Genomic DNA, 282500 nt, shown 5'->3' with positions numbered 1-282500 from the left:
CACTGCACCCAAGGACTCCTCACCCTACAATAGTACCTGACTTTACTAATGTCCTTGTAGCTGAATGAGCACAAATCTCCACAAACACACTCCAAAATCGAGAGGAAAATCTTGTGGAGGTTATTATAACAGCAAATGGGGTCTAAATCTAGAATGGAATGTTCAAAAATAACATGAATCTTATGCTCAGGTGTCCAGAAACTGTTGTCCTTTCAGTGTATTTGTTTCTGAGACTTTTATGTTTTTCAGGACAAGAATAAGTTGATGGATGCACTGAAACATGCGTCTAACATGCTGGGCGAGCTCAGGACCTCCATGCTGTCTCCTAAAAGCTACTATGAACTCTGTATGTGATTTTTAGTGTTTAGTTTTAGTTTTTAGTGAATTTTACGTTATTTAACATGTAATATTCATCACTGATATTTCTCTTTGTGTTATGTGTTTTGCATGACTGTGTGTGATATAGATATGGCCATATCAGATGAACTACACTACCTGGAGGTTTACCTGACTGACGAGTTTGCTAAAGGCCGTAAGGTGGCCGACCTGTATGAACTTGTACAGTATGCCGGGAACATCATCCCCAGACTGTGAGTGACACACTTTCTGTCTTCACCTTTGTTACACACCCTTATGCTTAGTGACAAAAGTGACCCGTTTAGTTCATTTCTTTTGTATGTATAAGGCTACTAGGGTGTTGTTACGGGTGTTCTAATAATCTAGACCAAAATATCACTGGCTTTATAGAAACATAGTGTGTGAAATTACTTATCCTATTGTTTAAAAAAAAGTCATTGTTATGATGCATTAACTCATTGTTGCAATATAACATTGCATTATTATTTTAATAATATAAGAATTGACTTTGGAATAGGGTCTTCTGTGAAAGTCTTTTTATTTGGCATTAATCTTTATTATCTTTTTAAAATCATCTTGCGACTATGACTGTTTATTTTGTTGCATTAAAAATTGACACACTGGTTAAAATTAATATTTTTTAATATTACTATTAATATTTTAATAGTTTCTAATACTCTAGTCAACACGGGCATGGGCAAGTATGGATGCTTTATGTAATTGTATGTTTATTATTAGTGAAACCAAACTATTTTTGTAAATGTTTTAAAGTAATTATGGTCCATTTAATTCTGTAAATCATCAGGACACCAAACAGAACCTTTGCCATGTTTTCACATGGACAGTTGTAATTGCCGGACGTGTTCTTCATGGCGATGTTTGGTGCTTGATTTGAGACTTTGTGCATCAGTGAAACACATGTTTAGTGATTTTAAATTATTTTCGGTAAAGTGTATATTTTTTATACATTTTTTTTATATTTGAGTTCCCTGGTGGTCTAGTGGTTAGCATGCGGAGCTCTCACCACCGTGGCCCAAGTTCGATTCCCGGTCAGGGAACCAACCCAGCCATTAGGGTTGCACAAGCCAGTGCACTTTTAGTGCCGGTCCCAAGCCCGGATAAATTGGGAGGGTTGCATTAGGAAGGACATCCAGCGTAAAACGTGACAAATCAAACATGTGGATCATGAATACGGGTTATCCATTGCGGCGCGACCCCTAATGGGAGAAGCCGAAAGAAAGTAGTAAAGAAAGGAGGTTGTGAATAAATGTGTGTTGCATTGAAGGTTTTAATGACATCTTTTATAATTAAATGCCGTTAATAAAGGATTATATTATTATAATTATTTATTTAATTGATTTTGACAGCCCTAAAAAAATAAATATATATATATATATATATATATATATATATATATATATATATATATATATATATATATATATATATATATATATATATATACATACAGTACAGACCAAAAGTTTGGACACACCTTCTCATTCAAAGAGTTTTCTTTATTTTCATGACTATGAAAATTGTAGATTTACACTGAAGGCATCAAAACTATGAATTAACACATGTGGAATTATATACAATACAAAAAAGTGTGAAACAACTGAAAAATGTCATATTGTAGGTTCTTCAAAGTAACCACCTTTTGCTTTGATTACTGCTTTGCACACTCTTGGCATTCTCTTGATGAGCTTCAAGAGGTAGTCACCTGAAATGGTCTTCCAACAGTCTTGAAGGAGTTCCCCGAGAGATGCTTGGCACTTGTTGGCCCTTTTGCCTTCACTCTGCGGTCCAGCTCACCCCTAAACCATCTCGATTGGGTTCAGGTCCTGTGACTGTGGAGGCCAGGTCATCTGGCGCAGCACCCCATCACTCTCCTTCTTGGTCAAATAGCCCTTGATGCCTTCAGTGTGACTCTACAATTTTCATAGTCATATAGTCATGAAAATAAAGAAAACTCTTTGAATGAGAAGGTGTGTCTAAACCTTTGGTCTGTACTGTATATATGTATATATATATATATATATATATATATATATATATATATATATATATATATATATATATATATGTATATATATATATATATATATATAGTTCTGTGGGCGCAAATACCTTGTTGATGCCAGAGGTCAGAGGAGAATGGCCAGACTGGTTCGAGCTGATAGAAAGGCAACAGTAACTCAAATAACCACTCGTTACAACCGAGGTATGCAGAAGAGCATCTCTGAACGCACAACACATCGAACCTTGAGGCAGATGGGCTACAGCAGCAGAAGAACACACCGGATGCCACTCCTGACAGCTAAGAACAGGAAACTGAGGCTACACTTTGCACAGGCTCACCAAAATTGGACAATAGAAGATTGGAAAAACGTTGCCTGGTCTGATGAGTCTCGATTTCTGCTGCGACATTCGGATGGCAGGGTCAGAATTTGGCATCAACAACATGAAAGCATGGATCCATCCTGCCTTGTATCAACGGTTCAGGCCATGTCATAAAGCACAAATCATCTCAGACTGGTTTCTTGAACATGACAATGAGTTCACTGTACTCAAATGGCCTCCACAGTCACCAGATCTCAATCCAATAGAGTTCCTTTGGGATGTGGTGGAACGGGAGATTCGCATCATGGATGTGCAGCCGACAAATCTGCAGCAACTGCGTGATGCTATCATGTCAATATGGACCAAAATCTCTAAAGAATGTTTCCAGTACCTTGTTGAATCTATGCCACGAAGGATTAAGGCAGTTCTGAAGGCGAAGGGCGGTCCAACCTGGTGTACCTAATAAAGTGTCCGTGTGTGTGTGTGTGTGTGTGTGTGTATATGTATGTATATGTATATATGTGTGTATATATATATATATATATATATATATATATATATATATATATATATATATATATATATATATATATATATATATATATACACACAATTGGTCGATTTTTTTTTTTTATTATTATTATTTTTTTTTTGCTTTGTTATGCGAGCAAAAAATTGAGGTGCGAGCTCGAGACGCCGCTGCTAGATGGCAAAGCGACGCCAGAAAGCGGAGATTGTGACGAAAATTAAGATAACCAAAGAAGAAAAAGTAAAAAATAAAAGTTTGGGGATACGTAGTGTACAGTAGTGATAGTAAAAAACGAGTTTTCCCTCCGCCTCCGCTTATCGCTTTTACCTGACTCTAAAATATATGTATATGTGTGTGTTTTATTACATTTTACATTACAGTAATCCTGCCGCTGTACTCCGGTTCGAATCTCGCGACCCTGGTTTATGACTTGCATTTGCCGCATAACTAACTAGTTTGGCTGATTTTTCCCGGTCTCTTGTGGATAGACTAAATAACTTGTAGGGAATTGTTTTCATGGAGTTTTACATTGAAACAATGAAATTTCTTAATAAAAATATAATTATTAATTTACAAAAAGGAGTCAAATGTTACTACAGTACTGTATACATATAGCATTTTTGGGATTGCCGTACGTTTATCGCATTTTTTTTATTCGGGGGATTACTGGATAACATTATGAGTGGTGAAGTAATAACACTGATTATCTCTTTATCATGGTGCATGTTAGTTGGTGGTATATATCAAGTAGCATGTGAAAATGTCCTCAAAGTTGATGTGTTAGAAGCAGGAAAAATGGGCAAGCGCAAGGATTTTAACGAGTTTGACAAAAGCCAAATTGTGATGTCTAGACGACTGGGTCAGAGCATCTTCAAAACTGCAGCCCTTGTAGGGTGTTTTTGGTCTGCAGTGGTCAGTATCTATCAAAAGTTGTCCAAGGAAGGAACAGTGGTGAACCGGCGACAGGTTTATGCGCAGCCAAGGCTCATTGATGCACTTGGGGAGCGAAGGCTGGCGCGTGTGTTTCAATTCAACAAACGAGCTCCTGTAGCTCAAACTGCTGAAGAAGTTATGCTGTAATGCTCGATGGGTCAGAAAATATTTTCTAAAATGTCTTAGACTTGCAATTCCCAAACCGAGGTTCACAATTTTCATTTGGAGGCATTTGATATATTATACATTTGGTCTTTGCTATTGTTTTATTTTTAATTTTACAGATTAATATTCAGAAAAGCGCTCTGAGTGCTGCTGTTTTATAATGTCACAATTAAAACCAGCCACATTGTGATGGAAAATAACGAAGCCTGGTGTTGCAGGAAATTCATTTTGTGGCATTTCATTTGTTCAAAAGTATTTTTCATATTGTTATAAACAAAATAAGAGTGAGAGTCGGAATAGCTTGTCAGAGAATCGACGGCATAGCCTGGTCTCCAGCCGATCACACCCGTCTGCATAATCGTGGCAAAAAAGTGAATGCTGCATATCGATTCTCCTCTCTGCTTCAGTTCCATCCACAGGAATTGAGGCATCTGCGATCACTTTCTGAAGAAAAGATTAGTGTTTTAATAATACAAATCACACTGTAAGGCGGTTGAATTCTTGATATTGATTAGAATTAGGTTAGAGTGTGCTAAGTGATTTTGTCTACATCAAGAGGTCAAGAGGCTTTTTACTGTCATTTCTACTATACACAGTGGTACACAGTAAAAGCGAGACAACGTTCCTCCAGAACCCTGGTGCTACACTAAACAATAACATAAAGCTACAACACAAGCTACATAAAGTGCATCAAGTGCAACCTGGTGCAAACAGTGCAGACAGACAACACAAGACAAGACACAAAACCAAGATAGCGCCGACCAGTAAACCTACTGTAAACTTGGTTATACAGTACTGTGAACTGTAAAAACTACACCCGGGAGTGACTATAAGAACACAATGTAGTGCAAAAATACAGCAGCAGTCAAGATGTGCAGAAGACAGCATGTAAACAGTGTGGTATAATATAACAAAGTCGAAGGTACAAAAGACGGCATGTAAACAGTAATACAGTGGAAGGTGCAGTTAAACAGTGTAGTACAGCCAATAATAAATAGATGATGGTGGAATAGATTGAGATGAGTGAGGTGGTGTAAGGTGGTGTTTATTAAAGGAGTCTTCATTGTCACGGTCATTTTAATTTTTATTTCTCCGAAGCTTTACAAAATGTGTTTGTTTTATTTACTTATTAAAAAAAACAAAATAGTCTGTAGAGGGACCAGATGTATACAGCTGTCCAATCTTCAGTGATAATTCATTATTATTTTTTTTATCCTTGACTGAAAAGAAGTGGAGAGATGGTGATGCAATGAAGCACATAGCCGTGTGTATTTTCCACTCTTCTGATTTCTACATTGGGAACATATGCTCAGACAGATGTTGAGACAGATCACTAGAATTAATGGGTTGTTTTTAAATCGAGACGTAAAAGAGCACATTGAGGATGGCTCGTTAAAAACTCGTCACGTCTCCGTGCCCTTAAAGTCCGACTGTCATTACAGGTTTAATATAAATATCTCATTTGTTTACTTTGGGTATCAGTAGATGTTTTGTTTGCTTGTCCACCTGCATGGGTGCCGTTTAATCCCATATTAATGTCCGCTCTGTCACATCTCTTCTCTGCTTTCTCTTTCGCAGGTACTTGCTGATAACAGTGGGAGTGGTATACGTGCGCTCGTTCCCTCAGTCACGCAAGGACATTTTGAAGGACCTGGTGGAGATGTGTCGTGGTGTTCAGCATCCTCTGAGAGGTCTGTTCCTGAGGAACTACCTGCTCCAGTGCACACGCAATATCCTACCTGATGACGGAGAACAGGCTGAGTAAGAGCCAAAACTCTTTCCCTCTGTTTACACACGGTTAAACCCGCTGCCTTCTCAGATCAGCCTGACTGATATAGAGAGGTTCTTCATACTCAGTAAATCTACTGGCTTTAGGAGTGTGACATTTACTTCTGGACCTTATTTTTGCTCACAAGATAATCTAGGTTTGGTTATACTTGACCTTTGCTTGTTTGAGTCTCTGTAACATAAAACATAAAACTTTCTCAATGAGGAAAAATAGCTCAACCTTTTTTCCTTTAACAAAAATGTGAATGGGGGACAAAAAGGTTGTTTTGAGGTAGCACTATGTATATAAAAAAATTTATACATTTTAATAGCTAAAACTTTATACGTTTATACATCATATTAATCATAATCATATTTGAAGCAATAATGATTCCTTTAGTGTTTAATAAAATTAAATGTTAGGAAAAATGTGAAAATATGAAATAAAAAATTAATAGTTGAAACCAAAAGAATGAATAAAAAAATATATTAAAAAGGATTTTAGTAAAATTCTAAACGAAATATGTAACTTGTTTGTGTAATTGTACACAGTACTTTTAAATTCTGTGTCTGTTTGGCGAGAAGGTGTGAATTTTACCAGCAGTAACTTTGGAATGGTCGTTTCATCATGGCAACCGGCAACATTTTCTTATTACAGCGTGACCTGTTGTTGTTGTTTTTTCCTTTATGTATAAATGTTTTACATTTTTGTTTAAAACTGTAAATAAATATCTCGGTGTTCTACATCTCGATGTATTTTTATTGCAGGGAAGAGATGACCGGCGACATCAATGACTCCATCGATTTTGTCCTGCTGAACTTTGCTGAGATGAATAAGCTGTGGGTGAGAATGCAGCACCAGGGCCACAGTCGCGACCGCGAGAAGCGGGAGAAGGAGAGGCAGGAGTTGCGCATCCTCGTCGGCACCAACCTCGTCCGACTCAGCCAGCTCGAGGGCGTCAACGTAGACAAATACAAACAGGTATCCACCAATCTCTTGTTTTCTTCATGTGTATTGGGTTAAAAATGTCTGAAACACTGCCAAAAATGTATTCTGTTAGGAATAGGCATCCTTTTGCTGAATCAAACAGCTGATGAATCCAAACTAATAATTCGATTCCACTGTGTCCTGAGCGTGATCTTTCTAACCGTCCATGTCATTTTATTTTATAAAGCTGAACCAGATATTTAGATGTATAATCATTAACAACTAGATTTGGTGAAAGTTTTTGCCCTCCCAAAACTCGCTGTGCAGTTTATACAGTATTATCTATTCTTTATATGATTATCTAGAGTGTTTAGCTAATGAATGTATTTAAAAAATTATGTTTGACACACTGAGACATGTGATATTCAGTGGAATCTTGACACTCGCAACCTCGATAGTTTGAGACTTTTCATTTGGAACCAGACTAAGTGTAACTCGCGAAAAAGCTGATGGTTCGCGAGAAGCCGCTAGTGGCTCGAAAGTTCGGAGTAAAATTTCCAAACAGAGTTTGTACTAATAAATTACATAATGTTTAAAACTATTTTATATTGTATTAATTTAAATTAGTAAATAAAACATTTATGACAAGTAATTCACAATTTTTGTTGAGTTTACAGATTAGATTAGATTTCCAGATTAGATTGGCATGGCAGCACATAGAGGCTGAAATCTGATTGGACAAAAAAAAGTCTAACACACGTCCTGGAAGCAGTGCAGCCAAAAGAAATGCTACGAAATGAAGAGAACAAACTGTTGGGAATAAATTGATACAATTTCATGGAACAAATATAAGAATTCAGGTTGTAAATGTAGGTCAGTGCTTCTAATAGTGTTTAGGCCAACAGAGAAGGCTTTGCTGGCCCTGACCGCCCCCCACTGATAGAACGTAACCCCCGCAAGTATCGAGGTTGCACTGTAATTCTAATAAGTACTGTTCGTATGCTACCTACACAGTATGTCAGGATAAAGCAGTTGTCAGATGCTCTATCAGAGCTGATGTATTTGATTGGATCAGGAAACACAGCCTGGGGTCCTGAATTGTCCCTGTTAATAAGCAGAAGAGAGATTCTGTGAGTTAATGACTCCTTTCATCGATCACCAGCTGTCAGCCGGGACACTATGTCCTTGACTGCTTGTTTTGTGAGACGTTGTGTGTTAGGATGCATTCATTACTGATGATGAGTCTAAAATAGAATACACAAAGATTAGTGCAAAAAAAAGCAACATGTTGCTTGACTTGTATGTTTAAAAAAAAAAGTCATTAAATGACAAAAAGGCTAAACAAAAACTCTGTCAATGAATATCCAGGTTAGAATGGTTAGATAGTTTTTCCTGACCATAATTTGCATACGGAAATGTGATTGGCTTTTGTGTTTTATGACACAATAACACATCTATAGGTAGCGGAAGAGTCAATATATTATTATATAATATTTTTTGTAAAACATTAAAAGTGTTCTGGATGTAATAGCCTGAATTGGTGTTTTCATAGTGGTGTTAATTCTCAGTTTTTAAGCATAATGTTGTATTTATACTTTAAATTACCAGTTTAAAAAACCTGAATTTATCATGACTGTCTTTCTTAAAATCGCCTGTAGCAGACTCACAAATTAAACACGATACATTTATTTTTCTTCAATCTGCATTAAAAAAAAAACATAAATGCGTTTGCATTTCAGTTACATAAATCAGTATTTAAATGCATTTATGAAATTGCAGAGGGATTTCTATAGCATTTGCACTAAGGCCATGAAATATATTTTGTTTTCTTTGCGATCGCTCATACTCTAAATAACCATCACGTCTTGGGCAAATATTATGGTTCCTAAAAATGTGATTATGTTGCACAACTGTATAAAAGTAAATTTATGAGCCATGGTCTTGTGATCCAATAGAAGCAATTGGGCAGGATTGTGGGTGGTGATGAATAATTTTTTTGCTGTTTTTATGGTGCACATGTAGAGGGGGGAAAATACCCCTCTTATCCACCAACAAGAAAAAATTGGAAAAGAAAAACATCTTAAAAGATCTCTTTTCACACACTGCCATGATGACTGGTGTCTTAAATGTTGTCAATGCGGCGTAAATAAACATCAAAATTCTTTATTATTAACAGTTAATCTTCTTTCCACACGAGCGTCCTCGGGAATTTTATCCTTTGTAAATGTTGGAATAGTGAAAATGCTTTCGCCATCCTTATTTTGTCATTTCAAAATAAATTGGGCAATAAACCCGATTGTGGCATTGACTGAAATCCTATGTGTTCTCCTCAGGTTGTTCTGTCAGGAGTCCTGGAGCAGGTGGTGAACTGCAGAGATTCTCTGGCCCAGGAGTACCTCATGGAGTGCATTATACAGGTAGAGAACATTAGCAAACAAAGCCACACATTTCAGCCGCCTTATTTCACAGCAACGTCTCATTTTCTCGCCACCTCGAGCTGTCTAATTGCTTCAGGCGCTCGGCCGCACTCGAGCCTCATGCCGGGCTTTTTCCAATTCAGACATGCAGGCATGCCAAGAGCTTTTGTGTTTTAAGTGGTTAAAGAAACAAGTAAGAGGTGTATGTGTGCTTATGCAAAACGACTGCTTTTTCACTTTCTCCTCAGGTCTTCCCAGACGAGTTCCACCTCCAGACCCTGAACCCGTTTCTAAGAGCATGTGCTGAACTCCACCAACATGTCAATGTCAAGAACATCATCATAGCGCTTATTGACAGGTCTCTCTCTCTCTCTCTCTCTCTCTCTCTCTCTCTCTCTCTCTCTCTCTCTTTCTCTCTGTCTGTTTGTTTTTTTTCCTCACACTTTCTTACACACACACACACACACACACACACACACACACACACACACACACACACACACACACAGAGGTGTGTGTTTTTTTTGTTTTGTTTTTTCTTTTTCATTATTATTTTTTTACCAATTCCTACACGTCATTATTGTGTTGTTTACCTTCTAACCTCTCTGTAGGTTGGCTCTGTTTGCTCACAGAGAAGATGGACCTGGAATCCCTGCTGAAATCAAACTCTTTGATATTTTCTCACAGCAAGTGGCCACAGTCATCCAGGTACATCTCATCACTGCCTGGAAGGGACTGAAAATATCAAAATAAAAGCTTTTGACAAATCAATTCAGGGATCCTATGAATAATTTTGGCCCACTCATCTCAGGGCTTTTGGTATATTCACAGATATTTTATGATCCTGCAGAAGCATATTAATTAGATTGAGCCCTGGACTTCCACTTGGTCATTAATAGACCTACATTTTAGTCGTCTCTAAATATTTGACCCATTTTAAACTGCTGTGTAGATGGCCTCACACTGGTCTCAAGAATTTTCTGCTATAAAGTGCTCATTGTTGTCTCATTGATTACCAAATCCATTGGGTGTCAGACAAGCCATCACCTCTCCACCACCATGCTTTACATTTTGTATTCAGTTATTGCCTTTAACAAATCTTTTTTTTTTTCTTTCTAATTCTGCTGTCATGAACATTAACATTTAATGTGGTTACAGAGATCTGTATTTTACATAATGCAGCACTGAATTTGCTGAATTTGCTAGAAGCTTACTTATGTAGTCTTGAAGGCCTTGATAAACTACACCTCTTTCTGACTGTTATTAGATGGCTTTACAACACTTCCCAGATTCTCTGTGATCATGAGTGATGTATATTCACTTGGCATGAAGTAGACATACATCCGAGTGCTCTCAAATGTGCCATAGGTTCTGGTTTTATAACAGTTTTGATTAGTTAATCTTGAGTATTTCATCATTAATTTATGGCTGCTAATTGCTGTCTTAATAGCGGTACAAATCATTAATGCTTTTTCCTTTTTGTTGCAAGATTGTACTCATATTTTAAGTTTTAAACCCCTTTGTGTACATGGGTTTTTTACTGAAATTTCAACTGTTTCGGTTTATACAAATTACAGTCTTAACAAATGGTAAATTTTTTTTTTTTTATGTATGTTAACTTCCTGTTTTAGTCTCGGCAGGACATGCCATCGGAGGACGTTGTGTCTCTGCAGGTGTCCCTCATTAACCTGGCTATGAAGTGCTACCCTGAACGCGTTGACTACGTTGACAAAGTTCTTGAGAGCACCGTGGAAATTTTCAACAAGCTCAACCTGGAACAGTGAGTAACAACAGACTCAACAATTTCAGACAGAACCAAAGCCTAGAAAAGGAGAAGATCTTTTACTTTGCCAGTTAATCAATTGCCTTCGATTTGTTTCACACTTAGCTTTAAAAACAGGAGGCCCATGCAAGGTCTGGCATTTTTAAAAAGTATTGAGGTTTTTTTTTTAAGTTTTTTTTAGTGGAATGTTTTCCAAATAACAATTTGAGGTGTTTAAAAGCTTAGTCTGTTTGCCTCAGCACTTAATGGTGTTGCAGCTTGACATTTTCATATTATGATACCCTTTCTTCTGAAATGTAATGGTGTTGGAAACTTTTATTTCTGGGAAAAATGTCTAAAAATTCAAGAGAAATTATAAATGTCTGAGTTTTGGGACACCTGACTTTTCTAGCCATAACTGGTTCTAACTGACTGAAAATTGGTTTTAATTGTTCAAATTAACTTTATATTTTCTAACGCTTGTTAAATCGTACCTAAACCATCGAACATTTCACTATAATGAACTCAAAGCAACAGTGTCTCAATGTGAGATTATACAAAGGGGGCGGGACCTTCAGGCAGTGTCTTCAACACAGTCATATGAAAATCATGCTGGCTTTGTTGATTGGTACACTTTTTGTGCATGTCTGATATCACTGATTGAGTGATATCTCGCTGTAGTGTATGCTGGTGTTTAAATGTAGGAAATTCATAAAGGCTGACAGATCTAGTGAAATAATTTAGTGTAAAGGTAATTGGGAAAGTATTGCATTTTTAAAATAAAAAATTAAAGAGAGACTTCATTGTAATTGTAGAGGACATTTTTTGCCACCCAGCTGGTGGGTTTTTAAAGAAAAACCTCTTCATTTTGCTCTCCTTCAATTATAGTCATAGAGGTTCACTCCCCACACGTTCGCCACTGGGCTTAAGGTCACCTCAGATTTCTAAAAGCCTTTTTTTGTTTTTATTTTTTCTATAGAAGACACAGATTATGAAATGCCACACGCTGTAGAAAATACAGCAGCATGTTCTCTTTTCATGCAGTCATTGTTAACACTTTGCAGTGGAGAAAATAGTGGTGGCAAAGAGTCGTGTAAGAAAACTGCAAAATGATTTTCACTTTGACGGGTTTTTATTTTTGTTAAAAAAAAAAAAAGAAAATGTTCAGACAAACATTTTGAATGGTACAGTTACAGAAGAGTTATTTTGGTGCTAGGGCTATAGCTGCCAATTTAGCACTGTGCAATCTGCACATATAGTAATAGTTATGCACACTCATGTATATAGGGGTGTGGCTTGAAGGTCAAAAACCTACGTCACAATAATATCTAGTTCTAGGATCTAAAATAGCTGGCGTTTTTTTTTTTTTTTCTTTTCCAATTTCCTAACAGATTCCTTTTAGTACATTTTATATTTAGAAGCTAAATAACAAGGTCAGGAACGTATTTTTAATTTCTTTTTGTATTTTATGTTAATCGTTTTCCTGCAGCATTGCGACGAGCAGCGCCGTCTCGAAGGAGCTCACCAGACTGCTGAAGATTCCCGTGGACACCTACAACAACATCCTGACGGTCCTGCAGCTCAAACACTTCCCGCCACTCTTTGAGTACTTTGATTACGAGTCCCGCAAGAGCATGAGCTGCTACGTGCTTAGCAACACGCTGGACTACAACACCACTATCCTGGCCCAGGAGCAGGTACAGAGGCGGGATTTGAATTTTTTTTTCCTTAGTTCTAATTTTTATATACAACATTTTTCATAGAGGTATAATTATTGGATGCTTCAAGTGGATCAGATGCAGCAGGGTTGAGAATGTAAAGATGGAGACGAGCTTCAAATGTGTATCCGATAGCTGTGCTGTGATCAGGAGCTGGCTCTAATAAAGGCTGGAGGATGAAAAACAAGGGACAATTGATGAGCATTAATGTGCTTGCTCACCTAGATAATTGAAGGAACTGAAAAGCCAATTAACCTTCTTTGACGGGGTTGTAAGTCTGCAAATATACTCATTCAGCTTTATCCAGAAAACATGGCATTTCTGCAGCATTACAGATGTCATTTGGTTCCAGTTAGCAGCTCGATATAAAATCCTGCAACCAAAACACAAATCGTTTTCTTGCCGTTTCGCTCTGATGCTCAAGTGGTCCTCTGAAAATGTGTTCCAATCATTTTAACAGCATGTATGAGTGATCAATAGAATAAGACCGTATTTGAATTCCCATTGGATGATGATGGTGTTTTATCATAAATATAAAACAGCCAATGTTGTCTCTTTCTTAGGCCAGCTAATACATTTTAATTTGAAAAATGCATATTTCTCTCTCCATCCACACATTTGATTTTCCCACACTTTGAACTTGATTTAGAGGAAGTTTTGTAGCTTGCTGCATTAACATCGGATAACATAATTAGCCTCTTCAGTGCATGTGTGTACCTGTGTGGGTGGCTGGGTGTGGGATAGTGTGTGATATAATAATTGCTTGTGGAAGATCTTGATGTAAAGTCTTAAGTTTTTCATAAAGCAGTTTAGCATTAGCTTATGTGTAATCTTGTGAACATACGGTATTTGTGGTCATTGTGCCCTTTTAAACGCCACCATGTTCATTCAGGTTTCTGTGCGTGGCAGAGTTTAAGCACAGTGCCAGTTATAAAAGCTGGTCAGATAGAGAAAATGTCAATAAGTGCTGGGATGTGACATGATTGCTTTCTCTCTCTCCCCTCTCTTCCCTCACTCTCTCACTCTCTCTGTTTCTCCCCAGAGTGTCCTTTACGGACACAGACATATTGATTTCAATCCCTTTCTTAAATGAGGGGCTCGCTGTGCTGTGAAGGGGTTTTTTTGTTTTTATTTTTGTTTTTTGGGGTTTTTTGTTTTTTGATTTTCTCCTCTTCTTCCCCCCAAACATGCAATGACTCACTCGGTTATTGGAGTGGCAGTGGGTGGGGGAGAAGCTGCTCAAAGTTGTTTTCTCAAGATGCAGTGGCTCTATATATTGAAAATGCTGTATCTGAGTTAGTAGATGTGGTTACAAGAAAGAAAACAGGGACATCTTTTTAACAGAGCATGTAATGATGTCTCTTTTTTTCCTTATGATTTCTGTTTGTCAGAGGAGTTTCACCAGAGCTGTGATATGCACTCACTCCCTAAAACCACATTATACGTTTATTAGGATGCAATAAGCACTAGACTATGTCTGTCTCTTTCTCTATCTGTTTCTGTGTATTGTGGATTTTTAGCCTGTCTCTATCTGTCTGCATTTGCATCTGTTCAGCGTTGTCTCTAGCTGTCATTCTCTTTCTTCTATCATGTCTGAGTCTTCAAGCTGTCTTTCTATGTTTCTGCCTGTCTGTCTTTGTTTCACAAACTGTCTGTCTGCCCTGTTTTTTTGTCCCTGAATATTGGCCTTTTATTATAAGTTTCTGTTCGTCTGTGTGTGTGAGTCAATCACTGTACATCTGTATGTCTCTGTCTATCTGTCTGTCTCTTGTTATCTACTTGTCTGCCTCATTGTGTCTTTCAGTTTAGATTTTTGATCCGTTTTTACTTTGTAAAAATCTGTCTGTTTGTAATTTTGCTATATGTCTGTTTCTCTTTGTCTGCCTGTGACTGTCTTTGTTTAGTAATGTATATATTTTGCAGCATTTATTTTGTACATTTTTTTTTTTTTTTTTTTATTTATTTTTATATAAGATTGCGCTTTCTTTCCCTCTTTTTATGCTCTGCCTTTATTGCTGAATATGTGTGTTTCTATGCAGGTGGATGCGATCCTGAATCTGGTGTCAACACTGATCCAGGATCAGCCAGATCAGCCTGCAGAGGATCCTGACCCAGAGGACTTTGCAGAGGAGCAGAGTTTAGTGGGCCGCTTTATCCACCTGCTGCATTCCGACGATCCGGATCAACAGTACCTGGTGTGTAGTTCTTTCTCTGTATTTACAAACCACTACAGTACCTGGTGTGTAGTACCGTCACTGTGCTCATAAACCACTACAGTACCTGGTGTGTAGTTTTTCACTGTATTTACAAACCACTACAGTACCTGGTGTGTAGTTCTTTCACTGTATTTACAAACCACTACAGTACCTGGTGTGTAGTACCGTCACTGTGCTCATAAACCACTACAGTACCTGGTGTGTAGTACCGTCACTGTGCTCATAAACCACTACAGTACCTGGTGTGTAGTTCTTTCACTGTATTTACAAACCACTACAGTACCTGGTGTGTAGTACCGTCACTGTGCTCATAAACCACTACAGTACCTGGTGTGTAGTTCTTTCACTGTATTTACAAACCACTACAGTACCTGGTGTGTAGTTCTTTCTCTGTATTTACAAACCACTACAGTACCTGGTGTGTAGTTCTTTCTCTGTATTTACAAACCACTACAGTACCTGGTGTGTAGTTCTTTCTCTGTATTTACAAACCACTACAGTACCTGGTGTGTAGTTCTTTCTGTATTTACAAACCACTACAGTACCTGGTGTGTAGTTCTTTCACTGTATTTACAAACCACTACAGTACCTGGTGTGTAGTTCTTTCACTGTATTTACAAACCACTACAGTACCTGGTGTGTAGTTCTTTCTCTGTGCTCATAAACCACTACAGTACCTGGTGTGTAGTTCTTTCACTGCATTTACAAACCACTACAGTACCTGGTGTGTAGTTCTTTCACTGTATTTACAAACCACTACAGTACCTGGTGTGTAGTTCTTTCTCTGTGCTCATAAACCACTACAGTACCTGGTGTGTAGTTCTTTCTCTGTATTTACAAACCACTACAGTACCTGGTGTGTAGTACCATCACTGTGCTCATAAACCACTACAGTACCTGGTGTGTAGTACTAACAGTTTATATTGCAGGTTGTCTGTGACATTGTTTAAAATATCATTAAAGTTAGTGATTGTAAGGCAGCAGGTTAATTATTGCACCTGTTAATTAGCAATAAGTATTTATTTAAAGAGGATTAATGACCTGAACTTGATTATTGATTGGATGCTGTTACTTTGTTATGCAATTATACAAAAAGTAATTTTTTTAATTAGTCTTTCTCTCTCTCTACTCTTTCTTTTCTCATCCTCTCTTGCACGCTTTCTCTTTTTTAATAAAATGGCTTCAGAACACATCAGGTACATCATTTTAACAGAACGCTCCAAATTGTCCTAATGAGACTCTAATGAATATGGCATCTGTTGAACCTACAGAAGACGTCTCACTGTTACGGCGCTATGAATTATTCAAACACGCCCCGCAGTTTTTCATTCTATTTTGTACCTCCTACAGATTTTAAACACAGCCAGGAAGCACTTCGGAGCCGGGGGTAATCAGAGGATCCGCTACACGCTGCCCCCGCTGGTGTTCGCTGCCTATCAGCTGGCCTTCCTCTACAAAGACAATGCCTCCTCAGTACGTCTCCACACATGTGCCCCACACATATGCATGCTCTCAGACACATACAAACCCAGACACACTCTTGGAAGGAAGAAAGTATGAAGTGATGGAAGGAAGGGGCCCTCTTGCATTCTATAATCTGTATCTGGATTTGTTCTTTGTCCTCTTTCCTTCCTTCTTTCCCTCCCTCCCTCCTTGCTCCCTCTTTCATGCTGTCTAAATTAAGAAAGAAATGGTATAATGGTGGATGTTTATAAAGTATGAAAGACCAACAAAAATTGCATTGTCATGTCATAGGGCTGGGCGATATGGCCAAAAAAAAAAATCCCTGATTTTTTCACAAAAAATCCGATTTGCGAATCGATTTTTTCCCCCTCTGCTTAAAATCAATCTGCATATGACAAAAATTTTTTCAAAAAAAGTTTTAACTTTATTAAATAAAGTTTATTTACCCTTCTGGGATTATAACCCACTTTGGGTTAAAGTGCAATCAGAAACAACAAGCCAAAAATACAAGATGGCGGCCCTGCCTTTGTAAATTGTGAAAATAGAATGTAACATAACATAAAATGAGCAAACCTACAAAGAAAAATGTTTTATGAGTGTTTAAATGTGGAACATGATTGAAAATGCACCTGAGGTTTTGAGTGATTTTGCCTTTACTTTTCTTAAAATCTCCACAGTAAAATGACTGTTTGAATATGGTGATTTAAATGATCTGATTTTCTGTTTCTTAATGAAAACGCCGTTCTGAAGCGTCTTTACATGCATTTTGGTCGCTTCCACCACCCGTACCGTAAGTGTACGATTGGACGTTCAACACTAAACAAAGTGCGGCTGCTTAACCGTGTATTTTCAAGATGCGGCTGCTTAACTTTTCTTGGGAACGAGTTCTTCTCTGCTCGCTGCCATGTTGTTTGTGTATCTCTATGGCAAACGGGCGGGGGGCGGGGCTGAGTTCGTTCGAAACTATGGGAGCCTAGAGGGGAGCGTCGGCGGACATTAAAGAGAAAACCGATTTTTATTAAAACAGATCGATGTAAACTACACATTCGAGTTAATCGATAAAATCGATTTATCGCCCAGCCCTATCATGTCATGAAGGTTGACCATGATCACTGGCCATAATGGGCAAAAATGTATACAGTGGTAAGAGAATAGACACTAGGATGAAGTTTACAGTGTGATTTTTAAGATTTCTTCAACAGAAACAAACAGTATTTAGGAAAATTTGCTCTGATAAATACAGATTACTGAAATATTTAATTGAGAGACTCAAAAGATTTTGAATATTTTAGATGAATCCGTATCTCCTGTTTAAAGTCATGGGCAGTTTGGCTGAAGTGTAAAGAAGGGATTAAAACAAGAGCAAAATCGTTGTTGTTGATTCGTATGGAGTTAAAATGACAGAGGAGCAAATAACAGAGCTGTGAATGTGTGCTCTTGGATTTTCGTTCCTCTTGCCTCAGGCGTTTGCTTTGGTGACCGCAGGTATAGTTGCCGACTGACTGACAATGAGCGAGAGGTTAGGCTCGAAAATGCTTCCAGAAAATCCACCTTTATCTTAAAGATTTTTGCCTTTAGTCTTTACCTGTCTTCTTATTTGTATTCATAAGTAAACCATCTGGATTTATTTATTTTTTTCAATCATTGTGTCATTTATTTCCCTCTCACTCTCTGTAGCTCAGTCACACAACGCATCAGTTTTCCGAATCAGACTTCTTGTCTCTTCTTGTCTTTTCATCTGCAGGATGATAAGTGGGAGAAGAAGTGCCAGAAGATCTTCTCTTTCGCCCATCAGACCATCAGCGCCCTGATAAAGGCTGAGCTGGCCGAGCTGCCACTGCGTCTGTTCCTGCAGGGGGCGCTCGCCGCAGGAGAGATTGGCTTTGAGAATCACGAGACCGTTGCCTACGAGTTCATGTCACAGGTAGAGGAGTAGCGTGAAGCGTGACTTGGGGTTTTAACAAAGAATTGATGCAACAGCAACCCTCGGTGAGACACTTGGGGACAGGAGGAGGTAAAAAGTGGACATAAGTATTCTGTCCTCGCTCACTAGCACGCGGGGGGAAAGGTTCTTCAGAAAAAGTGTTAATAATGAATCAGTGTATTTCTGCATCTACCTGTTTCAGACACAGATAGATCCATTTATTAATCACAGGGTTTGTTTTTCTGTTTTGCTTTCTCTACGTCCCCCTGTTTCTTATTTTGGATCATGCTTTACATTTTACTTATTCATTTTTTTGCACTGTCATTGCCTCTGACTCACTCTCTCTATTCATTTGCATCTCTCTCTCTCTCTCTCTCTCTCTCTCTCTATCTATCTATCTATCTATCTATCTATCTCTGGCTCAGGCGTTCTCTCTTTATGAGGATGAAATCAGTGACTCTAAGGCCCAGCTTGCAGCCATCACACTGATCATTGGCACGTTTGAGCGCATGCGCTGTTTCAGTGAGGAGAACCACGAGCCTCTGAGAACTCAGTGCGCTCTCGCAGCCTCCAAACTGCTAAAGAAACCTGACCAGTGCCGCGCCGTCAGCATCTGCGCTCACCTCTTCTGGTCTGGACGCAACACCGACAAGAATGGAGATGAGGTGGGTGGGCCTGTAGGTGTGTGTGTGTGTGTGTGTGTGTGTGTGTGTGTGTGTAGGTGGGCATGTGGGAAGGCCATCGCAGTTTGTTTATACCACATGTAACTGCAGAATTCTACAGGTAAAGAAATTCCCATTCCCAATACACCATACCCCTAGAGAGAGAGGAGTGGCACTTTTGTGTTGTTTTACTCCTTTTCATGCCGTTCTCAGTTACAGATTCTAACTGCTTTTTCCTTTATTAAGAAAAAAAAAAGAGGTCGGGTATTGATCAGTTGGTTGTTGTTAAAGGTTGCGAGACTGCAATGTATTACACCCGTGGAGAGACAACCAGTAATATCACATCAGATTTATTTCTATTGCAGTGTCCTCACAAGTGACACAACTTTCTGTATGTCGGTTAGTTTGTCTGTAAAAAAAAAAAAAAAAAAACCCATCTATTTGTCAGACTTTTATAATTTCTGTCTGTCTGCCTCTGTTTGTTTTTCTGTTTGTCAGGTTCTTTTTCTGCCTGTCAATCTATCTGCCTGTCTGTTCTGTCAGACTTTATCTGATTCTCCGTCTAATTTTCTTTGTGTATTAGTCAATTTGTAAAGCTGTCTGTCTGCTTGTTTGGTGTCAGTTTATCGGTCTCTCTACCCAGCTTGTTGTTGTTGCTGTTATTTAAATATGAATAGAGGTTTTTTTTTTCTATTTTTATACTTCAATTTAGCGTTCAGAGTGCTGCAGCAGGAATCCATTGGGGGCCAAATAACTATATCAATACCGAGATAAATGATCTAATATGCATTTCTTAGAATAGCCTTGTTATTTATACTTTTATACTTCACTGCTTTTAGTTAGCCGTATCTGTTTTTCAGCAGAAGATGAGGCAGGAATCCTGAGTAAAATAGAAATGTTAATAAATAAATAAATAATTGGAGTTAATTTAAGTGTGGAGATGAAGAGTGGACTGTTGTAGTGTGAGAGACAGTGAATCTGATCAGCAGAGCTTCCTGTTCTTAATGACTGCAGGAATGGAGTGGATTCTGCCCTGAGGACAGGTTCTGAGAAGAAAATATCCCACGTGTTGAAATTAGGCTCTAAAAATGGCAGACAGACAGTGAGTGATTGCAGCCCTGTCTCTGCCTCAGTGTAAGATTAATGCATGTAGTGCAGGCAAGATAAATCATTTGTTATAAAATATTAAAAATTGTAGAAAAAGAGTCTTTCTTGTGTTTTGGTTGCATCTAGACAGTAAAAACAAAGCAGTTTCTTAAGGTTGGAGGTGAGAAAAATGATTGTTGTTCACTATAGCATTTAAAAGAGAGTTTTTGTTTTTTTTATTCTTTGCAGTGATTGGCCAAAATTCTTATAAAGTAAAGATAAGACACATGTGACCATGGCAACCACACAATCTCTCTACCCATTCTCTTGCCGGCGTTCTTTATAGGTGTCTGTGCAAATGTTTATATAAAACAAATAGTAGTGTGGTTTTTTATATTATGTTTATGCTGTTATCCGAAAATAATCATGCTGAAGATTTTTCAATGACTGCAATAAATGCTTCATTTCGTCCTCTTCAGCAGTTGGTTAGATGTTTATTAAAGAATTACACATCTGATCAGTTTGTTACATTAAAACGAGTTTGTTCCTGTTATTACATTCTTGCAGCTATAATTTCCTCGTCACCTCACCGCCGACACTTAAGATTCCTTCTATAAATGTCTGCATAAAACATCACCATATAAATGATTCCGCACATTATTTTATTATTGTTAGTGGAGCATCCGCCATACAAGTCCCTGTGAATGAGCTGTTGCTATGGAAACCATAAAGTTTCAGAAGTCTCTTAATATAAACCTGTGCTATTGTCAGAGAGGCTGTTATAGAAAATTTAACACCACTTTCTAACCAATCAGGGTCCTGTAGCACCGCGGTGTTTATCACTGTTGCACTGAGAAAGCATTTGCGGAGGCAGAGCCACGAGAGGACTATGCCGATTGATTGATTTTGTTGAAAGATTTTGTTTAAAATGTTTTTATTCAGTCATTTATTTTAAGTTCTTATAAAAATCCAGGAAGTGCATGGTTAGTGTGTGTAGTGTACGATTTGAGATGCGGTATACCGAAAGCAGAAATCAAATCTTTAGTGTAAAACTCAGGAAAAAATTTATTTCAAACATCTTCAGGATTGGAAAAACAAATAAATAAATATAAAAATACTCATGCACTCTGGAGGTTCCTTCATTAGGGTCTCATACTCAGCACTAAAGTTCTTGTTACATGTTTCCCCTGTGGTGCTGATGAAATTAGAGCGTAATTAGGAATTAATTTATTTATGTAAAGGTGTAAATGGAGAAAAACACGCTCTTAGGTGACACTAATTAAACCTGAAATCCTGAAAGTCAAGAGTTTCACGGAAAATGTGTGTTTATAAACTGATGTGAGGAGGAGTATGATGATGATTATAACTATGAGGTAGTAAAGAGATTATTTTAGGAAGTTCCTGGAGTTTCAAAGGAATGGCCACCTATTGTTGTCTAATTTTAATTTTATTGTTGTCTAATTTAAATTTTATTGTTGTCTAATTTTGGTTGTGTTTTTTGTGGGGGTTTTTCTATTCGCGCACATTGTGATTGTTTTACTCTGTCATATGTTGAGACAAAATTGTGTTTTACAAGGAAATGTATTCAAATCAGAATGGCAGCGCTGTGATCCAGTGAGCTTCTAAAGCAGGTACAGCATATTTACTTGGAGATTAGTATCAGGAATGTCATGGCTTTCTATCTCTAAAAATCCACATGGTTTGAGGTGATTCAGTTGAGCTTGGCCGTCTGTAAATATAGACCACATTTAAACAATGCTTCTCAGGGAACTAGTACAGGAACATCTTAGACATGTTATGGTCATGTGATCGACTAAAGCTCAATCAGGGCATACTAAAATGAGGCGTATGCAGTAGCTCAAGCATGAGATATATAGTGTTTTGAACAAGCGAAGCTCCAGAAGACATGCCCATGTGTGTGACATTTATTCAATGGTGACTTATCCTGCACTGAACAATCATAATGGATTGATATTATACAGTGTATGTCATGTACAATTTCCAAAGCTAGCAGTATCTGTTCACTGATCTCGCATAGAGCCGAATACGGACAGACTACACAAGCTGGCATAACACAGGAGCTCAAGTTGTGAGCGAGGATTTGAAATTAACGTCGGATCACACACACATCATAGAATTCTTTCAAAAGAATCATTCAAGCCAATTGCAGATTTGTCATACCTAATTTGCATCAAGCTGAGAAAATCTCAATTTAAATGTCACCTTTTACTGAAGTCGCAGTTCCCGTGCCGTGAGCGCGCACAGAAAATAAATGACAGGTTGACACTTTTTTGTTCTAATTCTTTTCGTGGCATTTCTTTGTACATGATGTTCTTTGCTAAGCGATATGACCCAAAGTTTCTGCCGTTTCACAACGACCTAGTTAATGTGCAGAATTTCAGAGGAAACATGGTGTTTGGTAACTGTTATAAAGCAAACAAAGGTCTTCTGTGTCGTCTCGCCGAACCACACAGCATGATGATTCTGTATCGAAGCTGTCGTTGCCCTTAGCGACGTATTTAGGGAGCTTGGAGACAGCATCCAGCTCAAAGCATCTCTTTCATGCAGGGTCTTTGTAAAGCATCGATTCATGTTTTCTCAACTGAATGATGTCTTTAAACAAACAAACATTGTTTCAATGCTGACCGTTCATGTGTGTTTTGTGTGACAGATCCGTGATGGGAAGCGTGTGATGGAATGCTTGAAGAAGGCTTTGAAGATCGCCAATCAGTGTATGGACCCGTCTCTGCAAGTGCAACTCTTCATCGAGATCCTCAACCGCTATGTGTGCTTCTACGAGCGGGAGAACGATGCGGTACGCTCGACCTTTCTGCTTTCAATTCTTCGATTTAAATTATGTCCTACATCTTTATTCTTCCCTACTCTATATTTTATTCCATTCTTAAAGGGGAACAATCTGATAAATCATGTTTGGTAGCTCTTTCCCGGTCAGCTTATGTCTGCAATCTTGAACTTTCAGTTAAATTCAAATTGGTCTTTTTAGCTCCATTAACAATTAACATTGTCACAAAGCAGCTTTACAGAGAAAACAGAAATACTCCTACAGAAACTTTCACAGGACATTTAATTATCATGTGCAGAATCTGAAAAGAAGTAACAAGATCATTTTTCTGTCGCCTTTTGCTGCGTTTGTTTGTCTGGCAAAATGGTATTTTACACTGCAGGAGCAAAGTTTTATTTTTATCACAATTTCAAATCTGTAATATTTCTTATTCTTTAGTGTTTTCTGTTTCTGCATAGTTTTGCACAGTGCTGCAAATATAAACCTTACTGACTTACACTTACTGCCCTTTAACTTCTGTCATTTTGCCCTTTTTTCACTTGAAAAAATAATACTCTTGCCAGCAGAGTGAATTTTTAGTGTGTGTGTGTGTGTGTGTGTGTGCGCAAAGAGAAACAAACATATTGAACCAGCATGCTGTGCATGTTTTACATTCAGAGGTTATTCATTCATTTGTTTATCTATCAGGGAGGAAAAAAAAACTCTCTCTCACACTCTCACACGCACTCACACTCGCACTCACACACACATTCTTCTTTCAATAAGATCAATAGAACTTGGGTCTGAAATCTCGAAGACCAGAAATGCATTTAGATGAAAGGCGCGCGCGTGTGTGTGTGTGGGTTACCACATGCACATCTCAGCAGGTAAACATAGAACATAATGCCTTCGACCTCAGTATTTTTAGCTCATTGTTGCTCATGATGTATTTAGTCCTTTAGCTTTGTAACATTTAATATTGATTAATGGAAAACCTGGACAATGTTTCTGGACAAAACATAAATTTGTTAGCGATTTCAGAGGAAGAGGGCAATAAAATACTACTTGTGTGCTACTCACTGAACCTAGTTAACTATACTAAATGTGGTGGCTAATATAAGACATATAATGTGTAAGAATATCTTGTTTAAACAGAAAGCTATTTTATAATGCCTGGTAAGGACCAGAAAATTGTGCAGGAAATGTGTTTTTTTTTTTTTTTTTCTTCTTTTCCCACTGGTTTAAGTACATATACACCTGAACTGTAGAATTTGGCCAGGTGTTTATCAGTTTTCTATAGCAGTAGCTCTGAGCTCTGTTTAAAAACTGCATAAATTCAAACATACAAAAATCTGTTAGCAGGTACTTAGCGCCCCCTATGAGTAATGCATCATTCCTAGCTGAATGTTTACAGAACTGTTATATCTCCATGAGAATCTGCAGGGGAAAAAAATAAATACATTTGTATAATTTAAACAATATACCAAATAACATGAATCCAGATATGATTATGCATATGCAGGTGGTATCTTAGAGGTTAAGGAATTGGACTTTGTAATCGAATGTCGAGTTCAAATCACAGCCTCACCAAGCTTTCCGCTCCTGGGCCCCGTGATCTGCTCAGCTGTACAGTTTTGTGAATGAAAATGTAAGTCGCTCTGGGCAGGGGCATCTCCCAAAAGTTATGTAATGTAAACGTTCAGTAGATACTTCATTAATGCACTCATCTCATCACAAGCACACCAGTGTTCACAGAGGTGGCCTTTACTTTTTAGACAGCAACACACGCTGCCCCCGGTGTACATCAGCCTCACCGGCTGTCCATCACACGTTACCGATTGGAAGAGAGAAATACTTCCTGTCCTATCTTGTCCTAAATCGAGCACTCCAGGTGCACCCAGCTGCAGCCCACTTTTCATTACTCCCTCATCTCAGCAGCCTCTCAGGTGCAGAAGCAGACCTCTCTCCTGCCGTAATTTAACAGGAGCCCACAGCATACACATACGTGTCTACCATGCTTTCATCTTGTTGCTTTTTTGGTCACTGGGATTTCTGAGGCATGAACTAGATTAAGCCTTTTTTTAAGCATTTTCTAGTCTCTCCTGTGTAAAGAATATAAAAGCAGAGGGATGCTTCGTCTTTTTCTTGTTCTCCTCTACCACTTCCATTCTCTCAGGCTGGATTCGTGTTCAGCATATTAACAACTCTTTCTGTGTATCCTACTCCGTCACGCTTTTGTTTCTGCACACTTATTGGCCAGATGGTTTGGATTAACTCCGAGTGAAAAGTCACACATTGAGGGAATTGTAGTGGTATAAGAGCAATAAAACACAATGGGATCTGCTGTTATTGCAAGATAATCAACTTTTCTAGTAACGCTGCTGTGTAACTCTGTCTATTTGCGGGAGCAGGATTACATAATATATGGATTATTAGTCAGCTGCATTCCTGATTTCTGTGTGTGTGTGCGCACATCCTCCACAGGTGACTGTTCAGGTCCTGAATCAGCTCATCCAGAAGATCCGCGAGGACCTGCCTAACCTGGAGGCGAGCGAGGAGACGGAACAGATCAACAAACATTTCCACAACACACTGGAGCACCTGCGCCTGCAAAGGGAGTCGCCAGAGTCAGAGGGCCCCGCCTATGAGGGGCTGGTGCTGTAGAGGCCACGCCTCCTTTACTTAACACACATACCTACATTTGTCTGTGTACACACCCCTATAGACACACAGAGAGAGATTTTGTGTGTTTTCACACTTGAGCTTCTGCTCCAGTTAATAGAAAAACCAACCCAGCCCGCCATCTTTCCATTTTTTTCTTTCTCCTTTTGTTCTTAATGTTTTGTTTTCTTTCTATAAGTAAAATAAGTCTAACATTTCTTTGCTTTCTCCTTTTTTTCTGTTTTCATCCTTTTTCCTCTTTCTGTCTTTTTGTAATACCGTTCTAGTATTTTTTCACTCTTTATTGTTGCTATTTCTCGGTTAGCCCGAAGTTGATGTGTGGCTCTGTGTGGAGGTTCATTATGATGTGCCGCGTATCCTTACGCTTAAAACGAATCTGTGCTGCCGTTTGTTCTCCATTTTTCCTGCCATCAATTTGTGTGTCCTTTTCATTGTTTGCCTTTTTCGACCTCCCTGCTATTCCAGGCTGTTTATTTCTGTGGCGGTGTTGTAAGTGTATGCTGGAGTGAAATGTGAAAAGATAAAATGGTGTGTGTTTGTCACATGCTGGTGCGTTGGCTTTCCTACAGAGTGGACGCAGATGTGAATGTCTCTACCAATTTCCTCAGCCTCCAGCTCTGTGTATCCTGTTCCCTTATATTTTTTTTAAACTCATGATTTCCCTCTGTTTTCTTGGTGTATAATGTGTCTATAATCAAACTGTAAATCAGCTAAAAACAGAATATCATTGATTTCATGACATTTGCTCAAATAAACAAAATATTAACCCTGTGAAACTTTGATTTATTTATCAGGAAAAAAAAAACAATAATGTAGAAAACTATTTTCGCAGTTAAACCGAAGAAGGCAAAGTGGGTGGAGTTTCAAGACAATGACCAGGAACAAGCACAGGAAGAGCGGAAAGAGTCGTGACAGGTTTAAAAGTTAAATAAGATTGAAATTTTACGAAAGGAGTTTCTAGTATCAGTGGTTGTATTCAATCAGTCAGGGTTAAAGGCTCTATCTTCAGGACAGAACAACTGTAACAGTAATTCTCATTAAATGTAAATATAATTGGATAAAAATGTATGATGAGTAAATTTTAATAGTTATTCTCTGACTGGAGGTGTAAAACACTCAAATTTAGGCTTCAGATCTGTTTCATCACACTACCTCGCTGTTGATTCACTTTCTTTTGATCAGCCAGGATTTTCCTTAGAGATATTTTCTTTTCAGTCCTACTCTATATGCTGCTGTTCTCTTTAAATATCACCTTGGTTAACATTTAGACCTTTGCTTAATTACACTTGTGTTTTGGGGGGGGAGCTCACTATAGATCTGTGTGTGTGTGTGTGTGTGTGTGTGTGTGTGAAAGGTTAATGAGGTTGTATCTGTGTGTTACTGGCTCTGTGGGAGAGACTGCGTTTTAACACTAAAAGGCCAGACAGTTCCTAATGAACACACCATCATTCTTTTTGCTTAATTTTTATGTCTAAATTCTTTTCTGGAGGTTAATTTTTTTCGAAAACTAGCACAATATACTGAAGCTGAGCGGAGTATTATTACTTTGAAGGAAAATGATAATACATTATAAGGACAAAAGTATGACTTTTCCAGCCAGATTTTCTTGCACAAACTGTTACCAAAATAAATTGGAGGCACGCAATTGTGAAGGATGTTCTATGAAGTAGAAAAAAATTTTCCCTTTACTTGAACTATGAGACATAAACCTGTTGCAGCATGACAATGCCGATATACAAAACCAACTCTATGACAATATGGTTTACATGAGTTGCCTGCTATAGAGCTCTGATTAAGCCCTGTTGCACGCCGACTTGCCCAGGTCTTCTCACCTGACTTTTACGAACACCGTTGTAGCTAAATGAGCACTAATCTCCACAAACACTCTCCAAAATCTAGTGGAAGTCTTTCCAAAATAGCGCATGTTAATCTCTTTGTCAGTTTGTAAGTTTGTTAATAAAGTATCCATCCATCCATCTATCCATCTAAACATACAGCCATTAATGCCTAAATAACTGGCAACAAAAGTGACCTTAAGTAAAAGTCCTGTCCAAAGTGTCAATATTTAGTGTGGGCACCATCATATCTAGCAGTAAAATTAAACCTCCTGGGCATGGAACTCACCAGACCTGCACAGGTTGTTGCTGGGATCCTCTTCCACTCCTCCATAATGATATCACTGAGCTGCTCTGTTATTCACATGGCACTTCTCCATCTTTCACTTGAGAATGTCCCACAGGTGCTCAATAGGGTACATGTCTGGAGTGATATTTGGCCCCTCCATCACCTTCAGCTTCAGCAAGGCAGTTGTCATCTTGTCATCTTGTGTGTTTGTGGTTGTTATGTTGTAAAAAACTGCCGTTCAGCCCAGTTTCTGAATGTCACAGTACATGTTGGAACCCCTGTTTCCCTCACTGCACTGCAGCTCCCCTGTACCATCAGCACTCATGCAGCCCCAGACCATGACACGCAGGCAAACAGACTTGTTGCAGTGTGCAGCGTATTGTCTGAGCATTGACGAGCGGACCTGTCGCTTCTGCAACCTCTAAAGCAAACACTCATCCGCCTGTTTTTTGAAGCAGCTTCTGCACCTGATGCACAGCACAAGGACTCAATTCTTTTAATCAACCCCATACGAAGCCTGTACCGAGTGGAACCCGTCTTGGAAAACATCTGTATGACCCTGTACCCCTGCTGTAACCCACTTTCAGGGTGTTACTGATCTTCTGAATAGCCTAGGCCATCTTTGTGGAAAGCGACAATTCTAATTCTTAAGGGGCCATGTTGAACATCCAGTAGTCAGTATGAGAGAATTGTACTGCACTGGATTTTAACTGCTTTTATACAAAATACACATTTGTATAGTCCTGTCAAGCAGACAAAAAACATGTGGCTTTGTGTGGTTAAATTACTCTATCAGTGTAAACAATATATTATTGTTTCTATAGTAGTTTTAATACACTATCTGACACCACTATAGTAGCAGCTAATTCACGGGAAGACTCTTCACATAAATGGATTCAGTTTGTTATGCAGATGTTGACATGGGGGAGTCTTCAGTGTCAATTTAGAGATAAAGCTTTTGTCTTCTTTCAGCTTCTCCCATTAGGGGTCGCCACAGCTGATCATCCGTCTCCATACCCCTCTGTCCTCTACATCTGCCTCTTTCAACCCAACCACCTGCATGTCATCCTTAGCATTCTTCTACTGATATACCCCATGTCCCTTCTCTGCACATGTTCAAACCATCTTGATCTTGCCTCCCTCACCTTGTCTCCAAAACAACCTACATGTGCTGTCCCACTAATAAACTAATTTCTAATCCTGTCCATCTTCGTTACTCCCAACGAAAACCTCAACATCTTCAGCTCTGCTACCTCCAGCTCCACCTCCTGTCTTTTACTCAGTGCCACTGTCTCTAAACCATACAAAATCGCAGGTCTCACCACAGTCCTATAAACTTTCCCTTTCACTCTTGCAGATACTCTTCTATCACAAATCACTCCTGCTATCACTCTTCTCCACCCACTCCACCCTGCCTGCACTCTTTTCCTCACTTCTATAACACACTTTGCACTGTTGACCCCAGGTACCTGAACTCCTCCACCTTCTTCACCTCTTCTCCCTGCAACCACACCACTCCACTGCCCTCCCTCTCATTCACACACATGTACTCTTTCTCCTACAGACTTTCATTTCCCTTCTCTCCAGCGTGTACGTCCTCCTCTCCAGGCTCTTCTCAACTTGCTACCTACTCTCACCACAAATCACAATATCATCCGCAAACATCATAGTCCATAGAGACTCCTGTCTGACCTCGTCCGTCAACCTGTCCATCACTGGTGCAAACAGGAGAGGGCTCAGAGCCGATCCTTGATGCAGTCCAGCCTCCACCTTGAACCATTCAGAGATAAAGCTCTAATTTAACTTTTTTTTATTGACCTCTTCAGGCTTTTACCCCGGTCTTTAGTGTTTTATTACAGTAGCTGTAATGAAAGTGATAGCAGGACCCAACTGGTCTCATTGGCATTCGACAACATAACATGCACTAATTAGCAAATATGATCTCACTCATTTAAGTTAATGAGTACAACATACTGACAAACTGTAAAGTATAAAATCTGTCCTGAAAATCACAATATTTAGTTACATCTTTTCCCCTAACTTTTACAAAGTGCTGACACTTCATATCAACACTTCTGCACAGTTGTAAACCAATTCTGTAAGTTGTAATCTGTTTATGCAGAGCATCTGCTATATAAGTGCCTGAATTAGCTGGTATTGTGACACAATAATATTAGTACAAGCGCATTATTATCCTGTGATTTGCAGCTTGTGTTCCACAATGAGGAAACCAAAACTCTTCCCTGAATTCCTGACAGCATGTTTCACTTTCCATGAATCTACCACTTGGCCTTCATAAGGATGATGCGTGCAGTGTTCTATAGATCAGCCAACCAAGTGACCTTGACAGGTGCGAGTCATGCTGTTCTCCGAGCACACGATGTGGCTGTCGGTTGCCATGGAAACTACCAGACTTTTCAAAGCGGAGAAACCCGACAACAAAATGGCCGCTGTTTTGCTAAGTAGATTTTTTTCTTTTAAATGAGTAAATCATGATTTTATAGCTGGCTGAACCCAGAGAGCAAAAATAATCATGAGAATAATCTCGCGCCGAGGCGCATCGGTACTAATACGCAATTCAACAACAGAATAATAAGCTGATAAAAAAGACCACACAATCCTTTTAAGAACGTAAACCAATTTTTCTGTCATAAGCATCACTGAGCCAATAACTAGCTAGTGAAAAAAATCAGAATGGAACATGTTGCACCTTTTCTTTTTTTTTCTCTTTTTAAAAATAGAAATAATAGAGGCCTTAGAGACTGAAATGTCAATCATACAATACTGCAATTTTTCTCTCTCCCTCCTTTTTTTTCCCCTCCAGAGCCTTATTTTCTCAAAAAGCCCTTCATTTTCTGGACATGACCTTTTGTCCACTCATGAGCAAAGCACTTGATGATTTAATTAAATTCTGCCACATCAGCAAGCAAAACTGATCATCCGATTGAGCTCAACAGTTTTGATTGCCATATGGAAAAAAAATTCCAAACCTAATATGAAAAAAGAGGATACATGCTGTAAATTATTTTTGATTATTCTATTTTTTCATGCACCACCCACAATTTGACTGCAGTCTAAACAAAAATCTGAGACTGGAGAAAGTTACACTTGTGGATGTTGAAGATCATGGATAAAGACTTTTAAGAGACCAGTACGGATGAACCTTGAACAGTCTGGTCAAAAACCATGAGTCTAGATTTTTTAAAGTCATTTATCCATTAATTTCCCAAATAACATCTTTGTGTAGCAGTTTGAAATCATTTTACCCTGTACACACTCTGATTAAAACATAATCCCAAAGATTTACAAAATACTCCATGCAGTTTTATTACAATTCACTGTTTAATCAGTCAGTGGAGAGAAATACATTTCCGTTCATTTTAATTTGACAGGTCGTGTGAAAAAATTGCATTTCTTTAAAGACAAAATAAACATGACATTTTGTTTGGTTCCACAAATGTTCTTCTTTATCACAGGTAACATGATAAAATGGTTAGATTCTTAAGATGATTATAATAATAGGATATTAATTATGGGGGGTCCTAAACAATATACAAATATTTATACATGTAATACACTCATGAGATACCCATGAACATCATGAGAATCATTTTCTCAAGAAGAAACATGCACTTTACTGCAACTTTAGGTTATGGCTTCAGTAATATTTTCTTTTTGGTGGGCTTTTTCTATTTTACTCCCTAATCTGAACTGTAGAATTTGTTAATGCTCCCCTCTGAGTGTGTTAGACTGTCTGGTGACTGTGCACAAGATGTGTGTTACGTTGTTATGTTATGTGATGCTCTAGTTGCTCCATAATCTCCATTTGTAATGTTGCATCAATTACTGGCTCCCGATGCCTATAGTACTGCTTAAATTGAAACCACGTTGAGGCTTTTCATGCTCACCCAAAAACTTTAAAAAACAACATGAAAGATACACAAGACTGGGTTTACAGTACTTCAATCAGTACTACAGTTTCTTTTTTTAATACACTAATCCAATACTGATAGAGATTACTTAAACACCCTGACACGAACATCATCAGCACAAATGAACACCTCAAAGATCTCAGTCCTGCATGTGTTAGTATTTTTGGTCCATGTACTGTGGCTGGATCTTTATTTTACTCGGACACAACAGTTTACTGAAAGCCCTCCTAAAGCTGGTGTGGCAGAGCGGATAAAGCACAGGATTGATGGAGGAATTAATCCACAGAAGCCAAAAGGAGATCTCGTACAGGTAGTGCTGAACACACTGGCCGTGACAGGCAGCACGGATGATCATCAGGAGTGTGTACGGAGCCCAGCAAAGGCCAAACACACACACAATCACAGCCAGTGATTTGGCCACCTTTTTGTCCCTGGAGAGGCGAAATCGGCTAGCGAGACTTGAGGAAATGTCAGCTCGGCTTCTGTGCGACAGGCATGCATTTTCAGCACAATTAAATCCCGTCTCGTTCACCACATCTCCAACCTGAAGAGGTGGAAGATCTGGAATTGCACTCATTCTCCTCTTTGTTGTCCGTCCGGTATTTTCAGAATCAGTTCCTGACACTGTAGCGTTGGACAACCGACAACACCGTGACCTAGAGTTTGAGTTTTCAACAACACTGCTCTCTTCAGCTGGCCTCACAAAAAATACACGCTGAACGTCGGCAGTGCAGAACGGCTTGGCTTCTCTGGTTCTCCCGTTCCTGAGGTGCACGCAGGTGGAACGCTCTTCTCTGAGCACACAGCGGTTCCGGATATTAATGTAGATGCTGAGGTTAAAATAGGTTACACTTATAAAAGGTGTGAAGAATTCAACAGTGGAGGCGGTCATCAGGAAGTACCAATTGAAGTAGAACTCTGCGTAGCATTCACCGTGAGGAACCACACTCTTCCCAGCAATGTGCTCCCAGCTGATGATTGCTGGTCCATAAAGGAGAAAAGCAGCCAACCAGACGCACAACATCTTCAGCACGGCCTCACGGGTCACACCCTTCTGGCAGCGGTAGCTCACCTAAAACAGAAAACTCATCTTGTTAATCCATTACCACCATGCAGCCTTCCATTCTTTATAGACAAAACCTTAATGGCTCCCCCTGGTGGAACCCTCCAGGTAGAACCCTTAACCATCCCAAACATATTTTAAGAATGCAGAATTGTTGCTCCAAAAATGTCAAATTAAATCGTGATTCAAAAATAAGCCCATAGAAGAACCTTTAAAATAAATCCTATAGCTATGGTTCTCAGTGTGGTGTCTAAGAACCATTGGGGTTTCTGAGACACCACATTTTCCGATATGCAATTTTATTAAATTATGATAGATGTTTAATCCTATATCTGGATGGATGTAAAGAATAAAAGATTTAAAATCTTGATTAAATTAGAATGAGAATGATTGTCTGGCAGTTTTTTCATTTTTCTAATTTCAAGCATCAAAACCACTTTGCAGCTTTTCATCTAGTAGCAGGAAAGAAAGCAACTTACAGCTCTGGTGACAGAGAGGAACCTGTCGAAGCTGATAAGCACAATGTTGAAGACTGATGCTGTACACAGCATGTAGTCCACCACTAACCACAGCTTACACAGACCTCTGCCCAGCCTCCACTCCCCTGTCAGAACGTAGGGAATATACACCGGGATACAGAACCCACCTACAGATACAGGTACAGAGGGAAACATGCAGATTATCATTTTTGGAACTGACAGATTTTTATAAAGTCTTTCCTTTTGATTTTTCTTTTCATTATACTTTTTTATCTTTCTAAACGAAAAACCCCTGATAAAGTTATATAATAAACTTTTGAGTGGTTCAACAATACCAAAATCATAATCTGTGCTAGTTTCAGATGCATGTACAACATGACAACAGACTATTCATTTTTTTTTTTTTTTTAAAGATTGCAAGTAGAACCTCTTCTGAGATGTAAAAAAAAAAAATCAAAAGAAAAAAAAATCTGTCTTTTTAGGTTAAATCTTTAAAATAGATAATTTCTTTACTAAAATCTGGCAAAAGAAATGTATGTCCTGTTATGTCATCGTAAATACATACAATTTAAATATATAGCATTGCGTTTATTAATCAACAAATCAGTTTATCTGATTGTTTTTTTTTCATTTAGTATATGCAAGAATAATTTAATGATTAAAGTAACTTTAACAGACATGAAATGTTCATGCACAGTGCATTTTCTGATCTTTTCTATTATTCTGCCCGTTTTAAACAATGACGTTGCTGTTTTGGTCTCCCACGTGCAATTTTGACGCATGAAGTACAGCACGTCTCTAAAACTCTAAAATCACGTTCAAATCCAAGCATGAATCCAGCACACAGGTGTTTATTATTATTTTTTTCTCCAGAACGTGCGATACAGTATCCAGTCACTCACCGACCAGAAAGTCCGCAATGGCCAGATTGAGGAAGAAAAAGTTGCCTTGTGTGCGCAAACTTTTCTCCACCACGAACGCCAGGATGACGAGCGCGTTCCCGAGCACGGTAGCGAACACTAGGAGCGTCATGAGCGCGGTGACGAGCACCGCGGAGCTCTGCGAGAACTGGCCGTAGGACTGCGCGCGCCTTCTGTGCTCCAGCGCGTCCACGGTACCGTTGACTCTGTCGGGCGCGGACCAGTTGGAAAGCAGCAGCGCGAGCGGCGCGTCCGCGGAAGGTTTCCACGCGGAGGACACGGGCGTCGGGAGCCCGAAACTGTGACCCACGGCGAACAGTGAGGACTGCATGCTGCTGAGGCAGAGTCAGAGGTAGGAGGTAGAGGCATGGGCAACGTGCCGGACACGCGCGTGCGGTGTGCGCCGGGGTTCACTGCGTAACTGAAGTGGAGACGCAGCGCGCGCTGATTTATACCGGGCACTTAGAGAGACGCTCATTGGTTGCACCACATTCAACTCAGGGATGGGCTCAGGGACATTAACCCTTACTGTAGTGACGGAGAAGACATGATCTTTGTTTTTCAAATTCCATGCATAAACAGCTTTCCGGTATCAACTCAACAAACAGCATTTTTGTTTGTTCTGATTCCCCAAAATATATTTTTTTAACACAAAATACAGAAATATTCATGAAACTTATTCAGATTGCAATAGATAACCTGAACAAGTTATTACCTGACCTATTCTACACACCCTGGTACCCCCTGGTTAAATGTGTGTATCTACAATTTTATCAAGAGTTTGAAGACAAATAGTATCACAATCACAATTTCTAAATACATTTTTGCATCCCTGTTTTTAATCATGAGCTCCGGTTAATGTATGGAGTTTGCATTAACATAGCTCAGAGCATCATACCACCACTGACTTGCCTTCTTCACAAAGTGTATCCTGGTGTCATACCCCCACCTTCTATTTTTAAATGGTCCATTGTATTCAATTTCAGCAGTAGACAGGGATCAACATTGGCAATCTCCAGTTATGTGTACTGAAACTTATTAGATCAGATTCAACTTTATTGTCAATGTGCACGGTACATGTGCATGTACTATCAGAGCCAGGCTTTACTTTTCCAGCAATGTGTGCTTCAGGAGCTCTTTTATGAGACTTAGCTAGATGAACTAGCCTTCACTCCCTCTATGCATCAGTGAGCCTTAGGAGCCGTTGACCCTGCCACCAGGTTGTCCTTCATTGGATTACTTTTAGTACGTATTAACCACCGTATTTTGGTGACACCTAACAAGACCTGTCATGTGTGTAAAACATATTTTTCAAATTTAACATCAGAGTTTTGTATAGATCAGAGCTGTACATGTAGCTCATGGTGATCACGGAATGATCAGAAACTGTGTGATTAATATGAAAATGCTGAACAGCAATGTTTAAGCTTTGATGTGGCAGGCAATATTTGTACCTTAAGTTTTCAGATGTACAAATGGTATGCATGGTGATTTTACCTAAATGTTTGCACATGTAGACTACTTGATCTATAACACAGTGTGTGATCACAGTGTGTGTTCTCTATGTCAGAATATGTTAATGCATAGACCTGTAATTACATACACCCATTTTCTAATTACATCATTGATCAGCCTGAACTGAAAATCAGCTCATGTTGAAAATGTGCTCCAAAATCAACTTGAATTAGCAATGATTGATTACGTCTATTAGCTTGTTTTGGTTAAATATGTGTGAAAACATATTATAACCAATGGCAAATAATATTTATTCTGATTTGGACACACTTTTAATTAGTGAGTGAAGATAATTGATGGTTTATTGTGCAGCCAATAGTGACATACTGTTTAGTTGCTGAGATGTTTTATTTATTTATTTATTATTATTTTATACTTCCTGTTAGACGTGTTGTTGCATGTGTTTGTGCAGTTGCTCCGCTTGTGACAGTTAATAACATTTCTGGTCTCCTGCATACAAATGCCTTCATGCATTTCATTCAAATTAGAGATTCATCACAATTCAACAACAGTAGCGACTTATGATAGTCACACATTGCAAATTTCATATTGTGGGTAAAAATCAAAAATTATTTGCTGAGACTGTTTGAAAATTAATTTGACATCACAAAAATGAAGTGCATAAAATTGGCATTATGAAAGGACAAGCTAGTCACAAGAAATATTCAAGAAATATGTACCAGTACCAGTTCAGTTCTTCACTGAATAGGTCAAAGTGTGAACTGAAACAATGAAGTTTTATGTAAATGCCTTTCAGCATTAATTCACAATCAGAGGTGTTTCAGCAAGCAATTGAACAAATCTTCACAGGGTTCTCATGTGCCATAATTATTGATGATATAAATGCTGGTAGGAAGGGAGAGAATCACGAAAGGTCAAACTGAAACTGAACCCCCACACAAATGCAAATTCAGGTTTAAAGAAATCAGTTATGTGGGTCATCTGTTCATGAAACATAAACTAAAACCTGATCCTTTTTCCTGGCAGTAGTCTTCACCTCTTAAATTCTTATCCACATGTATGGGAAAAGCAGTCGTAGTAGGGATGGACAATCGACCTTGTTACTATTGTGAGTAAAAACTGCTCCCACACTTTTACAACTAAAGCTGCAGAAATTCAAACTGACACTCACCTAAAAGAGAAAAGCAGTTCTGTCGGACACACTCTCACATGCTCCATGGAAAATAATAACACTTCACTTAGGAGGATGAATCTGAAGTGTTGACAGTCTGGCTGATCTCTCCCAACCTTTAACAAGAGCTCAGAGACATCATGCCAAAAAAAACCCCAGCGCTCTGCAAAATCATTCAATCTGTGAAGCATGAATGGCCAAAGAGAATAAAAATGGACACTTGGAAGATGAAGCCACTAAATGTAGAGCATGTGATGTTGCCGTTAACAAGATATTTAAAACAATGTGAAATCTTGAGGCATATCCAATGCCTTGAATCCTCATCAACAGAAGGAGCCACAGAGTTCACCTCCATGACATCCAACTGCCATGGGCTGTAGAACACATCTTGAACATCTTAAGACCAAAATCAAAGACAAGCTAAAAGAATCAAATCATGCTTTCCTGTACACAAGTCTCAAGTGGTCCAGCTGCAAACATCAAAAGGCTTTGACGAGATTGGAGTAATAAAGAACTACTTGTCAACCCCATTGTGGAGTCTGAAGGTAAAGTGTACAGGTGGAATCATCAACATTCTGTCTTGAAGAAGGATTTCCTGAAACACATAAAAGACAAACTGAATGTGAGAATATACATTCAGATCCCAGAATAGATTCAAGCAATGACACTGACTAACAGTGCAGTGCATGTTGAACACATCATAACTGATCATAACAACCATTCAAAAGCCACTAGATATTTTGAAATTCCAAACCCAATCCTAAGAATGATGTTTAAGTACACTGAACAATCATAACATTAGGTGTGTGTGTGTGTGTGTGTGTGTGTGTGTGTGTGTGTTAGTAACCTAGCAGTTATTAAAAATCTTTGGTCTCCTATATACAAATGCCTCCATGCAAATTAATCTAGTATTGATCTAGTATTTTATAAGATCACTAATTCTGTTTAAAATTTTACTATATGTTTTGGAATGATGACTATGCAAAAAAAAAAACGAAGACTGTTTAAAAAGTATTTGCTAGTCATGTATCTAGCCCAATGAAAATTATACACATTGCGATATACAGTGGTGTGAATTCTTATTTTGTTTGTCACACTTCAATGTTTCAGATCATCAAACTAATTTAAATATTAGTAAAAGAGAACACAGGTGAACACAACATGCAGTTTTTAAATGAAGGTTTTTATTATTGAGGGAAAACTAAATCCAAAACTACATGGCCCTGTGTGAAAAAGTGTTTGCCCCCTAAACCTAATAACTGTTTGGGCCACCCTTAGCAACAACAACTGCAATCAAGCGTTTGCGATAACTTGCAATGAGTCTGTTACAGCACTGTGGAGGAATTATGTTCCACTTATTTATGCAGAATTGTTGTAAATCAGGGTTCACGAGCATTTACCGCCTTTTTAAGGTCATGCTGCAGCATCTCAATAGGATTCAGGTCAAAACTTTGACTAGGCCACTCCAAAGTCTTCATTTAGTTTTTGTTTGTGGACTTTCTGGTGTGTTTTGGATCATTGTCCTGCTGCATAACCCAAGTTTGCTTCAGCTTGAGGTCACAAACAGATTCTCCTTCAGGACTTTTTGGTAAACAGCAGAACTCATGTTTCCATTTATCACAGCAAGTCTTCCAGGTCCCAAAGCAGCAAAACAGCCCCAGACCATCACACTACCACCTCCATACTTTACTGTTGGTATGATGTTCTTTTTCTGAGATGCGGTGTGACTTTTACACTTTTTTTTTTCCCAAAAAATTTTTTTTTTCGTAAAAGTCTTGGGGATCATCAATATGTTTTCTGGCAAAACTGCAGCAGCAGTTTTCATCTTGGAACTCTGCCATGCAGACCATTTTTGCCCAGTCTCTTCCTTATGGTGGAGTCATGAACACTGACTTTAACCGAGGCAAGTGACCTCTTGGAGGAGTCATCACTGTGCTCTTGAAGTAATTTTGGTCAGCTGGCCACTCCTGGGAAGGTTCTCCATTGTTCCATGTTTTAGTCATTTTTGAGTAATGGTCCCCAAGCTTTAGAAATGGCTTTATAACCTTTTTCAACCTGATAGATCTCAATTTCTTTCTTTCTCGTTTCTGAATTTCTTTGGATCTCGGCATGATCTCTAGCTTTCGAGGAAATTTAGGTCTACTTCACTTTGTCAAGAAGGTCCTAATTAAGAGATTTCTTGATTGTGAACAAGTGTGGAAGTAATCAGGCCTGGTTGTGGCTAGAGAAATTTAAATCAGGTGTGATAAACCACAGTTTTAACAAACTTTTTATTTCCCTCAATAAAAAAACCTTCATTTAAAAACTGCATGTTGTTTTCACTTGTGTTATCTTTTAATAATATTTAAATTAGTTTGATGATCTGAAACATTAAAATGTGACAAACATGCAAAATGTTTATTTTTTGCGCACCCATTTTCCTTCCAGTTTTTAATAATAATAGAGTTCAGATATTTGCCTTATTTCAGAAGTGGCTATATTTTGAAAAATATATATAAAATCAAGAACTCTTTGTCTGGTTTTTCTGGAGAGACGTTTTGAAAGCAAGAAAATGAGTCTTTGGCGAGCTCATTCAGTATCAGAGAAGATTTGTATTTGCATCAGTTTGTCTATAACACAATGCAACATGGTGACTAATTTCTAGAACAGTCTCCAAAAATATCTAAAGTAACTGACACTAGATTCATTATGAATTAAATTACAGCCTCACTCTTAAAGGTGACCTTTCGGCCAGTTTATAATTGGACATGTGTGCAGCTTTAATTAATTCTCTATTATGCAAAATATGTCTCTCATTACCACAATGCTAATGGCTGAAGCTGCAGTATTTAATTTTCTATACAATGTTCTATTCGAGATAACCCAGAGCACATGTTCATGCCATGCATCCTCTAGGTTCCATATAGTCCAAGACGAAGCATTCTTTAAGACCAAATGCAAATATGTTCTCTTTTATAGCATGCTGATTTATATTTTCCCTTCAGAGTACCAGCAAACTGACAGATAAGGAGTTTATATTCATTCTTTTATTTTTTTTCAAATCTGAGAATGAAAGCTGGAGAAGGATGAGCGAATCAATTTAAATTGTGTGTGTCACAATTCATAAAGATCATCTCTGGGAAGGATTGTCAGTTCTAATGAGGCGCCTCATGTTAAATGGACAGCTCTGACTGCGGCTCGTCCACTTCACTGCTCCTTGGCAGTGTTCAGACACAAGGCTTGAGTCTGAGTCAAGCTTGTACAACTCAAAGCACACATGCAGATTTAATCCTTTGATCCACAAAATCTGATTTTGGTTCTGTGATGCGTAAATGTGGTTTAGTTGGACAGACTACGTCGTCTTATCCTGGATGTACAGTGGGTACGGAAAGTATTCATACCCCCTTAAATTTCTCTCTTTGTTATATTGCAGCCATTTGCTAAAATAATTTAAGTTCATTTCTTTTCCTTATTAATGTACACATAGCACCCCATATTGACAGAAAAACACAGAATTGTTGACATTTTTGCAGATTTATTAAAAAAGAAAAACTAAAATATCACATGGTCCTAAGTATTCAGACCCTTTGCTGTGACACATATATTTATCCATTTCTTCTTATCATCCTTGAGATGGTTCTACACCTTCATTTGAGTCCAGCTGTGTTTGATTATACTGATTGGACTTGATTAGGAAAGCCACACCTGTCTATATAAGACCTTACAGATCACAATGCATGTGAGAGCAAATGAGAATCATGAGGTCAAAGTAACTGCCTGAGGAGCTCAGACGGAAGCATCTCCTCAGTGCAAGACACATAAAAGCCTGCATGGAGTTTGCTAAAAAACACCTGAAGGACTCCAAGATGGTGAGAAATAAGACTCTCTGTTCTGATGAGACCAAAATAGAACTTTTTGGCTTTAATTCTAAGCGGTATGTGTGGAGAAAACCAGGCACTGCTCATCACAGTCCCAACAGTGAAGCATGGTGGTGGCAGCATCATGCTGTGGGGGTGTTTTTCAGCTGCAGGGACAGGACAACTGGTTGCAATTGAGGGAAAGATGAATGTGGCCAAGTACAGGGTTATCCTGGATGAAAGCCTTCTCCAGAGTGCTTTGGACTTCAGACTGGGCCGAAGGTTTACCTTCCAACAAGACAGTGACCCTAAGCACACAGTTAAATAACGAAGGAATGGCTTCACAACAACTCCGTGTCTGTTCTTGAATGGCCCAGCCAGAGCCCTGACTTAAACCCAAGTGAGCATATCTGGAGAGACCTAAAAATGGCTGTCCACCAACGTTTACCATCCAACCTGACAGAACTGGAGAGGATCTGCAAGGAGGAATGGCAGAGGATCCCCAAATCCAGGTGTGAAAAACTTGTTGCATCTTTCCCACAAAGACTCATGGCTGTATTAGATCAGAAGGGTGCTTCTACTAAATACTGAGTAAAGGGTCTGAATACTTAGGACCATGTGATATTTCAGTTTTTCTTTTTTAATAAATCTGCAACAATGTCAACAATTCTGTGTTTTTCTGTCAATATGGGGTGCTATGTGTACATTAATGAGGAAGAAAAATGAAATGCGTGAAAAATGTAAAGGGGTCTGAATACTTTCCGTACCCACTGTATATAGTGCATTATTTAATTGTCTGTTTTACTTATATTTTGTTAAATTCTGTCTGTACTTCTCCTGCACTGAAAGCTCCTGTTGCCACATCAAAGTCCTTGTGTGTGTACTTGGTAATAAAGCTATTTTGATTCTGATTCTAATTTAAGATTCACAGTAGCTTCATGAGTAGTTTATCACTTTCAAATGGAGAGAATTAGTGGTAAAGAAATGTAGACCCGTGATAAAAAAATCTACATTACATTATGCATTTGATGTCAGTTACAGTGTGAGACAGAAATCAGCTCACTTGTGAGCTGATTCACACGAAGCGGCTTATTTATGAATTTTTCAAGCCAAAAAACTAAACCCTATAACATAAGACCAATGAAAAAAACAATGAAAAACGCACCTCACCTGTGTTCTGATCTGCATGGCATCGGGAGAAAAAATTTTTTTTTTATACGCATGACGATGACAATGACTTTCTTGGTCGGCTACTGTTTAGATACAAGCCGTTGTAACGCGTTTAGTCTGGATCATGGGATAGCTCGCTAACTCCAGTTGCAACAGAAATCATATAAGCACAGACAGGTTTCCAAAACTCGTGCTTTTTTATTATTCTTGGCAACAGCATTACGGGTTAGTCAAAGAAACTTAGAAATAAGCATCAGAAAATAATAAGGACATAATCCTCAGTCTTGCACACATGCAGTAATAGCGGAAAAAGGTGGTGGCAGGCTATTCCCAAAATACCGCTATGCTCCTAAAGGAAGCGCAACATATTTCACCCATTACACCGTGTAACAGACACTGTCTTTCGTTAAAGCCTGTGTAAAGTTCATTAGTTTCAGTGTAGACTGAAGTGGCTTATTTATTTTTAAAATAAAAATCTTTGTCAAATTCAGTAGGTGCGGCTTAAAAATAGGTGCGCTTTATAGTCCTGAAATTACGGTAAATGGAAACTAGGCATGTCAAGAAGTCAAGAAGCATTTTATTTCCAGAAAATTCTGGTTCAGATGTTGTAATTGTTGTGAAAATGTTAATAAATAACAATCTCTGCACATTTCTGTAACATTTTCAGTGTAGGATCCCCAAAATGTAAAGATATTATTGCAAGATAAATATTATTTCAGATGTGTTTATAACACTAAAGAATCATTATTTCTTATATGTTGCAGTCTCATGGCCTTCAGTCAGAACCTGTTAAATAATAATAATCATTATCTGATATTCTCCATTACAAACCATAGTGTACAGTGCCTCCCACCACTGCCAACATGCATATATCATGTCATTTGAGCATTAACTATATACAGTGAGGAAAATAAGTATTTGAACACCCTGCTATTTTGCAAGTTCTCCCACTTAGAAATCATGGAGGGGTCTGACATTGTCATCGTAGGTGCATGTTCACTCTGAGAGACATAATCTAAAAAAAAAAAAATCCAGAAATCACAATATATGATTTTTTAACTATTTATTTGTATGATACAGCTGCAAATAAGTATTTGAACACCTGAGAAAGTCAATGTTAATATTTGGTACAGTAACCTTTGTTTGCAATTACAGAGGTCAAACCTTTCCTGTAGTTTTTTTACCAGGTTTGCACAGACTGCAGGAGGGATTTTGGCCCACTCCTCCACACAGATCTTCTCTAGATCAGTCAGGTTTCTGGCCTGTCGCTGAGAAACACGGAGTTTGAGCTCCCTCCAAAGATTCTCTATTGGGTTTAGGTCTGGAGACTGGCTAGGCCATGCCAGAACCTTGATATGCTTCTTACAGAGCCACTTCTTGGTTATCCTGGTTGTGTGCTTCGGGTCATTGTCATGTTGGAAGACCCACCCTCGACCCATCTTCAATGATCTAACTGAGGGAAGGAGGTTGTTCCCGAAAATCTCGCAATACATGGCCCAGGTCATCCTCTCCTTAATATAGTGCAGTCGCCCTGTCCAATGTGCAGAAAAACACTCCCAAAGCATGATGCTACCACCCCCATGCTTCACAGTAGGGATGGTGTTCTTGGGATGGTACTCATCATTCTTCTTCCTCCAAACACGTTTAGTGGAATTATGACCTAAAAGTTATTTTTTGGTCTCAGCTGACCACATGACTTTGTCCCATGACTCCTCTGGATCATCCAAATGGTCATTGGCAAACTTAAGACGTGCCTGGACATGTGCTGGTTTAAGCAGGGGAACCTTCCGTGCCATGCATGATTTCAAACCATGACGTCTTAGTGTATTACCAACAGTAACCTTGGAAACGGTGGTCCCAGCTCTTTTCAGGTCATTGACCAGCTCCTCCTGTGTAGTTCTGATTTCTCACCTTCCTTAGGATCATTGAGACCCACAAGGTGAGAACTTGCATGGAGCCCCAGTCCGAGGGAGATTGACAGTCATGTTTAGCTTCTTCCATTTTCTAATGATTGCTCCAACAGTGGACCTTTTTTCACCAAGCTGCTTGGCAATTTCCCCGTAGCCCTTTCCAGCCTTGTGGAGGTGTACAATTTTGTCTCTAGTGTCTTTGGACAGCTCTTTGGTCTTGGCCATGTTAGTAGTTGGATTCTTACTGATTGTATGGGGTGGACAGGTGTCTTTATGCAGCTAACGACCTCAAACAGGTGCATCTAATTTAGGATAATAAATGTAGTGGAGGTGGACATTTTAAAGGCAGACTAACACGTCTTTGAGGGTCAGAATTCTAGCTGATAGACAGGTGTTCAAATACTTATTTGCAGCTGTATCATACAAATAAATAGTTTAAAAATCATTTATTGTCATTTCTGGATTTTTTTTTAGATTATGTCTCTCACAGTGGACATGCACCTACGATGACAATTTCAGACCCCTCCATGATTTCTAAGTGGGAGAACTTGCAAAACAACAGGGTGTTCAAATACTGATTTTCCTCACTGTATAACATATATTATTACCTACTGCACCTTCTGTACATTATTTACCCTCACCTCTGTATATATGGACCCCATACCCTTATTTTTCACACTGCTATTTATTTATTGTAAATAGGCCACTTATGCACTTCTGGTTACATGCTTACTGCATTTCATTGACTCTGTTAATGTATCTTGCACAATGACAATAAAAATAAAATCTAATCTAATCTAATCTAATGTCAAGAGAGGAAAAATTAAAGAATAGAGAAGACGAAGAAAACTTAAAGTTTTATTCATGCAGCTAGGATGTGTTGCTGTAAATATTATTTTCAGTATTTTTCCAGCCTTGACAAAGAATTTATTCAAAACCTGGAGGTAGACAAATGACTTTTGTCTCACACTGCATAGAGATACTCTGGGGAAAGATTGTCATTTGAACTGGTGTGAAAAGGACATCTTCTGGGCAGAATTCAGAATTCGGCAGCAGTGAGTGATTTGCATTTGACAGTGGTGTTATTCTCTAGTCTGAATAAAAAATAAAGGCAAATATTTGCCACATACTTTCATTATTATGAACAATATTGTTATAAAAGCATTTAAGAAGACCTTTGTAACTGTGTCCCAGTTACAAATAATTTGAATAAACAGTTGCAAATCATTATTAGGTGTTGAGTCAGTAATGTATCTTTAATAACAACATATGGAACTATATAAAATCCAAACATTATGGTTCTGGTTGTACAGATTTTTCAGGACAGCAGAACTTTACAGTACAGAGATGATGTAATAGTTATGATCGCATCACATTCAGTAGTCTCTCTGTCTTTCTCTCTGTTAGCTAATTTATTTTAAATGTTTATGTTGCTTGCACATCCACTTGCATATCCACTAATAACTACATTAAATGTAGCTGCTGTGCTGTATTGTAAATAGGGAATAAAACATTTTGGGCAATGCTGTTATATAATAATAATTAACAGCCATATCAGAGATACTGTTATCAACCTGACAAGCAGCCTTTTCTATAATAATGCATTCCAAAGTGTTGTATTCATCTAATACAACAATTTGTTAACAATTTAAATTTTTAATAATTAGAGAAAGTCATATTTTTACCCATATGTAGTTACCTTTAATGTTGCAACAGCTATTAATACATTCCCTAATCAGCCAATCTTTCTATTAATAATAATAATAAAAATAATAATAATAATAATAGCAACTGCATCTAGTCTGCTTACTAGAAAAAATAATCAATTTCACATTCCTGAAGACTTTTCCACTGCCTGATTCAATTAATGTTTTTTTAAGGAAAACCTTACCACATTATTGATTTTAAAAATAATAACCTTTAATTATTAGAGTTACATTGTGCCAAGCATCCTCTGTACAAGCTGTTGCTATAGAAATTCTAATTAGATGAGATTAATAAGCTTGTCAATATAAAACTGATTAGCAGCTGCAGGACTTTATAGAGAATTAATCAACACCTTCTGACTAATCACAAAACCAAACTCAACAGCGCTTTGGTGTAAGAATAAATTAAACTTGTACAAATCGCTGTTCATGACATTGAATCACTGGCTTTCAGTTTGTTTTGTTTGGCAAACCACCAACTGATTCATCTTCGATGTTTAGCCAGGATCAGGAACATGTCAGGTGTTTAGAGCATTTTTGTTACTCAAGCCAAAAGTCAGGCAGGAATATGAGCACTCAAGAGCAAACAAGAACCTATATCGAAAAAAAAACAGGTGCTTTTTATTTACACACCTGCCGGATGCTGGTTATAAGCAAATACTGTAATACATTCACTAAATGAAAGGGTTGGTACTGTAATTATAGAGCAGTTTTGTACACACCAAGTAGTGTGTGTAAGTGAGAGTGTGTATGAGTGTATTTGTGTGAGTGTGGGCAATCTGGATTATGTAACATCACAAAAAAATATATAATCGGTGTAGGCCACCTTCAAATGTCCATGATTAATACAGGTTTTAAAAAATCAAATACTGATTTCCTAAATCCTGCATGTATGTTCTGAAAACCCATGAACTACATATTAACTGTGAGAAACTGTTTAACTCTAGATTACCCTATAACATTCCATTGAGCATGTCTAATTAAGTGTTGGTCTATCACAACATTCTTTAAGACAACGAGGAACCTTTAACTAATCAAATAAGACTTTTTTCATCCCTAACAGAGAGAAGCATGTAAACTGGACAGCTTTTTTCTGATTTTTGTCACCCTTAATGAAATGTAGGTGGGAGGTGTTAATAGTAGGGATGAGACCAGGAGATGGTGGGAGTAGAAACTGACACAAAGAAGAAAAACAAAGAGTAAATTCACTTTTACAGCAGATGCCGTTTTTTTTTCCAGAAATGCTCTAAAAGTCTCTATTAATAACATCCTTGCAAAGCCATCTTACAAGCTGATTTGGCCATGCTCTCTGTGTGGGAGGGGCATACTCTCTCTCTCTCTCTCTCTCTCTCTCTCTCTCTCTCTCTCTCTCTCTCTCTTTTTCTTTCAAGTGTGTTACACTGTGCTGTGATGTAATTGGATGGCTGCACATGTCTTATAGTTATCACATGTTAGCCTTCAGCCTCCTCTTGTTGGTAGCTGGGGCTTGTTAGGGGAGATGAGGTTCGTGGTTGAGAATTGGTTTGTGACCAAAATTAGGATATAGAAAAAAAAAAACAATATGAATACAAAAGAAACTAAACAACAAGAATTTTCTATGCCAGTGGGTCAGGGGAATGTTAGTGCAGAAAGAAAACATGTAATACTTGGCGAAGATAATAGGCTTTTAACTATTGATTGAAAGGTTATGAGTTCAAATCCCAGACACACCAAGCTGCCCTGTTCACTCTTCGAGCAAGACACTTCACCTTCATAAGTGTGCAGTTCTTTCCTGTCTCCGTGGCTGCTTTGAATAAAAAGATTGAACATAAATAGAAATGTATTCCACCATTTTATCCAGTTGAGAATATTTTTAATTTAGAGCTTTTATGTAACTTGATATTGAGTCCAGTTGCATCCTGATTGAAGCTGAGGGCAGGGTCTGATTGGTGCCTTCAGTACCTGGAGGTCCACGCTTTGTAATCATGCATGTGGGCTTTCAATCTGATGCACAAAGAAACGAAAGCCAGTAGAAAGAACACAGTGCGATGTTGTGGGAGTGTTTTGTATTCTGGTCCATTTGCAGCAGTCAGACTGTGTCCAGAGTCTAGTCTTGACCTGACAAGGGACTCAATGAGAGCCCGAGTGCTCCCCGACAAATCTGCTTTAATCCTCTTAATGTTGAAAAGAAGAAAACCTGTATGATTAGTCATGCAGCGTACCATCATTAGTCATCAAATACAGAAGCAATTTTATCTGAGGCAAACCATTTAGTCTGACCAAAAATAGATGGACAGCACAGTTCCTGAATATGACTGACTGTATTAACAGTGGATACGAGATTTTTATTCTTTGTACTTCCACAGGGGCCAAATTATAATCAGTCTATAGATAAGCAAATGAAATGTGTGGTACTGTGTACTGAACAAGCACGTCTGCACACATAATAGAAGATAATCACTGCAGTTGGGAGGCCTAAACGAGTTTGTTGGATGAAGGATCATGAATTTAATTGCAGTGCAAATCTCTCCAGTCTTCTAACTAATGAGAATATGTTCACCTGGATCCCTAAAGCAGAAAAGATTTTTTTTAAATTGTATAAATTATATTGAATGTGTAAAATGACATGTAAATGCGTACCAGCAAAGAATAACAGAAGCCCACTTGCTCCTTGGATTCTTTCATACTAATGAATAATCATGTTATCGACATGAAAGCAAGAGTGCTTGAGCGTCAAGGACACTTAATATCGAGGCACATGAAATAGCCGGTGTCCTTGCACAGCTGTGAGATGACATGATAAAGACGTTGTGGGAAGAAAAAGAGAAGGTGTTTAGCGAGATCATGAGAAATAATCAATAATACTATGTGCAAAAAAGAAATTTTGATTTAAAGCTTCATAAAAGAGGATGAATTCTTAAAGATATAAAGATAAAGATATAAACACAACAACCCGTTTATGATTTTTTTTTTAATAAATTAATTCAAGCAGAAATAATTAAGCAGTGCATGATGCATTTCATTTGATTCACTGATTAACATTAATGAAATTCTTTATTAAACAAACAAATAAAAAAGACGATGTGGTTAACCCTGAATATCTTTTATTTTAATGTCTATAATGGTGTCCAGTTTATTTTGTAATGAGCAATTTAATTTAAGCTTCTTATGATAACATTAGGCTGGGTTTTATTTGATTATACAACATTGTATGGTAATATAATAGTGCCCACAGTGCTGTGGTCAGAAATTATATGTTTTGAAATGAGTCAAATACAGCATTAATATACAAACAGAAAAAAAGCAAAGAACTTGACACTAAGGAACCTAGCATGATCTTCACTGTTTGTGTGTGTATATACTGTATATATATATATATATATATATATATATATATATATATATATATATATATATGTATGTAGCCATGTTTTTTATTCTTTCTATTTGTAGCTCGAATAAAGATAAACTCACTTCTCACAAGAATATAGACAATACAGCCCCAACAAAGAGGTTAGCACCAGAACTGGTAAAAATACCACACATATTTTATTATAAGCTCATAATTTGAGCTTCAGGGTGCAGTTTTTCTGTAAGCATGCATGTCATATTCATGGACCAAAATAATTCTTATTTCAAATAACTAAAATCCTTTCCATCAATCAAAGTGTCTAAGATTACAACAATAGTGACCAGAACATCACACACGCTCCTAATCAGGCCTTAGTCACATTGCTGTGTGTGTAAGTATGTTTGATGGCTTGAATGGGCATGGTGAGCTTTGGCCATCTGTATGCGCCTACACACCATGTGCTCCTCACACCAGTAGAAGCAGGTTGGAGGGGGTTGGAGTGAAGGGGAGTGATGTGGTGTGGTGTCTTGGAGGTGGAGGCTGACATTTTGTTTTCACATCCCACAAGCCCAGAACTGCACTCTGTCACTCAGTAAAACACACAAAGCCTCAAACTGGATGACCAAGTTTTCTGAAAACGCATATATTCATGCTGTATCTGCTGGTTTTTATCTGGTCTACAGTATAAGAAAAATAATGTAAAGCAATGGAATATCATCCCCACTGCCTGGGTCCCACTCACTCAGCCATGACCTCATCTCTGAAAATTAGGAACGCAGTAGACCTTCTATGCTGCCTCATGGCTTGAGGATTGGACTCATTGTGAATATTTGGATTAATTTATGAGTGGTTACCATGACAACTCAGCGCAGATGGGCGACAGCCAAAGTGGAAGTGACACCCAAAAAAAACCAAACATAAAATGAATGGAAAAGGGGGGAAAAATTATTAAAAGGGAGAAAAAAAGGTACTTGACAGTTCCTTTGCTGATATTCAGTGTTATAAAGCAGCAAAGCTATGGAGAATATAATGAAAAGAAAAATTACAAAAGAGAAGGAATACTCAGGGAGACAGGGGAGAAAACCAGAGGATCTGTGTACAGATAGAAATACAGCTGGAAAACTGAAAAGACCACCCAAAAGAGAGAGAGAGAGAGAGAGAGAGAGAGAGAGAGAGAGAGTCAAAGAGGCACGTGTTGTATACTCATTTGCATAATTATCATAATATCTACATATTCGTATAGCTCTAAGCCGACAACTATACTGAGTAAAGCCTTTTGTCAGGATGTGGATTTAAAAATAAAATCTTTAACTCTGTATTGCCACCTCCTGGACACAACCATGGCTGAGTGAAAAAGTTATGACACCCTTAGCATACGCACAAAATAATTATAGCTATTAGGGACATCTATTCAGATGTTTCTCCCGCCCAAGTAAAAAAAGTAATTACAATTAAGAAAAAATAATGTTAATAATGCAGCAAAAACTATATGAGACCAGATCGGTGGTTTGCATTGTCCTTTTTGAATACTGTGTTGCTCAAACATTGTATAAGCTAGCAATTATTTTGAAGACCCATGCTCCCATTTATTGTTATTGCTGATTATTGTTTCATGATAATTTGTCAGGGGTTTTTACTTGTTGTTGTTTATAAATGAGCAAGGACATTGTTTCCCAGTTGTGCTTCTTTCTCTGGTACATCAATTATTGATTTGTTAATTTATTTATTTATTCATTTATTCATGTTTAGCTTTTAACTACTGTAACCTGGTCAGAGGTTCTGTGGACTCACAGTATACTATGAACACTGAATGTGGTCATAGCCAAAGACTTTGGACAAAAATAGTATAAAAAGTAAATAATTTTTATGTTCTGGGGTTAGCAGTATACATAGATTAATCCAAAGAAGCTTTTGGCCTTTTTTTTGCATACAGTATATTGGATGTTCGAAATAAGTCACATAATTAAAAAAATACATTAAACTCTTAAACAAGATTAAAAAAACCCATTAGCTCCTCAAGAACTCCTAGTTTTATTTTGTTTTTTAAGATTAAGGTAACAGGATTATGGCAAAAGTTCTGTTTACCTTTTTGTGTTAGGTTACAGGTTTTAATGGCTTAGATTTAGATAATAATTTTTAGATACATTTGTAGATATTTTTCTTTTTCACCCAGAAATCATCGGGGGGTTTGCTATGCATATCAGTCATTTTATTTGATTTCAATTAACGATAAAAATATATACTTTATAAAATGCTTACATAAAAGTAGGTGAAGCCTCCATATATGTCTTACACATTCATATTCAGTGTTTATGTGGAAGATCTGCCTGAAAAGCATTTCACCCCCACAGTGTGCCATAAATCAAAGTGTAATTTCTACATTACTAAAAAAAAAAAAAAACGCTTGTTTTTGTTTTTGAGCCTTCAGATGATGATGTATCGTCTCCTAATCAGCCTCCCTACTGTTAAAAACATCATCATGAAACTTCGCAGCAATTAACTGCTATTTTGCAATGTGAATTAAATGTAAGACTCCTGAGTATTAAAAACCGAAACAGGAAGTTTCCTTAAGTCAGTAAACAACAGGAGTAAATACTTTTATATCTGTGTGATAGAAAAATTAAAAAAATCTTGAATCCACATAGGCACTCTGGGTACTTCACTTGTGTGCACCTCATTATCATTGTTTACACCTTAACAATATGTCTCATTTGGCTGCTTCTGTCGTTGTTTGTAGTGTGTCTCATAACTGGATGCCTTTTTTCCAGTTTCCAGCGTTTCTCTCTTGTGTATCTTTTTATTTGTAGTCAGCTTTATCTGTGTAGCATATAATCAGTTTTTGTTTGTGTTGTTTTTGTCTGGTTGTGCATTAACGTGAGTTATGATTGAGCACTGTGTACATTATAATGCAGATGAGCTTTAAAAGAAATTATAATAGGCATTATTAAGTATCCCAGGAAACTGTGTGTGATAATTGTGTCACACTCTATTTTGCTTAAAACAAAAATAGCACAAATATAATCTAATATATACTGGGTAATAGCTGCCATAATTAGACATTCTGTCTTGTGTTGGACAAAGATAATACATAAAATAATGTGGTTAATGGACTGGAATTAACCCTGTTCATAGATTAGACATTTGGACATAAGTTTAACACATTTAATTTATTTTAAATCTCTTAAAACACACATATAGGTCTATAGGATTGTTGTAAAAGAGTTGGGTGAAAAAGAAAGTGCAACAACTCTTTAAATTCTATGGTTTTACGTATCAGTTTTGGCCATAACACTCACACACATTTTCTTGAAAAGGAAAAAAAAGCCTACACATAGATAACACCCAACTCGTCACATATAGACGTGTTCATCAGTATCTCTTGGCCTCACTTTTTGGTGCGTTGGGTACGCTTTGGCATAATTTTTCAACATGCAGTGTCAGGGTTAGAGTTAGGGTTAGTGAGAACAGTTTAGGGTTAGTTGAGAGTGAGAACCTTTTGCTGAACGTTGTTTCCCAGACGGCACTTTGATATCAGACAGCGAGTGAATTTTAAAATCAAAAATCAGTTAGACAGCTAGATAAATATGACCTCGGGGCAGTCTATTACCTAACACATCAAATTTCACCGCCGCAGGCTCCGGTTTAGACTTCTGTAGAAGACTTTGGGAATCCCTGCACGTACCCAGTTATGAAAAGTTATGCCAAGGGATTCTGACAAATGTGTCTATATGTGACAAGTTGGGAGTGAGAGCGTGTTCAAAAAGCATATCAGCACAAACACCTGATACCAACTGTCACAGTTGTGACAGTGCTGGAAGGGTGTTGATTTGGGCTTGAACTTGGGTAATTACAGTCATTAATTTAACCATGAGCTCCTCTATATTCCAGTAGAGGCCATCTGTCCGAAAACCAAGCCAAAACTGGGTAATGCAATAGGACAATAATCCCAAGCAAACCAGCAAATCTACAACAGAATGGCTAAAAAAAGAAAAGAATCAAGGTGTTGCAGTGGTCCAGGCAATATTTAGACCTCAAATAGAAATGCTGTGGCAGGACCTTAAAGAGAGTTGTACATAAACAAACACCCACAAACCTCAATGGAATAAAGCAGCAGAGTGAGTCAAAATTCCTCTACAATGATGTGGGAGTCTGATAAAGTCATAGAAATAAAAAACTATTACTTCAGGTTATTGCTTATATGCTGTTCTACAAGCTATTGAATCCTAAGGTGTACTTAGTTTTTCCACACTCTCCAATTTAGCTTTATTTTTGTAAAATAAATCATTTTAAATAAGCTGATAATGACCAGATGATTGTTATTATGTCTTGTTAGATAAAACCATAGAATTCAGAAAGGGTGTAGGTCACATACCTTTCAAAAAAGCTATATTATATTCTCAGATGGGAGAAGTGGACAATTTATATTAAAAATTGTGCTTGATTATATTACTTGATTACATGATTTTTGATCAGATGATACATTACTGAGATTTGGAAAATTTTTGAATTCTGAAGCTTAAATCTGTGAAAAAAAGTGGGAAAAAACCTCTATTGCTCCTCCAAGACTAATTATAAAAATATGAATAATATCCCGCAATCTTGTTTGTGCAAAGTTGATATGTTTTAGCTAAGCCCAAAAATCTCGCTAAACTCAAAAATAAAAGGCTGACAGATAAATGATGAAACAGCTTTGCATTTGCTAAATCCTCCAACAATGTAGCATGGCCAAAGAGTGCCAATACTTTTTTTTTAATGAGCAAATTTGTTCGTCTTTAAGATAATTTATTATTTTCTGTTTAATCCCTCAAACCTCACTTAGCTGTATTTTTCTCTAATCAGTCAAAGCTGAATGCAAAGCCATTTGTACTGATATCAATAAGACTGAATTAATTCAGTTTTATTTGTGTATCTAATAGAATGCATTACTTAGAAAAGGATTTGCATTAATAAAATAAAATTCAGTTTTTACCAAAAGATTGGAACATTCGAATGCTGTTTGGGTCTTATTTTTTAAACCAGGAGCAGATTTTAGAGTTTTTTTGTAACCTCCAGGGCATGGTCATGGTGCATGACTCTGTAGTATCCAAGGGCAGGTTCATCACTAAACTCACAAAGAGCCAGATAAGCAGGTGTTCCAGTTAGAAAGTACACTTCATCTTGTATTCTTTTTGCTTTTGGGACTCTCAAAAACAGCTTGGTTTAGTTTAATATGGTGTTCTGAATTCGTTCTGACTCTCAAGGAAGAAATTCCACATCAATGTTAGACATCTCATATAGCAGTAGAGGGAGAAAAGACTCCTAGATGTGACTGTTTAAGCTTTTCTTAAGTCAATAGAAAAATAACATACATTCATGTTTACAGAATGTGTCCACAGTTACAACAGGTACAGTATATAATGCCACATATATTTTAAAGTGAAAATGTCTTGACCATAGTCGAATTGATTGAGAAATATGAGTGTAGTTGTTAGTTTTTTGCTTTTAAATTAAAAAAAAAGTATACTATTGTTAGGTCTCGATTTTCTGACCTCAAATAGTAGCAGCTCTGATGATAGCTGCAAAGCAAATTGCTTCCTTATACTAATGCTATCTTTTCTATAGTAAGAGCTCATTCACAAATACTTTTGTAGTAAATGCTGCTAAAATAAATTTAAATAAAGTTTATAGGGTGAACATTTCTCTAAGAAAAAATGCTTTTTTTGCTTTACATTTACATTTACATTTGTGACATTTATCAGACGCCCTTATCCAGAGCGACGTACAAAAGTGCCTCGAGTCTCTATCATTGAATTAAATCTATACTAGTATGCTAGATTACAAACTTAATATAAATCAGACTATAACTCTTGAATTCTACAAAGCAAACTTGGAAAGTGCTAATTAAGTGTTTCAGGAAGAGGTAGGTCTTTAACCGTCGCTTGAAGATAGTCAGGGACTCTGCTGTACGAACATCTAGGGAAAGTTCATTCCAAAACCTTGGTGCCAAAACAGAGTAGAGCTTTGAAGTATATTTACCTCTCATTCTGAGAGAAGGTGGTACCAGTCGAGCAGTGCTGGAGGATCTCAGACAGCATGGTGCAGTGCGAGATGTGATGAGGTCTCTGAGGTAAGATGGTGCTGTTCCATTTTTGACCTGTAGGCAAGCATCAGTGTTTTGAATCTGATACGTGCAGCTACTGGAAGCCAGTAGCAACAATTAGGAAGGAGTATTCAGTGCCAGTGTTAACATGAAAATTGACACTATTCAGGCATAACATTATGACCACCTGCCTACTATTGAGCTGGTCCCCTTTTGCTGCTAAAACAATCCTGATCCATTGAGCATTAACACCATTAACTTTTTCACCAATTTGAGCTACAGGAGCTCGTCTGTTGGATGGGACCATGCGGTCCAGCCTTCACTCTCCACGTGCATCAACGAACCTTGGCCTCCCATGACCCTGTCGCAGGTTCACCACTGTTCTTTCCTTAGACCACTTTTGATACTATAGATACTGACCATTGCAGACCGGAAACAAACCCACAAGAGCTGCAGTTTTGGAGATGCTCTGACTCAGGTGTCTAGCCATCATAATTTGACCCTTGTAAAAAAAAAAAAAAAAAAAAAAAAGCTAAAATCCTTACACATGCACATTTCTCCTGCTTCTAACACATCGACTTTTAGGACAAAATGTTCACTTGCTGCATAATATATCCCACCCACTAACAGGTGCCAGGATAAAGAGATAGTGTTCTTCACTTCACCAATCATAATGTTATGCCTGGTTGGTGTAATATAAAGTAGTACAGGAACTAACTTGTTTCTTATATTTACTTCAGAATTTAATTCTGTTTGTATTGTTTGTAGAAGGAAGACTTGTGCATGTAATCTCAAATACACTATTATACACATAGTAAAGCACGGTGGTTGGACCATCATGAAATGGGGCTGCGTCTCTTCAAACAGTACTTATGCATTACATTTCATCAAAGTAAACACAAATGGCATGAGGTACCAGGATGTGTTATAATTGAAGTATTAAAAATGGAGAGAAGATAATAATTTTAATAAATAACGATGCCAAACATACAGCCATAATATCTCAAGGCTGGTTTTTAAAGAAAATAAATGTGTGATCAGCAGCCACTCAGTGTGGGTTATCGATGGAAAGTCCATGCTGTTGAGCCCTGGCGCAAGGGCCTTAACCTTCTCTCCTCCGGGGTGCCTCATCACGACTGATCACTAAAACCAAGAATTTCACTGTGCTACAATGTATGGAATTTTTTAAATCTAGCAATTAAAAAATTAAGTGCATTTTGTGACTTTGATTGTTGTGGTTATAAAAGAAATAAAACATTCCAGGATGTGTTGTTATTAGAAAGTAATAAACTTCGGGGTGAAAACTGTTACTCTTCATCACAGCACCTGATTATTTTCCTGTTAACACAATACAGCGTATTTTATTCCTCTTACTCCTTCATTAATAAAATCTAATCCCAGCACTGAATGCACACAGCGGGGTCTGTTTTTAATATACGTATAAGAAGCCGTTATCAGCATTTTCTTGTTAAAAGTTTGCCTTCTTCTTTTCCAACTTCTTTTCCCTATAAACTCTTAACAGGTCTGGTATCCCAGCAGGCACTGGGGCACCGTCTGGCTTGCAGAAGACAGACTGCATGTTTTTCTGTACGGCTCCCGCTGAGCCTTTGGCAGTAGGAAAACATTCCCTCCTAGGTGGGGAAATGTTTCTAGACCTAACTGTGGGATATTTAGAGTACTATTTAACAGTTTTGTTAAAACCAAACCAGTGAAAGTGAGAAATTATGTACCTGGAAGAAGAACACTACTACAAGCATTTCATTTGAATTTACGCTTTTCCTTCCCTGAAACCTCAAAAGAAAAAATAAAGTTATGAGAAATGAGCTGTAGAATATTTAGGATATTTTTGTTTTTGTTAATTAATAAGATCATCACGGATCATCTGTCTCCATACCCCCCTGTCCTCTACATCTGCCTCTTTCAACCCAACTACCTGAATGTCTTTCCTCACCACATTCATAAACCTCATTTTTGGTCTTCCTCATTCCTTCTCCATGGCGACTCCATCCTTAGCATTCTCCTACCGATATACCCCATGTCCCTCCTCTGCACATGCCCAAACCAACTCAATCTCCCTCACCTTGTCTCCAAAACATCCAACATGCGCTGTCCCTCTAATAAACTAATTTCTAGTCCTGTCCATCCTCGTCACTCCCAACAAAAAACCTCAAAATCTTCAGCTCTGCTACCTCCAGCTCCGCCTTCGGTCTTTTGCTCAAAATTTTTCTATGTTGTAAGGTCTCTAAACCATACAACATCGCAGATCTCACCACTATCCTATGAACTCTCCCTTTTAGTCTTTCAGATACCCTTCTATCACAAATTACTCCTGCCGCTCTTCTCCACCCACTCCACTCTTTACTTCTCTAACACACTTTTCATTACTCTGCACTGTTAACCCCAGGTACCTAAACTCCTCCACCTTCACCACCTCTTTTCCCTGCAACCACACCACTCCACTGCCCTCACTCTCATTCACACACATGTACTCTGTCTTACTCCTACTGACTTTCATTCCCCTTTCCTTCACCTGTTCCCTTCTCTCACCACAAATCACAATATAATCTGCATACATCATTGTCCAGGGAAACTTCTGTCTGACCTCGTCCGTCAACCTGTCCATCACCATTTTTAACATGAAATGACTCAAGAGGCGATTCTTGATGCAGTCCAACCTCCACCTTGAACCAGTCCTCATACATGTCCTGCACCACCTTCACATACTTTTTTGACACACCTGACTTCCTCATAAAATACGACAACTCCTCTCTCCACCCTGACGTACGCTTTTTCTAAATCCACATACACACAATGCAACTCCTTCTGTCCTTCTCTATTCTTCTCCATCAACATTCTCAAAGCAAATAATGCGTCTGTGTTGCTTTTCTCTGCATGAAACCATACTTTTGCTCACAGATGGTCACCTCTTCTCTCAGCCTGGCTTCCACTAGTCTTTCCCATAACTTCATGGTGTGACTGATCAACTTTATTCCCCCGTAGTTACTGCAGGTCTGCACATCTCCCTTATTCTTAAGGATCGGTACCAGCACACTCCTTCTCCATTCCTCAGGAATCCTCTCACCTTCCAAAATCTTGTTATGCAATCTTGTTAAATACTCCACTGCCATCTCCCCTAAACATCTCCATGCTTCTACCAGTATCTGGCCTAACCGACTTTCCACTCTTCATCCTCTTAATCGCTGCTCTCACTTCCTTCTTACTAATCCTATCCACTTCCTGCTTCACCATCTCCACACCATCCAACCTTCTCTCTCTCTCTCATTTTCCTCACTCATCAGCTGTTAAAAATACTCCCTTGATCTTTTCAACATACTCTCCTTACTAGTCAACACATTTCCATCTCCATCCTTTATTCTCTTTCTTAGTGTCCAACCTCTCATACAGCTCCTCGTATGCCTTTCCTTGGCTTTCCCACTTCACCTCCTCCTTGTACTCCTGCCTACTTTTCTCATTACTCTGTCGATCCCAATTCTGTTTTGCCAACCTCTTTCTCCTTATGCTCTCCTGCACTTCCTCATTCCACCACCATGTCTCTTTGTCTTTCTTTCTATTTCCAGATGTCACACCAAGTACCTTTCTAGCTGTCTCTCTTAATACTTCTGCAGTAGTTGCCCAATCATCCAGCACCTCTTTCAACACCACTGAGCCCCTGTCTGACCTCTTCCCTGAATGTCACACTACAGTCTTTCTCCTTTAGTTTCCACCATCTTATTCTTCTTTCAGTCCTCACTCTCCTCCTCTTCACCTCCAAAACCATCCTACAGTCCACCATCTGATGCTTTCTAGCTACACTGTCCCCTGCCAACACCTTACAGTCTCCAATCTCCTTCAGGTTGCATCTCCTACATAGAACATAGTCCCCCTGCATGCACCTTTCTCCACTCTTAAAGATCACCCTATGCTCCTCCTTCTTCTAAAATATGTATTTACCATTTCCATCCTTTTAGAAAAATCTACCACCATCTGCCCTTCCACATTCCTCTCTTTAAGGCCATACCTACCCATCAACTTCTCATCACCTCTGTTCCCTTCACCTACATGCCCATTAAAGTCTGCCACAATCACCAATCATTATTCCTAGGTACCTTTTACCACTTCATCTAACTCACTCCAGAATTTGTCCTTCTCCTCCATCTCACAGCCCACTTGTGGAGTATAGGCACTAATGACATTTATCATCCCCCCCTTAAACTTCCAGCTTCATGATCATCACCCTATCAGAAACTCTCTTCACCTCCACTACACTCTTACTGTACTCTTCTTTCAGAATCACCCCTACACCATTTCTCTTTCCATCCAAACCATGAAGGAACAGTTTAAACCCACCTCCAATGTTTCTAGCCTTACTTCCTTTCCATTTGGTCTCCTAAACACACAACATATCTACCTTTCCCCTCTCCATCATATCAGCTACCTCTCTCCCTTTACCAGTCATAGTACCAACATTTAAAGTACCAGCTCAAACCTCCACCCTCCTACATTTGACATTTTCTTGCCGTCTCTGTATATGTCTTCCTCCTCTCCTTCTCCTTCTTTAGCCAACAGTAGCCCAATTTCCACCGGTACCCTGTAGTCTAACAATACCTGTGGCGGTCGTTGATAATGAGGGGGCTCGACCGATCCGGTATGAAATTCTGATTTGTGATCCAGATATTTGATTTGGCACGTTTTACACTGGATGCTCTTCCTAACGCAACCCTCTCAATTTATCTGGGCTCGGGACACTAAGAGTGCACGGCTTGTGCAACCCTAATGAAATTGGGATAAAATTCAGAATTACCTTAACTGCTTCTGTTAGAGCCAATTGCATATTTTGTAGCACATTCCATGGGCTTATAAAGTGATCGAATTAATATTTTGAAATAAAATCAAACTTTGCAGTTATACACAAACACTGTGTACCCCTACACTGCATTTTGTCTTTAAAGCTGGGTTGTGAGTCATACTACTCGTTCATCTCTTACAGCATGAGAATTTTCAGAGATCATTCCCTTCAGCAAGATTTTCACAAGGGTGTGAATGTCTTCTATCTAAATTATTTAAAGAGTGGTGCACAAAATCACTTGCCGAACTGAAATAAAGATGTTTATTTTATTGAAAAGACCTAGAGTATCTGTATCCTACACAGGAAAGATGGTGACTCAATTGCAAGAGTGTTGAAAGGAGAGTGTAGCAGTTTTATATAACCTTTAACAATAAAAATAACACTATTGGTCAAGCCTGTAGCTCTGAAAGCTGCTGTCAGCTTGGAGTGAATCGTGTATCATAGTGAACATTAGGTCAGATTCACTGCAGGATTCATCAGTTTTCTTTCCAAGGCTTCTGCCCAGTTTGATTTGCAGGGAATATTGGCAGAGGCAGTTCACGCCCACTAGCATGAGGCTAAAGCATCCAGCATGCATTTGTAAGACTATAGTAAGAATATACAACAAATTAAAAGCCCAACTTTTGCCCTTTTTCCCTCCTGTAAGATAACTTTTGCATGACTTATATACACTGTTTTCTTTGGCTAAGAGCAATTCTGTAAAATTGTCGAAAGAAAGAAAGAAAGAAAGAAAGAAAGAAAGAAAGAAAGAAAGAAAGAAAGAAAGAAAGAAAGAAAGTCTGTAATCTGTTGTTTATGTGGCAGTGATAAACCTGAAGAGTAAAAGATAACTACCAAAGCAAGGACCCTATGTGTTTTTTTTTTCTTATTAAATTAATATTATCTCTATAAAACAAAAAAAAAAAAAAAAAAAAATATATATATATATATATATATATATATATATATATATATATATATATATATATATATATATATATATATATATATACACTCACAATCAGAAATATTTAACCCCCTCACCTAAATAGACAATACAGTGATGTTGATGAAAGATAATGAAGAAGAAAAAAATTGTGAAATAACAAACAATATTTGATACATATTTGAGTTATTTTGACACCAGAAGTTGACTTAACTTTGAAGTTCAAATGAAAATTGTAAGTCTTGTAACACATGAGCATGTGCAGTATTATTCAACCCCCATCTTCAGTACCTTGTGGAGCACCCTTTAGTTTTTATAACTTCTAACAAGCGTTTTTGATAAGTGCTGACAAGCTTCTTAGACCTCTGGATTGGAATCTTTGCCCATTCTTCACATGCAAAAGCCTCTAACTCAGGGATGTTTGACGGCTTCCATGCTGCAACTGCCTTCTTCAAATCCCACCAAGGTTTAATTTGTCAACAGAAGGCATCACGTTCATCTTCAAAATGACCTGGTATTTCTGGGAAGCCATGATGCCAGGTACACAATCAAGATTGCTTATTGCAAGTGTATATTTTTTTTATTTGGTGAGTATGCTTGAACATAGACATTTGTTAAAAATATCAGATTGGGAGTCTCTAATGATGCCCTCTTTATGATAGTGATGGTATGATAGTACCAGATAGTAGAATGATAGTGATAAAAAAAAATGGGTAACTGACTTGGAAGTGTTTACAAATAAATATAAATAAAACATTTTGTACATAAGCAACAATACTCAAAATTTATTATTCCTAAACATTGCAGTAAATATATAAATATGCACAATACAATATTCTTCTTCCATCGGCTGCTCCCATTAGGAGTCGCCACGGCGGATCATCCGTCTCCACACAATACAATATTATTACTATTATTACTATTATTTTTATTTTTATTATTATTATTATTATTATTATTATTATTATTATTAATAATAATAATAATAATAATAATAGCAATATGATTTCGTATTGTTGTCATTATAATTATTATTATTATTATTTTATTTATCATATCGTTGTTATTATTATTATTATCATTATTATTATTATTATTATTATTATTATTATTATTATTATTATTATTATTATTTTGTTTAAATACAAAGAAATGCAGAACAGTGGCCAGGTCACTACATGTTGCTGGTGGAGCACAACATTTTCTGACATGTGAGAGAGAGGGAACCAGAGGGGACAGTGCAAAGTCTCCAGAGACGCAAACAAATCCACCTGGGCTCTGTAATATCGCTGCCATATCCATACGGACCAACACGTGGCAACTTCTCAGGTCTCTGTGGAAGTGTTACAGTGCCAAGAACACAGCTATCATCTCCAGGCAGTTTATGTGCCATTAAAGATGTGACTTGTCCCACCGACCTTGGGCAGAGCGGCCACTCATGACCACTCCCCACCCCGTGAGGGATGCGTCCATTATTAGCGTTACACAATGGCAAGGAGCTCCCAGGACGGGGCCTTGAGACAGAAAAGTTAGTTCTTTCCATACTTCTAAGGTCCGAAGGGCTCGCCACGTGACCTTGATAGTATGGAACGGATTGCCCTTTTGGGAGAACCCTCTGTCTCTAAACCACCACTGGAGGGGTCTCAAATGGAGGAGGCCAAGTGGGATCACACCAGATGCTGCTGCCATGAGACCAAGCAGCCTCTGGAACTGCTTCACAGTAAGTGACTGGCCTGCTTTTACTCTCTTCAATGCAGTGAGGATGACTTCGATCCGGGAAGGAGACAATTGTGCCCGCAACATGGTCGAGTCCCATAATACGCCCAAGAAAGTGGTTCTCTGTACCAGAGAAAGCACACTCTTCTTTGTGTTTAGTCTTAATAGAAATTTCTTCTTGTGGGCGAGAACAACATCTTGGTGCTGGACCGCCTGGAGTTCTGGTCCAGCTAATACCAACCAATCATCAATATAATTTAGAATGCGGATGCCCTGAAGTCGCAGGGGTCTAAAGCTGCATTCGTGCACTTGGTGAAGGTGCGGTGTGAGAGTGCTAGGCCGAATGGGAGGACCCAACATTGGTAAGCTTCGCCCCCGAAAGCAAACCTCAGGAACCTCCTGTGAGGAGGAAGGGTGGCTATGTGGAAATAGGCATCCCTTAGATCTATCATGACAAACCAGTCCTTGGACTTGATCTGAGACACGATCTCTCTAAGAGTGAATCCTGAACCTGAGCCTCCTGAGGGAGCGGTTCAAGGAGCGCAGATCTGAGATCGGCCGCATTCCGCCATCCTTCTTCGGAACAACGATATACTGGCTGTAGTAGCCTGATTCTCTCAATGGCCCCTTTCTGTAGGAGGGTTCACACTTCCTGTTCCAGTACCAGAGCCTGCTTGTGTCCCACAACTGAGAGGCTGGAGCAATGCCTTGCAGCCGTTTGGGCCTCCTGAGACGCGGCGGGTCTCCTCCATCCGCAGCAGTCTTTCAGGCATAAATGGAGAAAGACACCCACGGGAGTGGGGCTGCACTCTGAGGCACATCTTGTGGAAGAGTTAACAGCATGGCCTCCCCCTCTGCCTAATCGGGGAACCTCCTCGAAGAAGGAAATCAGGAGCTCCGCATCACACGTGCCGGAAGAAGGGACCGCCAAAGCGAGTGCTTTCCCTGGGGAACAGGAGCTCGGCCCAACAGGAAAGGCTGGAGAGGACTCATCCGTCTCCATGCCTTCTGCTAGATCGGCCTGCAAACCCCACGACCTTCGGCGCCGCTTCGCCTCAGCAAAAGCGGGGCCTGAGCCGTGAGGGAGATCACTTTCCTCCAAGAGTGATCTTCAGGAGTGGAGAGTGCGGATAGCCATGCGGCTACAGCACGAACGATCGTCTTTCTCGAGAACCAATTGAGCATGCTCTACTCTCGAGCAAACAACACAAAGCGCATCTGTGTTTTACATTCTGCTCTTACTTATGGAATGTGTAATCAGTGAAAATTGGCTATCAGGCAAATAAAGGAGTGAATCCTCCAATAATATATTGGTGTATAGTATATCATCAATACATATTTTAATACCTGACTTTTCCAGGCATATGTATTTCCTTCTTTAACTGCACAAAGATGAAAGCACACAATTGTATAAGATTCTTTGGATGCTGTAAATAAGATTTTCCCTTCACTTGAACTTGGAGACCTAACCCTGTTCCAGCATGAAAATGCCCCTGTGCACAAAGCCAGCTCCATTAGGAAGCTTAATATTGGAAAATCCTGAGTGGCCTGCTAAAGAACTCTGACTTCAACCCTACCGAACACCTTTGGGATGAACTGTAATGCTGACTGCACCGAGGTCTCTTTACCCTAAATAAGTACCTGACGTTTTGTGGCTAAATTAGCTCAAATCTCTAAAAATACATTCTAAAATCTATTGAGAAGTGTGCAGATTATTATAACAGTAATTGGGGACTAAATGAAATGTATATAATCTTGTTTTTTACTCTATAATACTGTAAGTATGCCACATCTGCACAAGTGTGTCTTCAGCTTTATAACAGTAGATGGCGCCTGGAACGTGCGTGTTAGATTGTGTGTGTGTGTGTGTGTGTGTGTGTGTGTGTGTGTGTGTGTGTGTGTGTGTGTGTCTACTATCTTACAGTAATCTGCCTTATCACCCTATAGTTTGTACTAAATATTAACCTTTTGATTTGTATAGATTTGCACAAAAATCTGAGGGTAAAGTGGAGTAAAATCTATATTATAACACATTGCATAATATACCACATTTGCATGTAATATAGTAGATTGTAAATTCATGATTAATTCATGTTTGAGTAATAGTTTTGTCAAATCTAGTACGGTACATGTAATCTGCCTCTTTATTTTTTCGTTATTTTATTTTCAGGTCTTTACAGTCAATCCACATAAAGTCAACAGTTCTTCAGAATTCAAGTGTAAAATATGTTGAAATGGTTTTTTCACATGTTTTTTCACATATTACTCAAATAATCAAGACTGTTGAGTTCTAAATGAAGGCCCTCTGTGTACTGCCTGAGAGAGACCTTGCTCCTATTCCAAGACTGTGTGTGGGAATAACAGGTACACTTTTTTAAACTAAGTTTTACAAATTATACCTACTGTATAAGACCAAGAACAGAAAAGACTTTACATATAATAGTCAGACAAGCTTGGTGGTCTTACTTTCTTTGAGAAATGTTTAGGTTCCGGGGACATTTTCCCTACAGCCTTTATGCTTATCGTGTATTTTTTTATTTGTTTGTGTGTTTATTTATTTATTTATTTATTTAGTAGGGTCTATTTTCCACAGAGGAGGTCTTTCCCTTTTGACTCCCATGAAAACAGGTTTCCGCTCATTTCTCTTTTTTTACCCGGCCAGGCACAAAGCTGATCAGCAGTCTGAGTTATTTTGCTACTGAATGGACCCTGGGTGAGAAATGGCCTCAGAGGCTGGTCCGTAGTCAGCCCAGCTCATGCCTCGGAAGCTCAGGCAGTGTTCGGTTGCTATGCAGCTTTAGCATTCGTCTCAAGAACTTTAGCTGTTCTCTTAACAAATTATGTTTTGTGCAGGAGCATGGCCCACAATTCAGAGTGTAGAATGGTCCAAAGAAGACTTTTCTAAGAAGCAGTGACTGAGAGTATTTGTGTTTAAATGTGCATGTGTGTTCGTTAACATCGCATTTACATACTCTGTTAAAAATCTTCATTTGGCTTCATGTTCAATGGAATCCGAAGTATATTTCGGTTTATATCAAAGCTTTGTGTGGCCACAAATCAATATATTAAGGCTTGAGTTGTGTGTTGAGTTGTAATTGATGGCCATAAACATTGCAGCTGCTGCAAGACAAAGACCAGGAAACCAGTTAAATTAGTAAATTTGTGGTCACAGAAAGATCATTATGAACTTATAATACACTTCACTTTATGTCACATTCTATGTCTCTGATTGACTTCCTGTTCTAATGCAATTGATCTGTCACTCAGTTGTTTACAGCATTGTTAACGGGTTGTTTTTTTTTTGGCCACAAAACAGATCCCTGAAGACACACAGTATCTTGTATTCTCTCATTTGTGTGGTGGTACTGTATTAAAAATGCCCCACCACACCACCTTAGTACTCAACTATATTTAAAGCTGTGATATTTTAATAAAATTTGTTATATATTTTATCATATATTTATACATTTATTTGCAATCGAAATAAAATGTTTAGGTTTTTGAAAAATATGCATTTTATCTTTTTATTTATTTTATTTCCTATGAATGTATATACTTTGTACTCATTACATAATAATAATACATATTAATTCATTAAACCCATTCAAATCCCTGTTTTTACGCTGTTGCCACAGAAACAACAATATACAAAGCACTTTCATATAATCCTGACTAATCAGAACCTATAATTCTGCAGCACTGTCCATATAAGAACAGGTTCTGATTTACTGGATCATACACTGAATAAAACATTACCAGTAATATGTGTGCCGTCTCCACTCACAGTCCATATGTTTATTTGTTGCTTTAAAAGTTTTATTTTGCTGCTTTTTTCCCTCTCTCACACACAGACTTTCTGTTGTTTTCTTACAGTCCCTCTCACTTTGGGCCAAGGCTGTTATTGTACATCTGGTGACATGTACACAAAGAGAAAAAGATTCTTCAAAAAATTCTGTTAAAATGTATTATTTTATTTAAATTATTTATTTACTTAAATTATTATTATTATTATTACTATTATTAATATCAATATCATTATTATTATTATTATTTATTTTCAATATTATATTTTCCATATAAAAATGCAAAATAAAATGAAATATAAAATATAATTATAAAATATGATTCATAATATATTTGCCTGGCAGTCTGTGATCCCTTCACAGTATGTGTATTTATTTTTGTTTCCACTTATTATTTTATATTTTATTTTTTTGAAAATATTATTTTAACCAAGCAGGCATTTTATGTAAAATTGTTTGAAAAATGTAAACTGTAAGAATGTTGTTGATCACAAATGTTAATAATAATATACTGTGTTAAAAAAAAAAAAAACATTTACATTACATTTCTTACCCCTAACTCTACTGAAATTGACCCAAACCTGTTTTAAAAACCGCAGTACATACAGAAACATATATATATATATATATATATCACATCACATCACATCACATCACATAGTCACAGCAATGAGTCAAAGGCTGAGAATAGAAATGTGACCTGCTGTTATTTCCAGATATTACACACATCAGAGCTGTTACACCTGTTTTTGTTTTACACTGGAACATTATGTCCAACTAACAGTATTAAATAAATGATTGAACTGAACACAAACAGTTATAGTCTGCTGTGTTCAGTTAGCAGAGTAAAATGCACAATGTTTATTACTCACACAAATTATACAGCAGATTATAAAATAGTAACCTGTATTTTTTTTTAATTCACATAATGACAAAAACCTAGTTGTATAACCTCATGCACCTTAAAAAGGAACCTGTCATTTAGACAAGTAAATTTGGAAACATTCAACAACAAATTTTAACAATGTAAAAAATAATCCTATGTACCTTTTTAGTACAAAATAATATTTTTCCAGTTACCCTACCTCAATACATTTACTTTACTACTTTCCAAATGATTCCTAGCAATAATTAACTAAAGATATTTTATTAAATTTTTTCTCTTTTACAAACATCTAATTTAACTTAATTTGATCTAATTGAAACTGTCTTGATATATTTAATTATTAATATACAAATATTATCATCCTCTTAGTCATAATAGCTTTTAAAACTCATCCAGGATGTCAGTGACAGTTGGGCCAAATTTATTACTCTGGACTTTAATATCTACAAATAAAAACTCATAAAAAGAACAGTCCAGGTTTAGGTAATACTTTAAAACTTCAATATGGATCATATCATTAGGAAACCAAATGTCTTACCTAATCTGAAAATGAACATTAGGATCTTCTTCTTCTACTTCTTCTTCTTCTTTCGGCTTCTCGCATTAAGGGGTCACCACACCGTCTCTATACCCCCTCTACATCTGTCTCTTTCAAACCAACTACATCAGGATGTTTAGTGAAAAAGGGCAAATGCACTGATGATTTTGACTGTTTTATATCTAGTGGTCTGAAGGTTTGAATGGTCATTGATGGCATCATTAATTCTGCTTATACCTGGATAATTCAGCTCCCAAACCTACACTGAAATGTTTTGCAATGACCATCTCATCTCCCTGGAATCTATAGGAAAGATGTAGTCTTTATTAAAGACAGCATCATATGTGCAAATACTGTATAAGAATATAAAGAAACATAGTCACTAGATGTGGTGACTTTTTATTGACAATTCTAACAACATTGGTGACATTTTTCATTGTCCTGCATCCCATACAGCTCATATAACAGCTGAAGCTTCTACAAATTATAAGAGCAGGTTCACTTGATTCAACATCAATTTGTAAACCCAATGACTATTCACTACTCAGAATTCTTAAAAAAAAAACAATTGAACCAAAGTTATTTCTCTTAGTCTGTCTTTGTCATGTTATCTTTACAGTAGCACATGTCACGGAACATCTGGAAGCTGAAGCTGGACGCTTTCTATACAATTGGTTTACTCTATTACTTTATTAGACTTAGGTTACGTATTCATGCTCGCATTTCACCATGGCATGTACCCAACAACTCAATTAAAATGAGATTTTTACTGTTACCTTAAAACGATTACAATTCTTTTTTTATTATTATTATTTATTTATTTTTGTTAAACTGGCTCTGTCTAGTTTAGAAAGTTACAAAAATTTAATTACACCTTGAAAAAATATGTAGTAGTAGGAGTAATATAATGATGCTATAATCATCATAATCGTCCTTATCATTAACACAGTCTACATTTTTGTATATGATCAACAAAAGCACTGTGCACAAATAGATCATGGTTGCCATGGTAAAACCAAAGGGTGCAGAATGACATTACCCCTCAGCCCCATCACATCACAGGACCCTCTGATCATTCAATCTTGTGTGTCATTGATCCTTGTTAACACTGTTATTTAGATTCTAGTTTTGAGTGCCTTTTTCTGTCATTTGTTGTCATGTGCACCACATTATCTCTTCTAGTCTGTATATTTATTGCCTCTTAGCATTCTCCATAGTTGATGTTAATGATTCATGTTTTCATTGGGGTTTTTTTTGGCCTTTATCATCTCTAATAATTTACCTGCAATTGCAGCCACTATCCATGAAATTTTGGGTCACTGGTTATTTATTTGGTGAGGCAGATGAGGCAGATTTTTGTATCATTAACCAACAAAGTGTACAGGTTCAGATTAAAACCTTTGCACCAAATAATGAATGACACCAGTTTATCATGTGCTCAGAGTGACTGAAGGTCTATGTGTTGCAGTGTATTATTATGGATAATGCAGGCATTATTTTGGATTTATGTGCTTTATGCTGAGCAGTTGAATACCTTCTTTCCTCAGGTGGTTCAAGTTTTTGTGCACTGTGCAATGTGACCTGTGCACATTCTTAAGGGATTAAATCAACAGCTTGTTTTGACATGCACACTTTAAACCGTTCCCACTGTTCCTTCTACATATAAAACCACAAGGGTTCATAAATTGTGACAGAAAAGATGCAAATATTAATAAAATTATTAAATAAATGAAACACTAAAAAAAGTATTTTCACAGTAATGTCCTGATTTTTCCAGATTCAGATCATCAAGCTAATTTTAATAATACGCAACGATAACCTGATTAAATCCATATTGCAGTTTTCAAATGATTACTCATTTATTAATGGAAAAAAGCTGTCCAAACATGCCTGGCTCTGTTTGAAATAGCAATTGCCCCCCTTGCTAAATCATACTGCAACTGAACTGTGATTAACCAGATCTTTTGGAAAGCTGAGTTAAATTGAGGTCTGATTACTCCCATCCCTGTTGAATCACTTTAATAAAACCTGTGTGACAAAGTGAAGCACAGTAAAAGACCTCAAAAAGCAACACATCATGCCGTAATCTAAAGAAATTTAAAAACAGACAAGAAACAATGTAATTGACAATTATCTTTCTGGAAAAGGGTTACAAAGCCAAGTCTTTGGAACTCCAGTGAACCATGGTGAGAGCCATTATCCACAAATGGAGAAAACTTGGAACAGTGGTGAACCTTCCAAGGAATGGCGGGCCTACAAACATTACTCCAAGATTGCAACGACAACTCATCCAGGAGCTAGTAAAAGAACCTAGAACAACATCTAAAGAACTGCAGGCCTCATTTGCTGCAGATAAGGTCAGTGTTCATGATTAAACTTTATAAAAAGGGGAGAAATAGGGGAGAGTTCCACGTCGAAAGCCACTGCTGACCAAAAAGAACGTTAGTCACATTTGACTAAAAACATGAAAAACATCTTGAATAAGACTTTTGGGCAAATATTCATTGGACTGATTAGACAAAAGCTTAACATTAACACAGCTTAACACAACCTATCATATAAGGATCACCATACCAACAATCAAACCTGGTGGTGGTAGTGTAATGGTCTGGGGCTGCTTGAAGGAGAATGTTAGGCAATCAAGCTCAAGCACACTATGCAGCAGGACAATGACCCGAAACACACCACTCTGAATGGCTCAAAAATAAATACAAATTAAGGAGTGGCCTAGTGAAAGTCTGCATTTAAATCTGATTGACATGCTGTGCCATGAACTTAAACAGGTCATTCATGCTCAAAAATCCTCCGATTTGGCTAAATTCAAACAATTCTGCAAAGTAGAGTGGACCAGAATTCCTCCACAGTGATGTGAAAGGCGATGAGCTAATTATCGAAAATGCTTAATTGCCATTGTTGCTGCCAAAGGGTGGCACGACCGGTTATTAAGTTTAGCGGGGCAGTTACTTTTTCACAAAAGGCCAGGCAGGTTTGGACAGATTTTTTCCCTTAATAAATGAAATCATAATTAAAAAAATCCATTTTGTATTTACTCTATATTTAAAATGTGCTTGAGTAATTAGGTGTAATTAATATGGCAAGAAATAAAAAATCTGATTTTTTCACAGCACTGTCAGTGTAATGAATTAATTATTGTTAATTAAAAAAATATTAATTACTAATGATTTACTAATTTACTAATGAAAGTTAGGAGTATTGTCTCTCAGAACACTTATTTTCGCTACCACCAAGGATAATCTATTAAAATTAATCTATTAAAAGAAAAACTATTTTAAACTATTTGTCCATGTTATAGACATGTTATATCTATAGATTTATCGAAATAATTGGTAAAAAATAACATTAAACATTCAGACTCCAGACTTCCAAAGATTTCAGACATTTATTTACTACTTTTGAGCCACAATATGAATCATACCATTAGAAAAGATTAAATCTAAGATTCTGCCTCATGAACATCAGGATGTGTGGTGAGAAAAAAGCAAATGCACTGAAGATTTACAGCTAGTGGTCTGAAGGTTTGAATGGTTATTAATAGCATTATTATTTCTGCTTCAGGATAATTCAGCTCTAAACCCGGAGGCCTCTGGTAGGAGCTTCAAACTTCATACTGGATTTTTCAACAAGATAATGATCCCAAACCTACACAATAATGTTTTGCACTGACCATCAAATAAAAATAAAAAGACTTTGTGGTTAGTTATGGTGACTTTTTCCCCCTTAATCGACCATTTTAGCCCTTTTTGTGCCAACATTACTGACTGTCCTGTATTACATACAGCTCACACAACAGCTGATGCTTATATGAGTTATAAAAGCAGGTTCACACAATCAAAGTGTAAATCCAATGACCAATCACTGCTCACAATTCTGCTGATCACCACCGCTCCTGACAACAAATCACCATTATTTCACCACATGTGCACTTCATTGTTCTAAACTCTCTTTATGGTCATATTTATAGCAAAAAAAATAGTAATTTAATCCATAACCATATTCTTTAGTGTCTATTTCTCGAATCCTCCTTTCCATTCTTTCAGTTTGTAAACATTTACAAAATGTAAATTTCTATAATTTTTTTATAAACTTATATAAATAATATTTTATGAATCTATTATTTACATTTTAATAAATTATTTTATTTCAATAAAGCTGTGAAGAAAACATCCTGCAGATCAGTGAATATTGTCCATGACGTCATTTGACGACTTGTTGGCATCCAGCTAATCCCCGTAAAGTTGGTTTTGCGTATATTGTAAAAAAAAATAATAATAATAAATGTAATAAACTTTTTTTTTTTTTAACGAACAAATCCGTTCGGTGCGCGTCGTCATTTCCGGTTTCTTTGTGCTCGGAGCAGACAGGTGTTCTCCAGGTGTCAGGTTAACGCGCGCGCGCTCTTCAGGATGAACGACTTGGCGCGCGTTCAAGAGTCGGTCTTTTTTTTCGTTCTTTTGCGCATGCGCCCAGCGCGCCGCACATCCGCCCGCTATATGAGACCGAACTCGGGCATGTTTTAATAAAAAAAAAACACAGTGTTCGGGATGGACGGGACCGAGGCGACCCGGAGGAACTGTACGAGAAGCGACGCGGTCGCGGATCCGGGAGCGGACAAAAAGCGGCTCGAAGGACCGCGTGACACTGAAGAAGGAAATCGGTTTGATGAGCGCGTGCGCTATTATTATAGGTACGTCCTTTCCTCGTGCTCGCTTCGGCGTTTGAGTGCGCGCGCGTTCCCCAAGTGAAGTTTAATTCCCTGTTTTTGTTTGTATGTTTGTTTGTTAGTTACTTTCGATTCACAACGTGTTCAATCTGAGACAGGAAAAAAAGAATCTGTACACTTTTCATGTTCACACTTAAACTGAAAAGGCGTCTTATTCATATGCACATTAAAGCTCGTGCATGCTTTTAGATAGTTACAGTATAATACTTATTATACATATAGAAGCACTATTTTTTGTGAAGGAAAAAAACTTGATTTAAACATAATTAAACATCTCTCTCTCTCTCTCTCTCTCTCTCTTTCTCTCTCTCACTCTCATTCTCTCATCCTTAAGCAGTATTGCATCATTAGGAAGTTGTACTTGAACTAGAGCGCCTACGTGGCTTCAATGCACTTTTGTGCACGCGCCACGTCTCCTCTCAACCCTGGCAGAAAAAGGTTCACTTACACTACCAATGCAGGACAAATCAATTTCTAGTGGCCTTGAGCTTTAACAAAATCCTTCGGTCCAATCACCGAAACTCTATTGTTTGTTATTAGGATTACTATTATATATTTTTACAACTACTGAGGAAGTGAACTCGTAACAGCACGTGCATAGACACGTAGTATGACTACACGTGCTCTCTTCATCTTTTTCTTTGTTATACTGCATGGTGGTTGATACTAATAAGATACACATAAACAGTTTGTTATGCATAAATACACGGTGTTACAACATCATAATAACAAAGTATTAAATTTCCTGCTGTCTTGTGTGGAACTGAGGTGAACACCTTTGTACCAATAGACTCTTCAATGAGTAAATGAAAGACCTGTTAACTAAAAAGGTTACGGTTTAGTAGCATCTTAAAGAGTACATCTCTTGGCACTTGCGTGGAACATTGCAAAATAGGGAACATCATAAAACACATCATAGCGTTCTCTATTTCATCTGTTGCTACTGGCCCCAATTCAACAAACGACAGAGTTCAAGCTTCTGAGCTCTCTCAAATATAAATCACTTCAGGATCCGAAATAAAAGCTGTTTATTTCATCTTGGTAAACATTATAAATCATCAGATTTTTTTATATTATATATCATTAGATCATTTTTTTAAGGCAAGACATTACATGTGAGCTGTCACTTAAATGGATAGAAAAAAGGATTTAAAGGTACTGTAATTTTTTTTGCTGATAAGGCTTCGATAAATAGGTTCGTGAATTTGCATTCTTTATAAAACAAAAAATCTAGTCTTAATCAAAAGTACTATATGAACACAACATGTAATATAAATTGTTAAATTGATATAAAATGTAACAAATCTAATTATATGCATTTAAAAGTGAAATCTGCTGAGGTACTCAAAGGGTTAATGTTACAGGGCGGCGATTGAATGACCTTCATGAAAACGTATCACAGGTGCTGTATCTTGTAACACCTTGTGAAAATGTAGGATGTTTTCATGCTAGTCAAATAAAGTTCTATTTACTTAGCGAGCTTTACCCAGCTAGATATGGCGTTTTGTTTTGTCCAACACCAAACATAGCTTCCTGATTTTATGCTTTGGCTTAATTAGACTGAGAGAAGAAACAGAATTATAGGTACATTTAGTACAGCCTATGCACTGTTAGTAAACAGTATGGTTCCTTATTTAAATTCCCAGGAGGCTTCATGTCAGGGTTTTCCATGCCTGATCTGAATTGCTCCGCATTTGATGGACTATCCACAGGTCTGCAGGTCAACATGCTGAGGTCCATTTAAGTGAAAGAAAGCCTCTGAATTTATGGCTGAGTGCCAGAAATGAGAGACACATTAATTCTATACAAATCTTACATGTTCACTAGAAACCGTCCAAGCAAATGCTTCCTTCCTGTTCTGCGTCTTTATTTTCCAAAGAAAGAACTGTTGGCTGGAAGAAATCAAGGATGAATGAACGTAATGGAGATGTTGAGTTACTACAAATGCTTCTAAATGGTTCGGTATAAATAACCAGGAAAGAGTGAGTCTTAATGTGTCAGAAGGCTGAGAAGTGGAAGGATGTCGTTTGTCAGAGAAGCATCACAAGTTTAGAGCAGGCTAGTCACCTGTACAAGCAAGAAAAGGACAACAGATCAGGCACATGTCTGACCCTGAAATTAACAGGTCATTTAATTAGAGAATAATTAATGGCTCAGAGCTGATGGAAATAAAAAATAATCAGTTACGGCAACCATTATCTGTGTTAAGACTTTCTGATGCATGACTCATGCACATAGTTAAGGGATTTCAAAACATTTCTAACTTCTTTTAACTTTTAAAACTGACCTAATATACAATATCACAAGAATTTTATGTGTATTATGTGTTTTTTGGGTAGGAATGCCATAAGGGAACTTGTATGTAAAATCAATATTTTAATTGCCACTAACACAACCACACACAGAATTGCTTTATGTAGACTAAAAATGTAAAGTTTAAAATAATAAAAAAAACAAAAACAGAAAAAAGATTATAATATAAAAAGAATTTTCAGAAAAAAGCAATATTTGCATACGTTAGACGGGAGACAATCTTCAGTAACTATTGAGTTTATTGGAGCCTGACATATAATATTACACTTTTTTATTATTTTGGATTTTGTGTAGACCATATAAGATACCAGAGACATGTTGCATTGAAAATGACAAATTCTCACGAGAGTAATTACAGTAAATATCTTGAGGGACTTAGAGGCGAATAACAGGTTTTCCTAAAAACAACACTCCCTTAGTGTGAACATTACACATGAAAGGGTTAAAAACAAGACCATGGCATATAAAGATGATATAAACAGTTTAGCTTTTTGTACTTTAGTTCAGTGTTTACATTCTTACTGTTTCCTCCCACACCCAAACATCGATTTCCTCTGAAAAAGGAAAGATACGTGTGACATTTTTTGAGTGCAGGGTATTTCCCTATGCACATTATACACATACACAAATGCACCAATGTCTACACATGTACAGTTGTTTGTGTAACCCCTATCATGTGAAAGGGCATGCTGTCCTACAAACAATCCATTGATAAGATATAGGTTTCACACTAGTCAAAACGGTTGCAAAGCCTTTTCAGCATTTTTTTTTTTTAAATGAGAACCTATAAATGTCAACTTTTTCCCAAAATCAGTTAAAGGGATTTGTTGGAATACCATGAATAAAAAGGATTAATTTATTAGGGATTAATACATGTGTTTTTAAACTTTTTTTGGTTTGTTTTCATATTTTAAATGTCAAAGCTACTTGTAAAAAAAAATCTAAAATCTTGACTACTATCTATTCAGTTCAAATCATTTTTATTTCTTTAGTGCTTTTAACAATGTACATTGTTTCAAAGCAGTTTTACAGAGATAAGGCAGTTATAACATTGTATAAATGTAGTTAATATAAAAGTTTAGTGCCAATAAGTTTGTTTCTTATAATTGAAAGTTCATTTACATTTACGGCATTTGGCAGATGCCCTTATCCAGAGCGACTTACAACTGAGCAGGGAAGGGTTAAGGGCCTTCCTCAAGGGCCCAGCAGTGGCAGCATTTGAATCTGTGACCTTCCGTTCCAAGGTTCAATGCATTAACCACTGAGCCACCACCTCTTAGTTTATCCCTAATGAGTGAGCCAGTGGCAACTGTGGCAAGGAAAAACTCCCTGAGATGGCATAAGGAAGAAACTATGAGGGAAACCCATCTTTATCTGGGTGGCACTGAATGTACATTCATAACAGTTCCATTCTTTTTGAGCAGTCCAGTGAGAGCTTAAAGTGGTGCTGAGCCATTGTAGTAGACTGTTGATATTAATCAAAGGTTTTCAGGAATGAGGAATGTTTGAAGATCTATTCAGAAAACATATGGATGAATAATTTTAAAAGCAAAGGGGCAAAAGATTATAAAAAGGAAGCAGCTCATTGAATAGGATCATAGCCAGCTTTTTGGTGTTTGTTTGTTTACAGACAAAAATTGCTCTTGCCTGGTTTTATTGTGACATGCTGATGTTATCAGCACACAAATTATGCCTTTAACAAAGTTCTGGCACTGAAGTAATTCAATGTTTTATTATTTAATATCAGAGTGTAAGCTCTGCTACTACACCCATGTAAAATCCACCAACAGGAAAATGGCAATGCCATTGAAAAGCTACTAATGTTTTGTACTAATGTACCTGATTTACTATAGCTTAATTAGCTGACTATAATCTTTAATCAAAGATTTTTATTAAGCTCATTATAGATCTGTATTGGTTAGTTGAGCACACATCTATTGCACATCTATTACAGTGTGATAAGTTGTAATCGTAAACAAGTGTAGCACTATAAATTCAACTTTGGTGTAACGGTACACAAAATCGTGCCTCGGTTTTTAAGTCACGCCTCGGTTAATTTTCATTCCGGTTAGGGGGAAGAAATGCAAAACATAAAATTGCTGGTTGTTAATAACGCAGTTTATTATTTTTAACATTTGTGATCATTTGACAATTTTTAAATAATTTGAAATAAAATGCATGCTTGGTTAAATTATATAAAATAATATTTATCTAATATTTAATACAAATAAAATAGTATAAATCTAATCAATGCAATACACTATTGTTTTATATTAAATAGAGTAAATAATTCAGATGTCACAAATTAAACTGATTAAATACAATTAAATTAAATAGTTTACATTGGTTAGACCCCATTTGGGTAATAAAGATGTGTTTGTTAGGTGTATTTGCGTGGGGGTGTTTTACATTTAACATAAAATTTTCTAAACATATGATCTACGGTTCTACTTATTTCAGCAGACTTCAACTTTAATGTCTCTTGAACTTTAAATTCTTGAAGCTGGACATAAAATGCTAAAGAATCCACAGCGTTAGCGTTAGCTGCTAGCTTGTTTTCAAGTTGAATAATAATAATAATAAAAAATGCACTGAAAGTGCAATGCGGAGACTAAACAAACTAAAGTTCTGCCATTAATACGTTTCGGAGGGAACTCAGAGGTTCTGCACATACTGCCACTGTTACACCCATATGAATTACCCATCTGACTGCTCTGCCTCTAAAACCTTTCACAAATTTTATCTGAGGTCAAAGGATTACAAAGATTCACTTTTTCATAGACTTAACATATAAAAGTTATTTTATTAATTGACCAGTAAAATACTGAAAAACTTTCTAAAATAAACTGTGCATACCATGGAATGTATATTACTGTACACTATACTAGAATTAAAAAAGATTTGGGTTCGTGGATCTGTCCATCATCCAACCATTCATTCATCAATTATTTATTTTTTCCATCAATTCATGTATCTGTTCAACTGTCTACGTTTGTCTTCATTCATTGTTTCATTTATATGTATCCAGTAATTTGTCAATCCATTCTTAAGCATTTCATCCATTAAAAAGCATCAATCCGTCCATCTATATATTTTCCATTTGATCCTATAATTTATTCCGTCCAGTAATTTGTTTATTCATTTGTTTGTTTTTTTGTCTGTTCATTTGTTCATTCAAGTATCCTTTTATTCACCCACTCACTAATTCTCAGTTAACTTGTTTATCCATCCATCAATCTCTCTATTATCTGCTTATCCTTCTGTCAATCTTTCATCAGTCTGCTAAACCAACCTACCACCAATCCATTCTTCTACCCATCTTTGCATTCATTCAGTCATGCAGCATTACATCTCTTTATTTGTTTGTTCTTATATTTCTTCATTTATTCTATCATCCAACCATCCATCTGTCCATCTTTCCCTCCTTAATAGTTTATCAGCAGCTCCATCTCTGAGCAGTATTGCTGAGATCATCTAATGCAGTATTGAATTTCTCTCTGTGATGTTTACATCCATTCACTCATGCTCAGCTCTTTACCGTGCCCCCCACTGTAGCACAGACAGGATGTGGTAAGTGGTATTTTTCTTTTTTACTGAGTAGCTTCTGAGTTCTGTGTATCAAAGGCCATTGGAAAGATTAATAAAAGTCTGAGATAGAAAAGAGACAAGAAGCACAGCAGGAGGAAGATCCCTGATTTCTTCCTGAAAGAAGCCAGTTGACTCTTTGCAGCATGTGATGTCTGTCAATTTCCATAATATATTTTGCTGCTTGACACCAGGAATCTGCCTCGCCGGTGCCTTGTTGTAAATTTATTATCTTGATAAACAAGGGCTAAAGCTTGCACGTTTTATGCTGACTTGTGCAACTTTTAATGTACTGCTGTCAGCAATTGTTTACTTGTTTTCAGCGTCTCTGAGATTATTATTTTATATAATTTATATACAGACAGAACAAATTAAAAAGGAAAGAAAATACAACTCTGTTATGTCCTGCAATTTATTTTAATTCATTTGAATTTATTTGCGTGCACTGAATCTTAATTCAAAGTGTTTTTGACTAATCACATTTATCCTATTTACTCCCAGTATGCCCTCTTCCACAGCATAAAGGCTGAATGAAATAATGACTATGCCCTTCAGAAACATCACTTGATCACGTGGTCACGTGGAGAAATAATAATAATAAAAGAAAATTAAAAAAACTTTTAAAACTAGCTATTTATATAATGATCTAAACATTCATGAGGAGCGTGACTCCATGTTCTGCTGTGATTTTTATCATTTCTACTCACAGATTTGTTTAACTTGATTTTCAGCTGTATTCTGAAATTTATTGCCTCTGATTCAAACCATAGAGTATATATCAGTTTTCCCTCCTTTGATTCAGGGTCAGTTGAAAAAACGTAAAAAGAATTTCAGTGTATAGGTTTAGAAGAAACTTAAACTACAGTAAAATCATTTAGTACTACTTGTGAAATGTGACTGGTGTAATCCTAGTGTTTTATATTTTGCGTTTATCAGAAAATTCTGTTCAACTCATTACAGATATATAAACCTCCAAGCATATGATGTTATATGAAGTTGAGCCATAAATCATTCTTGGCCAGAGACATTATCAGACAGAAGATCTCACACACTCATTCTCCTTCTAATGGGTTCGATTGGAGTTCAGGGTTTACTTCACAATGGACTTTAATCCTGATTTCAACACATCATTCTGTTGGCTTTGATATTTTTCATGTTTATCTAAAGTTTTTCAAACTTCGAGATGTCTCAAAGACCGGACTGAATAGAAGACTTGACCTGTTTAGTGAATTAATGGTCCTTTAAGTCAGTGATATGTACATTCACAAGGTACTTGCTTCTACAGAATTCCAGATGTTGTTGGAAACATCAAACAAACACACAATGTTATATTTCTGTGTTGTTTTTTTTACACCATTGCTAAAGTTGGATTTTCTTCAATAGAAGTGTCTTTTTCTGCATAAGCATCGACTCCAATCCAACACAGCATTTTTTTGAGTGAATTTATATCTGAATGTACATTTCAGTGTAGACAGTGTTGTTGGATTTAAAATTGCACCTCAGTAGAGTAGAGTCAGTAAAAATGGAGACACACCTCCAATATACTCAAATACCGGCCCTCATCGTAATATCTGTGGTTTTAATATTGATTCTCACACTTCACTCAACTCTGAATACAATGAATGAGTCATGAGATGAGCGTAATGTTGTTTTATTGAATAAAACAACATTACCTCACGGTTGGCGTTGATTAAAAGATCACTTTATCTGTGTAAAGCTGCTTTGAGACAATGTTCATTGTTAAAAGCGCTATACAAATAAAAATGAATTGAATATATCAGATATGCCAAACACAGTTAACAAAAAAATGTAATTCAAAAATCATATACTTTGCCACTACTAATGTTTGTTCTTACTTTTAGTTTATTTAGTAGCATTGTATAAAAAAAGTTTATAAGTGAATAATCCTATTCATTCTATCAGTGACTGAATTTCACATGCATCTGTTCAATTACTGTTACATATGTGTGGAAAACTATCAGATCTCGGTGACAAAATCACTTGGCATGACTATCACTGTCACCAGGTTTCATAGATCACCAGGTGACAAAGAAATCAGCTGCAGCTGTATTTCTCACTTCTTTATACAAATTTATGTTTTTCTTAAAAATTTTATGTCATGTCATCCACCTTTACTATAGCACATACTTTAATAAGACCAAAAGTTAAACCTTTTTAAATGTCAGAGTATAAATATTTATGTTTACTCTCTTGTTTTGTGCAGGTAACATCATTGGCTCAGGTATTTTCATCTCTCCAAAGGGGGTTCTGGAGCATGCCGGCAGTGTGGGCCTCTCACTTATCGTCTGGGTCCTCGGTGGTGGCATTTGCGCTCTGGGGTCATTGTGCTACGCTGAACTGGGTGTCACCATCCCTAAATCTGGGGGAGATTACTCCTACGTGACAGAAATCTTTGGAGGACTGGTGGGGTATGGGGATTTTTCTGTGTTTGTTTTTTGTTTTTGGTGTAGAGACTTTATATACAGTATGAGATGGTGTGTTAGTTTGGGCTTAAATAATTGGGTTATTTTTTGGGCTAAATTATGTTACAGCAGCATTAAGAATAACAAAATAAAAGCAAATTTAACTTCTGCATACAGCTCACTGAATGTTAAATAAAGATGCACAGCATTCAGCAAAGCAATTTTATATATATATATATATACATGTACATATAAAAAGCAGGTGAATAATTTTAATTCATATTTGGTAGAAATTTCACCTAATATTGTCACAATATTTTCGCCAATTTCGTCCACCCTCAGAGATGTACATGACAAAAGCACTTCTAAGTTCGTAGCCATCAGGTGTATGGAGAAATACTTAAAACATTTGCATTAATGAATGTTTCAACTACAACATGTCATGTTCTCTGGATTATTATTCATTCCTCAAGGTTAAAAATTTAACCGTTTCTTTTAGTCTCCTAATTTAATCTTTACTTTTCTGGCAACAATCTTTAGAATCTTGCAGCAATCTGCACATTGCTTTTTCATTAATTATTAGAAAAGCAAGATTTTGGACAACGTGACAATCAAGTCACATGGCTGTTAAGTCAGTGGTGCATGAAGAACTTTTAGTACAAATCACCTGCTTAATTATTACTTCAATAAAAGTAATAACAAAACAAAAATAACAGTTCACCATTTAAATGTCTATTTGAGTAAAAGTACAAAAGTGTGTTATAATGTATTTAAGTATATAATCTTGAAAAGTATATTTCAGTCATGAAGCAATTCAATGTTTCATTCTCTTGCACATCATACCTTTTTTAATGTGGGAGTTTTCTTAGTACTCTGTGGAAACCTTTGTAAAAACTGTGGGGGTTACTGTTGTGGTCTCACGATTCTTTTTAAGGCAGCTTCACTTCAAAGTAGGGAGGAACAGCATGCACATGACATTTATGAGAAATAAAGATATTACAAATTAAAAGGTAATAAAGTAAAAAGTGGCATCTTAGTGGTATCAGCTAAGGTTCCACTTAGTCCTGTGCACATCCATTTGCAGCAGCCACAAAACAGGACAGGAGCAGACTGCAGCAACAGTAAGAACAGCAGTGCTCCCCTGCCCCTTCACACCCGGGACACAGTTTCTTTTAACCCCTCTCTTATGACAGGTGCTATAGAACTTTGCTCACCTAAACTGCCAGGCACAGGAACAGGCAATCACCCTCATCAACAACTGACAACTGACCTTAATTCTATGTTCTGCTTTATATCTATAAGTACTACATTGCAAGAACAGATATCCCCATATGTTACACACACTATTGCTGCTGTATATTGTACAAAAGTCCTAAAGTAACACTTTATCTAATGTGATGCACAATACTGCTATTTTAATACTGCTACGAGTTCACTGATTTGCAGACAATCATCAGGTTTAAATGTCAGTTGAAAGGTATCTTCCTGTTGAAGTTGGTGCTTCTTGCCTATAACTGAAGAAACCAAACCATAATCTATCGTAAAAACCAAGCATCTGACTCACGAGAGTGGACTTCTACACAGACATACTGAAATACCTCATAGTTAGGGTATGTTTTCAGATCTGTCTGGAACTGGAGCATTTTTTCAAAAAGGTCTGGCCAAAAAATGACAAATAAAATGGGACAAGATTTTTTTGTTATCCAATTCATGTTAGTATGGACTAAGCCTGAGAAAATAGGTTTAGAATATGGGACATCAAGACTGTACTATAAATCACTCTATACAGATACAAAACGTGTTTGTATGTGTCTGTGTAATTACCGTATTTTTTGGACTATAAGCCGCTACTTTTTTCCCACGTTTTGAACTCCGCAGCTTAAACAAGAAGCGGCTTATTTATGGATTTTTCCTGGGTTTTTCCCGGTTTTACAAACTTCAAGCCAAAAAACTGAGCGACATAACATTAGACCAACTAAATTTCCGAACGGAAACGAAAAAACGCACCTCACCTGTGTTCTTTAATTCGTTCCGTGGACGAGCTTGTATCTTAATTTGCTCGCACATTAAATCAGTTTTCCATATTGAAAATACTTAAAATGGCATTAATCCGTTCCAACCCTCAAAATGACACCTTGTTTTTATGTTTCATGTTATTAAATTGGAAAACACATTTCTAAATAACAAATCTTGTATAAAAACATAATAGAAAGAGTATGTAAAGATATAATAAGGTTTTATTCAGTGTATTTTCCTTGGAGATGAAACGACCTGAGCTAACAAAAAAAGGAAGGTGGGGTGTGTGTGTGTGTGGAGGGGGGGTATAGGTGATAAACGGAGGCGGAGGGAAAACTTGTTTTTTACTATCACTCCTGTACACTACATATCCCTAAACTTTAAAATTTTTACTTTTTCTTCTTTGCTTATCTTAATTTTCATCACAATCTTTGCTTTCTGGCTTCGCTTCGCCATCTAGCAGCGGCGTCTCGAGCTCGTACCTCAATTTTTTGCTCGCGTAACAAAGCAAAAAAATTGGCCGAGTGACCGCTCGTACCTCGGAAAACTCGTACATTAATGCACTCGTAGGTCAAGGTACCACTGTAGTTGTGAAAGGAAGGAGGAAGACCGTGAACAATGACTTACTTGGTTGGCTACTGTTTAGATACAAGCCGTTGTAACGCGTTGAGTCTGGGTGAAGGGAGAGCTCGCTAAAGTTCCAGTTGCAACAGAAATCATATAAGCACAGATAGGTTTCCAAAACTCATGCTTTTTTATTTTTCTTGGCAAAAGTGTTATGGGTTAGTCAAAGAAACTTAGAAATGAGCATCAGAAAATAAAAAGGACATAATCCTCAGTCTTGAACACACGCAGTAATTTTGTTAAAGCCTGTGTAAAGTTCATTAGTTTCAGTGTAGACAGGTGCGGCTTATTTATGTTAAAAATAAAAATCTTTGTCAAATTCAGTGGGTGCGGCTTTTTTATTGTCCGGAAATTACGGTAATGATGATTTATATATGTTGTTTTTCTGTTGTTTTATAGGTTCTTGTTGCTTTGGAGTGCAGTATGGATAATGTATCCAACCACACTGGCTGTAATTGCTCTCACTTTCTCAAACTACGTTTTGCAGCCGGCTTTCCCCAACTGCCTTCCTCCCTTTATCGCCACTCGCCTCTTGTCCACTATCTGCATCTGTAAGTTTAACACACACACACACACACACACACACACACACACACACACACACACACACACACACACACATCAGCCTTTGCGCTTGTGTCCTCACAGTTCAAGTCCTTGGACAGCTGAGTAATAAACTTGGCACGGCATACGTTAGGGTCAAAATATTTACAAGACGGCAGGATCAAACCAGTCAAGCAGACACTGCTGAAGGTTTGGTGTGTGCACGTAGCAGTGTTTGTGTGTGTAGGGGGTGGGGGATGGGGGTGGGTGGGGGATAGGGGGCTGTAGTCTTATGACTCAACTGGTTTGGGCCTGCATGATCTGGAGTTGAAGAACACGAGGAGGTATGAAGGGGGCGTGTGTGGCTGTTTTCTTTTTTATTTGTTGTACACAAGCCAGTTTTATGGCCGGCAGCATCCCACTTTATTTTAGGCAGCAGAACTCTATAATAAGCACCATATTGAGAATGATATAACTACAGGATGAGATCAAATAGTCTGAAAAAAAAAGTAAAAAGCAACTTTTAAAGGCTTAGTATAAAAACAGACTTCTTCTTTCTATATGCCATCAACCTGATTTCAGATGAAGGACCAGTTAAATATAATTCCATGAGGGATTACATCAAGACTGTGAAAAAAGCTTCTCTATCAATATAGCTATCTGGTGTAATAAGCTGATTTCAGCTTAATCTAAAAAAATTAATGTAATTACATTACAATAGTGGGTTTGCTACAAAATGTTTACAAACCTAGATTCACTGAAGTGCAGACATTTTTTTTGTTTGTTTATGACTTTTTATTTATTTGATTAAATCGAAATCTGTTTGAACTTGTTTTTATCCATTAGGCCACTATTTTATGATGCCTGCACTAGAATCTTCTTTGCAAATGCAGTTTGATTACATCTACACCAGGGTTGTATTTAAAACTCTAGTGGCATTAGTATACACCAGACATTTTTATAGTTTAATTATCAGTATTGATGATTGGATATGCCGAAAAGGAAACTGTTTGCAGTATATGAAAAAAAAAAATCTTAGAAATAAGTCGATAGAAATGAAACAAAAAAGTGTTAAAATACAATAGTTACACATACACTATTATCCAGTTTGGAGTTTTTTTGTTGATGTGTTTCTTACTTAACGACAGCACACTTTAGTGCTTCTAGCCCCCTATAAATAATGAGCCAGAGGTCAAGTTTAGGGTTTTGTGAATGCGCGTGTACACAAGGTCAGGTTGAGTGTGTCGGTGATGGCTTTTACATGGCTGCAAGTGCATTAGAGCACCTGATTCTCACATGGCAAGTGTCAGCCTCTGTAATGGTACCAGGCTTTGAGCGCCACACTCATTGTACATTGTTTTTTGTCGCGTCAACAGCATCGCAATTGGAGGTTGAGGGACGCACCGCCGTCGGGATCAACCCATCTAAGCAGAGATCTGCTGTCCATGCATAAAATAGAAGAATGAAAAGTGGGCTTTTAAGAAGCACCAAGTCTTAGTTAATATTCACAAACTCTTCCGAGTTTATTTTAAAAAAACAGATGCGGGTTTTCGGAAACTCGCTCAACCTGCTGGTCGAAGCTATTATTTCTGCTTCTGTTTCAGAGCTCCATCTGCTATTCTCTTTGTTTTAAATGTTCTGAATATTTGTGTATATTTGCATAAATGTGTGTGGGAATCAGAGAGATAGAGAGAGTGAGACAGAACGAATGAAAAACAGCAAAGTAATAAGGAGGTGAGAGTAAGATAGACAAAATGAGACAGACAGAAAGAGAGCAAGTGACAGAGAGGCAGACAGACAGAGATAATGAGACAGACAAATAGCGACAGAGAGAAATAGAGAAAGGCGGAAAGAGACTCTTGCCCTCCTCTGTTGAATGTTCTAAGTAAAAGTGTCAAGGTCATGTTTGTGCACTCACATACTCACACACATATACACTCAGTGTCCCACTCCTCTGCAGCTGGATCAAGAAACAACTAGAACACCATCATACAAATAACACTAACACACATCAAAACACAGCGGGCAATCTGATACATAACGCAGCTGCCCAACTTGTTTTCGAACTTCTTACATTTTCCCACACATCCACACCAATTTTTCCACACCAGCCGACTGCCCCACACCACCTCATAGCCCCACACTAACCTATTGCCCCAATATCACCCCATGGCCCAATAATGGATCAGCACCCAGCTACCTCAAAGCGTTTATCACATCACACACTGCACTAGGCTACCTCCAATTATCCAACATTTCTCACCTAACTGGTGGAATACCTGGACTGCAATACCTTTAATTTAGTAAAATGTATATAACATTGCCTATTAAACCTATTTCAAGTATTTCGTGCTCAATTCAATCTTGATATATTGTTCTGTTGCAGATCATTTTGCTTTACGCATGATTTTGGTGCATGTGTGTAAGCGGCGGTACATTGTTAACACACTTTTGATTGTAGGATGAGAGGTTTTAAAACTCAGTGCCTTATTTAGCATAAGTGGCAGTCTGGTAGTAGTACATAATTATTCGATTTGAGACACAATGCAGGGACAGGCAAATATTTTACGCAAAATATTACACAAACTTATGCACTCAGCTGTATCTATTCATCTTTATTCCTTATATAGAAATGTTTGAGACTTTAGGTCTTGCACATAACTTTCAATCAATACCAAAAGTATTGATATAAAGTAGGGCTGATTATTTTGAAAATTGATTAATCGGACGACTATTTTCTTCTTCTTCGATTAAAAAAGAAATGTATTAGATATTTTGCTTATTATAACTATATAAACCCCAATTCAAAGTATTCATGTATAAAAGTGTACTTTAAAAAATGCAAAAGCCACATATTGAGTTGAACTATTTTTAATTTTCACATGATGAGGATTATACAGCTTTTGCTTACCGTGCTGATGTTTCACCATAATCCATGACACCAAAGCTTAGCTTTGCATAACTTGTAGGTTAGTCTACTTTGTTTAGTTTGGTATAAAAGCCTCCTATGCCTTGGGTGACTAAGGACGCACTCTTTATCTTGCCGTCACACTAACCCGTAACTTGCCCAACTAATTGATTACAGCATTCGTTGACACCGAATATATAGTATTCATAATATACAGTACAGAAACAGATCTTATTTTTTGTTTAAAGCAGTTGTTTATAAAAAAATATTATTCTTTTATTGTAACTGCCTTCCTACTTTCTGCAACTGTAGACACAATGTCAGTGTTAAGGCCGGCTGACATAGTTATTGGCATATTTAATCAATTTTTTACACATTATTGAACCATGTAGCTTTTTATACACATACACACTAAGTGTATTTAGAAGTCTGTAAAGCTAGAATATATTCCAAGAAGCTGGAATATAAACTCTGCACACGGTGTTTAACTCTCCACTGTACAAGTTTAACATGACATACCACTTAAAGAATGTTTCTGTAGTCGGCTCTTAACCAAACAGTGGGGTACTGGAATGTGTGCTGTATAGCCTCTTTTTTGACATTCATATGCCACAGAATTGTTCTCTGTAACACATATGTTCTGCAATAAAAAATCAGGCTGTTGATAGAGAATTCAACACACTTTGTAAGTCACTCTAGATAAAGGACCTCTGCCAAACGCCATAAATATAAACGTAAATGTTTTCAGACTGATTTATTCCGGGAGTGCTAACAGTAACAGTTCAAATAGCATATACTTTGCTTCAAGTGAGAACAGCAAATATGGATGATGTAGTCCTTGTTAACATGACATAACACCCCACCTAAACTGTAGCTGCATACCATCAAGTTAGCACAAATATGCTTCTTATGAGTCTTATGATCTAGTCAGTAAACTACACTTGACCAGTTAGTTAGCAAGTGACAGCTAGCACCGGGTAAAGGCGATGTCATGGTAACAGTGTGCACGTGAGCTTTATTGTGTCTGTTATTAATTTTCCGTATCAGCATAAAAGGAATTCTAGGCAGCAAAATACTTTGCCCTATTACACACAGCGCCTGTGGCCACACACAAACGCACACACATACGTGCTCACATCACACACCCACTGAAACCACTTCATTTGGCTGGTGAACAACTCGTTTGGGAGAGATAACAGCTCACAGCAGTCCACTTGGAAGCAAACACACTTGCACGCACACACACACATACACACAGTACAAACAAACAATACAGATGCAGCACACTCTCAATACATGAACATTGAACCACACAATATACAAAACACATATGAACACTAACACACATAGCCACAAAGCACACACGCACTTTACATGTCATACATATACTGTACACACTTCATTCTGTACATACAGCGTACACTAAACAGAGAGCATACAGTCACTAACCATACAGCAGACATGCACATTATACAAAGAGCATCTACATACACACTTTATATACACCATATACATACACACTACACAAAAAGCACACACAGCAACAGAAGGTATTCACACTACACAACACCCACCCATAGCACATTGACACTCTTACACCTACATTAATTCCAATATAAATTTGGTATAATTGGCACAAATTGAGGTGGTATGGTATTTGAAATTAATTTGTAGTTGTTTGTTCGACCCTAGTCTGTCTTCCATATGGCAGGCCGGGACCACCGAGAGTTTCCAGGCCGATCTCATCCATTGCATTTATTGAGCCTTTTGTAGGTTTTATGGGTCAATTAGCCACTTTGGGAAATCCCTCTTCACTTTTGGCCAGAGTGGTGCTCTATCTTGGCAGGAAAAACATTAGAACTGTCGGAGCTTCATTGAAATTCTCCTCTCATTAGCATTGAGTTCATTTCACTTCATTTGGCTGCTGTTGATAAACTTCCGCTTTCGGGATACAGCACACAGAGGGAAATGAAGTGAGATGTGAATGGAGGAAGCAGGACCCAGCCGAAGCACCTGGCGGATCCACGTGCAAGTATGGCATAGGAAATGTTTCTTTTTAGCGACCAGTCTTTTCAGATCTTTACTGCGAGCTTTACGAAATGAGAGCATGCAAAAGAAAATTGACATACAAAAGAGGCAAAATGTTATTCTAGTACAATTGAAGGATGTAGAATTGTTGACCATCAATATCATAATTTCAAGTTTAAAACTTCACAATTGACAGCTGCTTTGTTATTAGCAGAGTATCAATTTCAGGTCTACTACTCATCCCTTTTCATCCTGAGTACAAGGGGGTTGAGATAAAACTTAATTCTTCCCTTTTGTCCTCGGGAGCACTGAAATTGTGTTTTGTCTCAGTGTCCACCGTGTGGTTGTTGTCAGACAGTCTGGTGTTGGTGGTGTCAGACAGCATGTTTCCCAAAATTGTCGATCTACTGTGACTTTCACAGACAACAGGCTCTACACAGATTGATGCAAAAAACATTCAGTAGTTTTAGGTTAGAGGATAATAGGTAGTCTGGTTCAAGCTGACAGAAAAGCTATTGAAATTTAAAAGAATAAGCTTTACATCTGTGATGAAGAGACCACATTGAATCTTGAAGTGGACAGACTACAACACAAGAAAAGCACATCTTGTAATTTAGGTACATCAGAGACTAAATTGAGCACATGCTGTGTCCGCTAACTACATATAAATACACATTTATACATGTAATCTATAGCCAAACATCTATTATATTCCTGTTTCTCTACTGTGTGGTTCTTTTTGTTATTGTCTGTTTTAGTCAGGGTACTGACCTGATTGACATTGCAGTAATTATGCGTACATAGCACTGATCTTTCGGTACTTAGTGGTACACCAGTATCCTTTTATGAACAGGCAGGCATATGAAATTCACATGAGAGGTAACAAATTGAGCAACAACAGCAGCATTAAACTGGAACACCGCTTGCAGTGTGTGTGTGTGTGTGTGTGTGTGTGTGTGTGTGTGTGTGTGTTTGGCTGTCGTTTAAAAGCAGTTTTGTTTTGAAATCCTGACTAATTCCTGGTTTTGGGGTGCATGTTAACCGAATGTGCACACTCTATGTGAGTGTGTGTGTGTGTGTGTGTGTGTGTGTGTGTATATGTTTTTATTTGGCTGTTTAAAAGCAATTTGTTGTGAGATCCTGACTAATTCCTGGTTTGTGTGTGCCTGTTAAGCATCTATGCACTCAGCTCTGTGTGTGTGTATGTGTGTGTGGGCGGGCAGCTCCAGGCAGTGATGGATGAGAAGGGGGAAGCCGTGTCCCCCTTACCCAGTGTCCTTTGCCGCATTGTTGGATTCACTGCACCAGCCGGCCCTGGAGACTCCGGATCTCCACTGGAGCTGTTGTCAAACACGGCAGGATATAAAAACAAAATATAAAAGAGCACACATACACACAAAACATGTCTACACAACAGATTATGCATGTGCATACAAGTTAAACTCTTTTTTTTTGTTACTCAGTTTATCTATTTTTCTTCATATATACAAGCCTTTGCTTTCTTGCATTCCATTCTTTCTTCCTTCTTTCCCTCCTTCCTTCCTTCTTTCTTTTCTACCATTTTTTACTCTTCTCTCTTTTTCCTTCTTGTACACATTTGTTCTTTCTGTCTTCTTTCTTTCTGTTCTTCCTTCCTTCCTGTAATTAACCCTGTAGAATTACCAGGACAGGACATAATGTTTTCTAAAGCATATATAAAAGTGTATCTGTGATTTTTCCCCTGAATATTATGCCCTGAAATTTTAACCATATGGCCATATTTAGCTGTGCTGTTCCCATTACTGCGTCACGCAATGTGATGCATTCCCTCAAAACACGTGATTCCACTCAATTCTACAACCGACAAAGCTTTAAGCTGGCCTACAGTGAAATATGAGACAGAAAGAGAGAGAGGGAGTTGTTCTGAATGCACTGAGAGGCTCTCTGTAATTACAATGGGTTCTTTTGAAAGCAGAATGTGGCTCAAGTTTATTTCTTGTCTTTGTAAAACACAATTTCTTCAGAGCTTTGATAGGATAATCTGAGCCATGTTAGAAATGTGGGATTTTCCAGCATTTGTAATATTTGATGTTTCTTTGTTTACCTTTTGATAATTTGACCCACTGAATCCAATTTTAGAAATGACCCTAAAAGATTGTGTAAATGTTAAGGAGAGCATTACACTGGTCACATTGGTAACATAATGATTAGAATGCTTTTTGAGGAAACAGTGCTGCAGTACTTTATCAGCACTTTTCCTTGATGTAATACTACAGGAAGCAGCACTAATGGCTGGCGGAATGCGAATGCTTTTAAAAAGCTCATCCACCAGCAAATTGTGGGTCACAGCTGAGCTTCTAAAGTCAAGAATTTCCTAAAAGGCAATTTCCAGATGGGAGCAGGCAAAAAAAAAAAAAAAACATAGAAGAGAGAGTGAATGTGAGGTGTTACTAAGCAGGACACTTTTTTTTTAAGAGTAACTGCAATAGTAGATGCACACTACATGATTTTAGCCAGCAGTTCTCTCTGACTGTGAGCACTCATCAAGGTGCCAACATTTTCAAGCATGTTTAATATTCTGGGGAATCAGGGAATCATGAAGTGTCATGAGCTGCTAATGCAAAAATAAAAAACAATCAGAAAGATGCCATGCGCACCAGATTCCTGAATCCAGTTGATTATTCATCTTTTACTATGGAAGTGCGAGGACTTATTATAAGTGTAATATTACAAATGATTTCAATAGAAAATATGTATGTTGTACCCAAATGAACAGGAAAAAAACACATTTTCTGGCAACACACAATCAGTATTTAGATTTCTGACAATCCTCACTGTCTGTCTCTTCACAACCATTCCTTCTACCACAATTTTGCTTATTTCTCATTTTGCTTGATGGGTTGTTTTCATGAGAAATTGGGATTCTGGGATTGGGTACACTTCAGCCCTTCATCTCTCCAGCTAAATAAGAGGTTTTGTATTGCCTTGTATGTCTGTGTCATGAAATTTGTATTTGTTGAAAACATGGGTCAATGCATATCAGACAGTAACACTGCTGTAGAGAGTGGAATTATTAATTATTTGTTTGATTGATTTATTGATTGGATGGTTGGTTGGTTACTTGATGAATTTTGTCATAAATATTAACTGAAAATGTCGTTATGGCTTAGCTGAATAGTATTTGTGTATAGAGAAGGGCAGTTTTTACATGTGTGCGTTTAATGACAATGTGAGTTCGCTAACGTGTGAACCTTTTTTTGGAGTCATTTTTGTTCTTTTCCATCTTAAACCTTGGTGGGGTGTTATTAACTGTGTAATGATATGTGATGTTATGTACAGAACTATGGATCAGCCACTGTTGATCTTATTTGTTTCTTATTTGCTTAATGAATAAAACCTGAATTAAACTGACTTTTGATATCTCTCTCTTTCTCTCTCTCTCTCTCTCTCTCTCTCTCTCTCTCTCTCTCTCTCTCTCTGCTTTAGTGCTGCTGACATGGGTGAACTGCTCAAGTGTTCGCTGGGCTACACGCATCCAAGATTTCTTCACCATTGGGAAACTGCTTGCTCTTGTTTTGATTATTATAGTGGGCATGGTCCAAATTTGCAAAGGTATGTGTGTGTGTGTGTGTGTGTGTGTGTGTGTGTGTGTGTGTGTGCGTGTGTGTGTGTGTGTGTGTGTCAATTGTCACTACAAACAGATATTATAGCTCCATATCACATGGCATGCATTTCTAGCTACAGGTCAGCAGCATTAGAAGGATCACTGAGTTCAAACACGTGATTTCTTTTCTATATATAATCTTTATTAAGGCCACATTGAGTTAATAAGCGGCGTGTCCTGAACTGGAGCAAAGAAACATGTCAGCAAAAAAGAAAAAATGCTGGGTAATCATGCATGTATAGACTAAAATCATAGGCTGTTCCTTGTTTATTTCCAATTAAGCTTTAATAAAATTAGTTTGAATTAATATATTTACAAAATGATCTGCAGTTTTTATGCCACTATTATTTAGAACAATCCGATGTGTAAACTAATCTAATCTAAACTAGTTTTATTGACAATTACACAAGAAATTAACAAATTGTTCAATAGGACATCTGCAAAGGTAAAATGACTGATTATCATGGTAAAATGGTGAACGTAAAATGATTGTCTTTAAAATATTTAGAAATATTTTAAATATACATTTTTACATTATACATTTTTTATTTAAAAAAAAAGAATACGTTTTTATTTGTACTCACATTTTGACTAAACCAAGAATGGCAAACATTAAGCATTAAAAAAAAGGAGAGATCTGTAAGGAACGGGAACTAACTTGTTCCCTAAATCACAGATATTTAGGTGTTTCCTGACATTAAATGTATCTATGAACAGGTTAAAATGTATGATGTGGATTTACTTAATAAATAAAAGACATAATTTGCCAACCTGTTTATAAAAGAAATAAAACCTCCTGGTTTATAATCAACAGGTGTTTCTAAATCGCTGTATTGTCCATGTGTCCATGACCTTGAACAGCCTTGTGAGACACTGAAATAGAGAATGGGAAATATCTCTGAAGGCTCTTTGTCTGTTCAGATGAATGATTCTCTCAGACAGAGGAGGAAACTGAGCACGTCATTACTTGCGTGACTGTGATAATCCAGGCTGACTGTTTGATTATAGTCCAAATTTTTATTATAACATAAGAGGATTAGCAAAGGTGAAGAGCTAAGCTTTTAACTTTAGATGGTTCATTATCAGATTAACCTTCCACCTGCAAAGCTCCATTTTTTCTCTCTTTTTGTCATCTCTATTAAAGTTGCAGATGTCGTAAAAGTGATGGTTACGGCGACAACGTTTTATTAAAATGGTGTTGACTTTCGGATTATGAATAGTCAGAAGGAACAGCAGCTCTCGCAGTAGTGCAGCTGCAAACCACACACTTATGTTAATGTGTTATTGTTTTGATAGTAACAGCTTATTCACAGGGACGTGCACATTATATTCTCAGATAAAACAAAGGTCTAAGATACAGTGATTTTGCTTTTGTGTCTACATTTTAATTTCTAACGTCTTTAAGAGAGATAAAAAGGGATAATTGGTTATAGCTGCTATAACATAAGTGGGAAAAGGAGCTCACTTTTTTAAAACATTCCTTAACATTACATATTAACAAATAATTTTTTTAATGGATTACTATGGTATAAGTGGAATTAAACACTTCATCACCATCACCACTTTGTGATCTATTATATGTAAATGTGATTATATATTTGGTCCGTTGTAATGGAGGTTGCAAAAGACAATAACTTTGACCAACAACATGATAACATAATTAAAAATAAAACTTTTCTTAAAATGATTTAAACATTGCTGTAAATGTTTTAATGTTGTCCTATTTTGTTTCCTAGCTGATATTGTTTGGAAGTAAAAAAAAAAAGTAACCTAACATTGATAAAAATCATCTTCGTCCACAGGGCACTATGACGCTCTGGAGCCTCAAGCAGCATTCGAGTTTATCCGAGATCCTTCAGTAGGGCAGATTGCTCTGGCTTTTCTGCAGGCCTCGTTTGCCTTTAGTGGCTGGAATTTCCTCAATTATGTCACTGAGGAGGTGGTGGAGCCTCGCAAGTAAGTTGAGAAAAAATAATAATATTTTGTGTAGTTTCACACTAATAACTGTATAATTATTGTAATGTATTTTTAATTTTTTTTTACAAAAACTTGTGTAAGTTCAAAGTCTTCTTTGAAGTTACTAACTCTGAGATAATATGGTGGTTGTAAGTGAACTAAACTGGTGTAATATAAATATCATTGCCACTATCTTACATTTTCATGCTACAGTTTAAGAGCAAGCACATCATTTTGCAAAAAAAAATTAAACTCAAACCTAAAAAACATTAAAAACACAAATTTAGTTAATTGTGAATTTGCTTGTGTGTTTGTACAGGAATTTGCCACGTGCTATCTATGTCTCTATTCCTCTGGTCACATTAGTGTACACACTCACCAACATTGCCTACTTCTCCTCCATGACCCCAGAGGAGCTGCTTGCGTCGAATGCTGTCGCCGTGGTAAATGACCCTCAACGCCTTTCCACAATGACCACGGTTGGTCAGGCAAACAAGTTAAACACTTCAACTAAGTGTGCTAATGTGTTTTGCAGACGTTTGGTGAGAAGCTGTTGGGGATGTTCTCCTGGGTCATGCCCATTTCTGTGGCACTGTCCACATTTGGTGGGATTAATGGATACCTGTTCACGTCCTCTAGGTAAACACAGTGCCATGGCTAAAAGCTTGAAGCAGACTGTTTCATCAGATGATGTCATGTGGGATTGCTTAGTGATTATCTGTTCTGTGCAGGTTATGTTTCTCCGGAGCAAGAGAAGGACACCTGCCATACCTGCTGGCTATGATCCATCTAAAGAACTGCACACCCATCCCAGCGCTGCTTGTTTGTGTAAGAGACATGATACACACTCTGTAATCTCAGAACACACACCACGATGTGTCGTCTTAGACCACACTCCTCAGTCTGTAATCTGATCACTCCTCCTAAATTGTCATTTCACCACACACCCCAATCTGTAATCTCACAATATAAACAGCAATCGGGAATTACACAAAACACACCATAATTCATAATCTCGATACAAACACCCAGGGCTGCAAATTTACAGCACATACCACGATCCATAATCTCGCAACACACACTGTGATTCATAATCTAACACACACCGTAATCAGTAAACTCACAACACACACCATAATCCATAATCTTACAAAACACATCACAATTCATAATCTAACATCACACACCACGATCAGTAATCTCACAATCTCAGTCTAAAAAAGATTGAAAGAAAGAAAAGTAAAAAAAGGAAGAAAATTGTTACTACACAACATGTAAAGAATAAAACCTGACTCATTGGTGTGATGAAGCAGTGTCACTGTTCCCATCCAGTTGATTATTTTTCTGAAAAGGTTTATTTCTCTTACATCACAGCATTTTACCATTTATTACAACTTTCCATTTAGTAATTAACAACGCATTTTTGCTTTTTATGTATTTCTTGTTGGTTGCATTTAATGTTCAATACATCGTACATGAAACTAATTAGTTCGGGTTCTTTCTTACAATGTGGCAGCTATTAATAAAAATCCGCAGTTTGTCATGTTACAAAAAAGTGTAAAGTGTAAAATCCATAAGACTCCATGTCCATAAGACTTACTGGCAAACTTTCTTATATAGCAATTTAGTGGAGGGTTACATTACAAGAGAAATAGTAGCTATAAGAAAGTTCAGCAATATGAAGTTTTAGCATCAAGGTGCATTAAATTGATACATATTAAATAAAAGTGTTTTATATTACAAAATTCTCTCTCTTTTAGTGCACTGCAACCATCATCATCCTCTGTATTGGCGAAACCCACAACCTGATCAACTATGTGTCTTTTATAAACTACCTCTCATACGGCGTGACCATTGCCGGCCTGCTCTTCTACCGCTGGAAGAAACCCAATCTCGTCAGACCAATTAAGGTGAGAGGCCTTAAAACACTTGATTTTTCAGCAGTGCTCTCAGCTACACGTGAAACCAATTAAGCAGATTAAATTCTGTGTATAGTTCAGAAATATATTAATCACAGGCTGGAGTTTGTGGTAAAAAGGTAAATGGGCCGATGTGAAAAAAGCCAAAGACCACTAGGTTCTGCTTTGTGTGTGTTCATACAGATATTCACAACTTCTACTTCCTGTACATTCTGGTCATGGTTCTCCTTTTTCTACCTCCACCATTAGAGAGTCAACTTACACATATAAGTTGTTTTTTGATAACGTCATCTTTTAAGTCCAGGGCCAAACAGGAGTAGCGTAATAAATCTAAAATGGTTTCTGAAGGAAAGAGCATTTAAAAGATCCAGTAACAATTTTTTTTTTACTTTCAACACATGTATACTACAATATAGTGTGCATAAAATAATAATAACAATAATACAAGAAAAATTGAACAACCAGCAACTTGGTTAAGCAACTCAACTCAAATTTTGTGTGTTTGTGTGTGTGTGTGTGTGTGTGTGTGTGTGTGTGTGTGTGTGTGTGTGTGTGTGTGTCCATGCAGGTGAATTTGCTGGTTCCCATTAGTTATCTGGTATTTTGGGCCGTGTTGCTGTGCTTCAGTCTGTACTCGGAGCCTGTGGTGTGTGGGATGGGGCTGGTCATCATGCTCACCGGAGTCCCTATTTATTTTATCGGAGTGCAGTGGTCACAAAAGCCACGCTGGATCTACAGTGCAGTGGGTGAGTGATGCAAGAACTGTTAGGATTGCAGTAAGACATGACTGCAGTCAGATGCCATCAACTGAAAAATTTCTTCTCAAAGAAAGTTCTTCAACATCTGTGTAGTATGTAATAATATATGTTAAATAATAGATGTTAACCTGCTGGTTTTTTTTTTGTTAACAGTCAGTGTTAGACACCATTCCTCTACCGTTCAAGTCACACTACAAATTGCCTGCTTAATTATTACTCCAGTAAATTAAGTCATCGATTTACATTTCAGTTAAAGAACAAAAGTACTTGCTTTTGAATTTACTTAAGTTTCAAAAGTAAAAGTACAAATATATGAACACTTTATTTGAGTCACTGATGTTTCGTTTTCCCTCACATCAACGAGTTTTCTATATTTACAGTGCGAGTACCCTTACTTCACACTAACTCAAAATGTTTTTCTCAAATGTGTTGGAGCAAAAAAATATACGATATTACACATTAAAACGTAGTTAAGGAAATAAAAAATTACTTAAGTACAATAACAAAGTAAAAAAAAAAATGTGTGTCCACCACTGGTAAAATCACTTTCTCATAACTGACATAAAACATCATTAAATGCAGTTACTCAGCACATTTTTACCTCTTCTTCTGTAGATTTACACGTGCTGAGTGAGAATAATAAACTATACTTACATACACTTGTCGTAGTGTTTTAGTGTATGGAAACATACCTTATGTTTTTTTATCTTGAAAGTTGCAAATTTTTATCCTGCTTCACTTTCCTGTGTGTGTGTGTGTGTGTGTGTGTGTGTGTGTGTGTGTGTGTGTGTGTGTGTGTGTGTGTGTGTGTTTATTTCCAGAGCGTGTGACGTATATAGGCCAGAAGCTGTGTTACGTCGTGTTCCCCCAGGACGATCCTTCCGAGACAGAGCCTCTCACAGAGAAAACTGAGTCGGAGCTCTGAAGCGTCAAACCTTCCAGGGAAAATTTGTCCCCTGTTATTTTAAATAATATCAAGGGGTCAAAAAGCCCACCCAGAAAAGCAGCAGTTATTAACTCAGAGTTTCTTGTGCAGGTAATGAGACGGATTTCTCTACGGTGCTCTAGGTTCCAATTTCAGTTGTTGTTTTTTTTTTTTAAGTGTAAAGAAAGAGAGGCCTTTTGAGGGCAACGCATATTGTCTTTTTATTATTCCGAGTCTTTTCCGCTGGCTGCGGATGTTGGAATGTGTAAAACGAGCCCTTTTGTCCTCGCAAAAGGAACTGGTTTCCACCAACCTCCTCTCGTTGCTACCTGGAGGCCTGATTTAAAATACTGTGCATGTGTTCTCTTGAGCCATGCAGGATCCTTAGTTTTTTGTTCTTTGTTTATTAACGACTACCGGCCAATAACCTTCAGCTGTGTGTAAGAGATTGTGAGTGTGTGTCTGAACATGTCTGGGTTTTTTTTTTTTTTTTTGATATACAGTCCCTGTAGCCATAAATCCATAAGTTGTACCACAAAAAATATGCATACATTTAATTTTTTTTTTTCTTAAGATCAGCTTTATCAGGTGTCCTTAAAACTGGTGTGTACTTTTTAAGCAAGATGAAACTTTTCATTTTTGATACTTTTGAGCATTTCTGTAGCAGATAAAAGCCTTTCGAAGAAAAATAATATTCAAGTACAACACTTACTTGAAACAATACTCTTATCATCAAAGTTGCTTTTACTGTTTCATAAGAGTAATAAGAGTTAGGAAGAACCATTTTCTTTTTTATATACATTGTGTATTATTTTTATTACCGTTATTTTCATATCAGCATAAGATGGTGATAATGCTGATCATTTTAAAACCATTCGAAAAATGATTAGACAATTTTTTAATGGAAATAATTTATCATTTTACCATATACATTCTCACCTGCACATTCTCTGCTTACTGGCTACTTTGTTATCTTAGCAGTGAATGTTACTGTCAACTAAGAATTAATGTTAGATAATTTATTTAAGTTGTAATCGCTTAAAATATTTAGTATTAGTAAAGTATGTCAATGTATATTATTTACAGAACAGATATTAGCAGCTTTAGTGATAACACTCTCATTTTCTTAAGTTAAGAAGACACAATATTCTGATTTATTTATTTTTCTCATAGTGGTAGGTCATTTTCAACTTCGACATCTTCATGCACAAATATTTATTATATTCAATTTTTATTTCTTAGAACTATTCGTCCCAATCACAGAAATATGCTCTCTACAGCATGCATAATGCACTCCATGACCGACAAACCTTCATTTTGGAAAGAAAAGTTGCAGATAGAAACATCACAGAAGGAATATTAAGGGAATGGAAAGATAAGTAGGGAAAAGAAAGAAGGCAAATATTTAAACAGCTAAAAATAATTATTTTATTTGGCATGAAGCCAAAATATCTCACACTTTGTTTCTTCAGTAAAGTTCATGTATTAGTTTTTAGTGAGCGCTTTATACTTATTAGGGGTGTGGAAAGTCTATGCAAAAAAGTCTGTAAAAAACAAAAGGTGAGGTGCAAAAAAACATCCTGGATCCGGATGCTTGTTCGGAAAATGTATAAATTTTGAAAATGCCATTTTAAAAAACCTACTCAAGTAATGTTACTTTACAGCTCACCTTATTCATACCTAACTAATTATTCCTACAACAAAGTTTGCACATTAATAAGCAATGATTATTTAATAATTGTTTAAATTGTTTTAATTGTTACTTTGTGACCAACGTGAGTTTTAAAGAAAAGATTTGTAACTGTACATGCTGTTGCAGAAATATATAATTCTAAAAAAAAGGCTTTCATTAATAATTTATTAAAACAGTTCATTCAGTCATCATATGCAACATTCAGATATTTTTTTTAAAGACAAGCTCTCTCTGCTGATGTGCATTCATTCCTCACGTTAACGTTAGCATGCAGGATAAAGTTACACTATGTTCAATCTAACAAGAAAAACAAGTCATGTAGTTTGTCACTTGTGGGCGTGGCCTGTCGAGCATTGTTTTGTTATTTCCAATGAGAAATGGTTGAAGCTACACGTCCAAAAGCTAACTTATGAAACACTATTTAAATAAGTCAGTAGTCAGGATGAAATCTAGTTGTTTATGTGATGCGCTTGGCTTTGTACTAGCTTTGTTGGCTAATTAGAAGCTGTACTAGCTACTCACTAGAGACGCTAACGATCTTTGCTATTTGCTTGGCTTTGTGACTTGCACTTAGGTAAAAAAAAAAAATGCTCGCCTGCTAGTTTGTCGTCCGTTTGTGTGAACATTGTGTTGCTCATTCAGTACTACAGACAGATGTGTCCTGAAAAGTTGTCAGGATGTAAATATGTGTTAATGCTACAGCTGCCTCTTAATGAAGATCATGCACTTGTTGTTGTTGTGTGTGTGTGTGTGTGTGTGTGTGTTTACCATATTATTAATATCAATTAATTGATTATTTTGATTAAGATTTGGTTCTAATGCTGCATTCATGACTGAGTGTCAAGTTGGAGGTTTACGACTTCTGATTGTAACATAGTTATCACTCAGAACATCTGAGAAGATTCTGACATTATTCATCATGTATGAAGAATTCTGTGATGTCATTGTTGCACCCATAGTGCTGTATATCTAGAGTTAAATGTTCATATTGTGCTATGTTCCCAGCATTATAGGTTTCAAAGGCTCTATGGTCCCAGAACCATATCCACGTTTCAGAAACCCAATGCATCTTAGTTTCCAGGGACCCTGTATACAGTTTTTTGTTCCCATGACCATTTATATATGTGTTTCTATGTTCCCAGTACCCAATGTACCTTCATGTTTGTTTCAAGGACCCTATGTGCCTATAATCTAATAATGCCAGTATTACATGCTTCCAAAAATCTGTGTATATACAGTTCTATGTTCACAGGGCCTTATCTACTTGTGTCTATGTTTCCAAGAAATACCAAGTATGCTAAGTATCTTTGTGTCTATCTTTCCGGTTCCTGTATCTAGAATGCAATGTCCTGAGAGCCTTAGAGTTCCCTGTTCTCATATTCTCAAGTGCTCCATCTTTAGGGTTCTATGTTACCAGGGCCAGTGCCTCCAAACACTCCATTTCTTTGTTCCCAGGGTTGATGTTCCTAGAAATGTTTGTTCTTAGGGTTCATATGTCTCTTCATTGAAATTTTGTAATTTTATGCTGCATAGGAACATATTTAAATTGTTGTAATTTGGCATATTAACTGTGTAGTTTGTAAGATGTTCTTTTTAACCATATCTATTTTATCATTTAGACACAAAAAAAAAGCCATGAAAGTGGAACAGAGTTTGTATTAAGGACACCTGATGAACCTGAATTTAACTGCAGCACTTACCCATTAAACCATCAGGTTTAAAGTCACTTAAATATAAGATTTATTAACCAAATCCCATTTAATGAGCCATTATAATGTATCTATGCAAACAGAGGTTTAATCACTTTAATGGTTTATTAATGTTTTTTTTTTTAAGTTATATAGAAACTTGCTGCAGTAACCTCACTGCCTGTGCAATCCCAGTAACTTGGCCACGTGGCTTCTCATTACGATTTTAAAGACATAATTCAAAATGTGTGTAGAATACGGATTATTTAATATTTGTTTGCTGTGCCGTATTCGAAGAAATTTAATTAATATTCTTGGGCGTCAAAAGGGACATTCCTCTGAAACATACTTCACATCTTAACATTCACTCTAGTCAGTACTGATACTGCTTTTGAATTGTGCATCATGGAGCCTTTCATTTTGTTCTGTTTATCTTCTAATTTGTGCTTAGTGTCATGTTCAAGATTTTATGGAAGTATCTTGTATACAAGTGTGAAGACAGACAGACATTGAATTGAATGTGGACATTAAAAAAAAGGCCTTGAATTGTATCTTAAGTGAAGCAGAGCATAAACCCTGCCTGGTGAGGAGAAAGGAAGTCAATAGTGTTCAGTGCTCTCTTAAGTGAACTGCTCTCATGCATGCTCATGTCACTCCTTTACACCGGTAAATAACTTTGTATGCAATTCACAGTTCATTTTAAACACTGCTACTGCTCTGTGCACTCAGATTAGTCAGCCTCCTCACTGTCACTATGGAAGTTAATATGGGACAATTTCAGATATTGTTGCCGTTGCATGTTTCTCAACTATGAATAAATCAGCAGGATATCCTTAATGGAGCATCTGTGATCTATTCCCAGAGCCTCCTGTCTCATATCAGCACTTAGACTGAACTTTTTTATGACTGTACACACCAGTTTCATCCTATACCCAACTAAAGCTATTAACCCCCTCTTTTTTTTTTTTTTTTAAGAACAATGATATAATTATTGGCCAGTGTAAAATTTATTTAGTTTTCATTTTCAAAGGGCGAGATGCTTCTGATACCAACTCTTGTTTTCTCTGCCTCAGACACCAAGTGCTTTATTCAGACAAATAGAAACATGTAAATATTATTCCTGAAAGAGAGACAGCATTCCTGTTGCCAGCTGAGTTACACATTGAAAGTGTGTGCTATAAATATGTACTTTTCCACTGTCAAAGATGGGTATGTGTAACAAACATAGCACAATAAATTTAATTCAAAAGTTTAGCTGTTGTTTGGTTATTATTGACTATAGATACACATCAATATACTCAATATATATCTGAGAAGCATGTTGTTATGAATTCAAAGTATTGCTTACAAATAAGATTGGTTCCAATCATTTTTATTAGTTAAAACACTTTATTTGGACCACACTGTGTCAAACAGGATTTCTTTTTTAATGTAAGCACATGATTTAAATTTAATTTAATTTCAATCTATTTACATGGAAATCACTTAAATCAGTATTTGGATCTGAATAAATAAATTATGTGAATCAGTGCTCTTTTCCTAAATAGATTGCAGAGAGCACAGACTTATTGACACACTCCCTCTTTAAAACGTTTACATAGGATCCACAGCCCCTTTTATTTTATTGATCTGTGTGTCTGAGTGACTCATTTATTTAGGGAATGAAAAATCCTGGTAAATTTGTCTGGACATTTCACATTAATTTTTGCTGCCCTCTGCTGGCTTTTTAATTTTGTTGCATGTAGTGACTCAGTGTCTATGTGTGATTTGCGATTTAAATCACTGCTGGATATTAGTTATAATTTAACAGTAGTATATTAGTATAATATAAAATATAATCACATTAAAATATAATACACTTTTCTTTAATGGGAAATATATCTTTCTGTGCTCAAAGGTAATTATTTCATTTCAGTAAAAGCTGCATAGATCAGTATCAGCATTAGCTGATATTGTAACTGTTTTTGAGTGTACATTTAGCAAAAATAGTTTCTTAAAGGTGCTTAGCATAAATGCTAATTCTAACTGAAAAGCTACATCAATAAAGAATACTTTTTAATTAATTTAGATCATTTAAATTTTGAGGCACCTGATAGTGTAGTATAGTGTAGTGTATTGTAGTATATTTTAACAAGCATTCGATTTAACAAGATTTGCCTCTGCTTCAGAACCAGAATTATTTGAAGAAAACTTTCTTAAACCTTTACTTTTTCACTCCTGGGTGAAGGGTGGCAGTGGATACTGGGAACACTGGAGGAAATACATTCTGGATATGACACTGGGCACCGTGCACACACATCCACACCTGGTGTATACACACACACACACACACACACACACACACACACACACACACACGTGGAAGTGGAACTAAAACATTTCACCGACATTTTACTAATATTCAGAATTCAGGGGACAATGTGATTGCTGCATTTCAAGCTCAGGTTTTTTTTTTCTTATACATTTAATTACTACATTTTTCTAGGGGATGAGTTTAAATTACATAAAATGGTATAACAGAGACTTGCTTTTTTTTCTTTTATCTTTAGTTTAGTTTTATTTTGATCAAGCAAAATATAGATTTTAAAAGGAAATGTGATTAAGCATCATTAAGTTTGATCTATCAGAGGTATCATGCTGCATCAAAGAGGTCCAGCAAACGTTATCTATTTAAACATCGAATTAAACTTCCGACTCCTAACAAACTGACAACTGCTTAATTATCTGAACGCTTAATTATGTTTTTCCAACTAAACACTTTGTAGATTGTGTTGTTGATGATGATGGGTTTTTTCTAAACTTGGTGCCAGATGACAGCTTTGTTTTTGGCAATTGTTTCATCAGGACAAAAACAATCAGAAGCCTCTAAGAACACAAAATATTTCCTATTCCTATATATTTTCCTCTCTTGCTTACTGACAGATCTGTCATAAGTATAAAGGTTGATTTTTACTAAATAAGTATCCTTACACAAGAAATAAAAGGATTTTATTATAAACTTGAACAATGTGAAATCTGAATCAGATGCATTTGGAAATGCAAAGGTTTCAGAATGATGAAATCACTACCAGTCCATTATTATTGCCATCTAATTAAAATTTTTGATTATTGACAATTTATATCAGAAGCATAACAAAAACGACTTGACAATTATTTAAAATGGCTAAAATGTTCATCCACTGGAAATACACACACACACACACACACACACACACACACACACACACACAAACACACACACACTTTTCTTGTCTTCATTCTTCTTGTAACTCCAGGATAATTTAACTCAAAGGAAGGTTAGCTCTCATCTCTCATCTTTCCTTGTCTGTTCCTCATGAAATTTTTATGAATTATTGGCACTCAAATAACCTTCCCTCTGTTTTGTGAAATTATAATAATAATAATTATTTTTATTTTTTATTTTTTTTGGGGGGGGTGGGGGGGTTACGAGTTGACCTTCTGAATACTAAGAGCAACGGGGACATTTTTCTAGTTTTCTTTTAATTTTCGAATTATTTTAAAATCGGGTTTCACTTGTAAGAATGGACTTTATAAGTGTTATCATTTTATACAATAGATTTTTGCAATAGGGGAGTAATCTGCATTTATATATCATTGCTGTCATGCATATTATCCAGACACTTGATATGCGTGATGACAGATGAAAATAGGTGAACAACAGAAAAGACAAGAAGTCTTGATGAAAGACAACTTACAAGGACGTTGGTAAAAGGCTTTGAACTCTAGAAGAAATGTTTTAATTACACTTTTGAGTAGAATCTACGTAAAAGAGCCAAGGACAAAAAAAATCCACAAAAGTAGAGGCTTGGTCTTATGTAACTTAGCAGCAGTGGTTTCTCCAGTGGCACATCAATTCCAAAAATCTTTTCATGCTCAAAACATTCAGTATTTGCTCTGATCATTCTGTCTGTATTGGCACTTTATCTCACCATCTTTAAATTAGTAAAGGTATCATTTAACAGACAAAACAATAAAAAGAGATCAGTAATCATTAATGGCTTTCTGGATCTGATAAACAGTTCAGTGTTTTCATTTAGACTAAATAGCCATGAAACTTAAAGATTCCCAGCAGATCCCCAAGATATGGCCACAATAACAAACCCAGATAAAAGAGCAAACAAAAATGAAAAATGTTCCTCTCACAGTTTCAAGTCAGTCCCTTATTGCTCAACCTTTCTCACTTTTTACTTCCAGAAATGTTCCGGGTGGAAGAAAATCAAATCCGAGGTATATTTTTTATAGAGGGGTAACAATAAAAAAAAACAGTATAGAGTCCATCAGAACAGCTGTGATGCTCCTCTGCATCAATTCTTTATCCTGGAAGTGTTGAACAGCATTCTTCCAAAAGATTTTCCGAAGGTGTGTTAATGACGATGATGTTGATGATGATAGTAGAGGTGGTGGAGAGTTCGAACACTAAATCTCAGCATGTTCTACTGGGTTGTAACGCAGTAATTATGAAGACCATAGCATATCATATTCCATCATTTTAATCCTCATAAAGCGAGACTTTAGTGAGCCATCATGCCATGTATTTAGTCATCCAGAAAGGGGCCACATCCATTCGGGGAGAATTGTTTTTCATCAAGCACAAACTTGGTATTGATTTTCAGTGATTTTTAAGTTTATTTTGAGCCAAAATGTGAAAATAATAATAAAATACCCTCCTGAATATACAAAGGCATTTTGGGACACATTTTCTCTCAAGCAGCGTGTGTTGGAATGAATACTTTAATAAATTAAGACAGTGTGCCAAGTTGTGTCCAAGTCTGTATTTTCATTCCTTTTGCAACAGATTCTTTTTTTTTTCCTCTTTGATATATGGAATTTGTACTATTTCTAACTGCTGCTTACAAAAAAAAAAACCTGCATCCTCAAATCATCACATTTTAGCCACAAGCTGATCAGAAACACATATTGATATAAATATAAAGATACATTCTTCCAGAAACCAGCACATACATCCCTGAGATCTCTGCTCCCCTAAAGAGAGTCTTACACACCTCTCTTAGCCATGACTAAGCATTTTTAGAAAGATTCAATCCTGAAACATCACTAATGGCACACGTAGTTAATCCACTTTATACACCTTTTAATAATGTTCTAGATTTCAATCCTAAAACTCAAAGTGTGACCGATATAATGGCTTTTGAAAAGAATGAGCACTGCATTGAATATAATTTTTAAGCTAATGTGCAAATTTGATTAGATTTTACTAATGCTCATGTTCCTCACACGTTCAGGTTCATGTCTGTAAACTGACGCACCTGGAGATAATTTATCTGCATCTTCAAAAACATGGTAAGCACGGCCACCTGAAACAATGATCATGCCCTCGTATGCTTCTGTAGAAACTTTGATCCCACCATCATGCATCTGTAAAATCTATACACACTTTCTCTTAAAGAAACTGTAATCACACACCTCGATATCCCTGCAGAATCAATCACCACACCCACATGCACCTGTAAAAACGACTGCACCCATTTACTTCTACACAAACAACAAACACACTCGTGTCTTGTACAAACTGGGACCACACCTACATGTCCCTGCAACAACAATGACCACACCCAAAAGCCCCTATAGAGACATTGACCATGCCCCCCACACCCCTACAATTCTAACCATGCCCACATGCTCCTTCAGGAACTGTGACCCACCCAGTAGCTTCCATATTTTGTAAACACGCCCCACATGTTCCTGCAGAAACAATTCATACAATCCCACACAATTCTACAGAAATCATGACCACACTCGTACTGTATGTTCCATTTTCCCAGCACACGCCTGCACACACCTTCGACTCATCATGTCTCTACAGTTTTCCGTTTGCAAAATATAGATTCTACATTGTTATGTATCTGATAAAAACAATGCCATGATAGAATTCTCGTTTTTCTGCACAAATTTGTTTAAGCAGGATTCCTGTGAAAGGTGTAAAAGGTTTAAAAGGAGATGAAGACGGCGATTTAATGCATAAACAGAACATTGTCCTCGTCTTCGTCACTGCTAGAGTGTCTGCTTTGTATCTCATTGTGCATTATACTTTTATCTCTAACTGCTGAATGTGTGCAGACAGACTGTGACTGAGTGTTAAAGCAGGGATCGGTGCGTGTCGGTGAAGTTATATCCTCCTCATTCTGGCTGCTGGATGACGTCAGAGACTCAGGCGTGGAGAGAGGAGATATTCCCAGTATGGAGTAGTGGGTAACTGGTGCAGCTCCCAGTTCTGCCACGAGTCCCTGGACGACCCTCCTGGACGTTTGTGATTGAAATGGTAGACGTGAGGGTCGACGTGGAGCTCCACGTGACCTGCGCTCATCTCTGGGTCTAAGATACGATGCTTGGTTACGATCATCATCGTCGTTACCATCATCTTCATCTTCCAGTGTTTCGGAGGTGGAGTGTGGCAGTGCTGGTGATGTGGGCGATGACTCTGGTGACCCGTTTTCGGCTAAACACAAAGCCTCGGTGTGAGCCTGCAGGTCCACCCACTCTCCGCTCTGCCCCTCTACAGCAAACTGGTAGCTATTCCCAGTCCGAGAGCTGACGTTTGTGTGACCAGACATCAGAGGGTGTGTCTGTGAGAGAGTGTGTGCGCGCCCAGGTGGGGTAAGGAGGAGGATATGACCACGCAGCCGACTCCCACGCTGGAACAGACGGCTCCAAAGGCGACCCAGACGACGGCGCGATGCCATCCGGCGGGAAGAATGACGTCTCATCTGTCTCCGCATGGCCGATCGGAGACTGTGAAGAACGGACGCCTGAGACAGAGGGAGAAAAAGTTTACAAACAAATATTTGGAGAGCAAATGATTAATTTCAAGAGCATAATCAAGCAAACTAATACAGATAAACGGAATAAATGTGTGTGCTTATGTTCATAATAATAAGTGTCTTTAATTTAAATTAGTTTTAAAATTTGACAAAATTACAAATTTATCTAAACATGTATCCTCCATCCCACTATATGATTTATAGACTGTGTTTAAAATATATATTTAAGTTTAATTTACATGTTACATGCTCAGTTTGCATGCTAACCATACCAGCAATGCACACTTAAAGACATAGCTGATACATTCATCCAAGCCTTATTTTACTTCGTAATGTCTTTATGCACGTTTAATGAGAAGTCAAATATGACAGGATAAGATGAAACCATGGTGATACACAGCGAATTGGACCTGAAGGCATGCAGTATTGCTCCAATGAATCATCTGAGTCTTCAAACTGCATTGAGCAGTAAGATGGAAGAGTGTAAATCCAACAACATGGCTGGAGGACACTAACAAGCACCAGCTGGAACACATGAGGCCTTGTTAGCACTGTACCATGAAAAAATGAAACAAGTCTGAGGAAGTAAAATCGACTCAGTGAGAACTTGAAGTCCATGTGATGAACTGTAGGGTGCTAATTATGCCAAGAGAGATCTTCTCAGTGCAGAACCGTTGCACGCAAACATGACCGCTACTACTTCCAGCTGAACCTTTTCATAAAATCAGTTAGTATAAAAACTGGTTTTTGAGCGTTGTACTTTCACGATCCAGACATACATGTTTATGTGTCTTGACTTAACACTATGGAAAATCTTTGTGTCCATTAGTCACTCTTCTGTCCACTGAAAGAACCTGTCAATCAACTGGCAATACATCTTCTGTTTCCATAGAGACAGTCTCTGCCTACTCATCGTGAATGCAAATCAGTCAGTAAGGAGATGAATGTTTAATCCTGCAGCATTCAGAGGTGATACAATTTGGCACTATAGAAAGCTCTGATGGCTGTAACTTAATATGACACGATTTTAAGATTACATTATGCCAATTCTTTGACCTTCATCACTCTTTCTCTTTCACAATAGACAGTCGGAGTTGGTGTTTATGTTAGTACAATGGCAGCAAACAATAATTGCTGTTTTTTTTACTTGCCAAAAATATATAATTAGTATGTTGGGCAACTCATTTCATATTTATTGTTTACCTTGATTTAGTTTAGTTAAACTGCTAACTGCTACTATATAACCCTGCATGTTTTGGAGGGTTTTGTTTTTCTAGATGCATATGTGTCTGTGTGTGCATTTTGAACATGTAGATGTGTGTAGCTGGGTATAAATTATTTACCTGAGCAGGATTATAAGCAGGAAAATCCTCTACAGGTGGGATAAGACCCTGTGCAATCAGCTGACCATATGAGGGTGGAGCTTCCCTTTGAACAAATTCCGCCTCCAACTGAGTCATTTGGGTTTCAAAAGCTCTGTGGAGATACACAGACCAATGTTTTATCTAGAAATTAGTTCATGAAATACAACAGCATTTAAAAAAATATTCTATTCCGGTCTCAATCTCCCATTTTCCTTACTGAAACGTATATATTACAGCTTATATTTACAACTCCTATCTAAATTACAGAGCTTGACAGGTTGATGGACGAGGTCAGACAGGAGTCTCCATTGACTATGATGTTTGCAGATGATATTGTAATTTGTAGTGAGAGTAGGGAGCAGGTTGAGAAGAGTCTGGAATGTTGGAGGTACGTGTAAAAGAGTGTCAGGAGTGATTAGTGATAGAAGAGTATCTGCAAGAGTGAAAGGGAAAGTTTATAGGACTGTGGTGAGACCTGCAATGTTGTATGGTTTAGAGACAGTGGCATTGAGTAAAAAACAGGAGGTGGAGCTGGAGGTAGCAGAGCTGAAGATGTTGAGATTTTTGTTGGGAGTGACAACGATGGACAAGATTAGAAATGAGTTTATTAGAGGGACAGCGCATGTAGGACATTTGGAGACAAGGTGAGGGAGGTGCAAGATTGAGATGGTTTGGACATGTGCAGAGGTACATGGGGTATATCAGTAGGAGAATGCTGTGGATGGAGCCACCAGGAAGGAGGAAAAGAGGAAGACCAAGGAGGCAGTTTATGGATGTGGTAAAGGAAGACATGCAGGTAGTTGGTTTGAAAGAGGCACTTTGGCGACCCCTAATGGGAGCAGCCGAAAAAAGACGAAAATCTAAATTACAGAGCCTGCACTGAGTAAAGAAATAAATGCCTCTAATCAGGGCAGTATCTCTTTACTTCTGTTTCTTAGTGTTGCTTCTGACACCACCGATGAGAATATTCTCTTTGATAATATAGAAAATATTGTTGGAGATAAGGGAACAGTCCTGAATCAGGTCTTATATGACTGATCAATCAGTTTGTACATGTAAGTGCTGACTTGTCTACAGTTACTGAGGTAAAGTTTGATGCTCTGTAGGGATCTGTTTTATGCTTCATTCTTTAGTCTATAAATTATTTTATTAGATTCCACTGTTGTGCTGACGATACACAGTTGTATATTTCAGCATAGACAGACGATAGATTTTAGCTTATTAATGTTGAAGAATGTGTAAAGGATATTAGACAGTGGAGGTTTGTTAACTTCCTTTTATTTCATTCTGATACGTTTCCTTTCTGATTAGATAATATCTCTAGATGGTCTTTGTTTCATGCGCAGCAGTAAAAGACCTTGATATGATTATGGACTTCAGTCTCTCCTTCCAAGCACATGTAGATCTATTTTATTAGGATGTCAGAAATGTTGCTAAAAATATGATGTCATTACATGATAAAAAAATAGTTCATGCTCTTGTTAGCTTTAGGTTGGAAATGTAAAAGTAATACCTTTCTGCCTGGATATTCTAGTAAGTGCATAAACAAGCTCCAATTAGTCCCGAAAGCAGCATCAAGATTCTTTACTAAAACCAGAAGATATAACCATTGCCTTGGTGTCTTAACCACTCTACATTGACCCCAATGAAATTACACAAGATATAAAATGCTTCTATATATTTCTAGCATTGAAATCCACAGAATTGTTTATCTCTTATGATCTGCCACACCTACTTTAAGCTGAAGGTGAAGGCAATTTGTTGGTACCTCAAATAGGAGTTTCTAGAATGGATTTAAACTAATGAATATAAATGATTTGCCTCGTTTGTCCACAATTGCCATGAACCATTTTGCATTCAAGTGTCCATCAGGAAACAGTTGATGATGGAACTATAATGAACGGACATTTATTCTCACCCAGATGAGAATGGGTTCACTTTGAATCGGTTCCTCTCAAGGTTTCTTTCTCATATAATCTCACAGAGCTTTTCCTTGCCACTGTTACATCTGGCTTGCTCATTATTGATAAACCTAAAGACTAATTAATGAATTAAAAATGTATATTCGCAATTTATTTATTTATCTAAAGCTGCTTTGGGACAATGTTCATTGTTAAAAGTGCAATACATAAAAAAAAATATTGAATTTATTTATCCCATCATTCAGACCTCCGATTATTCATATAAATATCATTTACTAGTTTATGCTGTGTTCACATTTAGCGGTTGCTTAGCAACGGTGCTCTCAGGACATTAACCATTTGTGTTGTTGCACTGTGAATTAGTCTTTCTGTTTCCATATAAAACCAAAAGACTACATTTTATATCAATGTCCAAATTCGCAGTGAATTCGCTTTGTGTCTCGGCCACATTTTATTTTGTTTGTGTTTTTAGTCACGTTTGACTTCCTTCTCTGTCTCTTTATTTCCATCTCTCATACGTTGTATGTTTCTACATTTTTTTTTATAATTGTCCGTTTCTCACTCTACCTCTCTCTGTTTCTCAGTCTGCCAAGAAATCAATGTGTGCTTCATTGGCATGACAATTTTGTATTGTGATCGGAACATACAACTACAGAGCAACAGAAATAGAACAAAACATAAAATGAAAAAAAGCATATGCTCGATAAATATGTATTAAAACTTTCTTTCAGCTTCTCCTATTAGGGGTCGCCACAGTGGATCCTCCGCTTGTTTGATTTGGCACGTTTTTACGCTGGATGCCCTTCCTAACGCAACCCTCCCCATTTATCCGGGCTTGGGACCGGCACTGAAAATGGCCGGGGTTGGTTCCCTGACCGGGGATCGAACCCGGGCTGCAGCAGTGAGACCTAACCACTAGACCACCAGGGAACATCAATAAATATGTAATAAAAAGAATAAATAAATAAAACATCATATACAATAATGGGAGAACAGGGAATGTCTCTGTTTCTCTCTCTCTCTCTCTCTCTCTCTCTTTTCTCTCTTGACACAAATTGAATCAACAGGAAAAAAGGATGATGAAAGAGGAGAGGTGATGTGAACAGATGGTAAGAAGAGAGAAGAGTGATGTAATGATAGAAAGAGAGCAGGCAGGGAAGAGAGTGGGAGATGAGAGTGAGTGTAAGTGTGAGATAGAGAGAGAGAGAGAGAGAGAGAGAGAGAGAGAGAGAGAGAGACTCTAGACACACTATACAAGTTAAATGTTTGAAATTGCAAATACAGACTATTATATTGAAAAAAGTTATAATTAAATGTCTATTAGTCAAATCTATTTTTAGTTGTGATGAGTTACCTGTCACATGTCACCTGATTTATTTATTTATTCTTTTTTTTTTTTACCCTTTTCTCAATTCTGGTCATAAATCCTCAAATTGTTGCTTTCATAGAGATATAAGAGAAAGGCATTGCTTGTAGATGCTATAACATAAGTGATAACAGGAGCTAACTTGTTTTTCCTATTGTTCCAGAATACTAAACTACCAGAAATAGATAAAAAATAAATAATGTCATTTTTAAAATAATTCTAACATTACAGTTCTAACAGCCATTTTTTTGGTCATGGTCATAGAGAACATCATGGTCTGTTCTCTATATGTGATGCTAATCATCACATTTAAATAACAAAGCAATAGACTGGCTAATATTTATAATAGTTTGATGACATAACAGTCCTCTTGCTGTGGTATATGAAGACGTCAATAGAACACATCAGGATGTGCCGTTATAGGAAAATAATCAGACGAGGTAACAGAAACTTGATTAATCACACTTTGACGACATTAAGTTAATTTATATACAGTATCTAAATAAACATGTTGGTCATGTCACTTTATACATCTTCATAACATTTGTAAATGGAAACCTGACTAAGAGCCTAAGAACTAAGAACTGAACAGATGGTGTCTCACCGATACTCCCTCGTTCTGAGTGAGTAGAGTTTGAAAGCGCAACCGAGGGCGATGACGAGCAGCAAGCCACACGCGAGGCTTCCGATCAACGCTGCCGTGATCACTTTGCGTGGCACTGCAGCCTGGCACTCGTGTTCGTCACTGCCATCAGCGCAGTCCTCCTGGCCATCACAGCGCCACGTCTCCAGGATGCACAGGTTAGTGGCACAGTGGAATGTTCCCGGCTGGCAGGTGAAACAGTTTTTCTCATCCGAGCCATCTGGGCACTGCTTCTGATTGTCGCAGCGCTCGTGAGCCGAGTAACACACACCTCCGGCCCCCTGGCATGGGTACTGACCTGAAGCACACAGAGCACACCCTTCCTCATCTCTGCCACTCGGGCAATGCCAGTAACCATCACAGTGCTGATGCTGAGAGTAACAGCCCTCGTCCGGACCACACGGGAATTCACCGGGGAAGCAGTAACCTTTCACCTGAAGGACAAAGAGTCAAAGTTCAATAACAGGTTATCATGGTCTGGTTTCTATATGTGATGCTAATCATTAAATTTAAATAACAACACAATAACATAGACTGGCTAATATTTAAATTAGTTTGATGAGCTGAAACATTAAAGTGAGACAAACATGCAAAAAAAAAGAAATCAGGAAGGAGCAAACACTTTTTCACACCACTGTATGTGAATCTAACAAAATAAGTGACAACAATCTTGCAGCAAAACAAAACGGAAAGAGCTGCAAATATTTTGGCTTCAGGAAGACACGCTTCTACCTCTGGCTGCTAAATGTGCCAAAAAACCTCTTGTGGTAAAAACACAAATTTATACCACCATCTCAGAAGGTACAACAAATCACAACCTGATAAATTTTTAGCTAATTAGAAATCCAGAGCACATCCTTGAGCCTGTAATCACTCAGGAATAAACGTACATTTAGAGTTTAAAAACTTTTATGTCTATGCAATCTGCCAAGTTAAATGGCTTTCAACTATAGATTTTAATATTACCAACCCCTCCTCCACCACAGTCACAGAAAAACAATACATTCTTTTTAAAATATTTCCCACACACTCATTATTATCATTATCTCCACAGTTAAAGAGGAAGGTGCCCCTGGATCTCACCTGGTATGAGGCGTTGAAGCCATGCCCCTGGCTGTGTGGTTTGGCATGGTACAGGACACTCATCTGCCCCTGCGAGGACTCCAACACAGCTGAACGTTGGTTGTTGTGGTGTGTGAGACTCTGTAGCAGACGCTCGGCTCGTTCCCCGAGACCGTCATACACACGCACAGAGTCTCCTGCTCCCAACTGCAGGTCCAACCGCAGCAGCAGAGGCTTCGGGTCCTGCACACAATGTGTGGACAGTAAATGAATACTAAAAGAGGTGAATGTTAGAACACATGATAAATAATTGTATGAAAAACAACAAAATGTATAGTAAATGTATTTAACTTTAAGTGTATCAACTACAAAATACAGCATCCACACCATGTATCAAAATAAAAAATACTTTTTGTATTTAAAAAATAAGAAAAACTTGTACATAGGAACATGAAATTTCTTGGTAAACCTTTCATCAATTGGACAATTTGCTCTATTTCTTCACCATTACACAGATAGCAACAACTTTTCTTAGGCAGAGTCACGCACATATGCAACCAGTTAACGGATCAGATATTTACATACATTTCCCTGTGTTCTCCCAGATGAAGGTTAGTTTTAATGTAACCAACAGTTTAATAAACAAGTCATTCACAAGAAGGCATCTGATGGCATCTGCATTCATAGCAAATAGTTTCTAACTAATTCATCATTTGATTGTTAATCATAAATATAATAATATATTATGGTGTCATTAATGAAATGGTGTGCAAAATCATGATCATACCAAATTGCTACTTCAATTAGGGTACAATATTCGACAATTAAAAAATGTATTAGTGATTGGACACCTATTTAAAAGCTGGCGGCCTGCACGTTTCTTACCTTCACCAGCTTTTTCCATATGGATCAATTTCCTGTTTTGATCTCAAAAGTCTGAGTATACAGCAATTTACAGTAATTTAAAACAATAAAAATACAAAACACTACAGTATTTTGATACAAAAAGCTATTTTTGTCAACCCTATCAAATACAAATTACAAAATCCTATTTTATATTTAAAATACGTATTTGAAATACATGCATCATAAATACTGCCCATCCCTGGATACGTAGATACATAGGGACGTAGATTTATATATAATTTCTATTTATTTTAGGGTTTAGTCCCCAAATGTCCCTGATTTATATAAAATAAACATAAATGTAAAATATTTGTAACATTCATGTGATTATTTTGTGATGTATAATTAAAATAACCTGTGTGTCCAGGAACCAGGTGCAGTAGAGGTCTGTGCCAGTGCTGCGGTTTGCCCTGAAGAAATCAGGTGAGGCAAACATGCCATAGAAGTTGGCTAGCCGTTTTCCACACACCATGTCAGGACACTGAGCTTCGTCAGAGCCATCAGGGCAGTCATGTACACCGTTACAGCGCAATGCTGAGGGCAGGCAACGGGTCGACTGGGCGAGGCTGCACTCTACCGTACCCAGGGTGCACAGGCTGGTCCGTGCAGGTGTGGGTGGGCCAATGCAGTTTCTCTCATCTGTGTTGTCTCCACATTCGTCCAGACTGTTACAGCGCCAGGAACGTGGCACACATTTCCCATTACCACACAGATACTCATCACTCTCACAGCTGCTCTCTCCCAGACGACCTGCACACACACACACACACACACACACACACACACACACACACACACACACACACACACAGTAAATACACTGCATAATCTGTACGCCATAAAGTCAATTTCAATTCAGCAGTGCTTTATTTGTAAAAAAACAAAAAATAACCTGGTAATTGAACTGTTTCACAAGATCATGGCAAGTTTTACAAGAAGCAAGGTACAGTGTTTCAGCTGAATGTTTGGAGAAACAAACTGTGAAAAGCTGTTATTCGTGCTAAGGGAGGATTTTTCAATGAAAATACTTTATACCACATTTAAATGTGTTTGTGTAAAGTAAATCTTTATACCTTTGAAGGAACATACATGCGTATCTTAAAAATTGTACAGTCTAGATCAGGGGTTACCATGAAACTCTCAGGAAACTGAGGGCTACTTCTTGGGTACCGATTAATGTGAAGGGCTACCAGTTTGATACACACTTCTGAAATAACAAATTTGCTCAATTTACCTATAATTATATGTTATTATTATTAATTAATGATATTCATCATGTGAAGACACTGATCATGTTAATGATTTCTCACAATAATTATCAACAATGATTTAACAAGGTAGGAAACAGATCAATATCAATTTTTAAAACTGTATTTCTATAAATCTCTGCAAGTATTTACATTTTCAAATGATCACTTCTAAAACATTTTCACTAGCCACTTACAATTTTTAACAAATCATGCACTATGTTGCATCATGTTTGTACAAATGATCAATTACGTAACATACAAAAATCAACTTGGAGACCAGCTAGCTCTAATCTAATATGAATTTTTTTTTAAAGTTTTCTTTTTATATATTGTCATTTTCAAATTCACACGAATGCAAGTGTGATTTACAAAAGAATAGCAACAAAAAAAATTAAATGCAGCTCACTGGTAAGTGGCGCTATGGTGAGCTATTTTTAGAAAAGGCCCACGGGCGACTCATGTAGTCTTTGCGGGTGGGCACCATGTTGGTGACCCCTGGTCTAGGCATTTCCAAAACTTTTTCCAGTAGAAGTCATGGCTAAGGCTATGTATAAGGCATGGCTTTATGTACATTCATTGTGAAAAGAAAATAAATCACTTTAATATGTTTGTGTATAAATTAAATTCAATCATTGTGGAAGGAATAGTATGTAGATATAATGTTTTGGACACACGGATTTTTAACACAATACAGATTTCTTTAGCAATTTTTGAATTTTTTTTTTTTATTTTACTTTAAACAATCCTATTGAAGTGTTGGTTATTTATACAAATATAAAAATTTAAACCTTTACATTTTTGGGTCCACTCTGTTGAACCTTTTTAGCTAGTTTCCTCTAACTAGCTTTTCTATAACCTATAACTAGCTAATATGTTTACTTACTGCGTATGTAGGAAAGTCGGAAGCCTTGTGCCTGTCCAGAGCTGTTGGTCTGCGAGTGAAAGTGGAGCCACACTGCACCTCTGGAGGAGATGAACGGAGGGGGCAGGGCCGAGCCACATACACGATACTCCTCTTTCCACGTAGGGCCAAGCAGCAGCCAGTCTCCTCGGCATCCCCCCGACTCCTCCACATCAAAACTGTGGAAGCTGCACCACAGCAGAAAACAGATCTTTTATCCAGTGAAAGAGGGACCTAGCAGTACAAACCTAAATCTGATGAATCTTAAAGACATGAGATGCAATAGCATAGCATAATTTTTGTAAAAATTATTAACAAATACACTTTCCTAAGATGCTATAACGATCCATTTAACACCTTCTATCAAGATCAATGTGTATCTATACATAAAAATATATATATATTGACATGCTGAATGAGCAAAAAGCCACATCTACAGTAAGCAATATATCAGTTGAAACGGAGTATACCCTGTTAACACTGAGCATGGGGCAGGAGAATACACCCTGGTTGGGATGTCATGGAACCACACACCCACACACACACACACACACACACACACACACACACACACACACACACACACATTTACAGTACAGTATATTATATATACAGTACAGACCAAAAGTTTGGACACACCTGCTCATTCAAAGAGTTTTCTTTATTTTCATGACTATGAAAATTGTAGAGTCACACTGAAGGCATCAAAACTATGAATTAACACATGTGGAATTATATACATAACAAAAAAGTGAACTGAAAATATGTCATATTGTAGGTTCTTCAAAGTAGGCGTCAAGAGAATGCCAAGAGTGTGCAAAGCAGTAATCTAAGCAAAAGGTGGCTACTTTGAAGAACCTACAATATGACATATTTTCAGTTGTTTCACACTTTGTATATGTATATAATTCCACATGTGTTAATTCATAGTTTTGATGCCTTCAGTGTGACTCTACAATTTTCATAGTCATGAAAATAAAGAAAACTCTTTGAATGAGAAGGTGTGTCCAAACTTTTGGTCTGTACTGTACACAGTACAGTAATATGGAGTCACTGATCGATCATTTAAAACATGGGAGATAACTGAAAATCTGTCTGTCTGTCTGTCTGTCTGTAAAGATTACAGCTGATTTAATGTTTAAAAAGTTCTATTGTTTTGAATATTCTTATGTATAAAATTGTCAGATATTAAACAGCATTTTCAAACAAAATTAATTGTTTTTCTCTTTGTTAGTGCTAGTTAATTGTTTGTAGCCATTTAGTTTAAAAATCCATCAATAAAAAGATTTCAACTTTTATTTTTCAACAGAACAGTTATTGATTTCAGTCTTTAAATTTTGTCATCAATAAGTACAAAAGAAAACAGTTTTACTGTTAACAATAATAATAATAATTGCACATAAAGCATGAAGTTTAATGTATTAATTGCACTTAAAGTGATTAATTGTACTTACTGTGATTGTGTTTAAGGCTTATATTTACACTTTATTTTGGAAATTGTAATAAATAGAGTTATCACAGCAGATCATATGACATTCAAATTATTATCTGAGTATAATGAAGGAGCTTATTAGAGTTAGTTCTAAAATTGTGACATTGATCTTGACTCCAGGTTATACTGAAAGAGAAAAAGAGGGTGTATGAGCGTGTGTGTGTGTGTGTGTGTGTGAGTGATTGAGAGAGAGAGAGAGAGAGAGAGAGAGAGAGAGAGAGAGAGAGAGAGACTATAAAAATGTGTCTGTAGTGCAGTAAAGACCAGTAATCCTATCAAACAGCTCAGAGAAGTGCTGAGTGCACACACACACACACACACACACACACACACACGCACACACACACACACACAGGAGTTCTGCTCACTCTCCGATAAAATCACTGCTCAGCAGCAGAGCCAGAACCTTTAACAGCCTATAAATCCACACTTATATATCATTTGGAAGGGCTACATCATACACAAAAAAGAAAAAAACGTTCACAAATGTCACAATTGTATAAAAATGATCTGTATTTGTATCCGTTTAATGTTCCAAATATCCATATCTGGATCTAAACACAGGATGACAATGCTGCCTTAATAATTGCAGACTTCTAATTAACACCTCATGCCTAAAGAACATTACAATGTCACATGATGTTTTCCTGGTCTAGGATCCAAGTGTCTCCATCTATGAAATTTCTAATTTGCATATTCGAAGAGATTATGTCAGCTCAAGTCTAGAGATTAAGTCTATTTCATACATACCCTCCAGATATACTCACTTGCTCTGTCCTGTATTTTGCATGTTTGATCAGAAACACTACAGATTGTGTATTCATTAAAGCAAACCAGCAAAAAGATCCAGTACTTCCTACATCCAGTTAGTAAATCAGTTTGAACCGTTTTCCAGTTTTTAAAAAAACATGATTTTGATACATGAGATCATAGTCTTGTGGTAACCTCCAGTAAAGGGGGCATTGGCAAATATTAATGTGTAATTAATATTTTAAATAAATAAATACATTTAAACATTTAAACGATTACCAATTGCTTATGTTATTTATTTGTATTTAATAGTTTTTGCTCATTTATATGAAAAGTGCCAAAGAGTTCCAGAATGCTGGCGTTGGTTATAAAGAATTTTGAATGTGTTACCTTATAGTGATGACCTCGCCACGGTTCCCCTGGATGTTCCAGGAGCAATTGACTCCGGCGGGATAGTTTAGAGGCCAGGATGGACTGTATATCACACCTCTTCTCTCTGTGTGCAGCTCCACCTTTCCACCACAAGCAGCTGATACACACAAGAGCAAATGTTTACATTAAGCAGGCTCTTCTATCCAGCATCATAGTCAAAATAACATACCCAATACACACTGCTGTAAAATGATTAAGTGTTAGATATTATTCTCATGCAGTAGGATAAACAGGTTTATGTTTATTCATGATGTTTCAGTTGTCAAGATATAAATTACAATGCGTTGTTTTTAATGGCTGAAGTGAAGATCTGATGAAGAATGATGAAATTCAATTTCTTCCACAAACATTTGCTACATTTTAGTTTAAGGCTTAAACTGAAACAAGCCCAAAATCCCTGCTGTCCTCCTCTGTGTCCATGCTTGCGTTCTTGCACGCTGACGCACTGGCGGCCGAGCCAAGTCACGCTTTCATCTGCGTCTGTGCATCTTTTCAGACAACATCACACTGGGATACTGGCTTTACCATTCGTTCTTTAATTCACTCTTCAGCTGTAATTAAGTGCACATTCCAGTACAAGTCGAAATTTCACGAGTGATAGAACAGTATGATGCATGCAGGGTAGCTGTATTTTGACAAATTGTGTTGTGTTTTGTGAACAACAGAGTGAAATAAGAAAAAGAGCTGAAATAAGAAACTCAATTTTTTTTGTCAATAAAGCAAAATGTTTGGTTTTTAATTTGTCAAATAATGCAAATACATTATAATTGTTGTTAGATTTTAGTCTACTGGTTATTGTAAGTTTTCATTAGTTCTTTTTATTTAATTTATTCTTTAAAAATCATCTGCAGTGTTTTTCGCATTTCCATTAAGGGCCTTTACTACAAACTTAAATAACCTAGGTCAATTATATTTACATATTCTATTATATATATATATATATATATATATATATATATATATATATATATATATATATATATATATATATATATATATTTCTTTTTTTAAGGTAAGTAGGTTCTAGCACAAGAGATTTGCAGCTATGTAGACTTATGTTTTTCAACCGACATGTCTAGACTAGAAATCCACTTCGTTTTTTTTGTCTGTATGTGTGTGTGTGTGTGTGTGTGTGTGTGTGTGTGTGTGTGAAGGAGGGGGTTGAGTTAGATAAATGGTCTATTGTGTTTAAGACTCTGTGTAGGTCAGTCAGAAGGAACACTGCATCTCAGGTGTGCCACTGACATTTTTAAGGACAGACCTGTAGACACAGTTTGCAATGTTTTTTTCAAAACCTGCCCAATTGACCATGAAAGCTTTAGACAAAGATTTAGGCATCATTAAAGCTACCACATCCTACACTGTTGCCTCCAACAGTCCCTGGTGTATGTTTGTTTGGTTGTCTGACTGACATCAGCATCTCATGTAAGCAATGAACGAACAGCAAAAAATTCGAGGCTCGGTTTCCTCCTTGTCACAACAGATCACAGTCACCAGCCAACAATCTGGTTTGATTTCATTAAAAATTAAATCAGCCAACACCAATGTTGACTATATTCTTATAACAGCATGTCTTAAATAATTTATTTCTCTAATACCACAGCACTTTACATACAATCAATAATTTGTATTTATTACAAAATAACACACTGAACTTTTTTATCACAACAAATACAATATTTTAAACCTATGATTTGCCTTGAAGTAACATCACAAAATCATTCCTCTGCAGCAAACTTAACTATCTTAGCTACTGTAAACCATAAATTCCTAACTTCATATAATGGCAATAATGATGAAGTAACTGCATAACTTTATCAAAACATGCAACATCTTGCATAATTTCCCTAACTAATTTAATTTGCATTACATTTACTAAAAATAATTATATAAATAATTATTATAATTAATTGCAGCATGCACATTTTTTTATCCAAGCATTTCAATTGATCCTAATAAACCAAAATAGGTTAATTATCTCATTAACAGCCTTCACAGCTCCAGGATTCTCGATTCGATCTGTTTGGTGGTTCACATGTTCACTTTGACCAGAGTTACTGAAAGTGGATGAAATGATTAATAACCTTTTGTGAGTTGAAGTGTGTGTTACATCACGAGAGAACAATAATAAAATGTTTACAGAGCACACATTTCTACAGAAACAGGGTTGGAAACATCTGGATGTTTGGATCCGTTTTAAACTCCAGTTCACACTACTATAAACTCACATTCACTTCAGTTTCCTTACCTGTTTGGTCTCTTTCAACTTTTCACTCCTTATCCTTGAGATCACTAGAGCTCTGATGCCAAAGACCCAGACCTGGACCTGGGTGTCTGTAAAATCTGGTTTGATTGTGCCACGGAAAGAATCCGGATCGGATTTAAAGGTACTCACCCAAACAAAGCCATGTCCAGCGCTGGAATAATAACCACTTCATTAAGAACAGCTTCATTCCTTCGACCTTCAGCATCATGTGGGAAGCGCAGGTGATTCCTTGGATTACATTGCAGATGTTTGCTTGCACATCTGGCCGTGTGTTTGTCAACAGATCGGATTAGAAAAGCCAGATGTGTTTATTTGAAATCTCCATTCACGAAAGGACTCAGAGACACATAGTAATAAAAGCTGTGACACCGGGTCCAATTAAAATATCCAATCTTTTGCATAATTATTCCAAGCTTCAATTTACAGGGGAATACATTTTATAATCTTTATATTCTTCTCTCTTTCTTGCTCACCTTCATCCGCGTTTTTATGGCCAGTCAGCTCGCGTTTTAGTGATGCAAGCCATTGCTCCCATTCTGTCTTTATGCAATCAAACTAAAACCAGAGCATTTCATTATTGTCAAATAAAGAATCAAATGCATGAAAGAAAGAAGCTGATAGTCTGCATTAAAGTCATGCAATGATTACTGCAGGAAAGGAAAAGAAAAGAAAATAGCAGACAAAAGCAGCACTAATCAGTCGCAGGCTGAGTGCAGAACACAGCTGAGCTCTGATTTCTCTCTCAACTCGCTCCTCTTTTTCCACTTATGCATTTGAGGGGAAAAAACGTTGAAATGTGTCTCCTGGATGAAACGCTTCATTGTTTCCAGATCCGTTCATGTAGACACGGTCAGGTTGTTTGCACGGGTTTCATTCCGTTTAAAGAAGCCTCTCAGACCGGAGGTCAGTTTATGAGTGAAAGGGCGCCCTCTAAAGGCGGGAGGGGATTTCATACACAACAACACACAGCACATCAATACACAACATAATTATTTACAGCTAGAAAGTGCAAGAGTACCAGCAATGGCATACAATCATTTGTTACCATACCGTTTGTGTGTTGTGATAATACAATAATGAGTTTTGTTCCTTTTATACAATAGCACTACTTTGCTGAATAACGTATTGTACAAATTGTCATTTATTACTGAACAAAACAGAACACATTTTATCTGCTAATAGGTACGTTTAATGTTGTCAAATGTGTACACATGTTGCAGACAAAACCATTAACTTACTACCAGTTACGGCTTTACCTCCGAATGTTATGAAGTGTTACACTGGAGACAGTCTTTATGCAAATATTATATTTATTCTTTCATCCCAGTTTACACAGGATAAAAATAAAAAGAGTGGATAAAAAGTCCTTAGTGACAGAGTGCCAACAAATCCAGACTGATATAAAAATATGGAAAATACAAAAGGTATAAAACAAATTACTAAATAGAATGTAGAATAACATGGTATTTTTGTAATGTGAAAACATACATAATAATCATAAATTGGCATTGAATTTATTTGTTCTTCAAATAAAATCTAATATACAAATTAATGTATTTACCTGTTGCAGTAACTATTAGGAAAATGGAACTGTATGTATTTATCAATTTTTTATATATATGAATCAAAATAAGAGTTGTGATTTATAAAACACATTTCTATTCGTACAACTCGCATAAATGTTGGTTTATTACTTGTAAATTTAATAAACTTCTTTTTTTTAATAAAAAGACAAAAGGCACCGCTGGGATTCGAACCCAGGATCTCCTGTTTACTAGACAGGCGCTTTAACCAACTAAGCCACGGCGCCGCTGAGTGTGAAGCAATATATTACAGCTCAAATATGACTGTTTCCCAAAAGTACAAACTACATACAAGAGTTTGTGTTGTCGGTAAATTTCTCCGATGGCTCAAGAAACACATTTTCTCCGTCTATTGTCTTCATTAGCTACATTAGTATGATCAGCTTTCTCAATGCTAAAGAGGAGGAGGTGATGGTAGAGTTCTGTTAGGAGTCTTCATTCTACAGAACACGCACATGGTGATGTTCTCCAGACGAGATCCTGAAAACGCTTTTCCACATTCCTCACACTAAAAGCAGCACAAACATATACATACATTTAGTTTCATAGAGTTACAAATCTCGTTCAAGGCTTGAACTCACAGGTGAAAACGGGTTTTGTTCAGATGTTCGTTTAATTTGCATATTGTATATTCATGAAATGTGCATTCTGTCGTCTGCCTAATGATAGTGAATGGAATGGAATGGAATATAAATGAATGGAAAATATAACAAATCTTAGAAAACAAGCTACATATAGAAAAGAAAAGGCTTTATTCATAACACCACAAAAACACATTGTTTACATTTTTTTTTACAAACTTACGAGCTGATTTTTAATAGCAGAGCAGTCAGGAAACAGACACAAAGTAAATGGTTATGAATAAATTGTAAATAAAATGTAAATATTGCCCAAAAGAGATCTTAAAGTGAAGAACATATTCAGAAGAGAAAATAAATAAAATGTTCAGAGGTAAAAAAAAAACAATAGTGATCAGTGACTGATTTTCTGGAACAATAGTGATCAGTGATTGTTAAAAAAACAATAGTGATCAGTGATTTATTTTCTGGAACAATGGCAATTAGTAAAAAGTTGTCTGGAATAATGGTAATCAGTAATGGGTTTTGAGGAACAATGGTAATCAGCGATTGCTCACAGAAAAACAACTGTGATCAGTGATTGGTGGTTGGGAACTATGGTGATCAGTGATTGGTGGATGGGAACTATGGTGATCAGTGATTGGTGGTTGGGAACTATGGTGATCAGTGATTGGTGGATGGGAACTATGGTGATCAGTGATTAGTGGTTGGGAACTATGGTGATCAGTGATTAGTGGTTGGGAACTATGGTGATCAGTGATTGGTTTTTCGTAACATTGGCTCAGACAAGTACAATTTCATCCAAAATTACATACTGTTCATAATTTGTTTGTTTTTTATAATGTGAAAGATGACAGCACTGGCAAGACCAGAGCATTTAAGAGGCTTTACCTTAAGTATATGAGTTTCATGTCCATGCGCTCTCCTGCTCTGCCTGACTGCAGGAATGCTTTCATGCTGCTCAATGTTCCACAGACGCACTGTACAATCCTGCAAACACACAACAAACACACCACAATTCAGAAGTAACCAGGTTTTACAGTTCTTCACAAGATCCTGTCTTCCTTAAAACTTCAATACTTCAAGTACATTTACATTTGGATTTATATTTAAGGCATTTGGTAGATCTTCTTATCCAGAGTTGCTACAAAAAAAATGCTTTGACATTTTTATCAGTAAATACATTTTTATTCTGGTTTACACAGACAATACCAGCAATCTAAAAACTTTTGGGAGGCAATATAATTAGAAAAGCAGGGGTTTATTCTGATGAATATCTGAGAAATGCTGTAAAAGTTCAGTCTTTAGATGTTGTTTAAAGACTTCTACTGATTCATTTGTTCAGACATCAGGGGTAAGTATGTCTTCCTTGTAATCTTAGAGATGATGGAACAAGTCTAGCAGTGGTTGAGGATCTGAGGGAGCATGCAACAGTGCATGGTATGATAAGTGCTCTGTGGTAGAGCAGTGCAGGTCTATTTTTGGCTTTGTATACAAGCATCAGTATTTTAAAACTAATGTGGGAAGCTACAGAAATATATGCTGTATATATGCTGAATCGGGTGAATTAGTAGTTTGTTTACTCAATAATAAATCATCATTTAATAAACTTTCTCTCAAGCGATAACTTTACTGTCTCCTAATAATGATCATGAAAGTCTTACCTTGGAGGAAGAAGCCACCCAGTTCTTATCAGCACTAATGTCCACATATGTCACCCAGTCCAGGTGACCCTGAGTTTAAAAAGATAAACTGATATGACTATTTAAACTCATGATTACATAAACTGTTCATGTTATGTCTTTTTCAACGGAGGAAAATGCTTTCTTTCTGTAAGCTTAAATGCAGTTACCTTCAGCACCAGAGTTCTGTACAGTCCCTTCACATCCCACAATGCAACGGTCCTGTCATATGCCCCAGACACTAGAATAGAGGCTGGAGAGCAGATTGTTTTCTACAAGCCAAATCTACCCACAAATTTAACACATATTTCATCCTATAGACTGAGTGTTACAAAAGTGGATAAATAAAGAAAAAAAAATTAAGTTAATGAATGAATAGCAATTAATTGGTATGTTCCATTGTGATCGTATTTAATGCATGAGAAAATAAAATAGTGAGGAGGAACTTTTAATTGCTGTAAGAACATATAGTAATTGATAAAAACTTGATTTGTGGGCATTTCAGAACATAAAAGTCTAACTGCAACTATAATTAAAAAACACAAATCCATAATAAAAACTGATAGAAACTCTAGTTAATATGTTAAAGTGTAATATCGTGTCACATGTGTTCAAAAATGACTTATGGCCATATTTGAACTGAATGTTAGACACCCTTTTCGAGAAAGCTGAGTATTAATACATAGTCTTTTTTTTAAATACCATCATTGGAGAAAACACAGGAGCTGATGCTTCCTTCGTGGCCTTTGCAGAGCTTTTCTCCCCCTCTGTTACGAAACGAACCCGTTTGCACATCCCACAGCTGTAGCGTACGGTCCCATGATGCCGTGCATAAACAATGACCATTTTGTGTAAAACAGCAGCCTGAGATAACGTTTGTGTGAGTACTAGAGGTGTAAAAAAAATATATATAAAGAGAGACAGAGAAATTAACTAAATAAAACAATCTATCTGCAAGCTGCAATTAAAAGGTCCACATACTATGTCCTAGATTGTGTTGACATAGATTTTCTATTTTTCACATTTGTCTCCACAGTGACATCTATGATATGTCTGATGGACAGATTTATTTTGTGATTCAATCATTCACCTTCACCTCTATTACATGGCACTGTTTTCATTCAAATATAGTCCGTGTGCCAACGTCCTCAATAGTACACAAGAAAACTGAAATGTCTCTTTCATTCACAATAACAAAAAGATAAGAATCACAATTTAAAATTTTAGATTCAATTAAATGTTTAAATTAAATTATTCATGCAAAAAAAAAAAAGGTTTGTAGGTTCACCAATTTTCTACACAAAGAATTCAAGTTGACACCCAATATTATTCATGTGGAAGACGGTGGGAAATTTGTGCAGTCCAAATGTAGAATGATGTTAATACCTGTTAATGCTCAGAGTGGTTTTGTGAGAGTAAAGATCCCATAATTTTATGGATCTGTCGGCTGAGACGCTGGCCACGTGCTGATTCTGAGCATCAAACCTACAGCTCATCACAGTGGATGTATGATGACCTGAGAGAAAGTCATTAATATTGACATTCTTTCTCAACTTCCTGAAAGCATAACAGATACAGATTGAATGGAATAAAATGTCTAATGCCTCATTTGACTAAAGTTTGTAACTTGTAATGATTAACTAAAGGAAAACGTCCCCTTAACTCCACTCTGTTTTAGGAGAAAAAATATATATATTTTTTACATTAACATACACATTTTTTTCTTACAGTTCATATTGTATCATTAGAATAGACAAACATGGAGGCAGCCATGTTTTAAATGAAATATCCATACAGTTAAGTGGCAACTTTATTTTCTTAGTGCAAATAGCTTCTCTATGTGCTGTCTATTTTCAATATATTTCATTTATCCTGTCTTATTAAACATGTAAATAGAAATTACAAAGAAACATAAACCTTGAATAAAAGAAAAAAGATATCATTGGTGTCTCTGGTGAGAGTACATAACTAGGACAGTTAGCTAATTTTGTGAGAAGCTAAAGTGAAACGTAACGCATACCAAACAACCCATTTTCACTTTTAAAATACTAAAATGGATTTTAATTCAGGATAAGAGATTAGCAGAAGCTGAGATTTGTCTTAAAGTTGATCTGAGACAGCGTTAGTATGACCTTTAACATCAATAACTTTAAAAAATGCTTCATGACTCTGAACAAGGGTAGCTGTTTTTAGTTCGATCTACCTTTTTACAATAAAATGAAACATCACAATAATTTTAAAGGCAAGTGTTAGCCTTCGCCTCCAATGTTTTTGACTTCAAATTCCAGCACGTCAAATTGTCAGTGCTGGACACTTGAGCGAGGCCCTTAACACTGAACTGCTCTCTTGTATAAATTAGATACTTGTAAGTCACTCTGAATAAGGGCAATTTAAAAATACAATAAATGTACATTTATACTTTATTTCTTGATGATGAATTAAGAGAAATGCCATTTTTCTTCATCACGCTGCATCAAATCACTCACAATGATGACTTTTTATAATTTTAGAGATTTTCAAATCTTCATTAAAAATGAACAAATGAACTCTCTGATTCACAAAAGTATAAGGATCATTCTAAACACTGCATATTTTATCTGACATTGTGAAGATAGTAAGTTCTCTACCTGGAATGTAATGCAGTCTCTGTCCTGTATCTGCACAGTTGATATACAGAGCGTTCTCCATGTCTGAGGCCGATGCCACATACTCTCCGTCCCCTGATACACTGCATGACATCAACAAACCGCCCTGCATTACTGTCCACTGAACACACACACACACACACACACACACACACACACACACACACACGTGCTTCATTAATACAGGTTTTACATTTAAGATGACAAGAAAAGAAATGCAATAAGAAACATAATAATAATTCACCAGAATTTTACCAGTCTCCAGATCCCAGGCATTAATGGTCTTGTCCCAAGAGGATGTTATTACTCTGATGTATGAAAGACACACACATACACATGCACACACACAAAAAGATGGCTCATTGGTTCATTTATTAAATGAATTAAAACTGGGTAAGTGTTGGAAAAGCCACATAGTCCATAACCCTGTGTTCTGTTATGTAGCTTTATGTTGTTTGATGTAGCACCAAGGATCTGGAGGAATGTTGTCTCATTTCACTGTGTACTGCGTCAGCTATATAGGGATAAATTACAATAAAAGCTTTTTGACTTGACTCGATTTGAATTGAAAGTATCTGTGTGCCATAGTAAAACATTAGCTACTCTTACCACGCTGATATAATACTTTTCCTATAACAGCACATCAAATTAAAATCAAGTATCATTTTTATTAGTCACAGACACAGTCATACACAGTATGACGTGGTGAAAAGCTTTTAATGACTGATTGATGACATAAAATGGAATAAAGAATGGAAAGTGTTAACAAGTAGAAAAAAATTTAAAGAATAATTATTTTTAAGTTGATATACAAAAAAATTATAAAAGAAATCAAATAAAATGTGCAATATAATAAAATACAAATGCAACAAAAAGTTATAAATCCAAGTAACCGAACACAAAAAGAGCACTAATGTATGTGATATGCGTTTCTTATAGGACATTTTCTAACATTGTTATAGCTGTTAGGCCACTTTTACACCTGAGAATAAAATGTATAATTTATTGTATCATTTAAAAATGGCTGAATATAATTTTGAGAAAACTCATTATACATCAGAGCCTGTACATTTTTTATAATCTTTTTTTTTATTATTAGGATCTTTATTACTGTTACTTATTATTTGTAAGTGATTATGTAAAAGAGTTGCATTGTTAATTAAAATAGTTTTTACATTTAAATATAAATACATCTAAAAGGTATCAGTTCATGTGTGCTTCTCCATGTCATAATCATTAATAACTGCATCATTTTTTAATTCCCTGACTGATCTTAATTTACAAACTTAAGATCACACATTTACAAAATATGATTTCTGCTTGGTCATGACCTGGATTTCCCTCAGCTGCTGTTTTGCTAATGAGATGAACAAAATATGTCTTTGTAGCATGACTTTAGTGCAAACACAATATGTTCTAAGGGATCTCAGTATAGTCTAGTAGATCAGCTTTATGTATCTATAGCTACACTACATAAATGTCCGTCAGCCTTTAATGCCAATAGAATTAGATGCTGCTGCAAAATAAACCTCATTGACATGGCAAGGCGGCAGGCTGCTTCCACTTAGGTTTCTTGTGTTGCCTAGCAATAGCATCCATTCACAAACAAAGAACGTGCAGTAATAAAAGAAGCGAGAGGCAAAAGTGTAACCAGAGACATCGGTGAGTGAAAGTGTGCGTTGTTTTTTTCTTGACTAGGCATTGAACTTGAGAACTAAATGGGTTTTGTTTAAGAAGGTTGTTTTGAGTTGCAGGTATCCAAATATTCCACTTAGTACAAGGTAGTATTATTTAATTATATGGAATTCTTTTATTATTTGATTATTTATACTCTTTCATTTGCAAAAGATTTTCCTGTGGTTGTAGAGCTTTTTTCTGGATATTTCATTCATTCATTTTTCAGTACTAATTTAGCTTCCTGTCCACATTTAGTTGATTAATTCTCAGTTATTATCTGCAGGTGAAATAAAGATTAGTGCAATAATAATTGAGCAGGTCATTTGTTTTTACTGTTCTTCTGTAGGCAAAGAAGGTTGAGATTTTAAGTTACAAAATGGCATGCCACATCATGTACTAATGAATGACTCAACATGCACACACAAAAACCCACAAACACACACACACACACACACACACACACTTTTCTGTAAATGTGTTTGACAGCTTTGTAAGATTTATTGAGACTCAAAAAAAAGGCAAAGTGGTTTTCCTATTAGACGTTCCTTTTCTATTATATATTGTTTTCCACAATTGTGCCATTAATGCTTTATAAATAATTAAACAATATTTTGTGCTAAATGTTATACAATGTGTATATGAATTAAAATGTTATTATATTCTGTGTCTTTATGTATTCTTTACCTGTTCTTCTCCGGGACCAAACAGCATGCAGTGATGGCTCCTGAGTGTCCTCCTTTGAGCTGCATCAGTTGAGCCCTTGTCTCCACATCCTGCACAGAGGAAACACACAGGAACCAGTGCCAGTGAATGGAAAGGGTCATTTACAATATGATATATTTTAATGTAAAGTGTGGCATGTGTGACTCTTAAAATTATCATACCCAAAATATCACTGTCTTGTCATGGGAGCTGGTGAGAAGTCGAGTGTCATGAAAACAAAAGTGACAGCTGGTGATGGAGTCAGCATGTCCCCTTAACACCTTTACAGGAATCTTCAGGAGACAGCAGCATTGTGCCAATAGACAGAAAAGGATTAACACCGATTATGCATGAAGAATATATGCTGTTTATTCTACTTTCCTTCCTCCCACAGTGGTGTTTACAATTTTTTACCAAGCAACACACAAAACAAAAAATAGTGATGATGCAAACTAGGGCTGTAGGGCTCAAGCCTTTTTGTTGAGATATGTCATGTAGACTTTTAACTGAACTAATCTCACTTTAGGAGGATTGATGATATTAAATATAGTCTTAATCTGAACTGTTATATCTCACATAGTTTAAAATGACATAAAAATGCAGGACAGAGTTGAGCTGCAGAGTCTTTGACATTGACTCACTCAAGATACCTGGCAGTGAAGACTAAGAACAGAACATGAACAGCACAGATTTCAACACTTTTTGTACATCACATACTGATCTGTAACTCCATTAACTCATAGTGATCACATAGGCACTAAAAAAATCCTCTAGCACTAAAAAATCTTGTGGATTAATCAATTAAAAATAAATTATTTAATGAATTGATCATTTAAATTACAATGGCACATTCAATTGCATTATATATATATATATATATATATATATATATATATATATATATATATATATATATATATATATATATTGTGTATTATGCAATTGATTAAAATTACAATAAAATTACAATAAAATTACAATAAAATTACAATTGCATATATATATATATATATATATATATATATATATATATATATATATATATATATATATATATATATATATTTATAAACACTGAACACTTTTGTCACTGGGGAGTTTTTGAGAAACTTTTGAAACTTTCAGAAAAGTCTCTGAAATGAGTCTATGATCTCACACACACACCTGCGCGAGCGCCTCGTGTTCCCACAATGAGCTTCCGCCTGTGTCCTTCTTCTCCTCATGTATCTCCTCATCGAGAAGCAGAGGATCCAGCAGAGCCTGAGACATGCCCCTCAGATCAGAAGTCTTCTAGCAGTTCTTCTAAACTGAAAGAGCAAAGCGACCCTCTCTCACTCCGACATTCCTGCTCTAACGTTACGGTTTGGGGGCGACACCGGCAGTTTCCACGGCAACACAAAGTTCGGATCTTTTCGGCAACTCTCGTGAAAGTTCGCTCCATAGTCGGTTCAACACAGATCTGTTTACTAGACCAATAAAATACACAGGGTTATAAGGAGGTCTAATAAAGTCAATTATTAAGCACATTTTCGCAATTTTTTTTGTGTAGATATGCATCATATATACAGTAGCTCACAAAAGGGAGTACACCCCTCACATTTTAGCAACCATTTTTATATTTTTCAAGCGACAACACTATAGAATTAGATATATTTTAGTCAATGTGCAGCTTGTTTAGCAGTATAGATTTACTGTCCTCTAAAAAGAACTGAACTTGCAGCCATTATTGTTACAGTAAATTTTCAACAAAAGTGAGTACTCCCAAAACTGAACAAGTCAAAACTGTGTCCAAAGTGTCAATATTTTGTGTGAGCACCATTGTTATCTTGCACTGCCTAAATCCTCCTGGACATAAAATTCACCAGAGCTGCACAGGTTGTTGCTGGGATCTTTTTCCACTCCTCCATAATGACATAACAGAGCTGCTGGATGTTAGACACATGACGGTGTGTTTGGGGTTATTATTATGTTGGAAAACTGCCATTCAGCCCAGTTTCTGAAGGGAGGGCTTCACAGTACATGTTGGAATACATGCTTCACTCAATGGACCACTGCTCCCCAGTACCAGTAGCCCTCATGCAGCCCCAGACCATAATGCTACCACCACCATGCTTGACTGTAGGCAAGACACAGCACAAGAACTTCTGTACCTCTGTATGGCCCTGGCCACTGCACATTTTATATATATATATATATTATATATACACAGGAGACTCAATTTATTAGTTTATAGCTTAAATATACAGATTCAATGTTGGAAAACTGCCATGAAACAAGCTACTTCCTGTTTCCACTAAAGCAGCTATACATTCATTTACCTGATTCTATTTCTCTTTTTGGTTGGTCAATGACCTCATTTTAATCTAAAAATGCCACTTGTGAGGTACACCAAAGTAAAATATTGAAATATATGTAATATAAATGTGCAAGATTTAAATAGCAATGTACACAAAATACATTCTTAAAAATGTATTTTATTCTATTTAAGCAAATCCAACTTTTCATTCAAGGATAACATTTTAATACTTTAAGAGTAATTAATGCTGTTAATTTTTACATTATAATTACATTCTATAAGAAATTATTTTTAACTTGCATGATCAAGTAACACTTCACACAGATTCAAAGTAACTTTATTTTAGTCTAGTCTACAAAAACATCATTAATTTTGCAAAACACGGATCCACAAAAACTTCAGCTCCTATATGTGGTAAAGCCGAATCCTCATGGAGGACAGTTCATCCACTTCAACGTCATACATTCACTTCTTCCCTCGAAGGTTTTTCAACCTGAGAGCAGAAAACAAAGTTGGTGTCATTGTCCTAATTCTAAAAGCTGAAAATAATAATTAATACAAATTCCCAAGTCAAGACTCGGGTACAACTGCAGACCTCTGGAGCAGCTCCTTGTTGGACACCAATGCTGGCTTAATGACATCACTATCGTCAGAGTCGTAGTCATCGGAGCTGCTGTCGGTCTCCTCTGCCTTTCTCTTCTTCTTTTTCCCTTTGTGCTTGTGCTTCTTACTCTTCTTCTTATGCTGAGAGAAAAGAAATTTGAGTGAGTCAGAAATGCAACAAGCTGAAATGATCTCAGTTACCACGGAAACCGCACTCTGTTCACCTTCTTCTCTTTATGGTGTTTGTGTTCCTTTTTGGATTTGTGTCTCTCTTTGTTTTGTTTCTTTAGTTTTTCTTCCTGTGGTGGTGATGAGGATGAGGGGAACACTTGCCCTGTTAAAAGAAAAGGTATATAACACCTATTATTATAATACTCTAACCAAAGTCAGAGTGTGTCCAAATACAAGTCACTCGTGTTCATTTTAATGTAAGCGCTACAAATCAATGAATGTTTATTTGAGCACAGCATGCAACCAAAGTCAACATCAGCTAGCTCAAAATGAAAACGAATTAATATGTAAAATATTAAATTGTAGTCGTATCATTTTCACAGATTATCAGAAAAGGATTTTAGAGCTTTAAGTCAAGACTGACTGAGCTACCATTTGCTAAATAGGTGATAATCATTTCACTCAATAAAGTTCTCACCAGCCTCTCTACTTTCTTTCTAATGAAATTGATAAGATAAAAAAATGCTTGTCATGTTACAGTTTTTTTTTTTTTTTTGTGAAGGTGCTGGAAAACACCCAGGTTTATCTCTGACTATTAAAAAAAAAAGCTATGATGGTAGAGTTCTTCCCTGAATGGTAAACTTCACCATATCAACGATTACATCATACTCTGTACATGACCCTGTGACTGCACTGATACTATTAAAATGATAGCGTATTAATATAAACATGTAATTGACATTTACACTGCTATCTGAACTGCTGTTAGAGAACGCAAATCAACACCTTCTAAACAATTATAATTAAGAGTTTAGTAACTAACCAGGTGGTGGTAATCTGGGTCCAAACTCCTCACTGTCAAGATCTGCTGTCTGAACAGAAGAAGCAGCAGAAGCATCTTTTTGCTCTCCTTTATCGCCAATTCGAGATTCTGACTCTGTGTAGTAAATAAATTGTTAAAGAATGATGTTCATCAATAACTTGTGTATAAAATAGATAAGTCTTGTTCTTACCGGTTACATTACTCAAACTCGATGTGGAAGGAGCCTGAGCTACAGCAGGCAGAGGTGCAACAGACATCCCAGGTGTGCTGACAGACGTCTGTGGCTTAGTCTCCTGCTTCTCCTCTTCATCGCTGTCTTCCTCAGATGAAGATGAACTCTTCTCATCAGATGAGCTGGCGAAGATAGCTTTGAACAGATCCATCGGAGGTCTGACCTCTTCCTCCTCTGTCTCCTCCTCTTCCTCATCCTTCTTCGCTTTCTGTTCAGAGTCAGGCTCGGATACTTCAGACTGCAATTTTTCAAATATCATAATTATGTATGATTTTGCATTATATAATAGTTCATAAGCCCAACCAATAAACCTGTCTTTATTTTATAATGGCTGCAGGGAAATAATCAGTTGTTAACATATTAAGTGAGTAACAATGAATTATGAAGAAATTAAAATCAAATATTTTCTGTAAAAAAATTACAGAGCTTATCAAATCAAATAATTGTGTAAGTTTTGCTCATTAAGAACTGCTTATAATTGGTGACGATGCATAAAATAATACTTCATTGCATTACACTGTTATTCACTTGCAAATATATTTACTTTTTTATTTTTTTGTACTTTTCTGCTATTTCTATATAAGCAGGAGAAAACCAAACCTGTGATGTTCCTTAAAAATGTATTAATAAAATACCTCAGCAGTAGGTGCTGCAGATGTCGTAACAGTAGTCTTGAGTTCTTGCTGTTGCTCAGCCTGCTGCTCTTTAACCTTCGACCCGCGATCAGCTACATCCCATCTTGAGCGTTTGCCCAAGACTGCTGTGGAAGAACCGAGAGAGAGAGCAGCAGAACTCCCTGAGCTGGATGAGCTTGTGGCTTGAGAGCTCTGTTTGTCATCCATTACAGACAGAAAGTTAAATATGGAGAACTTGTCACGCTTCACTTTGGGGAGACCCACGATGCTCGAGCTGACAATCAGGAAAAAAAAAAAAGGGGGTTAAAAAAGACTTGGAAAAAAAATATTATTCACTACAGGTTAACTGTCAGATATTCTTGATTATGGGCACATTTAGATAAATAAACTGAAGCCAAGATAGCAATAAAAATGTCAATAGAAGGGTGTAAGTGTGTCTCACCCTGGGTAAGGGTCTGGAACATTAAACCTCTTGCACAGTAGTTTTTCGGGATGCCATTCCATCGTATCTCTAGTGAGTTTACCAAACATCTTCATCTTCACTGCTGCCTGCTTGTCATTCATGTCGCCCTGTCAAATATACACATTCAAATATTTCACAAATTAATATCACAAACATCATTCAGTGTTGTCGAAATGTTACGTGGCACAGCACAGTGTTACTTTAATATCAGCATGGACACTGTAGTGACAATCACACCAGGGCACTTCTGTCAATTCTGTCAATATCTGTCATATACATATCCATCCCTTTTTGTCTAATTTGTTTATGGAGATATATATATTCGGAGATGGTGCTATGACTGTGACAGCCTGATTTATAATTTTCATTTTTCTGTTCTAAACTGACGGCTTTTCTCTCCTTTTTTTTCACCACCAGCAGGAAACATACTTGGGCGCTTGGAAGACACGTTTTTATCACTAAAATTGCTGTTTGAATACACACAGACACTTTACTCCGTTGACCGCTAGTGAGAGTGGGGCATCTCACAGGGTGAGAGATACACTCATCACAGCTGTGCGTCCAACGTATCTCACATCGTACGCTGCTGCCTGTGCATGTTGCGTGAAATTTGTACAATTTTGTCGTATCGCTATCATCAATGTAAGATCGAAAAATTGTACGTCGAACCATCGTAACCTGGGGACCATCCATTATATATATATATATATATATATATATATATATATATATAATTTATTATGGGTGTGACGGAACACATACATTTCGTTTTGGTACCGAATGCAATTCTTTTTATGTGCGGGATGTAGTTGCAAGTTTGTTTAGTCTCCGCCTCGAGTTTTCAGCGCATTTTTAAAATTATTATTAAACTTGAAAACACATACACATATACATTTTATATATACTGTATATTATTATTTTAATATACAGTGGAACCCACTTATCTCGCCCTCGGTTAACTCGACAACCCTATTAAGTCGACGTTTTTAAAGTGGAACCGCCAAATTCTCGCTTTTTCTACTCATTTTTTATCGGTTATGTCGACTTTTTTATGTCGCCGAACCCTAATATCTCGAGCACAAGGGGGGAAAAATTTGCCATTTAACGTCGGATATCTCGATCTGCACTGTGCAGCCGCAGAAGAATTTGCGAAAGTGGCGGAAAAATCAAGCCTTACAGATGCTACAGGTGTTGTATTGTATACTGGTGAATCTCTGCTGTTAGTAAGTGCACATATGCTTTTTGTTTTAAAATGTTATGCGATGAACGGGAGGCGAAAGCCACGCTCGGTAGGAGCGCGGCGCGGAACGTGGGATGAGCAGCAAAAGCATAGAATTAACAACGGCAGGACCGGGGGAAATTTCAAGCATGTTAATATTTTGCCGCCATTTTGATTTTCATTTATCTCGATCATCGGTTATCTCGATGCTTTTTGGCAACCCCCTAGGACATCGACATAACCGGGTTCCACTGTATTTTATATTAATCGCATTAATAACTCGTGATTAATCGCAACTTCACACATTTTTATCTGTTAATATGTATCTTTAATTAGTACTTTTCAAGTTTTTAAAACTCTAATCAACATGGACAAATATGAATGCTTTACGCAAATGTATGTTTATTGTAATTGAAACCAAACTGAACATAGAGCATGAAGACAAAAGATTCTTGTTTTAAATGTATATGAAGTCTGTGTACAAGGAAAATCATTAAAAATATAAGAATCAGATCTACTGACCTCCTGATCTCGTGTAACCTCCACGCTGTCAGTGTCATCCTCAGTTTTGGCGCGTGTGAAGCGGGAGGAGAGCGAGGAGTTACTCGGCTTATAGAGCACAGCAGCGCGCATGAACTCATCTCGCTCTCGGCTTCGCTCCCACTCAGTCATCGTAGGGTCCAGACTTAACTCCAGAGCATCTACATAACACACAAACAAACATGGAGTACAACAGTTCAACAGTCACTTAATAAGAACGACTATAATTATAATAATAATAATAATAATAATATAATTCCAAATAAAAATGTATAAGAATTATTTGGTATCGAGTTCATGTATGGATCATATTCATATGTGGATGCTGTTGGTGTTATATGAGCTTTATGACACTGATATTCAACCAAATTGTGGAATTATAGTAATGGTCATAACCATAAGTGATATAAATACATTTCTTTTTATAACAGGCGAGATATTCAAATATAATACCAGAAACTAATTAAAAAAAAAAGTTTCCTGTGAGTGACTGAGTTTATTATTTAGACCAAAGAAGGTATATAAATTTAAATACATTTGATGAGTGGTCTTCATATAAATAATTTACAAAAGAATCATTGTGAGAAAAAAGTTAAAGTAAAATGCAACTGAATGTGCAGAAAAATAAAGCTCCTCTGGTACTGTACTGATCGTTCCTCACCTTTGTCCCCCTGTTTCAGGTAGCTGATGTAGCGATCATAGCGTGCTTGCTTTGATGAATTTTTTTCAAACGGTTTAAAGGTCTGGCTGGTTTGGGCTGTTGGACTCGACCAGACACTGAGAGCCTGCTGTGCCGTGTCTGAAGCCCGAGGCTGGAGCTGCACATCTGTCTGAGGTTTAGAATCCAGGAGCTGGGTGCGAATACCAGATGGACTGGTGCTGGACTGGAAACGATTCTGTAAAGTTGCTCTTTTCTCTTCTGTAGCTTTACGGATCTCATTTAACCTCTCTCTGCTCTTATTGTCCAGGAGCTCAAACACAGACTGGGGACCTTTACATTAAAACACACAAATTTTTTATATACATGTATATATAGTATACAGATTCTATCTATCTATCTATCTATCTATAATGTTAATGTCCATCAATATCTACAGTATATTACTTTAATGTAAAATTTCTACATGCAAAAAAAAAAAAAATACTTTATTGGTATTCTAACCTAAATTCAACTTCACTTTTGCTTGCAAGTACATATGCTAATATGTGTCCTCCTCAATTACACATTTACACTAAATAATAATATTTTTTTTAAAGGTTATTTGTATTCCTTTATGAAGTAATTAAATTAGTGAGCACATAAACATGCAAGCAATTTAAGTGGAAACATCAGTACCCTGTAAACTGGTCTCTCCCAGCATCTCTCTCCTCTGGGTGGAGTCCAGGGTGTGCCGGCTCTGCTGCGGTGCATTCTGGGATAGCTGTCCACGTGACGCCTGCAGCACCTGGGCTACCAGGGGGCTGACAGACGATGTGTCCACCACCGGGCGGAAATAATGCACTGGCCGATAATTACGTGGCAGAACGGGTGGAGGAAATACCTGGACACCAACATCCCCCAATAATTATATACAGTATATAAGCACACTTTATTGTAGTTTCTCTCATCCTCATTGTCATAAACAGTGTTTGAGGATTTGTGATGGATTCTCACGTACGATTTTTGTTTCTGCAGGTAGTGAACCTAACGTGAAACCTGCCAGGATTTTCCCCACATACTCAGCATCTCTGCTTGAATCTACAAAAAATAATAATAATAATTGGGGAATAAAAAACAAAACAAAACACAAAGTGACACTAAAATAAAAAAATTCTTTGTATTTTTTTTACTACGTACATTAAAGTGTAACATATTTAGTTAATTCTTTTTTTTATTATTATTATAAAATTATTGTTAAAAGCCAATTCCACTCGATCACTCACCTTTCTTCTTTTGTTTGTATTGCTGAGGTGCTGTCCATCCATAAAGTCCATCCCCCGGCTCCTCCCCACCCAGAACATCATCGTAGTTTGACATGGCGTCTTTGTGGTAGATATCGTCATCCTCCTCCTCCATTGCTCCTACACCAAATGCCTGCACATACAAACAAAAGTCAGTAACTACAATCGGATGAGAAATGCTTTTTCATTTAGTCCAAGGGAAGAATCTTTTACAAAACTACACCTACCTGCCCTGAAATCCCACCCTTACGATGTTGCCCTGCCGCCTTCCTGTTACCAAACAGACCTGTCCTATCAGAGTCCAGCGTGAAGAGGTTGATATGTGATGCCCCTGAACCGCCCATCAGGGCCTGCAGGGGGTTGAGGCCTCGATAGCCGAGTCCATGAACGTCGTCTTTGGGGGTGAAATCCACCGGGGTCACGTCTTTAGGGGCAAAAGTGACGTTTTCGGGAGCAAATTCATCATCGTCCTATTTGTTAGAGTAAAGATTTCTTTATGAATACAACACCCATAAAAAAACAAAAACTGTTTCACATGAAGAAAACATCTTGCTAAACATCTGCTAAGAACCAGAAAATGCAATACTTTTTTTTTTACTTTACAATAAAAAAAATTATAATTACCTCTGGTTCCTCGAATCCACTGGGAGGCAAAGGACATCCATAGAGTTTAACATCTGCAATAACCAGACAAACAGAAAGATACAGCTTAAATAAAGTGTGTGTGTGTGTGTGTGTGTGTGTGTGCGTGTGTGTGTGTGTGTGTGTGTGTGTGTGTGTGTGTGTGTGTTTGAGATATAACACTGAACAATATGTAAGATCTAGGTTGATCTTTATTTCAAAGTAAACTTTTGCACTGTAAAATAAATATACCGTGGTCCTGTTTGCGTTGTCTCCTTTTCATTCTGGGTCCGACCCCCTGGCCGTCTTTCCATCCCATCTTCCGAAGCAGCTCCACTCCTATAGATGACCTGCAGCACACACACACAGCAATTATTAGTAATGAATAATAATGCACAGTCCAGCACCCGGTATCCTAATTAGGCTGATACAGCAAAACAATAAAAAGCTTAATCGTCCGAAGAAAAAAAAAACATACCGTATAAAAGATCCTGTGACTAATGACAAAAATATGAATTGGGAAAAAAATTCTTTTTGGAATTAAAACATTTTCCATATAAAGAGACTTTAAGTATTAAGTATTAAAAGATGATGATGATGATGTAAGAACAGCAAGGTTTTTCTCTACAGACTATGAGCTTTGGTGATGAGAGACAGGTTTGGTTTGTCCAAAAAAATCCTTACTGATTAATATAAAATCAAAAGAAGAGAAATACCGTGCAGGTGCGATCAGCTCCTCCAGCAGAGTGTCTCCAGGAATGGGAGCAGTGAGGGAGCTAATGGCTCGGGCTTTGTCCCTGATCTGATCGGACCTTGCGGAGACAAAATCATCGGTGGTGGTGATCTGTTGGGGCGCGATGCCGTGCTCGCCAAAATCCTGCAGAATAAGAAGTGTGTTAATCTATAAAAGGGACTGAAACTAACTGATCTGCCTAAACATAATAACCAGCTGCTTGACACAGCAAGGACCATGGATTTGATTCACTTAACCAGTAAAAATAAAAGAAACAGAATTAAGCACACAAGCAAACACATACTTCCTCATCCATGAAGTCCTCTGGTCTGGCATTGTGCTTCTCTGCCTTCTGATTTCGTGAGGACACAAACACAGACGGCGTCCAACCTACGGAAAGTCAACGACAAAGATGACTGACATCTCATCATTAAAAAGAAATCGTTTACTGCTCTCTGAAGTGCTTCAGTCTGACCTTCTTTGGTGCCGACCGTGTTGAAGTAGCCAGCAGAGAAGCCACCGGTGAAGGCTCCGTGAAACCTTTTGTAGCGTCCTTTCTCATCCTTAACCGTCTGCTCTTGCACAGGAATCGGCTTTCTGATGGGCTCGTCTTCACACAAAGAGACACAAATGATTTGATTATTTACAGAAATAAAGAGAGAGACATTTTAGGGGAACGCATACACAATACATGTGAAGATTTTGGCCTCAATCCGCATGATTTTATGCATCATGCTGCCGCCACATGATTGGCTGCTTAGATAACTGCAGAAATCTGTGGTGTACACATGTTTTTATTGGAGATGACTTTGGGTGTATATCGAGTATAGAATGGTATTAATCAACTACAAAATTAATAAAGTACAGCACGTTGGGTGGAAACACTAAGCAGATACACCAGTGAATACAGGCTGCTCTATAAGTTCACATTTTATATAAAGTGTAGTATAATTTGCTACAAATGTCGTGTAAATAGTAAAAATTATATAGTGCTTAATAGTGAATATTATTGAATATGTTCAATAAGAACAGCACGATGAGGAGTATATTCTGCTCTGATCATACCTACAAATACAAAAAATAAATTATAAATGCGATTTGAATATATGCAGTGATTATAGTGAAATATAAACATGTTAAATATATATATACACACATATACACATACACACACTGCTAATCGTTACATTTCCATGCGTTAATTTTAACCACCCGTATTCTGACAGGCCCAGTGTATTACCCGGATTGGCTAGTAGTTTACATCCACCCTATCAAACAGTCGAACTGCGTTTGAGTAACTCACATTAACCAATCCCTGTGCAGTGGGCGGGGCTTGTACAACTACAGGTAGGAATAAAACACGGCTAAACACTGATATGCGGCTTTTGAATTTTGCACAGGCGCAATATATTTGGCACATGCTGTTATCTGGAAAATATTGAACTAAAATGAGTGAATACCTTCTTCTAGAGGCTCCAGAGGAGTTCCATAAGTGACAAAATCTTCATTACTCTCATCGTCGGACGCCATGTTTATTTGCACGACGGTGGCCGCTGAGAGTCAAACTGTCAGAGACAGAGACAGAGTTACACAAAAAAAAAATCACAAATCTCGATTTATTTTCTTATCCATTAAACCATCCCTTAGACAGACAATTATATATATATATATATATATATATATATATATATATATATATATATATATATATATATATATAGGTTTTAATTGCACTTTTTAATCTGTTTCATATATATGAAGACAGAGTGTTCTTGTTAATGTTTTGAAGTAATTGTTTTAATTACATAAATCATCAGGACACCAAATTGAACTTTTGTGATGTTTTTACACGGATGGTTTTAATTGCTGCACTTTTGGTTCTGGTGATTTTGGTGTTTGATTTGAGACTTGACCCATCAGTAAAACAAATGTATAGAAATTAAAAATTAATTTTCAGTAGAGTTTTTTATTAATTTATATCTGAGTAAAGAAAGGACTTTGTTAAATGTGTTTCATTAAAGGCTTTAATTTCACCTTTTTTAGATTTATTTATTTATATTTTATATTTTTATTAAAAATGGTCAGAAATGCACCCTGCATTAATCACGTGTTAATAAATCGGTGCTGCTAAAATTTTTTTAATTTTATTTTTTAATTTGCGTTAATGCGTTATTAACACGTTAATTTTGACAGCCCCAGTAAATATGTGTAACACAAATAAATATATAAAAGGCTACAGGCAGTAAAACAAATACAAAAGCAGTTGTGCATGTACATTAAGAAAAATAAATAAAGATGTGTTTTTAACAATGTTGTTAGATAAATAAATGTTTATTTTACTGTAAGATCTACAGATGGTATATAGATGATGATCTAGGATATGCTGTGAATTTACAATGATATACAGTTATAATTATACAGATATGATAAAGAAAGCAAAGGTTCGAGCTGAACTACATGGTTCTGGTGTGTATGTCATGGGCATCTCCTTCTCCTTCTGGATGAAGGTTAAAAGGTTTGGGACTGTGATTTGAGGAGTCCATGCTGATGTTTGCTGTTTTCCTGTAATATACTCAGGGCAGTTTATTGGTTACATTTTGTTAATTTTGTTAACCGTCCATAAGAGGGCGCCAAACCAACAGAGCCTGAGAGTGGAAAAAAGTAGAACTTGACAGTTGCGGATATGACGTCACTAGGCGGGAAGTGGTGTTTGTTTACGGAAGAAAAGCACGTTCTTTGCACCAGAGTCACAAGACTGATGACTGCAATAATTAAGGGAAGACTAATTTGAGGACTATTTATTCTTAAAAATTAAAATAAAATGAACCGGAAACGGACAAGAGGAGATTGCATGGCGCCGCCATATTTAAGGTTTATTTCATTCAAACCAATTCGTTGTAAATTAGTATAAAGGCCAATAAGTAGGTCAACAGTGCACCTAGTCAATCTTCATTTTTTGTGTTTTATAAAAAAAAAAAACTATAAATACATATGTATACATTTAAGATGGATGTTTATGTATCACACAGACTAAGTTTTAGTTGTTTATGCAATGCTGCCTTGCGAAAAAGAGATTATTTACAAGCCTTGTGAATTATTTATAACTCTGTTTTGTCTCTTTTTGAACAGCATGATCGGGAGAGAAAAGACCGCTCCTCCTGCTCGATCTCAGTTCCACCTGGACCTCTGGTTCTCTTTCACTGTACAGAACTGGATCCTGGACTTCGGGAGACCGATAGTGATGGTGATTAAGGAAATGGTTATAAAACACTGATACACTCTATTAGTGTTCAGTCATGTTTTAAAATGCTTTAAAGTGTGATCATAAAACTACTTTAGAGGGATAGAAATAAAACTCTGGATCAAAATCAGATCAGAAATCAGTCCAAAGATCCTTGAATTTACAGAGCAACTCAATTCAAGGATGGATTTGAATTGAAATTAATATAAGAAAGTCAACTACAGTGGCTTAAGACTGCAATTTGCATGAACAGTTCTGTATTGAATGTCCCATTACTGAACAGCACACCTCAACAATGATGTAATTACTGGACTTAAGGTACCACCCAGATGAGTATTGGTTCCCTTTCGAAGTTCTACTCAAGGTTTCTTCCTCTTACTACCTCAGTTAGTTTTTTCTTGCCACAGTCATCACTGAATTACTTAGTCACATCTTACAAGGGATCAATTTATATGCAATAAACCTATAAAATCATATTTTATAACCTATTTATCTTAGTAAAGCTGCTTTGGTGCAATGTTCATCGTTAAAAGTGATATACAAATACAATCGAATTGAATGAAGTTGACGTTATTGAAATTGAAGTTATTTCCGATTATATCTATATTTTGATCTACTGGAGTACTTTGTGATATGAGTGTGCCATATTTACTGACATGACACAGGTCTTGCTCTTAAATTCCTTAAAGTACCAAAAGCACCAGAAGCAGATAGAGTCTGTTCTCTGTTACAGTGAACTACATTTGTAGTAAAAGCATATTTGAGTTTATACTGTGAAAGTGGAGACAATCAAAACATTAATGGACACAAAAAGGGAAACTTTTATTCTTAAACAAGCTACACAGTAACATGAAATATGTTAAAATCTTGACAATTTATTAACTGATTCATTTCTTCTTTTTCTTTTGGCTTCTCCCATTAGGGGTCACCACAGCGAATCACCTGCCTTCATACCCCCCTGTCCTCTACATCTGCCTCTTTCAACCCAAACCCCTCACCACATCCATAAACCTCCTCTTTGGTCTTCCTCTTTTCCTCTTTCCTGGTGGCTCCATCCTCAGCATTCTCCTATTGATATACCCCATGTCCCTCCTCTGCACATGTCCAAACCATCTCAATCTCGCCTTCCTCACCTTGTCTCCAAAATGTCCTACATGCGCTGTCCCTCTAATAAACTCATTTCTAAACTTACATAATTGATTAACTTGCACATAAAAAAAAGAAAAGAATAAACCAACCTAATGAGGGCCATTTGGGACATCAGAGTACCAATGATTAGCATTTTTAATCAATAAAATATGAGAAGCAATTCTCTGAAACACCGAGCTCAGTATAAACAAAACACAGAATAATATGTCGTGCAGACATACTATAAATGTCTCTAATTGTCCTCTTCACCACAGATTATCTTACCTCTGGAATGGTTTCCTCTAAACAAACCCAGCGCTGGAGATTACTTTCACATGGCCTACAACGTCATTACACCATTTCTGCTGCTAAAGGTATGAGCTCTGTTTTCTGCATACACCCAAGAATCAATACAATGTTATTTAAAAGAATCCACTAACGACACGATTGTAAAATGAAGTCACGGTGAGCTGTGCTCAGACCCTCAGTGTCTAATATCTAACTAATAAAGATAAATAAATAGAAATCGATTGACTCTTGGCTGGTGTGTGTTGTAGCTGATTGAGAGAAGTTCTACCACGCTGCCACGCACTGCTGTATACCTGAGCATCATCACATTCGTCATGGGTGCCAGCATCCACCTGGTGGGGGATTCCATCAACCACCGCCTGATCCTCAGTGGCTACCAGCTCCATCTGTCTGTCCGGGACAATCCCATCATTAAGGACCTCAACCCTCCATCACTGGTGATATATATGAGAATAATATGAAATTTAAGCCGTGTGTGTGTGTTTGTGCGTGCGTTTGTGTCTATGTTTTTATTTCTTTTTGATATTTTATGTATCTTTATTCATTAAGTATATATACATATATAAATATGCAGGTCCCTAATATATATATATTTTTTCTTATCTTTAGATTGATTCCTTTGAGCTCCTTTATTACTATGATGAGCATTTAGGACATTCCATGTGGTACGTACACAGATCTGTGTGATCTTTCAGAGCCTCTTAAAGGTTTGGAAACAATTAGTCTTTTACCTTTTGTTTTTTTTTAGAGGCACGTGAAAGTTTCTTTTGTTTATATGCAACAAACAAGGTAAAGGGCAAAAACACACATGAATTGGCTGCAAGAAGGTTTTGTGGACAGATGAGTCCAAATATGAAATTTTTTGGTTCTTACAGAAGAACTTATTTAAAATGGAGAGAAGATGTTAGCATGCTGCCTCACACCCACAGTCAAACATGGAGGTGAAATCTTAATGGTTTGGGCTTGTTTTGGAGTTGGGAATGTTGTAGATTTCTTCTGGGTAAAAAGAAAACTGAAACAAACATGGCTACTATTCCATACTTCAATACCATGTCATTCTGTTTGGACTAATTGGAACCGACTTCACCATACAACAAGAAAATGAGCCGAAGCGTATGTCTAAGCCCTGTAAGAGTTATTTAAACAGTGAACAGTCGGCTGGAGTGTTATTTATCATGGAATGGCCTGCCCAGTCAACACACCTAAATCCTATGTCTGGTATGAATGTCAGAAAGAAATCTCAGCTAAATGCTTAGAGAAACGAACTGTCCAGATGTCAAGAGTGTGTAAAACGGAGCATTTTACAATAAAAATAAAGTTTAACATCTGCACAATCACATATTTGTTTGTTTAAAGTAAATCTGCATACATATTAAATGACCTAGTAAACAAAACATTTATTTTAAATTAATTCTTTAACTTTATGAACTTTTGTTTAAAACAATCTAAAAAATACTCTTCTACTTCTGCATCTTAATGTATAATTGATATATTGTTTTTGTTAGAATAATATTAATAATTGTTTTATATTGCTATACTGTTTTGGTTTTATTATAATAATTCATAAAATGACAATTAATATCTTTCTAACACAAGTAAAATACTTGCCATTGTTTTGTCATTTTCTTCGATTTGCTCCAACCTCAGAAAAAGCGAAAAAGCAGCCGCTGTGTTCTGTCTGTAGTTGTCTATTTGAAACAGGTACAGCATTTCTGTAGAAAGCTTTCAGAAAATCATTATTTGTAGGTGTTTGTAAATTAAATGAGTATGATATCAGGTTCTTTAATACATAAAAAATTGTAATTGGTGGAATGAGAAACACATACACATGCTGTACTTTCAGGGAGTTGAACTTAACTACACCTCACCCTGTTATTTTCCTGTAACACTACATTGTTCTACATATTTGGTCACACCTATTGGGATATTAGCTGTTAGTTCTTTATTAAAAAAATAAATAAAACAAAAACAAAAGGAAGGAAGCTGGTTATATTTGATATTTGAACATACAGAATAGTAGGTGATAAAAGTTATAACTGGACCTGCACATCTGTGATTAAAACTGTAGGTATTAATGTTGTTGCAGGTACGTCCCATTCTTCCTCATCCTCTTTCTCTACTTCACCGGCTGCTTCACACAGTCCAAAGAAGAGAAGATGCCGCACTCAGGTTGGCTGCTCCTGGGTCCTAGTGCTCTCTATTACTGGTCAGTACACAGATCACCGCAAATTGAGTCTTGTGAAAAGTGATAAAAGTCTGCAGGTCCAGCTTAATGCCAGTATAAATGCAATTCCCATTAAATAAGATACGGGAAGTTGATGTAGCTCTTAAAATAGAAAATGTATTTTCTATTTCATGTCTAGGTACCTGGTAACCGAAGGGCAGATATTTGTTCTGTACGTCTTCACCTTCTTCGCCATGGCTGCCACAGTCATGCGTCAGAAACGAAAAGGCTATGTGCTGGATAGTAACGGTCGTTTCCTGCTTTACAACTTCATCATCACACTGGTCCTGGTGATCGTTTGGGTCGTCTATCTGTGGAATGACACCATCCTGCGCAAAAAGTACCCCGGTATCATCTACGTCCCAGAACCGTGGTCTTATTACACGTTACATATCAAGGGCAGTTAGTATGAGGTAACAGGAACAAAGTTAAAAGTCGCATTGCTGAAGTGAAAATATAGTTTTGAAGGTCATAGAAGTGGTCAATTAAGAAAAAGTGTTCTCTAATGAAAGACACACCAAACTGAAATACACATTGCAATTTGAACATTTTTGATCATCTACAAAGTTTTGCTCTCTTTCCTCATCAATCTGTTTGAAATCAGCCAATCACATGCTTCTGAGAGATAACGTATATAAAACTGAGCTGTCATAACTTACAGGATTGGCATTATATCAGGAGGAATAAACAAATTTGGGAGAACATATCAGAAAAAAGAGGTGCTCACTGAGGTTGTTATTTTACTTTTTTCTTTTTTTATTACAGTATTCTTTTTTTTTTTTTTACATCAGATACAAGCAGAAGGTTCCTTATTGCTGCTATTGGTCAGTATTATAGCAAGTGATTATTTGTCTTAAAGGAGATCTATGTGTTTCATTTTACTGATATTGATTTTGCTGTTTACAGAACATTTTAAAATGCACTGATGAAAATCTACACAGATGGAAATGTTAATGAAGTGCAAAACTTTGTAAGAGCAAAATAAACAGAGCAAGAGTGTGAATAGAAGTGTAAAATAACGTTTGCAGTGATCCATTCAGTGATATGAAAATCACAGTAATTACAATTTTGTATTTATGAAAGGGCACCATATTTTTTTTTTATTCCTCCTGCACCATGAGTCGAGGAGGATTATGGCAAGAGCCTTATGGTTTACATTCCGTTTCCGTAACGGTTTTGTTACAGGGTCGGGTTGCTAGCCCAATGCCCACCCTCCTCCTTTCACAGCTGAGCCTGGGACCTTCCATAGCAGAGTACTTTATCCCCATTCCCACAACTGAGCACCTAATGGAGGTTAAGGGCCTCGCTTAAGGACCCCCAGAGGGGCAGCCTGGTATAGCCATGACTCGAACCCACAACCCCTGGATCCAAAGTCCAACGCTTTACCCACCATACTCATCTTAAAAAAAGAATAAAAATTTTTTTGTTATATTTAACATTTGGTTTAGATCTTAATTTACAAACACCTTCAAATAATGAATTTAAAGGAAATTGTGAGAGGAATGTAACAGCTGTAGGGATCCAAACGGCGGTTTTGAGAATGCAAAGATGCATTCAGCAGTTAAACAGGTTTGAACATTAGAATATTTGTGTAATACTTATTAAAAGAATACCTGTGAAAATGTCTAGTATAAATTATATTCAATAAATTATAACAAAGGGTGTGCAAACTTCCACAATCCATCAGTGAGGTCTGATTGTTGTGTGTTCTGTGTGTTTGATGACTAATTTAATGTAGTTTACAGATGATCATTTAAAGTTAATTATTCTTATTTTTGTAGAACCTGAATCACTCAACACTCTTTTTTAATTGTAAAAAAAAAAAAAAGATATTTTCCTTTCATTGTGTGTTCAAAGTTGTCTATAATGTATCTGTATTATTGGAACATACAGTCAAAATATAAGTGATTACTTGATAAATTGAATACAGAAATGAATAAATTAAAAATGTAATGTATACATACATACATACATACAAAGTGTTTTTCTTTAGATTACAGGTTATTTTATGGTAATGATTATTATTATTATTATTTTTGCTACTGCTCTGTAGAATATTTATGTACACTCACTGTTCTGTCCTTTTTTGTATATATTTTATTAAGTATACTGTACTGTAATAAACTGTATGATGATTTTATGTTCATGTACAGTGGATATAAAAAACAATCATACACACATTAAAGGGCGCAATGTAAACACATTTTTTTCCTTTTAAAGACACATCAAATCACATCAAAAAGGTTCACATGGTTAAATTGAGGGTATTTATCACAAATACCTGTAATTTTATTTCCTATTGTATTTTTTTTACATTATTTTTTTTTTTCATAAAATTGTTGTTATTGACGTACTGTATGTTTCTCTAAAATGGGCTGTGATTGAAACGTAAATTTTGACAACCATTTTACATTTCCTACAAATGTTCTGTCAAATTAGGCATAGTGTTTCTAATTGTCAAATTATATTTGCGGTAAATAAACAAACAGAATGCACGTTATAACCATTATGACCTTTTTATGTTCAATATATATGCTAGAAAAAAAAAATCACACAAAAAAAGTTTAATGGGAATTATTTCATGCACCGAAAGTATTTATCACCTGTTGTTAAAGCCAACACTGGAGAGCGCACAATATGATAGGTGGTGTCGTATAATGCTGTCTCTATGGCAACAAGGCTATCAATTACGTCATGAGCTTGGTGGACTTTAGATCGTGTTCGCAGGTCTAAGGGAGGGACGTTCCAAGAAGCCACCCGAGTTAGGCAGAGACGGATGATACACAATGGTAAAGATAAAAATCTACATTTCTTATTCTTAACTAGTTGGATCTTGTGTACATACTAACATTAAAGTATTGTGTGTTTATCGCTTCTTTTCTTCATTCAGGCCAAGTTTCTGTCTCAGACTCAGATAAATGGTGAGTCTTATTAATCATTTCATGACTAACAGGCCTGATGTAATTTCTAATGATTGTACTATAATTAAAGCTAACAAGTGTAGTGAACCACAAATCAGACACTTTTCTGAAAGTCACAGTAATAAACCTGAACTAATGTTCTTCATCTTGCAGAATTTAAAGAATGCTTCTCCCTGTATGATAAAAAGCGGAAGGGCAAAATTGAAGCCAAGGACCTGATTACAGTGATGCGTTCTTTAGGCACCAGTCCCACGTTCAACGAGGTGGACAGACACCTTCAGGTCCATAAAATAGGTAAAGATTTTACTGCAGTGTCCATTTATTATGTAGTATACAAAGAAAACTCCATAGATACACTTTAACAAAACTTGTTTACCTGTTTCGCTTTACAAATGATAAGACAACTTTCATCCAATAGAAAAAAAAACAGGAGGATTAGACGTTCAAGGATTATTACATTTCACATTAGGAACACATTAAGTTTTCTTCATTTGATGATCTAAATGTGGGTCAGATATTTTTTTTGAAGCATGGATGTGGAAATGTTGCATTGGTCATAGCAGCATTTTAATTATAATTATTTAATCACCTTAAAGTTTTGTGCATCACTAAAGCTGAATTGGTTTACAGTGCATCCGGAAAGTATTCACAATGCTTCCCTTTTTAAAATTCTATGTTAAAATGTTATGTTACTGCCTTATTCCAAAATGGATTTTTTATATTATGTTCTCCCATAATGAGAACATAAGTTTGTTTAAAACTAAAAAAAATCACGTACATAAATATTCACAGCCTTTGCCATGACACTCAAAATTGAGCTCAGGTGCATCCTGTTTCTACTAATCATCCTTAAGGTGTTTCTACAACTTGATTGGTGTCCACCTGTGGTGAATTCATTTGATTGGACATGATTTGGAAAGGCACACACGTGTCTATAATAGGTCCCATGGTTAACAGTGCATGTCAGAGCACAAACCAAGCCATGAAGTCCAAGTTATAGTCTGGAGACCTCAGAGACATGATTGTATCGAGGCACAGATCTGGGCAGGGTATTTTGCAGAGTTTTGCAGCATTGATGGTCTCAATCTGTAAATCCGTAATGAATCATCTGTAAATAAGAGAAGTTTGGAACCACCAGGAATCTCTCAAGACTGTCCACCTGGCCAAACTGAGCGATCGGGGGAAGGGCCTTAGTCAGGGAGTTGACTAAGAACCTGATGGTCACCCTGAAAGAGCTTCTGCGTTTCTCTGTGGAGAGAGGAAAGCCTTCCAGAAAAACAACCATCTCTGCAACACTTCACCAATCAGGCCTATATGTTAAAGTGGAAAGACAGAAGCCACTCCTCAGAGAAAGGCAAATGACAGCCTGCCTGAGTTTGCCAAAAGGCACCTGAAGGACTCTTAGACAATGAAAAACAAAGATGGAACTCTTTGGCGTGAATGCCAACCTTGAAGTAACCAGGCACCGCTCATTCCTGGCCAATACCTTCCCTACAGTGAAGCATGGTGGTGACAGCATCATGTTGTGGGGATGTTTTTCAACGGCAGTAACTGGGAGACTAGTCCGGATCAAGGGGAAAATTCATGCAGCAATGTACAGAGCAAATTTGCAATGATTTTCATTTAATCCATTTTGGAATAAGTCTGTAACATAACAAAATGTGAAAAAAAGTGAAGAGCTGTGAATACTTTCCAGATGCACTAAAATTCAGTTCTTTAAGAAAAAAAAACATCTGGGTTCTAAGTCTCTACATTAATTTAAATTATATGTATAAATAAAAGAAATGTACAATTTATATGTATGTATTTATCTTTTAGTATCAAACTTATAAAGGATAAGAAAGATCTGTCATTGTCAAAATCTATTGTCATCGTAAACAGTATAAATGATCATAAAGTGGTCTGAAAAGTGTTCAGTAAGATACTCAATATAGGAGGAAATGATATTCAGAGTAGTGTTATCACCTGTAGCTCTGGGAAAGGGCAGTATCTCCTGGTTTGGTTTGTATGGTGGCTGTTTCCTGAGCGACTCTTATCTTAACTGCAGCAAATTGAATGACAATATAAGATATTTACTTAAGTAAGACTTAAACATGTGCTTTAAACCATTAGACACTTCACTAAAGAATATTGAAATAAAATCAGGGCTGCTCAAACTGTTTAGAAACTGTAATTACAAAATATTTCATACTAAATATTTAAAAGCCATTCAGCACAGACCTATTTTACAAACTGTTTTTAAACAATTAGACAGATACAATATAATTTTAGGTGTATTATTTCAAAAAAAAAAAAAAAAGTACGACTGATTTTTATATTTCAGAAAATGATTATATTCCAGTTAACGTTATTTATAGGAGACCTAATTTTAATAATGGTTTGGTGTGTACCATTGCAACAACATTTAGAAAATCACAGACCTCCTGGACCCAGCTCTGAACTAGTGAGTCAATGGGAATTCAAACCTTTAACCTTCATAAAGACTAAGTAGCTGTGATACTTAAACTATGAGTTGTGATGGATTTTAACCAGAAACACCAAGTACTGACCAATTTCTTCAACCACAGACGTTTGACTGGGTGTTGAAACTTTTCCACTTAAATCTGTCTTGTCTACTGTTTACATTATTCTTAAAATATTTACAGCTGTCTTGAATATTAACATGAAACATCCTTAACCTGCGTATTTTGTGGCTCAGATAAAATGGGCGAGCTGGATTTCTCTACCTTCCTGACCATCATGCACAGACAGATGCAGCAGGAAGAACCTAAGTCAGAGATCCTTGAGGCCATGCGCATGACAGACAAACAGAAGAAGGGCTACATCCTGGCATCTGAGCTCCGAGCCAAACTCACAAGCCTGGGAGAGAAGCTCACTGATAAAGAAGGTACAGCAATATCATATTAATGTATTATTACCTTCATTAAAGTATGTTGAGGAACTTCATTCTGCAAGAATTGGAAGGTTAGCAGGTTATGTGCTTTAAAATCATCTTTTCTCTGTCGAAATTCCAGTGGACGAACTGTTTAAGGAGGCCCATGTCGGCCCCGATGGCCTTGTTCACTATGAGGAGTTTACCAGGATGGTCACACTGCCTCCTGCCGACTACTGATGGCCCAAACAAGACGTGCCTGGACTTGTCCGTTAACCAATTTCTGTATGTCAGTTATGTTCAACAGTCATAAAAACATGCTTTCATATTAATTCAGAGTTGTTGTTTTGTTTTGTTTTTCTTCAAAATCATTTCATATGTTTTAAGGTTGTTAACTATAGAAGAAAAGTACCATGATCTAACATTTATAGATGATGGTAAACAAATATTGAGATATTATGTCTATTAGTATTCAATCATGTATTTATAGAAATACTTTAAATGTCTTGATTTCTTGATCTTACTGTGTATCATTTTTATAGTATACAATTATAACAACACTTTCATTTTACCATAAAGACAAAAAAAAGGTCTGGTAAATGATTGTTTTTAGCTACTATAATGAAACAGGAACTTTCAGTAAGGTATGGCACAATTTAAATAAAAAGATGACTGGAAAAAATTCATGTAACAGCAGAACACCAAGTTTAATTCCTTAGATATATACAGATTATAATGCATTTTTTTTTTCTTTTTCTTGTTTAAAATGTATAAAGGCTATACAAATTCCCTGTTTTCCAGACCTGCTCAAGAATCCTGTAACTTGTATAAAAAAAAAAAATAATTCAAGTCAAAGACTTTTAAAACATTCTCAGAGACTTTGACAGAACAGATGAGGAGTTTATCTGAAGTGCATGTACGTGTGTACGCGTTACATTTTGCCCCAGTCGAGAGCCTTCATAAACTCCTCCTCAGTAAAGGACATCATCCTTGCTGCTTCAAAATGTATCTGGAAACATTTTCAACAGAGTTAAAATGAGCTTTGTGCTCATGCTATGATGAGGTAATGAGTTTTATGCAAACTCACCTTTTGCCTTTTTAAAATATCAATGAGCTTGAGCTGCTTTTTAAAGCCTGTGATGAGTTCATCTTTCTGTTTTTCCAGCCTTTTATTCTCTGCCTGTAGAGCTTCGATCCTCTGCTGCTCCTGATTCACGGAGTCCTTTAAAAGAAAATAAACCAGTCAAATAACTAACTTGGGCTGAAAGTGAGGATGGGACATGTGGCGATTTATACCATAGCGCTTTTGAATTTCGAATGGTGATCCCTTACACAGTGCACATTTTAATAGTTTATGATCAGATTTGATCTTGCAGAACTTGAGAAATGATTTAGTTCCTGTTATCACTTAGATTACAGTAACAATAAACAATAATCCATTCACAAGCATCTCATTTTCTCCATCTCTCTGTTTGCTTGTATTGTTTGTTTTTTGTATAATCATTTTACAGAGAAAACTGACCATCCACATTCCAGAATTGAACTGTACTGTAAATGTAGATGGGAGTGTATTATTTAGAATTTTCTTATTGCTCCTGGGTGTTAAAGGGGTTTAAGTTTAATGTTTCATTTAAGTCTATGTTCAATGATTTCTTTAGCATAACTGAACTTCAAGTATAATTATGGAAGAGTTTACCATATTATACTGCTCACACTTTGAACATAAAGTAAAATGTGGTTTCAATGATACAGTTTGTTTATTACAGTAAAAGAAATCTGCCAGGGTTTAAATTAATTGGTACCTTGCTGCTCTGTTTAAGCTTGACAAGTTCAGCTTTGCTCCTCTCTGCCTCCTCCAGAGCTCGGTTAAGTCTCACCTCTGTGGCATTGTGGCTGCTGGAAGCCTGCTTTTGAGCCCTTTTTATTCCCTCCACCTCCTGCATTTTAGACACAGCCACAGATTTGTGGTTAATAACATATCACATATATAATAACAACATTGGTGCTCCCCTGCCCACTCTCCAGGACTTGTACCATACAAGAACCAGAAACCGGCCAGGAAAAATCACTTCTGACCCTTCGCACCCTGGACACAACATCTTTCAGCTCCTCCCTTCTGGCAGACGCTACAGAACTTTGTTCACCAAAACTGCCGGACACAGGAACAGTTTCTTTCCCGAGGCAATCAGCCTCATTAACAACTCACCATAAATGTATTCCCTGCATTCATATTCATACATATTCATATCAGAACTTTCAGTCATCACATCATCCATACATGTTACACACACTATGGCTGCTATATAGTGTACAATATAGTATATACAATATAGTGGACATATAGTGTATGTCTGTACTTTGAGAGTCACTAACAGCTAGAACCAAATTCCTTATGTGTGTGTGTGAACACACTTGGCCAATAAACCTGATTCTGCTAACCAAAGAAAAAACTTGTTTTCTTCTGTAACTTGTGAAAAACCCGACTTGACAACTGCTTTCTCAAAATAACACCTTTTGTATATATTTTCTATTCAGAACCAAAAGTTCAGTTTAAATGTATGTAATTTTATTTATTTATTTATATCGCTATTTAAAAAGATATTAGTGAGGAATTTCCTGGGATTTTGACAATTTGTGATGGATTTGATAACAAATCAAAGAAATAATATACCTTTCATATTTTTGCCAATAAAAGAAATTGTAATTACCTAAGATAAAGTTTTTAAATACCACTATTAAGTGGTAGCTCAGTGGTTTTCAACAAATTCAAATCCCAGGACCACCAAGCTGTCACTGTTGGGCCCCTGAGCATGGCCCTTAAACCTCAATTGTAAGTTACTCTGCATAATATGAGTGTCACCATACTGTAAATAAAATATGCAATATTTCTTATAAAATCACTCAATCAAACCACTGAATTACTGAAACCGATGAATGCTTAAGTGAATTAATTAGGCATCAGCCTCGCCTTCTGTAATGCGGTAACTTGTTGGCGCAGGCTGTCACAGTTCCTGTTAGCGTCTTCAGCCAGTGCTCGGTGCTTCTCTAACTGCGTCTGCTGCAAGCTGCTCATCCTCTGCAGTCTGACTCGATCCTCCTCCACCTCCTTTAGCTTACTGCTCAACACACCATTCTCCTCGTCCTAAATGAGGAGAAAGAAAATTCTAGTCCCTTTTCACACTAGACACACTTTATCACATGTAACTTCCACTGCCTACCTTCTTGTTGCATTCGTGTGAGAGTCTGTTTAACTCTTCCTGCACCACTCGGAGTTTGGCCTTCAAAAAGCGAATCTGAACTTCTGTGAATATTAAAAGCGAGAAACTCGTTGATCTGACGGAAATATATTAGGAAATGGTTCTATGAATTTCAGTAATTAAACATTTTCAATTTAAAAACAATGCAAAAGTTTAATAAATTCCTCAAACAACACTCCAGTTCAGGTTTAGTTTTAATTCCTCTGATCTATTTATAATGACACTGAAACAAGTTCGCTCCTGTTCTTACGCTATGTTATAGAGAAACCACAAAGACTTTGTCTTGAATCTTACTGTCACAAAGCACTGACAATGAAGACTCCATAAAATTTAAATACATTTTTATCACATAAATAATTAAATGCTTAAAAAATATTTTTTTAACAGAAACCTTGATTAGAGTTTCAGGTTTCAGGCACAGTAAAACCAAAGTGTGATTTGCAACTGCACTACTGTCAGAACTACACTGTAGATCAGTGAGTGGTCCCCAACTTTTTTTGCACCACGGACCGGTTTAATGTCGGACAGTATTTTCACGGACCGGCCTTTAAGGTGTGGTGGATAAATACAACCAAATAAAATTATATGACCGCCATAAAAACTGGTATTTTCTAAATATTATAATAGAAGTGAATCCACTGTGTTGTTTTTTTGTTTATTTTGCTCGCTTGGGGTTATTAATTTAGTGGTAATGTATTATGTGTTAGTGGCCGGAGCAGCCCCTTTAAGAAGGTAGTGGATGGAGGTAAGACATGTGACCGAGGAATCATGAATTGCATCAAGAGTGAGTCATAGACAGATGTGGCGGAGAGAATCCGGTAATTTTCCAAAATAGAACATCGTTCAGAATCAGATAATATGAAACGGAAATAATGTAAGTTATGTATTCTTTATGTGCAGCTCGGTACCAATTGACCCACGGCCCGGGGGCTGGGGACCACATAGAGTATGAACCCACACCATCTGACCAATCAGAATCCAAAATTTATCAGCACTGTGGTGTAGATAATGTTGTAGTTCATTATTAAGAACATACCTGCACCCATCTCTACCCCGGTGCTTGGCATAACATCATCCTCCAGCTGCTCGCCCGTGGCATCATCGTTTACTCCATCCTCTATTTTGCTTATCGTCTTGGCCAGCGAGAAATCTGTAAAATCCTCCACCACTGCAACGTCATCCACGACTGTTTGTTTCTTTTTCTGTTATCGAACACGTTCAGCAATTAAGTAAAATGAAGCTTTGGTGAGTTAAATGAGAACTATGTAGAGTCTAGAAAATCATTCTATCTAGAAAGTGTAGAATGTTTTTAACATACTGTGCTGTCTTTCTGGGAGTTGATGGAGGTCTGGTCAGTTTGCCTGCTTTTACATGCATTTTCTCTTTCACTGCCTGTATAATGCATGAGAAATATTAAAGTTATGGCCCTGTTTAACATCTGTCTCTGTCACAGACAGCCACAATTCTGGCAACTTTTGTCTTCTTCTTATTAAATCACAGACGACATGTGCATCATCAAACTGAGGTAATACTTTAACCTTTGCTGTAGATTGTTTCACAGCAGGCATGGGGACATTACTGTTTTATAAAAAAAAAAAGAAAAGAAAAAAACAATATTTAATGAAATCAGTTTAGATGTTTTTAAACTTTATAAAGTGTGTACAATTACTAAAACATGTTTACCTAAATTCCTCAGAGTCGAGGTTCAGATTAGTTGAGATGGGCTTTGACAGCACCTCGTTTTGTTCTCTCTGAAAACACAGGAATAAATATACAGAAAGAAATTCCCCAAATGTTTTAAATGTTTCAAATGTTAAAAAATAATTTTTTCTGCCTGATTAGAACCGTGTGGTGTGGGTGAGTGATATCGATTGACAGCTCTGGACCAATGCTGGTAATGCTTAGGTTTCACTAAAAAGTGGCTGTTTTGTGTATGTGTATGTGTATGTGTATATATATATATATATATTGTTCTTTCATTTAAATCTTAATTTGTAAACTAATAACAGCATCATTTTCTAAAGGAACCTAAAATGCAAAATGCATGCAAGTAAGTTCCTCACCATAACTTCCTCTGCCTGCCTCACCAGCTCGGCTGTTTTAGCCTCCAGTTCTGCATTAAGTCTCCTAAAACCACAGGAGTCATCTCAATTAAGCAAGCTGGGGATATGATTGTGTGTGTGTGTGTGTGTGTGTGTGTGTGTGTGTGTGTGTGTGTGTGTGAAACACAGTAGGTACATGATTGTCATCTGCAGGAAATAAAAATGTTGCTGTTAAAAAAAAATAATAACACATACTTGTATTCCTCTTCTTTCGCTAGCAGGTCCATTTGAGCTGATTTCTTTGTTGGGGCAGAAGCAGGACGATTTGTAGGTCTAGTTGCAGAAGAAGGTCTCTGAGAAGCAGCGCTCTGAGGTTTTTTGGCCTGATGTAAAATTCACAGGGTAATAGCTTATTGTAGGTAGTAACTTTTGCATTTATCGCATTTCTACTTTATTGCTTATAATTTTATAGTTTAAAAGTAACCAGGCTTTATTTGAAGCTAATATTGGAAGAGAATGCTGCTGATCTTTCAAGCAAGTTTGCTGAGAAATGAAATTTCATTAAAATGTGAGGTCATTAAAAAAACAAAAAAAAAACCAGTCCAGTCTCAAGTTTTTGTAAATTACTTTACTTGTCACATTGAACAAAGTGAAATTCATTCTTTCCGTTTCCCAGCAATGTTAGGAAGCTGGGGTCACAGGGTAAGCCGTGATACAGTGTCCCTGAAGCAGAGAGGGTTAAGGACCTTAATCAAGGGCCCAAGAGTGGCAGCTTTTTTGCTCACTGCTTTACTGGGGCTCAAACCCCAGACCTTCCAATCAGAAAACCAGAGCTTACTGACCTAGAACTTTACTTCTTTTTCTTTGTGGTTTGTATAACTGAACTAAATTAAAAATGAAGTTAATCAGGATAGTTGTATAACTATAATTGATAAGCAATGCACTTGATCAAGTTATCAAGTAAGCTTATATGAAATACCTACAGTGCGTGTATAATAAGATGTATATTTCTCTTTTCTGAGACAGGAATTGATGTAGCATGTGAACAGTATTTCTCGGTCTGCGTACTTCCATCTTCGGAACATCAGCCATCTTCATCCGTTCCTCACATCCAATTACACAGCTGTTCTTGTACATGCTCTAGTTGCCTCTTCTACCTCTTCTGTTTGGGTTTCCTCACAAACTCCTTCATAAACTTCAATTGGTCCAGAATTTAGCTGCCTGTATAACTACTAGAACCTCCTCTATCTTTTGAAAGGCGCCTTTAAATATAATGTATTGTTATTATTATTGTTGTTATTATTATTATTATTATTATTATTATTATTATTATTATTATTATTATTATTACTACTACTATAAACTCTAGCACTTTCCAACATGGCGGATGTCCTACACGTCTGTGAATTGTTTTCTTTTACACCACTCATTTTTGTTTTCATAAAACCATCAGTTGCAATGTAAGCTAACAAACATGCAACAATTTTTATAATATTAAAATAAAAATTGTGCCCAATTTATCAATTGTATATAAAGTTTGTTTGTAGCTCACCCCCTGTGACACGGGTCTCGGTCTGTCCGCCATGATGGTTTTCAGAATGCAGAGCCGTTGCTTAGCAACCGCGTTCACTAGTGTTCCTATGTGCATATAACTCTCTGTATAATATAATATAATATAATATATATATATATCATATTATGCTATATCATATTATATTATATAGACACACATTTTATATGAGTAAATATGAGAAAGAGAGAGACATCGTTAGTATATAATATATAAATTGAAGAATTTCCAGTTCAGTGTAGAGAAAGATAATGACGAGTATCACACGTGTGTCTTATGTCTACATTTATTTGTTTATTATTCTCCCCATTCTGATTAAGCCTCGTGTTTTTGTTGGCTCTGTAGTGCGCATGCGTGATCCCTGACACGCTGCAGGACGGTTCGTTTGCTGTAGTTTTGGATTCGACTCTGATTCTGAGTCGAGATTTTGGGAATCAAATAAATCGATTCCAAGAAGTGATTCTAAAGAACATATACTGCATTTTTCATTCAGGAAAAGAAAATTTTAAAACATGTAATGTTTATTATAAATGAATTGCAAAATATATACATCTGATTTACTTTAATGACAAATATCATTTATATTATTTGTTCAAATATATGTTTTTTATAGCTCTGCTTTATATGTAAATTGAAGTGCAGGTAAATTACCCCTACCTGTATCTGAAATATACATTAATACATATTTTAATGATGCAGCAATTAATAAATTCCTGTTTATAATATATAATATAAACTTTATTCTTTCTATTATTATTATTATTTTATTATTTTGTTCAATTTATTTGGTCATAATACACTGACTGTCAACTTCTTCAGATGGATAACTTCAGAGCATATGATGTTTTATCAAAAACTAGATTGTTGTCTCAAATTTTTTATTATGCTTTATTACTTGTTACCGTAAGGGATAAACCTATAGACACTTACATATAAATTCAGCTTTGGTACAATGTCCACTGCTAAAAGAGCTATATAAATAAAACTGAATTGATTTGTGTTAATTTAGTTATAATTACAGAAAAAAATGGGATCTTTCAGAATATTGGAGGTTTAGGCCTTATTTATCTTATTCGCCTTGATAAGAATTGCATAGTGTAATACACAGTCAGCAGCAGTGTTGTGCTAGTTACTAAGAAATAGAAACTAGTTACGGTTACTAGTTACTTCATTCAAAAAGAAACTCAATTACTTTGTTGATTACTTACACCAAAAAGTAATGCGTTACTGTTAAAAGTAACTTTTTAGTTACTTTTTTAAAGAATATTCTTTAATGTTTCCATTAATGCCCTTTTATGCGTTATGGTCTATACAAACACAAAACTGACTTAAACACAAAGTAATTTTTATACACTATTTTCTTTAAGTCAGAGCAGCACAAACTGAATATATCACAAGGATTTCTGAAATAAATAACAAAACAAGCTGAATAATATATTTAGAATTAAAAACTAAAGTGGCTTCTGCATCATTAAAGATGTTGTGTTGAGCTCTTAAAATGTTTCTTTCACAGCTTAAGTATGAAAACTATCAACAATGTACAACATAACACAAAACATTTTGAAATAAATAAATGAAAGCAATCTGAATTATTTAGAATCAATTTGGAGAAACTCAGCACAAAAAAACTGCTGTATTGACAACCATAAATTATATGCATTAAAAAACATAACATAAAAAATATAAAAGCTGTTTAAAAATGAAATCTATGAGCAATTTTCAACCTAACCATAAAATTAAGAGTTGCATGTCACCAACTTATGTTAAGTAAGCTGTGTATTCAAAGTGCAAAATCTGCTGTTGTATATGGCCATAAAAATGAACAAACAAACAAACAAACAAACAAAAAAATGTTCGCACAGACTTGAATAAACGGAAACACTCCCACAGTGCGTCTTCTTCGTGTTTATGGTGGATGGCATCCACCAATCCTACAATGCGTCTCTGCTGTAAACAGGTTAGACTGTAGGCTACACTTCAGCCAAAAAAGTAACTGACAACGCACCATACGGTAACGGAAACGGAGTTACTGTATTTAAAAAGTAACACATTGCAGTATCAGTTACTGTCAAAAGTAACAGTTGAGCAGTGGCGAGCCATGCATTTCACACCTAGGCCGTTATTGGTGTCCAACCCTTAGTCAATCCACCGCTTAATACAGAGCACTACATTAAAAAAGAAAAGTTTTTCTTCTAAGTGTATCTTTGACCAAATCAACTTCTTCTTCTCTGTCAGCCATTGTGGAATAAAAAAACAGCTATTAAATCCACATGGATATATATGAGCTTGTGCAGCTTGCTACAGATGTGGGTTGCTACTGGAGAGAAATGCGGAGTAAATAGAAGGGAAATAATTAAATAAGTATTCATGGACAAAAATATATGTATGTATATACTGTATGTATAAATAATATATAAAATGTAAGTCAGTGATTTGGATAGAGTTTAGGCCAGAAGAGAAGGCCTTGCTGGCCCTGATGGCCTGCCACATTCAGTAATGATTGTGATTGCTCAAGCAGTAAAGGTTCAGCCTGTATAGATTTGATGACCTATGATGCCTATGTAGCTGTTTATTAGTGAATGTATTACTGAATTTCATGTTTTAAAGCGTATCACTTGAATTGTTGGAGTTGGAGAACTTTATGGAGAACCCCTATGCGGAATCGACTCCACTGGAATTAGAATCGATGCTTTAATGGGAATCGACTCGTTCCTGTTCGGAGAAGGTGCGTGACAGTGAAATGAAGCAGGTTGTATTGAGGGCTTCAGTCCGTCCCTCTGATCGTCTGCCTGCCTACTGGGTTTTAAAAAGCCACGCTGGAGGAAAATCCGCGCTGAAGCCATGATTTGGAAGCGCTCGGCGGCGGTCGGGAGCAGGAGTTCGGAGGAGCGACCAGGTTCCCCATCAGGACCGTAATGTAAATACCCAGGACAGTGCTGCTTCACCGTGGGGTTTCTCCGTGGTTCAGGTCGTGGCCTGTTTGTAAGGGATCTTCCCCCCCACACTCTTTTATTCCTCATCTTCATCATCTTCTTCATCCGTCCCGAATCTCATCACTGTGATGGCTGAAGAGCAGCAACAGCAGGGACAGCACCCTCAGCCCGGATCTTCTCTGCTTCCTACAGGACTGCAAGGAACAGAAAGCAGCGCACTCCAGCTGAAAATAAAGAACTCGATCTGGTGAGTGCACCTGCTGAGGTCAGTCGGATTTTAGGGATCTGCCATGTGAACTCACGTGGAGTGTGTTTCTGTTCCTAATGAACTACCCTGCTAACTAACCAGTAACTAATGAACTAACTAACCAGTAACTAACTAACTTACTAACTTCAGATGTTCTCGTTTCAGTTAAACTTTCTTCACGATGATTAGGGACTAATGTTGTTGCATTGCTGTGTTCACAAGTCATGCACGACCTCCTAGGCTTTATTTATGAAAGTGTGTGTGTGTGTGTGTGTGTGTGTGTGTGTGTGTGTGTGTCAAGTCAAGTCAAGTTAATTTCTATAGCGCTTTTCACAACGAATGAACGATGTGTATTTATCCCTGATGTGCAGCCATGGCGACTGTGGCAAGGAAAAACTTAGACAACAAGCTGCATGTTTTGGTCTTGACAGAACTGCTTCGTGCTCATCTCATGTTTGCCAGTGCAGGCTCATTAAGTCTCTAGACACCAGATGACGTCAACTCTTATTTGCTTATGCATTGATTCGTCAGGCTCATTTGCATAGCCAAAGACTTTACTTTAAAAGATAAAGATTTTTTTTTCTTATTTTTTCTTGCATTCCATTAGAATACAGTTATTTTAAAATGTACAGAATGCTCGTTTTTCTGTTTTCCTGTAATTTGATTGAATTGTGTAACACTGTGTTGAAATTGTGCAGTGCCAACTAATATACAGAGATTTTAAAATATACATTTATAACACATTTATAACATGTAAGTGTGCCTTTTTTAGAAATATTCATACATTAAACAAAAAAAAACAATAAAAGAGAGGTCATTGTGAACAGCTGTGATGAGTAATTGTTATTTGGGAACATCGATGAGTGCTCTACATTGGGAACATTGGTGGTGTGTGTTTGGTCACTGGGAACAGTGATGAGTGTTGTACATTGGGAACATTGGTGGTGTGTGTTTGGTCACTGGGAACAGTGATGAGTGTTGTACATTGGGAACATTGGTGGTGTGGTCACTGGGAACAATGATGAGTGTTGTATATTGGGAACATTGGTGGTGTGTGTTTGGTCATTGGGAACATTGGTGAAGTGTGTTTGGTCATTGGGAACATTGGTGATGTGTGTTTGGGCATTGGGAACATTGGTGATGTGTGTTTGGTCATTGGGAACATTGGTGAAGTGTGTTTGGTCATTGGGAACATTGGTGATGTGTGTTTGGTCACTGGGAACATTGATGAGTGTTGTACATTGGGAACATTGGTGATGTGTGTTTGGTCACTGGGAACATTGGTGGTGTGTGTTTGGTCACTGGGAACATTGATGAGTGTTGTACATTGAGAACATTGGTGACGTGTGTTTGGTCATTGTGAACATTGGTGGTGTGTGTTTGGTCACTGGGAACATTGATGAGTGTTGTACATTGGGAACATTGGTGATGTGTGTTTGGTCACTGGGAACATTGGTGATGTGTGTTTGGTCACTGGGAACATTAATGAGTGTTGTACATTGGGAACATTGGTGACGTGTGTTTGGTCACTGGGAACATTGGTGGTGTGTGTTTGGTCACTGGGAACATTGGTGGTGTGTGTTTGGTCACTGGGAACATTGATGAGTGTTGTACATTGGGAACATTGGTGATGTGTGTTTGGTCACTGGGAACATTGGTGGTGTGTGTTTGGTCACTGGGAACAGTGATGAGTGTTGTACATTGGGAACATTGGTGGTGTGTGTTTGGTCACTGGGAACAATGATGAGTGTTGTATATTGGGAACATTGGTGATGTGTGTTTGGTCATTGGGAACATTGGTGAAGTGTGTTTGGTCATTGGGAACATTGGTGATGTGTGTTTGGTCATTGGGAACATTGGTGACGTGTGTTTGTTGATTGGGAACATTGGTGATTTGTGTTTGGTCATTGGGAACATTGGTGATGTGTGTTTCGTCATTGGGAACATTGGTGACGTGTTTGGTCATTGGTACCATTGGTGATGTGTGTTTGGTCATTAGTACCATTGGTGAAGTGTGTTTGGTCATTGGGAACATTGGTGATGTGTGTTTGGTCATTGGGAACATTGGTGACGTGCGTTTGTTGATTGGGAACATTGGTGATGTGTGTTTGGTCATTGGGAACATTGGTGATGTGTGTTTGGTCATTGGGAACATTGGTGACGTGTGTTTGGTCATTGGGAACATTGGTGACGTGTGTTTGGTCATTGGGAACATTGGTGACGTGTGTTTGGTTATTGGGAACATTGGTGACGTGTTTGGTCATTGGTACCATTGGTGATGTGTTTGGTCATTGGGAACATTGGTGATGTGTGTTGGTCATTGGGAACATTGGTAATGTGTGTTTGGTCATTGGGAACATTGGTGACGTGTGTTTGGTCATTGGGAACATTGGTGACGTGTGTTTGGTCATTAGAACATTGGTGACGTGTGTTTGGTCATTGGGAACATTGGTGACGTGTGTTTGGTCATTGGGAACATTGGTGATGTGTGTTTGGTCATTGGGAACATTGGTGATGTGTGTTTGGTCATAGGCAACAATAGTGATGAGTTTTTGGTTGTTGGGAACAATGGTGATGAGTTTTTGGTTGTTGGGAACAATGGTTATGAGTTTTTGGTTGTTGGGAACAATGGTGATGAGTGATTGAACATTAAGATCAATGATGATGAATTGGTGAACTTTTCAGTGGGCCACAACCCAGAAAAAAAATCTGTAATTTATACCTAACAGTATATGTGGACACTGACTTACTGATAATTATGGCAGTTGTTTAAAAAGATCAGCAGTTAGATTTTTTTAATGTGCACTTGAAAACAGGGATCAGTTTTTTTGCAGCCTCCACCCAGTTCCAGCAGCAGCTTTGATTTTACATGTCGAGGCATGTTTCCAGTCTACAGCTGTGTAGTGCTTTTAGGCCAGCACACACTCTCCATCCTTTAACTCTGTTACATCGAGATTATTTATACATCCTATACTATTATTCATATACAACATTCACGGACAGTGTAAAAAGAAATGTTTTTTATAGAAAAGTGAAATTGTGGCTCGGCACATAGAATGAAGTGAATATTTGTACTCCCCTTTACAAGAGGAAAATAGTGAGTGTATTTACTTTAATGTGATTAATGTGGCATTTCCAATAGATATGTTTCCTTTGGACTTCTGTGATTCCGGTCTTAATTTTGCGTTGAGTTTTTGGTATTTATTCCTTATATAAAAGAAATATGACGGCATGTTTTGAAAGACTCAACAGTAGTCAAGTGGAATTATTTACCCTGTGCAGTGGTTGTTAAAGGTCAGCTAAAGCCCCAGTGTTAATTGATAGCCCTGTTCCGCATTTGGCATGCTGGCACGTCTGCCCGGGGTGGCTGGGAATGAGGGGCCATTTAGCACGCTCTAAACAATCCTGAAGAGCTTGCTAGGAAAGATAAGGCAGCATGCCAGGTCATCTTTACACATCTTTATACACATCTGCACGGGTCTGCACACATCTGTACAACTCTACATATCTTTGCACACCCCTACACATCTCTGCAAACCTCTACATATGTCTACACACACCTCTATACTATACACATCTGCACAAGTCACCTCTATACATTCCTCACATCTCTATTCCCCTCTTTACACCTCTTTACAGCTATACACATTACACCTCTACATATAATTGAACTGCTCTCTTTTTTTGCATGTTTCTTCGTATTTTCTTCTCATTCTTTGTAATTTTTTTGCTATTGCATTTTCTAATATTTTAAATGCTTTTAGTTTTTTCTTGCATTTTCTGACTGATTCCTTTAATTGAAAAGTTCATTATTTTTTAATAATTGTATTAAAAACATCTCAAAGTAGTCAGACTGCTGTATTTAGTTTATTATAGTTATTGTAAATTTTTCATGCATTTGGTTTATGTGTGCTGTGTGTGACCATTTATTATCATATAGGGAGAAATTAGGCTGAAATAGAAAATTATTATTATTATTATTATTTTTTTTTTTTTTTTTTTTTTTTATTATTTTTATTATTAGGGGTGTAATGGAACATGTATTTATACCAAAATATTCCGGTACAGGGCTACACACGTGTACTGAACACAAAACATTTTACGTGTGGAACATAGTTAAAATCTAAGTTTCCTAAGGAACATATAAAGTAGCGGACCGCAAGTTTGTTTGTTCTCCGCCTTACACTTTAAGCGCATTTCTTTTTAATTCTTTTGAAACTTAAAAGACATTCCCAACAATGCCTGGGGTATAAAAAAGAAAGTGTGGCCACTCACTTACCGGAAATAGGATTTGTTTTGCACATCAATATTGCTAGCTGCTACCAGGAAGTGGCTAGTTGTTAACACTCAAGATTTTTACAGTTATATGCAGCATACAACTTGCAGTCAAATGAAAAGTTCTGAAATCTATAGCGCTAGCATTAGTCACTAGCCACTTCCTCGTTGGCAAACTAAGACTAGCTCTATTGATTCTTACGTGTTTTATGTCCAAATTTAAGAATTCCTCTTAAGAGGAGAAAATCCTGACAATTCCACATATTGAGGGAGTGAATGAATGAAGAATGGAAGGAATAGTACATTTGTTGAAATATGCTAAAATAAGTAGAACAGTTAAGTAGCTCATATCTTTAGAAAACTAAATATTAAATGTAACACACACACACGCACACACACACACACACACACACACACACATACATATATATATATATATATATATATATATATATATATATATATATATATATACACACACACACACACACACACACACACACACACACACCTGTATTACTCAAATGGGGTCTAACAAATGTAAATTATTACATTTTTTCATTTATATAATTTTATTTAATTTAGTTCAATTTTACTGAATGTAATCAATATAAAACAATATTTAATCTTAAATTTAAACAATCTAAATGTAATCTAATAATATAATATTATATCTAATATAATATCCTAAAAAGGTTTATTGCATTAATTTTGATTTATTAATTTTTTTTATAAAATACAATAAAATATTGTTTAATATATTATTTAAACCGTAAATTTTGTGTACTGTTACACCCTTATATATACAGTGGGGCAAAAAATTGCCACCTATTGTGCAAGTTCTCCCACTTAAAAAGATGAGAGAGGCCTGTAATTTTCATCATAGGTACACTTCAACTATGAGAGACAAAATGAGAAAAAAAATCCAGTACTGTGTTACTGATGGTAGCCTTTGTTACTTTGGTCCCAGCTCTCTGCAGGTCATTCACTAGGTCCCCCGTGTGGTTCTGGGATTTTTGCTTACCATTCTTGTGATCATTTTGAGATCTTGCGTGGAGCCCCAGATTGAGGGAGATTATCAGTTATCAGTATGTCTTCCATTTTCTAATAATTGCTCCCACAGTTGATTTCTTCACACCAAGCTGCTAACCTATTGCAGATTCAGTCTTCCCAGCCTGGTGCAGGTCTACAATTTTGTTTCTGTTGTCCTTTGACAGCTCTTTGGTCTTGGCCATAGTGGAGTTTGGAGTCTGACTGTTTGAGGTTGTGGACAGGTGTCTTTTATACTGATAACGAGTTCAAACAGGTGCCATTAATACAAGTGGAGGACAGAGGAGCCTCTTAAAGAAGAAGTGACACGTCTGTGAGAGCCAGAAATCTTTCTTTTTTGTAGGTGACCAAATACTTTTTTTTCTCATTTTGTCTCTCATAGTTGAAGTGTACCTATGATGAAGATTACAGGCCTCTCTCATCTTTTTAAGTGGGAGAACTTGCACAATTGGTGGCTGACTAAATACTTTTTTGCCCCACTGTATGTAGGTGGAGCCATAAAAACATTTGTTGCTGATGTGCTACCTTCCTCTGTCTCAGAATTTAGGCTCTGCTTCACTGATAGCTCCACTCAAATGGTCATTTTAGCATGTGCATAAAGACTCCTGTAATAGGAGCCACAACATTTGGTTTGAGCGCTTGAGAATAGACCAATAATTAGCAAGCAGTAACCTAGAATCCACTTATCCTGTGTCCCCTTGGCTGTGATTTGTCCACCCCTCAAGGGTGTAGACTATTCTTAGGATTAAACATGACATCACTTATTGTTCAGGAAGAGAGAAATAATTCCATAAGAAAACAAGCCTCCTTGTTAAGAACACACCATGGAGCAGTCATTTATAAAAATATAATCCCTTTACATGCATTAATACAGATGTGTGTATCAGCTCAAAAATCGTTTACCCTCCATTTATTCTAATAAAAAACAACAGTTTGATTACCTGCCTATGATTTACATAACACAAGGCAAACGTTTCTATATATTCTTTATTTCGATAAATTTACAGGGATTTATTTTGATCCGATTTCATAAAGTTTTTGCCAGTAGCAAGTGAGAAAGTGTCTTTTGAAAGGTACTTTTCCTTGTCGCTTACCTGTTCTATTTGATTTGCAAGAAAAAGTACTGTAATTTTATATATATATATATATATATATATATATATATATATATATATATATATATATATATATAAACAACAATTAAATTCTCTTTTAATTCTGATTATATACCTTAGATTAAATATGCACAATAAAAGTTACGCAAGTTGGGTACAGTCATTGATATCACCCCAGCAACATGGAGTGGTAAAGTGTGGTACATTTATTTCCATGCGTTTCACTACATAAATGACCCAGAACAATGGTTTTCAATGACAAGTGATATTTGAAAGCAGATTTTCATAATTCTCTTCAAATAGCATATGATGGTGTGAAGCAACAAATACAAATGATTGGTTTGAATGATTCCTCAGACCAATCCTATGGCATGTTGGTTTTCCATGCACATTTTTACTTCAGATTGGTTTTCATTTTTGTATTCTCAGAAAAATATCCTGTTATGAACAACATTTAAAAAGCAAAATGAAGCTTGAAGGAAAGTAGAAGAGATTATTGGTTCTGTTGGTTTAACGTTTAACTAAACAAAATATGTAATGGGATGAAGTGTAATGGGATGTAATGGAATGCAGTTGATATATTTGATGCCAATTTGTTTACAAACAATATGAATGAGCTTGCATAAAGGTTTTTTTGCTTTTCACACCAGGGCTAGAATTTGTTATTTGCACTTAAACCACATTGCAGGACTAAATAAACTTTATATACACTTTAGACTCCTTAGTCTACACTTGTCTAATGTTACCATAAATCCACATTAAACCATGTGCCATTCCACAGCTGTATATAGATTGTATACAAGTTTATACCGGTTCCAGCCTCATCCTGTATGACTGCTGGGGTCTTGCTGTTTTGCAACTCTTTTTTTGTTTCAGCATGTGTTCCTGTGATTATATATCGGTATGACTCGGCCAGGGCTCGATTGGCAGCTGGGAGCATATTTCACATGCCACCGGTTTATTAATAAATAGGGCTTTAAGTGTTACTTCTGTTACGCTTGTGTCATTACTAATATACTTTTTCTGTCCCTTTTTTTCCCCAGCAAATCTATACAGTCGAAGGTGGACAGCATCTTGGTGAGTTTCCATGAATTTCAGATAATTAAACAGATGATCACGTGGAACAAAAAAAGCAAATTAATAATTATTCAATAAATTGAAACATGGATTTATCATTTTTATTATTTCATTGTAATACATTAAAACTCAAGAATCATCATATAGATATATGGTGTAAGTAAGTGTTAAAAGGTAGTATTTAAAGGTAGAATTAAAGTCTTTTTTGCAAATTGAAATTGTGAAAAAGTGTAAGAACCCAATAATCATTGAGGCATTGTACCACACACATGCATGTAAAATGGACCAAGTCTACAGAAGAAAAAGGGGAGAAATACATTAATAAATGGTCTTCTAGGGCTAAACACATTTGTCTAAAACAAATGTTTAAAATCACAATTTCACAAAATCTATAAAATAAATGAAACAATTGAGTTATGACTGAAAACCAGATGTTAAAAATCACTGCTTTTTTATCATTTTGGAAATACACAGGCTATAGTATGATTCTCCTCAAATCACATAATAAAACTTGAACAAAACCATTCTGTAGGAAAATAAATACAAATCGGAAAAAGACTACTGTGCTTTTATACCCCGAAACATTGTCAGAACGATCCTGTGAATATTGTCAGGATCTGTGCTATTACCAGCTCCATCCACATGATTCTTGGTTGTTTTGGCACCTTGGTAAAAAAGCTGTACCAAATTCAGCATCTGTGATTAGTTAAGATGCATTTGATGTGTAGGATTGGAGATATTTCACTTCACTGTCTGGTAGAGGCACTCTGTATGCAATGGTATGACATAAAGTGAAATGCTTTTTACAACTATCCAACTTGTAAACATAAAAGAAATACAATATAAGATAAAAATAAAAGAGTAAAGTCACGTAAAAATAAATAAAATAAGTATAAAAGAATATTAAAACACACACTCTATCAAAAAGTATACAGATGTATAAACATATATGAATAAAAAGAAGGGATGGATGGACATGTATGACAGAAGTACAGATTAAAGTGAATCAGTGTGATGTCATTGTCATTAAAGTGTATTAAGATGTAAGTTCAAAGTGAAGTGATGCTGTGCTAGTCCAGTTAGAGTTCCACTAGTGCAAGTGTGTGTGTGTGTGTGTGTGTGTGTGTGTGTGTGTGTGTGTTTTCATCACATCTTTGCTTACCATCTACAAAAATAGCAGCATGTTTGGCTCCAAGATGTCTGCATCCAGGGGCCATTTTTATTTATTTTTTTAACCCCCGCTACACCCATATGAGGTCAGCGGTAGATAAATTTAGGCTTTCGGTGTCTATCAGCCCTTTATGTAGAGACAAATAAAAAAACCTGAGATGGAACACCACGCTAATTAAAAAAAGATACATTTGGGGCAGCATGCCTTCTTTCTCACAGGAGAATTACTTGGCTGTGCTGATAGAAGAATCACGAGCCTTTGGATTGTGTGTATAAAATGTGTGAATAAACTGACATGAGACCCATTCAAAGACAAACACTCCAGACCATAATGCAGGTTTAAACACATTTCTTCTTCAATATTATTTTTTCATCATTTGTACAGGCAAGATGTACAAAATAAAAGACATTTGCACACATCATTTAGTTTACACAGTTCTTCCTATTAACTATGCACATGCAAGATGGGTTTATTCCGCATGTGATTGTGTATATTCAATAAAAAGGAACATGAAGCTCTGGTGTGGTGAAACAGCCAGCATAGTGCAATGTATGAGGGTGTGTGCAAACTAGAGCTGCATTATCTAGAGTACTAATATCAAAGGTTTCCCTTATTGCACTTACTGTGTAAAATTCCATGTAGCTCTCCAATGAAGCTCTTCATGTTGCACACCAATAACCTTGATTTTGCAAAATAGCCTATACTTTGTAACGTCACTGGATTGGTTTGATACGTGCAAGCTTTAACGTTTTTTGGTACATAACCAATTTCGTGGGGAAAAAAATCACTGATGTTCTATTAGGGTAGGCGAGATAATGTTGATCTAGCATCACTAGTGACTTTTTTATAGCTTAAGAGGCTGTTCGTCCATGCCATTTAAATACTACCAATTTGTTTTGATGCCATTTGCGTTTAAATTTTTGGCTGGTCCGTTTTAAGGTGTGTCTCTGACACACAACAGATTTTTCTCTCTGATGGAATACTGTATGGGCAGAAAGTGATCATAGTTGATAAGATCGTAACACATTTAGCTATTAATAGCTAAATGGAATTGCATTTGACACAGTAATGTGGCGAGGTGCATGTATTATGATAGGAATAATTTAAATGAGATGAGTAAATGATCTAAAATATCTTCAAGTTTTGGAACTATGATTATATTTCCTATATTTAATCCGAGTGTTACTATTAGATCTAGAGTGTGTCCACCATAACAAGTGAGCCCCAATACATTCTGATCTCTGCTAATCTAGAACAGACACTGTCACTGTTGTCAAAGGGTCTTTAGGATTATTCAAATAAATATAAACATCACAGACATTCAATACTAATCTAAAGAAAGAAAAATATCCTTCCAAATTCACCAAGTAATTTCAGGATTTGAAAAAATATTTTTTAGCAGAATTTAATGGGTAGACTTATTTTCTTTGGCTACATTTATCATGTTAGTGTAAAGATCTTCAAACGTTGAATTTATGTCTAGGTCTTTGTTTGACACTTACATTATCGTTATAAATAACTGCGACACCTCTTCCTCCGCCAGTTGGACAGGGCAGATGCCTGTAACAGCAGACAGGGAAGTGAAAGACAACAAAGATAGCAGAAAATGATTGATGTAGTAGAAAAAATACTCCAAATATATAGCAGTAACACAGGCACGACACTCTGCAAATTATTCTTACCGCATTCACAAAATCTAAATGCCCTTGAATGCTTTTGAAATGAAACGACATGAAATTATTTTCTGTTTATTCATAATGTGTCCAATCCCTGACCCTGAAACACTGTAAAACCCTTTAATATCAGCATCAATGTCTTCTTTTCATGATTAAGTTAATGAATACTGAACGTTTTTCCAAATAGTGAAGACCTGTGTGTTGATGCTGTTTCGTTCTTTAGACGATCAATAACAGCAAGTCTTTATTGTAGTGATTTGTGGAGTGAGAGTGTGTGTCAGGATCTGCATGTGCTGGAGAGAAATGCAATGAGAGAGAGAGAGAGAGAGAGAGAGAGAGAGAGAGTTTGTGTGCATGTGTGCGTGTGTATGCACGCACTACCTTTTACTCACACAGAATTTCAATCAGCTCTGCTGCACCATGCCATCTTTCAAATTCCCTTTGAAGAGGAGTAAAGTCAGGGGAGAGGACGAAGATGTAGAGACGGCTCTTACATTTTTAATGCCATTACAAACCTCTGAGCAGGCGTGTGTGAAAGACAGAGATAAAGAGGGATAATTGTTCATTTCCTTGGGCTGAATGATCTGCCTGTGTATGTGTTTGTGTGTTTTTATTCCCTGTTTTGGTCCTATTCATATAGGAAGCCGGAAAGATTTTTTTTAAGTAGTATGTGCTTTTCGTACAAAACAGTGATTTAAAAATAATTGGCACGTTCAATATAAATATTTGGGGTAGCGTTCCCTCTTCTACCATCAGAGTCTCTTTCTTTAATATCAAACATGATTTCAGAGACCCGTGAATAACCTTTAAAGATCCTTCACCCTGTGTAAGAAAAATGCATATAATGGGATTAACAGATACAAGCATTCATGCATCATCTGCACAGAAAATACAGCAGAAATCTAACTCCATGCCCTCTGGTCATGCCTAGCTATAGACATCTTTCCAAAAACTATATATACACATTTTTGTGTATTTTGTGTATTTTAAATAGTGCTTATTTATACATACAGTATATCTCCACCACTCTGTCTACTTCAGGATTCCTTAAACATTAATCTTCCAAACAGAAATTTGGCATTGTTATATGTTGTGCTGCCTGTTGCCAAGAAGACTATCTGCTAAATTGGAAAACTCACAATACAATGAGCATCAGACTACTGGCTAACATTTTGAAGGATTGATATCCATGTACAATCTTTATCCACTATTTATTTTTATAGTGTTTCACAGTTTCTTCCAGATCCACAGTTTCATCCACAGAGTTTATCCCCCTGTGGATGTATGTTGTGGTCATTATCCGAGGCTACGTATCAACCTCATGGCAGAGGCAACCATGTTTTAGATCATAACATCCTGGTGCTTATTGTGTTTGTTTATTATAAATGATAATGATACTCATATTCTAGTGACAAAACTATATATATATACAGTACAGACCAAAAGTTTGGACACACCTTCTCATTCAAAGAGTTTTCTTTATTTTCATGAAAATTGTAGAGTCACACTGAAGGCATCAAAACTATGAATTAACATGTGGAATTATATACAATACAAAAAAGTGTGAAACAACTGAAAATATGTCATATTGTAGGTTCTTCAAAGTAGCCACCTTTTGCTTAGATTACTGCTTTGCACACTCTTGGCATTCTCTTGATGCCTACTTTGAAGAACCTACAATATGACATATTTTCAGTTCACTTTTTTGTTATGTATATAATTCCATGTGTTAATTCATAGTTTTGATGCCTTCAGTAAAAATTATATTATATCAAATTTCTTAATTTTTTGTTGTCTGGATTTTGTTTCTTATTACTCCAGATTTTCAAAATCAAAGTTTTGGACTTGTGTTATGTTTTTGTTAGATCACATTTGCTATAAATAGATAAATAAAGAGACATATATTAAAATATAGGCATTTTACTGTAGATATTAGATATTGTTATACTGTAAATATTGAATGTGCATATCAAAAAGGGACAAAAATGATCACATTCTCCTTTTCACTCTCTTTTCATTCCATGTCCTTTTGCAGCAAGATGTGGAGAGGTTTACAGACATTGAGAAACTTTACCTCTACCTCAAGCTGCCCTCGGGCCCCAGCAGCAGTGGCAGTGACAAAATGTGAGTGTTTTCACAAAAGTACAGTTACACATTGTGACAATGTTAAATACATTTTACTGTCTGATCATCACTCAGTCAGGTGGTTCTTATATTAATATATTAACATGCAACCCATGATGCAGGTGTGTGCTGAATGACATGATGTCTGTTAGAACCACAACAAAAAAAAATTGTAAAACAGCGATGATGTTGTATCTCCAGCAGTGAACAAAGCTGTGTTTCTTCGAGCCGGATGCAGCAGATGCATGCGTTCAGCTGGATTCGGAATCACCTGGAAGAGCACACAGATACCTCGCTTCCCAAACAGGAAGTCTTCGATGAATACAAGTGAGGAATTATCACAAAACAAATGATTTAAATAAATATAATTAATAAATGAATAACAGGTTATAAGGAGGAGATATTTTAATATATAAAAGATTCCTAACATTTCTCTATATTAATGTTTTTATATACATCATGGTTCTGGAACACCATGAGAGACAATGTTACGTTAATGAATGTAATGGCTCATTCAATTATTCAAGATGTTTTGTTTACCATCAAAAAGTTTGTATAGTCAGGTTTTATTTCTATATATTTTTTCAAACTACGTACATATATTTTTCAGGAGCTATTGTGACAATCTGGGCTATCACGCTCTCAGTGCTGCCGACTTTGGAAAAATCATGAAGAATGTTTTTCCCAACATGAAGGCGCGCCGGCTCGGCATGAGGGGCAAATCCAAATATCCTTCTCTGAAACTGTTTGTTACCATCCTTTTGAACTGTCAGACATCTGTTGTTGTAGTTCATGCACTTCCTAAATATAGATGAGGAAAATTGAATAAAGCGTCAACGTGCTGCTGTCAGACAGAGTGGCAGTAGGAATGTTTCTGACCTTCAGGAAGCGTTCTCTACTGCGGCTCCTCTTTCACATACGACACTCTTGGGCATTTCACAGATTATTTATATATTCTTCCTTAAAAACCCCAAACAGCTTTAGACCCTGAATTATCAATGCGTGTTTTATTAAATCCTTTGAACAATAATGATCAGATATGTGTGCGATAACATCAGGGTTAAAAGTGCATACACAAATAGAGACTATTTATATTTCCTCAGTGGTGCTGTTCCAAAATAATTCTAGTTTGTTGATGACGGTTGCCAGAGAAACGGATATCTAATACATGTAGCAATCTCCCTCAACCCCCTTTACGAAATCAAACCCATCTTCATACCAACACAGAACATTTTGAACTTTTCTTTCTGTAAAGAGCTTACACATTTCCATGTTCATTCTGCGTTTCTATTTCCCAGTACTGCATGGAGCTACTGAGTAATAAAGTTACATATTGCGTAATACAAAAACAGAAGCAAGTGTGACAAGAGTCTCCAGAGAAACTGTGGCGGATTTTCATGATGCTCTGAAATACAGGGCAATTCGTTTTTAAAAAGCAAGTAGTTGTCACACCAAATATTGACTCTGTGTATTACTTTTTACTGTTCTTTATAATGGGCTCTTCTATGGTTCAATTTTTAATTTGTTCATTTTCGAATGTGTCTTTGCTTCACGGTGTTTCTTTACATTTTGTACATTACTACTACCGTATTTTTCGGACTATAAGCCGCTACTTTTTCCCACGTTTTGAACCCCGCGGCTTAAAGAACAAAGTGGCTTATTTATTAATTTTTCCTGGGTTTTTCCCGGTTTCACAAACTTCAAGCCAAAAACCTGAACTCCATAACATTAGACCAATGAAATTTCCAAACGCACGACGATGCCAAAAGATAAACTCTCGAGAGAAATAGTTGTGGAAGGAAGGAGGGAGACAGTGAACAATGACTTACTTGGTAGGCTACTGTTTAGATACTGGGTCATGGGAGAGCTCACTAACTCCAGTTGCAACAGAAATCATATAAGCACAGACAGGTTTCCAAAACTCGTGCTTTTTAATTTTTTTTGGAAACAGCGTTACGTGTTAGTCAAAGAAACTTAGAAATGAGCATCAGAAAATAATGACATGTTCCTCGTCTTGCACACATGCAGTAATAGCAGGAAAATGCGGCAGCAGGCTGTTCCCAAAATACCGCTCTGCTCCTAAAGGAAGCGCAACATATTTTACCCGTTACACCGTGTGTAACGTGTCTTTCGTTAAAGCCTGTGTAAAGTTCATTAGTGTAGACACCTGGGGCTTTTAGACAGGTGCGGCTTATTTATGTTAAAAATAAAATTTTTGTAAAATTCAGTGGGTGCGGCTTATATATGGGTATATATTGTATATGGATTCTTTATAGTCCGGAAATTACGGTATATATGTAAAAATTGGCCTGTAAATTTCCAAGCCTTGATGTTGTCAGCCAGTAAAAGATTTAAAAGCAGGCACACAGGATGGTCTCTTGTGTCTGTATAGATAATCCTAACTGATGTACACATTTAAAAAAAAATAAACACCATCCTGACCAATAAATTCTAGACAATCATGTTAGCAGTTAGGTTTAGCACAGAGGTTTGTCTCGTCTTAATAACAATGAGGTATACAAAGTTTGCATTCAATGAGCACTTCTTTTTTATTTTGGAGCATTCCAATGGTGTGCTTTTTAAAGCTAACTTTATAAAACCTTTTTTTTTTGTCACATGCATATCAAAATGAAAATGTGCAGAAACTGAGAAAACATTTTTGCCTTAACACCTGCTCACATACTGCTATAGTGGCCTGAGGAAGAAGCCATTCATTCACATGCCGTCTCTTCCAAATCTGGATGTACACAAAACAGGAGATGGGGTAAGATTGTTTGTGCATTTATATAAAAAAAAGTATAAAGCCCTTAATTTAATCTTTAAAATTGTATCTTAATTATTTAGCACTGTAATATTAAGAGTTTAGATTAGATTACATTAGCTTGGTAAGTGCCTGAGTACAGGTACTAGTACTAGTAGTTAACTGCAGAGTAAGCAGATAAAGGAATATACACAATGAGATTAAGAGCAAAAATATAAATATGGTAATCAATATTTTCTACATTTTTGATTAATTTCATTCAGTGCATGTCTATGTTCACTTCATTGTATGTCTGTCTCTCTCTTTTTTATGTGGCAGTGTGAGGGGTTTGAACTTACTGGGCAGAACTCCAGCGGGGAGGATGAGGTTCGCTCTGCTGCCTGTGATCTGGTGTGTGAGTGGGCTCAGAAAGTGCTGAGTCGGCAGTTTGTTAGTGTGGAGGACCTGGCACGCTTCCTGCTGAACAGCCACTACATCAGCACCAAGTCTGTTGCTGCTCTCACTGTAATGACAGGATCTCCTTCAGGTGTGGAGCACTTGTCTAAGACCAAGATTTACCTTTATACAATACCTCCCTCTGTTGGTGTGAAACACAATATCGGTATATAGGATTGTATGTTTTCCCCTAATTATTTCATAGCCAATATGCTGATATTTTAAATTTACCACTTAAAATGGATCCAATGAACACCAAACCCTAATAAATATTATTATTATAACTATAATATTATTAGTTTTTACTGTCACGGATCATCACATATTTCAATTAATTCAAATATGTACCATTTCATTCATTTATTAGAACCATTTTGTTTCATAACACATGTAAGCTGTGAACTTGCCACCAAAAGAAGCCAAACCAGGTGCCAAAAGATTTTTTTCAGGGTAAAAGAAGGGGGTTAAAGTTAACAATAGGAACAAAATTATAACATATATAACATATATGCAGTGTTGCAGTGAACTGCTGGTCTCAGTTTCTGACATGATCAGAAATTATACACAAATGCTGTTTTTTTCCTACGTTGTTCTGTGCACCTTTAAACAAATTGAGGTGTTGAATTTCTCTCTACACATGTTTAAATACTGGAAAAGAAAATTTAAATTAACCAGGATTCTAGACTTTCAAATATAATCGATTTTACTGCTTCCAAAAAATTCGATGAAATAACAAATTGATTATTTTACAGTTTTCCAAAATAAAACCAAAAAAAACAAGGGATATTTCTGCACACCTTGCAGGCAAGGTATCTTTGTGTAAATAAAATTAAAATAACTTTTTGCTACTTAACTTCTATTAAGAGGTCAATCTGTCTGATGTACTGTGATTCATTTGCTCATTTTATTTAGCATTGCAAATGTGAAAACATTTTAAAACTGCTTTGTGATCACGTACATTGTACAGATTTCCTCGTTTTGGAGAACCCCCTGTCCAGCACACTTGTTTTAACAATCTGCTAATTAACAGTCCTTCATAGGTTGAAGTGGTTGAATTATAGCAGGGAAACTATCATCAATTGCAAGACATGGGGTTCCCCAACAGGGACAGAGGGTTTTGTAACCATTGTGTGTTAATTGTGAATTCCAACATGATATACATTTTAAATTGTAAGTTAGCAGTAAAACATTTGATTAACAGAGTTTATCTTGATGTTCGTAGGGGCCCCAATGTCTGCTCAGTCATCTGCATTCATGCCCACAGCTGATGCACACTCATTCCAGCCTCAGGTGAAAACACTGACATCCCCTTCTATCGATGCCAAGCAGCAGCTCCAGAGAAAGATCCAGAAAAAGCAGCAGGAACAGAAACTTCACTCCCCGCTTCCTCCTGAAGCTCAGGGAAGAAGGGCAGAAAGGGTCACTACTCCATGTGCAAGCACAGGAATCCCATGTGGAAGCCCCGCCTTACTTTCACCACAGCCCACCATCGGCATTGTGGTAACCACAGTTCCTAGCCCAGTTACGGTAACTACTTCAAGTTGTATAGCCAACTGCATAGACGTACAATTTAGTCACATTATTGATCTAATGTTCATTCTGCTTTGTTGTATAGGTTCAAAGAAGTAGACAGCTAATGTCTCCCAGCCCTGTTCCGGTGGCAACAGCGGAAAGCAAGGTGCTCCCTGTCAATTTTCAGATGGTCACCCAATCTGTGCAGCCAGTGAACCGTTGTCCAAAGACCCCTCAGAATGTCACTGCAAGTCCTGTTGGTGATCGTCCAACTCGCCATCGCTACCCCCAAATACTGCCTAAACCAGTGACAACTAGCGCAATCACGCTACGTTCACCTTCTGCACTTCTTATCACTAAAAGCTCCATTAAAACTGTTGTACCAACACCTAAGGACAGTTCCATGAACCTCGTGAAAATGACTGCCATATCTCTGGGGCCCAGCAACAGCACCACCAGCACTACTGCCACCACAGCTAGGCCTGCCTCTGCTGGAATCACCAGCCATAGTGATGACCTACAACCTCTTACACATGTCCGTAGTGGCTCCATAGCCGCAATGCCATTGACACTATCAAAGCCAGGACAAACAACCACAACACCAGCAGTCAACATCGAGATGGATGTTGTTGATGCTGCAGTGCGAGCTAGAGAAGCACAGGGTGGGACAACTGCTGGGGGTACTCAAGTAGAAAGAGTACTTAAACCCAGAGCTGCAAGTGTGCCTACACCTCTAGCTAAAATGTCTGCAGAATCGGACAGGCAATCAGGGAACAAAGTTAATGGTCTTTTGCTCCCTATTAAGAACAATTTTGTGGCTGCCAGCAATAACAATCCAATTAACAGCACCATATATAAAGACCTAGGCGGTCAAAGAACCAGCAGTGTTTCAACAACAAATAGTAGCACATACATGACACCACCCAAGGATGCACCACACAAGGAGATGCCGTCTCCCAGCCCTCGCAAGAGACAAGGATTATATCCAGATCCAAGTCTGACACCTGTCAAAAAAATTTATATTTCCGAGGGAAATGAAGATGCACAATTGTCTATGAATATTGCAGAAAAGAATGTTTCCAGGTCAGAGAGTCCTGTTGAACCAGAAAGTAAACTTACTTCAGCTGCTGGAAAAGTTATGGTGAAGCATACCTCCAGTGATACTACCCATATCCCTGCATTTTCTGATAGTCCAATTGGAAATACTGACTTCAAGACTGTTGGCAGGTCCCAAAGCATCTTGCAGGGACAATGGGAAGGATCCTCGGCTAATGTAAAAAATACCACTATGGGTACCACAGCTGTGAGTGGCCCTTGCCAAGATTGTCAAGTAAGGAATACAAGCTTTCAGACCTTTAACAGACCACGAAGCATTTCCCAAGGACAGTGGCAAGGGTCTTCAACTAACATGAACAGCAAGCCAATAGCTTCTCGCACTGTTAGCGCCCCAGGTCAGGCATTGCTACAAAACAAAAATACTCAATTCATGCAGTCTAGCTCCTCTGCAGTATGTGATCTGAATGCTGTGCTTTGGAATAATGATCAGCATGATGTCAATCAGCAACAAATTTATTCACAGCAGGGCACTGTAAAAAACAAGCACCACATGTCTAGTGCTGTTATGGAGCCTCCTGTGATATCTCAACCTACTGCCACAGGCCAACTGATACAGATGACTTCTGATATGGTGGGACATGTCTCATCTCAGCCCCATATGGGTTACTTCCCATTTAATGATGATGATATGACTCAGGACAGTATTGTAGAAGAACTAGTTCAGATGGAAGAACAGATGAAAATGCACAGTTCCATGCAGAGCTTTGACAACTGTGTGGATATGGCAATACCAAGTCAACAGCCTGCAATGCAAAACATGATATCCAGTCATCGGGCCACCCCTTCTTGCTACAATTTGGCCAACACTAGCAGGACACCTATCCACACCCCCACCCAAGGCACAGAGATGATAGGAGTGGGGCAGGGTTTGACCCGTGAGAGCCCCTGTTCACATTTTGCACCTACCACCCCTGTGGACAGTGCTCTGGGAAGCAGCTGCCAAACCCCAATTGGAACACCACATTCAAACTGCAGTAGTGGTGTTCCACCCAGTCCTGTTGAGTGTAGGAACCCATTTGCCTTTACCCCTATCAACTCCAGCATCACAAGTTACCATGACGGAAGCACTATTTCATCCAGTCCAGTCAAGCCGATGCAAAGACCAATGGCCACCCACCCAGATAAAGCGAAGTTGGACTGGATGAATAATAACTACAATAGCAGTAGTAGCAATTCTAGCAATGGAATTAATATTCTGCCAAACTACCAGAATCTGGTAGATAACCAGTTCAGAAAACCTCACGCTTTTGCCATTCCTGGCCAGACATATCCATCACCAGTCAGGCACCATGACATACACATAAGTCGCTTGACACCTATTTCACCAGTCCAGCAGCAGGTGGCTAGCATGGCAAACCTTAACAAACAGGAGGGATTTGCTGTTCCAGCCCCTCTTGATAACAAAACCAGTACTTCCTCTGCGTCATTCCGCTGCCGCAGTGTCAGCCCAGCAGTCAGGCAGCGAAACCTAAGTGGAACCCCAAATCCCAATGTCCGCCGTTATGTGGTCTCTCCTTTCAATTCACCAGTGACACCGGAAGTGCTGAATATCTTCGCTAACAGTCAAGCAAATACTAGCGTTAGTATTTGCATGGCGCAGAGGAGTCAGTCAGTGCCACTTACTGTGATGATGCAGACAGAAGTAATGCCTATGCAAGCCAGTGGTCAGACAAACAACCCTAAAAACATTACGAATGTCCTGCTCAACAAGATGGATAGTGATGGAGATAATGTCGTACGTGGACTTGGCATGAACAATATGCCATCCAGTTACACTGCTCGTATGAACCTCTCACAAATTCTGGAAGCATCCCCTGTTCCTGGTTTTCCTTCCAGTGCCATTAACTCGGCTGGCTCCTCGGCTTACAAATACACAAAGCCTGCTTATCTCATGAAGAACAATGGAGGGGAGCAAATAAGCTTCTCAAGGGAGACTCAAGAGCAGTCAGTCTTAGAAGAGAACAAGCAGCTGTTTGAAGACCAGCAAAATCAGGTCTTGATGGTTCCACCACAGCATGGCCTCCAGCAACATCAGCACCAGCAGTCTTTCCTTTTCAGTACAACTGATAAAGACTTGTTAGATGAAGACTTAAACACTGTCTCACAGCTTTCAGGCCAGGGAACCAAACTTGGCACTGTGGGTTCAGAGTTTCCGAGTGATATGCAACTGACCTCTGAACTCTCCAGTAGCATGAATGATTTAAACTCTTTAGATGCAAACCTTCTTTTTGATCCAGCATCAAGTCAGCAGCAAGTACAGTATGAAGAACAGACACTGGAAGAACTAAAGAATGACCCAATTTTTCAACAGATTTGCAGCGACACTGTAAATTCTGCTAGTTTTGATTGGTTGGAGAGCAAGGACCAGGCAACAGTGGAAATGTTGGGTTAAATAGTAGTTTGCATTGTTTTAATAGCTGATGTTTTTATTTATCTATAAGTGTTTTAGTTTACACAAAGCAGTGTTGCAGTGAATTGCTGGTCTCAGTTCCTGAAATGAACAGAAATTATCCACAAATGTTTTTTTTACCTAAGTTGTTCTGTGCACCTTTGATCAAATTGAGGTGTTGAATTTCTCTCTACACATGTTTAAATACTGGAAAGGGAAAATTAAAATAAACCAGGATTCTAGTCTTTAAAAAATAATCAATTTTACTGCTTCCTAAAAATTATGTAAAATAACAAATTGATTATTAAACAGTTTTCCAAAATAAAACCAAAAAAACAAGGGATATTTCTGCACACCTTGCAGGCAAGGTATCTTTGTGTAAATAAAATTAAAATAACTTTTTTTTTAATGCTTGCTACTTAACAAACTTCTATTAAGAGGTCAAGCTGTCTGATGTACTGTGATTCAATTGCTCATGTAATTTAGCATTGCAAATGTGAAATAGGTGCTTCCAGGTACATAAATGAATTACAATATAGTAATGAAAAAATAAATGTATCATAAAATGTAGGAATATAACATATAAGATGATTATGCCTGTTGTCTTTTATATAATGTAATTATATTGTGAAACTTACATATAAATATTTAACAGTGGGAATTGGCATTTAAACAAAATACAGTGCGTAGTTTTAATGATTTAAAGTCCAAAAGTATTGGCCTTATGAAAATAATTGGCATTCTGATCATTGTAATTTCATTATTTATTTGAATTCATGCATAATTACATTAATTTTATATCTCAGGGTTCCCTAAGTTCTAGCTGAGAGATTCAATTCAATAAATGATGCATTTAACCAGTAGGGTTTTATTAACAATCATTAAGACGCTTAAATGTTGTTCATTTTAAGGGCATGAAAGAAAAAGAAACATGTAATGTTCTTAAAGTTTTAATCCGCACTTTTAACACTGAAGCATGTGCAGTCACACAATAAATGTTTTTATTTATTAATTTTTTTGTAAAACCTTTATACTTATAACCAGTTTTAGTGATTGTTACAAAGTACGGTCCTCTCGAGTAGCAAATCCAGTCTAGATCCAGTTTGGATAAAATGCAAAATTAGGTCTCAAATAACGTTAAGGAATTTAAAATGTTTTTACTTTGGATGTGATCAATCTAGAAATGTTATTACCTATGCATTTTAAATCAGTTGATTTCCTATTTTTTTTTACAATTGAATACATAAACTTTAAATTTTTTGTAAACTTTTTACATCTTCGATGTTTTGCAAAAGAAAAAAAACAACATTTATATCAAGTGGATTGATTTGTCATTATAAGAAGTGCAATGTTTGCTGAATATTTTTTAATGTTACCAATGTGTGACTTTTGGTTTAGTTACTATGCACTCTTACAGAAATAAGATTTGATGATTACCACTGTGTCAAGCTGTGAACCCTGGAATTTGAGCATAATCATAGCTAACAAAATTACTGGGCTCAAATAATGCCAATGCTTATATACACTCTATAGAGAAGATTGTGTAGAAATGGTATATAGCATGCAGCTAATTTTCTTGTGCCTGATGTAAAAATACAATATACATTTTTTGCTCACCATATTACATCTCAGCCTTACTGCCCCTCCAAACCAAAGAAAAGATCTGGAAATTAAGGGGATTTTTTTATTTGGAGATTTTATACCTTTATTTACTAATTTAAAAAATTTAAAAAATTTGTTTTGCAGCGTTTTTATAGGCACTCGATTGTTTTTGTAATTTGTAACATGAAATTTGCCATGTAGCACTAAAACTTACTAAAAGAATGTGTAAAGAACACACTACTTATATATTAACTAGTATAAAAATATGCAGTGCAGAAGACTGTTAAAGTAATCCAATAATTTTAAGCGTGTTTGTATATATCAAACTTGTATGTGAAGAATTACAGGCACTGTTTAATGTTATATGTAGATGTAGTTATCGTTGTGGTCGTCGTAGTTATTAAACTTGTATTTATCAGAAGCCAGCAAATATGCAGCGTGCCAGGAGATTTAATCTTCATGTACAAAAGTTTATTGCATGTTTCTATGTAGTTTGTTTGTTTGTTTGTTTATACTATGTATATTAAGAACAATGAGAAAACACAGTGTATGATTAAAGGTGTTATGTCAGGAGACATATCTTTCTGTCATGGACAAGGATATGAATCTGGAAATCCAACATCTTAAATTGGTCCAAGCTTTAGAGGTACATTATTATATTGCACTAATTTGTTTGTTCGAAACAATTAAAAAAAGACCCCAAAAGTTTATTCTAAGTGCTTTTAAACCCCAAGATTCAAACAACAAAAAATGTGATTTGAACAAAAATTGTGTTATAAAACACAAGGCAATTTCTTTTCTTACTATTTTCTTTCACTTTTTAAAAGACTCAGTGAGTTTATGATTTCTGTCTCTATAATCCTCATTATATATGATTACATTTATTATTATTATCAGTGTAGCTGATGTTTATTCGATCCAGAAGTGTGTCTATTATTCTGTGATCTAACTTCTTTTATCTTTACCTTTTTGTGGTGTTAAACTTTGTACATCAGACTTCCTTTAGTTGACATTTTGGAAAGTTTTTTTTCCCTCTTCATTTTTGCATTGAAAGCAGTCACTGACTTATTTTATGTGACTAATAAACATTTTGTAAAGTATCATAAAAAAGTGATTTGTGCTTTTTCCCTCCGGTGTTAAAAAAATCATTACTTTATTTAAAAGTAAGGGGAAAAAAAAGGGGAAAAAAAAGACATTTTTAGAATGTGTTGCCTAATTCAGTCGAACTCATGCATTGAACAGGGATCTGAATTTCAAACATGTTTGGGTTTTTTACACTTTTAGAGTCTGGTTATCTTTTGGTAAGAGCTTTTAAAATGTATGATTTATTTACTTATTATATTTGTCAATATGGACAAGTCCATCCCAGAAACATTAGTACATCAGTCTTCAACTACAGGAAGAAATGTCCTGCTAATGCTATTTCATTAACCTCTATGGGCTGTCTAAAAAAATCTTTTTATTAGTCTGGTGTGTGTGTGTCTGTGTGTGTGTGTGTGTGGGGGGGGGGGGGGGGGGGGGATGCATAAAATATATGAAAAATCAGCCGGCATCATCTCTGTTGTTTAACCATCGTCTTTACATATTAGCTGAGCCCATTATACGGAGATCATATCTGGCAAAAACAGTGAGGCCTCTTTCAGACTACAAATCTAAGGTGGACATTTGCACCTTTGATCAACTCACATGTGTGTGTGATCAGTCACACACACAATCTAATCCATTTTCTATCAAGTGTTATGCATTCTGATCAAACTTTATTCTAAACATAATCCCAAAAAAATCCTTATGCAAATAAATGCAACAATTAATATGTGCATAATAATCTATCACACGATCTGGTCTCATTTTGTGCATGACTTGGCTATTTGATCCTGGAAAAGAATGGCCAGCACTATTGATCACTGCAATCTATTGTGTTAAGACACAAACGTGGCCCAAAAACCGCTTTTATACACGCTGATTGTGCTGCTTTTACTATCGCCGACACCAGGTGGCGCTGCTATCAGCTGGCTGTAGCATTGACACAAAGTACTGAAAGTATCCATGTAAAGAATAACAGCTCTGTGTAAGGTAAGAAAGCTGGAAGCTCCGAAATACACATTTTTGATAACTGGATTTTCCTCGGAAAGGTATAAAATTGTACTGTACGTCGTTCTTCGCGTTATCGGGTTGTTTTCTGTTCTCTTTGACAGAGCTCTTTGTACTGTTAGTGCTGTATTAGCCGAGTTAGCTAGCTAGGGTTAGTCTCTTGAAGTAACTGTGTGGATCTTTGCTAGCTCACTTTGGCTGAGTGTAAATAGTAAAGCGGATCATTTGTTAGCACATCAGCAACTGGACGACTTGTACAATTCAAACCAGGTTTGGACTCGTCACGGCTGTTCGTTAAGCGTTTATAATTAAATGTAAACCGGTTAGTTAGGCTTCATTCCTAAATGTTGTAATACAAGAAAGAGAAATAAATCAGTGGAGTAACTAGCTAGCTGGTGAGGTGAAATCCTGCGGTGCCGCCCTGAAGCTTATTATTTGGTTTTGACGTTAGAGTGAAATATTAGCCAGTTGTAATAACCGGTGACGTAAACAAACACTCGATGCACATTTTCGCCTATTTGTCCACACAACTATAAAAAACTTCTAGAGTATTTGTAACCGGATGCTGAACAGAACGGTTCTAGCTCTAGCCTTGAGCTAACTTCGAGAGCTAGCGGAGTTGGCTGAGTTGCGTCATAGGATTGAGTTAGCGGTTTCCTGTGATGTCGTAAATATTTCCGAAAATAAACGCTCATCCTTTTGGAGAAAATCCACAAAAAACGGTAACAATATACCACTAATTTGCCGATTCGCAGTGAATTGTTTTAGGGTTTTTGTTGCGTGTTTTGTTTCCTTCATCAGACGTCAACACGGCCGCGCAGGTCGAGGGGTGTGTTGCTAGGCAACTGAGAAAACGCTGGACGCTGCGTGCCTACTAGCTAGTGTTTTAGCTAGCTAGCTAACTAACAATGATCTGACGTGCAGAGGTGTTTCACATGGTGACATTTCTCTCAGATGCACATATCTTAACATGATGCGGTGATCAAATCTCAGTTGTTGACTGAAGTTTTGTGTTTAGTGATGTTTTCATATTGGGAAAACATTGAGGCCAATTAAATTTTTCGACTGGTGGCTTAGTAGTTAAGTCTCTGGTTTAGTGATCATAAGGGTTGGGGTTCAAGCTCCAGCACCAACAAGTTGCTGTTGTTAAGCCCCTGAGCAAAGGCACTTAACCCCCTTCTGCTCCTGGGGCATCGTACCACGGCCGACCCTGTGCTCAGGCTCCAGCTTCCTAACAAATTGGGATATGTAATAATTACAATTTCCCTTTGGGATTAATAAAGTTCTCTTAAAAATGTTATGTAGTCTTTAGTTTGTTTTTAAGATGGATTGTTGGCTGAATTGTCACTCAGATTTTTTATTCACTTAAAGTTTTTTCTTTCTCATGCAGTTTGTCCTTTTTAAAATAACAAAAATTGTATATTTTTATATTTGACATAAAACATGTATTTTTATGATGACATACTTAATATAAAAACAAAAACTTATCCTCTTCACAGATCATTCGAGCTGTGTATTATAAGATGGACAGTGATAAGGCTGAAGCCAAAGGTAAAGTAACCGTGATGTCGAAGGCTGAAATATTTATCAGCTGGTGGACTGTTGTTCTTTCTGTTAAGTCGTGCGACGTGTGATTATTTTGAGATTGTATTCTGTCACAGGGTGGTATAACGTTTCATTCTAAAACTTTTATGAAGAATTGGATTCCTTTCCAATCTGTCTTTCACACAGACTCGGGGATACATCTGAAATCTGTACACTGCCGCATTGTAACAAAATTCCGTATCATTCAAAAGAGCAGAATATGATCCCTCACTATCTGACAGGCCAAAAGCTAATTAGTCTTTAGAAAATGTTCTAGCTGGTATAATGGTTCCCAAATAGAAGGGGCAGAGAAAGCTGTTCAACTAGTCTCAGGTTAAAAAAAAAAGTGTGCATGTCTGTAGTCCTGCTACTTTTATGCATTGTATATAAGAGCTACAGAATTTAATGTTGGGAAGACAAATTAAAATGTCAACTGTAATATATCTCTTTGGAACGACTTCTAGTATAGACCAAAATGATCTGATATCCCTAAGAAGCCTTAGCTGTCCCTTCTCCACATCCCACATTGTTAATGTTTTGACTGGTGTGCTGATCTTGACTCAATTTCCATCTTAAAAAAGGTGCTGATAAAAGTGACTTACTTATTAATTGTTCAACCTCTGAGTGTATCACAACAATATATTTAACCTTCTCACATTTCCATATCTTCAGTCAAAAATAATAAAGACTGCCTCAACATTTTATTGTTCAATTTGTTCCTGTAACTGGTCAAACACAATGGTGGGTTTTTTTTTTTTTTTTTGTGTTGCCTGCTTTTTCTTTTTACAAACTTTAGAAAGCTCACACAAAGGGAAACATTTATTTGATTCAAAATGTAATGGTTTTTTTGTGCTGTTTTTAAAACTTTGCCTGGTGTCACTTGACCTTCACTGCTGCTTTGAATAACAAACTGGGCCGAATTTCCCAGATAAAAGGCTCTTTTTCTGGGTACTGATAACCACCTTTTGTTTGCAGGTACGGTGGGCGATCTGGTGATGCAGAACCCACAGGCACTGGCAGCTCTTCAGGACAGACTAGACAACTTAACACAGAGTCCTTCAATCATGGAGAGGTCAGGATAATGTTCCCCACTGTAATGTAACACATTTGATTTAAAAAGAAATTGGACTATTTTTTTAATTTGAGTTTACAAACGAGGAAGTTGATAGGAAATATTTCCCATTTCCGCCTAACATCGTTTGGTTACTAAAGGGAATATTTGTATTTTCACCAAGGCACTCCATGTCCTAGTTATACATGGCTTTATTTATTTAGCACATGTTCTGGTGTCCAAGAAACTTCTTGCTGCTGGAAAATCTTTTGGTCCAGCTCTACAGAACCAGATGTTTATCCATTCTTAAACCACCCCTCCTCTCTTTCATGTCCCTGTAGCTTACCAGTGTCCGTCAGGAGAAGAGTCAATGCCTTAAAAAATCTGCAAGTCAAGAGTGCACACATAGAAGCCAAATTTTACGAGGAGGTACACGAGCTGGAAAGAAAGTACGCTGCTTTATACCAACCACTGTTTGACAAGGTGAGTCCCAGCATTGAATGTTAACTATAGCAGACAGAAGGCATGTTTAGTTCACAGCTTTATTCAGATTGAGGTTTGCACAATTCTAATAGGGTGAATCAGGAGCCAGTAGGAACTTGTCCTCTTGTGGTTTAGGTAGTTGAAGTCTTAATAGTTCTACAGCTGAGATTAAATGTTAAGGTTGCTGGTACTCCGAAAGGGGATCAGTTTTATCCTGTCGATGGTGAAAATATATCAATACAAAACACTCAACACATTTTTCTTTTTTAAATTTTATTTAGACACAGTTTAAAACGTTTTCATCTGAAACACAGTGAATGAGTGTTTGAAAGCTTTAAATAATCCATTTCCTGTTTTACTGTGGTGTGTTTATTTTTTTCTTCCACTTTGTTTGGCTGCAGAGGAAAAGCATTGTAACTGGTGCAGTGGAGCCCACTGATGAGGAATGTGAATGGCAGAGTGATCACGAGGATGAAGAGCTGGCAGTGAGTATTAACACTGCATGGCATATGTTACAGCAGGCTCATCATGACATGTTGCAACGTCTCTACACATTTTTTCATAGTTTATACCTGAGCGGAGCGTTCATTTCAAAAATAATAAACGACCAAGTCTAAGTTCTGCGTTAACAGCATCCCACTGAGAAAACACACACACACACACACACACACACACACACACACACACACACCGCAGATTTGAATTTGTGTCTTTCTGATGAAAGCAGTGTTCACACCACATTCTTACCAGGAATGGTATAAAATGGGCCAAATGTTTTATTTTGTATTGTGTTTTCATTTATTCTGGCATCATTGTCCCTCCCTCCAAAAATTCATAAATTCTTAGATTATGAAAGAGTCAAATATGCTGTTCATGTACCTTTTTTTTTTTTTTTTTTCTTTCCCTTTTGTATTTCTTTGTACTTCGAAGTACAGATGATAATCAGGAGTCAGTCTCTGACATTCCTACCTAAAACAGTATGTAGGGCTGATGTTTCTGAACTCAACAAAGATGGTTGTAATCTTGTAATCAGAGCCTGACTGGTGTTTTCAGGATGAGCTACAGAAGAAAGCCTCCATAGATGAGAAGAAAGCCCAAGAGGAGGGCAGTGCCGAGGAAAATCCCAAAGGAATTCCTGAATTCTGGCTCACTATATTCCGCAGTGTGGACATGCTGAGTGATATGCTACAGGTGAGTCAGCAAGCTTTTTCTGCGGATGACGTCATTCGTTTTTCCACATTGTCTTTATTTTAATTGATTTTTGATAAAAGGACAGAATGTGGTTTATAGTCCAAAATACCAGATCAGCACACTGCCTCACAGGTTTGTCAAGAAGTAAAGTAAAGTTGGTGTTGAATATTTGTTTATGAAAAGGAAAGTGTGTGAGAGTGAGCATTTGGTTTGGAGGAGGGTTCACTTAGTGTTTGCATGTATGTAAATAACTCGTAGTTCTTTGGGGTTTTTAATGCAACATGTAATGGTTTTCTCTTATTAGGAAGCCGATGAGCCAATCTTGAAACATCTACAAGATATTAAAGTGATGTTTTCTGAATCCAATGAAGCAATGGTAAATAAGCACTAAAGTCTATTCGTTTTACTGAGTTATAGTGGAGTTGTTTTTGTGTTTTTTTTATTTTAATTTTTTTTAAGAAAAATAGCTCATATTGACTGTCATTTGTTTATCTGAACGCGTGGCCTGCTACCATTTTTCACCATGCAAGATTAGACAAGCCAAGTACAGGTGCATCTCGATAAATTAGAACATCAATAAAAAGTTTATTTATTTTAGTAATTCGATACAAAAAGTGAAATTTTTTATATTCTATAGATTCATCACACACAGACTGATATATATTTCAGGTGTTTATTTCTTTTAATCTTGATGATTTATGGCTTACAGCTAATGAAAACCCAAAAATTCAGTACCTCAGAAAATTAGAATATTGTGAAAAAGTTCAATATTGGAGACTCGTGGTGTCACACTCTAATCAGCTCATTAAATCCAAACACCTGCAAAGGTTTCCTGAGCCTTTAAATGGTGTCTCAGTCTGGTTCAGGCTACACAAGCATGGGGTAAGACTGCTGACTTGACAGTTATACAGAAGGCACAAAAGACCCAAAAGGTCATCGCTAAAGAAGCTGCTGTTCACAGAGTGCTGTATCCAAGCACATTAATGGAAAGTTGAATCGAAGGGAAAAATGTAGTAAAAAAAAAGTGAAACGAAGCCCATTTAAGAATTTGGGGGTGAATCACGAAGAGTGGACTGCTGCTGGAGTCAGTGCTTCAAGAGCCACCAGGCACAGACGTATCCGTGGGCTACAATTGATGCATTCATGTTGTCAAGACACTTCTGAACCAGAGACAATGTCAGAGGTGTCTTACCTGACAAAACATTTTGCATTTCATTTGGAAATCAAGGTCCCAGAGTCTGGAAGAAGAGAGAAGAGGAACAGAATCCAAGTAGCTTGAGGTCCAGTGTAAAGTTTGCACAGTCAGTGGTGGTTTGGGGAGTCATGTCATCTGCTGGTTTTGGTCCACTGTGTTTTATCAAGTCCAAGGTCAGCACAGCTGTCTACCAGGAAGTTTTAGAGCACTTTATGCTTCCCTCTGGTGACCAGCTTTATGGAGATGCTAATCTCAGTTTCCAGCAGGATTTGGCACCTGCCCACACTGCCAAAAGCACCAAAAGTTGGTTAAATGAGCATGGTGTTGATGTGCTTGACTGGCCAGCAAACTTACCAGATTTTAAATCCATAGAGAATCTATGGGGTATTGTCAAGAGGAAAATGAGAAACAAGAGACCAAAAAATGCAAAAAAAGGCCACTGTCAAAGAAACCTGGGCTTCCATACCACCTCAGCAGTGCCACAGACTGATCACCTCTATGCCACGCTGAATTGAGGCAATAATTAAAGCAAAAGGAGCCGCTACCAACATACTTTCCAGAAGGCCAACAGTTCACTAAACATGTTTTTTTTTATTAGTCTTATTAAGTATTAACACTTTTTTGAGATTGGTGGGTTTATGATAAATGAAATCATCTAAATGAAAAGAAATAAACACTTGAAGTATTTCAGTCTGTGTTTGATGAATCTATATAATATACGAGTTTCACTTTTGCACCTGTATACTTTGTATTTTGAGTTTTAATTTGGGTTAAAACAATTGAATTGGTTTTCTGTAACACAAAGTTCTGACTGTAGCTCATCTGCAGCCTGTGGGTTTATTATTAAGATGCTCGTTCTAAAACTATTGTAGCAGGATCAATAATACAACCTGCTGTTTTTATATGTGAAATTATCACACTGACGAATTGTTCAAGAATTAAAAAGCTTCATGATGTGATGTAATTTGAAAAATAATCTATTCTGAGGTGGCAACTCGGATTTATCACAGCTTTTTGTTGATTTATTTCTTAATAATTCTACAACCCAGTGTTTTACCCTGTCATAAGATACTTATAAGGCTGTTTGTCAGTTATTGAAACAAGTGGAGCATATTGCATTGTTTGTGAAATTTTATGTGACTTTTTTTTTTCTTCCCCTTCCAGAGTTTCACTTTAGAGTTTCACTTTGAGCCTAACAGCTACTTTAAAAACACGGTTCTCACAAAAGTCTATAAGATGAAGTCAGAACCTGATGCCGATGATCCGTTCTCTTTCGAAGGCCCGGAGATCATTGACTGTGAGGGGTATGTAATAGGAGAGTCATTTAAGTCAATTTAACATGCATTTTCTGTGGCTCAGGTGGAAGAAAAAGAAACAAACAAGAATTATTTGCACTTGTTTTTTTCCCTCCTCTTTATTATATTGCAGATGTGAGATTGAGTGGTACAAAGGGAAAGACGTTACCGTCAAAACGATTAAGAAAAAACAGAAGCACAAGGGCAGGGGTATCGTGAGGACGGTCACTAAACAAGTGCCCACTGACTCCTTTTTTAACTTTTTTAACCCAATTAAAGGTAAAAACCTTTTATGTCTGATTGGAAATCATGATATGATAATATATGCATTTAGTTCCTAAATGGTCACTTTCAGTTGAACTATAATACTTTTGTCTTCCTTCCACAGTTTCCCCAGACAGTGAATTGGTGAGTCCCCATGTCTTTTAAATTATGGTGCTTTTAGAAGTTTAGCTTTTTTTTTTTTTTTTTTTCTTGTCTTGTCAGTGAAAGTGTTAGCATTTTAAATAGCCCCTGAACATATCAGAATAATAATATAAATATAATATAAATAAAAAAAAAATCCATGTAGAAAATAGTTTGTTTATTTTTTTGTTTTTTGTTTTTTCAATGTTTGAAGAAACTATTAGAAATTGTTTTCGAAATATTTCTACATCTTTATTGCAATCATCAAATATGCTTTTTTTGCTAATAAAACTGATGCTACACTCCCATTAATCCAGACACATTTGAAAACATCATGTTTTTGCCTTTATGCCATTATGAGATGGATATTTTTGTGTAGCAAGCTGAAAAAAAGGGGACAATTTAAAAAAAAAGCTGCAAAAACAGATATTCAAAAGCTTTTTGGGAAAAAAATGTTTTTGAAAAAATATTTAGGAATTCTTTTAGTTAAATGAGTCATGTCAAACGATGACGTTTTCATCGTGTTAACATTAGGAAAGAATATTTTTAATTCAAGGAGACTGAACGCCTGTTTTGAAATGCAGCATGTCGAAGCTTTTACCTGTGCAGTAAATGGATGTAAGAGTTTTCAAAAACACCAGTGTACATGGAGAGCATTTTAAAAGAAAAATGCTGTTTTCAGGTCAATCTGGATTCATGTGGCTGTCGACTGTTACTTTTAGATTATTATTAAAGGTTAATCATTAATAAATGCTTTATTGTCCGCATGGATTGTTTGTATTGATTTTAACTGGTTTAAACTTCGAAACTTGTCATTCAAATGAAAACATTTATAAATGCAACATCATTTAGAGGAACAGTACATTTAATATGTAGTTTGTGATGACTATTTGTAATAATAATTAGGGCTGTAACGATTCCTCCAGTAACTTGAGTACTTCGATTACAAAATATTAATTTAGTCCGTTTAATTAAACACGGAGCACCATGTTTTCCACGGACCATGATTACTGAAGCACCACCTGGTAAACTCTGACGTGCAGGTCAAGTAGCATGTTTTTAAAGCTGGTGATAAATTACACTGATTTAGTGTATTAGTGGAAAATTTTGAGCAGCTTTTCCTGAGACCAGAAAACCACATCGTGATACTGTGAGATTTAATACATAAATACAAGTGAGAATAATTGAATTTCATTAAACGAATAGTTTCCTGTAACCTACTCTTCACAGCCAATGCACAGGGACTTTTTAAATGCAACCGTATTTGTGTTTTGATGTAATAATGGCTATTAAATGCACTAAATGGCTTTATTTTTCCCAGATATTATTGTGTCCAATTTCAGCAATAGAAATGTAAATTTTTTCTAAAAACCAAAACAAATGACTTGTTCGTTTTAAGAGACCCGTCTTATTTTCTCTCTGATATTTAATATTGTTCTTTAATAAAGAAAAAATACTTCTTATCCGATAATCGATAGCAGCAGCCTTAATAATAATAATAAACTTCTAAACTTTCATTCAATTAAAATATTGATTTTACTTATTTCTAATGAAATTAATTATCTGAGGCATGATTTATAAATTTGTTTTCTATTTCTTAATGGTTATTTATTTATGTTTTATAATTAACTTTGTGCTAAATTTATTCCTGTTATATTGTAGCTTCACGTCACTGTTATAAAAAAAAAAAACGTATTTGTTCAAACGGCATCTCGTATTTTTTCTGGCCTACTGAGGCATGACTGTGATATTTATTTGTGTGCTAACAGGATGAGGACTCTGAAATTACTCTAGCCACAGATTTTGAAATCGGCCATTTCTTCAGAGAGAGGATAGTACCAAGAGCCGTTCTGTACTTCACCGGAGAGGCGCTGGAGGACGACGAGAGCGTAAGTCAAACATCCGCCTTGTACAACAATGCATGCAGTTTTCATGATATTGCACACCACAAACATCGAGCATGTATCAGTGCACATAATTATTTGTATCCGCGTCATTGTGTTCTCTCAGTTCGAGGAAGAAGAGCTCGACGAAGGTGAAGAGGAGGCAAGTTGAGATTCTTTTTTGTAATGCACACTTTTCTGTTCTCGAGTGGATAAAGAAGTGAATAGGAAATACATGTTTGTGTGAAATAGGATCAAGAGGATGATATTGAGGAAGATGATGAGGAGGGAGATACAAAGGTCAGTACTGATTTATCTGTTAAGAGAACATATGAATGTGTAAGAATTCTCTCAAGGGTTAGGTAAAGCAGAACAGAGAGCATTCAAGCTCAAAGCTCAATGTCGAAAATGATGTTGCATCCGTATTACTCACATTTTTCCTCTGAACAACTAGTTGTGTAGCGTGAGATAATAATACGTTGGGAAAACATAAACAAAGCTAAATAAAATGTTCCATGATGCCCCTTAATAATTAATACTCATTCTCAATGTATACATTAAAACAGGTCCTCCTATGAAACCAATAAGTTTGACGCATCCCTTCTGCCTACAAGGCCAAGAGAAGTCTACTTTAAAAGGAATCTTACATTTTTATTATTATAATTTTTTTCTTTTCAGATTTGTTCTGTTTGTAGCTGTTTACATCCATCTTGTTTGTGTTAATTGTTTGATTTAATTGCCATTGTGGTTGTCTCCTTTTCCACCCCTCCAATTACAGGCATAAGTCATTTCTCACTTCATGCATTTCTAGGTAAGTTAGAAATGTCATGCGCTCACACACACACACACACACACACACACACACACACACACACACACACACACTACTGTGATTCTCTTGCTTGCCCCATCTTGTTACATTAGTCTGCCTGCAATCATGTACATCATCGTGTAAAGTCCCACCGCCGTGCTTTTATTTATTGCATGTATGTTGCTCACTTAAATGTGATTGAGAAGCCACGATCTCCTGAGTGCCCCTTAGGAATTCCCAATTCTTTTAGATCAAAATAATTCACTTTTACTGCAAACATATAATTTTGGATTTCCCTATACCTCTGCCCTCTGCTGGTTGTATTTAGATATTACACAAAAATCCAGCTGCAACATTCTCTTTCTGTCGTGAGTAATTGGTGATTGTTTCATTGATTTGTTGGATCTATGTAACTTATAGTTTTTATACTTGTAAAGTTTGCTGATTCTTGGCCAAAGATATGAAAAACTGTATGTATATTTCATTTGTGTTTTTTTTTTTTTTTTATTCCTGACAACAAGTATGCCTTTCATTAGTCTTAGCTATATCTAAAGAAGTAAATCTTGTCACATTAGATCAGGGGTCACCAACCTTTTTGAAACTGAGAGCTACTTCTTGGTTACCGATTAATGTGAAGGGCTGCTAGTTTGATTATTAATAATTAATGATATTCATCTATGTGAAGACACTAAAAATTTTAATGATTTCTCACAATAATTATCAATAATGATTTAACAAGGTAGGAAACAGGTCAATATCAATATGCAAAACTTTATTTCTATAAATCTCTGAAAGTATTTACATTTTCAAATGATCACTTTTACAACATTGGCCACTAACAATTTTTAGCAAATCATGCACTACGTTGCATCATGTTTGAACTGATTATCATTTATGTAACATACAAAAATCAACTTGGAGACCAGCTAGCTCTAATCTAATATGAAATCTTTAAATTTTTTTTATATTTTAATATTGTCATTTTCAAATTCACACCAATGCAAGTGTGATGTAAAAAAATAGAAAAAAAAATTAGATGCAGTTCACTGGTAAGTGGCGCTATGGTGAGCTATTTTTTTTGACTCGTGGTCCTTGAGGGCGACCGGGTGCCCGCAGGCACCATGTTGGTGACCCCTGCATTAGATGGTGATCTGTGTAAAAAAAAAAAAAAGTGTATTATTATTTATTAGATATTTAATTATTTAAAACTTCTTTTTTCCTTCCAGACTGGTTTTATTGACTTTTCAATTTTGTCTCCCCATTTTGCCCCACCCCTTAGAGCGGAGAAGCCCAACCTGCAGAGTGCAAACAGCAGTAACAGACTAGCGCCACCTACAGCAAGTCAGTTTCTTGCTCGACGTCACCTGATTTCTGCAGAACTGAACAGTCATTTTAACCAAACAGCAGCATCAACCGAGTAACATTGTGCATGGCATTTTTTAATTTAAATTTTTTCCTCTTTTTTTTTTCCCCCCCAAAAAAACTGGTACCAAAAATTGGATGATAGCAAAAGAACAACAAAATTTCTGTTTCATCACTGTGGGTTATTTCATTCTGAGCAAACTGGAAATCGGTTTATGTTCTTAAATTGTTACAGGATTTTTTTTTTCCTGAACTCGCATTCTGAAAACCCTTGTATTTTGAAAGTTGGAATGACATTAATTTCAGCTTTAACTAATTTTAACATTTTTGACTTAATAGTTTACTCAGGGTTTTTTATGGTGAGAATACATGCACACACTGTTGTGAAACCGCTGATAAGAAACAGATCCCACTTCATTCTTTATTATTTTTTTTTTTTTATTGTTTTGTTTGTCTTAGGTTTCTAACAATTATTGTTACTCTTAAAACTTTTTAGATCTATTTCAAATGATTCTGATGTTATTTATATAAACATTGCTTTTTTTAATGGTGTTAAACTAAACATGTACCTGTTCGCCTCTCGTTGGATTTCGGAGAGTGGAAGAGTTTGGTTCTTTGTCCTGTGTCTCCACCTTTATCTACAAAATTGCTTTACTGCCCCGAACGCTTACTAAAGAATAAAATATCAATATTGCCAAAAGATCTTTTGCTTTTTGTTCTGCATTTTTCAATGTAAAAAAATGACCCAGTAATGACTTTGGTTTGTGCTGAATTATAACCAGCAGAGGGCAGTGCAATGGGGTGCAGAGGATTTCAAATTATATTACTGTATAAATAAAATTATATAACCTTTTTATTATAAAGAAATCAAATGTAATAGACAATGAAACACAATTTCATAGAAAGACTGTAAGACGAGTGTCCTCTTGAAGCTTTCTGACGACTCGTTATGACTGCAGCAGACACCATAAGGCTTTAAAGACATCTAAATCATAAAGCCATCACAAATATAGGGCCCAGACCTCATCGAAAAACAACAAAGCAAAACAAGGCACACTGTTTTGCAGAAACCAGAACGCATCATGAAGAGACAAGTCATGCAGAGACTGCAACCTATACACCATCACAGTGAGATTAGAGCCCATGCTGTACATCATCACAAAGAAAACAGCACACCACTGCAGAGAGACTAGAACCCATACACAATTACAAAGAAACCAAGACACCATTTTAGATAAACTGGAAAGCGTACACCATCACAAAGACATCAGGACCAGTACAAGAGTAAAACGAACAGAACAAACCATTGCATAGGAAGACTGTAAACAAAACCCACAAGATTATAAGGCAATAATTTGATCATATACACTTTTTATATGATTGTTATATAATCTTAAATGAGTGCTTAAACATCTAAGTGTAAATGCATCAGTAATGTCAGATCAAATATTTTAAATTAATTGTATTTGACACTGTGATACATTTCCACATTTTGCATATCCAGGTCTCTGGGCACATTCCTTCAACAATATAACAATATTATTTACAACAATTAATTGAAAAAGTATGTTTTAAGTTTTTGAATTGTAGGCTTTATTTTATTGTCCTGGATATAATTGCATTTACTACAATTTCTAAGATTTTTTTTTTAAATAATTGAAGTGAAGTTTAGATACTGTGTGCATTTTTATATCCTTTTTTTTACACCCTTGAGCCAGTTTACAGCCACACCGTCTCCATCAATAATCTCCTTTCATTTTATTTGTTAAAAAACGTCCACTGTATCTGAGAAATTCTGAGCACCACCTCCCTAAATAACTGAATAACTCCATGTCTTCTTAGCTCATCTCCCAGTTCTGGGCTTCCTGCCAGTCTGCACACTGGCTGGCATTGCAGCTCACACCACAGCCAGTCAGAAACACCAGCTCCGCCTATGTGTCACTCAAATCTAAGCTTCAGTAACCATGGAGATCCTGCCTGTCATGCCAAGTGTTCATTCAGTGTTCTCCCAGAGGCACAGAGCTAGGCGGTTAAATGAGCAGGATAGGTGCAGATCTTCCTCACAGGTTTAAATAAAGAGTCTCATTTTTTTATATGCAATATTGAATTTTTTGTACAAATGTACAAATATTACAGATTTATCCGAAAATTACATTAACATGTGGAAAAATAACTGTCGCATTTCCGCAATTCTCCATAAGAGGGCGCTGTGACGTTTTACCATAGAGTCAAATATATGTACATGTTATTTCACCATTTACTTCACATTATTTGATGTTGTTCAATGTTCATACATATTGTATAGCCACTTCATTCTTCTCAGCGTTGCAAATGACCTGGATTTTAAACCCTGGGACACCAGTGCACACACATTTGCTCTGCATGTTTTGGGTTGTGAAATAAGGAAACCCAAGCAAAAATGAATGAATGCTCAGTTATTACAATTTCAAGATATCTTCTTATATAAATATATTTATATATATTTTTTCTTTTACAGCAAAACACAAATCTCAATGGAATTTACAGCCCATAGACTATTCGTCTAGATTAATGGTTTGAAAGACACTAATGTAGTGCATTCACACTAGACAGCTTAAATAAGATTTTTTTACAGCAGTAAAGTACAAACATTAATTGAATTCTGGCATTTTAAAATCAGATCCAAGCCACAAGTCTAATTAAACTAAAAATGTATATGCAATCAACTTCTTTCAACTGTTTTAGTTGATTCTCCTTTATGGCAGAAATTTGAAATAAGTCCTTTAAGAAGAGCTGCATACTGAGTTGTCTATGACTTTCCAAAGGACATTTCTATTGTCATTTGTTGTGTCCTTGTCCACCTTATAATTACCTCTAAGATTTGCCTATTTTGTACACACACACACACACACACACACACACACACATATATATATATATATATATATATATATATATATATATATATATATATATATATACAGTACAGACCAAAAGTTTGGACACACCTTCTCATTCAAAGAGTTTTTTTTATTTTCATGACTATGAAAATTGTAGAGTCACACTGAAGGCATCAAGGGCTATTTTACCAAGAAGGAGAGTGATGGGGTGCTGCGCCAGATGACCTGGCCTCCACAGTCACCGGACCTGAACCCAATCGAGATGGTTTAGGGGTAAGCTGGACTGCAGAGTGAAGGCAAAAGGGCCAACAAGTGCCAAGCATCTCTCGGGGAACTCCTTCAAGACTGTTGGAAGACCATTTCAGGTGACTACCTCTTAAAGATCATCAAGAGAATGCCAAGAGTGTGCTAAGCAGTAATCAAAGCAAAAGGTGGCTACTTTGAAGAACCTAGAATATGATATTTTTCAGTTGTTTCACACTTTTTTGTCATGTATATAATCCCATATATAATTCCACATGTGTTAATAGTTTTGATGCCTTCAGTGTGAATCTACAATTTTCATAGTCATGAAAATAAAGAAAAATCTTTGAATGAGAAGGTGTGTCCAAACTTTTGGTCTGTACTGTATATATATAAGAAACATTAAAAAAAACTTTATTCTGGTCTTATCTTCATATCAGCATAGATGCAACAAAAGAAATAGCTTTCCCTTGATACCTTAAATGATACATTTTACACTGACTCCTCACCCAGTCACTATTTCCTCATAGTTACAAATTGTAACGAGGTGTTAATCTGACATCTGGGTCATGGCACCAAGTTCTAAGAATTCTTTTTTTAAACTGTTATTGACTTTTCAAATTCAGATATTGTGTGCTTCAAGAATCTTCAAATGAGCTTTTCACAATTAGATGCATTACATCAGAAATATTTACCAGCTCTGTACCAAAATTAAGAGACCAGCTTATGTAAAGATGATGATTAAAGGGTGAAGGGAGACATTAGAGAGTAACACTCCTAAGCAGATAGAACATTTCCTCTCACCTTGGTGTCTTCTAAAACACAAGGAATGAGAAATATAACATTCAGTATGTTTATTATAGAGAGTCAGAGATGAACATAACATTTCAGAAAATAAATAAAGCTCTAGCAATTGAAGGCAAATGTTTCCTTTACTTTCATGTCTTTTTATGATGAGATCGTTTTTTCTGTGTTTTTTTAGAAACCTGACATTTTTAACACTCAATGGATGTTGCTTTTGTGTTAAACAAATGAATCTCTAAGTTATGTTAGCAGCTGTTATTGCTACTTTACAACCACCTTACAACTATACCACAATGTTAAGTTGGACAAATACTTTACAGTAGAGACACTCAGTTTAATAAATGATCATTTGAAAGAACTCTTTAGCCTGTAGGTATAGTATGACCAAAGCTTATCAATGTATAATATATGAACTAACTGCTTTCATCTCTATTTCCTCAGGCTCTGTTTGACCCGTACAGCTTTTTTTCTTTCTTTTGGGGTCTGTGTGGAAGATGGCCAACACATGGGTCAGGGTCAGTATGTGTCTAAGACTCCCTGAAATGGGCCCCCCAGTGCACAGCACTGTCTGGCCATGCATGTATATGAAGCAGTCAGTCAGAGGGATCTGTGTGTGTGTGTGTGTTAGAGAGAGAGAGAGAGAGATCCCATTTGTGGGCCTCAATAGCTTACCATCTCTACGCCTGGACAACAGAATGGTGGATAGAGGGCTGGATGTGGGGGGGTGGTGGTTGCAATTTCCCTTTCAGTCTCTTTGAAGGTCAAACTGAATAGGGCTTCTCATGAAATTAACTTACCTGTGTGTGTGTGTGTGTGTGTGTGTGTGTGTGTGTGTGTGTGTGAGATCGGTGTTGGAGGGTGGTTGGGGGTGGGGTGTGTATGTGTGTGTGTGTGTGTGTGTGGGGGAGTTTGTTGGGCTCAGATAACAAAATGGTACATTTACATAACAGAGGCATTTATATAGCAATTTGTAGCTTCACTTGTTAACCCCTTTAGCCCCACTTTCAATCATTAAAGAGTGAGTATATATATATATATATATATATATATATATATATATATATATATATATATATATACTGCAATGACTTTTTATGTCAGTCTCTATAAGAAATACATTTGTTTTTTTAACCAACCAGTTAGATCTGAGTTGGAAGAAAAATTTATTTGGTCTCGGACATTCATAAAAATCCATTTTGAAGAAGCTAGACACTTGGAGAGGTCGGCCAACCCCAAAGCTAGCTAGCTTGTCTCAGCCCGGGAAAGGGTTTGTTTGCCACCTCCAGACCAGTGCATAAGTGCGGTACCACTGGCTTACAGCCTCTGAGGAGCGGTGCAAATTATAAGTATGCAACTCTGGTGAGTAGGTTGTATTTTATTTTTTTCCATGTTATTAGAAAAATATTGATTCTGAACTGCTCCAGATGATGTAGGTGGCACAGTTGCAGTTTTAGTGTAAAGGTTTGGAGTCTTAACTGTGTTTCTTGCTTTAGTAAAAATGGCATTCACCCTCGATATGTAAAATTAATCTCTCTTTGTAATGCCACGCGTTGTTATATTGCATTTTTGTATTGCATTGATGGTTTCTTTAATTGCAACTTGCTAGTGGTGGTATTAAGAAGTGGATTAAGTCCCCACTGAAGGCCCAGGTACCAAATGCACAGCCCGCCACTGATATATATATACAAACCCGATTCCAAAAAAGGTGGGACACTCAACAAATTGTGAATAAAAACAGAATGCAATGATGTGGAAGTTTCACATTTTAAAATGTTTGAACTGAGAAAATTTATAATTTTAAGGTAAACAATCAAAAGGCACTTGGAAACTGGAGAAAATTCTGCCATGAAGAGGTCTGGCAAACTCAAAGCCACACAGAAGACAAGTTTCTAAAAGTCAACAGCTTGAATTATAGGTGGCTGATGGAACAACAGCTTCAGGCATTGCTTGACACTTTTTGCAGTAAGCAAGTCTCTGTTTTATCTTTAAAGTGAAGACTTGAAAAGACCTGCAGGTTTGACAGATTGAGTGGCAGTAAGAAAGGAATTGCTTTAAATGACAAAATAAGAGAAAGAGGCTTGCTTGGTGGTGAAGAACCACCAGTGAACTACTAAAGAATGAAAAAGAAAGTCTTATGGACTAATAAATTACTATTTGAAATCTTTAGTTCACATCACACAGGGTTTTGTATGTCATTAAACAGGCAGAATAATGGTTCCTTAGTGTGTGACACCAACTGTCATATATGATGGTCTGGGGCACTTTGAGTCACACCCTGAACCAAAACTACTACCACAGTATTTTACAGTGCCACCTAGAATACTAATAGTATAAGCCTAGTTGGTCAGAGGTTCATCCTCCAATTAGATAATGACCCAAAACATACCTTCAGGCTGTTTCTGCTACAATAGCATGGAACGGCTAGCACAGTTTTTAGACTTCAAGCCTTCAAACTGAAGCATTTAGTTAGCTTTACCATTTGCTTCAGTCACCTCTCTTGTGTGTGTATGTTGAGACAATAAAAGACATTCTGTTTTACTCCCAGTTCTGATGCCTGGTGACAGAAGATCAGACCTTAAAAAATCTACCTCGATGAATCCCCAACCAGCTCCAGTCACGGATCCATGCGAGATACTTGTCCCCTCTCTCCGGGAGGCATTTGCACTGGCTCCATCTCATGCTAGCGCGGCTGCACCGTTTGCCTTCTACAGCCCAATGGTACTTCCAGCTTCCTACTCCGGCGAACCGGCCGCGTGCAGCGGCTTCCTGTGACACGTCAACCTCTACGTTGAGATGCAACCTTCCAGATTCCCCACCGAACGCCCCAAGGTCGCGTCCTATTCTCGCTACTTACCGGGAAGGCTCTATCATGGGCCAGCGCGGTGTGGAATGCCAATTGGGACATCATCGGTGCATACTCCAGTTTCACCAGGCACTTCACTGAGGTGTTTGGTGTTGCAACAGCTGACCACCACTACAGCCTCCACCACTCTGGGAAGGCCCCGGACTAGATTGCAGATGTCTGGGGTGCCAGAGTACCTTACGCACAGGCTATCCAGAGTTTCACCAGGAGCCTGGGTTTCAGTTTGGCTGTTCCTGCAGCTTACTTAATCCCCAGTCTCCAAGACCCACTGAGAACATCACCCAGTCTCCAAGCCCCACTGGGTGCATCTCCCAGCTGTTGTTCCTCGCGGGGTGCCGCTGAGTTCCACTGGGGGTATTGCTTCGCCTGGGGGGTTTTCTGGGGATGCTGCGGTGTCCAAGCCCCGATGAGGCTGTCGCTCCACTCCAATCCCTGATGAGACCTCCGGCCCGCCCCTGAGACCCGCCGAGGCCGTTGTTTCATTCCCAAGGAGGCAGTTGCTCCGCCCCCGAGCCCAGAGGAGGCCGTTGATCCGCCCCTGAGCCCCGAGGAGGCTGTTGCTCTACCTCAGACCCCCGCCGAGGGCCTCGCCCAGCCCCAGACCTCAGCAGAGGGCATCGCTCCTTCCAAGACCTCCGCAGAGGGCAACGCTCCGCCCCAGAACTCCGCCAAGAGCGTCGCTCTGCCACAGACCTCCGCTGAGGGCCTTGCCTGGCCTTAAAGGTGTTCCACCCAGTGGCAGTTTGCAGCAACTTCCGCGGTGTCCGCCGCTGGCACTTGACCTTCCTCTGGCCCAGGTTTTGCGTGCCTGTCCAAGAATTTCCTCCTCCAGACCCCCTCCACCCACCTTGGATGGGTTGCAAGGTCTTCCCCATTCCCTCTCACTCACAGGCCGATTCTAAGGAAGCATTCAGTTAAGTTTACCATTTGCTCCAGTCACCTCTCTCATGTGTGTATGTTGAGACAATCTTCTTTTCATAGACCTAAACAAAACATTTGACAACACAACATTGTAGTTCATATGTACTCAATTCATCAATTGCATTTCCATATAAATTATATTTCTATATGGCTTCGGTAAATGTCTATTTTTTGTTGCTTTTTGTCTTGTTGTTGACAGAAGATCTCAAGCTAAGCTGCTCAAGTGTGTACTTGCTGTGAATGGATGAACTTGAACTAAATAAAATTATCAAGCAGATTTGCTTGAGTTCTAGAAATATACTGGAGTAGTAATAAAATAGCAATTTTATAAAAGTAATTAAATTTATGCTTCACCTGTGAAAACCTAAATATTTGTAGGCAGAGTAATAATCACGAGAGCAGATGCCACACTCCTGCCCAGACCATTTGTCTTGCGTACCCTGTGGAGAGTTAAAATAATGAACATAATTATGTGTTCTAATAACCTGTAATTAGTATATTGTGACTGAATACAACTAAGGTGTGCTGTCATGGTCACTGCATTAATGTGAAGTACTGAGTAAAAGCGTAAATCATAAGTTTTTACCTTGTGAGGACATTTGAATCGTCCACTGGTTTGTATGGTGTGGTTAATGTTGCCATTCTTTGTTAGCTAGCTAAACTTGGATGTTTCTTGTTTTCCTGTTCAAAATTGAAGTCAGTATCTATCTATCTATCTATCTATCTATCTATCTATCTATCTATCTATCTATCTATCTATCTATCTATCTATCTATAACAAATATAACTATGTTCAGATTGATGTAGTGGAGTTATGTGACATGAAAAGTGCACTGGCTGAAAGTTATAATAATAATAATAATAATAATAATAATAATAATAATAATAATAATAATAATAGTCGTGAGAATAGTTCACACTCTTAGCCGGAGGGTCCTTCCAAAGACAAAGGGGTGTGCGTGTGTGTGTGTGTGTGTGTTCGCACGTGAGTGTGTTCAGTAAAAGGTACAGAGAAATTGACTGTGTGTTCAGTGAAAGAACAGTGGACTTGACTGCGCGCGCGTGTGTGTGTGTGTGTGTGTGTGTTAAGTGAAAGGAACCGGGGACTTGACTGTGTGTGTGTGTGTGTGTGTGTGTGAGAGAGAGAGAGAGAGAGAGAGAGAGAGAGAGAGAGCAGCAGCAGCTCGCACGCGTTTAACATTCGCTCACAACATGGCGATGAGGCGCGCAGAGACACGACGGCTCTCCCCCGACTGAAAAGCGGGGACCGTGTTTTTATGCTGCCTATAGGAGACCTCCTGCGTTTCCCGGGACACGAGGACTTTATTACGGATAGTGTCTATTTGAATGCATGTAGCTTTGCTTTTTTTTTTATTTCCTCTTGGCTGGAAAAAAAATCAAAAGGAGGATGTCCATGGCGCTGAATACCTGGCTTCTCTGTCTGCTTTCGATATTCTGCTGTGGACTGGCTGTGCAAGGTACACCATAATAAAGCATAATGAACATCATTTTCTTTATATACATGCACAACAGATTTATAGCTTAATACAGGCTGGTGCATAATCGACTGCATTTTCATGCTTGAGTCTGGGTTAAACTGCTCAGAGTCATTTCGCATTTGTTGCAGAGGGATATTTAGTCTTATATCTATTACAGGAACGTGGTCCATACTTGAAGGACAATTTGACCAGTACAGGATGAATGTGTGATGTGTTTTTGCAAGCATGCATGCATCATATTAGTTATTCAGTTATTCAGACACTTTACAGTGTAGGGGTCCTCATGTGGACTTCAGAGCTGCACTGGGCTTATATTGTTCTTAAATGATGTAAAAGTAGTTATGCATTCTTTGTAGTGTTTTTGATGTAAGCATATACCAAAATCATAATTTATGATGCATGAGGCTCTGATTTTCCTGACATGGATTTGCCTATCACACTTTTCCTCTGACCTATTTTTCGTGTTTGCAGCTTGAGAGTTGAAGTTTGGAGTGTTGAAAGAGCACAGTAAAAAAAATGTGGCAACCAATTAAGCTGCATTACTAAAAATATAATGACATTCATAGCTGCCAGTCTAACTGTTGAAATGTAATCACATTAGTTATAAAAAAACAATCCAGTAAGGCTTTCACATTGTTTTATTTTTTTCAAGTATTTGAAACACATTGCCCATGGCCTTTGCATCTATAAATTAAAATCCAGGCAGTCATTTAACTGTCACCCTGCAGAAAGAAGGACTCTTATTGGCTGAATTATGCAGATTAGGGAAGAAAAGATTGTATTGGCTGAGAAATAGAGATTAGGCACCTCATTTGCATGACAAAGAGTCAGGTTAAAATCTGTCCTCTGTTCTTCTCTCACCTTTTACCCGTCAAACACAAACCACTGCTGGCAAAGCACTTCTGAGTAACTTTGCCTATGTAGTCCTGTTTCTCTTTTTCTTCTAACAATCTATATTACAAGTCGCAAATAAGTAGTTGAATAAGTCACCACTTACCCATAATTAATAAGTTATTAAGCTTTAATTACTACAAGTTCTGCAAGTGATAGATAAAGTGTTTTACAGTAAATCTGGGGCTGTAACTAAAATGTTTTTTTTTAGTTGAATGTTTAAAGATTAAAAACATCATTTATAAAAACAAAACAAAAACACTCATTTACATCAAAATACTTCAAAAACTTTAAACATAGATTTTAAATCTAGATAGATTGAAAAATCTTTCTGCCTACAACTTTATACAGTTTGTAAGTGACAGGAATGACCTGAGGTTAACAAACTGTTCAGACCACAAGGATAAAGGTAACAAAATGGATTAAAATTTTTGTGGCATTTTTATCGTTTTTCGTCAATAGAGGATAAATTAGTGCACATTGAATTGTTGTGCAGTGTCTGAATTATTACTTTTTTTTTTTTTTTTTCACTGAATTCTCAGAATTCATTGCTGCAAAGGAATTTTGGAATCTTAAATAGCCTTGTTGCTATTAAATTTCTTAAATAGGAACCTGATATTGATTTTGTTGCTTTCTATCCAGATAAAAAGGGGAGGTGAAGACGAGGAGGTGAAGGCAGTTATTAAGAGTTCTCTCCATGCAATTTGGAAATGATATGCAGATTATTGTAGAAGGTTATTTATGACTGCTGAAGCTGTGAGAGGTGTAAGTACCCTAATCACTGTACACCTTAGCTAAGCAAGATGTAGTGCCAGAATTTGTACACATAATGAAAATAAACCTATAAAACCTAAGAACTTGTTGCAACTATTTAACTTTGCTCAGCTGAAACAATATTCTACAAGAGACTGTATGAAACATATTTATTACTTCTGATAAAAAAAATATATAAAAGACCCTAATTTTTTCTTTACTATGATCCGATGTTTATTTTATTAAAACAGACAAACCAGAAAGAACTTCATTTTGGACAGTTGTAAGAACTTTGTTCATATTGTCTGAATTACATGCTGAAATGATATGACATTATGAGTAATTCACCAGCATCATTCAAAAAGGTAATTTTTATTCTTCCTGTATTTCACTACTGAAATCAGCAACAATTACCTTGTTTTTGCTTAGAAAAAAAATATTAAAACGGTAAAGAATACTATTTCTGAACTATTCAGTGTATGGCACAGAAACAGTTAATGTAAATAGATTTTGTTTCCCAGAAGTAGACTTTTTCAAACCAAAAATTCAAGTACTAATTCCAGTACCTGTGTTTTTCTCTATAATGCTAAACACTGTGTAATAAAGCTTTTCCTGGGTGGTTTTCATAAGCACTCACTTAGAAAACACTATAATCATGTATTTGCCATGTTTTTGTTAACTCAAGACATTTTTACAGTAGATAATATACATATGATTATTATTGCTTTGATAACAAAGTGCAATGTGCATATGAATTAAAAAAAAATAAAAATCTTCAGGTGTAATTTTATTTAAACAAAAATAAAACAGATATCCAATTTACTGTGGACAGCAAGTGAAGATATAATGATTGGTATAAAAATAGATGTTATTGTTGTATCAGTTACTTGGTACATTGAGTAACAATGAAGAGTGGATAATAATATTGATATCATATCATCATAAGCCATAAGCTAGAAGGCAAGGTATTGCCTATGCTTGTTATCCTGGTTTGAATAGGAAAATTATTCTGTGGGTTGTCATCCACAACAGAGATAAGAGTATAACTGTGGCCAAATCTATATATTATCTGCACATTTAAATTTTACTGGCGCCACAACGTGTTAAAAAGTTCAAACACATTGTCAGTGAGTTTGCGGAAGGAGTTTAAAGGTAATAGGAAGAGTGCTGATAATTTAAATTATTTTATCATCAGGGCAATTATTTAATTGAAATAAAATTAAACATTGATTTATCATTACTTAATAGTTTATATGCTCTCTGTCTGCAGACTTCTAGTTTCAATAGCAAAAACAAATTTACGTGTAGGAAGTAATCTATAGCTTCCATTTAATGTAATGCTGTATTAGCAAGATTTCTTCCTACTAAGATTTCTGACATTCATAGAGCAAAATCTTACTGTAGATGCTAAACTTACACTTCCAGTGAAAAGTTTTTGAATGGAAACAAAAATGCTTGGTTAAAGCTGTTATTGCTTGCTATCTGACTTTAAATTTTTTTTTAAAACCAGTCAACTTTTTTCCCTCAATTGAAAATGTATTTCTTTTTATCGTAGTGCAAACTTTCTATGTTGGTTTTAATTTACAACATAGTTTGGATAAAAACTACAAATTTGTAGAGTAGTAACTACAATCTCACTGCAGTACAAATTTCACAAAGGTCAAAAATACACTACCTCGCCACATGAAGTGCATCGTGCGCAACCGAGTGCAAACAGTGCAAGACAAAAGACAACGCAAGACAGTGTGGGACAGATACGCAAAACACATAATAGCACTGACCAGTAAACCTACTATATATCTTATACAGTACAATGTGCAAAAGAGAACTATAAACAAGAGTGTATTTGTAAACATAAACGCAATGTTGTACAAAAACAGAAAGAGCAGCAATCAAGAAGTGCAAAACAGCATGTAAACAGTATATTATGGTTTATAATATAATATGGGTGGTCCTGAAGACATGGATGTGTATAATTGAAATGAGTATTAAGTGTGTGTTTGGGTTCAGGTTGTTACAGTAACACACAGTTGTGTGAGTGAGTGTGTGTGAGTTTGGTACAGTTCAGTTCTGTGTGTTGAGGAGCCTGATGGCTTGAGGGGAAAAACTGTTGTGAGGGCTTCAAAACCACTTTCCTGATGGCAGGAGACTAAAGAGTGTTTTGTGTGAGGGGTGTGTGGGGTCATCCACAATGCTGTTGGGTTTGAGGATGCAGCGTGTGATGTAAATGTCCATGATAAAGGGGGGGAGAGACTCTTTTCGCCCGTCGTCACTACCCCCTGTAGGGTCCTATGATCCAAGACGGTGCAGTTCCCAAACCAGGCAGTGATGCACCTGCTCAGGATGTTCTCGATGGTCTCTCTGTATAGCATGGTCAAGATAGGAAGAGAAAGCCTTCTCAGGATGTAAAAATGCTGCTGGGCTTTCTCGCTGATGGAGCTGTGTTGAGTGGCCAGGTGAAATTCTCCACCAGATGAAAATCAAGAAATTTAGTGCTCTTGACATTCTCCATGGAGGATCCATCGATGTTCAGTGGAGAATGGCCGCTCTGTGCTCTCCTAAAGTCAACAACCATCTCTTTGGTTTTGTCAAAGTTCAGAGACAGGTTGTTGGTTCTACACCAGGCTGTATCTGTTGCACCTGCTCTCTGTATGCTGACTCGCTCTTGCTGATCAGACCCACCACGGTCATGTCATTGGCGAACTTGATGTGGTTTGAGCTGTGCATTGCTACACAGTCGTGGGTCAGCAGAGCGAACAGCAGTGGACTGAGCACACAGCCCTGAGGGACCCCAGCAAATTAAACCAAGCATAAAGTTGTTCAGCGCACCTGGGAGGGAGGCGTCACTGTCACAAGCAGGTAAAGTTGTCTGGTAGGTGGTGGTCGCCTGGATGCCCTGCCACATATGTCGGTTGTCTCCGCTGTCCTGGAAGTGGCAGTGGATTCTCAATGTGTGTGCGCGCTTCACCTTTCTGATGGCTCAGGTCAGTTTGGCCCTTGCTGTTCTGAAGGCCGTCTTGACCCCTGATCTGAAGGTCGAGTCTTTAGACTATTTAATAGCGAACGCACCTTTGCGGTCATCCACGGCTTCAGGTTGGAGTGTGTAGTGATGGTCTTGGATATGGTCATGTCATCAACACACTTGCCGATCTAGCTGGTCACTGTGTACTCCTTCAAGTTAGTTATCAATGACTACAATGAATACACTTTTCTTTGTAAAACTACATGAATTGTTAATTGTCATCTTTAGATTATGTGGCACTATCAGTCACTGTGAATCATCTGTTACTATAGAAACATATCTGAATCTCTAATATAAAACCATTTATGTTGAAACTAGAACTACTCTCACAGCTGTGCTTTAACAAAAGAATTATATGCACACTTATATATATAAGTAAAGCTATTACACGCTTTACTTATATATACTTCTAGTTCCAAATTGCGACAAACTACATATTTACCAATTATATTTCTAGTAGCACATTCATTATTGCAGTGTAATAGCCTCAGTGTAAATGTCTTAGTGTTTCCTATTTAAGTGCAAGGGTCTTATCTGAGGTCATTATTAACACACATGTTGTTCTGTTTTATATAGTTCTCTGTCTGTTCTGGCTTTCAGTCTTATTATATTTCAGATTAGAAAAAAAAGGTCATTAAGCTGATCACCACTGTGTCATTGAGAGCTAAAAGCAAACAAAGAGTCTGTGTCAGATGTGAAGCTAAACACAGCACAGTTAAACTAAGAATGTCTCTTTCATTTCCCTAGCCCTGAAGGGAAAATTTTAGATTTACCTACCTCTTTTGATTGCAAAACAGGAAGATAAAAAAGACATGATAAAAGTTAGATAGCCAAGGCAAAATCCAGTCATTAAATTTTTTTTTCTGGCTGATCAAAAACCTTAAGACAGATGAGATCAGCACACCTTAATGAAAATTTTAATTAAAAATGTGAATTCATAAATCAGTTGATTTGAGGTTTCTATGTTTTGATTTAAAATGCCTCTAAATTTTTAGTTACATCCAGAAAAGGGCTGGGGGTATATGATGAGGTAATATTGATATTGTGGTAAGTTATGTTGCCATACACATTATGCAGAAAATATGGTGGATATTGTTATAACTTCTTATTAATACCTATTTTAAAGTATTTCAAATTTCTATTACAAACTGATATATATTTCATTATTAATTAATTAATATTATATTTAATCAATTAATATTTGTAACAATATTAATAATAGTTAATCATTAATTAATTAATAATTTATATGCTTTTGCCTCACAAAATTAGTTAATTATTAATATAATAATATATATTTTAAAGTATTTCAAATTATTTATTACAAACTGATGGGAAGAGCAGATATGATGTTAAGAGTTTGCATTTAAGCCTTAAAATGTTCACATTTCAGTGTGAAAAAAAAAAAAAAAAGTCATATTGCCTATTCAGGCTACTAACTTATGAGGAAAAGATAAACAAATTAGGGGCTTGACGCCCTCAGGCTTTAACAAGGTAAAATATTCTTTTTTTTTTTTTGCATCAAAAGCAGCAAACATGGTGAAAAGGTGCTTTAGTTATGATTAAGTGTGAGTTAACATTCAGTAATTGCTTTTTTTTGCTGATCAAATTCTAATATATCTTCTAAGACGTTTTTTACATCGCAATGGCGATATGGGAAAAACATGAATATTAAGAACAATAAAATTCAAGGACACAGGACGTGACATCCATTTGTCACTTCTACTTTGCGCAGACTTCATCTAAGGTGAACTTGACTGGTGAAATTTGTGAGCCAATCGAAACCAAGTAGGTGGGACTGTATTAGCTTTAATCAATAAAAATGTAAATATTTAAAATGGTTGTACAATGGAGTGGCTGTACTCACAATATTTACCAACATTTTAAAATAAGTTTCCATCTTGCAGAAATCTTTAGTTTTAAGAAGAACCATTTTAGATAATATTCCAAACATAACATTTTTAGAATGTGTCCAATCTGGAACATCAATAATTTGATGACCTTGTAGAAAAAAACCTAAACTACCTAGTTATATGTCGGTAGATCTTTAATTTGTTTTTCACTTGTAGAGAAACGCAACCTTACAAGTTTTATGCTTAGAAAGCATCTACCTTTTAAACTCCAACTCCAAGGAATTGTTACAAACCTTTATTCTGTTTATCAGCAAATCTCCCCCTCCTGCTGAGTGCGGCTAGCGGGAGTTTACATAGCACTAGCTTTCATGAAGCACGTACTGGCTCACATTGCTATGGACTTCCGCATTCCCAACATTGTGTTTGTTGCCACAGGTGTTTGTTTTTGTAATGTCTCTGCCCCTGTATCGTCACTGATTCTTGTGTTCACGTGTTTTCCCAGTCACAGCTGTGTCCACTTTTGTGTCTTATTCATGTGTGTATTCATGTATATACCCATGTTCATGTTTAGATAAGAATTATATTCAGTTATCTGCCGTATACCATGCAATTGTTAACTATTTTGATAGCCTAGTTTTTATGTCTCATTTTGGTTTCCTTGATTTTGTTTTTGCTACACTCGTTTTTTTTTTTTTGTTATATCTTGGATGTAATAGGCGAGAACAAAAATGACCAGCATGCTTGCTTCTGAGTTTTGATGGCTTGGGGGAACCCCTCAAAACAAGGTTAGGGACCAATGAGAGGGCCACTCAATTTAAGATCCTGCCAGAGGCTGATGTTGGGACCTCTCACTACTCATTCCTGCCCAAGTCAGACTCCCAAGACCTGCTCGTCCCTGAGGACGACACGCCTCCTTCGATGGTCTGCCAATGCCAGGGGCTGATCCTGCGAAATCCTCACATCACCTGTCCACAGCAGGGGTCGATATCAGGCATTCTTCTATGAAATGCTAACACCAGGTAGGGGACAATGGCACGGCCTCCTTTTCTTGAACTGCTCGCAGCAGAGTCAACGCAACAACCTCCTTCGACTCTCTGCTCAGGTCAAGGGACCTCACCAAGTACGTTCCGGCCTTACAAGAGAGATAATACCTGCCTCCCAACCAAGTGCCTAGTGTGGACATTTGGCCGACAAAAGCCAGACTTCCAGGGAGGGACTTTTTTTTTAGGCACAATGAGAGTAGTGGCTTATGGGGGGGTTATTTTAGAAAATATATCCCCTCTCCCTTGTAGTGAGGGCTTGCTGCCACAAAGCGAATACTAGCACTCAGTACATATGGACTTTGCATTCTTGTCAATTTGTCCATTGCTAAATGTGTTTGTTTTTGTAATATCTCCACCCCGTCATGTCACTGGATCTTGTGTTCACATAGCTTTCTAGGCTTTCTAGGGTATATATGCACCTGTATAAATGCACCTGTTTGCATTTAGCTTCGGCAAAGTATTTTGTTCAGTCTTACTAATGATTATCAAGCCATTTTGTTCATTAATCTATATTTCTCATTTACCTGGTTTCCTGATCTCGTATTTTGTTTATTGTTTCTTGCAGTAGTCTTGCCCAGGTAGTGCTGTTTGCCAATCACCGAACTTTAGCCTGGTCCACATTTCTGTTTATGAATGATGTTTCGGATTTGTTTGCTTATTTATTTTGATAAACATTATTACCTAGCACTTGCATCCGCCTCTGTTTCCAAGTTTCGATTTACCTTACATTGCTCAACATGTGGGTTCCATCTGCCAGTTCTTTAGACTTCCTGTAGGCAGCATGAAGCATTTTTTTATTTTGAAGGAACTTTCTGACCTTTTTAATGATTCACCTGGCCTATCAAAAACATATTTTATAGTGCTCTTTTAGCAGAAATGGTTTAAAGTGTTAAAAAAAAAAGTATTAAGAAAGTCTTTTGAATAATGAGAGCAAATATATTTACATATATTTAAAGGTTCATATTTAGTTCTATGGTTAAGGTTGTTGTTTACGCAGTATGTTCTCAAAATGCTGTTAATAGATTATTTATAAACCTATTTGCATCTTTAATTAACAGTAAGCATGCTAATTCAACCAGCCGTGGCTTTTGGGAGAATTACTTCTGTCTGAATTGGTTAATGTCAGAAACTTAAATTTGGTCTGTCTTAAGTGAGTTTTTGAATTAATATATTTTTTGCTGTTTCATGCAGTGTTATGTTTAAAGCATTAAGATGTCTGGTGTGTTATGACTGACAGCTTGATGCTTGACTTTCCCACCAAAATTAGAGAAATTAGTTAATATGAAAGTAAAATTGATCATATTTCTGTGGAATTCTCTGAACAGATGTGGGCTGTAACAGCAGCTCAGAGAGTAGTTTCAATAGTAGCATAAATCGCAGGTTTATATTAATATAAATGTTGAATGAATGCATGTGAATGCATATGAATGCAACTGATTTATCGATATGCACCGAATAATCTAAGGCTAGAAATAAACAGATTTTAAAAACTAATCTTTTTATTTAAGCAAACATTTAGGCAAAGTATACTTGTTGAAATGATTAGGTTTTTGATAGGAGAAAATTCACTAATATTTATGGAAAAACCTCAGAGTCAGGAAAGTATTTGGGAAAGATATGTTTACACTTTCCAGTTCTTGGTAGCATAAAGATTTTTATTGTGCCAACTTTAAGAAAGAAAAAGAACTTGATTGCTCAATTGTAGAGTTAGACTTGTCTCATACATGTTTTATAACTGAATTGAATATAACTATAAATGTAGAAAAAGTGTGATGTGAATTTGTTTGGATTACAGTTACATTTAAAATTAAAATTTTAAGTTAGTTCTACAGGCAAACTGATGCATATTAATTGCTGATTTTGTGTGTGTGTGTGTGTGTGTGTGTGTGTATGTGTGTCGCTTTGCGGTTTCTCTCGTGTTGAGTAAACACTCATATGATCACATTCCTTCCATTCCAAACCCCTGTCCATTTGGTCATGTGATGGAGGAGGAGGTGCATTAGCTCCTGGGAATGGGAAGGGAAGCGTGTGTGTATTTGTGCATATGCGTGTGTTTGTCTGCATTGGTATCATAGGAACATAATGATTCAACATATACATTCTGTCAAGCTTCCAGAAACCTTCATAAGTGCACCATAACTTCATAACCTTCATGTTGGCTCAAAAAAGAAAAAGAAAAATAGAAAAATTAAATAAAAAAAGAACATGGAATACAGAAACACAGTTACAGCAAAGGTCTGATGTGGTAACTATAATGATGATGGTTAGTAAGGATGTGGTAATGAAGTAAGGTGATCGGTGACTACTTAAAGTGTATCTTGTGGTTATCTAGGATGTGAAATTGGCAGAATGTGCATTTGATACCTGGGTCTTTAGTGGGGACTTACCCGACTTAATCCACCTCTTAATACCTCCACTATCACGTCACAATTATTGAAACCATCAATACAATACAAAAACGCTATAACAACGCGTGGTATTACAGAGCGAGAGGAATTTCACATATTGAGCGTGAATACCATTTTACTAAAGCAAGAAATCCAGTGAAGACTCCAAACCTCTACACTACAACCGCAACTGTGCCACTTACATCATCTGGAGCAGTTCAGAATCAATATGTATCTAATAATATATGCTGATTATTTATAGACAAAATCCATCCTTGTGCCTTGGTTAGACAACTCAAGTTTGCAAACCCTCTGTGACTCCAAACACCAAGTTGATCACTTGCAAATAACAGGCATTCCCAGCAGTATCATTTGCAATGCTCCTGAAAGGCTGTAAGCCAATGGTAGCACTAATAGGCACTGGTCTGAATGTGGTGAACAAACCCTTTTCCAGGCAAAATGGAAACGGAAACGGAAAAATGCTGACGAGTTTGAAATCTAATTGGTTGAAGAAACAGTTCCATTGCTAATATAGTTTAAGTTCCATTGGCCAGCACTACTGATTCTGAAGGCCCTGGGCAGATAGATTGACATGGCAGCACATAAAGGCTGAAATCTGATTGAACAAAAAATCTAACATCTACATCCACATACTCAAAACAGTGCAGCCAAGAGAAACACTACAAAATGAAGAGAATATATTTTTGAGAATAAATAAATACAATCAAATGGGACAAATATTAGAATTTAGTTGTAAATGTAGGTGAGTGCTTCTGATAGTGTTTAGGCCAGCAGAGAAGTCCTTGCTGTGTGTGTGTGTTGGTGTGTGTGTGTGTGTGTGTGTGTGTGTGTGTGTGTGTGTATGTATATATATATATATATATATATATATATATATATATATATATATATATATATATGCAGTATCTTACAAAAAAAGAGTATACCCCTCATAATCAAGCAACCATTTTTGTATATATTCTCAAGGAACAATGCTTGGACATATTTTAGAAGTAATCAATGTGCAGCTTGTACAGCAGTATAGATTTATTGTCCTCTGCACATACAGTAATTTCTTTATAAATAGCTGAGAACAGAAGTCATGTAATCATGCCACATGTCTTATCCATCATGTTGATGTTTTTGTCTGCTTGACAGGACCATACAAATTTGTGTATCTTGTAAAAGAGCAGTTAAAATTTGGTGCTTTGAGTACAGTTCTTTCATACTGACCACTGGATTTTCAACACGACAACTCAAGGCAAATACTTTTTTTTGAGACTTGAGAATTAAAATTGTTGCTCTCTACAAAGATGGCAGAGGTTATAAGAATGTCAATAACACCCAAAATTGAGTTTCAGTGCAGTGGCCAGGGTCATACAGAGACGGGTTGCACTCAAAACAGGCCTCACAACGGTCAATCAAGTTGAGTTCTCGTGCTGTGCGTCAGGTGCAGAAGCTGGATTGAAAAAACAGACGCATGAGTGCTGCCAGCATTGCTTTAGAGGTTTCAGAAGCGGAAGGTCCGCTTGTTGGGACTCAGACCTCACGCCACACACTGCAACAAGTCGGTTTGCATGGCCGTCATCCAAGAAGCAAGCCTCTTCTAAAGCTGGTTTACAAGAAAGCCCTCACAGTTTGCTGAAGACAACCTGTCTAAGAGCATTAATCACTGAAACCATGTCCTGTGGACTGAGGAGACTAAGTTAAACTTGGCTTAGATGGTGTCCAGCAAATGTGGTGATGCCCTGGTGAGGAGTACCAAAAAAATTGTGTTTTTCCTACAGTTCAGCATGGTGGTAGTAGCATATGATCTGGGGCTGCATGCTAATTAAGGGAAACATGGATTTCAATAGAGCTGCAACAACAAATCGACAACAATCGATAATAATCGATAATTAAATTTGTTGTCAACTAATGCCGTTATTGATTAGTGTGGCTGCTCAAATTACGGGTTAGCGTGACGGTAAGATAACAGGAGCCTGTACAGGGTCAATCGGCAGCAGGAACAATTGTGCGTCCCAAGTCATTCAAGGCATGGGAACATTTTATATTAAATGCAAAGCAATGGAAGCATTTTATATTAAACGCAACAAAGAAAACTGTACCTGTAATTCATTCAAAGCGGAGCTTGTGTGGCATGGAAGTACAACAGTAATGCATGAGCATGTAAAAAGAAAACACTAGTGCCACGGATAAAGGAGAAACATCATTACGGTAGGCAAAAACTGTAGAATCATCATCATGTGAATATAGTGTAGTTTAAAAAAGTGCTTTTGCGTAAACTGTTTGTTTGTAACTCCGGGACAGTCGCACTGGATCTGTTCTGTCGTGACTTGCGAGCATCAGGTTGTGCAATCAGCTCGTTCGCGAAAAACGATGCCAACAAACACTAAATCTAAAAGCAGCAAATAACAGCAGCAGTAAACAATGACAATTTAGTCACTCTTGTGGTTTTCAGCAAATGATTATGCATTTGTACACCAATGCATATTTTGTCCTTTTTTTTAAACCAAGCCTGTTAGCCTCCTTAGTTTCTCCGTTCTGTTCTCTTTTTATAGCATTTGTTTACTACAACTATTTGTTTTCAAACGTGCATGTACTTTTTGCGCTTGCATGAGAGAACATATCTCTCTCATTCCAGCAGGTGGCAGTAGTCTGTCTTCGGCATCCAAACAGGGATACCGGAAGAGCTAGAACTGTAAATATATAAAGCAAGCAGCGTTTACCTCTGCTATGATAATTACTAACGGGTTCGTTTTTATTTTCTAATCATGCCTGCTAAATTGCAAAGACAAGAGCAAGGATGACAAAAAACTTTTTTTTTTCCCTCATCCGCTAAGATGAATAGCCAATCGGCGTTCCCTTTCTCGCCAAGAGCCAACAACGCAGAACAAAACTAAATCCAGCCGACTGTCATCTTGGTGTGTAATTTAAACGTATAAATTTCAATGGTTAAATATCGATACTGATGCACAAAGTTCAAAGTTGCACCAAAATTCGCCATGATGCACACATCCGGCAATTAAAACCGTCCGTGTAGAAACATAGCAAATGTTCCATTTGGAACTGATGATTACCATAATTTAAAACACCATAATTACTTTAAAACATTTACAAGTGCATTTTGTCTTCATGCTCTATGCTGAGTTTGGTTTCTCTAATAATAACATACATTTGCATAAAGCATCCATATTTGTCCATTCACATGTTTTAAAAACTTGAAAAGTATTAATTTATGGTACATTTAAAACACAAAAAATGTGCAATTAGGTTGCAATTTACTGAATTGTTTTAATATAAATGGGGCTGGTAAGTGAAGATGAGACAGATAGAGAGAGAAAAAGAGAGAGAGAGAGCGTGTGGTTTGTTTGTTGTCCGGTGTGGTGTCCGATCTCTATCTCTTCCATCTTGGGGTTATTAGCAGATAAAGCAGAGCCAGTTCTGATTTAGCCAACCTACATTCTCATATGTACCTTTCACAGAGACGTCATTATACAGCAGGTGCTATTTGCTGTTTCTTACACATGCAGGACAAACACACACACACACACACACACACACACACAGACAGAGACTTTAACATATGTCTTTAGTTTTTGTACAAATGTCCTATCTTTCTTCTTTTTTTAATACTTTGAAAATGGAGGTGGAGATTAAACACTGAAAATATGTAGAACAAATTTTTATAATCCTAGTCACAAAATGAGATCTGAGAATTCTTTCACTGGGAGATTTTGAGATAAATTGTTCATCAATATTAAGCAAAAGCAGCTACAACTCTTAAGCTGTACATATTGTTATTTAAGATTTTGTTAAAATTTATACATAATGTGCATTCGAAATGAATTCACAGCGCTTCACTTTTTCCATATGTTTGCAGCCTTATTCCAAAATGGATTAAATTAATTATTTTCCTGAAAATTCTATAAACAATGCCCCATAATGACAACATCTGTGCAAATTTACATAAAAAAAAAACATATTAAAAATTACTTGTACATAAGTATTCACAGTCTTTGCTTAGTACTTTGTTGAAGCACCTTGCCACCACATTCGGAGTTGTTCTGTAGCCACTCCATTGTTATCTTGGCTGTGTGCTTAGGGTTGTGGGAGGCCACTGTGCTCATTGGGACCTTCAATGCTGCATTAAATTTTTCTGTACCCTTCCCCAGATCTGTGCCTCAATACAATACCACTCTTAGTGCCGGTCTCAAGCCCGGATAAATGGGGAGGGTTGTGTTATGAAGGGCATCCAGCATAAAACATGTGCCAAATCAAATATGTGGATCACGTATCAGATTTTCATACCGGATCAGTCGAGGCCCGGGTTACCAACGACCACCACAGGTATCGTTAGCCAACAGGGTACCGTGGAAATTGGGCTACTGTTGGCGAAGGAGGAGAAGGAGAGGAGGAAGACGTCTACAGAGACAGCAGGAAAGGAGAAGTGTAGGAGGGTGAAGGTTAGGGTTGGTACTTTAAATGTTGGTACTATGACTGGTAAAGGGAGAGAGATAGCTGATATGATGGAGAGGAGAAAGGTAGATATGTTGTGTGTTCAGGAGAACAAGTGTAAAGGGAGTAAGGCCAGGAACATTGGAGGTGTTTAAACTGTTCTATCATGGTGTGAATGAAAAGAGAAATGGTGTAGGGGTGATTTTGAAGGAAGAGTACAGAAAGAGTGTAGTGGAGGTGAAGAGAGTTTCTGATAGGGTGATGAACATGAAGCTGGAAGATAATATAACCTTCTATTTGTGCTTGTTGTACCTTTACAACAGTGTCTGCACATTTTTGACTGCCATAGCCTTATAACTATTTAACTACTGCTGTTGCCTGTATATTTATTTTCTGTAAATTTTTATATATATATATATATATATATATATATATATATATATATATATATATATATATATATATATATATATATATATATATATATATATACATGGCAGTGAAAATGTGCAGACACTATTGTAAAGGTACATATATACACACACACACACAGACAGAGACTTTAACATATGTCTTTAGTTTTGTACAAATGTCCTATCTTTCTTCTTTTTAATACTTTGAAAATGGAGGTGGAGATTAAACACTGAAAATATGTAGAACAAATTTTTATAATCCTAGTCACAAAATGAGATCTGAGAATTCTTTCACTGGGAGATTTTGAGATAAATTGTTCATCAATATTAAGCAAAAGCAGCTACAACTCTTAAGCTGTACATAATATTACATAACTGTTATTTAAGATTTTGTTAAAATTTATACATAATGTGCATTCGAAATGAATTCACAGCGCTTCACTTTTTCCATATGTTTGCAGCCTTATTCCAAAATGGATTAAATTCATTATTTTCCTGAAAATTCTATAAACAATGCCCCATAATGACAACATCTGTGCAAATTTACATAAAAAAAAAAACATATTAAAAATTACTTGTACATAAGTATTCACAGTCTTTGCTTAGTACTTTGTTGAAGCACCTTTGCCACCACATTCGGAGTTGTTCTGTAGCCACTCCATTGTTATCTTGGCTGTGTGCTTAGGGTTGTGGGAGGCCACTGTGCTCATTGGGACCTTCAATGCTGCATTAAATTTTTCTGTACCCTTCCCCAGATCTGTGCCTCAATACAATACCACTCTTAGTGCCGGTCTCAAGCCCGGATAAATGGGGAGGGTTGTGTTATGAAGGGCATCCAGCATAAAACATGTGCCAAATCAAATATGTGGATCACGTATCAGATTTTCATACCGGATCAGTCGAGGCCCGGGTTACCAACGACCACCACAGGTATCGTTAGCCAACAGGGTACCGGTGGAAATTGGGCTACTGTTGGCCGAAGGAGGAGAAGGAGAGGAGGAAGACGTCTACAGAGACAGCAGGAAAGGAGAAGTGTAGGAGGGTGAAGGTTAGGGTTGGTACTTTAAATGTTGGTACTATGACTGGTAAAGGGAGAGATAGCTGATATGATGGAGAGGAGAAAGGTAGATATGTTGTGTGTTCAGGAGAACAAGTGTAAAGGGAGTAAGGCCAGGAACATTGGAGGTGTTTAAACTGTTCTATCATGGTGTGAATGAAAAGAGAAATGGTGTAGGGGTGATTTTGAAGGAAGAGTACAGAAAGAGTGTAGTGGAGGTGAAGAGAGTTTCTGATAGGGTGATGAACATGAAGCTGGAAGTGTGTGTGTGTGTATATATATGTACCTTTACAACAGTGTCTGCACATTTTTGACTGCCATAGCCTTATAACTATTTAACTACTGCTGTTGCCTGTATATTTATTTTCTGTAAATTTTTATTTATATATATATATATATATATATATATATATATATATATATATATATATATATATACATGGCAGTGAAAATGTGCAGACACTATTGTAAAGGTACGTATATATACACACACACACACACACACACACACACACACACACACACACACACACACATATACAGTAATCACCTGTTTTCTGCGGTGGAGCACACAGGAAACATTTGCAAGAATATAGCGAGATGAATTTTGTGTACATTCGTAGAACTACAGTACACTGTATCACATTTCTAGTAAGTACATGTACTGTACAGTATACAGTTCTATAGTAGCATAGCCTATCTATCTATCTATCGATCTATCTATCTATCTATCTATCTATCTATCTATCTATCTATCTATCTATCTATCTATGCACGGATGATTGCAAATGTCATCAGTGCTTATGCTCAACAAGTGGCTTGTGAGATGAAAATGAAAGAAAAATTCTGGAGTGAGTTAGATGAAGTGGTGGAAAAAAGAAAGAGTGTACCTAGAAGAGAAAGATTGGTGATTATAGCAGACTTCAATGGCCATGTTGGTGAAGGAAACAGAGGTGATGAGGGGGTGATGAGTAGGTTTGGTCTTTAGGAGAGGAATGTGGTAGATTTTGCTAAAAGGATGAAAATGGCGGCGGAATGTACACACAGGTGGACTATATTCTATGCAGGACATTGGGGACTGTAAGGTGTTGACAGGGGATAGGGGATAGGATCGTCTCTGAGCCCTTTCCTGTTTGCAGTGGTGATGGACAGGCTGACTGACGAGGTCAGACAGGAGTCTCTATGGACTATGATGTTTGCAGATGATATTGTGATTTGTGGTGAGAGTAGGGAGCAGGTTGAGAAGAGCCTGGAGAGGTGGAGGTACACGCTGGAGAGAAGTGGAATGAAAGTCAGTAGGAAGAAGACAGAGTACATGTGTGTGAATAAGAGGGAGGGCAGTGGAGTGGTGCGGTTGCAGAGAGAAGAGGTGGAGAAGGTGGAGGAGTTCAGGTACCTGGAGTCAACAGTGCAAAGTAATGTAGAGTGTGTTAGAGAAGTGAAGAAAAGAGTGCAGGCAGGGTGAAGTGGGTGGAGAAGAGTGTCAGGAGTGATTTGTGATAGAAGAGTATCTGTGAGAGTGAAAGGGAAAGTTTATAGGACTGTGGCGAGACCTGCGATGTTGTATGGATTAGAGACAGCGGCATTGAGTAAAAGACAGGAGGTGGAGCTGGAGGTAGCAGAGCTGAAGAGGTTTTCGTTGGGAGTGACGACGATGGACAGGATTAGAAATGAGTTTTTTAGAGGGACAGCGCATTTAGGATGTCTTGGAGACAAGGTGAGGGAGGCGAGATTGAGACGATTTGGACATGTGCAGAGGAGCGACATGAGGTATATCAGTAAAGGAATGCTGAGGATGGAGCCACCAGGAGGAGGAAAAGAGGAAGACCAAGGAGGAGGTTTATAGATGTGGTGAAGGAAGACATGAAGGGGGTCATTTTGAAGGAGGCAGATGTGGAGGACAGAGGGGTATGGAGACGGATGATCCGATGCAGCCAAAAAAAGAAGATTCTAGACTTTTGAGGAAATAAATAATTTAATAAATTTTGCAATAAGACTGTAAAATATGGTGCTGTGAATACATTCAGGATGCACTGGAGATACAAATGTAGATGTCATATATTTTTTTATTTTGTCCAGTATATTACTATTTTTTTGCAATCTATTTATGATCAGTATAATCAGCTTCAGAGTTACTGGCCTTTGATTATAAAAACATATTTGCAGTTGATTACTATAGTGTCACAACAAAATGAGGAGACGTCTTATCTTCAATTGAAGTTAATTTATTTGAAGAAATTGTGACTTTGTTTTCATTGTGAGATTGACAGTTAGGAAATTATGTTTCATATTAATATATTTATATTTATATATATTTATATATTTATGTCAGTAGGCATGAGCCAAAAGCATATATCGACTTTGTCGAGACAGCTTGTCCTCGAGAGTGTCTGGTGTCTTGAAAACATTCTTAGTATAATTCAAGCGCAATGTCTCAAAGGTTTAATGTAAAACCAAAGTGCAGCCAAGGCATTACAGTGTATATTATAGAATTAATGAATGTGTTGCCATTGAAATGCTGAAGACGGGGGAAGATAGAGGACAGGAGCAGGCTGGTATGAAAAGACAGAAAGCAAAACAAATGTCCACACTCAGCCCGAGCAGGTCTGCTCTTGTTTTAACCCAGGAAATAAATCCAATTTCCATTAGACTAATTAATTGAGATGGTTAGTGCAGCGTGCCTAAGAGGAATACTGGCTTGTACATGCGTGTGTGTGTGTGTGCAAGTGTGCGCTCATACTGTAATCCTCTGATGGCTATGCATCTCTGCATATGAATTAATAATGGTAGCGTTATGTTACTTTTGCTAATCACTTTAATGAATTATGATTTAATCAGGTCAAACGTTCAAAAGCTCAGCCAGAACTGTAAAATTCTTTTCAGCCAAACACAGTTAGAAATTAAATAAAGTTCCACATGGCATATTGCTTTAGGGCAGAACACCAATTCAGTGGGTTTTTTTTTTAGAAATGCCATTTTGGAAAATCCTTCCCAGTATGGACCTGAATATTAAGTGTAAATTATTTAAAATATATAAAGGACTCAGGGAGCCTGAAGCAAACCACCCTGAAGTAGATTATCTTTGTATAATCGTAACAGTATTGTGTTGTTTTGCTTGTACCACAGTGATTGTCTGATGATAATAATTGAATAATTGATAAAATGATTATAATGCTTACTGCCCTAATGCTTTTAATAAAAGGTTTATATTCAGATTCAATATTTAGTACCATTTATAACCCCCAGTTCCAACTTTAATTCTTAAGATGATAGAATCTGTCATTTCCTTATGATCATCTCTCTCTCTCTCTGTCTCTCTCTTTCTTTCTCTCTCTCTCTCTCTCTCTCTCTCTCTCTCTCTCTCTTTTCTTCTCAAGAAACACAAAGAAACAAATAAAGTGTGAAGTATAATTTTTTGAATCAAAGTTTCAGGTTGTTAATGTGACATGGCTAAACACAAAATGGTGCTTATAAAAATGCCTCTGCAGAAAATCTCATGTCTGTGGAGCTGAGCTGTGGTGCTGGTCCCATCCACATGGTTCTGGAGCCTCCTCGTCCTCTGCTGTTGGACTGCCATCTGGGGAGCGCTGAGACTCCGCTCAACATCACTTGGCTCCAGGATGGGGTGGTGCTGAGCGCAAGTGAGGCCGTCCGGCTGCTTCCCAACAGCTCCCTGCTGCTTCTGCCCTCAGCCAATGATGGGAAAGTCTCAGCAGGAATGGAGGGAGCCTACAGCTGTCTGAGTGGGAGCTCTTTTGGGACACTCACCAGTCGCATTGTCACTCTGCAGCTGGCCAGTAAGTTCAATATATATACACATGGTCCCCGAGTTACGATGGTTCGACTTACGATTTTTCAATCTTACAATGATGATAGCAATACGACAATATTTAAAATTTCACGCAACAGGCACAATTTGGACGGACAGCTGGGATCTCTCGCCATGTGAGATGCCCCACTCTCGCGGAGTAAAGTTGTCTCAGTGTGTATTGTTTTCTGTTTCAAACGGTTTTAAACAGCAGTTTTACTGACAAAAGCATGTCTTCCAAGCGTTCAAGTATGTCTCCTGCTGGTAGTGAAAATTTTTTCCCCCAAACATTTATTTTTTTATTTATTACATTTATCAAAATATAGAAACTTATCATTATATCACCTAGCACACATGCTGATTGTGAAACAAACTTGTTTGTAAATGGAAAATTAGAATTTTTTTTATGAAAAGTGGTTTATTTAATTACCAAGAAGAGAATTCAGATAGGTATACGCAGAAAATATGTTGTTATAGTAAAAAACACATTAATCTGGTTTTCTGTATGTTTGTGATGGTTTGTATGCTCATCATATATTCCTCAGTCAAGTCAAGTCAAGAAGCTTTTATTGTCCTTTCAACCATATATAGCTGACGCAGTACACAGTGAAATGAAACAACGTTCCTCCTGAACCCTGGTGCTACATACAACAATCACAGACAACAGAAAACACAGGGTTAAGGACTAGTAAGTGTCCTCGCCACATAAAGTGCATGTGTGCAACCTGGTGCAAACAGTGCAAAGACAACACAAGACAGTGCAAGACAATGCAGGACAGTGCAAGACAAATACAAACAACACAAAATACAAAATAGCTCCGCCAGTAAACCTTTTGTGAAGAGACAAAGTGAACAGTAGCAAAAATGTAAACAAAATGTTGTGCCAAAGAGCAAATAGCAGCAGTTAAGAAAAGATGTGCAAAAAACGGCATGAGTGGTACTGAAGACATGGGTGTGTGAAGTGTGTGTTGAGTCTGGGTTGTACAGATCAGTCACATTTTGTGTGTGTGTGTGTGTGTGTGTGTGTGTGTGTGTGTGTGTGTGTGTGTGTGTGTGTGAGTTCAGTATGTTTCTCAGCACTCCTGAGGCGCTTGAAAATGCATTTATTAGTTGATGCTATTTATAGTCTGAATGAGTTTTAGTTAATTTACCAATATATCTGAGGTAAATGCCTTTATTTCTTTATTTCTGTTACATTTGTGTGAATAGTGATCAACACTAGTCAAGAAGGTGCCAACAAATTTAACCTTTGCTTTACTGTTTAAATCGGCCCCCCCTGTAGTCAGTTGTGATGTAATGATGATATGTTGGTGGATCTTTTTTGATATGATGAAATGTGCCCATTACCTGAAATCCAAACAGAAAAGAACGGAGCGCTCTTTGACCAGCTGCCTTCTGCACTGTACTTACAAACGTTAAGTACATAAAGTACAGGGCTGCAGATCTCCTAATCATCATCGTGACTCCCCAGTGATCTTTTCATACTGTTTCTTAGTAAAACATTGGAATTTTGACTAACTGTAAAATATAAATTCTCTTATCCATGCTTTTGTTTAAAGCTCTGCGTCAAGAAGTATTTTTATTGAGAAATATTTTGATTATTGTTTACGACTATTTACAATTTGAAAAAAAACCCAGATTTGACCAAAACACCAATTTGATTAGTTAGAATTAGTCTTAAATTAGTGTACAAATCTCAGCTTTAAAAATAATAACCTACCCTAAATCCTGATGTAGCTGAATATAATTTATACTTTTTACGTTGTGAACATGAAAAGAAATGCTATATCAGCAAAACACACACACACACAAAAACATTTGGGCAGTGACGTTTACATCAGCAGGCCTCTGGTTTACAGCGTGTGTGTGTGTGTGAGTTCAGTATGTTTCTCAGCACTCCTGAGGCGCTTGAAAATGCATTTATTAGTTGATGCTATTTATAGTCTGAATGAGTTTTAGTTAATTTACCAATATATCTGAGGTAAATGCCTTTATTTCTTTATTTCTGTTACATTTGTGTGAATAGTGATCAACACTAGTCAAGAAGGTGCCAACAAATTTAACCTTTGCTTTACTGTTTAAATCGGCCCCCTGTAGTCAGTTGTGATGTAATGATGATATGTTGGTGGATCTTTTTTGATATGATGAAATGTGCCCATTACCTGAAATCCAAACAGAAAAGAACGGAGCTCTTTGACCAGCTGCCTTCTGCACTGTACTTACAAACGTTAAGTACATAAAGTACAGGGCTGCAGATCTCCTAATCATCATCGTGACTCAGTGATCTTTTCATACTGTTTCTTAGTAAAACATTGGAATTTTGACTAACTGTAAAATATAAATTCTCTTATCCATGCTTTTGTTTAAAGCTCTGCGTCAAGAAGTATTTTTATTGAGAAATATTTTGATTATTGTTTACGACTATTTACAATTTGAAAAAAAAAACAGATTTGACCAAAACACCAATTTGATTAGTTAGAATTAGTCTTAAATTAGTGTACAAATCTCAGCTTTAAAAATAATAACCTACCCTAAATCCTGATGTAGCTGAATATAATTTATACTTTTTTACGTTGTGAACATGAAAAGAAATGCTATATCAGCAAAAACACACACACACACACACACACACACAAAAAACATTTGGGCAGTGACGTTTACATCAGCAGGCCTCTGGTTTACAGCGGTGTGTGTGTGTGTGTGTGTGTGTGTGTTTATTTAGGCACAGTGTGATGAAACACTCTGAAATATCCTGTGCTAATGTTTAACGAGTCGTTATCTCTTGCTCTCTGCATATCATCCCTGATTTCCATGTGTTCACCAAAAAACTTTGCTAAAGAGCAGGACCCCGTTTCCCAGTTTCCCAAATGTGACAAAGCACAAATATCAGAATAGGATACAGCAAAGATGTAAAAGACTTCCTACGGTTTTCCTTATAGACTTTCATGTGACCATCCAAACTGTAGCTATACTGTTCTATATATAAGGGAAAAACTACAATAGAATAATAAATAGTATACAATAATCATCACTGAAGAAAAGTCTGATCAATCTGTAAGCATGGACATTTCACTGGGAATCTTGGATGCTTTATCTATTGACTGATTTACATAAAATAGGCATTTATGAGATTTGTTATGTGATGATAGAACATTATCAACTAGACATTGTCATCAAATAATTAATATTTATTTAATACTTTCATTAAAAGAGAAATTGGTGGTGTTTTTCTTTTGCTAGAAATGATTTATTATATTTATTTTTTGTATTATGTGATCAAATGGCAAATGTGAGCTTTTTTTTGTAAAAAAAGATAAATAAGTTTGTGTTATGTGAAGTGTGTTACTCAAATGTGTCCTGCTTTATAGGACCGAATCGTCCTTTTCAACCGTCACAAGCAAAATGCAGCGATTATTGCACTGATTACATTTCACGCTTAATTTCCTTTTAATCTCTTCTTCCATTTTCAGGACTGTCTACTTTCCTCCGGGACCCCGAGCCTCAGGTTGTACATGCCGGGGGTACCGCACGCTTCGAGTGCCGAATAGATGGTGTACCTGCTCCCAGCATCACCTGGGAGAAAAACCACATGCCGCTTCCTGTAAATGCTGAGGCACTCAGTACGCCAAGGTGAGACTCATTTGTAGAAATAGTTCTATATATCTGTTTTAAAATATCTTTTCTAAGAAAAAGCTTCTTTGTTGTTTGTGCAGCAAAAATTTAGTTGTATACACACACACACACACACACACACACACACACACACACACACACACACACAAAAACATTTGGGCAGTGACGTTTACATCAGCAGGCCTCTGGTTTACAGCGGTGTGTGTGTGTGTGTGTGTGTGTGTGTTTATTTAGGCACAGTGTGATGAAACACTCTGAAATATCCTGTGCTAATGTTTAGCAGTCGTTATCTCTTGCTCTCTGCATATCATCCCTGATTTCCATGTGTTCACCAAAAAACTTTGCTAAAGAGCAGGACCCCGTTTCCCAGTTTCCCAAATGTGACAAAGCACAAATATCAGAATAGGATACAGCAAAGATGTAAAAGACTTCCTACGGTTTTCCTTATAGACTTTCATGTGACCATCCAAACTGTAGCTATACTGTTCTATATATAAAAAACTACAATAGAATAATAAATAGTATACAATAATCATCACTGAAGAAAAGTCTGATCAATCTGTAAGCATGGACATTTCACTGGGAACCTTGGATGCTTTATCTATTGACTGATTTACATAAAATAGGCATTTATGAGATTTGTTATGTGATGATAGAACATTATCAACTAGACATTGTCATCAAATAATTAATATTTATTTAATACTTTCATTAAAAGAGAAATTGGTGGTGTTTTTCTTTTGCTAGAAATGATTTATTATATTTATTTTTTGTATTATGTGATCAAATGGCAAATGTGAGCTTTTTTTTGTAAAAAAAGATAAATAAGTTTGTGTTATGTGAAGTGTGTTACTCAAATGTGTCCTGCTTTATAGGACCGAATCGTCCTTTTCAACCGTCACAAGCAAAATGCAGCGATTATTGCACTGATTACATTTCACGCTTAATTTCCTTTTAATCTCTTCTTCCATTTTCAGGACTGTCTACTTTCCTCCGGGACCCCGAGCCTCAGGTTGTACATGCCGGGGGTACCGCACGCTTCGAGTGCCGAATAGATGGTGTACCTGCTCCCAGCATCACCTGGGAGAAAAACCACATGCCGCTTCCTGTAAATGCTGAGGCACTCAGTACGCCAAGGTGAGACTCATTTGTAGAAATAGTTCTATATATCTGTTTTAAAATATCTTTTCTAAGAAAAAGCTTCTTTGTTGTTTGTGCAGCAAAAATTTAGTTGTATACACACACACACACACACACACACACACACACACACACACACACACACACACACACACACACACACACACATTATTTATCATATATGACCCCGATATTGTGTTATTCCTCTTCCTTTTTTTCTTGTACAGCTCAGTGATTGTATGTCATGCAGTATGTCTTTTCTGTATTTGCAATTTAGATGAAGTCTGATTTATTTCCTACTGTATACACTATTCTCATTCCTGCTGCAGAACAGCCTTATAAATTACATTTAACACTGAAGTGTCAAATAGGAGAAACAGCAGGAGGCAGCAAGGACTGAATCACATGTATGAACAATATACAGCTAAAAACCAAGAATTATTCATGTTCTATTAAAGACGAAAATAATTATCATAAGTATCAACTAAACATGATTTAACACACCTTTATTAGATTTTTATGACAAAATGATTGATGTGCATATAGAGCAACTTAATAACTGCAAACAAAATGCCATCCTTTAACATTTTTTCTGTCCAAACAAAATAAAAAGATTGAAATATAAATATAAAAATATACTTTACATTTGCTTTAAATATTGCTCACTGCATTTTTCTTTTTACATTTTCATGAAATGTGGCAAATACGGATATTTTCCAAAGTACATAATATTTTAACATATTAACACCTATTATTAATATTTTTATAAAAGGTATGTACATTGTCTATTTTTTAGTTAATAGCAAAAAATGTTACAGCTGAAAAAACTACAGATTATTAGTCAGAACTTATTGTAAACGCCTCATAATTGCATCACTTTTTTACAATGCTACATTACAATGGAGTTTTAAAGTCAGTGATTATAACAAGTAGCACAAATGAGTGAAAATCATCTAGCACCTCCTGGAGTGTTTAAAGGCTCTGGCATGGAGAAGCTAGTGCTGGATCTGTGATGATCACAAATGTTGAGCTCAGTAGCTCCTAGTTTTATAACCATAAAGACTGTATAAGACTGTAGAAAGATCATTACTTATAATCTTATACTCCAGTGCTCATGTTAGTTCTCACTCTCCAGTGTTCTGTATTGTTGAAAGATTTATGATCAAACTCTTGATGTCACCCAAATGAGAATGGGTTCCCTTTTGAATCTGGTTCCTCTCAAGGTTTTTTCCTCATAACATCTAAGGGAGTTTTTCCTTGCCACAGTCGCCACGGCTGCTCATCAGGGATAAATGCACACCATTCACCTTGACTGTTGTTTTCTGTAAAGCTGCTTTGAGACAATGTCTGTTGTGAAAAGCGCTATAGAAATAAACTTGACTTGACTTGACTTGACTTGACTTGACTGCTCATTTTCATTAATGTTCTAAGAGTGCTAGCTGTTGGGAGTGATCATTGAAACCTTTGTACTGTATAAGGAATGTATGACAGTGATAGTACTGAATCATCATTAGAGGCCGATCGACATGGGTTTTTCTCTAGCCGATGCTGATATTTAGAAATCAGGGCAGCTGATGGTTGACATAAGATGGTGACTTTTTGAAAGCCTGGGACACACCAAGCTGATGGTCGGCTGCTGGGGAATGTTGGGGGTTTCGAGCGTCGGTCAGCTTTTTTTCTTTCACGCATCGTTGGCTCTAGTTGGATGGCGTCAGCTGTTTTTTTATCTGATTCTGCATGTTGAATTAGAGGCGGAGCTCGTCGGGGAAAAAAGAACAATGACTGGCTACATTGCTTAGCGAATGAGCACATGAGAATTTTTTTTTTTTTGTGATTTTTGCGTTGTCTTTGTAATTTAGCACACATGATTGAAAAAAGCTACACTAATCCATTAGTAATGATTGCGGCAGGTGTAAATCCTGCTCGCTTTATACAGCTGGTCCCTGAGCTACGACGGTTCGACTTATGATTATTCGATCTTGATGATGATGATAGCGATACGACAGAATTGTACAAATATTGGAAAATGTAAATAAACAGGCACAGGCAGCAGCGTACGATGTGAGATATGTTGTTACGCACAGCGTGGATGGGTGTATCTCTCGCCCTGAGAGATGCCCCACTCTCGCTAGTGGTCAACGGAGTAAAGTGTCTCAGTGTTTATATTTTTCTGTTTCAAACGGCAAACAGCAATTTTAGTGATAAAAGCAAAGGTCTTCCAAGAGCCCAATTATGTATCCTGCTGCTAGTACAAAAAGAACAGGAAATCCATCAGTTTAGAGCAGAAAATTAAAATGTATAAATCAGCATGAAGCAGGAAAGGCTGTCACAGTCATAGTATCATCTTCGACTGACGATATTTTTGACTGACGATGGGATTTTCGTAACGTATCTTCATCGTAAGTAGGGGACTACCTGTATATTCACAGTTCTATCTCTTCTGGTTTTACTGTTTGGATGCCGAATACACACTACTGCCACCTGCTGGTGTGGAAGAGTTACGTTCCCTCAAACAAGTGTAGAATGTATGCGCACGGTTTGTGTCAGATGCGCCTAGCTAATAATCTGCCTGAATTGCATCAAAATCGGCCAATGGCAATTAATTAAAACATCCGAAAAAATCGGCTCGATTAATTGTCGGGTCGATCAATTTTCCACTTTTAAAGAGGAGCTTCCACTTTCTTGCACTAAAAGAAAAGAAAAGGTACAAAATATATGTACAGAGAATTCAAGCATATTTCTCTTAAAACTTGATATAGTTACTAAATAACAATAACATTTCAGTTACTGAGTGTACAATTTTTGAATTTTTTATCAAATGTAATAATGTAATAATTTAAATACATAAATATGCATAGATTTTTATTCTTATAAGAATTGCACTAAACGTTTACAATTAGAATTACTCACAGTTTATCTTGTGAACTACAATGAAAGGATAATATTGATCAGGAATGTTTGAAGCTCCTATAACATAAGTGTGAACTGACGCTTTTTATTACATGTAACTATAAACTGTAAAAAATTGCTGCAGTTACTATGGTTTGTTATGGAATTATCAGCTTTTGAGCTTTAACTACACAGTAACTGTCCCTTGGTAACTCTCCTACTTCCACGTCTTCACACCAGGCTACCATTGGTTATTTTTCTGTAACAGGTGTTTATTCCTAAAACCATGATGTACACGCCCACATGCGGCAAACCGCAAGCAAGACAAACGACCTGTCGCATGCTGATTTGAACTCAGGGGAAAAAATCAGCACCTTTTAACCCTTATGTACAGAGCATAATATAGTTCTTTTCTTTTATTTTATTTTTATGAATAAATACACAGTGGAAAATTCCTCAGTCTCTTCTGTCACCTCTCTGTCCTTGCTGCTATTAAGAACAAACGAGTTTCCCCCACCTCACACACTTCTTCTGCACTGCGGTATCAACACATGGCTTGTTTTAAATTCACAGCTCCAGCTTTTGCAGGTCAGTGTTGTGCCGCTGAGCTCTTTGCTCTGATGTTGTGTTGTCCTGACTCAACCCCTGCTGGATGAATTCTCCACCACTGAACTAATAATTCATGCAGTGCATTCTGTCTTTCTCTCTCTCTCTCTCTCTCTCTCTCTCTCTCTCTCTCTCTCACACACACACACACACACACACACACACACACACACACACACACACACACAGATTCTGCAGCCTCTCAAACTGTGTTTCCCACAGACGGCAATCTGTCTGCTGGATTAATAGTCTATAATACGGTTCTGGAGTGGGGGAGTGAAAATGGAGGTCTCTGGAGGGTTGTGGTGGATCAGCCAATGCCTTGTGCAACATGAGCTCTCCTCCACAGCAGCCATGATGCCATGCGGGAGAAGACAGGAGGAAGGAGATTACTACTGACGAGCAAAAGGGTCTGTTCAAGCCTGTAAAGCTCTGACGCATAACCGGCACTGACCTACATTTAGATTTTCATGTTTTGGTCACCTTTTTTTCAATCTGGAGTTTAAGTGGGTTTTTTCGCATTCAGCTTCAGTTCACTTTAGATGTTCGACACTATAAGTGTATGCGAAACTTAAAACACAACCTAATATTGCAGGGCTTTCGTATTATACTTGGTTAAACTAAAGCTGTTGCTTGGCAACTGAGACATATATTATCAAATGACTGAGACGAACGAAATTAGCTAGCTAACACACAGCAGTCTTTTATACACTAAAGTGAGGGTAAATATAGAATGGCAGTGAAAATGTAATATATTTGCCTGAAATGTTAATATTTTTCTCAGATATGTTGGGAAATGACTAAATGAATTGTGACTAAAATGGCACTTGAATGATTTCAACATCAACTACTAGATTAATGTGCAATATGGGTAATTATAAAAAATGGTATAAAATGATTGTTTGAGCAGTTTGCCCAAAACAGTGCAAGAGTACTGATGCTTTTAAACTGAGAAACTAAAAGACACTAAGCAATGATTAAAGCAAATAATTGAGCTTGCTCACCCACAGCAAGCTTCTATACAAACAATTCAATGGCAAAATGATTCTGAAAAAATAAATACATCTGGAATATCAACATTTTTCACAGATTGCCTTGATTTTTACCTCATGTATTTGTTTATTCAAATGTTGCTTTTTTTAAGCATAACTCATCAATTCAACAGGTCGGCTTTATAAAAGCATGTGTAAAATATTAACAATTTCCTTAGGTGCATTGGTATATTACTTTATTAAATATTATGTTTGACTAATTTTTGTTGTGAATATTTCTTTTCAGACACTATAATAGTGACAAAAATATGAGAAATCTTGATGACAGACAAAGGCTAAGACATTTGCTAGCTACCCCACAGTAGTCTTTTATACAAACATTGTAAACATGTAAACATAGAACGGTGGTGTCAGGTGGAAGAACTTGCCGGAAACCGAAGTGCAGTAAACAATGTTTAATGAAGTAACACAGGGCAAAAGCAGAAAACGGCAAACCAGAGTATAGGTCCCAGTATAGTAAATCCTGGTAAAGTCCAGGAACAGCCAGCAGCTCAAAGAGCTAAGCAGAGTCCCGTAACTATGACACCAAACTTCTACACATAGTGACGGCAGCTTGGGTAGTCCAGCAGTGTTCGTCAGCCTAAACTGTAGAACGGACAATGTGCTTAGTGTTGATCGGAGGTTATATAGCCTGGAGGCTGATGAGCTCCAGGTGTAGATGATTAGTACGTAGGAGAGCTGCTTGGAGTGATAGGTGGGTTCTGTGAAGGCGTGGCTAGTGGATCCCTGACAGGTGGTTAAAGTGCAATGAATTTGTCTGGAATATCAACACTTCACAGATATGTTGGACAATTACTAAGAAAAAGACAGAGAATGGCTTGAATTTTGTGTAGGAAGGATGCTGTTTAAATGATCACAATATTCTTCCACATTGTTCCTGTTACTGTGGATATGCTGTATATTTGTTTGCTGATAGATACCATTGGACAAACCATTCTATCAGTATAATGTTTTACGATTCAGAAATTGTTCATATTACATATTGAAAGAATTAGTTTTCTGATAAATAAAGATCTGAATTACATACACTCACTGTCCACTTTAATAATTTTAATAATTGAAATACATTTAATAATTTATGGAGTTATAAAATCAGCCAAATTGCTCTGTTGACATGATTATCAAATGGGGCTGGTTTGAGAATTTAAGTTTTTTTTTTTACACACAACAGGCACTGGAGTTCAGACATGTAAAAAATATAAATAAATACACTGAGTGAGTGACAGATCTGTGGATAAAAACACATTGTTGGATTTAGAGGAGAAAGACTGGATTGGTTCAAGCAGCCCAGGAAAGATACAGAAAATCAAATAATCATTCTTTACAACTGTGGTTAGCAGAAAAACATTTCAGCATGCACAAAACATGAAACACTGAACAGAAGGAGACATCAGGTTTCATTCCTGTCAGCCGATAACAGGAATGTGAGGCATTGAACAAACATACCACAATTGGACAGATCCACCCACCCTAACCAAGAACAAGCACTTGCTGTAGATATTTGAATGAACAAATGAACTATTTATATATTTTTACCTAAATTGTCATTGAAAACACAGATAAAGACTTTTTTTATTTTTCTCTTTCACTCATTTCTCTATGACAGGTTTGTAACACTTCCAAATGGCATTCTGCAGATTTTGGACGTCACGCCAGACGATGAAGGTCTGTACCGCTGCATAGCATCTAACTCCGCTCACAAGCTCTACAGCCAGGATGCTTCACTAACCGTCACGTCTGGTACCAAATCACACGCACACGCGCACACACACACACACACACACACACACACACACACACACACACACACACCTATGGCTAGCACAAAGCCCCAATATTCTGAACTTTATCTCCTGTTTCAGGGTCTGTCATGCGTATAGATCCTGCTTTTAAGAAGATTGTTGTTAGAGTGACTCTAATAAACTACACTCATAAACCTGATGTGCTTTTAGCGCGAAAAGAATTCGAGTGGACTAATCATTGTTTTCTGAACAAGTTAGTTTGTGCATGAGCTGGATTGCATCACCACATTTCTCACAGCATATTATTATATGTTTTATGAGAATATAAACACAGTAAACACCAGCGATTGCATTTTCCACCACAGCATGGTAGTCAATAATGGGCCACAGATTCCCAGGTTTATATTAATGCATTCATACACTTATGAGTCATTGTTTCTATAGTTACAGCTCAATCACGGGGTCTTGGAAGGCGGAGGCTTCATATAAACGAACAAAAAAAGTGGTATAATTGTTGATATGGTTTTCTAAGTAGATAAAAAGCATTTTTGAAAGGAGTCTCCGTTGCCAGTCAGAGATAAAGCTGTACTTTTTAAATTATCTTTTTTAGTAGTGTGACAAACTGCTTTATAGGGTCATTTATTATAATATTAATCATTTTCAGAGATGTCCTCAACGTATATTGAAAATCAACATAGTGTCTTTCTTTAAACAAATTTCAAATGTCAACACTAAAATTGAACAATTTCTGTGGTATAAGAGGCAAAACCTGGGATGTCCAGTTGGAATAATATAATCCCTACACCACGATGGCGTGACATGTCGTGTTTCAATGTTGTCAGAATTAGTAAGTGTAATCTGTGATGTGTAAGGAATATAAATACGCAACAAAAAAAAAACGTGGAATTGTGCCGCGGTTTCCTGTCTTTTGAACCGAGACAAAGAGAGGGAGAGAGATATTTTATGAATGACTCTGTTTCTATTACCTGTCCTTGAGTTCACAGTTAAGAGCAGAAACTCAGAACTTTTGTCTCATTTTTATACTTTTTCTGGCAGCTTGGGGGAAAAAAAAGAAGAAGAAAAAAAAAGGCCTTTTATTGTTGTGTGATAAATGTATTGTGTGTCTGTGTGTGAGAGAGCGTGACAGAGAGAGTATAAAAGATATAGTGTTTTCGACACCAGCTGGCTCTGAATAGACATATTAGGAGGCGTTCTTATTTTGCGTTCAAAACAGTGGCCCTGTCCATTTTTTTTTCCTGATTGAACACCTTCGCTCTGGTGCAACACTGAACACCTAAATCTTTGGTTTCAGGAGCAACCAGCAGTCTCAGAATCCCATTAAGTAATCCAAAATGTAATGAATTCATGATAAGAAAACAGCTTTCACTGTTTTAGGGTTGAGCTATAGATGTTGTCTTTGGAGAGTGATAGCTCAGTGGTTAAGGTGCTACTGATTGGACCCTTGAGCAAGGTCCTTAACCCTCTAGGCTCCAGGGGCACTGTATCATGGCTGACTCAGCACTCTGCCCCCAGGTTTCAAACAAACTGGGATATGCAAAGAAAATTAATTAACTATGCTGTAATGTATATGTGACAAATAAAGGCTATTCTATTCTTTTGAGGTTTTCACGATTTCCCATGTTTTTTATGCTATTTAATGGATTGGTGGTTATATATATATATATATATATATATATATATATATATATATATATATATATATATATATATATATAAAACCCAGCCATTATTTTTGCACAAGACAGTGCACTCTTAGTGCCGGTCCCAAGCCCGGATAAATGGGGAGGGTTGCGTTAGAAAGGGCATCCAGCATAAAACATGTGCCAAATCAAATATGCGGATCACGAGCCATAATTTCATAATGGATCGGTCGAGGCCTGGGGAGGCCAACGACCGCCACAAGTATTGTTAGCCAACAAGGTAATGGTGGAAATTGGGCTACTGTTGGCCGAACTAAAAGAAGGAGAGGAGGAAGACGTCTATAGAGATGGCAGGAAAAGGAGAAGTGGAGGAGAGTGGAGTTTAGAGTTGGTACATTAAATGTTGCTGATAAAAGTTAGCTGATATGATAGAGAGGAGAAAGGTAGATATGTTGTTCAGGAGACCAAGTGAAGGCCAGGAACATTGGAGGTGGGTTTAAACTGTTCTTTCATGGTGTGGATAAAAAGAGAAATGGTGTAGGTGTGATCCTAAAGGAAGAGTACAAAAAGAGTGTAGTAGAGGTGAAGAGAGTTTCTAATATATTCTATGCAGGAGATGAAACCTGAAAGAGATTGGAGACTGTAAGGTGTTGGCAAAGGACAGTGTAGTTAGACAGCATCAGATGGTGGTTTCGATTGGATTTGGATTTGGATTTGTACCGATTGGCCAGGCAGAGGGACCGAGCTGTGAAGGATGTGCTGCAAGTTAGAGCAATAAATACGGATGAAAATGTGTTGACTAGTGAGGAGAATGTGTTGAGAAGATGGAGGGAGTATTTTGAGCAGCTGATGAATGTGGAAAATGAGAGAGAGGTTGGATGGTGGATGGAGATGGTGAAGCAGGAAGTGGATAGGATTAGCAAGGAGGAAGTGAAAGCAGCTTGAAGAGGATGAAGAGGATGAAGAGTGAAAAATCGGTTGGACCAGAGTACATGGGTCATGTGACAGATGTTTAGGAGAGATGGCAGTGGAGTGTTTAACCAGATTGTTTAACAAAATTATGGAAGGTGAGAAGATGCCTGAGGAATTAAGTAGATTTTTAAGAATAAGGGAGAAGTGCAGACCTGCAGTAACTACAGGGAAATAAAGTTAATCAGTGACACCATTAAGTTATGGGAAAGAGTAGTGGATTCATGCCAAGGAAGAGCACCACTGACACAATATTTGCTTTGAGAATGTTGATAAAAAAGTAAAGAGAACGTCAGAAGTTGTGTTGTGTGTTTGTGGATTTAGAGAAAGCATACGACAGGGTCGAGAGAGAAGTTGTGGTATTGTATGAGGAAGTCTGGTGTTTCAGAGAAGCATGTGAGGGTGGTGCAGGACATGTATGAGGACAGTGTGACAGCAGTGACTTGTGCAGTAGGAATGCAGACTGTTTCAAGGTAGAGGTGGGTCTGCATCAAGGATTGTCTCTGAGCCCTTTCCTGTTCTGAGCCACCACCTGCAGTGGTGATGGACAGGTTGACAAACGAGGTCAAGCACAAGTGTCCATGGACTATGATGTTTGCAGATGATATTGTGATTTGTGGTGAGAGTAGAGAGCAGGTTGAGAAGAACTTGGAGTGTTGGAGGTATGCGCTAAAGAGAAGGGGAATGAAAGTCAGTAGGAGTAAGAGTACGTGTGTGAATGAGAGGGAGGGCAGTGGAGTGGTGGAGGAGTTCAGGTATCAGTGATTTGTGATAGAAGAGTATCTGCAAGAGTGAAAGGGAAAGTTTGGACATGTGCAGAGGAGGGACATGGGTTATATCAGTAGGAGAATACTGAGGATGGAGCCACCAGGAAGGACCAGGAAAGAGGAAGACTAAGAAAGAGGTTTATGAATGTCTTGAGGGAAGACATGCAGGTAGTTGGTTTGAAAGAGGCAGATGTAGAGGACAGGGGGGTGTGGAGAAGGATGATCCGCTGTGGCGACCCCTTAATGGGAGCAGCTTAAAGAGGAAGAAGAAGCATCTGCATGATTTTATGTAGCGGCAAAATGTGCTTTTTTAAATAAAAATCACAGGTCTCTCAAACACTCAAACATATACCACAACTCATACAACAATGCTGTTGGATTCTGTAACCTGATTGGACAGAAGGTCTTGAGTTGCAGCCTCTTAGACTTGACAGAACCTAACATTGTGGAAACTTTGCTGTCAAAGAGGAGCAGTACATTGTGTTGTGACTATTTTGGCTTTAAAAAGATTCCATCGACTCATCATCCTTTGCGCTCTGCTGCTTCTACAGATGCTGTAAGTGGGAATATAACTAACAAGAAGAGACACTTGTTAATTAAATGATAACCCAGAAAGGTTTCATTAAGATACAAGTAACAAAATGTAACCGGGCCAAAAGACTATAAAGGAAGCATTTGCAAAATCACTTCCCCATAACAGTGTGAGAGCGTAAGAAATTACAAGACGCATCGGGGAATACTGTAAATACACAATTATTTTCAGTGGTGGACAACGAATGTTTATAGAGGTTAGTAAACACGCTGGAGCCAAAGCATAAAATCCCGTCATGGCCATACTTTAGTCAAACAATATTACCAGCTTTCTACAAAGAGACAAGGACTAAAGTTGCACAGAGCCTCAAACAAGCGGAGCGCATCTCACTCACCACAGATGAGTAGCCTTCTCAAGCTAATCAGAGCTATGCTAGCAAAGGGAATGTTTAGTTCAGTTGACCCTTCTCACACTATACCTCATACCTCTAAGCAACAGTTATGATTAGAGGATAAAGAAAAGAGGACAGGATATGTTCAGTCTTTGTTTAATGAACAAACAGAAGTTTTCATTTGATTGAATTTTTTAAAATGTTTTTAAAACCGCAATATATATTGCACCATGGACATTATACTGATGTATTATAGTGTATTGAGATTTTGATATCATTACATCCCTGCTATAAGCAGAAGAATTAAACATTTTATAAAGAAATTAACATCTCTGGGTTCCTAGAAGTAACTCAGCTTCATCACACTGCCCCATTGCTGATAAATTGCCTGTAAAATCAGTGTATATATTGTTTACTTTTGGACTTAGTTTTCAATTCAAATTTATGAACAGAGTGACACTTCAGAGTGTCTGGTATTGAAAGGAAAAGAATTTGTTTTTCCCTCAAAGTCGCTTAAACTTGACTGAAATCCAGTAGACTGACCCACTTTGACGCTGGTGTTTTTCTTCGCGTTTCTCTTTCTCAGAATCTCTCTCTCTTTTTGCTCAATTTCTCTGAAGACTGTTTGGAGAGTGTTTGAGACAGCTGTGTGTTGACAGGATGCCTGTTTGACCCTGAGTCACTTTCCCTTTGGCTGAATGCTTTGACTGGCTGTCAAGATACCACACGCTTCTGCCCTCTTGTGGGCTTGGGGCTTGTGTTCAAATAGACACACGCACCTGTAAAAAGAGAATGCTAACCCATGCTGTGTGTATGTGTGTATATGTTGTCAGATCCTTCAGACGAAAGCGAGGTGATGATTGTGGCTCCTCCACAAGACTTGACAGTGGTTTTAGGACGACCAGCAGTGCTGGAGTGTATGGCTCATGGTCAACCCAAACCTTTTGTGTCCTGGAGCAGACAAGGCAAGATTTCAAACACACACACTTGTGCACACACACACTGTAGTACTGTAGGACAAATGCCTCCTATGAAATAGGAAGTCACAAACATTCCTCAGACTCTGCCTGTTTGTGAGGGAAAACAGAACAGTTTGGTGAAGTACAATAACACTGACCCTAAGACATATTGGTACTGGTTGTTTGTTAATAAAATAAAGCCTATAATAGCCAACACTTTTGAAGATAAACTGCTTTTGTTTTGCTGCTTCTTGTGACAGAAAACTTGTGACCCAGCAAATGCAGCCATACATTTATACAATACAGTGCAAGCCTCTTAAACCAAGTTCACATTAGCATTCATGTCACATGTAGTTTGTCTCGTGTGGGCGTGTAGCAACTTTTGTCGCTTGTGGGCCTGGCTTGTCTAGCTTTTTCTTTGTTGTAATAGAAAAACAGTCATAGCTGCAGTATAGGGCTGCAGCTATTGATTATTTTAGTATTTAAGTAATTGGAAAGAAGTACTTTTTTCTTTATTAAAGAGCAATACTAAATATACAAGAGAAAATAAGACTGGTCTCATAAAATGAACAAGTTATTTGTTTTAATTTTTATTGCTGAAATAAATGAATATCTGTGAAAACTAAACCCATTTAGTGCATTTAATTTAATCAATATGCAAAAACAAATGATATAAAAATATGAAAATCTATCTCAAAATATGTTAAAACAGTAAACGCACTGTTCTGTGTTTTCTTTATGTTTTTAGTTTGAAATTATCTCAAATTTTGGAAACTTTTCATTTTCTTTGGCCTGAATCTTCTCTTCGCCCCTCGCTGTTTTCTCCCCGTTCCCCCATTTTTCATTCTGCAAAGTGTGTTTACCTGTACAGAGCGGCCCGGAGTTTAGCGGGTGGTGCGTCAGTAATAATGGTCCGTAGGGAAACATGTTGCGCCGTGTGTAGTTAATCGGACTAAACCAAATAATTTGGCTCGATGCTTTTTTGCATTCGAATTACTCGAGTTACTCAAGGAATCGTTTTAGCCCTACTGCAGTATATTTAGCTATTCTTATTCAAACTCCAACACATTGAAATCAAATAGTTCATTTACAGAATTTATATGTGCTCAACTTTATGCTTGTTTCATTGGAAGATTAGCAAAACAAAATGTCTGTACTAGCGACGTACATTTACCAGAATAATGTCTCTGTATGCATTTTGTGAGAGGTTTTATATGACAGATGAAATTTTGCATGAAATTATCAGTGAGATATATATATTAGGTCAGTACATATTACATCAGGTTAGTACATTTACTTGTTACAGCCTGTATGCTAATGTGCTTTGCTACTAAAATGATATGATAGGTATCACGTGTTATGTGTCGGAATCTGCTCAGGAAACTACATGCCTCACAGTGGCGCTGTTTTACAGTATAAGAGATCCTGCAAATCGCACAGCAGACTTTTTTTTTCTGCTGAAGGCGGAATGACAATCTAGCAGACCTCCAGACGTCAAGCCATTGTTCTCAGCAAGCTGCAATCAAATTCTTCTCATACGTCTCATCAGAGATCCTGTACCGCTGTCATTTGCATGATAAATGCTGTGCAGCTAAAGGAGTTTTGGCAACCACAACCATGTCTAGTTTCTTTTTATGCTGTTTCCTTTGTCTGCTGGAAAGCATGGCAGATGCTGCTGGTCAGTCCGTCCCTATAGAATTAATTACAGCAGCACCATGTGGTCTCTGTTGTTCTCTACCGCCTCCTGCTGATTAATAGTACACATCAGGCTCCAGTCCCATTTTCTTTGCACAAGGCGAGGCTATTATATGAGGAAAATTCTCATCAGGAAGAGGATCCGCCTTTAATCCCACCCTTTCTTTTATTTTCTGTGTGCACTGTTAGAAAGTATTTTTTCTTGGAACTGCTGTGATACTTCCAATTATTTTTAAAGGGAAACTATATTCACATTTTCAGGTGAAAGTTACAAACATGGAAAACATCAATCTATCATTTCACCATCAGCAAGGAAGTGTACAGTTTTAATTACAGAGAATTTTGTGTTTTGATTCTGTCCATATAATATTTCAACAAATTAGGTTACATAGTGAGAAAGTAGAGTTGAATTAGTTAACGTAGGCATTAACACATTTAAAAAGAATAATAAAACCAGCCATAATAAGTGCAGTCCTATTTATTTCTGGTAGTTTTTTTTAAATATGTTTTATTTATAATTACTGAGGCAGAATGCTATTAGGTCTATTAGGTCTGTGTGTTTTAAAGGTATTATCACCTCTATGTGAGATTACACCACAACAATAGCCAGTGATGTTTAATGTGACTTTATTAAATGACCAGACCGGCATTTGTATAGGAGATCCTGAAAATCATAATAATCTACTATGACTTCTCACTCAAATATCTCAGCAGCATCTTTCTCAAAGGAAACAGGGAGATTAGCATCATATGATCCTGGAATGGTTTTGCAGGTGGTTTGATCACCGTGGCATGAACTTAGCCTGAATTATTCTGCATCTTTTTCACTACTGTGCCTTTGTTTTCTGTTGTGGTAATTGGGGCAGTTTTGAGTTCATTCATTTTTGTATGAAATGTGTTATTGTATGCTTGATTAAGCTAACAGTAGACAATAGCAACTCAATTAAAATGATAACAAGTAAACAATAGTCATCAACCATAATCAGAAAAGCCAAAAAATATTGTCAGGATTTGGACTTCTTGTGTTGTGGTTGAGCCACTAGAGGCCCACACTGTTTTCTCAGATTGTCTTCTTCCTGTGTGTTAATTATGTTATTACTGCCACCTGTGTCCTAATTCCCTCGTGTATATCTTTAAGGTGACTTGCTCTATAGTTTTCTTGCTTGGTGTTTAAAGTTGTTAGGCTAGTTGATTGTGTCTGATGTAAGTTCCACTGTCTTTCAAGATGTTTCTACTAGTGAAATCTGATGTTAAACCTTTTTAATGTTTACTTTTTTTAACCGACTCTCATGCACCAGCCCAAGTTCGACTTGTTTCCTTTGTTTATATGCGACAAACTAGGTAAAAGGCAAAAATACACAAGAATTAGACAGTAAATGACCGGAAGAAAGTCCACATTTGTCCATATTTGAAATTTTTGTCTCTAACAGAAGAACTTACATAAGACAGAGAACAAGAGAGATGTTAGCAGGCTGCCTCAAACCCCCACAGTTAAACATGGAGGTGTAGCTTAATGGTTTGGGATTGTTTTCACCATACAACAATATAATAACCTGAAGCATAGGTCTGAGTTCTTTATGTGTTATTCAGAGAACAAACAGTTGGCAGGGTGTTATCATAGAACGGCCATCCCAGGAAATACACATACAATATAACACAACGTGAGTACACCACTCACATTTCACCATTCATTTTAGTACATCTTCTCAAGGGACAATACTATAAAAAAGAAACTTAAATATATTTTAGTGTCGTCAATGTGCTGCTGGTACATCAATACAGATTTACTGTCCTCTGAAAATAACTGAACATACAGCCATTATAGTCAAAAGTTCTATAGTATTGTCCCTTGAGTAGATATACAAAAATGGTTGCTGAATGTCAAGGGTGTGCTCACTTTTGTGAAATACTGTAAATCCTATTGAACTGCACTAAGATGACCTTTAAAGAAAAATAAAACATCTTTGCCAAGTTTTTCAAAAGGCATGTCAAAGTATTTCAGCTGTTTGTTTGGGGAAATTAACTGTACGGATGCCAAGATTTGTGTAAAGCTTTTATTCAGAGGATTTTTCAGTTAAAAGTTATGTCCATCACTACTATAAAGATAGCTTGTTTACACCTAATACATTATCTAAATGATCTTAATACCATTGAGAAGTAGTATGTGTACTGCTGCAAGGTTTTAGAATAAAGAAGAAGAATTTAATAAGCCTTTATCTGTGTTACAGATGGGAAACCCATTTCTGCAGATGTGCTCGTCCTCGCTACCAACCTCATAATACCACACACACTGAGTCACCACGCAGGAGTGTATGTGTGTCGGGCCAACAAGCCCAAAACACGAGAGTTTGTCTTGTCCTCCGCTGAGATCCGTGTGCTAGGTAACGCAAATCAACCCAAATAATTACAGTGGCCGATTTAACAAATCAGAAAACAAAATAACAAATGCAAAAACAAAATAACAATTTGTTTTTGCATTTGTTTATTTGTTTTTGCATTTGTTATTGTGTATTCTAAATTCTTAATTTGTTTTCTGATTTGTTAATGTGTTTTGCACTTCTCGGCCACCGTAAATAATAGCTAATTAACCCCAAAAATATCTATAATAATACATTTATTATAAGTTTATACTTATATATAAAATTCAATTTCATTCTTGCTCAATTTCTTACTCCTATATTTCTTTTTTTTTCTTTCTTATTGTTCATTTTGTTACCACTGTTACTTCTTCATTTGATTTCTTGTTTTTTTTTCTTCAAATATCTTATCTATCTTATCTATCTCTCTATCTCTCTATCTATCTATCTATCTATCTATCTATCTGTCTGTCTGTCTGTCTGTCTGTCTGTCTGTCTTTACAACTTTCTTGTTCATGTTGATTCTCTTGGTTTTTTTTATTTATCCATCACTTTTTTCATTGTAGTCATCTTTGTTTTTGTATTCATTGGTTCTCATTCTTTCCAGGTCACTGACTTTCTTACTTTTTTTTACAACCGCAATTTCAAGTTGGAATAATGTGTAAAATGGAAATAGAAATAGAATGCAATGATTTGAAAATTTCATAGTCCCATATACACAATAGAACAGAAAACATTTCAAATGTTCAAACTGAGGAAATGTACCATTTTAAGGAAAAAATAAGGTCATTTTGAATTCGATGGATGTTGCGCATCTCAAAAATGTTGGGACGGGGCAGATATAGTCTGGAAAAAGGTAAGTGTTATTAAAATTAAATTGTTGTATAAACATTTTGCAACTAATTAGGTTAAATGACAACAGGGTCAGGAAGATGATTGGGTATAAATTGTGCATCTTTAAGAAGCACAATTTAAGAGTCTCTCAAAAATAAAAACAAAGGGCAGAGCTTCACCATTCTATAAAATGACTGTGTCTACAAATTGTGTAACTATTCAAAATAATGTTCCTCATCATAAAATTCCAGTTAAATTTCATAATTTACACTGCATAATATCATCAGAAGTTTAAAAGAATCTGTAGAAATCGCTTTCGAGGGCTTTCGATTAACACCTTTAGAAGTCATTGTCCGTGAACACAGTTTGCCACGTTATTCACAAATGCAGGTTAAACCTCTATCAGGCAGAGAAAAAGACATGTGAAAATGATCCAGAAATGCTGAGATCCTCTCTGGGCCAAAGCTCATTTAAAATGTACAGACATGTGTTGCTTTTTGGAAACCATGGACACAATGTCCTTCAGACTAAAGAGAAGAGGGACCACCTGGCCTGTTAGTAGCTCAATTAAAAAAGCCCTCTGATAGTATGGGAGTGCATTAGTGACAGTGGAATGGACAGTTTGCACATTTGGAAAGGCTCCAACAATGCTGAACAGTATATGCAGGCTTTAGAGCAATAATGCTTCCATCAGAAAGCATATTTTTCAGGGAAGGCCTTGCATTTTTGATCAAGGCAATGAAAACTGCATACTGCATCTATTCGTAGTAGAAGAGGGTGCTGTAACAGCCTGTCTGCAGTATAGACCTTTCAACATTTGAAAACGTGTCGCATCATGAAAAAACACAACAAAGGACACCCAGAACTTTTGAGTAGCTACAATCCTGTATCAGACACATATGGGACAACATTCCTCTCACAGAGCTTGAAACATGACCCTGTCCCAACTTTTTTTGAGACCTGTTGCAGCCATCAAATTCAAAATAACCTTCAATTTTTGGTTTTATTGTGAATTGAATAAAATTTATGAGATTTGCAAATCATTGCATTTTGTTTCTAATTGAAATTTTCACAGTTTACATCTGTTTTTGGAATTGGGGTTGTATTTTTATTTTAATATTCAGTTGCTTTTTTTTCTGTCTGTGTAATTGTTCTTACTTTTCTGTTCTTTCCCTCAGCACCTCCAGTGATTGTAAAACCTCCTGAGTCTGTATCGCTCTCTCGGGGGAATACGGCAAGGTTTGTGTGTAACAGTTCGGGTTCTCCGGCTGCTTCTCTGCTCTGGCTCAAGGATGGAGAGCGTCTGCACTGGACATCACGGGTGAAGACTCAGAGCCCTGGTGTTCTCCTCATCAACCAGCTGCGGCCAGATGATGCGGGATATTACCAGTGCCTTGCCTCCAACATCCTTGGCACTGCCTGCGCCACTGCCAAACTGTCCGTCATTGTGAGGGCGGGGCTTCCAAGTCCGCCTCTTCACCTGCAGGCCACGCCTCAATCCAGCACCTCTGTTCTACTCACGTGGGATCCTCCAGAGCACAACCGCGAGCAGGTCATTGGCTTCTCCATTCACTACCAACGTGCCACAGGTAGGACACTCTCACAGTGAAAGTACTTTCAGTGAGCTTTGCGCATAGGCATACAGATATTTTTAGGGATACGTTCCTGACAGAAACTGTTTTCCAGCAGGCTTTGATAACATGGAGTATCAGTTTGCAGTAAACAACGACACAACAGAGTTTCACGTGAAGGAGCTGCAGCCTCACACGGCCTACACCTTTTACATGGTGGCTTATTCTCCTATGGGAGCCAGTTTCCCATCTCAGTCCATCACTGTGGAAATGGTAGAGGATGGTGAGTGGCAGAGAAAACATATTTTTCTACTTTGGGTGCTTATCATTCAGCTCTCATGAATTAGCATATAAAGTGTGCATGAGGTCTGGTGCTGGCAGTGACCCTGGCTTGCTACATATTGGGACAATGATGATTTATGGCAAAATGATTACATATTTGCATTGTAAAAAAAAAAAAAACACACAGGAATTTATAAACAACAGTATCTAAGTCATAGAAGTGCGTTAGCTTAATCACATGCTTCGCTTTCATGGTACTTCAAACAGTGTAGTAGGCAAGCTAGGGGTCACTAAGCACTTTAAAATCATTAGATTTAAACCATTTATAGAGCATTAGATATAATTAATAATTGCTAATGCAAGTAATAATTTAAAAAGCTACAATAACAAGCTACTTAAATTTGTAGATGAAGTTGGCTAAGAGTTTATTTTGTAGTTTTCTCGAGCCTAAAGGCTTTAGGAAATATGCCATCATTTCCAATAATAGCACATAGCAAGCACTGAGGCATTGTGGGATTTTGTGATTAAGGCAGTATTCTAAAATGTATGTGTGTGTGTGTGTGTGTGTGTGTGTGTGTGTGTGTGTGGGTGTGTGTGTGAACAGAAGATGTGTTTTCAGTGGAGTTGGATGGAAACGAGACCCAGGTGGTCCTGAGAGATCTGAAGCCCAATCATACAAACCAGTTACAGATGGCTGCAGGAACACGTGCAGGTTTTGGTGACCTCCCGGAGTGGACCTTTCCCCAAACAACCAACCTTACTCAGGGTGAGAACATATAAACACACACACACACACACACACACACACAGAAAGAGGGAAAAATAACTCATCTTGAAAAACTAAAGCCTAACTAAATTATATTTTAGAAAATGTGGCAAAAGTATTTACATTTCCCTAATACATTTTTAAATGCATGCAAACCAGTTGACATCCTCACAAGTATTCAAAAACATTTGCTCAGTTTTTTGAGGTATAAATAAACGTTGCACACGTGTTAAATCCTTTTTTTCCTTTTATTGGCATGGAAGCAAGCAAGAGCTTAAACACAGCAAGTCCATTACTTACAATGTTTTGTAAAATCAATTTACACTTTTGTTTCTAATCAGAATCAGGTTTATTAACCAAGTGTGTTGACACACACAAGGAATTTGGTTCCAGCTGTTTGTTACTCTCAAAAGTACAGACATAAATAAAAACCTATACAAGACAAAACAGACACGACAAGACAAAAACAGACTATACAAGACAATACAGACAATACAGACAATATGAGACAGTATAGACAGTGTAAATAATAGGGTAGTAAATAGGGATACAGACCAGTAATGTACATAAAGTGTGGGAGTGCATGGTAGTGAAAGTGACAGTATTGTGTGCCAGGTATGATGAGAGAGTTTACTATAAAACTTTGTACAAGTATTAGAATAATAATAATAAAAGTATTAAATACAAATAAACACAGTGGCCCTACAAGCTAAAATATCGCTAATTCCATGGTTTCCTTCTTTCTATTCTTTTTATGACAAACTAATCATTCAGGAATTGACAATTGCATAAGGTTACCATATTTATTATACAAGAAGAACATTATGTGTTGCTGTTTGTTTTTGCCGTTACCAGATTTGACACGTACATAGCACAAATGTCATGTTCTTTCATATAGAATGTGGAAAACATTAAGGAAATATTTAAATATATTCAATGGATTTTGTATGTTTTATGACCCTTAATATCCATGTTCTCGCGTTCTCTTTTCTAGTGCTCTTTCCTCCCTCTGAGCTCAAAGTGACAGCTAAGATGCATTCCCTCCATGTCACATGGCAGCCGCCACCCAATCACACACAAATCACCAGCTACAAATTGGCCTATCAGGAAGTGGTTGGTGACGAGGCAGCCAATCAGCAGAGCCCTGCGGCTGATGCTTCGCACATCAGGCTACGCAAACGTGTAAAGCATTACGAAATCACAGGCCTCGGTGAGACAAAATTTACCGTGCATTCATATGACAGGCCATTTGTCTTTGCAGAACCTATTACATTGCGTGCATGTGTGTGTGTGTGTGTGTGTGTGTGTGTGTGTGTGTGTGTGTGTGTTTCAGCTCCTGATCGCCTGTATGAAGTGAAAGTGTGGGCATGTAATAAGCAGAATGAAGGCTATCCTGCCATATGGAAGGGCCGAACCGAGAAATTCACTGATCGAGGTGTGTGTGTGTGTGTGTGTGTGTGTGTGTGTGTGTGTGTGTGTGTGTGTGTGTGTGTGTGTGTGTGTGTGTTAATCTGCACAATTTGGGAAAAAGGTCATGTTGCGATTATTGTGGTCACTATTGTGATGTAATAAATGGTATCATGAGTCCTCTTGATTGGTTATAAAGCAAACTGCACATACATTAGTGATAATGCTGAAATGTGTATTTGTAAAACTATAAAGGTTTTCAAAATGAATAATTTTAGCAAAATGAAATTTGCATTCATTCAAACAAAATCTCTCCAGGGTACAGCTGAATAAAAAAAAAAAAATAAAACAAATACATTTTCACAAAAAATAATATATTTCAAACATTTCAATTATTTACCTGTTTTTCTGCTGAAGTTTAAGATACAGTATGTTTACATACTTGAATTCAGATAATTTTGCAGTCATTATAATTAAACATGTTTAACCTTTCTTTAATTGAAGATTGCTAATGATTCGTATGGTGTGGGAGTGGAGCATTGTGGTGGGAGGGCAGAGCCATGGGGGTGACGATAGGACTTATGCCCAGGGGTCCAAAAGGATAGAAATGGCCCTGTTTACGCAGGATGTAACAGACACCGGAGAGAGAGTGAGATACCGGGCAGAGCTGATGGCATGTATGGTGATGTGTGTGGGAAAGCAGAGGTTGCCAGGTAAAGACACGCCAATCCGCGAGTGTGTGCGGGTTACGCGTTGGTGTCGAGGAAAGATGTACGTTACCGCGAGAGGGTGTGTGTCCCGGCGTGAGTAAGAGGGAAGAAAATCTTAGCCTAGCAAGCCTATCAAACATTAGCTTGCTAGGGCTCATTTCAAGACATACGTCCTAAAAAAGGTCAAATCTCCAGCTGTGTTGATTTGAGGTGGGTTTGGGTTTGAATTTCCCTCAAGATATTTAAAGTTATGTCCAAATTGTTTGGGTGTTTAACGTATATTCAAACAGTCCAGGCTGCCTGGACATGCTAACTCTAACCTGTACTCTGGACCATACAGTGTTTAAAATACACTTAATTTTTGTGTTAATATTTCACAACATTTGGTTGTAGTGTTCGAATTGTGTTTTGCAGTTCAACCCCTGGACCACCCTCCCCCACCACCTCCCAGCATCGTTAAAGCTCAGGCTAACAGCTCCACCTCCATCTGGCTGCATTGGGAAAAACCGGCTTTTAGTAATGTACGCATCATTAACTACACAATACGCTGCAGCCCTGCTGGCAACCGCAACGCCTCACTCGTCTCCTACTACACCAGGTGGGACATGCAGGACATCAGTACATGATTTTTTTATATATATATATATATATATAAAACCTCATAAAAACATATGGACTTCTATCAGTAAGTTAAACTCTATAAGTACTTTGGAACCTTTATTCATTATAAGGAAATGTCAATTTCTTTATTTAAGGTTGTACTTTATTTTATATTTAAAATATGTTATATAGTAAATAATTGTCTTTTTTTTTTATATATTTCAAAAGCAAAAAGCACACATCCTCATGCAGTCCCTCTTGAGGGTGTAATTAACATCTACCTCATTTCTCATACATTTCCCATCAGAGTAAATAACTAATTACATTATTATATATTTATATATTATATAATATAAAGATTATAATCATTATATAAAGATTAAATATATTGATTTGGAGAAAAAACTTGAAGGAACAAAAGCCCTAGTTCTTGTTATAACGAGATGCTTTTCTCGTAATTAACAGACCCTATTTTTGTAATAAGTAGGCTTTTTTTTCCCGATTGTAAAAATATGCCTTTCTTGTAATAATGATGTTTTCTAATAATAAAATGCTTTTTTTTTTAAATAACAGTATGTTGCTTTTCCTAAAATAATGATAAACGTTTTCAAATAATCAAATGCTTTTTTTCGTAATAAGTTTTTTCTCACAACAATGTGCAACTCTTCTAATGAGGTGCGTTTTTTGCAAGACGACACTCTGCTTCTATAAGACAGGAGGGAAATGTGAAAATGCCTTTAGCAAAAAGGCAAAAATCTGTGCTTCAGTGAATAGTTTTAAATTAGCATATGTGTGTTTTCCAGGCTTGAGATAAATGACTATACTCATTGACTTCTATTTTTCAGCACGTCTCAGGAGATTCTGTTGGGTGCACTTAAACCGTTCACCCGCTACGAGCTGGCCATCCAGTCCAACGGCATCCACACCGGCGGGCCCTTCAGCAGCACAGTGGAAGAGTCCACACTCGCTGATAGTGAGTACTAAACACACCCACTGGGAGATAATAGGATTTAATTGGCCATAAGACGCCTCATCCACAGTGTCACACAATGCACCCCTACATTATCTCCTCTTCCACTCCATGATCCACAGTGTGAACCACATTTTCAAGAACCATCCATTTACCCTCTGTCCGTTTAAACAAAGATGAGGCAGCTAGAACCAAAAATCTTAACTTTGGACTGAATAGACTAAAGGACAGTTTTCCACTGATCTAATGTCCATTTTAAAATGCTTGTAAAACATTGTAATTCTTGGCCCAAGCAACTCTCCTTTGATTGTTGTTTTTTTGCAGTAATGTCTTTTGTTTTTGCCACAATTTGACCATGGAGGTCTAACTCATGCACTCTCCTCTGAACAGTGGATGTTAAAATATGTCTGCCACTTAAACTATAAAAAGCATTTATGTAAATCAGCAGGTTTAAGGCTATAGGGAGTCATTATAATAAACGTATTCCCTGCAGCAGAGGTAGCTTTTGGTCTCCCTTTCCTGGGAAAGTCCCTGGGATTAGAGTTTCATCATGGTGTTTGATTGTTTTCAACTAGAGACTGAAGTTCTTGAGATTTTTTAAATTTACTGACCTTTACTTCATAAAGTAATGAAGGACTTTTTTCTTTAATTAACATTTTCTTTACTTTTCATTAAATGGATCTATACAGTAGTTGTAGCAGCACTAATAGGGTTATTGACTTTGTACTTACACTTTTCTACACACAATTGACAACTGATGGTTTAAAGCACATAAAGAAGGCAAGAAATATTACAAATGAACTCTTGAAAAGGCACACCTGTAAATTGAAAACGATTCCAGGTGACTAGCTCATTAATCTGATGAGAAAACGCCATGAGTGTGCCAAGCTGTCATAAAATGTAGCAACTTTGGAGAACTTTTCTTGCCTAATCAGCCCTGAAATGATGTTTAGACTACAAGTGGTAGATCCTCATTCAATTCACCATAGGTATTTTATGTCCAGGAAGTAAAACATGTAAAACCTATTTTGCTTTTGAGAAATGCATAATTTTTTGTAGACCCTGGTAGTTCATATTTCCTAATCGATGTTGTGGGTGTTTTCAGGTTTTTAATTGATGTAAATCATGATTTCTGTAAAGCTTGGGTTGGCAAGACACACACATCTAACACACATTGTTTTACATCCTATGCCTGTATGTGTTTATTGCAGGACCCTCATCTCCTCCTACAGACCTGCAGTTGAGCGCCATAGACTCGTCCTCGGTTTTGGTGAGCTGGCGCCCCCCACTGGAGCCTAATGGCATTATTATAAGCTATCGAATGCTCTATAGTGGCAACTTCAGTCAGCCAGATGACCTGTGGACTAACCTGAGCCATGCTGGTGAGGAAAATATTACAATACCTGACCAGGGTCGTTAGGGCTGAATTCGAAACAGCAGTCCAATGAGAAAATGAAGACGAGTCTGATAATACCGTTTTAAATACTTAACTCCCAAACACTATACACTGCTATTAATGCATTGCTGAATGTGATGTCATGCATATATTAGGGGTGTGATGGTACACAAAATTCACGGTCCAGTACGTACCTTGGTTTTCATTTCACGTTTTGGTTTAATTTTGGTACGGTTAGGCGGAAATAATGCAAAACATTAGATTTCTTGTTGTTTTTATTAATTATTATTAATCATTATTATTGACATTTTTTTATCATCAACATTTAAACAGTTCACAATTTTAAACTAAATGCACACAAAGTGCGAGGCGGAGACTAAACAAACTTGTGGTCCGCCACTTAAGACGTTCCTGAGGGAACATAGATTGTTGATGTTCCACATGTAAAAACACGTGTACCAAACCGAAAGCCCTGTTCCTTAATTTTTTATATGAATGTGTTTTTACACCCCTAACATATATAAATAGAAAATATTACATTTTTACACAAGTTTCATACATTTCTCTTTATAGAGAATTCAAAAGCATCTGTATTATGTATTAGAATAATTTTTTTTTTACATAGGATCTCTTACTAGCACGGAGGTTCTGGGTCTTATGAGTGGGACACGGTACTACTTTAAGATGGGGGCATGCACAGAGGTCGGAGTTGGGCCGTTCTCTCCCACAAAGGATGTACACACACCACCGAAGAAATACGGTGAGTTTTTCCTTGTCTCTCAACACACTGTTATGTATTACATATAAATCCAAATGATTACATTGGATTTAAAATAATGCATCAGTAATAAATATATAATATAAACATTAGTACTAGAATGTACTAACTTTTTAGAAAATTTGCAAATGGTCAAAATAACATAGTATTTTCTGAAGATATTTACCTATGTACTTTATTATAATACCAAAATTGTGAATAAATTCTATGATTATAAGTCCTCAATACTTAGGCACAACATTGACCATCGTAACAATGAGCACTCATAGTAACAATGAGCCACCCCCCCCTCCTCTCTCTCTCTCTCTCTGGCAGAGTTGGACATTCATGCTGTCACTGGGATTATCGTCGGTGTGTGTCTCGGTCTTCTCTGCATCCTCATCTGCATGTGTGTTAGTTTTCGCAACGGAAAAAGCCGGTACTTATTGATTACTTGGTATACACACATTCTCCCATTATAGTCAAGAAAAGTCTTCACTGTTGAAAAATAGATTTCAGTTGGAATTAGTTGTGGAATTGTTGCAGCATGAATACTGTGTTTTAGGACTGAAACGATTCCTCGAGTAACTCGAGTTATTCAAATACAAAATCGTTTAGTCCATTTAACTACATACGGAGCACTGTGTTACCCCACGGACCATTATTACTGACGCACCTCCCGCTAAACTCTGGATTGCTCTGTGGTCTCATTTACACACAAAACTGGGCTGGAGGGCGGGTTTTCAGCCTTGTTTTGTGCGTACACCACGTTTATAAATGAGACCCCTGGACAGGTAAACGCAGCAGGCGTCGCAGGATGAAAAATGGAGGAACGAGGAGAAAACAGCGAGCGGCGAGGAGAAGATTCAGGCCAAAGAACACGACAGAAAGTTTCCATCAGTTTCCAAAACATTAAAAGAAACACCCTACAGTGCGTTTAGCTTTTTTTTTTTTTAAGTAATTTAAAATGTATTTGTATATTTTTATTAGATTTTTTTATTTATATAAATTTGCATTGGCATTTTGATGTAATAGGGCAAGTAAATGCAATGAATGAGTTGAGTTTTCACAGATTACAATTTTAGCAATAATGTTAATTTTTCAAAAAAAAAGGAAACAAATTACTTTTTCATTTTAAGAGACCCGTATTATTTTATCTTGTATATTTATTATTGCTCTTTAATAAAGAAAAAAACGTATTGTCTGATTACACGATTAATCGATGGACTAATCGTTAAAAATCCTCGATTACTAAATACGATAGCCGCAGCCCTACTCTGTTTAAATGGTGGGTGGACAGTCTTTAGAAAAGAGTTGTTGGTGGACTGATTTTAAAACTCTCACCTTATTCTCTCGTTATTTTTGTCATGGCATTAAGGGAAGTGTGAATTTGTTATGAATAACAAACACAAAACAACAGTTTTACTGAGCTTTGGTGTAGAAACTCTTTATTGTGTAAAAGCATGGCCTCATAAATGCAGGTTTTGAATATGTATGAGGTGAGGCATTTGCATAGGCATGAATCTGACCTTTTAAATATAATAGATTTTGCATAACTTTGCATAAACACCCATGAGAAGGACTCGACAGTGAGGCTTGTTACTCAAACAGGTTCATGGGTAGCTTTGTTACCATGAGCACATATTAGACTCTTGGTTGGGGGTTGATTACGACCATTCAACTGCTGAGCGGGAAGGGACCTTGTTAAGTGTGATGGCTTTGGATGACATTCCACCTCTCAGGATATAACTACAATGCTAATTAGAAATATTTGTTTGTTTAATATACTTGTCTTTAACTTTGCTTCTGTTTGTGTTCCTGCTTTTAAATTAAAAGAAATAACTGTCGATATAAAAAAAAAAGCAGATGGTATTCGTCTTGTTGCCCCTCTGATGACTTTTTTGTAAATTAAATCTGCAAATAATCACAATGTCTTCTTTTTTTATCTCGTAGTGATGCCCCTGGAGGGTTGGAACCTAGTTTATTGAATCCACAATACCACAGGAGCACCCATCCTCTACCCACTGTTGTACCAAACTGCTCAGATTGCCATGAACTGGAGACCCTAATGCCCCCAGGAGTCCAGGACCCGGTTCTGCCCCTAACTGAACCAAATGAGCAGCAAAGCCTCATAGGTAGTGTAACTGGAGCGTATGATGCACCAACAGACCTGAAGGTAAGGTCTGTGTTTGAGTTCAAGGTTCTATTTAAAATATTTATATCCTAATAGCCATAAGAAAAAGATATGAGAAGAAGCAAATCATTGGAAATTAAACCTGATTACAGAGTTTCTTTTAAATACGGTAAGGTATGTATAAATAGAACCTTGGTGTGATCTTCACCTGTAAGCAGGTCAGAACAGGCAGTTATAATTACACACATCAGAGCGTCTTAATGAGACAATCTTACTCTGCAATCAAGTGAACTCAAGTGAGAAACCGATGCACTTCTGAATCAACTCAACTGCAGGAAGTGAATCCATCTTGCTGTGTGTTATGGATTGCTGCTTTTTTTTTCCTGAAATGTTTAAGTTAACCAAAACCAAAAAATAAGTGCTGCACTGAAGGAATGCAATGTGTTTTGAGGAACTGAAAGATAATCACCAGATATGATACACAGTATATTGTAAACTAGATACGAATATAATATGTGAGATTTATATGATAGGCTATTGATTGTAAGTCTTGACTTGTGATTTCTTTGCAAACATGCTTTGAAAAGTTTTTAATTCGGTCCATTGCTGTATTTATAACCAATATTTTAAACTGCTTTATATGTAATGATGATGTCAGGTTTCCAACCAACAACTGTTTTAAAAAAACTCACATCAACGTATTAAATATAAAGCATTTTAAAATCAAATATTTATACAGTATGTAAGCTCTTTTTTGTAACATATTACTGAAATGTTTTTTTTTGTTACCTAGCCGAGCTGGAATGGTTCAGTGAGCCGGGAGTGGGCCAGTCGGATCAGCACCTATAGAGAAACAATAAAGGAAAAGTCACCATGCCTCATTAATGGACCTCGGGATGCTAAGGAAAAAAAGGTGAAATAGAGAGTGAGCAATTTTACAGCATGTCTACCCGGGGCGATGAAATATAAGGACATGCACTGACAACATGTGGTATATGTAATCTTATGGTGAGATATTGTGTGTTCGTGTGTATGTGTGTGTGAAAGGGAAAGCATAAAGGAAGGGGTTGGTAGAACATGCTTTGTGTGAGCGAGGAGAGAATATAATTAACATTAAATGTCCAGTGACAATTAGATATAAATAAGCAGGGTGTGACAGGTGGATGGGGTTTAAATGAAGTGCTGTAGATCTTAACCTACCAATTACACACAAACACACCACACATTGTTTCTTCCTCTCTGACAAAACAGGACCAGGATGCACCCAGCAGGAAGGAGAGAAATTAAATTAAGCCTTGATTTAGCTTTTCATTACACCTCATATTGGTCCTGATTTATTCTCCAGCTGACATTTACGTCTTCATCCTGCTTTCGAGTCGTCATTAGACCGCCTACATGCTCAACTGGAAAGTGGGGAATTAAACTGTGAGGAGATAATCTTTTCTCAAAATGTGACTCAACTGCATTTAATTTTCATAACGGGACTATTAACATGACGGATATGCGTCTTGGACGTGTCTGGTTCTAGGCAGCAGTATGTATTAGTCTTTATAATTACACCTAGACAAACTTTGCTAACACACAGTATAATAAATAAAGGGCACTAGAATGAGGGGTGGGGAACGCTGTTTTCTTTGACTGGTGTGTTGTATGTGTTGTACTGTGATTTGGTGAAAGAAACCCCAAAGAAGCGGGAGAAACGATATTGTTGCTGGAAGGAAGATGTCAGTTTGAGGAAAGCTGAAGGAATCACAGCAACACTTTTCTGTATGCCGTGTCTGTGGGCATGTGTATTTAGAAGAGAGTGAATAGAGCTTTCTTCTGAGTGTGTTATTCTGCTGTGATGCAGCGTGTATGGTGTCTGAAAAGATGTACAGGACTTGTCTGGCTTTGCGTGTCTCAGAGGAAGCAAACGTTAACTTTCAGCCTGACGTGATAGGGAGAGCTGGCTGGAGGATGGGAATCGGCCAATACTAAATTAGGGAGAAAATTGGAGGGGAGTGGACAGGAGAGAGGGATAGGGGACATCACTGGTCCATACAGGTAGAACCTGAATCTAGACAAAAAATTATCACAACATGCTGTAGACATGGAATAAATTCTACACTGACAGGTTTCATTTTGCAGTTTGATCGATGCAGGAAAACAAATAGTGATTCAATTATTAATAGTGTTATAGCTGTTATATCTCACACTTTGTAGGCCTATTTATTTATTTCTCTTTTGTCTGAAAAAAAAAGACTGTTTTTGTTACCTGAAATGTTTTGGTAATTTGTTCAGATAAGTCGAAATTATTTTCCCAAATTAATAAACAGTAGTGTCCACAACATATTGAGTCCCTATTGAGGTCAAACATACATTGATTTTATTTTACATGAATTACTTCAAAATATTCTTCATAGACAATGAAAGAAAGTGAGATGAGAAAAGAGACTGTGGGCTTCAGGGGAGAGTTTAGAATAATTCCATATTTGTATCTCGTTTGACTTGAAGTTTGCACATTTATTAGTGGTCTGTTGAGAATGAGCAAAAAGGAACAATAATGATTCATGCTAATTTACACCTCACGCTGCATCCGCAAAGCCAACAGCATTGTGGACGACCCCATACATCCCTCACACACACTTTATACTCTCCTACCATCAGGGAAGCAGTTCCGAAGCATTCAAGCCCTCACATCCAGACTGTGGAACAGTTTTGTCCCTCAAGCCATCAGGTTTCTCAACACAGAACTGAACTGAAACTCACACGCACACACACACTCAACTGTGTGTACTGAGCTGCGGCAAATCTGAACTCATACACACTCATACTCATTTCAAACATCCATGTCTTCAGTACCACCCATATTATATTATTTTATTATTACATAACTGTTTACATTCATTTTTCTGCATATTCATTTAACTGCTGCTATTGCTGTTGCACACTATACTGTATAATATACAGTAGGTTTTCTGGTGGCGCTATTTTGTGTTTTATGTATTTGTCCTACACTGTCTCATATTGTAATTTGTCTTTATCGTTAAAATGACAATAAAAGCCTCTTGTCACTTGATTTGACTAAAGATGTGTCTGTGTGTTTCAGACCGGTCATGAGGAGCATCTGCATTCTCTCGGCTCAAACCAGGTGGAGGCTGAAGTGATCGTACACTCAGAGCACTCGGATCCAGTGGAGGAGGTGCAGGAGCTACAGAGTGACACTAATCTCTCTCTGGGGTCTCCGGGTTCACACATCCCTTACACAGAGGATGCGTTGTCACCATCATTATCCTCAATCAAACCTGACACTGAAATCCATCCTGCCTCTTCATGCACCCCCAAAGACTTTCAGGATGTACTGGCTAATCACAACGGGCCGCTTGAAAACGGCCTGGCCCAGCTGACTCTGAGAGGCGCTACTGAAGAGGGGGTAACCCCTGAGCACCTCCAGCCCATTCTAGAGAACAGAGATCACAGACTCTGTCCTTCAAGGAAGGCTCGATCTCATATAGGACTGCCCACTTCTCCTCCAGTTTTCGCCAGGTCCGGCCTCGTCAACTCTACCTCAGGTTCGCACAGCTACCTGTGCTCCTAAGCATTAAAAGGAGAAGGAGGAAATGAGCTGTGATGCCAATATTCCACAACTGCAACCTATTGTTTTATAAGTGTGTACATACAGAATATTTTTTTAGCTTTAGAAAACATGGGTATGCTTTTCGTCCCCCTTTTTTTGACTGTGTGCATGTATTGTATGTATTCGTTTAGTATACATGGATACATGCACATGTAATATAAATGGTCAATATAAATATTGTAAATTTGGACTTTTCTTATTCTGAAGATGGAATCAGCTAGCAGTGTGTGAGGTTTAGAGCAGAGCACGGGTCTAGTCCACGCTAACAGAAATATGTATGAAAACGTGTTTTGATTTTCACCATTGAGGATGCATCATTATGCAAGTGAAGAAATATAAAAATGAATACCAAGTAAATAAATTATCTAAACAATTTCAACACGGCAGAAGTTCTAATGATCCTGCTTGCTTTTAATTTGAGAAACTGTGGCATGCAAGATAGCATTTTTATTTATTATTTTGAAACAAATCGGCGGATATTGCAAAAATTTTTGTGGGTCCGGGTCCAAGGATACTGTTTCTATTATTTTTTTATTATTGTTTTGTTGTAGACAGGAAAAAACTGTGCCAAACCTATACACTTATATGTTTTTTTTATTTACAATTACGTTAGTGTGGACTAGACCATAGTTTGAATAACTGAATAGACCAATTAGAGATTAGTACCTACAGAGCAGTTGTACATGCAGCAAGAGAGTCCACAACCCTGCCACGCACTACAGATTTCTCAGGGTTAACACACACACACACACACACACACACACACACACACACATATAGTGAACCAGAGGCTACATTTTCCCTGATTTTAGCTTAATCAAATTACACACACACACACACACACACACACACACACACACACACACACATATATACACACACACATATACACACACAAACAGTTACAATAGGGCAGTTTCTATTTGCACCCAGGTGAAAATGGGAGTGTTTTCCACCCGGTTGGCATTTGCAATATAAAAAGTTGCTTGTTAGTTTAGCTTGCTTGTTAGCAAGAATGTGTGGCAAAATCTAAAACCCTTCATCTATTTTTTTTTTTTTTTAGCAAAGCAGAATTAAAACATCCATTGATAGAGCTATCAAACTTAGCTTATAGTTATCAGTCAGAAAAGTAATAATAATTAGCTTAATATTTGATAGCTTGCCAGCTAAAATGCTTTGCCTAATGTTAGCTAGCTTGCTAGTAAACTTTGTAAGTATTTAATTTCTGGGTTTGATTTCACAATACACAACTTAACCTGATCTTAGCTGAAAAATTTCAGCTAGCTTAGCTTTTAGCTAGTTTGCTGTGTAAGCTCAGTAGCCTAGTATTGTGTAATTAAAACAAGCCCTTTCTTCTACACTAGACTGAGACAAAAAAAAAAGAGTATAAATGAAGGGTTTGTGATTACTTTTTTTTTGTTATGGATGAAGTTATCGGTTCTGTTTTGCTGATCCTGTTTTCACTCGGGTGCAAACAGTCAGTCTGATAAAATACATTCCTCGGCAGGAGTTTCTCAGGAGTTTTCTGTAAAAAAAACGATAAAAAAAAGACGAGGAACTGCTGAGAAAAGATGAAGGACATGTCTACTTTACATGTAGTCTGATTTTTTTTTATCTGATTTGCTTAATGGGAGACCTACAGCATGTTTGAGGGTGCTTCATACATCTCCTACTCCCAGCCACTACCTCATTTCTTGCAAATGGATGAGATTTTTTTTTTTTTTTTTTTTTTTTGTGATTTAATTTTCAGGAAGAATTTATAACTTCGAGGCCAATTTTGTGTACATGAGTTTATAAAGATGTGATTTGCAACTTTTAGCACTTGCAGAAGCCTCTGCCTTGTTCATCTTCTGTCATTTTCTGTGACTCATTACAATGGTTATTCACTTTACGCTTTAACACGACTTTCTGTTATAGACTTTGTTCGGTATAACAGCTTGTATCAATCCATAAAAGATTAGCGTACAGAGGACTTTCCGACTGACATGAGACGCGTCCATTCCTCACCTCACTCATCTTTTCTCAGGGAGCTCTGAACACACACGCTGTGCAGGGAATCCGAAAAGATAAAAGGAGAAAGCAAACTTGTCTGTTATACTCTGTTTCTGTGTTCTTTCAGCCATAAATGACTTCTCTTGTCTTGTTCTTCTTCACTGATGTTGATGCGTGTTCTTTTTTTTTCCTCAGAACCAAACATCTCTTTTTTTCTCTCTTTTTTTTTGTATTGCTGCTAAGAGCAGAAACTGTATCTTTTTCTTGATATGCATTTTAAACTATTATTTAAGCATCTTGTGTTTTTTTCTATTGGTAAAGGAAAATCCTCACATTTCTCACATGTTCATTATTTTACTAGGAATACTTTTCAGAAATACCAGTGCTTTTGTCATACATCAGAGGAATATGACTTTCTATGTTGATCTAATACTAGTTCTGCTGTTTCTTTTTATCTCTCATTTTGAAATACTACATATCTTACTGTACTTACATTAATATTAGCTGAAATGAAGTGATTTTATATGTATATACATGTACATCAGCTAATATCCCAATATTACGTCAAGGTGCCAAGAGGATTATCCTAAAACTACTTTCACAGGGTCCAGAGCCAGGTTTTGATATTTTTGCTCTTATTGGGTACTGTTGAGTTCAAAAGTTTGCACACCCCTAGGTTTGGGCTCAAACAAAACAACACTATTACAGATCATTCACTGAAGATTCAATATTATTGCCAACATTATTATTAATATATTTAAAATGTTTAGTTTGATAAACATTTTTCACCCGCTGAATCCCAGCTTTTTATTTTGTCATTTGCTGTGAAACACATTACTGTGTTACCACTATGGTTTGTTTAGCGACTATATTAACTGTTTGAAAAGAAGACATTTTGAAATATTAAGTGCCCTTGATTTCTCAATTCTGAATTGAATGTACTCGGTCTAATACGTTATCATTACTATAGTAACGGCTCATTCATAAGAACTCATACAGTGGGTGTCCAATGTAATCTAAAAAAAAGGATTAAATGTGTTGACAAGTATCCTATAACATGGCCTTCTTCATGGCCTGTAGTGTTATGTGGAGCCTCCTGGATAAAGATACACTTCAATATTAAGAGAAAATACATTCTTAACATTTATGGAAGGTGTCTCCAGTAACACTCACTAGTTCGTTTAACTAAACTAATGTGTTATGTAATGCTTCAGTATACAGAAGAGTATATCCTCTTTCATAATTCAAGGAACTGCCAGAAGAATAACACCAGTAGAATCTTGGTATGAGCAATAGTGTCCAGATATAGGGTTACTGATATTTTGTTATTTTTTGTTTATTGTAACATTATTACAGGCAATAATAGATACATTTTTCAAATTAATTATAAGCATTATCAAATAATGTAAATAAAATAAAACAGTAAACCTATTAAAAGGTCCATGTAAATATTAAAATATTGAAAATATAGATTTTTTTTAACAATACAATACAATATTGAAACTGACTAACAATAAAATTGCTCAAATAAATGGTCAAAATCAATATTTTCTTACTGAAGAAGGGTGTGCAAACTTTTGTATTCAATTATTATAATTTTTTATTATTGTCAAAAAGCAAATCTGTGTGTGTCTGTGATGTATTGTTCTATTAATAATTGTGTATAGTGTTAAACAGGATGATCCCTGACATATACAGTAATGTTTGTTGGCTATATGTCTAGTTCATCACCTCAGAGTTCACTCGAAAGACATACATTTATCAAATATGTTAAAGTGCTGTCAAAATCTCAAAGACCTTCTCAGAATGATTAGTTTGGTGCTACAATCTTAGAAAAGGTGCTCAGTGCAGTGTTTGTATTTTTTCCATCACTCAGGTTTGTCTTATAGACTTCAAAATTAAAAAATCGCCCTAGGATCATTTAAACATGTTATTTTTTATTATTATTATTTCTTTCTCTGGATACAGTAAACCGTGTGTAATTATTCTCTATGTATTCCTCAAAGATTAAGGTGAAAAAAAAGCATTTTTAATTAAATGTTTAAACCAATACTAGGCTGATTTCATGTCATAAATGACAAACTGTACGTTTGCTAATCACTTTATTCAACCATTTCATCTGAAGGTTTGAATGTAATAATTTTTAGTTTATTTTTTTACAGTGTATTAGATGCAAACAGAAGCTTAGTCTTAAAATGTGTTTTAAACCTAAAAAAACATACAGCACCTTAAAATACATTTTAGAAACCAACCTGTTCTGTCTTTTACATTTAATTAATTTATTTTATCAGGAAATAGCAGCATATTTTCAGTACTGGTTTGCGTTTTTTAGGTGCACGTTTATTAACTAATGGCATACAGTTAAGTGCAAAAATTGTACATTCTTTAAACAAAAGGACATGATGTTTTGTCATCATTTGGAGTTATATAGCTACTAAACTATTTTTTGGTTCTTTTTTTGCGCTGCTACCCAAAATACATTTTTATTGATGAGTTTTTGAATGCTATAATACCAAATTTGCCTGATGTTTCAGATGTTCTGTTATAAAAATCTTTCTTTCTTTCTTTCTTTCTTTCTTTCTTTCTTTCTTTCTTTCTTTCTTTCTTTCTTTCTTTCTTTCTTTCTTTCTTTCTTTCTTTCTTTCTTTCTTTCTTTCTTTCTTTCTACTACTACTACTAATAATAATTATAATAATAATAAAAACAATTATTATTTATGAAATGATAATAACATTGGGATAAAATTAATTTTGAAATAAACTTTAGAATAGTTAATTAACTTAAAAAGATATATATACAATTTGCACTCAACTGCATTCTCTTTTCATGTTTTTTACATATGTTAGTTGCTACCTCTTAATTAATGTAATCAAAATCTCTACATTGCTAAATGTAGTGTTTATTAAGCATTAGTAAATCATGGCTGTTTTATAAGGTGAATTCTCAGACATGCAGATCTTTCAATAAATATATGCTGATCGTTTGGTCTCATTACAATGGAAAACTTATTAAATAGGGATTGGAGAAATTCAGATAAAACTGCACTTAAAAAAAAATGCATGGTTACTGTGTCAATATTGTACTTAATACAATAGAATCAGATTCAGTTAAAGTCAAAAAGTTATTGGAGTAAAAGGATAAAAAAAAAAAAAAAATTATGTTTTTAATAATTATTTATTAAATGTTCTGCTAAAACTTTGAATTTGCTACCTAGATATCTATATTGGATAATACTGTTGGAAGAATGCTGAAGTGGCATTAACAATAGAACAAAATAAGCAAATAAAATTGTTAAGACTGTGCATTTTTTAAAGGCTAAAAAAAATCAAAAGCACAATTGAATGGCAAAGCAGTCTGACAATTTTTTTTAATTAATAAATAAATATAACGCAATTTAAAATTGTTGGAAGGTCAAATAAAAAATAAAAAAGCCAATTTTTTCATTGTTTAATTAAGTAAGAGTATTTCATTCAAATAATGCTAAAGTAAAGTAAAAATCTTTTGAAATTGTACTAAAGTAGTGATGATGTAAAATGACAATTATTTTATGTAAAATAAATTTCACCGAATTTCAGATCGCATGAGGAAAACATTTCATCACCAAATGACCTATCACGCCTGGTGAAGGTGAAGTGTGAACAGGTGAAGTGAATTAAATTGATTGTCTTGTTAGAGTGACATCTGTCAAGGCGTGGAGATGTACAGAATAAAGCTTCAAGGGAACAGCCAGTTTTTAAGTGGATGTGTTGAAAACTGTATAAATTAGCAAGTGTAAGAATCTGGGCGACTTTCACCATGACCAAATTTTGATCCCGATTATGGGTTAAAATATCTGCAAAACAGCAAGTCTTGTGTTCCAGATATTAACAAATAGATAAATGAATAGATGGATGAATAGATAGATAAATAGATCTGTGTAATGTGCTGGACAAACATGTCCAATCCATTGAAGCCTTACCTCACAACTTGCCTCATACCCCAAGCACACCTTCAGAGATTTTGTGAAATCCATGCCATGAGAAAGAACCGTTTTGCGGAACCGTTACAATATTATACAGGTAGTTTTAATGTTATGGTCGATTGGTGTATGTAGTATGTGTCTTTTAACATTAAATAGTTTAACACAAATTAAGAAATAGCATCTAGCTACTTTCTCTGCTACACTGATTACATTTGTATATTTTCTTTGCTATTTCACATTCGACATTTGATAAGCGATTTTTTTTATTGCTCAAATTATAAACAACGACACATTCTATGCATGCATAAAAGGATCAATCTAGGGAATGAAGATATCCTCATTTCTTTGCAGATTCATTTGAATGCTGTAAACTGAAACCAGTTGTTAAGATTTGACAATTTACAACATTTTAATTAACATGCATAGAAATGATGATATCTTTATTCAAATGCTTCACTGTCACTAAAACCTCAGCTAAGTTTTGCACATGAATGCTAAAATGATTGCTTTCTTGCTTGCTACTCTAAAATAACATTAGACTATGTTTAAAACACTATGAGTTCAAATCCCAGCAGCACCAAAAAGGCAACTGCTGGGCCCTTGAGCAAGGCCCCTAACCCTCAACTGCTCAGTGTATATAAAGGCATTCTCTAAATGCTACAGTACAAATGAAAATATAAAGCCACACTGTTTATTGTCCTTAAAGTCTTTTCTCAGGTGCTATGTTTTAAAATAAAATCTGAGAAACAATTTGCCAGAAAACCTAAAAATAAACAAAACCAAAAAAACATGCAGCCTAGTTCATTTCATTTCCTAGCTCAGTGGTTTTGGGTTGAAAGGTCATAAGTTTAAATCCCAGCACCAACAAGTTGCCACTGCTGGGCCCTTGAGCAAGGCCCTAAACCCCTTAACTGTTTAGTTGTAATAAGGGCTGTGGATAAGGGCGACTGCCAAATGCTGAAAATGTAAATGTCATCACTTTGTATCTTCCTGAACCGTATTACACTGACCTGGTTCAGGAACAAACCCTGAGCTTTAGTGTGTTTTTCTCCTTGTGCCTGACACTACCTTAGTTACAGTACAACACTTGCTAATAAAGTGCAACCTCGATACTCGGGGGGTTACGTTTTATGACCCTAAGTAACAAAAAATCGCCAGGTTTTGACTCTCCATTTGATTGTTCCTTTTTCAAGGGGAATTGTACATGTACTGTAAACTCAACAAAACTTGTGAATTACTTGTTATAAATGTTTTATTTGCTACTTTAAATTAATAATAAAATAGTTGTTCAAACATTTTTATGTAAATTATTAGTACAAACTCTGTTTTGAAATGTTACTTTTGAGCCACGTGGCTTCTCGAAACCATCAGATTTTTTGCGAGTTACACTTAGTCCGGTTCCAAACGAAAAGTAGCGAACTATCGAGGTGTATCGAGGTTCCAGTGTATATATGTTTCTAAGTGCTTTTTCATCACTGTCTTCACCTATAAAGTAGTTTCTGTTCCTTCTGCAGCTTAAACTGTTGAATGCATTTCTGAGAACTGTTTTTGAAATTAAAAATCTGTTTTTAATTAATTTTTTTATGAGAATTTAAAACTATTTTTAAATGTTATACATTTATCATTTGCCTTCATGGTATAGGGATTTGTGTCAGCTGAATCATAACACTGTGCAGTGTCCTTTATTTAGCTGCCATGCAAAGGAGCTCTTAGAAATTTTACCATTAATAGGATGGTTTTTCTTTATCATAATGTCATGAGCTTTTAACAAATATGCCTGTACACAAAAGCTAATTGTAACTAGATTTCAATTTAACTAAATTATGCTTATATTCATTAACATATTTTAAAATCAATTCCTGTTTTAAATTAGGGAGTAGAATGAGACTTGATCTTTTTTTGTATTTTGTGTTTTTAGTAATTTAGTAACTGTTAGTGGTGGATTCAGACTTATAGGACCCAGCAGTACTTGAGCAAAACGTTTTCTAAGAAATGCTGAACGTTGTTCCCGTGTCTGCTAAAATGAAATGTGAAGAAAGTGCTTCAGGCTGAGGTTTGATAAACATTAATTCGATATTTCTTATTTTTTCTCCTCCAGTTGCCATTTTGTTTTATTTGTCAGTACAATGTGTGAATATACAAAATGAACATAAACATCCACATAAAGTCATGTAGGTGATTCAGCCCAACAAAACCACCTTGTGTTTCCTTCTAAAACTAAAATTTACTCTCTTAGTGAACAAAGAACTTGACAAGCAGAAACTGTTTTTTTTCACAACAGAATTATTGGCACCCCATTAGTGATAAATTGTTGTTGTATACAGACAAATAATCTACTATTTGTATAGTGCATTGTATATTTTAAAAAATGATTGAACAAAACATGCTTAGATTTCCATGTTCAAGTGAGTACAGGTGTGAAAGAATGCTGTAACTTAAAAATGCTTCCAAAAATAAAAATGTTTTTAATTTATTTTTATAACAAAAAATTATTTTAGGTATTCTTCTTGCACAATTTTTAAAGGACCTCAAAAAGGTAGGTTGTTTTAAACAACTTAGAGAACATTTTAGAGCACTAACCACTGATCTGCTGTGGATGTAGGCTGCATCAAATCCTTCTTTATCGTTCTATAATCCCAGACAGACTCAATGATGTTGATATCAGGACTCTGTAGGGGCCAAAACTATCACTTTCAGTACTCTTAGGAACGCTGGAGATACTTCTCAATGAGGTTGGCTGATTGTTACATTTTGAATAAATGCTGAATACATTTGGGGCCAATCAGACACCTCATTGATCCTACTGCATGATGGATATCTGAATGTATGTCTCAGCATTAAGGAAACCAATTATCCTGACCAAATCTGTAAATTTGCAGAAATGCTGACTTCTCCAGACAGTAAATGGATGTACCTGGATCCTGCTGATTTCTGCCAGTTCTTTGTGTATGGCAATGATGTACTCATCTGATGTTGATGAAAAGTAAGCATGATGGGTCTTTTATCCACTACATTACATGTCCTTGGCTGACCACTGCATCTATGGTCCTCAAAATTTTGTCTGTATTTGTGCTTTTTCAAAACAGCTTAAACAGCACATTTTAAAACCCCAGTATGCTTTAAAGTTTTTGCCTGGAAGAGACCTTGCTGATGCAGTATAACTACCTTGTATCTTGTTGCTGAGCTCAGTGTTGCCATGGGGTATGTCCATAAACTCTCCTTAGCAGAGTTTGTCTGTTCCTCACCCAGGTCTAAGCCTCCTACACAGCTGTTTATTTTTTTCAATTAATGTGTTTCAACTTACATATAAAATTAATGAACATTATCACCTTCTTGGTATAATTGGTTAACCAAACACCTGACTCTTATCCTAAAAAAAATTGCTAGACTTTTTTACATAAAGAATATTCATGCAATCATTGTACCCTTCTGATTTACTTTTAGGACTCTACTCTTCTATTTCTTGTGTCTAATCAGTTCGCCATAAAGTGTGTTAGAGGCATTAGGCAGCAGAGAGAATGACATGGTTTGCAGAGAGAATCAGTGGGTAATTACACCCACAAAGAGTGTCACAGCAGTACAATTCACATATTCATCTAAATTATCAACCATTCAGATGTCACACTGCCTTTCATTTACCTCAGCACATCACAGAGGAAATGAAAAGGAAATATTTAGACCAATTTTCTCCTTGCAGGTTTTTTTCCATTGCTGTTGTGTTTTTTAAGGAATAGAGTTTTATTTTGCTATATTTTAAATCTTAAACATAACAATGCTAAACTGTTTCTAAACAATTTTCGAATTTTTTTGCCTTTTGTTTAATTGAAAAATTATTTTTTTAATGTTTTTAAATGTTAAAATTGTGTTCATTTGTGCTGGACATGTAAACAAGCCAGCACAAATGTATGTTATGTATGTAAGCTTATTTAAAAGGAGGGTGCCAATATTTCTGCATCTGATTGTAGCTGTTGAATTGACGCATTTTTATAGTTGACGCTGTATGCTAATCCCTGAGCTGCTGTTTCTATAGTAACAGGAAATACTTCCGGTAGAGGTCGCTCTTTTTCCACTGATTTACCTGAAGAGTTGCACGTGGCACAGAAAATTTCAATCTGATATTTATTCTGCATTATTTATTCTGTTTATTTATTAAAAATAAATACAATTTTGTTATGTAAAAATACTGGACATTTTAGTGGTACTACCTGTTTTTTTAGGGGGGGGGTTGTGCACATTATAAAATAATGACTGACAAAATAATCGTACACGGTGTACTGCAGATAATTAGTTGTAGCTGTAATTATGTGTAGCTTTCTATTTGTATGATTTGTTAGAGCAGTAGCAACAAAGTGGCCAATAATTAATTAGATGAAGGAAGGACTGATTGATGGATAGATGAAGGGATGGATGGTTTAATGGATGGAAGGATGGATGGATAGCCTGCAATTGCCTCTCATCCATACTCTGCGCTTCGATAGAAAACAGAAGCCTGTTGTCCCCTGACTGTTCTTTGGTTGTCTTTTTATGGCAAAAGGTTTTATGTAGAACCCAACAATGGGTTCACATTGGATTCCAAACCAGATTAAAAACCAACAAACAAACAAAATCTTATGATCTGCACTTGTTCGTTTCCTGTTGGAGAATGTGTGTAATCGTATTATGTAAAAAAAATAAAAAATACAAATACAAATCTAATTTTCTATGTTGAACCATCTGAATGAAAAACACCTGCATATTACAAACCCAAACAAATGTTTGTGCATCACTTCATCTACAGTATTTATCTGTTCATTCATTCATTCACTCACCCATTCATCATTCACTCGCTCATTTATTTATTCACTCAATCATTCACTTACCTATTCATTCATTTACTCACCTATCCATCCACTCATTCATTCATTCATTTACTCACCTATCCATCCACTCATTTAGTCATACATTTACTTACCTATCCATCCACTCATTCATTCATTCATTCATTTACTCACCTATCCATCCACTCATTCATTCATTCATTCATTCATTCATTCATTTACTCGCCTATCCATCCACTCATTCATTCATTCATTCATTTACTCACCTATCCATCCACTCATTTATTCATTCATTTACTCACCTATCCATCCACTCATTTATTCATTCATTTACTCACCTATCCATCCACTCATTCATTCATTCATTTACTCACCTATCCATCCACTCATTCATTCATTCATTGACTCACCTATCCATCCACTCATTCATTCATACATTTACTCACCTATCCATCCACTCATTCATTCATTCATTTACTCACCTATCCATCCACTCATTCATTCATTCATTTACTCACCTATCCATCCACTCATTCATTCATTCATTTACTCACCTATCCATCCACTCATTCATTCATTCATTTACTCACCTATCAATCCACTCATTCATTCATACATTTACTCACCTATCCATCCACTCATTCATTGATTCATTTACTCACCTATCCATCCACTCATTAATTTATACATTTACTCACCTATCCATCCACTCATTCATTCATTCATTTACTCACCTATCCATCCACTCATTTAGTCATACATTTACTTACCTATCCATCCACTCATTCATTCATTCATTTACTCACCTATCAATCCACTCATTCATTCATTCATTCATTTACTCACCTATCCATCCACTCATTTATTCATTCATTTACTCACCTATCCATCCACTTATTCATTCACACATTTACTCACCTATCCATCTACTTATTCATTCACACATTTACTCACCTATCCATCCACTCATTCATTCATTCATTTACTCACCTATCCATCCACTCATTCATTCACACATTTACTCACCTATCCATCCACTCATTCATTCATTCATTTATTCATTAATTTACTCACCTATTAATCCACTCATTCATTCATTCACTCACTCACTCACTCACTCATCCATTCACCTATTAATTAACTAATTTATTAATCTGTCATTCACTCACCCATTAACCATTCACTCGCTTATTCATCTATTCACTCAATCATTTACTTACCCATTAATTTCTTTACTCACCTATCCATCCACTCATTTATTTATTCACGCACTCATTCATTCATTCATCAATTTGTTTACTTACTCATTCACTCGCTCACTCATTCATCCATTCACCTATTAATGAACTAATTTATTCATTCATTTTCACCCAGCCTTTGATTCATCCACTCACTCATTCCTTCCTTCTCATTCATTCGTTCATTGATTCATATTTGACTATTTCTTCAATTGCTATTCCTTTTCTTCTTCCTACTATTATTTCTCAGTCTCCAATGTAACAGCCGTAAAGCAGAATGATTTGTTTCAGGGGAAGGTGGCAGTCTTGTCGATGATTCTCGCACTTGGCCGCGTCTTTTGTTCCTTTGAGCGAGAGAGAGAGAGAGAGAGAGAGAGAGAGAGAGAGAGAGAGAGAGAGAAGAAGGGGGAGAGAGAGAGAAGGAGAGAGAGAGAGAGTGAGAGAGAGAGAGAGAAAGGGGAGAGATAGAGAGAGAGAAGGAGAGAAAGAAAGGGGAGAGATAGAGAGAGAGAAGGAGAGAGAGAGAGAGAGAGAGAGAGAGAGAGAGAGAGAGAGAGAGAGAGAAGGAGGTGGGAGAGAGAGAGAGAGAGAGAGAGAGAGAGAGAGAGAGAGAGAGAGAGAAGGAGGGGGCTACACCGCCAGTCACGCTGTGTGCTGTGTGCGCGTGCGGAGGTAACGGAGCCTTGGTGATTTAACGGAGAGCTACACAGAGAGACAGAGAGATTGATAGACAGAGAGATAGATAGAGAGATAACAGGAGGAAGGAAAGAAGAGAAATTCCTGGTGGATGTGTAAAATGGCGCGAGGACGCGCGACTCCCGGGGACCAGCGCCTGTCGTAGGTACCAGGAGAATTGAGAGGAAGTCGCTCTCCCTCCTCTCCTCTTTTCTCTCCTCCTCTTTTCTCTCCTCCTCTGTCCGGTGTGGCTTTGTGTTTATCCGCGCACACGTTTGGGAAAGTGATGAACATGGCGACGGAGAGACGCCTCCTGGCTGCTGCGCGTCTGCTCGGCATCTGGTTCACCGCTTTTATCGGTAAGTGTTTCAGCTTCCCTGCAGCGCACAGAACCGAGTCCAGAACCGAACCCAGAACAGAACCGAGTCCAGAACAGAACCGACCCCAGAGCACAACCGAGTCCAGAAAAAAACCGAACCCAGAGCAGAACCGAGTCCAAAACAAAACCGAACCCAGAGCAGAACCGAGCAGCATCAGGGTGGATCACAGAAAGGCTTCACAACTGGTCACCAGTTCTATCCTCTGTTTAGAGGAGATGATTTTAAGGAGCCATTTGGGATGCGGCCCTGGTGTCCATCCAGTGTGACCATGAACTCAACCCTGGCATTAATCCTGTTCCTTCTAATCTCCACTGTTCTCACTGTTTTATTCCTCTGTAAAAGCGGCTGTGGATGTTGAGAAGAAGAGAGCAGTGAGTTAAAGCCTGACACAAGACTTGTATTTATTATTGATGATGTCAATTCAATGGCTATTTAATTAAACCACATACGTCCATGTGAAAAGTGTGAAACCGTGAAAACTCGTGCAGCTGCTAAAAAGCACACACGTGATTATTCACACGTGAAGCTCATTATGATTATGATCTTCTGCTACACTTCATTATCGTCCTGCGAGCACCACGATGATGTTTATTTATTTATTTATGTAATCGACCTGTGCCATTAGGAAAAAGGCAACATGCAACTACCTGGTTGACTTTGGATTTGGTTGAACTCTGAAATACAATAAGAGATGTTTGTTCTTTACTGCTTATTTGCATATTACAAAAGTGCAGCCCTGCACAATCACACCAGAAGGTTTACATCTAGTTCTTCTGGCTAATGGGGAACACAGAATCAATTACCTTTAAAGACTATCTGTCTGTCTGTCCGTCTGTCTGTCTGTCCGTCCGTCTACATTACTTCTGTTAAATAGATGTATAGATAAATGTATAAATGGATGTATCAATGTATAGCTTTAGGTTTCTGAAAAACTGAAGGACAACATTTTAGAAGGTTTATTTGACAAATAAAGATTGAATCTAAATATGAAAGGTTAAATGCAAAACCTTACCATTATGTCAGAAAGAATTCGAATCGTTTTCCAATCTTATCTTTTGATGAACCCTGGAGGAGCTTTTGTTTGCATTGCAATTTGATAGGTGTGTTTATCTCTTCGGTGGGAAACCTTAATGGTTCTTTGTGGACGTTTTTTTGTAAAGGTATTGATGGGTTTCCACATGATGAAGTAGATATGAAGTCTCAACTATACAAACATACTTTTTGAAGAACGTTTGAGGAACCTTTGGTTGCATAAACCTGTGGTTTGTCTTAATGGCTGGATGTGGAGCCCTACAAATTAATCAGGGGGTTCCAAGTAGAACTCATTTCCTTTGAAGACTGTTGTGTTTGGGGAACCCCCAAAAAAGAATAGTTGAATAGACACACAGAAAGAAATCTCTGCTATGCATCACATGATCCTTAGCTAGACATATTTTGATAGAGCAAATCTTAAATAAAAGTCATATAAGAGAATGTTAGGAGCACCACAACTAAATAAGCATGATCCTGTTTATTTTAGTTGTTTTTACCTTCTTTGATCTTTTGAAGCTCTGTAAGCAAGTGTTGACAAACCTGCAAAAATAAAAATAGAAAGAATCAGCAAGTGGGGCAAATACATTTTCATGAGACTTTCCAGGTCACACACACACACACACACACACACACACACACACACACACACACACACACACACACACACACACACAGCACTGCATGAAAAAAACCTTGTAGTAAACATGGCTAGCAGCAGGGTTGTTTAAGGTAGCGTTGATCTAGAAATTGTATCAGCGCTTTATTAAAGCGAGCGTGTGCAGTTTATTGCGACATGGCTGCCGTGTTGTGGTGTTTATTTCACTGTGCATGTGAAATGAGGTTTTCATGCATTGTAATGCTGCAGCAGGTTTGTGTTTATTCTGTAGTAGCTTTATTGAGACTCTTCTCTGCTTTGCTGTGTGGATATACACTGAAGGACATGCTTTGACCTATATTATTAACTGCTAAAGATTTATATCTTTGTCTGAACAGCTGTATTTATGGATTTAAAGTTGAGGGCACAGAGCACACTCAACTCAGCATGTACAATGTTTACATCAATATGTGTGTGTGTCTGCTTTAGGAATACTACACATACATTGCTTAAAACAATATATACAATAATATCATATCCATATCCATTTGATGGATTATATCTGATGTGGCAGTAGAAATGAAGGTGCATTTCAGCTTGTTATCCTTTAAAACTCAACATGCATCAAGTGTGACGTGAAGGAGGAAACCTCAATGTATACATATGAAAAAATAAGTGGGAAATAAGTGTCCCCCCCCCCAAAAAAAAAAAAAAAAAAAAAAAAATAGATGCACACATCCGGCAATTAAAACCGCCCGTGTGGAAACATAGCAAATTATAAAATTATTTAAAAAAATTAAATAAAATTCTTCTTCTTTCGGCTGTTCCCATTAGGGGTCGCCACAGCGGATCACCCGTCTCCATAACACCCTGTCCTCTACATCTGCCTCTTTCACACCAACTACCTGCATGTCTTCCCTCACCACATCCATGAACCTCCTCCTTGGCTTTCCTTTTTTCCTCCTACCTGGTGGCTCCATCCTCAGCGTTCTTCTACCAATATAACTCATGTCCTTCCTCTGCACATGTCCAAACCATCTCAATCTCGCCTCCTCACCTTGTCCCCAAAACGTCCTACATGTGCTGTCCCTCATATTCTCATATATATAATAAACTAACATTTCTAATTTTGTCCATCCTCGTCACTCCCAACAAAAACCTCAACATCTTCAGTTCTGCCACCTCCAGCTCCACCTCCTGTCTTTTACTCAATGCCACTGTCTCTAAACCATACAACATCGCAGGTCTCACCACAGTCCTATAAACTTTCCCTTTCATTCTTGCAGATACTCTTCTATCACAATAATAGTATTAAATTAATTAAATTAATAATACTTTGCAGGAAAAGCAAACATTGAATAAAATTGTACTTACATTGTGAACATCGAGCATCACGCGAACAACAGGCGAACGGCTCGCAGTCAATCGAACGACGGTTCTTTTTCTCGCTGCATAAAACAGTGGGAGCTCAGGTCAGCTTCCTGCGTATTCGTCACTATTTGGCGTGTATCCCTTGAACAGGCATCATTCGTGCGAACATATTGTTTACTGTAGTATTGTGACCACGTGCGTTCTCATAGGAGATTCTCCTTCCAAGCACCAACCCTCCTCCTCCTCCTCCTCCTGTCCTCCCTCTCGTCTTCCTCACCCAGCCACAACTCTTTTCTATGGTAAAGTGTGGGTTAATTTGTGTTATTTTTACTTTATATTATGAACTAATCATTACATTACATTAGGAACAATAGTTTGTACATAAAATATGATTTAAAATGATTTTAATCATGCGATTAATCGCGATTAAATATTTTAATCGATCGACAGCCCCAGTAAAAATACAATTATTTGATCAAATAAAGCCATAAGCATTCATTGAAAATATAAGAAAGAAAGCTATATAACAGATGGGCCACATGTGATTATTAACATGTGACGTTCATGTGATTTTTCTGTAAGAGAAGGTATGGTTTCTTCCCCATACACACACATACACATGCTCTGTCCTTAACTGCTCTTTAGCGTATGGCTGCATCCTGTGTGGAAATGTTTCTCCTGTCCTTCAGTTTGTAGAGCAGATTGCGGTTATTATCTATCCACAGGCTCTGATGGAGTGCGTTGCATTGTTGTGAATGTCAGGGAGGAAAATGACACATGGAGAACCCTCTTAGCCTGCTGCGACAGCACAGGAAACATCATGCGGAAACATTACACATCAATACCATGCCTCCATTTGCCGTCTTTTGTTTAGTTTGATTGACAGCTCATGTCTCGCTTGCCCTCACGCACCATGAGATGATGTGGAACGGCGCTCACAAGAGTTCTTGCTTTTTATTCAAAGCTTACTCGGCTTTGTTATGCATTTCTTCAAAGATTTAAGAACTAGAACCTTTAACAGTTGTCTTTGTACACAGAGGGGATCCTGTGTAGCACAATAGAGCAACATGTTTATTAAAAAGTGTTCCATGTTGCAGGTTTTAAGGATTAGGAAGCTAGAAATTATCCACACCCTCAATTGTTCCAACAATTTATATTTAGGATCAACAAAGTATTTTAATTCTTATTTTAGTCCTGCCAAGAACCCTCAGAGTTTGTATATAAAATGGTCAACTTAAAGGTTTTTTCAAGAGATGATGATTATGATTTATGGTTCTTTCCCTTTGGGTTCTACTTGGAAACACAGCAGGTAGAGAAAACTCTGTTGTAGGGTTTAATTCAAACCCTTTGATAAGGCTAAGAACTTTCCACATATCAAGAAGAAAACAAAGCAATTAAAATAAAAGGTTAACCCCCAAAAATAGAGGGTTTATCCCATTTTGGCCATACTTTTTGTCTGAACCTACATTTATTATAGAAGCCAAAAAGAATTCCTCATTTTAATAGCAATGTTTCAGATTCATACTCAGTAAACTGCTTCCTTCATGTGGGGATTGTGGTAAAGAAGTCACTGTTTCACCCCCTGGGTAGTAAAGATTATTGTAAGGTGTCATTTGAGATTTGAATGTGCATCCTGAGTGACCATGAACTCAGCTATGGCATTAATCCTGTCTTTTTATTTCGGACTTCATTTGGTATTTTATTTCTCTTTAAAGCCAGTTGTTGATGTTTCAGAAAAGAATGAAGTGAGTTTGAGCTTCATAAGCACATTTTGATTTGGATCTTTATATTATATTGAAAACCAAGGTCTAATCTATCTGCAATAATTATTATTATATAAAATTATTATATAAAATCAAATTATTATTATTTTTTTTATCTAGTCAGTGTGGCAAAAACATGCATTTATTATTAAAAACTTTTTACATGAACATTTTTTATTGCTCTCAATCCTTACATTGTATTTCATTTGTCCTTTTCATGAATCTTTAAAGATTTTTAAGT

General features: G+C 36.9%; 13 protein-coding genes, 2 long non-coding RNA genes and 1 other non-coding gene across 33 annotated transcripts in view; 8 read left to right on the top strand and 8 right to left on the bottom strand.

Annotated features, from left to right (window-relative positions):
* Positions 1-26506, top strand: part of vps35 (VPS35 retromer complex component) — a 29266-nt gene extending 2760 nt beyond the window's left edge. The window contains exons 3-17 of the mRNA XM_046840526.1: positions 250-346; positions 467-590; positions 5906-6088; positions 6863-7076; positions 9356-9439; positions 9688-9797; positions 10051-10147; positions 11071-11219; positions 12691-12898; positions 14959-15114; positions 16486-16608; positions 18344-18523; positions 18949-19188; positions 22943-23086; positions 25538-26506. Of these exons, the coding sequence (XP_046696482.1) occupies positions 250-346; positions 467-590; positions 5906-6088; positions 6863-7076; positions 9356-9439; positions 9688-9797; positions 10051-10147; positions 11071-11219; positions 12691-12898; positions 14959-15114; positions 16486-16608; positions 18344-18523; positions 18949-19188; positions 22943-23086; positions 25538-25717 (2289 nt within the window). The 3' untranslated portion in view covers positions 25718-26506. The remainder of the gene's footprint in view (positions 1-249; positions 347-466; positions 591-5905; positions 6089-6862; positions 7077-9355; positions 9440-9687; positions 9798-10050; positions 10148-11070; positions 11220-12690; positions 12899-14958; positions 15115-16485; positions 16609-18343; positions 18524-18948; positions 19189-22942; positions 23087-25537) is intronic.
* Positions 26507-31805: 5299 nt separating this feature from the next.
* On the bottom strand, positions 31806-34662 carry hrh3 (histamine receptor H3). Its single transcript, XM_046840062.1, has 3 exons — positions 34236-34662; positions 33334-33500; positions 31806-32863 (listed from the first exon to the last, which is right to left on the bottom strand). The coding sequence occupies exons 1-3, from the start codon at positions 34582-34584 to the stop codon at positions 31946-31948; spliced, it is 1434 nt and encodes a 477-aa protein (XP_046696018.1). The 5' UTR covers positions 34585-34662; the 3' UTR covers positions 31806-31945.
* Positions 34663-71963: 37301 nt separating this feature from the next.
* Positions 71964-102246, top strand: slc7a10a (solute carrier family 7 member 10a). Its single transcript, XM_046840421.1, is given in 12 exon segments — positions 71964-72252; positions 72254-72351; positions 80510-80714; positions 83748-83899; positions 92293-92418; positions 94273-94426; positions 94746-94869; positions 94962-95065; positions 95158-95254; positions 96187-96336; positions 96914-97091; positions 97925-102246. Coding segments are annotated over 12 exon segments (1536 nt in total). The 5' UTR covers positions 71964-72208; the 3' UTR covers positions 98029-102246.
* Positions 102247-106032: 3786 nt separating this feature from the next.
* Positions 106033-123437, bottom strand: lrp3 (low density lipoprotein receptor-related protein 3). 2 transcript variants are annotated; one of them, XM_046840994.1, is made up of 9 exons: positions 123037-123437; positions 122693-122824; positions 120256-120394; positions 117606-117811; positions 115828-116222; positions 114588-114809; positions 113466-113938; positions 109553-109685; positions 106033-108197 (listed from the first exon to the last, which is right to left on the bottom strand). In XM_046840994.1, exons 2-9 carry the CDS (start codon positions 122769-122771, stop codon positions 107403-107405), a joined length of 2442 nt encoding a protein of 813 aa, XP_046696950.1. In that variant the 5' UTR covers positions 122772-122824; positions 123037-123437; the 3' UTR covers positions 106033-107402. The 2 variants fall into 2 exon arrangements, with proteins under 2 accessions (XP_046696950.1, XP_046696951.1); XM_046840995.1 differs by having other exon boundaries at positions 122693-123437.
* Positions 123438-124080: 643 nt separating this feature from the next.
* Positions 124081-132949, bottom strand: LOC124380030 (WD repeat-containing protein 88-like). Its single transcript, XM_046840704.1, has 11 exons — positions 132595-132949; positions 131613-131723; positions 131413-131501; positions 129296-129359; positions 129034-129172; positions 127793-127922; positions 127109-127293; positions 126577-126659; positions 126389-126457; positions 125616-125714; positions 124081-124654 (listed from the first exon to the last, which is right to left on the bottom strand). The coding sequence occupies exons 1-11, from the start codon at positions 132697-132699 to the stop codon at positions 124541-124543; spliced, it is 1188 nt and encodes a 395-aa protein (XP_046696660.1). The 5' UTR covers positions 132700-132949; the 3' UTR covers positions 124081-124540.
* Positions 124300-124373, bottom strand: trnat-agu. Its single transcript has one exon. It is a non-coding gene; the product is annotated as a tRNA-Thr (tRNA).
* Positions 132950-134047: 1098 nt separating the features above from the next.
* Positions 134048-143298, bottom strand: gpatch1 (G patch domain containing 1). 2 transcript variants are annotated; one of them, XM_046841081.1, is made up of 19 exons: positions 143168-143298; positions 142183-142317; positions 142012-142097; positions 141691-141851; positions 141227-141324; positions 140978-141030; positions 140581-140823; positions 140336-140486; positions 140071-140150; positions 139749-139953; positions 139074-139403; positions 138395-138573; positions 136633-136760; positions 136191-136464; positions 135526-135793; positions 135324-135437; positions 134554-134663; positions 134322-134470; positions 134048-134219 (listed from the first exon to the last, which is right to left on the bottom strand). In XM_046841081.1, the coding sequence occupies exons 1-19, from the start codon at positions 143235-143237 to the stop codon at positions 134192-134194; spliced, it is 2862 nt and encodes a 953-aa protein (XP_046697037.1). In that variant the 5' UTR covers positions 143238-143298; the 3' UTR covers positions 134048-134191. The 2 variants fall into 2 exon arrangements, with proteins under 2 accessions (XP_046697037.1, XP_046697036.1); XM_046841080.1 differs by having other exon boundaries at positions 135514-135793; positions 143168-143297.
* Positions 143299-144398: 1100 nt separating this feature from the next.
* On the top strand, positions 144399-149399 carry cln6a (CLN6 transmembrane ER protein a). Its single transcript, XM_046840604.1, has 7 exons — positions 144399-144578; positions 144837-144951; positions 146352-146450; positions 146634-146822; positions 146995-147050; positions 148472-148591; positions 148749-149399. The coding sequence occupies exons 1-7, from the start codon at positions 144529-144531 to the stop codon at positions 149014-149016; spliced, it is 897 nt and encodes a 298-aa protein (XP_046696560.1). The 5' UTR covers positions 144399-144528; the 3' UTR covers positions 149017-149399.
* Positions 149400-151260: 1861 nt separating this feature from the next.
* calml4a (calmodulin-like 4a) lies at positions 151261-154938 on the top strand. Its single transcript, XM_046840605.1, has 5 exons — positions 151261-151398; positions 151500-151530; positions 151684-151824; positions 154229-154417; positions 154545-154938. Exons 1-5 carry the CDS (start codon positions 151396-151398, stop codon positions 154640-154642), a joined length of 462 nt encoding a protein of 153 aa, XP_046696561.1. The 5' UTR covers positions 151261-151395; the 3' UTR covers positions 154643-154938.
* Positions 154939-155090: 152 nt separating this feature from the next.
* On the bottom strand, positions 155091-161344 carry tex9 (testis expressed 9). The gene is given in 13 exon segments (XM_046840606.1): positions 155091-155411; positions 155490-155624; positions 156205-156339; positions 157371-157544; positions 157621-157703; positions 158696-158846; positions 158848-158863; positions 158978-159051; positions 159198-159237; positions 159343-159410; positions 159723-159786; positions 159957-160084; positions 161254-161344. Coding segments are annotated over 13 exon segments (1179 nt in total). The 5' UTR covers positions 161287-161344; the 3' UTR covers positions 155091-155333.
* Positions 161345-163827: 2483 nt separating this feature from the next.
* On the top strand, positions 163828-187858 carry rfx7a (regulatory factor X7a). 3 transcript variants are annotated; one of them, XM_046840865.1, is made up of 9 exons: positions 163828-164451; positions 171935-171968; positions 176851-176939; positions 177144-177266; positions 177550-177666; positions 179619-179703; positions 180019-180226; positions 181358-181662; positions 181751-187858. In XM_046840865.1, the coding sequence occupies exons 1-9, from the start codon at positions 164333-164335 to the stop codon at positions 185153-185155; spliced, it is 4485 nt and encodes a 1494-aa protein (XP_046696821.1). In that variant the 5' UTR covers positions 163828-164332; the 3' UTR covers positions 185156-187858. The 3 variants fall into 3 exon arrangements, with proteins under 3 accessions (XP_046696821.1, XP_046696822.1, XP_046696820.1); XM_046840866.1 differs by having other exon boundaries at positions 177141-177266; positions 181358-181635; XM_046840864.1 differs by having other exon boundaries at positions 177141-177266.
* Positions 179464-180180, bottom strand: LOC124380100. The gene is made up of 2 exons (XR_006924603.1): positions 180039-180180; positions 179464-179676 (listed from the first exon to the last, which is right to left on the bottom strand). It is a non-coding gene; the product is annotated as an uncharacterized LOC124380100 (long non-coding RNA).
* An 867-nt stretch (positions 187859-188725) lies between the features above and the next one.
* nap1l4b (nucleosome assembly protein 1-like 4b) lies at positions 188726-200807 on the top strand. Of its 8 annotated transcripts, XR_006924591.1 has the most exons (17): positions 188726-188827; positions 190345-190396; positions 191405-191501; positions 191822-191963; positions 192365-192448; positions 193017-193154; positions 193459-193530; positions 195514-195653; positions 195778-195923; positions 196033-196052; positions 197819-197938; positions 198060-198095; positions 198185-198232; positions 198499-198570; positions 198711-198743; positions 199072-199111; positions 200023-200807. XR_006924591.1 is itself a non-coding variant. In XM_046840761.1 (15 exons), exons 2-14 carry the CDS (start codon positions 190369-190371, stop codon positions 198714-198716), a joined length of 1077 nt encoding a protein of 358 aa, XP_046696717.1. In that variant the 5' UTR covers positions 188727-188827; positions 190345-190368; the 3' UTR covers positions 198717-198743; positions 200023-200807. The 8 variants fall into 8 exon arrangements, 5 of the variants coding, with proteins under 5 accessions (XP_046696713.1, XP_046696717.1, XP_046696716.1 ...); XR_006924590.1 differs by lacking the exon at positions 199072-199111; XR_006924592.1 differs by lacking the exon at positions 198499-198570 and having other exon boundaries at positions 188727-188827.
* Positions 200808-208995: 8188 nt separating this feature from the next.
* igdcc4 (immunoglobulin superfamily, DCC subclass, member 4) lies at positions 208996-266761 on the top strand. 7 transcript variants are annotated; one of them, XM_046840930.1, is made up of 19 exons: positions 208996-209293; positions 228680-228988; positions 232470-232629; positions 239926-240059; positions 245215-245346; positions 249264-249416; positions 251405-251815; positions 251916-252080; positions 252684-252845; positions 253840-254055; positions 254179-254280; positions 255377-255560; positions 256408-256535; positions 257744-257914; positions 258554-258688; positions 259022-259124; positions 260639-260861; positions 261613-261732; positions 263908-266761. In XM_046840930.1, exons 1-19 carry the CDS (start codon positions 209224-209226, stop codon positions 264394-264396), a joined length of 3567 nt encoding a protein of 1188 aa, XP_046696886.1. In that variant the 5' UTR covers positions 208996-209223; the 3' UTR covers positions 264397-266761. The 7 variants fall into 7 exon arrangements, with proteins under 7 accessions (XP_046696886.1, XP_046696887.1, XP_046696885.1 ...); XM_046840931.1 differs by having other exon boundaries at positions 251913-252080; positions 252687-252845; XM_046840929.1 differs by having other exon boundaries at positions 251913-252080.
* A 10303-nt stretch (positions 266762-277064) lies between these two features.
* Positions 277065-282500, top strand: part of igdcc3 (immunoglobulin superfamily, DCC subclass, member 3) — a 71525-nt gene continuing 66089 nt past the window's right edge. Inside the window, 1 exon segment of the mRNA XM_046839962.1 lies at positions 277065-277477. Within this exon segment, the coding sequence (XP_046695918.1) occupies positions 277405-277477 (73 nt within the window). The 5' untranslated portion in view covers positions 277065-277404.
* Positions 277469-280696, bottom strand: LOC124379575. The gene is made up of 3 exons (XR_006924457.1): positions 280500-280696; positions 279028-279070; positions 277469-277843 (listed from the first exon to the last, which is right to left on the bottom strand). It is a non-coding gene; the product is annotated as an uncharacterized LOC124379575 (long non-coding RNA).

This window comes from Silurus meridionalis, chromosome 26 (assembly GCF_014805685.1).
Source record: "Silurus meridionalis isolate SWU-2019-XX chromosome 26, ASM1480568v1, whole genome shotgun sequence".
In the NCBI taxonomy this organism is placed as follows: Eukaryota; Metazoa; Chordata; class Actinopteri; order Siluriformes; family Siluridae; genus Silurus; species Silurus meridionalis.
Note: the sequence above shows the minus strand (reverse complement) of the source record. Positions and strands in the feature narration are given on the sequence as shown.

Coding starts and splice junctions, on each gene's coding strand:
- calml4a (XM_046840605.1), top strand. Junction 151,531..151,683: donor GTCTCAGACTCAGATAAATG/GTGAGTCTTATT, acceptor TTCATCTTGCAG/AATTTAAAGAATGCTTCTCC. Junction 154,418..154,544: donor GAAGCTCACTGATAAAGAAG/GTACAGCAATAT, acceptor TCGAAATTCCAG/TGGACGAACTGTTTAAGGAG.
- hrh3 (XM_046840062.1), bottom strand. CDS start 34,584: ATGCAGTCCTCACTGTTCGCCGTGGGTCACAGTTTCGGGCTCCCGACG. Junction 33,501..34,235: donor CATTGCGGACTTTCTGGTCG/GTGAGTGACTGG, acceptor CTGTATCTGTAG/GTGGGTTCTGTATCCCGGTG. Junction 32,864..33,333: donor TCCTCTCTGTCACCAGAGCT/GTAAGTTGCTTT, acceptor TTTCTGTTTTAG/GTGAGCTACCGCTGCCAGAA.
- igdcc4 (XM_046840929.1), top strand. CDS start 209,224: ATGTCCATGGCGCTGAATACCTGGCTTCTCTGTCTGCTTTCGATATTC. Junction 228,989..232,469: donor TGTCACTCTGCAGCTGGCCA/GTAAGTTCAATA, acceptor TTCCATTTTCAG/GACTGTCTACTTTCCTCCGG. Junction 252,846..253,839: donor AACAACCAACCTTACTCAGG/GTGAGAACATAT, acceptor TCTCTTTTCTAG/TGCTCTTTCCTCCCTCTGAG.
- LOC124380030 (XM_046840704.1), bottom strand. CDS start 132,699: ATGTCTCAGGCTCTGCTGGATCCTCTGCTTCTCGATGAGGAGATACAT. Junction 129,360..131,412: donor TTGGTCCCGGAGAAGAACAG/GTAAAGAATACA, acceptor TTCATACATCAG/AGTAATAACATCCTCTTGGG. Junction 129,173..129,295: donor TGGAGACTGGTAAAATTCTG/GTGAATTATTAT, acceptor GTGTGTGTTCAG/TGGACAGTAATGCAGGGCGG.
- rfx7a (XM_046840864.1), top strand. CDS start 164,333: ATGGCTGAAGAGCAGCAACAGCAGGGACAGCACCCTCAGCCCGGATCT. Junction 176,940..177,140: donor AGCAGTGGCAGTGACAAAAT/GTGAGTGTTTTC, acceptor TTGTATCTCCAG/CAGTGAACAAAGCTGTGTTT. Junction 180,227..181,357: donor AATGACAGGATCTCCTTCAG/GTGTGGAGCACT, acceptor TGATGTTCGTAG/GGGCCCCAATGTCTGCTCAG.
- cln6a (XM_046840604.1), top strand. CDS start 144,529: ATGAACCGGAAACGGACAAGAGGAGATTGCATGGCGCCGCCATATTTA. Junction 144,579..144,836: donor ATGGCGCCGCCATATTTAAG/GTTTATTTCATT, acceptor CTTTTTGAACAG/CATGATCGGGAGAGAAAAGA. Junction 144,952..146,351: donor TCGGGAGACCGATAGTGATG/GTGATTAAGGAA, acceptor TCTTCACCACAG/ATTATCTTACCTCTGGAATG.
- nap1l4b (XM_046840757.1), top strand. CDS start 190,369: ATGGACAGTGATAAGGCTGAAGCCAAAG. Junction 196,053..197,818: donor TTTCCCCAGACAGTGAATTG/GTGAGTCCCCAT, acceptor GTGTGCTAACAG/GATGAGGACTCTGAAATTAC. Junction 198,096..198,184: donor TCGACGAAGGTGAAGAGGAG/GCAAGTTGAGAT, acceptor TGTGTGAAATAG/GATCAAGAGGATGATATTGA.
- gpatch1 (XM_046841080.1), bottom strand. CDS start 143,237: ATGGCGTCCGACGATGAGAGTAATGAAGATTTTGTCACTTATGGAACT. Junction 135,794..136,190: donor CTGCAGCACCTACTGCTGAG/GTATTTTATTAA, acceptor GAAAAATTGCAG/TCTGAAGTATCCGAGCCTGA. Junction 135,438..135,513: donor GAGTTTGAGTAATGTAACCG/GTAAGAACAAGA, acceptor TTTACTACACAG/AGTCAGAATCTCGAATTGGC.
- lrp3 (XM_046840995.1), bottom strand. CDS start 122,771: ATGATGCTGAAGGTCGAAGGAATGAAGCTGTTCTTAATGAAGTGGTTA. Junction 120,395..122,692: donor CTGGACATGGCTTTGTTTGG/GTGAGTACCTTT, acceptor TGTGTGTATCAG/CTGCTTGTGGTGGAAAGGTG. Junction 108,198..109,552: donor CTGCTTATAATCCTGCTCAG/GTAAATAATTTA, acceptor CCTCTGTCTCAG/GCGTCCGTTCTTCACAGTCT.